Source organism: Chelmon rostratus, chromosome 24 (genome assembly GCF_017976325.1).
Source record: "Chelmon rostratus isolate fCheRos1 chromosome 24, fCheRos1.pri, whole genome shotgun sequence".
NCBI lineage: Eukaryota > Metazoa > Chordata > Actinopteri > Chaetodontiformes > Chaetodontidae > Chelmon > Chelmon rostratus.
Genome location: NC_055681.1, coordinates 1,498,261 through 1,718,368, shown reverse-complemented (window position 1 = coordinate 1,718,368; position 220,108 = coordinate 1,498,261). Strand labels below are relative to the sequence as shown.

At 45.5% G+C, this 220,108-nt stretch overlaps 22 protein-coding genes and 1 pseudogene across 38 annotated transcripts; 8 read left to right on the top strand and 15 right to left on the bottom strand.

Annotated features, from left to right (window-relative positions):
* The first annotated feature begins 1,120 nt into the window (after positions 1-1,120).
* On the top strand, positions 1,121-6,052 carry si:ch211-113j14.1 (sterol 26-hydroxylase, mitochondrial). 2 transcript variants are annotated; one of them, XM_041965866.1, is made up of 10 exons: positions 1,121-1,403; positions 1,652-1,842; positions 1,984-2,183; positions 2,264-2,461; positions 2,549-2,712; positions 3,636-3,802; positions 4,445-4,526; positions 4,619-4,855; positions 4,940-5,086; positions 5,230-6,052. In XM_041965866.1, the coding sequence occupies exons 1-9, from the start codon at positions 1,173-1,175 to the stop codon at positions 5,054-5,056; spliced, it is 1,587 nt and encodes a 528-aa protein (XP_041821800.1). In that variant the 5' UTR covers positions 1,121-1,172; the 3' UTR covers positions 5,057-5,086; positions 5,230-6,052. The 2 variants fall into 2 exon arrangements, with proteins under 2 accessions (XP_041821800.1, XP_041821799.1); XM_041965865.1 differs by having other exon boundaries at positions 4,940-6,052.
* A 2,481-nt stretch (positions 6,053-8,533) lies between these two features.
* Positions 8,534-30,684, top strand: tmem198b (transmembrane protein 198b). Of its 3 annotated transcripts, none has more exons than XM_041965834.1 (5): positions 8,534-8,892; positions 26,286-26,569; positions 26,655-27,236; positions 27,999-28,189; positions 28,354-30,684. In XM_041965834.1, the coding sequence occupies exons 2-5, from the start codon at positions 26,413-26,415 to the stop codon at positions 28,504-28,506; spliced, it is 1,083 nt and encodes a 360-aa protein (XP_041821768.1). In that variant the 5' UTR covers positions 8,534-8,892; positions 26,286-26,412; the 3' UTR covers positions 28,507-30,684. The 3 variants fall into 3 exon arrangements, with proteins under 3 accessions (XP_041821768.1, XP_041821771.1, XP_041821770.1); XM_041965837.1 differs by lacking the exon at positions 8,534-8,892 and adding an exon at positions 19,087-19,122; XM_041965836.1 differs by lacking the exon at positions 8,534-8,892 and adding an exon at positions 19,633-19,751.
* A 74-nt stretch (positions 30,685-30,758) lies between these two features.
* Positions 30,759-38,159, bottom strand: desmb (desmin b). The gene is made up of 9 exons (XM_041965833.1): positions 37,560-38,159; positions 35,452-35,512; positions 35,128-35,223; positions 33,884-34,045; positions 33,656-33,781; positions 33,352-33,572; positions 32,963-33,006; positions 32,554-32,642; positions 30,759-31,710 (listed from the first exon to the last, which is right to left on the bottom strand). Exons 1-9 carry the CDS (start codon positions 38,135-38,137, stop codon positions 31,669-31,671), a joined length of 1,419 nt encoding a protein of 472 aa, XP_041821767.1. The 5' UTR covers positions 38,138-38,159; the 3' UTR covers positions 30,759-31,668.
* Positions 38,160-40,543: 2,384 nt separating this feature from the next.
* Positions 40,544-47,830, top strand: LOC121627323 (aspartyl aminopeptidase). Its single transcript, XM_041966171.1, has 15 exons — positions 40,544-40,627; positions 41,079-41,169; positions 42,704-42,792; positions 43,012-43,125; positions 43,299-43,424; positions 43,568-43,692; positions 43,777-43,861; positions 44,083-44,190; positions 44,322-44,399; positions 44,500-44,580; positions 44,975-45,135; positions 45,306-45,345; positions 45,646-45,747; positions 46,551-46,718; positions 47,562-47,830. The coding sequence occupies exons 1-15, from the start codon at positions 40,622-40,624 to the stop codon at positions 47,610-47,612; spliced, it is 1,425 nt and encodes a 474-aa protein (XP_041822105.1). The 5' UTR covers positions 40,544-40,621; the 3' UTR covers positions 47,613-47,830.
* Positions 47,831-48,887: 1,057 nt separating this feature from the next.
* Positions 48,888-69,392, top strand: ptprnb (protein tyrosine phosphatase receptor type Nb). 2 transcript variants are annotated; one of them, XM_041966249.1, is made up of 23 exons: positions 48,888-49,094; positions 54,604-54,654; positions 56,667-56,777; positions 56,856-56,961; positions 57,034-57,196; positions 57,341-57,752; positions 58,166-58,309; positions 58,419-58,453; positions 58,548-58,729; positions 58,962-59,048; positions 60,136-60,215; positions 60,425-60,489; positions 61,222-61,431; positions 61,509-61,811; positions 61,892-62,039; positions 62,121-62,194; positions 62,385-62,462; positions 62,531-62,650; positions 62,731-62,897; positions 63,317-63,370; positions 63,474-63,538; positions 63,617-63,690; positions 68,086-69,392. In XM_041966249.1, exons 1-23 carry the CDS (start codon positions 49,016-49,018, stop codon positions 68,155-68,157), a joined length of 2,880 nt encoding a protein of 959 aa, XP_041822183.1. In that variant the 5' UTR covers positions 48,888-49,015; the 3' UTR covers positions 68,158-69,392. The 2 variants fall into 2 exon arrangements, with proteins under 2 accessions (XP_041822183.1, XP_041822184.1); XM_041966250.1 differs by lacking the exon at positions 58,962-59,048 and having other exon boundaries at positions 57,344-57,752.
* A 984-nt stretch (positions 69,393-70,376) lies between these two features.
* Positions 70,377-73,594, bottom strand: LOC121627557 (tubulin alpha chain-like). The gene is made up of 4 exons (XM_041966508.1): positions 73,546-73,594; positions 72,064-72,286; positions 71,647-71,795; positions 70,377-71,541 (listed from the first exon to the last, which is right to left on the bottom strand). The coding sequence occupies exons 1-4, from the start codon at positions 73,546-73,548 to the stop codon at positions 70,567-70,569; spliced, it is 1,350 nt and encodes a 449-aa protein (XP_041822442.1). The 5' UTR covers positions 73,549-73,594; the 3' UTR covers positions 70,377-70,566.
* A 1,786-nt stretch (positions 73,595-75,380) lies between these two features.
* LOC121627556 lies at positions 75,381-78,014 on the bottom strand (annotated as a pseudogene).
* Positions 78,015-79,504: 1,490 nt separating this feature from the next.
* On the bottom strand, positions 79,505-81,161 carry LOC121627194 (tubulin alpha-1D chain-like). Its single transcript, XM_041965944.1, has 4 exons — positions 81,144-81,161; positions 80,821-81,043; positions 80,581-80,729; positions 79,505-80,488 (listed from the first exon to the last, which is right to left on the bottom strand). The coding sequence occupies exons 1-4, from the start codon at positions 81,144-81,146 to the stop codon at positions 79,505-79,507; spliced, it is 1,359 nt and encodes a 452-aa protein (XP_041821878.1). The 5' UTR covers positions 81,147-81,161.
* Positions 81,162-83,530: 2,369 nt separating this feature from the next.
* Positions 83,531-97,910, bottom strand: bin1b (bridging integrator 1b). Of its 11 annotated transcripts, none has more exons than XM_041965872.1 (19): positions 97,547-97,910; positions 90,832-90,912; positions 90,678-90,732; positions 90,492-90,586; positions 90,328-90,363; positions 89,859-89,954; positions 89,492-89,599; positions 89,026-89,118; positions 88,401-88,486; positions 88,203-88,278; positions 88,053-88,108; positions 87,905-87,949; positions 87,362-87,404; positions 86,861-87,010; positions 85,818-85,838; positions 85,311-85,571; positions 85,014-85,067; positions 84,812-84,913; positions 83,531-84,695 (listed from the first exon to the last, which is right to left on the bottom strand). In XM_041965872.1, the coding sequence occupies exons 1-19, from the start codon at positions 97,625-97,627 to the stop codon at positions 84,594-84,596; spliced, it is 1,641 nt and encodes a 546-aa protein (XP_041821806.1). In that variant the 5' UTR covers positions 97,628-97,910; the 3' UTR covers positions 83,531-84,593. The 11 variants fall into 11 exon arrangements, with proteins under 11 accessions (XP_041821806.1, XP_041821807.1, XP_041821814.1 ...); XM_041965873.1 differs by having other exon boundaries at positions 86,861-87,001; XM_041965880.1 differs by lacking the exon at positions 97,547-97,910 and adding an exon at positions 92,103-92,178.
* Positions 97,911-99,545: 1,635 nt separating this feature from the next.
* On the bottom strand, positions 99,546-108,930 carry LOC121627170 (indian hedgehog B protein-like). Its single transcript, XM_041965884.1, has 3 exons — positions 108,631-108,930; positions 103,764-104,025; positions 99,546-100,243 (listed from the first exon to the last, which is right to left on the bottom strand). Exons 1-3 carry the CDS (start codon positions 108,928-108,930, stop codon positions 99,546-99,548), a joined length of 1,260 nt encoding a protein of 419 aa, XP_041821818.1.
* A 1,435-nt stretch (positions 108,931-110,365) lies between these two features.
* On the bottom strand, positions 110,366-124,487 carry nhej1 (nonhomologous end-joining factor 1). The gene is made up of 9 exons (XM_041965885.1): positions 124,425-124,487; positions 123,324-123,476; positions 122,519-122,736; positions 122,220-122,441; positions 121,599-121,737; positions 121,206-121,264; positions 112,183-112,351; positions 111,839-111,942; positions 110,366-111,481 (listed from the first exon to the last, which is right to left on the bottom strand). The coding sequence occupies exons 3-9, from the start codon at positions 122,705-122,707 to the stop codon at positions 111,404-111,406; spliced, it is 960 nt and encodes a 319-aa protein (XP_041821819.1). The 5' UTR covers positions 122,708-122,736; positions 123,324-123,476; positions 124,425-124,487; the 3' UTR covers positions 110,366-111,403.
* A 3,740-nt stretch (positions 124,488-128,227) lies between these two features.
* LOC121627315 (mid1-interacting protein 1-B-like) lies at positions 128,228-131,389 on the bottom strand. The gene is made up of 2 exons (XM_041966163.1): positions 131,133-131,389; positions 128,228-130,288 (listed from the first exon to the last, which is right to left on the bottom strand). Exon 2 carries the CDS (start codon positions 129,971-129,973, stop codon positions 129,509-129,511), a length of 465 nt encoding a protein of 154 aa, XP_041822097.1. The 5' UTR covers positions 129,974-130,288; positions 131,133-131,389; the 3' UTR covers positions 128,228-129,508.
* Positions 131,390-132,811: 1,422 nt separating this feature from the next.
* On the bottom strand, positions 132,812-137,610 carry LOC121627497 (tetraspanin-7-like). Its single transcript, XM_041966420.1, has 7 exons — positions 137,530-137,610; positions 134,301-134,489; positions 133,920-133,994; positions 133,725-133,820; positions 133,262-133,417; positions 132,993-133,076; positions 132,812-132,880 (listed from the first exon to the last, which is right to left on the bottom strand). The coding sequence occupies exons 1-7, from the start codon at positions 137,608-137,610 to the stop codon at positions 132,812-132,814; spliced, it is 750 nt and encodes a 249-aa protein (XP_041822354.1).
* An 851-nt stretch (positions 137,611-138,461) lies between these two features.
* On the bottom strand, positions 138,462-151,528 carry xdh (xanthine dehydrogenase). 2 transcript variants are annotated; one of them, XM_041965985.1, is made up of 35 exons: positions 151,393-151,528; positions 150,555-150,612; positions 149,645-149,741; positions 149,316-149,424; positions 148,997-149,123; positions 148,820-148,881; positions 148,427-148,507; positions 148,270-148,350; positions 147,841-147,985; positions 147,660-147,752; positions 147,148-147,299; positions 146,433-146,526; positions 145,605-145,714; positions 145,343-145,527; positions 145,101-145,263; positions 144,904-144,993; positions 144,659-144,828; positions 144,452-144,578; positions 144,248-144,367; positions 144,021-144,117; positions 143,817-143,941; positions 143,359-143,492; positions 143,185-143,272; positions 142,903-142,989; positions 142,626-142,817; positions 142,403-142,548; positions 142,178-142,259; positions 142,001-142,096; positions 141,248-141,451; positions 140,839-140,891; positions 140,648-140,762; positions 139,779-139,844; positions 139,487-139,675; positions 139,228-139,395; positions 138,462-139,005 (listed from the first exon to the last, which is right to left on the bottom strand). In XM_041965985.1, the coding sequence occupies exons 1-35, from the start codon at positions 151,474-151,476 to the stop codon at positions 138,955-138,957; spliced, it is 4,041 nt and encodes a 1,346-aa protein (XP_041821919.1). In that variant the 5' UTR covers positions 151,477-151,528; the 3' UTR covers positions 138,462-138,954. The 2 variants fall into 2 exon arrangements, with proteins under 2 accessions (XP_041821919.1, XP_041821918.1); XM_041965984.1 differs by having other exon boundaries at positions 144,248-144,578.
* Positions 151,529-160,100: 8,572 nt separating this feature from the next.
* si:ch211-132f19.7 (adenylate cyclase type 8) lies at positions 160,101-168,943 on the bottom strand. Its single transcript, XM_041966697.1, is given in 23 exon segments — positions 160,101-160,448; positions 160,533-160,631; positions 160,706-160,830; positions 161,082-161,196; positions 162,202-162,294; positions 162,430-162,576; positions 162,651-162,809; positions 163,013-163,094; positions 163,348-163,523; positions 163,633-163,734; positions 163,956-164,157; positions 164,253-164,353; positions 164,444-164,632; positions 164,727-164,961; positions 165,082-165,240; positions 165,322-165,449; positions 165,560-165,671; positions 165,960-166,090; positions 166,339-166,488; positions 166,590-166,818; positions 167,463-167,702; positions 167,927-168,124; positions 168,699-168,943. Coding segments are annotated over 23 exon segments (3,600 nt in total). The 3' UTR covers positions 160,101-160,265.
* A 4,358-nt stretch (positions 168,944-173,301) lies between these two features.
* On the bottom strand, positions 173,302-177,411 carry dnajc27 (DnaJ (Hsp40) homolog, subfamily C, member 27). Its single transcript, XM_041966368.1, has 7 exons — positions 177,022-177,411; positions 176,041-176,123; positions 175,781-175,850; positions 175,318-175,482; positions 174,931-175,053; positions 174,679-174,839; positions 173,302-174,519 (listed from the first exon to the last, which is right to left on the bottom strand). Exons 1-7 carry the CDS (start codon positions 177,106-177,108, stop codon positions 174,387-174,389), a joined length of 822 nt encoding a protein of 273 aa, XP_041822302.1. The 5' UTR covers positions 177,109-177,411; the 3' UTR covers positions 173,302-174,386.
* Positions 177,412-177,847: 436 nt separating this feature from the next.
* On the bottom strand, positions 177,848-190,550 carry LOC121627321 (T-cell surface glycoprotein CD3 zeta chain-like). The gene is made up of 8 exons (XM_041966169.1): positions 190,387-190,550; positions 181,720-181,817; positions 181,452-181,496; positions 181,115-181,180; positions 180,370-180,405; positions 180,164-180,217; positions 179,921-179,950; positions 177,848-179,814 (listed from the first exon to the last, which is right to left on the bottom strand). Exons 1-8 carry the CDS (start codon positions 190,445-190,447, stop codon positions 179,749-179,751), a joined length of 456 nt encoding a protein of 151 aa, XP_041822103.1. The 5' UTR covers positions 190,448-190,550; the 3' UTR covers positions 177,848-179,748.
* Positions 190,551-191,727: 1,177 nt separating this feature from the next.
* Positions 191,728-196,121, bottom strand: creg1 (cellular repressor of E1A-stimulated genes 1). Its single transcript, XM_041966167.1, has 5 exons — positions 195,762-196,121; positions 193,812-193,931; positions 193,589-193,702; positions 192,878-192,966; positions 191,728-192,645 (listed from the first exon to the last, which is right to left on the bottom strand). Exons 1-4 carry the CDS (start codon positions 196,056-196,058, stop codon positions 192,880-192,882), a joined length of 618 nt encoding a protein of 205 aa, XP_041822101.1. The 5' UTR covers positions 196,059-196,121; the 3' UTR covers positions 191,728-192,645; positions 192,878-192,879.
* Positions 196,122-196,896: 775 nt separating this feature from the next.
* setdb2 (SET domain bifurcated histone lysine methyltransferase 2) lies at positions 196,897-201,358 on the bottom strand. Of its 2 annotated transcripts, none has more exons than XM_041966349.1 (11): positions 200,885-201,358; positions 200,526-200,639; positions 200,339-200,434; positions 199,944-200,116; positions 199,546-199,818; positions 199,124-199,389; positions 198,771-198,940; positions 198,468-198,691; positions 197,728-197,958; positions 197,258-197,346; positions 196,897-197,180 (listed from the first exon to the last, which is right to left on the bottom strand). In XM_041966349.1, exons 1-11 carry the CDS (start codon positions 200,916-200,918, stop codon positions 197,045-197,047), a joined length of 1,806 nt encoding a protein of 601 aa, XP_041822283.1. In that variant the 5' UTR covers positions 200,919-201,358; the 3' UTR covers positions 196,897-197,044. The 2 variants fall into 2 exon arrangements, with proteins under 2 accessions (XP_041822283.1, XP_041822282.1); XM_041966348.1 differs by having other exon boundaries at positions 199,124-199,452; positions 200,885-201,355.
* Positions 201,359-201,583: 225 nt separating this feature from the next.
* On the top strand, positions 201,584-205,508 carry LOC121627405. Its single transcript, XM_041966301.1, has 9 exons — positions 201,584-202,121; positions 202,824-203,049; positions 203,205-203,327; positions 203,956-204,188; positions 204,271-204,408; positions 204,506-204,693; positions 204,785-204,864; positions 204,972-205,055; positions 205,142-205,508. Exons 2-9 carry the CDS (start codon positions 202,863-202,865, stop codon positions 205,285-205,287), a joined length of 1,179 nt encoding a protein of 392 aa, XP_041822235.1. The 5' UTR covers positions 201,584-202,121; positions 202,824-202,862; the 3' UTR covers positions 205,288-205,508.
* Positions 205,509-206,317: 809 nt separating this feature from the next.
* Positions 206,318-209,506, top strand: LOC121627669 (coagulation factor VII-like). The gene is made up of 8 exons (XM_041966696.1): positions 206,318-206,405; positions 207,013-207,176; positions 207,262-207,286; positions 207,561-207,674; positions 207,760-207,900; positions 208,345-208,433; positions 208,662-208,782; positions 208,959-209,506. The coding sequence occupies exons 1-8, from the start codon at positions 206,318-206,320 to the stop codon at positions 209,504-209,506; spliced, it is 1,290 nt and encodes a 429-aa protein (XP_041822630.1).
* A 1,225-nt stretch (positions 209,507-210,731) lies between these two features.
* On the top strand, positions 210,732-214,225 carry LOC121627668 (coagulation factor IX-like). Its single transcript, XM_041966695.1, has 7 exons — positions 210,732-210,792; positions 211,419-211,532; positions 211,832-211,978; positions 212,285-212,425; positions 213,122-213,210; positions 213,295-213,415; positions 213,678-214,225. Exons 1-7 carry the CDS (start codon positions 210,732-210,734, stop codon positions 214,223-214,225), a joined length of 1,221 nt encoding a protein of 406 aa, XP_041822629.1.
* Positions 214,226-215,495: 1,270 nt separating this feature from the next.
* LOC121627667 (coagulation factor VII-like) lies at positions 215,496-218,836 on the top strand. Its single transcript, XM_041966694.1, has 8 exons — positions 215,496-215,556; positions 215,720-215,883; positions 215,983-216,007; positions 216,623-216,736; positions 217,074-217,220; positions 217,433-217,551; positions 218,032-218,152; positions 218,244-218,836. Exons 1-8 carry the CDS (start codon positions 215,496-215,498, stop codon positions 218,834-218,836), a joined length of 1,344 nt encoding a protein of 447 aa, XP_041822628.1.
* The last annotated feature ends 1,272 nt before the right edge of the window (positions 218,837-220,108 follow it).

Sequence of the window (220,108 nt, the reverse complement as noted above, 5' to 3'; positions counted from 1 at the left end):
ATGAGTTTAAAAAGCCGTTTTCCTAACAGAAAACTCAAAATTTCTTAAGTAATGTTTTGTATTTCTTAAAGTTAAATATATGAAATATAATTTTAAAACTTTTTTAATAGAGAAAAAGTGAGAATAGAGGCCATTTTTCCTTTTAAGTCCTTGTTAAATGCTAAATCTTACACCCTTAAATGTAAATACTCACCAATTACACACAATTTAAACAAGTTTAAACTGACATGTGACACTAAAGTGGTATTTTTTCTTTTGTATAACTTTGAGCTGAAGACAATTTAATTTTTAATGTCTTCAGTGGAAACATGAGGATTGAAGAGGTGCCTCCCTTTACAGTTTTGGTCAAAGTTTCGTCTATTATTACTTTTTCATCAGTTTTATATTTAATTAATGGGTTTGTATACACACTTTAAATATATATATGTATTTTTATATTTTATTTTTCGGTTTTATTTAAAAATTAGACAGTTGTAGTTCCGCTGGGTGGCCACTGGGGGCACTAAACAATCATGCAAGTGTAAAGACAAACACAATCGCAATCTTCTTACTTCCTGCAATACTTTCAAAATAAAACCTTTAACTATGCAAACGCTGAAGACGCACAAGATAACAGTAAAAGTTCATTTACTTTTTATTTCATTTATTTTTCAAAACGTCTCTTTTCTTTATTTTGGTTCACAGACGGAGCAGAAGAAGAACAAACCAGGTCAATGGTCCACATTTACTGACACATTCCAGGTTTCAGGATATTTTCTGTGCTTTAAAGCTCTGTTTTACCTTCTGTGGTCCAAAAATGACCAGTTTTATCAGCTCCAATGCAATCAACACATTATTCCACCATTATTACACCCACAGTCTGTCAACACTGGGATTATGAAGAAACATCTGTGTAATTCAGTCACGTGGTTTGTGCAGATTCTGTATATATTCTGTATATATATTATCTATTAATAGATGTGATTTTCTATGTGGTAATGAAGCAAACAGATGAAATAATCTCTTGATCATTCACCCACAGAAAACAATACAACGATGGAACAGTTCATGCAGTATCAAAATCTCCCTGCGGGGGGCGGTTTGTGATAAAAGTCGATCATTCTTGAGCGATAAAAGTGAAGCACACATTCCTCCGAACACACTCTGCAGCCTGCAGACACACAGATCGCACCATGGGCTCCCCGTCGGCTGCTGGCCGCGCTCTGCGGCTCGCTGCGCTCTGCGGCCGGACACTCCGACACGGAGCCTCCGCTGCTGTGCTGACCCGGAGGCACCTGAACGTCCAGGCGACCACTGAGGCGGGGAAGCTGAAGAGCATCGATGACCTGCCGGGGCCCAGTTTGTCCACCACTCTGTACTGGTTGTTTGCCAAAGGATACGCGGACAAGAGCCACTTACTGCAGGTAAGATGAGGCGACTGATGGCTGAAACTTCCTGTTGGCAGTTTGTCTCCTGTGTTGAAGTGAAAGGAAGTTGGAGAATATCTGACCTACATTACCCGCTGTAGCAACAGCAGCTTCAATGGCTCCAACAGCCTCCACAACAAATGAGGAAGCAGGATCCGAGCTGATTTCTGCAGCACTTGTGTAAAAAGTGCGTGAATGACTTTTTTTTTCCACTTTTCATGTGACACGCTGGCATTGTTCTGCAGGGAGTTCAGAAGAGTCTTTACGGGCCCATCTGGCGCTCCAGGTTCGGCCCGTTCGACATCGTTAACGTGGCGAGTCCGGAGCTCATCGCGCAGGTGATCCGGCAGGAGGGCCGCTACCCGGTCCGAGCCCTGCTGCCCCACTGGAAGGAGCACCGGGACCTGAGAGGGCGGGCCTACGGTCTGCATGTGGAGTGAGTGGATTCAGGTGGTGTTGTAGATCAGTTTTTGTGTCCCTGACCAAGACTGAACAGAACACCCCGGAAAAAGATTCCCTTAAACTAAGAGAGGTAAAGCTTCGTGCATCTGAAGTCATGAAATGTTCATCTTTCCAGCACAGGACCGGAGTGGTACAGGATCCGCAGCGCACTGAACCCCAAAATGCTGAAGATGCGGGAGGTGTTGCCCTACGCCCCCATCATCCACCAGGTGGTCGGGGATCTGCTGCGACGCATCGAGCTCCTCCGGAGCCGCAGTCAGGACCGGGTCACTGTTCCAGATGTGGCCGCTGAGCTCTACAAGTTCGGCTTTGAAGGTGGGACTCTCCTCAGTGGTTCTAGAGGTGGAGGTGAGGGGGCCAGGTTTTTATTGCTCTGAAAATTCCGCCCCCTGCAGGTATCTCCTCCATCTTGTTTGAGACCAGGTTGGGCTGCCTGCAGGAGGAGATTCCCAAAGACACGCTGCGCTTCATCGCCGCCACCGACGACATGCTGACGCTGTCGGACACCGTCCTGCTGTTCCCCCAGTGGAGCCGCCGCATCCTCCCGTTCTGGAAGCGCTTCCTCCAGGCCTGGGACGACCTGTACGACGTAGGTATGTGTCACAGAAACAGCAGGGGGTCACATTCCGGGTCCTGGTTTTGGATTCACTCACAGGGTTGCTTGCGTTTCCGTCCTGCAGCTCAAACCCTCATCGACAAGAGAATCGCTGAAATTAAAGCTCAGGTGAGCAGCGGCGAGCCGGTGGAGGGCATGTACCTGACCTACCTGCTGTCCTGTGACAAGCTGAGCAGAGCCGAGGTCGACATCAGCGTCACGGAGCTGATGCTGGGGGGAGTCGACACGGTGAGGAGCTCAAACTAATTTACAATGTTACTGTGTTTACTCCAGACCAGCGTCCATGCGGCTGAGAAACAGCAAATGTAAACCAAACTCCATTCACAAAAACACTGATTTTAACAGATTTCGTTCAACCTGGACACAAACCAAATTAAAACTCATCCAAACCTTCCTGGTTCGTGTTTCCACTATTTCAGCAATGATCAGCAACTCTGGATCCGAGATCAGACTCATTGTGACGGATTTTCATGCTAAAAGCACATAAAAAAGCAGAAGAAAATAATAGAAAGTTTAAAAACAAAGACAAAATATTTCACAAGCTCAGACAAACTGAGCTCGTTTTCTTGATTGATTGAATTGAAGCAGTCGAGTCTCTTTGTTTCCTGCAGGAAGAAAACTCAATTGTTCTTTTGTGCAGCGAAGCTCTGAAATAATAACCCGAGGCGTCCTGCGGTGGTATCCTCGCGCGCAGTGGATGTCAAACAGCTGTCAAACGCCAAAACGCGTGCTAAAGTGCCCTCTTGGATGCCAAAACGCGTGCTAAAGTTCCCCTTTTGGACACAAAAACGCGTGCTAAAGTGCCCTCTTGGACGCCAAACCGCGCGCTAAAGTGCCCTCTTGGACGCAAAAACGCATGCTAAAGTGCGCTCTTGGACACTAAAACGCGCGCTAAAGTGCCCTCTTGGACGCAAAAACGCATGCTAAAGTGCCCTCTTGGACACTAAAGCGCGCGCTAAAGTGCCCTCTTGGACGCAAAAACGCACGCTAAAGTGCCCTCTTCAGTGGCGAGGACACGCTATATGTGCCCTTTTTTCCTTTTCGCCCCTGCCCTTCAAAAAGTCTGTGCACGCCACTGCTCAGACCCCTCCATATCCTCAGGATGGCGCTGTGGCGTCCGTCGCCTAAATGCTCTCTCTCTCTCTCCTCAGACCTCCAACACCTTGTCCTGGGCCTTGTACCACTTGGCGAGGGACAGCAGGGTCCAGCAGCGACTGTACAGCGAGGTGGACTCGGTGTGTCCGGACAGACGGGAGCCCACCACAGACGACCTGATCAGGATGCCCTACCTGAAGGCCGTCATCAAGGAGACGCTGCGGTGAGCTGGCCGCATGCGTCCGTCAGAGCATTTCAACCCAACACCTTTTCTTTGTTTCAGTCATTGTTTTTTTTTAGAAATGATCCAGTAAGAGACAAGAAAAATGCAAAAATAGGTAAAAACATGTTTTATCTGTTAACGCTGTAACTCCAGCCAATTAAAACACATCAATCACAGGTGACGCAGTGAACTGGACATGGTGTTCAGTCAGAATCAGCAGTAGCAGGAAGACTCATCCTGGTTGTGGCCTTTTTATGGGACTGTGTGGGAGCAGCTCCAGCGTGCTGCAGCTCTGTGCAAACACCACCCTGAAGAGAAAACGCCTACATGTGAGGTTAAGAAAGTGCAAATGAAGTGAACCGTTGAAGCTCGAGGAGGTGAACGACGTGAATTAAAAAGTTACAGCTGCAGCAAACTGAGAGCAGCACACGATGCAGCAGAGTCCAGACCTGCGTCGGTTTTATTACATGAATAAGTTCCTGCGTTTATTACAGCACTGTTCCACTGCTGTGGACTCCATCTGGCCATAAGTGTGTGGACGCCTGCCCACTGTTTGAAGCGTCACTGGTGTCGGTTGTTATCTTTCATCATGTGCCTCCGACGTTTTTATCCGATTTGACCATCTTTGCTCTCCCCCACCAGCCTTTACCCCGTGGTCCCCGGAAACGGGCGCTTTATTTCAGAGAACGAGGTGGTTGTGAACAACTACTGGTTCCCAAAGAAGGTAGGAGGACAGAACCGGGAGCGGCGACGCCTTCACAGCGCTCAGAAGAAGCTGATTGGATTGGGGTGAACGTTGTCTCTCTTTCCTTCCAGACTCAGTTCCACCTGTGTCACTACGCCACCTGTCACGATGAGGCGGAGTTCCCAGACGCGGAGCTCTTCATCCCGGAGCGGTGGCTCCGCGCCCAGGCGCCCGGCGCTGACTGTGGCGGGACAAACGCCAGCTACTACCAGCACCACCCGTACAGCTTCATCCCCTTCGGCGTAGGCGTGCGAGCCTGTGTGGGGAAGAGGGTGGCGGAGATGGAGATGTACTTCGCTCTGTCCAGGGTGAGTGACGGTTGTGGTTTTGCGGTGTTCCACATTGAGATTTGTGGGCGGAGCAGCACAGTGATCAGTTCTGTCGTGTTGCAGCTGATGCAGAACTACGAGGTCCAGCATGAGGATGGCGCACCGACCGTGGAGGCCAAAACTCGAACCCTGCTCATCCCTGCGAAGCCCATCAACCTGCGCTTCCTGTGCAGAGCCTGATGAGGGCGCCGCTGAGGCTCAGCAGCGCAGGTGATGATGATGATGAAAGGTTAATTGTATGCAGTGCATGGACTGGATGACGGACAGGAGGAGACTTTACCTTTCTATCGCACATTCCGCTCTTTAACAAATCAAAGCATCCTTTCTGTTTGTGTTGCATTATGTTGACGCAGCCGACCAATCACAGTCCAGCCTGACCCCAAAGTGTTGTTGTAATTCGTCGCCGCCGACGTGCTTTGGCAGCACACACCTGTACGTTCACTGACTGTGCGAGTTACTGAATAAGTGCATACATTATACATATTCCAGCATTACAGGAAAATTCTCTTCTTTGTGGGTCTGCGTGGGAGGAATCTTTCTTTCCGCTGCGTTCGACTCACAGGTGGTTCATGAAAAGTCCTGGAGGTTTTGAAAATGCTTTATTTCAGCTGTTTTAAGTGTTTTCAAGGTGAGGAATGTGCTCAAATTTAAAAAAAGTTTGCTTTTCATATAAAGGAAGTCTTTGTTTTTGCAATTAAATTAATGGTGGCAACTTAGATGTGATGATAAAGACTCCAAGAGTCTGCAAGTTTCTGGATTAGGAACCTTGAAAGTGCTTGAAAAGTGCTTGAATTGTACTTTTTAAAAGATGTCCGTGCCCTGTAATCTGAAAGAGCGAAGGAAATTAATGCAAAGTTCACAATACTGGAGAGCAGCACACAGAGCTCTGATACACACTTTCCCTGTTCAGCACACACACACACACACACACACACACACACTTTTATTGTTGTGTTTAACTTTGAACTTAATGGTCAGACTTCACCTTCTGCATGATAACAAACATAATCATTGCATCTACTTGTGCAGTGACAAGCCTCATAATTACACTTCAGTGTGCGTGTGTGTGCGTGTGTGTATTTGTGTGTGTGTGTGGTTTGTGTTTGTGTATGTGTTTGTGTGTGTATATGTGTGTGTGTGTATGTATGTATATGCGTGTGTGTATTTGTGTGTGTGTCTGTGTATGTGTGTGGTTTGTGTTTGTGTATGTGTGTGTATTTGTGTGTGTGTGTGTGCGTGCGTTCATGTGTGTGTGTATGTGTGTATGCGTGTTTGTGTGTATATGTGTGTATATGTGTATGTATGTGTGTGTGTATGTGTGTGTGTGAATGTGTGTGTGTATATATGTGTGTGTATGTTTGTGTGTGTGTTTGTGTGTGTGAATGTGTGTGTGTATATGTGTGTATATGTGTGTGTGTATATGTGTGTGTGTGTGTGTATATAGGTCGCTGCACATGCACAGTAGATCTCTCCATCTGTACTTTGTACTGAGCGTGTTTTCGTTGATCCATTTCGAGTCACAGGCTGATCTGACCTGAAATTAAAAAGTGTGCTGAGTGACGAGACTTTACGTTTTAATAACTGGCTCATTTTTGTGCTTTTATTTCCTGCTGAACTAAAGAGTCTGCACAGGTTTTGAGTTTAAGGCGGATTCGTTGTGCATGAAAACATCTGGAGCAGGCATCTCAAACCGGTTCCATAAAGGGCCGCGTGGCTGCAGGTTTTCATTCCAACCCAGGAGGAGCACATCAGGCCAACCAATCAACATCAAGGGATCACTTAGTTATCAGCTGAAGACTGAGATCAGCTGATTAATTGATTCCAGCCAGGTGTGTTCCTCCTTGGTTGGAATGAAAACTTGCAGCCACGCGGCCCTTTATGGAACCGGTTTGAGATGCCTGATCTGGAGGGTAAAATGTGGAGATGTGACAGATGTGAATCTCCTCTCTAATGTTCCAGGTTATTGCACTAAATCTCCACTCAATGACTGCCTTGTTGTCAGTTTTTGTTGTTGATGTAAATACAAATCTTCCAAAATATATTTTAATATGTAATAGAACTGCTAATGCTTTGAATATAAATGCAGATATTTTCAAAGCGTTTTCGCACGGCCTCGTCTCTTCTGGGCCACACTGTGCTTCTGCAATTCTGCTGAACTTCAATAAACTTCCACTTTTGGTGTTTTGGGTGACACAAAGGTCTTATTTCCTGACGTTTGGTTGTAGATGTGAACATAGCAGATGGGGCAGCGTTGCAACTCTCACATCTGCTTTGCTGTACTGAGTTTGGGACATTAAAACTGGGTCAGCTGTGGTGAACTGAGGAGTTTCTCTGCAGCCCCCTGCTGGACACACTGGAGTTAGTTTAGTGTTACGCTGAAGCTGCTTTACATCTGCACCATGGTCGTTTACAGGAGTAAAGAACAGCATAAAAACAGTGTGAAATACTCTGGAGCTCTGCACAGTGTGACGTGTGTTATCTTATGTATTATATTATCGTGTGCATTATTGTCTTTAAACAGACTTTAGTCAAATTCAACTGGTTCAGGACAACCCAGCTACATTAATCTGCTGAGTGAGCAGAAATCAGCTGTGAGCCCCTTTAACCCCTCACCACCACCACCTTCTGTCCACTGGAGGACATAAAACCTGCTGCCATGTTCATGTTCATGTTCTTGCACTGATCACACCCTGAACATGGGGCTTTAAGGGCCCCTGGGGGTCTGTAAATCCAGCCTTAAGGGACCACGCTGACTTCTTCTCTCAATATGTTATTCAGCTGCTGCAGACGTGCAGAGAAACATCTGATGAGAAGTTTGATCACTGATGCATGAGAGCCCTGATATACCTGGAAACCGGATCTCCTGGAACTTCCAGTACTGCCTGAAATCCTGCACAAAACGGCGCATACTGTTTCAGCACAGCACTTTTTTAATTACACAACCTTCTTTCCTTCCTTGCACATGTCAAATATTATCATACCGCATACTTAATGTGAACTTTTGCACATTCCTGCCTGAAACTGTGCAGCTTTCATTTAAAGAACATCGTTTCTGTTGTTTTTATAATATTTCAGTCAGTTTTCTGTTTATGCTTCTTGACTTTCTTTTTATCTTTACACTTGTCTCCTTGCTGTTTGTTACGATGAACAGAAAAACCGAGGAAAGTTCCTCCCACGTGAAAACCGCATGGTAATAAACCGACTGTGGTTCCAGGGCTGAATTTTGAAGATGTTTAAAGTTCAGGAGACATTTTATTTCCAGTTTATACGCTTACAGAGAAGCACAGCAGAGTTCATTCAAAGGAGATCAACAAAAATCATGTTCAGTAAAAAGGAGTTCCAGCAAATAAATGTAGTCGAAAAAAAAACATGAGATAGAATTAAAAAATGAAAACGTGCTCACATCTGCCACTGCACACAGAACATCAGCCTAATAAATACAGATGTGTGTTTAATGAGGATGCATTAACAGACCCTCCATTATAATTAATAATGAAGTGCGGACGTGTTTGGGGTGTAGTTAAATTGTCAGCCTCTAGGAGGCGCTGCGGAATTTCCTGACATCTATTTTTCTCCCAGCATCGTCAACGCAAGTCCGGACTCGTCATTTTTTGCAGCGGGGGCCACCTTCTTCACCCGACGCACCGCGAGGCTCAGTATCCTCCATCCACCCATCCATCCACCCATCCATCCATCCGTCCAACATCCATCCAACCAGACCGGAGCCTGGATGCTCAGACGGCTCGTTTCCAGTCTCCGCACACGCTCCTGCTCTTTGTAACCCGAGTAATCGTTTTTTTCAGCCCGGTTTATGTGTGTTTATTCCTCATGGAGGAGTAGTCAGGTCGGGGACCCACCGCCCTGCAGGCTGCCGGGGAGACACGGCGCTCCACACCGACGGGAGTACACGCAGGTCGGGGAGGAAACCGTGCGGATGGTCGGTGTTTCGGGCTCAGGAGGCTCCTTTTGCCGTCATGTGAGCGCGGACGAGGCGCGTCGACCTGCCGGGGATGATGGTGAGTGTCCGGTTAACGCGCACCGTGCGTCTCTTTTGTCTCTCTCTCGCGCGCGCACCCACACGCACACAGCGGCTGTCATACATGATGAAAGCGCGACATGTGATGCCGGTGCGGGAGCGGCGGGGGCCAGGCTTCCTGAAGGAGGACACCGGGGCTTTAATTGAGGTCAGCCGGCTGCGTGTGATGCTCAGGTCGGGGATGTCTGACCCGGATGGCCGCAGCGCGGTCGATCATCCGCTCACAGTCAGAGCAGATGGATGCAATGACACGCTGTGTTTGTGTCGGGACCAGTATGTCCCAGGGGTCCCTGAAGGGGTCTCAGACTAACTGAGGAGCAGTTTTAAACCCAGTTTAGGTTGAATGTCTTTCTGAAACCCTGCAGGAGGGATGATTGAAGTCTCCTCCAGTGATTGTTGTTCCTCATAACTCAGTTTAATCTGGAGTCGTCTGGATAATTTGATGAAACACACTTAAATCTGGATTTGGGATCAGTGGCGTCTGGAGGATTTGCCTCTTTCTGTTTTCTGTGACTCCACTTTGAATATCTTTGGTGTGTCACTCAGAACATTTCTTGAAACCTCTTTATTCCAGGTGTTTCGACCTCTTACAGGCTCCAGTGGAACCAGTGATCAACAGACTAACTGACGAACGCATTTAGTTGCACCTTTTCACTGATAGATGTGAGACCTGGTCTGAGTCTGAGACCTGGTCTGGGTCTGAGACCTGGTCTGAGTCTGAAGGACCTGGATGAGGCTTTTAATGTGTTTTTTGCTTCCTGCACAATTAGTTTGATTTCTCTCTTTTGTTCATTCGAAGTGAAAGAAAGTTTTTATTCTAATGACCTCGTTAACAGTGGGTGATGTCATGCATCTCAGAAACACTCAATCCTACATTTCCCATAATACCTTTCTCAGTTGTGTCTTTTTCAGACTGAGGTGGTTTCTTTCTGAAGCTGCCGTCTGACACATCCATTCAGGGATGAATCCGTCAGACAAGAAGAAACTGTGACGGCGGGTGCAGAGAGAGACCCAGGAGCGGAAACGGAGAAGGTTAACAAAAGTTTTATTTTCACAAGAAAGGCAATAACTCAAACAGTCGCTGGCAGCGTGAGGTCCAAACAAACACAAACTCAGAGAGGTCCAGAGGGTGCTGGGCTGTGTGGGCATGGGAGGCACTGGAACGAAAAGAGAAGAGACAAACGATTACTCCAAAAAGGTTTAACGAGATATCAACAAGTACTTTACCACAAGAGACTTGAGACCAACTGATACCACGGTACGTGGAAGTATACTCTGGCGTCGAGGAGCGTCTCCGCAGAGGTTAAATAGGCGTCCTAATTTCAGGAAGTGAACTCAGGTGTGCCCAATCACTCCTCGACGCATCGGGGGGGGAAGGGAGCCTCAGGAAAACAAAACGTAAAGTTACAGCCAACACAACAGAACACAGGAAGTGGACCTTCAAATTAACAGCACAGACAATACCAACCACCACAGTACCCCCCCCTCAACGAACGCCTCCAGGCGTTCTACCCGGCTTGTCCGGGTGAGCGGCATAAAAGTCCCGAAGGAGAGAGTCATCCAGAATGAGCCCCCTGGAGACCCAGGAACGCTCTTCCGGGCCGTAACCCTCCCAATCCACCAAGAACTGGAAACCACGACCGCGTGGACGGACATCCAATATCCGTGACACCGTGTAGGCGGGGTGACCGTCAATGAGGCGGGGGGGAGGCGGGGCGGCGGACGGCGGGCTGAGCTCGCTGGAACGCACCGGCTTCAACAGAGAAACATGGAAGGTGGGGTGGACCTTCATAGAGTCTGGTAGTTTGAGCCTGACAGCAGACGGGTTAATGACCTTCAACACCTCGAATGGGCCGACAAAACGGGGAGAGAGCTTACGTGACTCGACATCCAACGGAAGATCCCGTGACGACAACCACACCTGCTGACCCGGTCGGTACTCGGGGGCGGAGACGCGGTGAGCATCGGCCAGCCGTCTGTTCCTCTCCGTGGAGCGAGTGAGAGCAGCTTTGGCCGACTGCCATACCTCCTTAATCCTCCGGAGGTGCTCCTTCACAGAGGGGACGGACACCGCAGTCTCCTGCTCGGGAAACAAGGGGGGTTGATAACCCAGACAGCACTGAAACGGTGACATACCTGTGGCCGAACAGGAGAGGGAGTTGTGGGCATATTCAATCCAAGGCAGGTGAGTACTCCAAGAGACGGGATGATGAGCAGCCACGCAGCGAAGAGCGGACTCCAGATGTTGGTTTGCTCGCTCTGTCTGGCCGTTACTCTGGGGATGGTAACCAGAGGACAGACTCGCCGTGGCCCCCACCGCCTTACAGAACTCCTGCCACACCTGGGAAGCGAACTGTGGACCCCGGTCAGAAACCACGTCGAGGGGAATACCGTGAAGCTTGAACACATGAGACACGAGTAGACTAGCAGTCTCGAGGGCAGAAGGCAGTTTAGGCAGGGGAACATAATGCACAGACTTGGAAAAGCGATCGACAATAGTTAGAATGACAGTGTTACCTTCAGATGGAGGAAGACCAGTAACAAAGTCCACGGCGATGTGTGACCATGGGCGGCTTGGGACGGGCAAGGGGTGCAGTAACCCCGCAGGGGGATGATGAGAAGCTTTTCCCCTGGCACAGACAGAGCAAGCGGCAATAAACGCACGGGTGTCACGGTACATCCTGGGCCACCAAAAACTCTGGCGGAGGAACTGAAGAGTGCGGTTGAAACCAGGGTGACAGGTAAGTCTAGAGGAGTGAGCCCACTGGAGGACTTGCGATCGGACAGAATCCGGGACAAACTTGCGACCGGGGGGACCGGAACCCGGGTCCGGTTGTTGCTTCTGCGCCTTGAGCACGAGGGATTCGATCTCCCATGTAGCCATCCCCACGATGCAAGCCGGCGGGAGGATGACATCCTGATGTTCCGAGTCCAAGGGAGGAGCAAAGAGACGGGACAGGGCGTCGGGCTTAGTGTTACGGGAACCGGGGCGATAGGAGAGGGTGAAGTTGAACCGGCTCAAGAACAGAGCCCATCTGGCCTGGCGGGGATTCAGCCTCTTAGCGGTGCGTAAGTAGGCGAGGTTCTTATGATCAGTCCAGATCAAAAAGGGAACCGTAGCACCCTCCAGCCAGTGCCTCCATTCTTGAAGAGCCCAAACCACAGCCAGCAACTCTCGATTCCCGACGTCATAGTTCCGCTCGGCCTGGGATAAGCGGCGAGAGAAGAAAGCACAGGGATGAAGTTTGTGAGTCTGAGGGTCTCTCTGGGAAAGGACGGCACCAGCACCGGAGTCGGACGCGTCCACCTCGACCACGAACTGATGGGCGGGATCGGGGTGTTTGAGCACTGGGGCGGAGGTGAACAGTGCCTTAAGCTGGGCGAAAGCCTGTTGGGAATCAGGAGACCACAGGAAGGGGATTTTAACAGAAGTAAGTCTAGTGAGGGGAAGAGCTACCTTACTGTAGTCACGGATGAATCTGCGGTAGAAGTTAGCGAAGCCGAGAAACCTCTGCAGCTCCTTCCGGGTGGTGGGGACGGGCCAATCCGTGACAGCTTGGATCTTGGCAGGATCGGGTCTTAGCTGACCCTTGGCGATGATGTAGCCTAGGAAGCTCACTGAGTCAGAATGAAATTCGCACTTCTCCGCTTTAACATACAGTTTATTCTCAAGAAGTCTCTGAAGCACTAGTCTGACATGCTGCCTATGTTCCTCTAAATCTCGAGAGAAAATCAATATGTCATCTAAATAAACGAAAACAAACCGATTTAACATGTCTCTGAGGACATCGTTAATGAGAGCCTGGAAGACTGCGGGGGCGTTAGTGAGACCAAAGGGCATGACAAGATATTCAAAATGACCTAACGGTGTGTTGAAAGCTGTCTTCCACTCATCACCCTCCTTTATCCGGACGAGGTGATAAGCGTTACGGAGATCTAGTTTGGAGAAGATGGTGGCGGAGCAGAGTGGTTCAAAGGAGGGGTCGATGAGAGGGAGAGAGTACCTGTTCTTAACGGTGATGTCGTTGAGTCCACGGAAATCGATGCAGGGGCGAAGGGAGGCATCCTTCTTTTTAACGAAAAAGAAGCCTGCCCCTAACGGAGAGGAGGAGGGGCGGATGAGTCCAGAGGCTAGGGAATCCTGTATGTATGTCTCCATGGCTTCCTTTTCGGGGCGTGACAGGTTATACAGGCGACTCGAAGGGAGAGGGGCACCAGGGAGGAGGTCTATGGAGCAATCGTAAGGGCGATGAGGAGGCAGGGACAGGGCCAACTCTTTACTGAACACCGGGGCTAGGTCATGGTACTCGGGAGGCACGGAGGTAAGGACAGGGGGCGTGGGAGGTGGTGGAGAAACACGTGAAGAAAAGGGGTTGGCCGAACGAAGACAGTGGGCATGACAGAATGGGCTCCAGGTGGTGATACTGGCAGTAGTCCAGTCTATCTGGGGGTTATGTTTAAGCAACCAGGGGAGGCCCAACACCAGGGGGATCTGAGGAGAAGGAATGACGAAGAATTGGATGTCTTCTCTATGATTCCCGGAAATTATGAGCGTGACAGGGAGCGTACGTTGAGTGACCTGAGCTATACGTCGGCCGTCTAAGGCGGTTACATTTCTGGGCACCGGGAGGGATTCAAGGGGGAGCTTAAGCTGGGTGGCTAGTTCGGTGTGGATGAAACTCTCGTCTGCCCCTGAGTCGATCAGAACTCTTATGGGAAGAGACTCACGACCCCAAAGCAGACAGGAGGGAACAGTAATGCGGGAGGGAGAGCTGATATTAGGGGATGTCTGACTCACCAGTGCGCTCTCCGTCACGGGTGAGCCTGCCCTTTTGGCGTCTGAGGGCAGTTAGCGAGATAATGACCTCCCTGGCCACAGTAGATACAGAGCCGCTGGTTGAAACGTCGCTGCCGCTCGCTAGGGTGGAGACGGGTCCGACCCAACTGCATGGGCTCCGAAGGGTGAGAGGAGGACGTGGAGGGAGCAGCGGAGTGGCCGGAGGATCCGCCACTGGCTGAAGGGGGAGCGAGGGAAGCTGGCTCGTGAACATGAGAGAGGCGAGTCTGGGCTTTCTCTCTCTGTCTTTCTCTCAAGCGGTTATCTATGCGTATGGCGAGGGAGATTAATGACTCTAAGGAATCGGGTTCATCTCTGGAAGCTAATTCGTCCTTTAACTCACTAGAAAGACTCCGTAAGAAAACACCTCGTAGCTCTAACTCCCCCCACCCGCTCTCTGAAGCTGCGATACGGAAGTCAATAGAGTAATCTGCCACTGATCTCGCTCCCTGCGCCAAGGAGAATAGGCGTTTAGCAGTTTCCTGCCCCTGTCGTGAATGATCAAAAATACGACTAAGTTCCCTCGAGAAACTGTCGAAAGACGAGAGAATGGGGGAGTGCTGTTCCCATAACGCTGTAGCCCACTGCGCTGCCCTGCCCCGTAACAAATTAACTGTATAAGCTATCTTAGCTCTGTCAGAAGGATAACTAAGGGGTTGTTGATCAAATACTAGTGAACAGCGCAAGATAAACCCCCCAGCATTACCAACTTCACCTGAAAAGGGTTCGGGGGCCGGCACATACGGCTCACGCTGAGAGACAGACAGAGAGGTAGATTGGGCTGCAGCGGTTGCCGGTGGGGGTGGCGCTGGTGTGGGACTTGGGGAGGAAGGAGAGCCACGGGTGTCCGTGCGGCTGAGGTAAGCGGTGAGGTGACGGACTTGGACGCTGAGACCTTGTACTGCCTCCATTACTCCCCGCAGCATGTCCTCGTGCTGGCCGAGACGTAGTCCTTGATGGGCGAGCGCCGCTCGAAAGGGGTCCGAATCCGCTGGGTCCATGTCGAGGCCAGAGTATTCTGTGACGGCGGGTGCAGAGAGAGACCCAGGAGCGGAAACGGAGAAGGTTAACAAAAGTTTTATTTTCACAAGAAAGGCAATAACTCAAACAGTCGCTGGCAGCGTGAGGTCCAAACAAACACAAACTCAGAGAGGTCCAGAGGGTGCTGGGCTGTGTGGGCATGGGAGGCACTGGAACGAAAAGAGAAGAGACAAACGATTACTCCAAAAAGGTTTAACGAGATATCAACAAGTACTTTACCACAAGAGACTTGAGACCAACTGATACCACGGTACGTGGAAGTATACTCTGGCGTCGAGGAGCGTCTCCGCAGAGGTTAAATAGGCGTCCTAATTTCAGGAAGTGAACTCAGGTGTGCCCAATCACTCCTCGACGCATCGGGGGGGGAAGGGAGCCTCAGGAAAACAAAACGTAAAGTTACAGCCAACACAACAGAACACAGGAAGTGGACCTTCAAATTAACAGCACAGACAATACCAACCACCACAGAAACGCAGCAGTGCTCCCTGGAGGTCGTTGCAAGGCACTCTGGGAACTGTGGAGCGTGAAGTGAGGCGAGTGGAAGGAAAGAACTCCTGGTTTCCAGGCTGAAGTTGTGGGACAGTGCTGATAAACACCCTGCAGACCTCCGGCTGCCTCTGTGAGCTCTCTGTGTATTCACTGTGTCGCCCTCCGTCTTATCAGCGCGGTCAGGCGGTGCGGCCCCGAGCTCCGAGCCCGCCGGGGGGGGGAGGAAGATGCCACAACACGTCGCTCAGGCTGCGCTCTTGGGTCAGCGTCTCCAGCACGGTGCTGCTCGCATCCTCCCTCACCCCCCCTGACTCCCCTCCTCGTCCCTCACCCCCTCCCGCCGTGATGCATTGAAGGCACAGTTCATTCTCCGGCTGCTGCAGCTTCATCATAGTTTGTCCTGTTTAGCTACAGAATAACCAGCGAATGATTCTGGGCCTGATCGCACAACGCCTGTTTCTGGACAGGTCTGTGTGTGTCATTGTCTGATGCATTCTGGGTAAATTTAGGTATGTTGAGATCCATGATGTTCATGCTTTGCTCTGGGTGGGAAAAATCTCCCACCTGCTGCTCCAGGTGGCTGAAAAATGACAATCAATTATCAAAACAGTTGGTGATTAATTCTCTTTCAGTCGACTCATCAATGAATCGTTGCAGCTTTTTGCATTTTAATTTGTTGCATTCATGTCCGGCAGCCTGCAGCATCAGTCACAGATGCGCTTTGACCTGAATGAAAAGCTTCAGCTGTTGCATTTCTACCGTGTTTCCAAGCGTGGCGTTCATGTCAGAGTTTGCCACGAGGCGTTCAGGGTCCAGCAGTGATGATAGGCTCACCAATCTGGGCTAATTAGCGCTGGGCCTCAGACGGCGGGCTGAGGCCTGCAGGCGGCTGAAGGCCAGATGTTTGTTCAGAGTGTCGGAGCTGACAGGTGCAGGGAGGCGGACTGAGCAGCCCCAGGAGAGTCTGGACTCTTCTGAAAACTGTTGCTCAGTCCTGCTTCAGGATCCTGGACTAGCTTGTGCAGAAATCCGGCTCACATCTATGCATTCAGATTGAAAGTGTCATCGTTTACATGAATACTGAAGCGTTTAGAGGTAAATGTCAGCAGGTCAACGCAGACTCTGTCACGTGGAAGAACGGAAGTTAGATCACATTAGCTTGAGCTGCTCGCCGGTTCGTTACGCTGAGGCACCGACGCTGCAGATAATTGGCTTGACGGCAGCCACCGATCGCAGCTCCTCACGGTGGAAACGCCGCGAGGGGCATCGACCACCGCGGCCACACGTGCCGAGGTGGCGTGTAAGGCCGAGCGGCGAGGATCACGGGTTGTTCAAGCACGTGTGCGCAAGTGCAATTAATTATTGCAGACATTGATCGGCTTCATTTGTGCTGTCATGACCCGAGCTGGTTGGTTTCTGACACATAATGTGGATAAAATGAACAATTCAACATGCTGCTGCTGCACGGACGCCATCAACTGAAATGAATCAGTGTTAAGAACTGGAGGTTAAACAGGAAGCACCGTTCGATACCTGAAAGTGGATGTCAGCCAATCACCTGCAGTGTGTAATCGATGAGCTGCGTGCCTCGCTGTGTGGAACGCCAGGCTTCACAGTTAATTAAGTCACAAACTTGATTAAACAAGTGAAACACATTAAAAATTAACAGGAAGCTGAATTCTTTGTAGAAGTTTAGTGTGTGCTGAGTGTTGAACAGATTCAGGATCAGCTGTGACCCTGAGTTCAGTTTCTCCTCCACGGGAACAAACATCATTGATATTCTGGAGCGGCTCCCTCAGGCCGCCGGCGGCGGCGGCCGGGGAGAACAGCGAGCTGTTCGGGGGCCGTTCGGTCACGCTGAGCTGCAGGATTAAGACGCTGAGAGCAACAGACGCCTTTATTGTAGGAGGGTGTCTGTTATGTAAGGACGCACTCAGTTCACTCTGATATGATGCTCCAATGGAACGGCGTGTTGAGTTGCATCATGGGAAACGTAGGATGCCGTGCCTCTGAAGCTTGACTCAGCCCAGACACTGGAAGCCAGGATGTCGGCCTCAGCTGCTTCAGGTTTGTCAGGCTGCACGCTGACGCGGCGTTGCTGGATGATGCTGCATTGATCGCAGCAAAACTTGAGCCAGGTTTAACTTTCTTGTGCAACTCTTGCATTAAAAAGTCGAGTCAGGACTCAACGTTTGAGCACTTCCTGTCAGCACCGAGGCTCCGTGTGCCGATATATTCAAGCTGTGCAGCTTTGCATCACACTGCCAGGATTTTCAGAAGCTTAAACTTGAACGTTTCGTCTCTTAAGTCTGGCTTGACTAAACCTCAGCACAGTACTAACACAACTCTCTCTCTCAGCAGACAAAAACAGCCCTCGGCACTCTGAATAGCATCATTTTTTCTTTTGTCTGTGCAGCCTCGGGTTGCAGATCTGGCATTTCACGGCGTTGGTGAGGTCTAATTAATGCAAATCGTGTCGTTTTAAACACGAGTTGAAAAAGTATCAAAGTATTAAAACTTGAGCTTTATTTTTTGACGTTTTACAGGTGAAAATAGTTTGTCTGGGGGCGCATGTTCGATGCTGCCCTCTCAGCATTCTGTGAGAATGAAAACAAAGACCTCAGTGTCTTCCTCCTCCTCCTCCTCCTCCTCCTCTTCCTCCTCTTCTCTCCCGTTCCCCATCAGCACATTCTGTCCAATCAGAGCAGACGACAGCAGCTCCACATGCTTTTATAACGGGAGCAGCCATTCGCTCTCAGCCTTATGCAACCTGCTCTGCGAGCGTCTGAGGAGGTGTGAGAACGCCTCGGCCCGCCGCCGCCGGCGGTCGTGCCTCATCTCCCCGAGCCGTGCGGGTGTTTGTGGGTGAGAACCGCCGGCACAAGTCACGCAACGGCGTTCTGTTGAGTCACCTGTGAGTCGCCTCCTTCCAGTGAAGAACTTTCTGGGGCTCATTGAATAGAAAGTTAGGTTTTTGTTCAGTTCTTGTTGCTGAGAGTCAGACCAGCACAAAGAAGCTTCCTCACTGTCACAGCTCGAGATGAAACTCTGTGAGGAAAATCAACATTTATTTAAAGCTGGACCAAAAAGATGAACAAAAAGAGTCATCATTAAAAAAAATATATTTTTACTCATGAAGAAGAAAATGACAAAAATGCTGTTTTCAGTTCAGTTTCTGAAGATTTCAGAGTGTCAGCAGTGTGTACAAACTGCACTGTGTGTCCCTTACTCACCTTTCTACAGCAGAGCAGTAAATCAGTTAGCTTAGCTTAGCATAAAGTTTGAAAACAGCTAGCCTTTGTTGCTGTGTATTTTCTGCATGCATTAAACCACTGAAGGTGCTGGCAGGTGGATTTTGTTACCTTTGGATGGAGCCAGGCTCTCCTGTCTGCTGCTAAAATAAGCTAAGCTAAGCTAACCAGATTCCCTTTGGGAATACGCAGCATTCCCTGGAAAGCGGAAGCTGCTGTTCTTGGATCAGTCCTGTCTTGTCTGACCTGCCTCTTGTCTGTCCGGGACACGTGATGACACCGTTCGTCATACGTGCACTGATGCCGCTGCCGGCGGCCACGACCTCCCCCGCACGCGGTCACGTTTCCACCGCGGCCTCTATTGATCGGCATGTGCAGAGGGACGCTGGTGGACGTGCCAGGTTATCGGCATGGAAACCGGTGACACACTCTGTCCTTCCCCCCCGCTCGTCATGAGCAGGCCTGTTTCTGGCAGCCTGTCACCTCGGACACAGGTCTGCCTGCGCCGCGCGTTCTGGCTCATTCCCTCGTCGATCTGCCGCCGTGGAGACACGGCGAGGGTGAGGATGAGGACGTGATGCAGGGCTCTCAGGTCAGTGATGGAGACAGCAGCAGATTTCTGCTCTGTTTCATGGCTTAAGATCAGACTGTGGGGGAAACTGTGTGGCTCCATGTTTCAGATAATCAGCTTTCAGTGGAAGTTTCTGATTATTTTACGTGTTTCTGTTGCCGGAATCGATGAATCCAGAGAGATTTCTTCACACGTTTGATCAGTTTTGTTTGTTGTCGAGCATCTTTAATTCTTAAATTATTATTATTATCATGTTATTTGAAGTATTTTTACATAAAATGAACCGTTTCTTCGGTTTAGGGCTCAGTTATTGTGAATGAATGCCAGGATTTAACTTGATTTGTCGTTCAGGTGTTTGAGCCTCAGTCCTTCTCATCATTGATTAGCTGGCTGATAAGTTTCTTGATTAATTGTTCGGCCCATAAATGATCACAGAGTGGGGATAAATGTCCGCCACTGCTTCATGGAGGGGAGGGTGGTGTCTTCAGATGTCTCAAAGATGTTCAGTCTATCGTCACGTCAGATGAAGGGAAGCGGCTGGCACTCAGTGAAGCAGCAGTCCAGTTTTGAGTTTCCCACGTTGCCGCGGTGCAGAAACGCTTTGTGAATCGTTGCCAGTGCAAAGTGATTTGGAAAGGAGCTGGAGCACAGTGAGTAATGCATTACGAGGCGGTTACGCAACCCAGCGCGGTGGGAAGGCCACCGGCGGTTTCTCTTTTTCCGTCTTTGTTCCTCTCCCCTCGTTTTATCGCTCTGTCTCCAGCTCACACGCTCTCAGAGTTTGTTTGTGGCACACCGTGTGTGAAATGTGACTCTGAATGTCTCGTGTTTCCGGGTTATTAACGGTATAAATGCTGCAGTTTCTTATGATTTCAACAAGAAATCAGCCATATTTTGAGGTTGATTTCATAATGAGGAGCATTGTTCTCACATTTACTTTGATGCTTGGCAGACACCTTGAATACTCGAGTACCACCGATGTAACTAATTGCTTTTTCAAATTCGATAATGCTGGAATTTCACTGGGCTCGTTACTCATGAATAGTGGGCCGCTGCAGAGGACGGCGGACAAACGTGCACCTGTGTGTGCTCTAATAAGACTTTCAGCCTGGTCTCATTTGAGGAACGTGGTGTCCGCAGCAGTTCCAGGGTTCTGATTGGTGCAGGAACAGTCATGCTGACGTCTGCCGCCGCCGCCGCCAACGCCTCAGCGTCAGTCACGACTGCGACACACACGCTCACGCTGTTTGCGTTGGAGAAATCTGCTGCGTGACACATCGACACTCGAGACACTTGTTGCACGGTGCAGACGGTCTGGTGCGAGAGCTGTTGTTCTTCAGGAACGTCCACAGTAGAACGTGTCCTCCAGTTGATGGTTGAACAGTGAACTAAGTGCACTTTGTGCTGAAGTGTACTGAAGTGTACTCAAGTCGCCCTTGAGTAATACTTGGATATACTTGAAGTGTTAATGTGCTAAATTGGCCTTTTACAAACGTCAAATCAGGATTAAAAGTGAAATATGCTTTAGTGATGTTTTTAGTGAGTTTCTAATGTTGAATCTAAACGAGGAGCTGCGGCCGATAAATGTCGAGTAAAAAGAGATGAAACGTGGTGGAAAATACACAAAATACACACTGCTGACAAATGCATCTTCATATGTTCTGCAGTCTTTTATTAGTGCATTAAAGATCGCAGCTGTGCAGCATGAGGCCGGTTTCTGGCTGAGGTTCTGCTGGACGCTGCAGGTGATGCTGCCGGTCAGCGGTGCAGGAAATGCAGCATGTGTGTGCCATGAACATGTTTCCTCTGCTGGTTTGTGAACCGCAGAGAGGCTTTCATCACCAGACAGAAGAGACAAACAGCAAAATATTTAAAAATAAACGCATCACGAACAGATTTGGTGAGTCACGGGGTTATGAAACCCACACAGGCCTCTGTGTGCTGAGCAGAGGCGCGGAAACGTGTCGAGAAAATGATGAAGAGACAGAAGGTGGCGCTCAGAGGTCCTCCAGGTGACCCACACAATGATATGAAACGCACTCAGTGAAGCTGAGCTCAGTTTGGGTGAAACAGAACAAAGACCGAAGTCAAGTGAAGCGTTGATTGTGCTACGAAAACGCTTCTTTCATCCCAGTTTTACCTCTGCACACGTCCTCTGTCTGGGACGGAGCTCATTAACATGCATGAAGGCAAAATGAATCACGTCTCCCTCCTCTGCCTCTGTTCCACAGTGCAAACAAAATTATTTTTTAATCTTCTGAGACTAATAACAGCAGCAGAAAGTGCACGTATTAAAGTCTGGATAGAAGATCATCCTTCATGGATCCTGCAGAGGACCTTTTCCGACTTGGGAGGATCATTAGCGTGTTAGCATCAGGTCCAGCTGAGAGTGTGTGTTTGTGATGTGTGATGTGGGAACTTGATAAAAGTCACCAAACTTTTTAATCCCACAGATGCTTCAGTGATTCTTCAGAAAAGGAGCTGAGCTGGAATGTGGACTTGAGGTCAGACCTGATCCAGCATGTGGTTCTCAGCGAGTCTGTGTGTTAACAGACTGTTTTGTTTATCCATGAAAAGGCTTCGTCGGTTTTGTCCGTTCACGCCGATGATGTCAGCAGTGGAAGTGGCTGCACATCTGTGTCAGTATGTCTGGGTCTTATCGACTGATCCACAAACCGCTTGAACCGCGTCGAACCGCGCATCCTTGTTTTCCCACGTCAGCGTCTGTTTGCGCAGCCAATCAGTCTGTGCGACCACAAAGGTCACAAAAAACCGTTTAGTTACCTGGAGGCTCTTTGTGTTCAGACGATCAGCTGCAGCTAAGTTTAGCATTTCAGGTTATTTGCGGCTGAGAGACAGACTGCAGAGGAGGACGTCTCAGGACATCCTGTCCCTGCGTGGACTGAATCAGACCGAGCTGACATTTTATTTGATTGTTAATTATTTAGTTGAGCAGCGTGTTTGTGTTTCGGGTTAATTCCCCCGAAGCAGGACACCAGGACCTCGTTTCTCTCCAATAATCGGGATTTTCCAGCCAGTTAAAGCTTTGTTAAATGATCTGTTCATGGTCAGTTAATCAATGATAATCCACTCGAGTCATTCACACGTTATCCAGAATTGCATTTACGAGTTATCGCATCTCAAATTTAAGATTTTCCTCCTTTTCGTCCGTTCATAAACACACTTTGAAGGCATCACTCTGGACACTCGTCAGCATGTGTCAGAATTATTCACGTCTTTTAGAGTAAATGACATCCTAATGAGTTTATTGAGTTAAATAATAGTTAAAAACGAGATTATTTTTGTTCCTTAAGTGTTTTTGAGAACAAGCTGATGTGACGCATTGATGGTGTGTGTGTGTGTGTGTGTGTGTGTGTGTGCGTGCGTGTGTGTGTGTGCGTGCGTGTGTGTGTTTTAAAACATTAACAATAGAATGTTCTATTTATAATTGAAGAGGGTTTCTGTAGTAGCAGAACCTGCTTTTATAACACTGACACACACACACACACACACACACACACACACACTGTGACGAGCACGTTCAGAGGGAGCAGATGGGGCCACTGATTGGCTCCCATTCTGTTGCTATGGGGGTTGAAGCTGCTCCTCCATTGGTCAGGCTTTGGACCAGGGCCCGCTGCCGGCTGCCTGTCAGCATCCCTCCGTCGTCATGGCAACAGACAGGAAGCAGGGCGGGCGGAGGAGAGCCGCGTTGTTGTTGTCGCTGCTGCTCATTCAGACAGCAGAAGAAGAAGAAGAACGTCCTCTGTTGTTTATTTCCTCTCTGAGCTTTTTTTTTTCCCCCACAGAGGATGATCCTGCTGCAAACATAAAAACTGCACGTTTTGATCTGCAGTACAAAACGGCTTAATGCTCACACACACACACACACACACACACACACACACACACACAGGGTCACTCTGCAGCAACCTGCTAATCCTCCACCAAAAGATGATTATTAATATGACATGTTCAGATGAAAATGGAGATGAAAATGTAGACAGACGTTGTGTGTGTGTGTGTGTGTGTGTGTGTGTGTGTGTGGTGAGTGTGTGTATCTGTGTGTATTTGAGCATTGTGAGTGTGTATGAGTTTGTTCTAAAGACATTTTTGGGGCTTTATTGCACTATTAATCAGTCTCTTCCTACTGACTGCAGCTATTATGGCTCTATTCAAATGCTAATGCATTTCCCTCTAACTCACACACACACACACACACACACAGCAGCAAACACAAAACAGTCATTTGTCCTCAGCAAGGATGAAATTGTTCATTATGCCTCCTTTTGTCTGTGGAGCTTTAAAACAATTAATATCTTTGCTGCAAATGCACATTTTAATGCCAAGCGTCACAATGCGGTCCGACTTCCTGCTAAACTCAGAAAGATGAACTCATGGTGGCAGAAGAGGACGAGGAGGTCCGGGGTTTTCGTGGGTGGCCACTCCTTCGCACATGGCCGTAGATGGGATGTCTTTTTTTGGCAGCGGACTGTCAGATGCATCCACTTTACCTCTTGAAGGCAGCCGGTTTGATGCCAAGATCTCCACGATGTGTTAATCAAGGTGGAGATCTCAACAGTGCTGCGTTTCTCCTTCCAGTGCTCCTTCCGCATGGCTTCGCAGGCAGGCTCTGGTCTGATGATGAGCTGCTGCACTGCAGTCGGCCCTAACGTTAGCCTGGGATCCGGAAACTGATGCCGGTCCTGAGGGTGAGGGAGTAGATCCTGTCGTAGATTCTGGTGTGGGTGGTGCAGACGGGGCGAGCTCATGAATTCATTTGCAAAGATTATTATTATTCAGAAAGAAAACAGGTGAGAGATCAAGAGAGTCGACATATGGAGGAGGTGGGTGCATGGACGGGCAGCTGGTAGCTGTTTCCTCCCTTCTTGCAGTCTACATGCTAAGCTAAGCTAAGCTAACCATGACCTGATGTTGTAGATAACACACACACACACACACGCTTCTCATTTAAACTCTCGGAAAGACGGAGTTGGAATTGTTTTGCCGGTGGAGAAACTTGTGCCAGAACAAACAGAGAGAGGTTAAAGGTCAAATACGGAGCAGCGTTAGCTTGCCAGGATAAGGCTTTAGCACTCGACACTTTGTCTGCTTTCCTCGAACGTTGTCAAACATGCCAGACAAGTTCCAACCTCCATACCTGACACAAACAGATCATTATCCACCTCTCCGTGACTCAGCCCGCAGGGAGGTAATTAGGTGGAGGCACAGGGAGGAAAGTCAGTCACGAAGGTGACGGAGAGGAGGACGGGAATCTGAGTCAGGTGAGCAGCAAGGAGCAGGTCGGGTCGGGTGACGGAGGAGAAGGATGTGAGAGGGGAGCAGAGACGGAGGGAAGGGGGAGCTCATGAAGTTCGCCAGACAGCAGTTGCATAAGCGCCTCTGACCCAGAAACCTTCCACAGTCGGACTGAAGTCACCCAGAGACGAAGAGAACCAAAACAGCCGGAGGGGGAGGATGGAGGAGGCATGGGGGGGGGGGGTTTCGTCTCTCATCACTTTTAGCTCACTGCAGAAACACGAAGCATGAATATTTGTTTTGAATTTGACGGGTGTTTGAATCAAACATGGCGCCACACTAGTTTTTTGTGTATTGTAGAATATTCTGTACTGTCAATCAATAACTAACAACCTGGATGAAAGTGTGCATCCATGAAGAGTGCATCTGAGAAGAAATCGGCATACCGACATTTCTTTATGTGATGCAGCACAAAGCCTTTTCTTAGTGTGAAGGTGTACTGAGTGAAACAGACCGGTGGGCTGTTAGCAGGGATGTGAGGGAGGAAGCAGAGAGATCCGACCGACGAAGGCAGCAGGAAACGAGGTGAAAGTCGAGGTGAGATTGATCGGGGATGTCAGGAGTCGCCGTGCCGCTGCAGGTGTCTGACAGGTGTACACAGGCAGATGCTGGAAAAACACACGGAAACAGACGAGGGCGGGCAGGAAGAGCGGGAAAGTCGAGGCATATTTATTTACCAAGTGCTGTTAACGAAGGACAACACTGGAATACAGATGAGGTTGCAGGGAAGGACACAAAAGGAGAGGAAGGGCTTCTACAGCGTGAGGGCTGAGGCAACGTGGGAACTGTAGAATCAGTGAGAAACTGCATGTCATGGACGCAGATAAAGACACTTAAACACTGCAGGATGAGTGGAGCACAGAGCTGTGGATGCATCGCTGCATGGATCATAGTTGCAGATGATGCATCCTCATTGAGAAGGGCAAACAAGGAAAAGGCAGCAGGGAAGGAGACAACAGGACATGAGGTTGAAAATGCAAATATACTCAAATCAGGGAAGACTGAGGTAGAAGTAGCGCTAAAATCTGAATGCAGTAGTAACAGCGCCTGATAATAGAGGGAAGAACCCCGCTTCAGAGCATCTACCAGACATACATACTTCAGATGAGATACACCTCGCCTGAATGACAGAATGATTGATGCAGGATGGTATTTACCGAGAGCAGAATTGTGTTTGTTTTGTGCTCGAGTGGTCCGAAGGTCGTCGCTTCCCTTTAAATGGCTCCTGATCAAACACAGCGAGGGCGAGAGGGTTTGATCGGCCTCGTCCGCCCCGGCTCGAGCACCCGCTGTCGTCCGAGCTATTATTATCCGCCTTTTCCCGTCGAGGGATGCCAAACTCTGCGTGTGTGGACGCAGAGCGAAATCTGTTTTACACGGCTGCAGATTTGAAGCCACTTTATTAACAGTGTAACGGAGGTTTGGGCTGCTGGCAGTGCTGCTGAACCTTTGGATTGCGCTGGCGGTTTTTTCGTGGTTTGAATTTGAATCCACCATCCAGACACAGTGTTTTTCCTGAAAGTCAACATGCAGAGATTTTAAGTTCAGTTCAGTATTGTTAATGAGAACCATCAAACCTTATGAGAATGTAATGGTGGTGCATTCAAGGACTCCTCTTCGTCCTGGATTGGAGAGAGGTCTGCCTCACCGCATTCCCATCACTGGAAATTCGTTATTGTTCTTGTGTTATATAAAGGTTGTGTGAAGCTAGGTGGTTTGGTTTTTGCAGTGTCTTGAATGCACCACTCTTCAGTTTTAATGTCGTTATTAACTCCAGTTGATTACCGCACAGTGAAAACAACAGGAAGTGTTTTGATGGAGGTGAGTCTAACCCTTTCTTCTTCTCTGCTGCCCTCCACCCACAGGTGAAACCATGCGGCTGGGCGGTGCTCCCTAGCCTCCCCTGTTCCTCGCCTCCCACCTGATCGCCTCTCCTCCTCCGTCTCTCCTGTCCACCTCCTCTCTCCGTCCTTCGCTCTCCTCCCGTTCGCCATGTCGACCACCCTGGAGACGCTGCTGGCCCAGCCGGACCAGGACCTGAGCCCCGAGCGACTGGATGGCTGCGAGGAGGCCGGCGGCCGCTACAAGGTGGTTCCCTCTGTCGTCTGCTCCATGTGCTGTCTCTTCGGCATCATCTACTGCTTCTTTGGTGAGTCAGAAAATTGAACGCTGCTCTGAGTTAGTCATTAAGTCACAGCCCGGTCAACAACGTTTTGTTTTTCCTCTTATTTCAGGCTATCGCTGCTTCAAAGCTGTGATGTTCTTGACAGGCCTGATGTTTGGCTCCATCGTTATCTTCATGCTCTGCTACAAGGAGCGCGTTCTGGACACCCAGCTGAGCGTGGAGGCCTCGGTGGGGATCGGCCTCGGCATCGGCACGCTCTGCGGCCTGGTCACCATGCTGGTTCGCAGCGTGGGCCTGTTTATGGTGGGCCTGCTGCTGGGTCTGCTGGTGGCCGTGGCCACCCTGGTGGGCATGGAGGAGCTTTCCGACAGCCCGCCGCGCTCCGTCTGGGTGCCCCTGGGCGTGCTGCTTGGCCTGGGCATGCTGTTCGCCGTGCTCACCCTCCAGTGGCAGCGCCTCTTTACCACGCTGTCCACAGCGGTGTTCGGTGCAGCCGTCATCACTGTGGCGTTGGACTACTTCGTGGAGCTCTTTGCCCTCGTGCTGTACGTGTACGAGCGGATGAAAGCAGTGCCTGGCAAGCCTGTGTGCTGGCTGACGTGGGTGGTGCTCGGGGTGTGGCCTGCCCTCACCCTCCTGGGAGTCATGGTCCAGTGGAAAGTGACTGCTGAGGGATACTCCCACACCAAGGGTGAGGAAAACTGGCTGTGGTGTTTTTTTGTGGTGCGTTCAGCCGATATAAACTAATAGTATTTCTGCTTCAAATAGCTGACTAGAGGAGTCTGTGACAGGTTGAGGGAAGAGAAGTGAAGTCATTCCCTTTATTCTTCTTATCAAGGGTCACGTGACTGCTGTTTCCACCACTTCAATGAAACTGTTCTGTTTGAGAAGCATTGAAAAAGTCTTCCTCGCTGCAACAATTATGCTAAAACTCTGGCTGCTATTTTCTCTTTGTAGTGATGGCTGATGGGATTTGTGGGTCCTCTGGCATGTTGTGGTAAACTGGACTATCTCTGTCTTAACAGTCAACGCTGAAAATGCACGATTTCTTGACATTTTCAGTGGTTTTAAGAGTCAAAAGATGCCGATATAGGTTAACCCAACAAAGTTTGATCTACAATTCACCAAATCAATGCTTAATGTGATCTTCGATGTTACTGAAGTGTTCCTGAGCAAAGGTCCCCTGAGGATTCTCCTTAAAAGTGTTTAGATTCATAAACCAGCTGCAGAGGAGCTCCTCAAGGCACCATCATGGAACCCCACAAATTCATACCCTGATGAACCAGTCTTGTTGTTTTGTGGTTATTATTAGAACTACTGTTTCTATTAATGAAAGAAGCTCCACCCACACCTAAAACATCTACAAGTCAACTAGCATACACTAGCTTGCTTCTGTCTTAAGCTTTGGCGCACTACAAGCTTCTCCTCATCCACCTCCTTCTGCCCTCCTCAGTAATCATCAGTCGGCAGCAGAGGAGGATGCAGGTGATGCGGATTCGCCAGCGGGACGACCGCTACCGCAAGAAGAAGAAGAAGCACGGCTCCACCTCCCACCACCACCAGGTCAAGCAACTTCACGCTGAGCCCGCCTACCGCCGCAAACCCAATCCTATCCGCCGCTATGACACAGACGTCCTCTCGCCGGTGAAGATCCATCATCCGATTCTCTGTCATCCGTTTTTGTATTTGCTTAATTTGTCATCTCTTTTGTGTTTTCTGTATTGTTCACCTTTTTCGTTGCTTCCTGCGGTGTTTGCTCGTTTTATTTTGAATTGTTGTTACAACCAATGTCTCTCTGTCCCCTCCAGAGCTACATCCAGAGTTTCCGAGACCGGCAGGTGCAGGCGCAGCCCTTCCCGAGCCGGCTGGTCAGCGGACCCCACGCCGCGGTGGATGTGGGCTACGACTGCGGCTCCACGACGCCCCTCACCGGAGCTGCAGGACCTTCACTGCGGGTCTGACTCCCCCCTCCCAGAGGCCTGAACACAACCCTTCACCAGGGAGATACATGACTCTACAATCACTACCCACCTGGGTGTAATCACACCTGTGCTAGAACAAACCATCACTGGGTTTCAATGCAGAGATTCAAACATTATCTGGGTTTAGCCACACCCCTAAGAGGATGAAATTATATTTAGGGCTGGATTTACCCAAAATGCAAAATATGTTTAACCCTTTACGAAGTAAATTTGGGATCATAAAGCTCTCCCTGCTGGAGCCATCAGTGTGGTGCAGAGGTTTGGTTGACCTCTTTTCACTGTCTTTCAGTAGATTCTAATGCACAAACGCATGCACGCACTTACACAGACACAAACCGCAGCTACAATCTCAACGGTTGACGTGGAAACCTGGAACAACCCGCCGTACCCAGCCCCGGCCTGTAAGTCACCGTCTCAAGTCAAACCCATCAGGGATCGCAGTTTCAGCGCAAACCCGCCTCAGGTTCAAACACAGGCATTGTATGAAAGATCAGAATACAACTCCGCCCATGTTCAGCGTGCTGTTTCTACTGCTGTTGATGTTTTTCATCCGATGCTGCAGAAGCAGGTTCCTCAGCCTCGAGGCTTCTTAAAAGTCCAACAAAGATCATCTGTAAAGGGAAGTAAAGGCCCTTACATGCAAACCGGGATCTTTTGCTCTCTGTGCCATCTGGACTCCACAGTTGTCCTTGAATCGCTGAGACTTCTTTAATGTTATTTTTTAAGGGATGAAACCCTTCGTCACCCTTGGTGCTGGACGATACACCTCTTCAGGCGTCAAACTGCTCTCCGACGGCCGGGGAATCTGTTTTTAACGGGTGCCTTGCCCCTCCGTGGACTGTGCCATTCAGCAACAGGAGGGGGGTTACTGGCAGATCTCCTATGGATGGCGTGTTTTTGTGTTAAATGTGATCACAGAAGGATTTTATGAAAGGGGGTAGCCATGGAGCTACAGCAAGCAGGGTAAAACAATACTGGAGTTGGTTTGTTGTCTTCACAGTTGCCTGGATATATGAGGAGGATTTGATTTTAGCTGACAGCAGGAAAGCCGTATTTACACTGGCAGCTCATCTGAGACTTCACACAACAGGAAAAGCCGAATTTCATCCCTCCGGAGCAAACTGAGAGATTATTAACGCAAAGTAGTGAATTCCATAAGAGTAACTGAAAGATATGTTTCTGCCATTGTTTAGCATTTCCTCACTGGCGCCGGCAGTGCCGTAAAGCCGTCCAGCAGCTTCTCATCTGAATTTGGTCGTAAACCGTGTTTCCATCCAAATTCTAACTGGAATTCAAGAAAATCTGTCAGAGAAAATACGACTGAGCATTTCAGAAGAGCATTTACTCTTATTTTGAAAAAGGCAAAAACCATCACTTGTCCTTTTGGTTTCGTTTGACTTCAAAACTTCAACTCTAACTTCAAAATAGTCGTGAAAAGTGGAAGTTTTGAGACTTCCAGCCTTGGAGCTCAGACTCTCGGTCCACAGGTTTGTCCAAAAACATCTTTTGATGAATTTAAAAACTAAGCGCAACACTTACACGCCTTTTCTGACCTGCGAGAGCTGAAATCTGTCCGTGACGGCGATGCTGGGATGCCAGTGTGACTACGGCTCAGAGGACGACTGACTCGGACTCGTTGCCATACCAACTTGTACTTAGACCAACAGCTCCTTCCATGATGTGCATTGATTTTCTTTATTCGGGACAGCAGAACGTTTCTGTCACCAGTGAAAATGTGAATAACGTCTTTAGCTTTTTTTTGAAGGAAAAGCAAACGTGGGGTGCGTTTTTATTCATCTGCGGGGAAACGGAAAATGCATGCGTCCCCGCCCCGCCCTGCGAGGCTCCTCCTCCGCCTCCCTCCCACCCTCCACCCCTCCCACCTGCATCGATGTGAAATCTGTACATAAAACGCAGCACTTACTAACTTTGTTTTCTTCTTTTCATCATTTCAAGTTTCATTTCTTAGGAGTCTGATTTAATTGTTCTTTTCCGGTGGGATGTATTTATTTGCTGATTTATTTATTTCTCCAGCCGTTCTGTAAAGGAGAGTGCAGTGTCATCACTGTAGGCCAGTAACTCCATGCTTTTATTTTTTCAACAACTGAATTATGACTATGATTATTAAAGCATGTGTTCCTCCGGGCCTGTAAACGATCAGCGTGTGCGAGCCGTCTTTTAACTCAAGGACGTAGAGACATCAATCAGCTGTGACATGAAATCCACTTTACTTTTATTAGCAGATAATATTTGAAAGTCACAAGGGATTATCTCTCTCTCTCTCTCTCTCTCTCCTGTATTTTCTACCTCACACAACCTCCTATCTATCGCTGCATCTCCAGACACCTTTTAATCTCCTCCTCCGTCTTTTTATCTGTCCTCTCTGCGTCCCTTTGCCGATGAGCACAAACACGCTGCACCTCGTCCTCGTTAGCGCTCCTGATTGGACGAAGCTGCGACCTTCAGGAACAAAACAAACTGCTGTATTTTACATGTGGATTTGGATCCACCTGCACACTTTTCGTGGTAAAAAAATTAGCTGAAAACAGAGGATTTGATGTGAAACAATAGATTTTCTGTGACATTTAACGTAAATTGCAGAGCAGGAAGCGTAAACAACACCAGAGTGTTTCATTTAGTGCGAACGCTGAAATGCTTTTACCCTTTCGCAGCCTGTCAACATTTGAATATTTAATTATTTAAAAATCTCCATCTTGTCAAATCATTTTTTTATATGTAATTGCATCTTTTTCTTGCTTCCACTGCAGCAAACCAACTTATTCTTCCCTTGAAACAAGCTGATTTCTAATGAGAGCAGTTTCAAATATGTTCTCACTTCTTTAAAAAAGGGTTTTTTGGATCAATTAAAGACAGAAATGACTGTTAGATGGAGATTTTTTGCAGGGCAGCTTGTGCGCTCATAGCCAGCTACACCCATGCAGCAACACACCACCAAGCAGAGATAAACAAACCCTGATTAATGAGACCACCACCCTGCTCTGGATTCACGTCACAGTAACTGTAAAACAAGTACAGGCCACAATCTTGAGTTTGAAGTCTTTTTACTTCGATTTGTTCTCTTCATCTGTCTGACTCGGGGAAGGACAGATGAGCTTCTTCTTCTTCTTATCTTCTGCATCGTTACATGATGTCTTGCTGGTGCTGCGTGGACTCGCTGAGGACCTGGAGGACAGAAACGCAGGTCAGGAGCCGTTCAGAGATAGAAAAGATACGCATGATCCACATTTGATTATGTGGTTATTAACAGCTTTGCTGCTGTCTGGGACGGACCACAGATGTTGTATTAGATGTCATTAATCTCTACTTTTTCTTCTTTTCCCCGTTGTTTAAAAGGGCTTCAGTGGATTTCAGGGAATTGAAAGTTGTTTTCATTGCTGCCATCCTTCAACAAAGTCAACAGAGCTGCACATGAAGATGGAGATAGAAGACAAAGTGCAGCTTTCATTGGGAAAAAGGGCAAAGCTGACCCGTCTGAACACGCCTGGGATGCCTGCTTTCCCAGGAAGTCGCAGTTGTAGCATGTCTCCACTCAGGGGGAACAAGATGTTTGGTTGAACTAGTCCCTACCTGTGTGTGTCGGTGTGTGTAGGTGTGTTTACTTGGAAGCATCATGAATGCCTCCTGACTGAGGTGCGGAAACACCACAGCGTCACGCAGCGAGCGCCGCGATGCTCTTCAAAGCTGAAAACTGGCCTCCAAATGCTCGTTCGCTGAGGTCAAAGGTCGTGTGGCCTACTTTAGCTTGGAAAGAGGCTGAAAATGTAACTGCAGCAGCTTCACCTCAGGAGGAAGCGGAGAGGTGCCGGTCCACGATGAAGTAAAACTCATCAGTGTTCATGTGAGCTCATTAGTTTCAGGTCAGCAAGATTAAACTGTGTGAATCAAGTGGTTTAAAATGTCACCTGTTGATCCACTGAATCTAAATCCTGTATTTTGTTCTTTTTTTTTATTATTCTGAACATTTCCATAAGCACTAAAAGGCAGGTTTAGATGCTTTTGTTTCACCTCTCCGTCACGAGTTTCGATGGTCTTGATGAGGACAGTTTTCTTTGAATGCATCTCCGAGGAGCGCTGCTGGTGCTCGGGGCTGGTCTCTGTTCAAACACGGGAAATATCACCATCAGCATGACAGGAGGTCATTCCAGTTTAAAATATAATGTATGGCAAAGGAAAAAATGTAGCATTGATAAACTTCTCATAATCTCACCCTGAAAAAAAAAATCACAGAAAATATATCAATCATGTCATTATTCAGCTGTTTTTAAATTCACTTTGCTTATTATATCATGTTCTGCTCCTGCAGGAATCATCAAATTGGCATTTAAGTGATGATGGATTATAAATCAGGTGTAAAAGCTCCAGACCCGGTGCGCCCTCTAGTGGTGTGTTCAGGCAACAGCAGGTTTGTTCGTACCTCGGAAGCTCAGGGTGGAGTAGCTCTGCACAGGCAAAGTAATCCTGCAAACACAAGAAAAGTGTTGAAAACATGATGCACGATATATTCAGTAATTAATTATAATTCTATGTTTATTTAATTTACCTTAATTTGGCTGAAATGTTGGTTTTAAGGCTACAAGTTGTCTTTTCTGTAATTTAAAATTTAAGCTGACAGCAAATGAACAAAACTTTTTCTCATCTTCTACAAAATCCTTTTTATGGCAAATAAAAATGTATAATTCATTATAATTAATATGTAATAAAAACATATGCAGGTTTGAAATTCTTCAGTTTCAGTGAATCCCTGAAATGAAAACCTGGTCCAGCTGTTTGATGTGTCACAGAAAACCTGGACTCCAACATCACCTGCTCTCCTCCCCTTCCAGCAGCTTCCTGTAGGTGGCGATCTCCACATCCAGCGCCATCTTGACGTTGAGCAGGTCCTGGTACTCGCGGAGGTGGCGCGCCATCTCGTCCTTCATGTTGGCGATTTCCGCCTCCAGCCGGGCGATGGTGTTCTGGAAGCCGCTGGCCTCGAGTCCGTGACGGTCCTCCATGTCCCTCATCTGCCTCATCAGGGACTCATTCTGGATTTGCCAAAGAGACACGTCTGATGGAAACAGAGCTCCAGGTGCAGCTAAAGACTCGAGTCTGTGTGTGAGAGACATACGGTGCCTTTGAGGGAGTCGATCTCGCAGGTGTAGGACTGGATCTGGTGTCTGAACTCCATGGTCTCCTGCCGGGCCTGCTTCAGGGCCTCGTTGTTCTTACTCACTGCCTGGTTCAGGTCGGACACCTGGACACGCAAAGGTCAAAACCATGTCATTGCTGTAGAGACACCAGGGATGGAAGTTTCTGGTGTCAGCCTTTAAAACCACCAGCAGTCCCTCCCTCTCACCTTGGACTTGTACCAGTCCTCGGCCTCGGCGATGTTCTTGGCGGCGATGCCCTCGTACTGGGCTCTGATGTCCCTCAGCGCCGCCGTCAGGTCGGGCTTGGACATGTCCATCTGGATCTGCACCTGAGTCTCCTGCATCTGGGTCTGCAGCTCGCGGATCTCCTGCAGGAGGAGGAGGAGGGAGGAGGTCAGGCTGGGAGGGTGGTGGCTCACACCGTGGATCACACCCTGTGAGACAGCTGCTGAAGGCTGCAGGTGATGGTTCTGCTTCACACCTGCTTCTGTTTTCTTAACGTAGACCAGAGACCAGCTCAACAGCTGCAATTACTGCATCACAGCGTATTTCATCTTATCATCAAGGCGTGTCGCAGAAATACCCTGAAATATCATGATATTAGCAGTACAAGTACCTCAGAGCTGTACTTTACAAACAAACCTAAACTCATCACTTCAGACGTAAACGAAGTCTTAACTTCACCATCCAGCAGCGCTCTCACAACACTGCAGCAAGCACGCACACACACACACATGCACACAGAGGCTTGTTCACAGGCGTGGACGCCCGCCGCTGGTACACAGAGTAATTTGAGGCGTACATCTGCTGTGGGAGATTTCAGCGCTCTGCTGCAACACGGCTCAGGCCTGCTGCCAACGCACAGGCTTTGTGTGTGAAACTGTACACTTCCCCAATCCTCTCGTTTGTCATCTCTCTCACACACACACACACACACACACAAACACACACACACACACACAGGCGTGTTTCCATCACTTCAGAGGACATTACATTGACTTACATTCATTTCCTGGACCTGACACACCCTAAAACTGAAAGATTCTGGTTATGAGGACTTTTTTGTCCCCATAAGGTCAGAGAGTCCCCACGACGTGACTAATACACACAGATGTAACAGCAGATGCTAACAGATGGACAGACGGACGGGCCACAGTCACAGCAGACAGGAGGGAATCTAAACGAGCTCTGAGATTTTATCCTCAGTGATCATAAGACGTCTGTTTGTTCTTTAAGCTGCCCGTGTGCATAATTTAATGTGCACATCAAAGGGAAATCTTGGCCTGACCACACACCATAGATTTCTTTCAACAATCTAATTTTTCCCCTCAAGTTTCTTCACAAGCGCCTCAGATGTCTAATTTCTTCCCATCGGTGGTAACGGCTTTTCTATCCCGATAGCTGAGCGTTGGAGACTGAAACAGAAGAAGAAGAAGAAGAAGAGGGGAACCTCTTCATGGATCTTCTTCAGGAAGGCGATCTCCTCCTGCAGCGTCTCGATGCGTCTCTCCAGGTCCAGACGAGCCAGAGTGGCAGCATCCACATCCTGTTTGAAGAAATCTGTTAAAACTGGTTCAAAGTAAAGGAAGTTCTGATCATCTGAAAAGATCAGGAACACCTTTATTATTTTACTCTAATTAGAACTGTTTGTGTAGCTTTACTTCAGTCAAACAAATTCTGGAGTACTTGTAAATACTTGCAGCTGCAGGAATACACAGCACTACAGCAGTACAACAGTACTAACAGCACTAACACTGAAGCATGAAGGACTCACCGCCCTGAAAGCAGCCAGGTTGTTCTCTGCTTCCTCTTTCTGGAGAATCTCTTCCTGGAGTCTGGTGGAGGTGACAGACAGTGAATAAATCTCTGCAGATTATTAAGACGTGCGTTATTGATCGAGTTTAAGATGTTCGAGCAGCTCTGGAAATAAACAAGTGCTTATTAGGACATCCTCTCCTCTATTTTCCATAAATTGCTCCAGTGTTGTGGAGGAATACTGAATCACATCTTTATTTTTGGTGACTTCACTTGGTGAATCAGTCAAGTTCAAACATACTGAGTATGTGTGATGTGATCCTAAAAACCCCACCGTGAGTCAGATTTTAATCAGCAGCAGCAACGGCCCTGATTAAAGGTCATTTTAAACATCCAGTTAAACATCTGAACTGAAAACCGAGAGACGACGACACATTCATGGCTGCAGTAAAAGCTCTCGTGTGACTCCAGCTGTTGTTATAATCCCCTCCTGCAGTGAACAGATGCTCTTTTTATTCATCAATCCCCAAAAATTAAGAGTCTGCTGCACGTTTAATGTGACCGAACTGGCCTGAAGGAAGCAGAAATGAAATAAACGGAGATAAAAGCTGAAAACTCTGACGCTGTCGTGTGACATTGAACTCATCTTCTCAGCGCAGATGGAAACCAGACAGACAGAGAACAGACAGATCATTAGAGATCCTGCAGAGGTGTGGGAGCGCTTTCCTCTCCTTTTATAGAAGAGTGTGTACGTGGTGTGTATGTGTGTGTGTGTGTGTGTGTGTGTGTGTGTGTGTGATGAACACAAACACACACAAACTCATCCATCAGTTTTGAAGTTAAACATCTCTGAGAATATATTGGGAAATATTGTACTTTTTACTTCACTACATTCGTGTGACAGCTTTAGTTACTTTACAAATCAAGATTACAAAAAAAACACAAATGAAAAAGCACAGAGGAAACGATCAGCTGCTTAATCAATTATTGGCAACGACTCTGACAATAATTTACTTTTGATTTCCTTTGAATAATTCTAATGTATTTTTGGTGTGAAGGCATCGCTTGCGTTTCTCACTGTTTTTACAAACCAATCAATCGATCAATTAACGGAGGAAATGATTAGCAGATTGATCCAGAATGAAAAGAATCATTAGAGTAAAATAGAGTCAAATGAAGCTCAACCAGCTCCAACAGTAAAATCCTGCTTTGACATGAACGACTGAGTCACGATAATCTGATGAGCTCAGATAGAACAGCAGAACAGTCACAGGGACGTTTTACTGCACTCAGTACCTTTCTGCATACTTTTACTGAGCTAATGCTGAACTAAGAGTACTTTCACAGCGTGATATTAGTACTAGGATTTGAAAGCAAGAAGTTTGGGGTTCTTGCTCACGAGCACTTCAGCAGGACAAACAGAAGCCTGATCCGGACTGCAGCTCTGAATTTAATCTTTGTTTGTGTTTGTAGGTGCAGACGAGCTGCAGTTCTGTTTGAAATGCACTTCTTTGAATGCAACATGTATTAATTATGCATTAATCTGACCAAACGTAACTGGAAATGTGCCACATTGCATCGTTGCAGCCTGAGCTAAGCAGCAGGGGGTGTTTGTGCTTGCAGTGATAGTCGTGGTGGTTGAAGTGAAGCTAACAGCTGAATGTGAAGTCATTTGAATAAATAATAAACTGAATAAACTGCATTAAAGCGTCGTGGCTGCTGCTGTCAGTGTCTCCACCATCATTACCAAACAGTCCTTCAAGCTTCCGCTGACAAAAATATATGAATATTCATCATGAGTCATCCTCAGCCTTCTTTCTGTGATGAAGAGGTTATGGGTCAGTGGTTAAAAACACGGCCTGGCCCTTTAAGAACAAGCCCACTCGTCAGGGTTTAAAGATGCTTCCTGTAACCACAACAAAAAGCAGATGATGATTAAACATCATCACATCCGCCCGCTCATCCGCCCGCTCCGCCCACCCGCCGGGAGCAGCAGGGAGAGATTTCTTGATTTGCTCGACTTAATCACACTTTTTCTCCCATTCTGTCGTTTTTCTCAGATATACACACACACACACACAAAAACTTCTTCTTAAAGAAACACACACGCCGCCTTGCCCCGCCCACCTGAGTTTGAGCTTGTCCAGGTCGTCGGCCAGGTTGTCCCGCTCCACCTCAATGCGTGACCTCTGATTGGTCAGGATCTCTACCTGCCTCCTCAGCTCGCTCATCTCCTCCTCGTACAGGTCGGCGATGCGCGTCGGCTCGCGGCCGCGCAGACGCTCCACCTCCACCGCCAGCGTCTGGTTCTGCTGCTCCAGGAAGCGGACCTTCTCGATGTAGCTGGCGAAGCGGTCGTTCAGGTGCTGCAGCTCGGCCTTCTCGTTGGTCCGCGTGGTCAGGAACTCCTGGTTGATGGCGTCGGCCAGGCTGAAGTCCAGCGTCTCGCCCATGCCGGCGAAGGAGTGCCCGATGGAGGCCCGGGAGGCCGCCAGGGGCTTGCCGTAGTAGCTGGAGGAGACCCGGTAGGCCGGCGTCGAGCTGGCCCGGGTCACCTCGTAGACCCTGGAGGTTACGTGTCCCCCGCCACCGCCGCTGCTGCGCCCCAGCAGCGAGCGGTTGAGGGAAGGCGAGGCGTAGGTGCCGTGGCCAAAGTGGCGGCGGTAGGAGGACGCGGTTTGGGCGGAGGAACTGAAGGAGGCCATGTTGGAGGACAAGGAGAGCCTGGTGAGGGCTGCAGCAGAGGGGAGCAGTGAAGAAGAACTCACTTCCCCGGACTATTTGTAGTTACCCCCTCCCTGGCTTTTTACCCCCTCCTCCCTCTAAATGCCCTCCCTGTGTCTCTTTAGGTCTCTCGCTCTCTTTTTTCCTCCTCTACCTCTCTCCTTTTCTCCCTTCCCACCTCCTCTTCTTCCCCACCTGCTCCTTCTTTCTCCCTCTCTGCCTCACGATGTTCTACTGAGGAGGGATTTCACAAATGTGGACAGTTACCACGATGAGGAGGAATTTGATTGGCCCACCATTGCCAGGTGACGCTGCATTGCATCGCAGCAAAAGGTTGAAGGCTACATTGAGACTCCTCTTGTTCAGTTTGTGGTGCCGTTGCTAATCGACACGTGATACAGGACGTGCGGTTTGAGGATCTATGAATTTGAAGCTCAGAAGTTGAACACCACAGAGCGACAAAAGTTGAGCCAGGTTTTTTCTGGGCGTCCCATCCTGTTCCTGCAGGTGTCTGCTTTGGAAACTGGGCCAACGCAGAGTCTCATTGAAGTGACTGAGGGAGCTGTTCAGCCATTCAGTCCAGACTCATGAGAACATCCTCTTCCTCCCCGAGTGTGATCTCATGACACAACGATGCGAGGGAGCAAAGACGGACGGTGGCTTTCGACAGTCTGCGACGTCCTCACATGGCGAGGCAGCGCAGGTCGTTAATGGCAGCACCCTTGGCGGGGGGGGGGGGGGGGCTTTGACTAACCTGCCTTAAAAAGGAAAACTATCCCATCCCGAGAGATGGAGAGGGACGGCGTGTGCCTGCAGGAGAAAGTCCACATTCCCAAACAATAAGTGTCGTTAATGATGATATCAGCAGAGTGTGTGACAGTGAAGTGGATTTAAAGGGAAGCCCCCCCCCGGCCAGCAGAGGAAAAAATACTTAAACACAGCTCCAGTGACTCTTAAAAAGCACACCAACATTCATGTTAACATTCTAATAGATTTCATCCATTTGAAATTCAGTGATTATTTTTCCACACAGACATTTTTTATAATCTTGTCAACATCTTAGAAATGATCCTACATTTCCCATAATGCACCTGTTCATGACTGGAAACAGGAGAGAAGTTCTAAAGAGAAATGTGATGCACCCTTCACATCCTTTGAGCCTTTGCCTCTGCACCGATTGATTAATAATAATTGATCAGCAGATGGTGGTCTCTGCAGGCCAAGTCTGCAGGAACTAAGAGGAAAATTAAAGGTTCTGGTTCGCACACAGTCAAACCACAGACCACGACCATGAGAATATTACAGCTACAGAGCAGAACCAGTGAGTTTAGACAACTTCCTCAGTATGTTCATGCTGCTGCTGCAGCCTGTTGCTCTCATATCTATTAATAGAGAATGAATGCTAAAGTGTGTGCATGTGCGTGTGCGTGTGTGTGCATGTGCATGTGTGTGTGCGTGTGTGTGTGTGTGTGTGTGTGTGTTTTCGTCCTCCTGGGCTTCCTCAAGAGCAGCAGAGACACTGCGAGCTGACAGCTGATATAAACATCTCTTCATGGTTTTCTGACTCTCGGGCTCTCCTCCTCCCTCGTTGTTCAGGACTATATAAGGCCGGTTCCTGCGGTGGCGCAGTGATAAATGGCCGCAGGGCAAATGGAGAGTAAACTAACCTGGCAGAGTCAGACAGAGAGACAGAGAAAAGCTGTCTGGATGCAAACAGTAAAATCAGAAAGGGAGAGAGAGTGAGAGGTGGATGCAGAAGAAAAATCACATCATGTAATTTTGCTTGAGACAGAACTGCAGTATTATTTACTTTTTAGTTTCGAGTTTAATTGCTTTTTGCATAGGTTCCTTTTTATTTCCATTTTATATACTTCTAGTTCTTTTTTTCTATTTGTCTGTCCTTATTTCTGTCCATGTGCTGCTGCAACACCCGACTTTCTCCTCTGGGGATCAATAAAGGCTTAGCTTATCTTATCTTTTCACACATTAACCCTGCAGCACCGCTGGGTTCAGTAATATGAGCAACATTAAGTTGCGGTCCTGTAAAAATGTAGGAAAATTTATTTACTGATCTACTTTTCTCAACCAATGAAGGAAAACTTAATCCTTTGAATTACCAGTAACTGATAATCACCTGACAACATCGAGTCAATGCAACTTGGTTACCTGATATTTCTTGATTTTACATGTCGACAAGGACACATGAACTCGTTGATCGAGGAAAAAATACATTGTTAAAAACGGAGGTTAAGACAGAAAGTAATGTTTAAGGCAATAATTTTTTGAAAAATCCGTGAGGGCCTGAAAAAAATACATTTTGTAATTGCACCGCCTGGCCGCTAGATGTCAATGTGGCGCAGCGTCTGAACACAGCGAATGCCTCTGTGTTGCTGTTGTCAGCTAATCTGTATCTTCCTGTTGATACCATCCCGTCTCCCGGAGTTCAGAGTTTGATAGTGCAATTAATGCAGGTAAGTGCCATAAAAATGATAATTGTCGCTGCGGCATGTGGAGGGGTCGTTCCCTCACTGAGAGCTGCTTTGACTTTGGCTACCAGACGAAGAGGAGCGAAGAAGAGGCAAGAAGCTGAAGTTGTATCGTGCAGGTTAGCTAGCAAATGTTAGCTAAACCGGTGCGTCTATTATCGGACAAATGTGGCTTTTACGCAGTCATGTAAAGTTTAGCGACAAACCATTTGTGATTTTACTACATTAATGTTGCTGGTCGTTGACTTGGTCGCATAAATTCTTGACCTGACCTGAGTAGAGAAAGGGCTGAAATCTCGCGACAAGCGTCCGAAGTTTTAACTAGTCGCCGGTAGCTGTTAGCTAGCTGCTAGCTCTGCTGTCTCATGCCTTGTTCTGATGATGATGATTGCGTAATTGACGCACTATTTCCTCATTTTTGCCCGTTTTCCTTCAGTCTGCGGTCATGAAGAGCTCCAAGGAGGCCGTGCAGTCAGCAGCCAAAGAGTTTCTGCAGTTTGTCAACAGAGGAGTGTCTCCATATCACGGTGAAGTCTGAAAAACAAGGGAATCCTCCTTCACTTTTCCAGATTAGAATAGAGAACCAGTATATCCCATCATGTAGCTGTATTACTGACTACATACACTGATCATTAAAAAGGTGAAATTAAAAACGGGCACGTATATATTTACATATTTTGAGATATTTCTTCAAAATATGGATGGGTGACACAGAAACCTCAGTGGAAAACACAACTGTGGAATAAATGAATGTTATATATCTGAATGAATGTATTGCCCAAAGCTGCATGCTGTGGTTGTTCTCATCACTCGACTTTTCAACTGTCAAACTGATGTTTACTTTATAAATTGATGATTAATTTGTTTCCGTCCAACCAGTATAACATTTAACATGACACCTTATGTTACAGAGTCAGTGTCTGGAAATAATTTAGGTTTTTGTTGATTTTTTTCATACGTTTAAAATTTGCTGGTGAATTTAATAATGTCAGTTTTTCCTGAATAACCCACAAACATCACACCAGACAGTGAATTTATTCTGAAGCTGATTTTACATAATTTGAGAACAGAGAGACGTGTCAGCATTCAATCAAGCCGCCGTGCAGGTTAACTGACGACTTTGAGCTTGAGATAAGATAAGTCTCTGCAGATGATTTCAGATATTTCATAACGTGTCCGACCTTTGCACTATGACCTCTTGGCCTCCCACAGTGCGTGTGAGAGAATGAGCACGACAGCAAGAAGAAAAAACTGCTTTTGTATATGATGAATTAATGAAATGACTTCTCAGCAAATCATCATTCTAACCATCACATGAAGTGGTGAAATGGCAAAGTGGTTAAACAACAAGGTTAAAATGAAGGTAAAATTGTAAATATTCTAGAAAAACAACCTGAATGAATTGGATCTACCTCTCATTCTCGTGCAGGTTCAGCATACATTCAAAAAACTCTGTGGGGATATGTTATTTACAACCTGAAAGCAACATAATCAGCAATAAGACATTATTCTCTGCAGTGAAAACACTTTTTAATGTGGTAAAAATATCTGCTCTGTAAATTATTTGTCTGAAAATAGATTTGATTGACTCAAAGAGGCATCAGACAGCTTCATTTTGTGTCCATTATATAGAAAAGCCAAGTTCAGATCAGTTGCTTGGAAATATTCATCCTGTGCATTCAGGGATGAAAGAAAAACCTGGTATGTAATTCTAGTTTTATGGTTGTATTGATCATTGAGGGTACGTTAAACTAACAATCTGTTCTATGTCCTTTGTAAGTTAACTAATGCACACAAACAAATACAGATAAAAAATGAAAATGTGACTGAGAAAAAATAAAAAAAGATAAAACACTGAAAGAAAAAAGAATAGAAAGCATCTTCCAGTGTCAGGAGCTGCCTCATGCTGAAACAGAGAAAGCCTTCATCGAGTGTTGAACAGTCAGAGGAGCCTCTGAACAGAGAGACTGCTTCAATGAAAAATCACTGACTCTCTCCAGCGAACGTCAGTGCAGCAGTGAAACGTCCGGCGTCATTTTTCTCTTCCTTTGGTCCCTGCAGTGGTTGAAGAATGCAGGCGGCGTCTGCTGGATGCAGGCTTTATCGAGCTGAAGGAGTCGGAGCAGTGGGACATCAAGCCGTCCGCGAAGGTCGGTCACCGTTAATGTCTCCTCTGCAGTAAAACCAGCTGCTCGCTCTGCAGCTTTTTATTCAAACACGAGTTTATCAAAGCTTCTCACACCTTCAAAGTGTGTTTGGAGAAATGGTGGAATAGTTTACATGTGAAAAAATATTTCATATTGCAAAATGTGTCATAATTTTTGTTGAGTAATCCATAACTTTTCATTCCTGTCTGCTGCTCTCTTCAGTACTTTGTGACCAGGAACTTCTCCAGCCTCATCGCCTTCGCCGTGGGCGGACGCTACCTGCCAGGAAACGGCTTCTCCATGATCGGAGCCCACACGGACAGCCCCTGCCTGAGGGTGAGACCCCGCCCTCTTCCGCCTGTCAATCACAGTCCACCTCTTGTCCTTTCTCACACCTCGGACGGCAGTCAGAGCATCCACCGCGAGTGTGAACGTGATGTCTTTGTAGCCGAGCTGCAGCACACGCTCGGTGAACCTGTTTGACGCAGGAGATTGTGTGTGTGTTTCAGGTGAAGCCGAGGTCTAAGAGGACGAAGCAGGGCTGTCTGCAGGTCGGGGTGGAGTGCTACGGCGGCGGCATCTGGAACACCTGGTTCGACCGTGACCTGACCATTGCTGGCCGCGTTATGGTCAAGGTACCAACATCTTGTTCATTCACAGTTTCACCTCAGTTAATCTGTTTTTTGTAAAATGTTTTTTTGATCATGCAGTTGCTCGTTCAGTATTCAGTCACACGGCTTTATTTAGAGACGTTTCCCACCATCTCATCCTCCCGCAGAGCGACAGCAAGCTGCTTCACCGGCTGGTTCACGTGTCCAGGCCTCTGCTCAGGATCCCTCACCTGGCCATCCACTTGCAGAGGGACATCAACGACTCCTTCGGCCCCAACAAGGAGAACCACCTGTCAGTCACACCTCACGTTCAAGAATAATATACTTGCTGAGTTCAAAGTGGGGTTTTGCTGATTTTTCTGTGTGTGTGTCTCAGCGTGCCCATCATCGCCACCGCCGTGCAGGAGGAGCTGGAGACGGGCTCTGCATCCTCCGGAGATGCCACCTGTGCCACCAACACGGTAAAACACGACAACGTAGCGGTCTGTCGTCTCTTAGCCTCATAAATCCCGTCATGCTTCATGAGTTACTGTGCTTGAATTTGGTGAAAACACCAAACTTGCACCCAGACGTGTTTGTAACTTTAAAGCTTTATCTGAGAGAGAAATGTTTTGGAAAATGCACAAACGGTGAGAGAATCAAATGAATGGAAACCAGTTTGTGTCGCGTCTTTGCCGCTCAGGCAGAGAAACACCACCCGGCGCTGGTGAAGCTGCTGTGCTCAGAGCTGGCCGTCGACCCTGAAGCCCTGCTGGACTTTGAGCTGTGTCTGACCGACACTCAGCCTGCGGTGAGTCTGCAAGTAAACCAGCAGAGTCTCACGTATTTCTGAGTAATGAGACATGTGAGACTGTGAGGGCTTGATAAAGTGGAAATGTGTGAGTGCTTATTTCATCTGTCGTCGTGCTGGTCTCTCTGCAGGCGCTGGGGGGCGTGTATGAGGAGTTCATTTACTCTCCTCGTCTGGACAACCTCCACAGCTGCTACTGCGCCCTGCAGGTCAGGAGCGTTCAGCTGTTTTTGCTTTCACCCGTCGTTGAAGTAAAATGCGAGGGTGTCGCGATCTGGTGCTGAGTTGACCGTCTTTGTCATCTCTCAGGGGCTGATGCAGTCCTGCTCAGGAGACTCTCTGGCCGAAGATCCCAACGTCCGTATGATCACTCTGTACGACAACGAGGAGGTGAGTGAGGTGGACCCTCAGCCGGTTCGGGGGAGCAGGGAGTCCAGTGTCTTTGCTTGGTTCCGAGCGTTTCAGTGGTTTACTGAGAGCAGTGATGAAGTTCACATTAACAGACTGTGAACTCCAACAGGCAAGAAGCTGACCCTATGACATGCTTTGAATGACAGCCCCCTCATTTACATAATGAAGCAAGAGTGTATAAATGTAAAGCACAGAAATCAATAAGGGAGGAAAGCAGTGAGTAAATAATACAGAAATCAGTTTATGTCACATGTTATAGATTAATTCCTACATTTATTTTGATTTTTTTGGTGCATTTAATGGCAGAATAAATGACCGTCGTACCATCAGTACGATCTTTTTTTTAATTGGCAGTACGCTGTATGTCCTGTAGGTGGGGTCAGAGAGCGCTCAGGGAGCTCAGTCCAACCTGACGGAGCTCATCCTCAGCCGCCTCGCCGCCTCCGTCTCCAACCTCACCGCCTTCCAGCAGGCCGCGCCGCTCTCCTTCATGATTAGCGCCGACATGGCTCACGCCGTGCACCCCAACTACCAGTCAGTATCCACCCGAACGCACGACGTCTGCTCAAACGGACGCTCGGCAGTTTGACGAACTGTTTTATTTTTTCTAATTATTCTGCTTTATGTGATTAGTTTTAATCAGAGTCACATCCAATCAGGTCTGAGCCTTTCCTCTTCATCCAAACTGTTGGTTTTGTTCTCAGGGAGAAGCATGAAGAGAACCATCGACCAGCTTTTCACAAGGTGAAGACATTTTTTTTTGTTATTTCTGTGCAGGAGATGAGTTAAAACATAAAATAACTATAAAATCTGTGAGACTGTGAGCGCCACAAAGCGCTAACTGTCATAATGAAGTAAAGATACTAATCAATGCATGAACCAGCTGCAGCTGTGTTTGGAAAACATCAGCATGACTAAATATTCAGTGGTAGAACTGATGATGGACGACACTGTCAGATGAAGATGATAATAACAATAATAATAATAATAATAATAATAATAACAACAACAACATTCACATTTATCAAATCATTTTCCTTTCAGGGTCCAGTGATCAAGTTTAACAGCAACCAGCGCTACGCAACTACGGCCGTCACCGCCTCCGTCATCAGAGAGGTGGCCAGCAAGGTCGGGGTGCCTCTGCAGGTACTGTGTGGGGGTGGGGGTGGGGTGTGTGTGTGATTATAGGTGAATCGTTTGCAGATGGAAGCTCGGCAGCTTCTCATCTCCTCCGTGTGTCTCGAGTCACTCGCCAGCTAACGCAGATCTCTTAGCAACGTGTCGCGGCTCCAGATCATTCCTGCTCCAAATAAAGATTCAGGGACAAAAAGGAGGCCGATGAGAAAACACACGAGAAACATGTCACACATGTGATTTGCTTCAGAGTAACACAGCTCAGTGGTCCAGCAGCTGTCAGGGTCACCATGAACGGAAAAAAAGGTGACGCAGTGACATCCAAGTAGTGACCAACATACTGACGTTACATGATGACGTATCCTGTGATTATTTTCCCCAAACTGCTAAAACTCAGTTCATCGTTGAGTTTCAGCACCCAGAAACCTGCAGATACTCTCACTCATTTAGCAAAAACGAGCTCATGACATGCTTTCTCACCAGCTCTGAGTGGGTTGTGTGCTCAGTTTGGAACTCGCTGTTCAGAAAAGTTCATTTCCTTTTGATTCCTTATTGCCGGAGCAGAGAAGCTTTTTGTGTCACTGCCACAAAGACAGAAGAAGAGAGAGAAAACTGGTAGAATATTAGAATTAAAGGTATAGAAAATATACAAATCCAGGTTTTTTTTTTAACGTACTCGTCTTATTAAAGTAGTGATTCATGTGTACTTTCTATTCTGTAAATGCTAATTTTGTGCCATTGACATGTTCTCCCTTCCTGGTTGCCTGTTATGAATCATTTTCCAGCAGTTTGACCTGTGATCCTCCCCCCTGCAGGATGTGATGGTCCGTAACGACAGCCCGTGCGGAACCACCATCGGACCCATCCTGGCCGCCCGCCTCGGCATCCCCGTGGTGGACATCGGCGGCCCACAGCTGTCCATGCACTCCATCAGAGAGATGTGCTGCACCTCCAGCGTCCTGCAGAGCACCACCCTCTTCAAGGTAACCCCGTCTGTGAAACGAGCACGCCTTCTTTCTCAGGACAGTAGAACATCGCCGCCTCCACCAGTTTGAGGTCAGATTGTGGAGGTTTCTGATATAACTGATCCTAACTGACTCAGAAGAGTTGAATCAACACGTCTCTGACAGTCAGAACTAAACTTCATGAAGTGAAGATTTACTGCAGAACAAAAAATAATCGACACAATAATAAAAACAGTTTTAATTTAAAAATAATCTGCAGGCAGCTCTTGGAAATGTGGCCTGCAGCTTCTCTCTGTTTAATGTAATTATGAACAGATTATTTCTCAGTAAAATGGAGCGAGTCCCAGCGTTGTCTGCAACATGCATGGTGTCGGCTTCGCGCTACGCCACTGATGGACAGCTGGGGGCAGTAAAACGCAAAGAAAGGTAGCAGTGTAGCAAAACAAAGACAGTGAAGAAGACTGCCAGCGAACATGACAGTGAACGATGAAGGAGTCTAAAATAAGTTTTAAAAATGTCCTCTGCGTCTTTAATTTCCGTGTTTGGAAAGAGATGAGTCATGTTGAGCTTCTAAGTTAGTCTAAGTTAATTGCTAGGATAAACTGAGGCTGGTCAACAAAACTATAAAGACTCAAGCAGACAAACAGCAGCTGAAACACGGACGCTAATGAGAAGATTTGATTTTGACGTTCTGCCTCCCGGCTCGTACTTCCTGACTCATCGCAGACGGACGTTTTTCCCATCTCTTTGAGTCTTAAAAACTCAGCTTTCTCCAGATGAGTCACGATTGTTTTTTTCCCCCGCCTCCTGCAGATGTTTTCCCACATTCTCCACGTTCTTCCTGTCTGCTTCCTCTTGCAGGGTTTCTTCGAGTTGTTCCCCACAGTGAGACGCACGCTGGTCGTCGACTAGAGCCGGAGAACCGTGACTGATGGGAACGAAAGGAACTAGACTCACGTTTATGTTGAAAATGAAAAATTCTGTGTTAAAATCCAACTCAGATATGCTGTAATTTCACCCCCAAAGAACAAAATCACATGCAAATCCACATTACGAGCACTTCTTCATCTTTCTTATGAGCTGAAATTGTTTAGAAAATAATAAAATATTCAGAGTCATGCTGTTTTTTTTTATGTCTCATTTGTGTTTGGAGTAAATGTGGAGCAGGAGAAGCTGCTATGACTGAATTTCACCTCCTCACTTTTAATAAAACACCGTCAGCAGCCAGACAGAAGCCGACCTCTGGTCCACGGAGACCGCCTCACGATGCAGCGACACTCTGCAGGAAAAGCCTGGATGAGTCTGTCAGAGGGGAGATAACAGCTGGTTGGTAATAAAGCCTGGCAGGAATAAACGTCCCAAAACGAGCAAAATAAAACGAATCACACAACAACTCTGCAGTAAATAAATACTCTGAGACTGTCAGAAGTGTTGATCAGACTCTTTAACAGCTAGCAGCCAAACACAAACAGCTTTTCTTCTCTTTGATTCACCTGCTCGGGGCTTAACTGAGCACCTGGATGACTGGTTTCCCTCCTGACAGTGGTTAAACAGTGTCAGATTTGCTGTGTGACAACATCAAAGCAATTTATGAACATGCCATGTGATGCATGTTGACATATAAAAGTCTGAAAAGGAGATTTGGACTCAGGATTGAGTCACAGTCAGCCACAGCAGCCTGTGGTCTTTGGGGAGGGTCTCGGGGTCTGCAGGGACGTCTTTGCCTGGTTGGTAATCCGGCCTTGAGCTGTTTATATTGACCCATTGCTTGATCAGTGTCTAAACAGGTGTAAACTTCTCAGAAACGGCTGTTTCTGTTGAGGCATGTCTCATAGTAACAGTTCATTACTGTTCAATAAATGTATTAAATATGATGCATACAATCATCGATCAGTCACATGGAGCATTTTTCTGCAGTACTTTCACTTTATGTGACACTTCAGTACTTTTAGGATTGTGAGTGAAGTACTTGTAATGGAGTATTTTTACATTAATGGTACTTCTGTAAAGGCTCTGTGTACTTCTTTCTTTCTTTCTTCTCTTGCGTCTTGTGGCGCCTCCTGTGGCCCTGGATCTCCAACCAACCATTCTCTCCCTCTCTCCCTCTCTCTCTCTCTCTCTCTCTCCCTCTCTCTCTCTCTCTCTCTCTCTCACACACACACACACACACACACACACACACTTCCGCTCCATCAGCCCCGTGCCTCAGCAGCAGCAGCAGCAGCTCCTCAGACATGGAGAGCTGGTAGACGCGCAGCAGCAGCGGCCGCTCTCCCCTCCTCCTCCTCCTCGCTCCGGTGGATGTTGGATGTACCATGAGGTCTCCGCGGCTCTGGGCAGCTCTGTGCCTCCTCCTCACCGCCTCCTGCCGGCTGTGCGCGGCCGCCCGACACGGTAAGACGCCTCAGCAGCACTGATGGAGTCGGTTGCACTTGTTTTAATGAACTCGCTGCATCCAGGCGGCAGGGCGGCGCGTAAATCACGACTTCCAGGATGACAAGTCCCTGTTGCCGTGTTTCTGTTCTCACTGTACTCAGCAGCGAGTTTGGAGCGACCTTAAAGCACTTTATCTCACAGTTTTATCGTCTTTATAACATTTGTTGAGGATATTCCAAAATCTACAGTTTTTCTAATGAGGTTTGGTTGTATTTCTGGAAAATATAGTGCAGGATTTGCGGAAAATGTGGGCTTTAAGTTGCTCGGTCCTCCCGTATGTTCTGTGCTGAACTAGTCTTTAGAATAAATAATATTCCATAATAATCCCACAGTGAGAATAACACCCGATTTAAATATATGCTTAGTTTTGTGTGCAGCAAACAGCATGAAGCGCCATCTGTCTTCATCTTATATTGTTGTATTTCCTGCTCGGCTCGGCTCGGCTCGGCTGCCTCTGATCTGTTTACACCGGTGCTAAATTGCGTCACTGACGCAAACGCACTGACCGCAGGTCAGCTCGGATATGTCTGCCTGCCGGAGTGAATCATTCTGTTGTTCAGTCCGCAGCGACAACAACAAACACACGCAAACAGCAGCAGAGAGACAGAGTGTGTGTGGAGCCGATACATGATCAGATCATCGATGATCAGGTGATCGATGATCTGCAGCTGGCAGACAGAATGAAAGGAATGATTTTAAATGGCAGCAGGACAGATATCACAGTGTTATTGAATATCACGCAGGAAGTAAAACCCCCCAATAATAACATTATATTATATTATTTTATATTATATCACATGTTAAAGTGTTTTAATGTCAACAGACGAATAATCAGCAGAATCATGAGCACAAACGCAGACTAGAAGAAAATCACGGCTTAAAAGAAATCGCCTGCAGACTCCGAGTCTCTCAGAGAAATAACTCATCTATAACAAACCCTACAGAAATATTATAGAGGCCAATAAATGGTGACATTTGTTGACTGTTAACAAGCTTCTGTCAGAGACAGTAAAGAGAGTAAATTCCTCTTTTAAATTCACTTTAACTTTTTTATTTTCCTCCCCAGATTCATCATAAATCCAGATAAGAATATTATAATAATATTAAACCTCCAGCAGTCTCACATCTCACCTTGCAGCAGTGATGCACAGGTGTACTCCAGGGCCTTGTGGCATCACTGGTGGGCGTGGTTACAGGTGTAGCAGCATTTCTGACCAACCACACCCATCAGCAATGCTGGATGTAGTCAGAGGTGATACTCCTACATATTCTGCAGGTTAATCTTAATCCACAGGGCTGCTGGACTGGAATGAGCTGCAGTCGGGCCTTTATAGCATCCATCCACGTCCTCCAGCTCATTTCACTGTCGCGACCACAGAGACACCCCGATAAAGACGATCACAGAGATATTCTGGAATATTATAAGGCAGTAATTGAATTCTAAACTCGCTGTAAAACCTTAATAACCTGAGGGGAATGTTTGATTAAGCTGCAGTTCAGGGGGGGGTCACAGCTTCATTTCTGACACTTTGTCTGTTTGGCAAATAAAAGGTCAAATACTGATCAGCATGTTCGAGATCCTGCAGGATTGAATGCAGCTTTTCACTGTCTGTTCAGTATTTCCTGCAGCTGATAAAATGATATGGCTCCTAACGGAGTTAAAGCCAATCAGTAACGACCTGTTCATGCGAGATACCAAAAAAAAAAAGGGATTTTTGGTTCTAAATGTCAACAGAAAACATCGTGAAAACCCCTCCGAAACATAGAATTTAGGCGTCTGTCACTACGAATCCCTGTAGGAACATTATAACAACATTATAGGACGTCGTACTCTCAGCTGTGACTCATAAGTGACCTCGCAGCGCCGTCTGCTCAGTTACTACGGCAGCTTCCTGTCTGATGGTGCAGAGTTTCAGCACCACGGAGAGCGACCAGCTTCTGATCGCACCGATTTACAGCCGTTTCATCTGGAAAACTTCGTCATTCAGTGAGATTCTTAAAGGATTCCCGTTCAGTCGTGACTTTAACTTGACAGTTAATGGAAGCTCATGGTGTTTTAATGCTTAACTGGTTTTAGAATAGAAATGTGTCCTAAATGCTGCATTATGGACACAAACTGTCACAAAAAATGAGCATGACCTGCTCTCACTAATGACAGTTTATATAAAGATTAAAGTGAAGACTGTAATGGACCACAACAAGTACAGGATAATACAAGGAGTGGTAGTCCGTCCTTTAAAACTGTCTGACTTCCTGTCTGTGGCTGGTTCCTACAGGAGACGTAAACACCTCACAAATATTTAGTGATTCCTGAAAACAGCTGCTCACCGACAGGAGGAAATAGAGCATTTGCTGGGGACTATTTTCAGTGGCGGATGAATCCACATTTGGTGCTGTAGTGAGTGTTCGTGTATGTGGGCTTGAGTTGAGGTAAACGACAGTGTGTGTGTGTGTCCATGGTGATGAAGGAACATGTCAGCCAGAGCAACAGTGAGGCTCACTGATGTGGTTTGGATGGAGCTCTGTGGCTCGGAGGAAGAACAGGACCTCAGATGGCTGCTGGTTTGGCTGTTTTTATGGGAAAACAGAGAATATCAGCGAGCTTCTCGTTGCTGCATGTCGTGCACAGTGAGGTCCAGTCAGAGCGATTAGTGTGAGTCGGCATGAAGCTTAAAGGTTAACTGAGCCGAGGAAGGTTATAACCTCGCTCCCTGTGCTGCCACTCAGCGACACCAGGCGGGGTTTATCCTGCTCCGTCCTGGCTGACTCATTCCACCTTAAATATCCTCTGTCGGCCTGCAGACCGGAGCGTGAGCTCACGCAGCAGCAGCCACGAATGCCAGCAGCACCATTATGAAAATGACACTGGATTCAATCTGGCAGGCGGTTAATGGATGGTAAAAGCTAGACACTGAAGCCCTGATGATGATGATGATGATGATGATGATGATGGGAGGATGGAGCTCAGTTTCTGAGCTCATGATGAGTCAGCCTGATTTTGATTAAACCCCTAAAAACTGATCAGCCTCCAGAGTGTTGACGGTTTGGTTAAAAGAAGCCAACTTTGACACTTCTGTGCTTCGATAACGTCTTTTTCTATCAAAGGATCAGATCATGTTTTTAAAAAACCTCTGCAGACTCACTTATGTTCCCTCACTTTTACGAACGTTTCGCTCTGAGACTGAATAAACTGACACTGGAGCTCATACAGGAAGATCAAATCATTATTAACAGGATGTTTGTTACAGCCCAGCTTTGCTAATCGCCGACAATTTAAAACCGGTTCTAAATGTGTTATCCAGTGAAGGGAGGCTGAGCTGAAAAACTCGTCTCAGAAAGCAGAATGGATGCGGTGCAGATGTGATGGCTTCAGGTGGAGAAAGACGCTTAGTGAGAGAGGCTGGAGGAGCTTCCTGTGAGACACACAAAGACCTGCTGCTGGCTGGCAGCGCGGGTTGAGTCATGCTTTTTCTCCTGATATTGAATCAAACAGGAGATCTTATTGCAGACTCTGTTTCTATGACTCCCTGAGTTGAAGACCGCAGCTTAAATCAACTTTACAGCAAAAATCTCCCGCTTACTGAGTCACTTTTATCTCTCGGCGAGAACTGAAAGTCTCACTCCCTCAAAACACAGAAAGACCTGCAGGAACTTCTCTGAGAATCAGCTTGTTTTTATAAAATTCAGAAGAGGTTTGTGAAGTGATCGAAGAGGAAGATCCGAGCTGATACAGATGCTGCGTGATGGCCTGCAGACGTGGCTGCTAGCTCGTTGTTATTAGCTTGTTAGCTCGCTCGCACATGTGCATACAGACCATTAGCTGCAGGAGCTGATTTATTAGCATTTCAACCACAAAGTGACTCATCTGTGAAGCCTCTTTCTTTCTTTAATGCTCTTTTGCATGATTTCATGCTCATACTTGCTTTTTAAAAATGCACATTTGCTGTGTGATGAACTGAAGGATGACATGTTCCTTCATGTCTTGAGAAAACTCTCCTCCTTCAGCTAAATAAACTCTTTCAAAAGCCTGCCTGATGTGGAGATACGTGGTTCTCGCAGGACTAAACCAACTGGACGGGTGAACCTTTTTGCTCATTAGAGACTCAATTACACTGAAATGAATGTGTGTCGGACGAGATGATTGATTGTGGAGCGGCTGATGACGGCAATGGACAGTCTGCAGGAGAAGAGAGAGGAGAGAGGAGGAGGAGGGAGGAAGAGATAACGAGGCAGGGAGGGATGCGTGGGCGGAGGTGGAGGAGAGATTAGTCATCGCGTGGTGTTTGGATGGAGGAGGCGACGCACAGACGGATGGAGAGTCTCTTCGTTCTATGTTTAGCGGCGCCTCAGCTCTCTGGTTTAATGGAGATTCCCTCTCCGATGGCGGCTGCAGCGTCATGCGGCCGACACTCTTACCTGATGCACCAGGTGCACCCGTGGTGCCGAAAACTCACATCTGCTCACATCAGCAGACGTCTTCTGACCAGCTTATTCTTCCCTCTGACCGAGTCCAGGTGAAAAACGGCCGTTTTAATGATCGCTGCGTTAACGCTGTGAAGTCACTCTCTTCAAAAGTACGCTGTGACATCACTATAATGGAGGCGGAGCCTGAGTGGGCAGCAGAGCAAAGCAAGTCAAATCTCCTATTTATCACTCAGTTCTAATCGAAGCCACAGCGAGGGGTTTTCACTTGCTAGCAGAAAGATGTCGAGCCGTGATTATTTCAGACTGTAGTTCAGTCTGTTTTCAACAGATCCAAACTTTATTAGTGTCTGAATGTTCGCCGCTGCAGGAGTGATGAACCATGACGGCTGATTTCTGCTGGGTAGAGATAAATATTCTCACCGTTTCTGAACTCAGGAACTAATTTTCCCGATTATTCAGACGTCACATCATGCATGCCCTTTGTCTCCGCCCTAAACTAGTGATGTCACGGTGCTGCTTTTGAGGGCTCTGACATCATGTTTGTGCAGGTTGTTGAACACTGCAGGGTGAGGCGTGTTCCCTGAAGTAATCACAGGACACATGAATAAAACACAGCAGTATATAAATCCTTAATGCAAAACTCAATGCAAACAGACATTTATGCACAGAACAGAGCGGCTGTTTACAGATCAGGACTGTGAAAAGGTCAACTGGAACACACACACACACACACACACACACACACACACACACATATTCCCATCACTTAGCAACAACATATTGACATAGCTGCCTGCTCTGGTCGGGTTTTCCCCAACTCACTTCTGTCTGTCTTCGTGTCCAATAATAAACTCCATTCGTTCTGCATTATAAGCTCGATGTTTCAGAGCTTCATCTAGTTTTTCAGGTCAAATCGTGACACGTTCAGTTAAATTCAGGCTCAAAATGTGCAGAAGTTAATGTCATGGGAACACTGGCTGTTTTACTGGTGGCTTTGCTGCTTCTCTTGAAATGAATGTTTGTCGTCTTTGTGTGTCTGCAGGTTGTTTGTTTGAGAAGAAGCTCTGTCCCAGAGATCAGCTGTGCAACGACGGTGAGTGATCCAGCTTTGTCCACCTGACGAGCAGGTGAACCTGCGTCATATTCACACACAGAATCATATTTATTAGTCCCTCTTTTCACACATCCATGAAGCCAAGTTAAAGCTCAGATATTCTGCTCTGGGAGGGTTAGGGTTAGATGACGTGGACGGCTCATATTTACGGCGCCCTGAATGCAACGTGAGGAGAATAGTAAAGAGCAACCCCAGCAGGCTTCATTTGCAGCGACGCGCTTCAGGAAGCTGTGACGTGTCTTCTGTCCATCAAACCGTCGGGAGCTCAGCTTGTCTCTAACGAGGCGGTCTCTCAGCGGGTTTCCTGCTTCCTCCCTGCAAACACGGTTAGGCTGTCATTACAGGAGCGTGCGTGAGCGTGCCGCTTGGCAGGCAGCTGCATTGTTGATGGCGGTAAGTTTCTGCGTCCGCCTTGAGGATGTTTTGTTTCCAGAGACGGGAACATTTCATGAACACAAGCAGCATTCGTACTGAGGCCTCGTGACGCGTCTGATGACGCTCGGAGGAACTGCACGTGAACGCGAGTGTGAAAAAAGGCAGAGAGAGTAACAGCCTGAAACATCTGTAGTCTGTGCAAACCTCTGGAATTCTTCAGGAAGGAAAATTTAATTCCAGACTGCATTCAAAAAACAACCCATTTTGTGTCCTGAAACATCTGTAATCTAGAATATGTTTTTCAATCAATTGAATTTGGATTGCATCCAAAAAAGGTCTCAGTTTTTAACAATTGTTAACATTTTTTATCTTGAATTTGTAAGTAAAATATATGTAATTCCAGACTGCATTTAAAAACAGCCTGTTTTGTGTATTTAAACATAGAAATAAACAGACATAAATCAAAACTACATGAAAAAAACTACACATTTTGCAGCCTGAAACATCTGTAATCTATGTTCAAACACTCTAATATAGAGCAAAACATTCCAGACTGCATTAACAAAACTACCCTAAACCAGTGTGTGCAATAAAACATCTGTAATCTGCATTGAAGGTGGAATATTTGAGTAAACTAAACACATTCCAGACTGCAGAGAACAAACAGCTCATTCTGTCTGTTTAAACATCTGTAGCCTAAAAAATGTAACTCAGCAGAAGCAACATCGACATTTCGGCGTGTGTTTACTCTGAGTCATCATGTGATAGCTGGAGTGAGAGAGAGAGTGTGCGTGTGTGTGTGAGAGAGAGACGTGTGTCTAATTGTGCTGAAAGAAAGACGGAGGGAGAGAGGGACAAAAAAGTGAGAGAAATAAAGAGACAACAAAGAGAAAAAGAGCCAGAGAGCAACGTAAACAAGGTCTTCCTCCGTCAGCCGCTCTCTGCCAATCACGGCTCATCCTGGCCATCTCTATGACAACAATGACATCACTTGCCTGACGACCGTGTGTCTCCCTCGTGTGTGTGTGTGTGTGTGTGTGTGTGTGTGTCTTTGTTTGATAAGAGATGGAGGGAGACTGAGGTGATGATTCACCATGGCCGACGCATGCACGCACGCACACACACACACACACACACAATGCTTCACTGTGTGTGTGTGTGTGTGTGTACAATGTGTGAAGGCTTTTCTATGTGTTAATGTACATATTTGCGGGTGTGTACTGTGTGTATTGTGTGCATGTGGGGTTGTGCATGTGATTTGTGTACATGTGTGTCTATTAGCACATTTTGTTCATGTCTGTCCTGGATTTGGCTGTTTTCTTTTTCTTATTTTTGTGTGTATTTTTATTTTATCAGCTTTGTTTAAAAAAAAAAAATTATCATGCAGCTTTTCCCAGTCTAGTTTGCTTTAAGATGATGCAAAGAGGTCAAAGTATTTAAAAAAGGCAAAGAGTAGAAGTTGAGAATTTTTTGTCTTATATACTGGAATCTTCCAGCAAAAGAAACCAGACTGCATTCAAAAAAAGATCGATTTTGTGTCCTGAAACATCTGTAAACGGGTGCGTTTTTAAAGAATGGAAGCTAACAAACCGTCTTGCTGGTCTCTTCCTGTGCAGATGGTCTTTTTGGACAGTGCCAGGCTCCTCACCAGGGGCCAGTCCAGTACAAGGTGTCTGTACAAGTCCTGCACAAACTGCAGGAAGTCCTCAAAGACCTGATGGTGCAAGGTGAGTCTCGTTTACAGATTCAGGCTTTAGAAGTCCGGCAGGTGAGAGCTCATTACTGATCGTTCTGTGGTTGCGCAGGCCTGACCTGGAGGGACGACGTCACCCAGGCGATCATTGAGCGAGAGCTGAGCCGCGTTCCCACTGTGGACTCCTCCTCCAAACTTCATGAGAAGCCTCCCAAACAGTAAGAACCCCCACAGCAAGTAAAAAATATCTCAAATACTTAGTTCCAGCTTTTTAATTCAGTATTTCCCAGGTTGTCCAGACAGTCGGGCCCCAGTCAGCGGAGGGTTCAGGGGCGCGAGGATCCAGCTGACCCCGAGATGATGCAGCAGTACGTGGACTACATGATCCTCGACCCCTCCAGGTCCTCCGTCCACATGCAGACGCCCCTGCTGGACCCTTACAGTTACCACCAGGTGGGGAAAGTGATGTGATGTGGTGAATCTGAGCTGAAGGTTAGATTCCAGTGAGATAAGTTAGCTTCTTTTTCAGCTTGTTGTGCAGTTATTCTGCCCCCTGGTGGCCATAAAAACACTTTCACGGCGTGTGTGTTGTTGCAGCAGCAGTTCGGCTACCAGGAGGAAGAGGAGCGCTCCCTCAACTCTCTGGACGATAATCCAGCCTTCCCGCTCCTCGCCTCCAGACCCAGAGGAAACCCTCTGGACAGAGGCCGGCAGCTCCTCCAGGACCTAGGGTCCTTTTACCTCGCCCCCCCTTCATCCTCTTCTTCTTCCTCCTCCTCCTCTTCCTCCCCTACGCAGTCCCTCTCCCGCCACAGGGGGGCAGCAGGATTTCCCTCCTCATCGTCCCCTTCCTCCTCCTCCTCCTCGCCCTCCTCCTTCTTCCCGGAGCTGGACTTCCCGCTGGACTACGGCGAGGACTACGTTTCCCAGATGGCCCAGCTCAGCAAGCAGCAGCAGCAGGCGGAGAAGAAGGCGCAGCAGGAGTACGACGCCTTGTCAGGACTGGATGGTGAGAGAGGAAGAAGGAGGTGCAGAGGGAAGGAAGTAGAAATAGACATGTTCCAAACAGCTCAAATTTTATTTTGAAAAGTTTTACAGGAAGAAACACCACATGTTGATTTAAACCTCACTTTACAGAGGTTAAGAAAAAGAAAGCAGCTTATAATGCAACTAAGATCAATATTTAACCCAAATATCTAAATAAATACTTTCAAATCAACAAATTAATTCTGATTTTATGAAGGATTTTATTGATCCTCTGGGAATTCACGAGCCATTCAGCAGTATAGGAAGTCACACATCAAATGGTCAATTCTGCATGAAGAGTTTTGTCCAGTGACTGCAGCCGATCCAGTCTGGATCCAGTCTGGATCCAGTGTGGACTGGAGTCAGCACTCCTGATTCCTGCGCTGTGTCTTTCAGAGCGCTCTCTGCAGAGGTTGGCTCTGCTGCTCGATCACTACGGCCTCGACATGAAGGATTTGTCCCCCGAGCAGACAGACAAGCTGCCGGCGGCTCTGAAGCAGCTGCAGCTGGACGCCTCGTATGGCCACAAACAGACCAAAGGTCGGCCCGCCATCGTCATCATCACTTCCACCACCAACGTGGTCTTCCATGTTTTCTTCTGTCTTTGTCTCTTGTGATGTTGATGCTGATGTTTTTGTTGACTGTTCAGATAAATATGGGAGCGCCGCCGCCGCAGGAAAGAAGGTGAGCACGTCATTTCTTTCAGTCTGATGAGACGTTTCTCCAGAATCCTACGACTGTCCATCACCAGGAACGTGTTTTCGTCTTTGCCCCTCAGCTCACGGAGGGTTCCATGGCGTACAAGATGGCCGGCCCCAAGGCTCCACCCTCCACCGCCACGCCCCCCAAGCCAGCAGAAGTCCAGAAGGACTCGAGCGCAGCCGCCAATCGGGACGAACTGAGGAAGAAGGAGCCGCCGCCCCAGACAGAGGAGTACGGCTACATTGTCACCAATCAGAGGTGCAGTGAGCTCGCTTCCTCCACCTGATCGACCAATCAGGAGGACTTTGAATGTGGTGTTGAGTTATAGATGGTTTTCTGTTGTTTTCATGATGTGAGAGGTGTGTGTATGTGTGTGTATATGAATGTGTGTGTGTGTGTGTATGTTTGTGTGTGTATGCACGTGTATGAATGTGTGTGTGTGTTTGTTTCTGTATGTGTGTGTATGAATGTGTGCGTTTTGTCGCTGCAGCCCCCTCAGTCTGAACGATGGGGTGCACCTGTTGGAGCGTCTGTCAGAGAGGATCGGCCTCTCCACTGGTTCCTTCATCAACATCAGGTATTACCGAGGACCCGGACCCTCACAGATCTGTCAGATCCAGAATCTGCCGCCTGAAGCCTCTGGACCCGCCTCATCCTCTCATTGGCTGGATCACTGATTTTAATTTCCTGGGATTCACTCTTTCACAGCAGAGGAGACGTCAATCCTGCTGGAGCTGGATTTCCTGCATGTGGAGGCTGCTTTAATTCTGCTCGTTCTGCTTCGCGCTCGGTCTAATCCTCGTACCTGACAATGACCCCTGACCTTTGACCTCAGAGTGGAAAAAATCTCCTCGTTATCAAGTGATTTTTGCCTTTAAGATCTCGTAACATCCACAGAGAACCATTCAGGTCAATTCAAAAATACTTTATTCTTCATTCACTCTCACTTATAGATCATCAAAAAGTAGAAGATACGTTTGTGAGACGTATGTTTTCTGATGATGCTGTAAGAAAATAAAAACAAAATGACTTGATAAGAGAAGACGGAGATTTTTGCAGAGTAGGAATAAGAATCAGACACCTGGCTCTTTGCTTCCCTCAACCAATCATAAATCAGTGCTGCAGGAAGTGTTCACACCTTCCACTTTAAGGTCCAGTGTGCAGGATTTAGAGATCTACCGGCACATAATATTCATGAGCATGTTTTCATCAGTGTTTAACCGCCCTAAGATATGAATTGTTGTGATTTTGTTAGCATGAGACACAACAGAGGGAGCAGGTCCTCGTCCATGGAGGCCTACAGTAGCCTTGAAGGGACAAACCAAACACTTTTTTGTGTCTTTCGGGTGAGGCAAGGGGCAGCTGGTTGCAGTCTGACATCTCACCACTAGATGGCACTAAATCCACACTGGACCTTTAATTAAAAAAAACCTAAAACCTCAAGATGATTCAAGTGAAATTAGAATAATTAACAGTAGAAGCAGCAAACTTTTATTACTATTACTATTATTGTATTACTGCCCCATACGTTTTAGGTGTACTTGTATGTACTGTTGGCTCATTTAATCTGTTGCATCTACAAAGTAACTGAAGCTGTCAGATAAATGTGGTGGTGGTCTGTGTAACCTCTCTTTGGATGTGCTCCTGTGCTTTCTCCTCTGCAGTGTGGTCGGACCTGCAATCACCTTCAGGATCAGACCGAACTCCAAGAACATGACAGCTGGTGATGTGGCAGGGAAAGCCGGTAAATGTACTTCTACTTCAAATACTGTCACCCATGTAGTACTTGAAGTACACCAAGTTTGACGGACAGATCATATGATAGATAGATAGATAGATAGATAGATAGATAGATAGATAGATAGATAGATAGATACTTTATTTATCTCCAAGGAGAAATGGTCACTGGGACATGCAACAAACAGTTTGTTTAATTATGTTTTATTCCTGCAGTTGCAGAGAATAACTTACTGGAGTCTGAGACGGGCCTGAAGGTGCTGCAGGGTGGAGCTGGAGAGGTGGGTGCTGTGTTTGATCCCTGAGGACTGCAGGGAGGACCAAGGCGTAGATTCAGTGAAAGTAGTATGAAACTGTCATTTAAAATACCTACATAAATAAAAGTAGAAGTTATTAGAATGGGCTCATCACGAAATACATTTTAAAGTTAAGCACAAGAACCTCAGAATTGTACTTAAGCACAGTATTTGAGTAAATGTACTCAGTAGTAATTGTGCTTAAATCCTTAAGTAAACAGGGTTTTTTGTAACGCGCTCTTATTTTGAAAGTCTTTTCCGGAAGTGCGGTTTGTTTAAGTTCGGTGTGACTTGACACTCTTGGTATTTGGGAACTGCCTCCATGTGCGTGTTGTAGGACGTGAGGAAAGAAGCTCCGACTCGTGCGTTTGGTGAGAGAAATTATTATTAATCTATCATCGTTATTGTCGTTGTTATTTATTCCGAGTTTACTGACGGAGAAGTTCAGCCTGAAGGCAGGAAGTCACGTTGATGAATGGCGTCAGCTGCGAGAACTTAATCACTTGTATGCAGTCTAATATTCTGAGAAACATTAATTGATACTCAGTTTACAGTGACCTAATTTAAACTTAAAGGTCTTTATATTACTTCCATCATCTATATAATAGCAGGCGAAGTCCTCCCTCAGCTTTAATGTCTTTCAGATACCACACACACACACACACACTGAAAGATTTGATGTTGTGTTATCTTCCCTTTCTGTTTTTCCTGCCACAGAGGAATGATGGGAAGGCGTTGCCCCTGGCGACCCGAGTGCAGCCCGGCTCCCGCTGGGTGTTCGCCACACTGGTGGCCATGGCCTGCATCGGCGGCATCCTGGTGGCGGCCATGACCATCGCCTGCCTGCGTCACCATGCCCACCGGCTGGCAGCAAAGAAGCTGGGTCTGGGACCAGAAGGGGGCAGCTTCAGCCACCAGGAGTACCAGGTGAGGGGTCAGTGTGTCAGCAGAAACCAGGAGACTGATGTGATAAAGCAGTGTAACATGCAGAACTGGCTCACCAGGACCTGTGTCGCCAGCACATGGCCTCCAAAGGTGCCTTTGGACGCCTGGAAGCTGCTGCCCTTGGCGCTGTGGGAGGAGCAAGTGGAGGAGGAGGAGGAGGAGGAGGAGGTGGTGCAGGAGGAGGCAGCATCGGGGGAGGAGGAACGGGAGCAGCAGGAGGCACCGACTCAAGGGTGAGCAGCGTGTCGTCCCAGTTCAGCGATGGAGCCCAGCCCAGCCCGAGCTCCCACAGCAGCACGCCGTCATGGTGCGAGGAGCCGGCACAGGCCAACATGGACATCTCCACCGGTCACATGATCCTGGTCAGTCAAGTGTTATAGTTGTACGAAAAAAATATTAAAAGTGAATCATATGTCATATCATATCATTATACATCCCTCAGGCCTACATGGAGGACCACCTGAGAAACAAGGACCGTCTAATGAAGGAGTGGGAGGCTCTGTGCTCCTACCAGGCCGAGCCCAGCACCGTCTCTGTAGCTCAGAGCGAAGGCAACATCAAGAAGAACCGCTGCCCCGACTCTGTTCCCTGTGAGTCCTCCCAGCTCACACAAACAGCTCAAGTTCTATTAAACCTGTCAGCGGATGCTTACTCTCACTGTTGTTCTTCAGACGACCACTCAAGGGTGAAGCTGAAGGTGGAGATCAACCCATCACGCTCTGACTACATCAATGCCAGCACCATAGTAAGTTGGTTGATTAATTGATTGATTGAGGATATATGTCATATCCATACCGTCTGAGGTTTGGGTTGTGTGATTTCAATGCTGCTGCTGAATTACAAGTCCAACTGTGGCCCTGCTCTGTCTCTGAATGGCTAGTCTTGCCTCTAAGAGAAGTCATGACTTTTGACTTTGCCCCTGCACCTTCCTTCAGATTGAGCACGACCCCCGGATGCCGGCCTACATAGCCACCCAGGGGCCCCTGTCACACACCATCTCGGACTTCTGGCAGGTCAGTGAGATGCAAAATAACGTATTTGGGAGGAAGCAGGTTTTGACTTTCTTGTGCTCGTTGTGTAGATGGTTTGGGAGAACGGCTGCACTGTGATTGTGATGATGACGGCTCTGGTGGAGGATGGGGAGAAACAGTGTGACCGGTACTGGCCTGACGAGGGCTCATCCCTCTACCACATCTATGAGGTGAGACCATAGTGAGAGTCTGCGATGGGGGACATGCTTTCCATTGAGTCCTTCAGCAGCTGTTTTTTGATCCTGTCCAGGTGAACCTGGTGTCGGAGCACATCTGGTGTAATGACTTCCTGGTGCGCAGTTTTTACCTGAAGAACGTGCAGACACAGGAGACCAGGACGCTCACTCAGTTCCACTTCCTCAGCTGGCCAGCTCAGGGCATTCCCACCTCCACACGCCCCCTGCTGGACTTCCGCAGGTACTGCTGCTGATGTGGTATATCACACTAAATGATGCTTGTTGTGTTGTTGTGTTGTCTTATATTTTAAAGCTAATTGAATTGTAAATTGTCGATTTTAATATTGAAAAAAACATTCTGAAAGTTTTTGGGAATCAAAGTTTTTGTATCCACATGGCATCTTTAAACCACTCCTTCTTTACAACGGGGCCTTTGGTTTAATTTTGAACATATCTGTCTGTGTCATTCTTGTGGTTTGCAGCTAGTAGTCTGGGTCCAGTTGCATAGTCACAAAAATGATCATGGACTGATGTGGCTGCAGCAGGAGGTCCAGCTGCCCCCCAACCCCTCCCCCAAGCCCCATCTATCTGTCTCTCTCCATCTCTCTAGTTAGTTAGCTAGTAGTTAGTTTTTTAAATAACCATTTTTTTCTTCTTCAGGAAGGTGAATAAATGCTACCGAGGACGATCCTGCCCCATCATTGTGCACTGCAGGTAAAGACCACCCATGTGATGTTAGTTAGTTAGTTAGTTAGTTAGTTAGTTAGTGCATGATTTTATTAATTGCTTATCAAGCACTGTTTTGTTCTTTCTTTAGCGATGGTACAGGCCGGACTGGAACCTACATCCTGATTGACATGGTCCTCAATCGTATGGCTAAAGGTGAGATAGATGTAACACTTCATTGTCTGCTGTCATCGAAGTGACTTGCCAAACTAATGTGTCCTATGTGTCTTCCAGGTGTCAAAGAGATCGACATCGCCGCTACATTGGAGCATATCAGAGACCAGAGGCCTGGGATGGTTTGCACCAAGGTAAGTGGTTTAAGAGGAGAGAAGACATGCTACATTGGAGCATGGCTGGGTCTATGTTGAGAAGATGTCTATTGGTATTAAGGCAGCACTGTGCTATTTTGTAATTGTTTCATCTAATTTTTTTTATATCATTGCAGTAGATTCATTCATTCTCAGTAAAATTTCAGCTCACTCTTCTTTGCGGTCTCATAACCCCCTGCGTGCGACTCTCCAGGAACCCGGGGGACACGGCCCCCCCCCAAGTCCCCCCACCCTCCGCTCTGGGTCCGGGGTCTGACGAGCATCGAACCGGGTCTGCCACCCTGGCAGTCTGGTTTACCAAGCGTGATTGATGCCGCTGCTCCACCGAGCCTTTCGCACTCAAATGTGTTCGGAACTTCTATTTATTGTGCACATTGGTCTGAAGAGAAAACAGTGAAAACAGCACCAGGGCACATCATGGATTTGATCCTTCAACCCCAGCTCTTCAGCATCAGCATCTTATCTCACTGAGCTACACCTGAGCTTGCTATGATGTGTTCGGAACTTCTACTTACTGTTCACGTCAGTCTCAAGAGAAATGGTGAAAACAGCACCATGGCAGACCATGGTCTCAAACCCTCAACCTCAGATCAACAGGTAACACCAACTTATCCCACTGAGCTACACCTGAGCTTGCTATGACATGTTCGGAACTTCTATTTACTGTTCTTGTCAGTCTCAAGAGAAACGGTGAAAACAGCACCATGGCAGACCATGGGCTCAATCCCTCAACCTCAGATCAACAGGTAGCACCAACTTATCACACTGAGCTATACCTCAGCCTGCCATGACATGTTCGGAACTTCTATTGCTTGTGCACATCAGTCTGAAGAGAAAACAGTGAAAACAGCACAGGACACAACATGGAGTTGGTCCTTCAACCTCAGCTCTTCAGCATCAGCATCTTATCTCACTGAGCTACACCTGAGCTTGCTAAGGCCTGTTCGGAACTTCTATTTATTTTATTTATTAGTCTCAAATGAAAACAGTGAAAATAGTACCAGAGCAAACCATGGACTCAATCCCTCAGCCTCGGATCAACAGGTAGCACCACTTTATCCCACTGAGCTACACCTCAGCCTGCCATGATCACTTCGGAACTTCTATTTACTGTTCACAGTCTGAAGAGAAAACAGTGAAAACAGCATCAGAGGAGAAGGTGGATTTGATCCTTCAACCTCAGATTGACAGGTACCACCAACTTATCCCACTGCGCTACACCTGAGCTTGCTATTGTTAATTCGGAACTACCAATCATTGTTTACAACAATCTCAAGCGAAAACTGGGAAAATGTCAAAACAGAACAACTTGGATTCGATCCCTCAACCTCAGACTGACAGGTAGCACCATCTTATCCCATTGAGCTACACCTGAGCTTGCTTTGATCTGTTCAGAACGTCCAATCATCGTTCACAACAGTCTCACAAGAAAATTGGGAAAATAGCACCAGAGCAGACCATGGACTTGATCCCTTAACCTCAGATCAACAGGTAGCAACTTAGCTCACTGAACTATACATGAGCATACCATGTGCTCCTTGGAACTTCCAATCATTGTTCACAATAGTCTCAAGGGAAAACTGGGAAAATGTCAAAACAAAACAGCTTGGATTCAATCCCTCAACCTCCAGTTGCCAGGTAGCACCAACTTATCCCACTGAGCTACACCTGAGCTTCCTTTGTTCCATTCAGAACTTCCAAACATCATTCACAACAGTCTCAGGAGAAAAATGGGAAAATAGTACCAGAGCAGACCATGGACTCAATCCCTCAGCCTCAGATCAACAGGTAGCACCAACTTATCCCACTGAGCTACACCTCAGCCTGCCATGATAAGTTCGGAACTTCTATTGCTTGTCCACATCAGTCTGAAGGGAAAACAGTGAAAATAGCACAAGAGGAGAAGGTGGATTTGATCGTTCAACCTCAGATTGACAGGTAGCTCCAGCTTATTCCACTGAGCCACACTTGAGCTTGCCATGATCTGCTTGGAACTTCCAATCATCATTCACAGTAGTCTCAAGAGAAAACATCAAAATAGAACAGCTTGGATTCAATCCCTCAACCTCCAGTTGCCAGGTAGCACCAACTTTCCCCACTGAGCTACACCTGAGGCTGGAAATGAGTTGGTTGGATGTTGTATGTATTGAAAAGTTTGAAAAAAACTGTATCATCAGGTTTTGAACCCACAACCTGAGACTGCTAAGAATGAGCAGCTCAGTGCTTCCTAATTGAGCGATCCAAGGGGAATGTGGAGCTGAGGTCTCTTGTCGCTTTTCTGTACAATTTTGGGGGACTATGAACATCAGGATTCGCAGACATCCCGGACAACCTCAAAATACATTGTCACGCAACACTTTGAACTCACAGACTTCAGGTTCAGCATCAATTCTCTGAGACTCCTCATGTGTTGCTGAAGCCTCTTTCACATGTTTGTCCTGGTAAATTACTGGGATAGCCCCACACATGCACTATGCACACATTCAAGAACATTTCCCACTTGCATCTTTTCATATGTTCCATGGCAGCTTGCATACTTTCTGGCCTTGCTGTTACGTACTTTTTCGACTGTCTCTTTTGTTAGTGAGTTCCAAATAGTTTCTAGCCGTTTCCAGAGACTTGCTTTGGATGAAACTTTAGTGTAATCTGTTTTTGAATTCAATAAATCCCAGATATGTTCAATTGAACCAAAGTCTGGACTTTGACTTGGCCAGTCCATCAGTTCCAGTTCTCCAGATTCCTTTTTCTTGGTCCAGTCGTCTCTGCACAGCTTTGAAGTGTGCTTGGGGTCATTGTTTCCTTGGTGTATCAGCTGATCAGGTTCACTCCAGAAGGGATTCCATGATGCACCAAGATGTTGTGGTGGACCTTCTTGTTACGATAACGCTGATTTTAACTCATTTGCCATGCCATCTCCACAAACTGAAACCCCATACTATAATAGAATCTCCACCCACCATGTTTCACTGTGGGTGCAATCAATCTGGCATCAAAACGTTCCCCAGCTTTTCTCCAGACATAAACACGACAATGCTGACCAAAGAGAGTACCTTCTTCCAGTCATCTACAGTCCAGTGTTTGTGCTCCCTGGCAATTTTTTTGTGTTTTTGGATGTTTGTAGGCCTTACAGGATAACTTTTTTACAACCTGGACCTTATTTCTAGCATTACATACGACCATTTACTCACCCAGACAACTTTGGTGGCATTTGGAGTCGTTTTGAAGAAATTAGCCCCAGAGGAGCGGCGCGTATATCTGTATAATGCAAGTACTCGGGGCATCCATGCGCAGCCTCTATATAACGCATAATGTCTGCGGCAAAACTCGTTCATATTCGTTATTGCGTATTCGTAGCCGACCGCCACAGAGTCAGCCGTGTTGTGGCTGGTTGCTCGCAGCGTGCAGCGTTCAGTAATGACATCATCCACGTCAGAGGTAGTTGTCTGGAGACGTCGGACGTTGATATCATGCCACCACGGGCTCAGAGGGGAATAGCACCAGCATATCATAACAAAATATTGGAATATGAACGAGTTTCGCCGCAGATTATGCGTTTATAGAGGCTGCACATGGATGCCCCGAGTACTCGCATTATACGGATATACGCGCTGCTCCTCTGGGGCTAATTTCTTCAAAACGACTCCAAATGCCACCAAAGTTGTCTGGGTGAGTAAATGGTCGTATGTAATGCTAGAAATAAGGTCCAGGTTGTAAAAAACGAAAGTTATCCTTTAATAATGGCTTTCGGGCAGCTATTCTTCCCTTTAATCTTGTTCCTTCAGTCGTCTGTTTATGGTCATTCTGGAGACTTCTCAGATTCGGATCTAGAAGCATTAATCTCTGCCTGAAGATCAGCAGTCGTCTCTCGGGCGATGGCAGGGGACACCCGGGGCAGGTCGCCAGCCTACCACAGGGCTACACATGCACAGACAACCATGCACACCACTCATTCACACCTACGGACAATTTAGAATTATCAGTTAACCTCAGCATGTTTTTGGACTGTGGGAGGAAGCCGGAGAACCCGGTGAAAACCCACGCTGCACAGGGAGAACATGCAAACTCCACACAGAAAGATCCCAGGCGGGATCGAACCGGGGATCTTTTCTGTGCATGTAATGCATGCAAATAACTGATTTGGCATCTCAAATGGATTAACCATGACAGAAACATTAAAAAAAAACATTTTGGTAATCAGCAATACTGTTCATTCAGGGAAGTGGTGGCAAACACCTCACACTGGATGGTGTTCAGCACTATATTATTTAAATTATGAGCTACAATTAGCTGATAATCCTGGCTTAGGTGATGTATTGGCCAGGTTGTAGATGAGTGAAATGGGACATTTATAATTGTCATTCTTCATCTTTCCAGGACCAGTTTGAGTTTGCCCTGACAGCCGTAGCGGAGGAGGTCAACGCCATCCTGAAAGCTCTGCCCCAGTGAAACCAGTGCTACCTGGACCAGTATCCTGTTCGACAGACCGCCCCCTGACCCTCGCACTCACATTTCTATCTTACCTTGCCTTTTCTTTCTATGGTGGTGGTGATGATGATGATGATGATTATCAAGATGAAGAAAGATGTTGTGCCTCTTTATAGAGATTCCTTGAAACATAAAGGTGATGTCAGAAAATGTAAAAACAACTTACTATCAGGCGACTTTAAAGTCAGGAAGGATCTACACAGGCATCGTTACAATTCAGATCTGATTTTTAAGTATTTGCGGCACAGATATGATGTGTTCAGGGACTTTCAGAGGGTAAAAAGTGTTCATCCACAGCTAATCTGAATAGAAATTACACCAGGAAGATCAAAGAAGTAATTAATTACATTTAATAGAAAGAACTGAAAAAGGAGCACAAACCATCACATGTAAACACCTTGTAATCCTTCTGGAGCCAATTTCAAAATACACAAATCTTACCAAGAACAAATAACCACAAAATATTTTTACTGAAAAGCTCCAGGCTTTGTGGACATGAATGAGACACGAGTGAACGCAGCTGGTTTTCTCAGCTTGTCTCAACATGACATACAAAGTATTGTTCTGACAAATGAAACACACTGAGTGACTCCAGAGGGCGTTTCTAACGTGACCATCATGCCACATAAATAAAACAGCTGGCATTTCCCAGCCTCAGTGTGTTTTGTGGACCCTCTGTGGATTTAAACGTGATATTTTATTTCAGCCTGTGCAGATCCAGCCTGAAGTTCTGGCAGCTACTGAAGCCAGATTCAAGCGAAAATCCAATTTTTCCTCTTGTATGTGGTTGAAGTTTGTTGAAACTGTGCTGCTGTTGGGTCATCATGTTGGTTTTGGTGTCTTTAAGGAAGCAAAATTGTAAAAAAAAAAAAAAAAAAAGGCAAAGCATCAAAAGCTTGTATGAATTGACTCCTAAAATATGAAGTGGAAAAAGGGTTGGCACATTAAAGATCCTGATCTCTGGTTGCCATGATTTAACCCGCTGCTTCCCTCCCTCTCCTCACATGACCGACACCTGCAGAAAATACAAACGCCCATCTCTTTGTGTGCCATTCAGATCATCTGAAGTCACTGGATATATTGTCGTATACCTCACGCAAGTCAGAAAATGAACTAAAAAAAAAAAAAAAAACCATGAAATGCTATTTTGTATATGAGAGACCTTAAATAAATCTTTTCGTGTTTAAGTGCTGCAATCACTCGTGTGACTTCTGATTCTGCAGCTTTTCTCAAGCAGCAACTGATCATTTTGTCATGTGTAGGATTTGTTCATTGTTCTTTAATTACAGACACATGCCAGCCTCACATAAAGCCCAATGATTCCATATAAAGTCTAAATCCAGATATACATATAAAAACAGCCCCTTCATCCAGGGTGTACATACTCTTCATCATAAAGTTTTAAATGAATTTGTTTTTTTTTTTATTGGAGTTCTGATTTGATGAATTTGTGGGAACACAGGAGTGAAGTGTAGTTTCTAGCAGCCTTATCTTAACAGGCCCAACTGTCAGGTCTCATCCTCTCAAACATCCCCATTCATGGCACCAAAGATAAATCCTCAAGCTGCTAATTAACAGTTTGTGTGACTCTCCAGCTTCACCAATATATAAAAAGTGTCTGCTCTTCCACAGATCTCAGTGGGCTTAGCCCAGAAACACACTGGCTGACCTGCTGCTCCATGATTTAGCCTGATCCAGAATTAGATGACACACTAGCCTCAACCCAGCAGTTTCTAAATTATCTCAGTGGCCAAGATTAAGATTTATTAGTTACCAAATGCATGATGGAGGTTTAATGTGCTTTCAGGGCACTAAGTGAGGTTGTTTGAGCATTAGGCTTTGTTTCAAGGATCAGCTGATGTTTCATCATGTTGCGCTTACAAACTGCTCACTGAGCAAAGCAACAACCTGGATCTAAAAATACGACTGCAGACACAAAGTGCTGCAGTTAGTGAATAAAAGCATCAGTACAAGACTCATTTATACAACTAGCCTTTCCTGCTGAATTGTAGATCAGTGTTAAGAAAAAAAAAAAGTCTTCAGCTGGAATGATTAGAAAAGATGTAATCACAAGGAATTAAAGTATGCAAATCTGAAAACCAGTAAAGACACCTAACCAAGATCCATGTCTTGAGACAGAGTTAATCTGCTGCATTCTGAAGTTAACACAGGACAAAGAATGACTTCACACTTGTTTATTAGTTTGCATGAATAAAAAAAAGATAGCAGGAAACATGTAGCCCACTGGAATGTGCAGAATTAAGGAATGAGTCAAACATCGCTGAGCAGCAAAACACATTTGTGTTTGCATTTTCATTCTGGGACAGGTGGACTGTGGTGGAGGCAGCAAGCTACAGATGTTTCGGCAACTTAGTATTCCTCACCTTCATCCTCCTCCCCGATGCTGTCGGTTCCCACCTCTTCATAATCCTTCTCCAGGGCAGCCATGTCCTCTCTGGCCTCTGAGAACTCTCCCTCCTCCATCCCCTCTCCGACGTACCAGTGGACGAAGGCCCTCTTGGCGTACATCAGGTCAAACTTGTGGTCCAGGCGAGCCCAGGCCTCGGCGATGGCGGTGGTGTTGCTCAGCATGCACACGGCCCTCTGCACCTTGGCCAGGTCTCCTCCGGGAACCACAGTGGGAGGCTGGTAGTTGATGCCCACCTTGAAGCCTGTGGGACACCAGTCCACAAACTGGATGGTGCGTTTGGTCTTGATGGTGGCGATGGCGGAGTTGACATCTTTGGGCACCACATCACCACGGTACAGGAGGCAGCAGGCCATGTACTTGCCATGGCGAGGGTCACACTTCACCATCTGATTGGCCGGCTCGAAACAGGCGTTGGTGATGTCAGCCACTGACAGCTGCTCGTGATAGGCCTTCTCTGCTGAGATGACGGGGGCGTAGGTCGCCAGAGGGAAGTGGATTCGAGGGTAGGGCACCAGGTTGGTCTGGAACTCTGTCAGATCCACGTTCAAGGCTCCGTCAAAGCGCAGAGAGGCGGTGATGGAGGAGACGATCTGCCCGATCAGCCTGTTGAGGTTGGTGTAGGTGGGACGCTCGATGTCCAGGTTCCTGCGGCAGATGTCGTAGATGGCCTCGTTGTCCACCATGAAGGCGCAGTCAGAGTGCTCCAGGGTGGTGTGGGTGGTGAGGATGGAGTTGTAGGGCTCCACCACAGCTGTGGACACCTGGGGGGCTGGGTATACTGCAAACTCCAGCTTGGACTTTTTGCCGTAGTCGACGGAAAGACGCTCCATCAGCAGAGAGGTGAAGCCAGAGCCGGTTCCTCCTCCAAAGGAATGAAAGATGAGGAAACCTTGGAGCCCTGTGCACTGGTCAGCCTGAGGGGGTGGGGGGGAGAAAGTGTTCAATATGCGGAGTCACATGAAACAACTGGATTTTAATAAAAATGCAGGCCTGCATACACATTGAGAATTTTAACTCACCAGCTTGCGAGTCCTGTCAAGAACAAGGTCAATGATCTCCTTGCCGACGGTGTAGTGACCGCGGGCGTAGTTGTTGGCTGCGTCCTCTTTGCCTGTGATCAGCTGCTCAGGATGGAAGAGCTGGCGGTAGGTACCAGTCCGCACTTCATCTGAGGGGAAACGACAACACTGGCTTAGTGATGCTTCATTTCACTCAGAGCTGAACAAAGTTCAACTGTCTAAGAAACTTCGCTCTGTTGGTATCGAACTGCACACTTTCACCAAATAGACTTAAAGCTGACAAGAAATGTGTGGTGAAATGCTAATTACTGCCTCTGACATGTCACCATGACACCTGACATTAGATCAACTGAATATTAATCTCTAATGAAAGGCAGTAATTCCTTCTTGTTAAAAGTAGTAAAATCTTGTTTTTACCGATGACAGTTGGCTCCAAGTCCACAAAGACTGCTCTGGGAACATGTTTGCCAGCTCCTGTCTCACTGAAGAAGGTGTTGAAGGAGTCGTCTCCTCCTCCGATGGTCTTGTCACTGGGCATCTGACCGTCCGGCTGGATGCCGTGCTCCAGACAGTAGAGCTCCCAGCATGCATTGCCCATCTGGGCTCCGGCCTGGCCGACATGCATAGAAATACACTCACGCTGTGGAGAGAGGAGACGAGATCTGTGATCACTCATTCAAAATAGACAAATGGCCACATGTTTCTGCTTTGTATTCAGTGTGCTCGGCTCTTCCTATGCAGTGCGCTGACCGACCCAGATCACACATCAGCTGCTGCTGTTAAGAGCCTCAACACAAGCCTGCTCATCATCAGGCCTGGTTTTCAAAGAAACAGTGCAGAACTTCATAGCAGTTTATGTGATCAAATGCCTCTGGAGCTCATGGAAAATCAGGTGTCTCTGAACGCCTCACCAGGACACAAGTCTCCAGCTCCTGTTTCCTTTTATGTACAAACCATCAATAATAATATTCATGAGCATGTTAGCACACATTTGCTGTAATAGCAAAGCAGTGAGTCTTGTTTCCTGAAGTCCTCGATGTCACTCACCGTCTGGTTTAACTGGTTTGCAGCTTAATTTCCGGTAAATAAGTTTGCATATAAATGCATTAATAAACAAGCCATGCTGGACATGTTTAACTCTTCAATGGCAGTACTGTCCTCAAAATCTAACGTCATCCACAGTCAAAGCGCACTTTCAGCCTCAGGTTACACTTTCTGAAGGCCTGATTGATCGTCTGCTGAGTCACATGGCGGCTTGCTGCAAACCTGTGGCGGGTTAACCGCCTTCCTGCCCCTCCCAAACAGAGCCTGAGCCGCCAAAAGCAGTTCGGGGCGGAAAAAAATCCATGCAGACAGGGAGAGGTCCTCCTCCCTGCCCCCACACCACTGCAAAGCCCTTCCCTCGTGGAGCATTCACGGACAGTGCGTTATGTGACCACGCCGTCAGGCTCACATGCGCACAAAAAAGTCCTGTTTAAGTTCCGCCTCAGCTCGTCCATTTATCTAGGTTAAACGGTCACATTAGCTTATATAAACTGTTGAAAGGGTTCATTAAGAACGTAACATGTAAGTTTCAGGATTTGAAATAAAGTAGTTTAACGGGGATTTTCTTTTCCGTTTTAATAGAAACTGCGCCAGGAGTTTGGCCTCATTCCACGCCACATATCGACGTTACGCACGTACACGAGGGATTATAACCGAAGACACGCTCATTTAAGTTACATAACGGACTCACGATGATTTTTTAGCTATAATCACTATTAAAATATAAAAGCTAGAGTTTGCGTACGAAAAAAAAACATTTTTATCAGATCACTCCCTCTAACAGCAGCAACAGAAGCTTTCAACAGCAGTAAAAAGTCAATGCGTTTTTAAACCGCGTTTCTCATTTAAACTCACCATTTTTTCCGACTGTGCTCCTCCTTGCCGACGTGAAGAACCGGGTGCTGAGGCAGTACTGGCAGCAGGAAGCGGCGCTGAGGCTTTTATACTTTTTTAAGGAGGCGGAGCCAAAACGTCAGTTTGAATTTCCTCTCGGCGGGAGCGAACGTTGGGGGCTGCTGCATTCAGTGCGGCCCGGAATATTCCCTTTCCGAGAGTTTAGCTGCGTCATATGCAAGACATTTGGTGGCAGGGTTGTTTCTAGTCTCAGTTTGTGGATTTTATACCATCATCATTTACACATTTGAGACTTTTGTATTCTTGATTACATTCAGTTGACAGAAAAAGTCACGTCAGAAAAAAAACAGTCAAAGAAACGTTCATATTAAACGTGAAATGAATACTACAAAATCAATGTAAAGACACAAATGGTCTCACTACAGGATGTGTTTAGTGGTAGTGTTACTCTGAGAGACCCCTGAATTCACTGACAGTCGTTTTAGTGATCTCTCAACGTCGGAGGGTAATGTCGGAGAGGCACCTGAAGGCAGCATGGCTCAAATAAGGAAATGCAGTCGTTCAGAGCTCACTCATACAGCAGCAAGACATTCATTGTTTCAAATCATTTGAATTTATGACTAAGTTAAGTGAATCACATTCAAGGCGTATATAACTGATATGCTTGTGCCAAAAACTAGCAATAAAAAGAGCAATTTAACACTTTCTTGAAAATACAGAAGATCATTTGTCAGTCATTTAATGTGGTTTACAGTTACAGTTGACACAGATCATCTCAATCATTAGTAATGTCAACTGAACTCTGAAACCTATTCCTAACATCCTGAAACAACCCAGGCCTAATCCTCAGGTATTTCTGTTATGTAAGGCATTGCACATGCTGTGAGGAGGACTTAGACTTAAATGTTCAGTGCTTATCAAGGAAGTGGCGTGAGTTAATGAAGCATGAGCTATGTAGACTGAGGGCTGTGTTGTGTTATCATTGAGAACAAAGCACACCGGATACATGTCTTAGTTTATTGTTTCAAGACAAAGACACAGGAAAGATGACATCTTGATACTGAATTCCTCTTAATCTCTCCAGATAACAACATGAATTTTGCAGCTCATTCAGAGCTTGAGACGTCCATGTAAATATCTGTCAAATACAGAATATCAGTGGAATATTTTAGAACACTTGACTGTATGAGCCTCTTAATTTTATCTGGACAATGAAAATTCCTCAGTCCTCTATAGTTTTTCATTTCATTAATTCACTTGTAGACTATGAATTTGTAAACAGTTGGGTTTTCCATACAACTCGGTTGATCAGACACTTGCCATTCAGTGCAGCCTTACAGTGTCTATACAATGGTAAAACAGATTGATGTTGTTAAGCGGCATGGCACTGAAAGGAGGCAAAGATGAGGAGGAACTAGCACCTGTCGAGACAAAGCACGAGTTTGCATTTAACAGTAGCTAATGTCACGGCTGTCTCAGTATGCTTCAAACAAAGTGCTTGTGGAATCATCTGAGGGAGTCTGACACCTGATGTCCAGCATTTTTGAAACGTTCAAAAACAAAGTATGCATCAGTCATGCCCACTGCACACAGACTGACATCAATTTCATGTTTCTTTGATATAGAGCAACAACACAAATGCCATCCTGGAGTGACCCAAAGTGTGTGACATCATCCCTATTTCTACGATTTATAGTGTTCCCTCCGTCTTTATGACGACAGGCCTTTAGAACATGCCCAAAAGACAAAAGTAACACTTTAGCCTTTAGACATGGTTGTTTGAATATCTGAAACACACTGACACCTAGACAGAACCCAATCCCTGTTGGTTTTGTTTATTTATTTCAAATCTAATATTCTTCCCCCTCTTCCTCTCCTTCATCCCCAATGCTGTCGGTTCCCACCTCTTCATAATCCTTCTCCAGGGCAGCCATGTCCTCTCTGGCCTCTGAGAACTCTCCCTCCTCCATCCCCTCTCCGACATACCAGTGGACGAAGGCCCTCTTGGCGTACATCAGGTCAAACTTGTGGTCCAGGCGAGCCCAGGCCTCGGCGATGGCGGTGGTGTTGCTCAGCATGCACACGGCCCTCTGCACCTTGGCCAGGTCTCCTCCGGGAACCACAGTGGGAGGCTGGTAGTTGATGCCCACCTTGAAGCCTGTGGGACACCAGTCCACAAACTGGATGGTGCGTTTGGTCTTGATGGTGGCGATGGCGGAGTTGACATCTTTGGGCACCACATCACCACGGTACAGGAGGCAGCAGGCCATGTACTTGCCATGGCGAGGGTCACACTTCACCATCTGATTGGCTGGCTCGAAACAGGCGTTGGTGATCTCTGCTACTGACAGCTGCTCGTGATAGGCCTTCTCTGCTGAGATGACGGGGGCGTAGGTCGCCAGAGGGAAGTGGATTCGAGGGTAGGGCACCAGGTTGGTCTGGAACTCTGTCAGATCCACGTTCAAGGCTCCGTCAAAGCGCAGAGAGGCGGTGATGGAGGAGACAATCTGCCCGATCAGCCTGTTGAGGTTGGTGTAGGTGGGACGCTCGATGTCCAGGTTCCTGCGGCAGATGTCGTAGATGGCCTCGTTGTCCACCATGAAGGCGCAGTCAGAGTGCTCCAGGGTGGTGTGGGTGGTGAGGATGGAGTTGTAGGGCTCCACCACAGCTGTGGACACCTGGGGGGCTGGATATACTGCAAACTCCAGCTTGGACTTTTTGCCGTAGTCGACGGAAAGACGCTCCATCAGCAGAGAGGTGAAGCCAGAGCCGGTTCCTCCTCCAAAGGAGTGAAAGATGAGGAAACCTTGGAGCCCTGTGCACTGTTCGGCCTGAGGCGGAAAAACAACAGGATTCCTGCCAAAATTCATCACACTAAAAGATATATGAACTTAAATATAAAGTATATGCAGGCAAATTCACCAGTTTACGAATCCTGTCAAGAACAAGGTCAATGATCTCCTTGCCGATGGTGTAGTGACCGCGGGCGTAGTTGTTGGCTGCATCTTCCTTTCCAGTGATCAGCTGCTCAGGATGGAAGAGCTGGCGGTAGGTACCTGTACGAACCTCATCTGTAATTGGAAAAAATTGACAATACAATCAAACTTTTGCAAATCTGGTTCATTGTTCAAAGACCTACTCCAACATTTTTGTATCCTGAATGTCTCTAGAGCCAAAAAAAAAAAAAGATCTTAACATCTAACCGATGACAGTTGACTCCAAGTCCACAAAGATGGCTCTGGGAACATGTTTGCCAGCTCCTGTCTCACTGAAGAAGGTGTTGAAGGAGTCGTCTCCTCCTCCGATGGTCTTGTCACTGGGCATCTGACCATCCGGCTGGATGCCGTGCTCCAGGCAGTAGAGCTCCCAGCATGCATTGCCGATCTGAACTCCAGCTTGGCCGACATGGACAGAGATACATTCTCGCTGCAAGAACAAGTTGTTCAGATATCAAGAATGCCTTGCACACAATTTTTTAAAAAGAAAACTACCAAGCACTCTGAAATTAAAGATACCAAAAAATAGCAACTACAGGACTGGGTATTGGGGCAAGATTAAAAACTGTTTCTTGGTCAATGTCATTTTAAAATCAATTGTTTTTGATATCAATTACATTAATTAAGTCATAGCAAGGCACCAAATCAAGGTTTAAAACTTTGCATTTTTAGACAAAACACCAATTTTGAAATCACCTTATCCTAATGAGTTCGTGAGTCATACAGCCTTTACATTTGGGGGAAAAAAATAGGTATTAGGAGGACAAAAAGTCAGAACAGTACATACCATTCAGCAACATCAGGCCAAACAATAAGAAAACAGAATCAAATCATGTGTTATTCCTGGTGCTAAGCTGTATTTCCCTGAGAGAGGAGCTGCACCTCAATCCTATGGAGACCCAGTAACAGAGCCAAGGGAGAGAAATCCCATCATTCAGCACACAGTATGTTCAAAATGGGTTGCAAGAAGATTTTACAAAGGTAACAAAGAGAGTGTCTCACTCTAGATAAGTAGGAGAAATATTAAAAATAACCCAAAAGCCAACTATGTCATGAAAGGGTCTGACAGTACCACAGAATAACATGAGACATCCACTTTGCAGCTCTGAAATCTAACTTGTCTCTAACTGGGTTTTTTACCACACAGAAAGAGTACTGCTGTCACGAGAAGCTAAGTTTTATTTTCTGTCTGTTAGAAACTGCCTCTTCAGCCATTATAGTCAAACACAGACCATTAAGCAGCACAGAATGTATCGATATCACATTAATATGTCTTTCTGGGGTGTTTTCGCCATAACTCATGTAAAGTCGCTCATGTGAGGAACATAACATAAAGTAAAGAGGTCCTCACCATGTTTTCGTTGCTTGATGCAGTCCCTCGTTCACCTGAGATGAGTGGCTGGGGATGTTGTGTGAAGCACGAGTGCAGAAAGCTGATTTATAGAGCAGCAGCTCTAGGCAACAGTCTGGCATGTTGTGGTAACTGGAGGAGCTGGAGAAGCAAACACCATCTCCTCTGATGAAAGATGAGGAGGAGGAGCACAAAAAAGAAAATCAACTGGTATGCTCCCCTGCTCAGATCTGAGGAACAATGGCTGCTGTTACACAAATGAGTAACCAGCAACAATAACCAGCGTGGCTGTGATATATGACCCATAACCGTTCACCCCCTCCTCCACTTTCACATTTTCGATTCACGGCATGTTGGTCGTTTCCATGCAGTGAACCGGCAGGTGTTCAAACTTGCTCAAGGACACTTTAACAGGCTGTTGTTCACCTGCTGTTGGATAAAACCTGTGGCCTTTCAGTTACTAGAAAAAAAAGTTGGTTAAATGAAAAAAATATGATGCAAATGAAGCACTGTTCAAATTAAAACCTGGTCCTGTTAACATGGCGCATTTGGAGCCTCCATTTTCTCATCCTGCAGAGGAAAGAAAACAGATACGTCCCAGGGTGACCTGAATAGGCTTTTGTTACAGACAACCGTTGCATCACCTCTTTGGCCGAGATTCATTTGCAATTCAAAGTTCGCCGACTGCCAGGGGACAACATTGGAGCACACTTCTCTCAGAGACAGGTGACATTTGAGATCAGTGCGTCTTTTCCAGCAGGTTACAGAGCATCAGTGTATGTGATTAATATTTCCACTGAGCTTTATCACTCCACAGAAAGAGAAAATGAGCTTGGGGGTCACACTGAGTTGGCTGGATGCTCGTAATATTTAGAGCAAGAGATCAACAAAGGAATTTCCCTGAAGAAAGTTTGTTTTTTGACACTTTTGACACCCAACTACTGAACGGCTATGGTTTGATCAAAGTGTTTAACCCCACAAGAATTTCATCAGCATGGATTGAATGGGGAGACTTCCTGTCCAGTGATGGTCTTGTTTCTGTTTCTGACAATTTTCCTTCCTGACAAGGCAAACTCTTCAGGAAACCCTAGTTTGTGACAAACTGTTGTGCTTATGTTGATGTACTCTATTGTTTGAGTTCAAATGGCTGCGATATGTTTCACCTCTGCATCTGAAGGTAACCATAGAGACATAATGACAAACTGCTTCCATCTGCCAAGTCAGGCTCCTGTTTAGTTCCCTAATTACTCTTTTCTCAGGCCTCATTGGCTCTCAGGTGTCAGCTGATCTTGAGGCAGTTGCTCTGAGAGGTGTGTGTGAACGCTGTCATTACTGGAGTAAACACAGAGCTGGTTCCTGCAACAAGTCATCAGAACACAATGGGGAGGTGGTGGTTGCAACATTCCTGCTCAGTCTCTCATTGTTACAACACAGAATTTCAGAGTTTTATAACAGATTTGAACACAAAAACAGAAGAATGCTCAGCAGTTTTTCTTTATTTTCCATGTAGTGTTCTTGATTTAAAGTGTAAAATTATTGTAGCGTTTCAGTGACAAATCAAATGCAATTGCAGCTTAGTGTGTGAATGCATCTAAAACCTTGTTTTAAACTCTTAGTATTCCTCCCCTTCCTCTTCCTCTCCTTCATCCCCGATGCTGTCGGTTCCCACCTCTTCATAATCCTTCTCCAGGGCAGCCGTGTCCTCTCTGGCCTCTGAGAACTCTCCCTCCTCCATCCCCTCTCCGACGTACCAGTGGACGAAGGCCCTCTTGGCGTACATCAGGTCAAACTTGTGGTCCAGGCGAGCCCAGGCCTCGGCGATGGCGGTGGTGTTGCTCAGCATGCACACGGCCCTCTGCACCTTGGCCAGGTCTCCTCCGGGAACCACAGTGGGAGGCTGGTAGTTGATGCCCACCTTGAAGCCTGTGGGACACCAGTCCACAAACTGGATGGTGCGTTTGGTCTTGATGGTGGCGATGGCGGAGTTGACATCTTTGGGCACCACATCACCACGGTACAGGAGGCAGCAGGCCATGTACTTGCCATGGCGAGGGTCACACTTCACCATCTGATTGGCCGGCTCGAAACAGGCGTTGGTGATCTCTGCTACTGACAGCTGCTCGTGATAGGCCTTCTCTGCTGAGATGACGGGGGCGTAGGTCGCCAGAGGGAAGTGGATTCGAGGGTAGGGCACCAGGTTGGTCTGGAACTCTGTCAGATCCACGTTCAAGGCTCCGTCAAAGCGCAGAGAGGCGGTGATGGAGGAGACGATCTGCCCGATCAGCCTGTTGAGGTTGGTGTAGGTGGGACGCTCGATGTCCAGGTTCCTGCGGCAGATGTCGTAGATGGCCTCGTTGTCCACCATGAAGGCGCAGTCAGAGTGCTCCAGGGTGGTGTGGGTGGTGAGGATGGAGTTGTACGGCTCCACCACAGCTGTGGACACCTGGGGAGCTGGATATACTGCAAACTCCAGCTTGGACTTTTTGCCGTAGTCGACGGAAAGACGCTCCATCAGCAGAGAGGTGAAGCCAGAGCCGGTTCCTCCTCCAAAGGAGTGAAAGATGAGGAAACCTTGGAGCCCTGTGCACTGGTCAGCCTGAGGGGGAAAAAACAACAGGATTCCTGCCAAACTTCATCACACTAAAAGATATATGAACTAAAATATAAAGTATATGCAGGCAAATTCACCAGTTTACGAATCCTGTCAAAAACCAGGTCAATGATCTCCTTGCCGATGGTGTAGTGACCGCGGGCGTAGTTGTTGGCTGCATCTTCCTTTCCAGTGATCAGCTGCTCAGGATGGAAGAGCTGGCGGTAGGCACCTGTACGAACCTCATCTGTAATTGGAAAACACTCAGGATCCAATCAATTTTTCTTAATCATTTTCAACCTAAAGTAAAAATTTGCATCAGAAAACAATGATCTTACCGATGACAGTTGGCTCCAAGTCCACAAAGACTGCTCTGGGAACATGTTTGCCAGCTCCTGTCTCACTGAAGAAGGTGTTGAAGGAGTCGTCTCCTCCTCCGATGGTCTTGTCACTGGGCATCTGACCGTCCGGCTGGATGCCGTGCTCCAGACAGTAGAGCTCCCAGCATGCATTGCCCATTTGGACACCGGCCTGGCCGACATGGACAGAGAGGCATTCACGCTGGGGGAGCACAAAAAATAGAGATCAAGTCAGTGGCGTCTTGAAATCACATTTGGGATTAAATAGTATGTTTAAAAGGTGTAAATATGCAGAATCTCACCATGATTCTGAACTCCTGCTACTGACGGTGAGTCTCTGCAGGGGAAACGTGCTGCCAGTGTTTCTGTTTAGATGGCTCCGGTACTTATGATTCCTCCAAACTCTGTGGTAACAAGCTTAGTGATTAGGTGTTAGCGGGGTTTAGCAGAGGGGAAAAGCAAACAACCTGGAAAACATTATGCAAACCCTCTCCGCCACACATCAATAATCCTTCCTGCACCAAGATAATGTTTAACGCTGACCAGCACATATGTCAGAGTGCTGTTTGACTATTTGTGGAGTACACTGATGTTAATGAACCCAAGGCTCTGCAGGGGGCCTGACATTTCCATGGAGATCTACTCGAGTCACTGAAGAAGATTCAGTGAAATCCCCAAATCTGCGTGTCCAGAATTCTGCAAATATTGAATAAATTCTTCTCATTAAGTCTGATCAGACGAGTAATAACTCCAGGTTGTCTGGAGGTGTTCGGCTTTATTAATCGACAGAGAAACATGTTGTCTGGTCTGTTCTTTATGATCAGACCTCCGGGCCTTTTCCTGCTCTGCTGTTTGATCGATTGTTGGAGTGGAGGAAGCCTCCACCCTCCTCCCCCCTGCACGAGGCCTGGCTGGGCTGCTCTGTTGTGTTTTCCACATGACTTGATGTCCTGTTGTTATAGAAACATCGAAGGTCACGCTGCTGTCGCTGGCATGAAGCTCTAGATGTCAGCAGTAGTGCAGATTTACTGGACAACATGCCCTGAGGCAGTTTGTTCAGTTGGTTCAGTAACTGACATTAAATAGATTAATACACAAACCAGGTTCAGGGTAACTGGGTTACTTAACATGAATGTCATCAAAACTGTGTTGCATTAAACAAAGCTCCTTCTTTTTAAAGCAGGTTCTTTCCTAAAGTTTGTAATTGGAGATTTCGAAGCTGTGATCATCATAAATTAGCATCACTTGTGTTGAGAAGCTGAGAAGAAATGTCACGTTGTCACATTCCTGGCCTGGAGGACCTCACATGAATGTGGCTGCACTGGTTAAACCCACTGAACTGACTTCCCAAGTCTGCACAACTTCAAGATGCAAAGCTGAGAAACTGGCTCTGGACCACGACGCCACCTGGTGTTGTACAAAGGAAAAAACAGGAAGGTTAGAGGGGACACACATTTCGAATAATACTGAATCATTAGTTTGGGTACATCTCTTCTTACTGATGTTGTGCGTGAACCTAAGATATGGCGTTAAAAGTAGACTGTAGCAACAGGAAATGCGAGCCAGACTGCACAAAGCCAGGTTTTATTTTGAAAGGGCTTGTCTGATATCTGTGTGGCAGGTGTGTATGTACCTGTCAGGTGAATCGCGGTGTAGGCCCGCCTCTTTGCTCCTGCTGGCAGTGCCAGGCAAAGCTATAGGGGGAGGGCTGCGCCACTCACATGTGCGTCCTCCCACCTCATCGTCCTCAGCCGTGCGCGCGGGTGCTCGGTGGATCTGGATGAAACTCAGGTGTTGGCTGCAGTGTATGCAGAGCTGCTCCTGTGGAGGAATGAATGCAACACCAAGAGGACTGATCCACGTCAGCAGTTTATTAAGTATTGGTTGATTATTGTTTCTTTGCATTGTAATTAGATAATTATTTCGATCATTGGTGGATTTTCTATAGATTTTCTTTGTGTTTAGTTATTTTTGCATAGGCTTTGGTTTCCTTTTTTTGTTCATTATTTGTTTGTTATATCAACCTTGGTGGAGGCCTCCTGGGCCCAGCATTGGGTGGTGTGGGGGCAGTTTCTGGCTTGGTTTTGTTTTTTTGCCCTTTGCCTTGACTAATATCTGCCTCTTTTGTTGGACAGGAGCTGCTGGGCTGGTGTGGTGAGCGACTGGCTGACCCCTGCGGTGGCGGTCCCCTCTTCATGTGTGGTGTGCCTCATCAGGACCCCCCCTCCACCTCAGTCATCTCTGCCTGATGGGCCCTCAGCCCTGAACCTAGCACCTGCACTTTTTTTGGCAAACTTAACCAACCTGTCATGAGGCCCTGAAGATTGTGCAATATTTTGCCTTGATTTATTATTATAATTATAATCTTGGCTGCATCCTCACGTTGGTTCAGCATCTTAAACTTTGGCGTTTCCCCTCTGATATATTTCCTGGGGGTGAAATTCCCCGAGGTGGCGTTGTCGGACACTTATTAACAGAAATAAATAAATCCAACCCTCGCAGCATTGCCACATGTACATTCCTTGATGCTTGTGCTTCGTCATTCTGATATCCTGAAATGTTCCTGTGACAAGAAAGAATAATTCCTCTCGTTCACCGTTGAATTTGACGGAAAACGTCGCTCGAAACAGACTCAGGAGAAAGACGATGAAGAGCCACATGTTGTTTCATTCATCTTTAATGACACTGATTCGATCTGACAGATGGTGCATTAGTTACCACTTGGACTGACTTTTAATTCCACACAATGTAAAAATACCTTTTGATGGGTGTAACTTTGGTGTCTGCAGGATAATCAGAACTTCTGCAGGTGGTTTACATTCTACATGTCTGAGCCTCAGTCCCTCATTTAGCATCACAGTCATGGATTCATGGACTCAAAGTGTGCAGCCTAAACCTGGTTTCTACTGGGGAAAACTAAACCAGCGGGAAACCGTCATCGTGGTAACTAAAGTAGATGAAAGAAAAAAAATCAGCATTTGAGTTTGATAAGGGTTTGCTTTTTATCCATTCATGAAAAGATGATTCAAAAATCAAAACCATATGTGCATTAGAAAATTTAAGCCACACATCAAAACACGTCGTCCAAATGGCCAATAAAATAAATGGAAAAACTGCTGTTCCCGTTGATAATCCTACGAGCCCAAGAAACTGTTTCTGACAAGTCAAGGCAAAGTCCTGCAAACATACTGCTTATATCTGTGCTGCCGTCCAGGGCTCGGATCCAGGACACCTGCACACACGGGTGTCACGTTTCCCAGAGCGAGCCCACCTGGTGTCACAGTGTTTGTGTTCCAAAGTCAATGACAGTACAATCAAATGCGTCATGCAAGGAACCGTGAAAAGTTCCCAATGTTTTCCACAACGTAGAATACTCTGACATTCATACAGTACATCACGGCTTCCTGCCAGCACATTGCTTTATGAGTTCAGCAAAATATAAATGATTCAGGAATCAGAACAGAAACAAACCAATGAGTTTGAATTTTGGGTGTCAAATTTGAATAATACATCGTGATCATTTACGTGAAACGTGCTTATTAACTTTGGTTTGTGTAAATGTGTTCATTCAGCCCTGAAGACTTCACACCATCTGGTGTCACAGCCACTGAAATGTAATCTAATCAATCACGTTACGTTTTGGTGTGTAAATAGATGTATATTGATGCTTCGACCACGCGTTTACCAGATAAAGACATCTGAGGAGTCTGAGGGGGGCCAGAATCTTTATGTGGCATGTGTTTATGTGTTACTCAGACCTTCTGAGTAAAGTTCTCGGGGAAAACGCCTTTGGCTGAAATATCTTTGTTCTGCACCCAGTGAGACTCCTTCACGCCCATGAGCCAGCCATCGTCCTGCACAAACACACGATACAAATGAAGGTTCGCTGCAGAGAGCTTCACATTTCAAAAGATCAAAGAGAAATATAACAGAGGAGACAAATCTGCACGTAAAGGTTAAAGTCAGTCACCTGCTCATCCGGGTTGTCAAAGGCCAAAGCCAGCACAACGTCTCCCATCTTCAGTTCCAGCTCGTCGTTGTCGGTGGCGGCATAATCATGTATCGCTTTGACCTGGAGTGAAATCACAGCCGAAACACAGGTTTGAATATGAGCCCTGCACAACACAACCTCATTATTCACAACCCAGAGGATCAGCATGAAGGTGTCCAACCTTGTAGAGGAATCCTGGAGGGAGTTCACCGTCTGAGCCGTTGGTCACTGCACTCTGGAGCAAAAGATAAGCAGAAAAGGTCCTGGTGTATCAGTGAAGGAAGACGAAGAACCGAAAAACGTGGCTGGCAAGATGTGCGATTTTGAAGCAGCAAAATGAAAACAAGCTCAAAGTAGAAAAGGGAAGAAAGACGAAGGGTTTTAGTGGCTTTCACCACAATTTCAGGGATCCTTGAATTCCAGGTTCTTTCAAGACCCCACAGAGGTCACATCTGCCCTCCTATCCATCCGAGCCTACCTGGCCCTCTCCATCATCGCCCCAGCCACCCCGTCCCACTTGGGCGCCATCGTCGTCCCAGTCGGGCTCGGCGTACGACTGAGCGGCGTAGACCCCGTCGTCGTTCCAGCTGTCCTGACCCTGAGCTGCCTCTGCGTCGTCCCAGCCGGGCTGGGCGTAGCTCCGGGTGTCGCTTTCATCATAATCCCAGCCAGCCTGGGCCTCCTCCGGGGAGCGGTCGTCGTCACGCCGGGGCTCCTGCTCTGCGGGAGTCTGGTCTTGCTATAAAAGGTGAAGGGTTGTGGAGCGAGAGGGAGGCGGGAGGAAGGATGGGAGGACGGCGTGTTGCAGAGGAGCCAGGGGAGCAGGTGGGTCGGCCGGGTTGAAAGTGTACAATTAAGGGTTCGACCCAGGGTTGTGAGGGGTGTCACAAAGCCAGAGGAAGGAGGTTTTGATGAAAATAAGGAAGAACACAGGCAGCAGAGGAGTTGTGGTAGTTTTCCACTGAGCGACATGACGAAGGCTTACCCACGAGTCCCATGACGGCGCCTTCCGTGAGGCAGTGACAGACAAAACAACCAGTGAGATGAAAGTGTGCAAGAGGCCTTCATCAAAGTCTTCACTCACACACGAAGCATTAACGTAGCACGAACGAACTCAACGTGTTCTAAGAGCCCAAATTCAGCCAATTTTTCAACGTCGCTCCTTTTAAAGAGACGTGACATCAATCGGCTTCATCAGCGAATCTGATCAGCTGATAAGAAACAAGCAAAGCAAACATTTGCATGCAAACTGAGGCTGAGCGGGCACACAGGCACAAAGCCATGCAGCGGATCTGTGGAGCGAAGATAAAACACGGGGGTTTTTTCCTGATCCAGCACACACTCTGCAGAATATTTCCTCAGATGACGCAGACTGTGTTTACATGCAGTCGAACATAAATGACATTAGAACAGCTTTTAGGGCCTTTAAAAACTCTATTATTGGACGACAACTGTACTTTTAGGGACTCAAAACCCCAAATTTTAAGCCTAAAATACTGACGTCTGTAGCTCCAGCCCTGCAGGAGTTTTTCAGGCATCTTTGGTTCTGTCAGTTAGGTCAAGGTGAAGTTTTGAAAACTGCATGTAAATAAAGCCGCCAACCCTTCAGCACTGACAGACCTCTGCCAACCGGCCTGAACAAAGCGAACCCACCTCGGGAGCTGGAAATGTGACGGGCTGTAAGGCCTCCACATCCCAGTCCAGCAGGTTGACCCCCGACCAGGGCTCAGACTGCTTCTCACACACACACACACACACACACACGTATACGTACACTGCGGTTAGGAGGTTTACTGTCGGGGAATGACTGCTGTCGATGAGATTTAGATTTGCAAACATTTCCTCTGTGTGTAGATGTTAAACTGTTAAAATCCAGTGGGGATTATAATATTTACAGATGGTGTGTGAACATTTGCTCTGATTTCACGTTTGGTTCTGTTGTTTTCTGGTCTTTTCTCTTTTCTCTCCTCCGCCAGTCACGGCGAGGCTTCCTGGCTACATGAATTAAAAGGACGGAATCAGTCTGACCTGCGGCGGCGTTGCAGTCGTGAGGTCTGTGCCGGCGACAGGCCCCGAGGCCTCGTCCTCAAGCGGGTCGCCGTGCTGCTGCCTCTGGTCTGGCGACGGCGTCAGCCTGGGCGGAGGCCGGCTGGGTGGAGGGCCGGGCCTCTGCACCACCAGGAGGGTTAAACCAAAACGACAACGCACGTGTGCAGGCATGCAAAAGCGGCAAGGGACAGAAACAGATTAGTACACACAAAATGATGCATGATTAGTTGTAGCCGCCACGGTTTCAGGCGCCGCGAGACGAGCACTTCCTGTTTCGTCCATCATCAGCTTCTTCTAGCTCTGCTTTGACTTTATGCTGATCTCCTCTAGTTGTGTTTGGGTGCTTTGTGCAATGAAGCTGCTCAGATTAATCCTTAAATATTCATCAACATTACTCTCATGCTGTAAATTCATCAATAAAATGGATTTAATGCACAGCTTAAACATTCACATGGACGCCTGTTTTACTGTTGCTTTTACCTTTGGTGGTGAGCTTGCTGATTCACTGTGGTTGGCTTCCTCACTGAGAGGAAGGGAAAGAAAAAGACGAGAGGGAGAAGAGAGAAAAAAGTGTGAAATGACAGGGAGAAAAGGAAAAAACAGGGTGGACGTGAGGGACAAAGAGGGAGAAAGAAATAAAGTGACAAACTCAAACTCATCACGCATGCAGTTCTCAGCTTCATCCACACGAGGGCGACAAAAAGCTTTACACAAACATCTACTGCAGGTAAACCTGCAGAGGAACGTGAGCAAACATGCACGAGACGACATGAACACAATGTTAGAGTCACACATGAGTCAGAGGCACAAAATGGGTCTAAATCCCAGAGCTGCTGGAACCTAAAAATATTAATCTTGAAACTTTATTCCTGCTAGAAACTCCAAACTTTTTAATAATATCATTATTTTAATCTTTTTAGTTTGAGTTACCGTGCTGCCAAACACAAGCAATGATTTTGCAGCACAGCGTCGCATGCTCCGCCTGTGTGGGCCAAACGAGGGTTAAAGCGCAGCACAGTTTACCTCTTGGCACTGTCTCCTGTCTTTGCCGCTGCAGTACCGCCTTTTCTGCAGTAGGGGGCGGTGTGAGGAGCATTACTCTCTTTGTCCTACATGACGTTAAACCTTTAAAATCTTACACGTTTGACTCACATCTCTTCTGTTCACTTACTTGAGCTGCCGTTGCTCCTCCAGTTTGGTCATGATGTCGTTCAGGTTTTGGCTGAGCTGAGGAAGAGGGAGAAGGACTGCTGACTCATCGATACGTCAACCGATCAGTTCGATCAGTTTCAATCAATCGCACGTGAACAGTTTGACCCACCTTGCTCATTTCCCCGTGGAACTTCTCTTGATGACCTGCCAGACTCTGGAATGTGTTAACATAGACGCCAACACGACTGCACACACACACACACACACACACACACACACACACACACACACACACACACACACACATTTATAAACACTTGCACAGTCGTCATTCAGGATTTTGCAGAATCAGAAAATCGTGTCTCACTTGTCCCACAGTGCTGGAAGCTCGTCTTGTAACTCCACGTTCAGCTCCTCGAAAATCTTCTGAGCTCGGCCCAGATCCTCCTCCGCCTGCACGCACGCACACACACACACACACACACACACACACACACACACACAGAATAATAATATATCTGTTCTTCGTAATGTGAATTATGAAAGAAAGACAGTTTTTCATGAGCACACGTACATGCAGGCAAACACTCACAGGGTTTAATAACTACAGGCATGTGAATGCTGCGAGCATTCCAATGACAAACCTTCTACAAAGTGTTTCTGTCAAATGCATCGATCGCTACGACATAGAAACAAAGGAAACACTGGTTTGAATTGGGGATCAAATTGCGTTGAGGCTCTCCACACATGATCAGCAGCAGAAGAAGAGCGCTGTTTGGCCGATCTGACTGATCCTGAAGAGTCCAGTCAGAGTCTGTCCTCCTGTAGACTATTCCACTCGTAGATTTATGTTTGCAATAACGTTTGTACAGCAGGGAAGCAGGAAGTTAACTTTGCGTGTTGTGTTGATCATGTGTGGACAGCCTGAGGCTAACAGGCTAACAGGCTAACAGGCTAACAGGGGGGGAGTCAGTGATGAACCAGAGTTTCACCTGGTTGTAGGAGAGGTTAGTCTGAGCCACCTGGTGGGCTGATATCAAACCCTGAGCCCAGCTGGGAGCCGCCATCTCCAACAGGGCTGCTGGCTAACCACACACCATGCAAGAGGGGGGGAGGAAGAGAGGGAGGGGAGAGAGAGGGAGGAAGATGAGAGAGGAGAAGAGGAAGGAGCGGTGGAAAGAAGAGCAAACAAAAACAATTCAAGACGAGCGCAAACATGTTAATTAGCATTCAGTCAGTCAGTTTTAACGAACGTAACGAGGGCTGATTAGCTCACAAATTGCAATGCTAGATTTTGGACTTAAGGCGGTATGAACAGTCCATGCACTGAGCAGCCCGTGCCTCCTTAAGCCAAAAACTCTGAACTATTCCTTTAAACTTGAGTATGAGCAGCAGAACACACACACACACACACACACACACACACACACACACACACACGCACGCACACACGGTTACCTTGGCGATCTTGGCCTCGTCCTTCTTCTTCCCTTTCTGTAAGGAGGCGAAGTGATGCCTGGCGCTGTCGAAGTCCACCATCTTCCTGTCGCGCTTCGCTATGCGAGCCTGCAGCAGATCTCAGGTCAGCTGTGAATCTTACTCTGCACACGCTCTCGTTACACTGGGATCATCTGACAGTCGTTAGTTCATAGTTTGCACGTTTCAAAGCTTCATTTTATGTTAAATTGTGGATTTCGACTTCATATTTATGACTCGCACAGATGTGGTTCTTTTCTGCTGAATGTTGTTGACGATAAATCTCATTTCTGACATTTCAGTGGAGCAAAAAAAAACAAATGGCGAGCAAAGACAGAAACATACACACCTTGATATCAGGAAACTGAGTCAGGTACGTGTCCATGGAGGTCAAAGATTTGTCGGTGATGTTCTGGTGGTAGTCCAGCCACAGAGTGTCTGTGTCCTGAAACACACATCAGAATAAAACCAGCATGAAAAGTCAAATTTTCACAGTTTTAAACCTGATTTCTATTCTTCTCTGTTTCTTTTCTGCAGGTTTTTGGTGCAGGTGCTTCTACTACAGGGTTCGGGTCAGGATCTGCATCAATAATCAATAATCTGTTGAGCTCAGCTCGTTCCACAGTCCTGCAGGTTTACTACAGACGAGCGTCCTGCTCTAAAAACTACTTCCTCTACTGCAGAGCCGAGCCAGTGTTCCCCACATGGAGCCAAACTGGAAACCATGACGCAGCAGAGTGAGTCCTGCTGTTTGTGACGAATCACTGGGATTTTCCTGCCTGACCTGTGGGAAACACTGGACGCCGTCTGCCTTTTACCTCCAAGTTATTGTCCATCTCCTTCTCTATCATCTCCTTCAGGACGGAAGGAGAGACGCATGCAGCCGAGAGAAAGACAGTGTGTTAGCAAGAGGAGAGAGCGCCTGAACGCCTCACTGTTAAAGCTTACAGACGTGGTCGTTAACTCGGACTTCCTGTCTCACCTCTGCCAGCGCGTCCATCTCCTCTTTACCAAACCAGTCAGGTTCGTACATGTCGGCCAGGCAGTCCTGCAGCCGCCGCGAGGCGTCATGCATCGCTGAAACACAACCAGCAAAACACACGAGAGGATCAGCGTGAGGTCGAGTCTGGGTGGTTTCATACTGAACCTGCAGGATCCAAAGTCTCACTTTTCACTGCTGTCAGGTAGACTTTCAGGTCCTTCTGCAGCTTCGTGCCGTCAGCCTGAGGAACAAACACAAGACGACAGTTTGGGAGTCGTTAACACGTGAGCCACTGCGGCAGAAACACGTCCACAGCGTGTCCCTGAATGCATCTCCTCACCATCTGCTTGTTGAAGTTGAACACCATCTCCTCAAAGGCGGTGTCACGGGTCTCATCGGCCTTACCGAGCTTCTGCAAGACCTGCAGGGGAGAGGGGGGATGATCAGCCAGCAATCAATCAATCAATCAATCAATCAATCAATCAATCAATCAATCAATCTATTGAGTCGTGTGTGTGTGTGTCAATCCCTTCAGGTTGGACAAACACGTCTCAGCTCTGGTTGTGTCTTTGTTAAGGACGAGCAGGAAGTGGAGGTCAAAGGTCAAAGCTGCCGCGACCTCATTTCTCATCGCCTTTAAGAAGAGTTTTAGTCACCAAACCTGAACCAGAACTCACAGAAGACTTTTTTCTATTTCTATTTCATTCGTATTTGTATTTATCTTATTTGTTTTTTCTTATTTATTATCATTTTATTATCAAAAGTAGTTTATTTTACATTTTTCTTCCATTATGGTTCATATTTTTTGAGCTGATCAGCGTTGAAGGAGGGATGAGAGGAACAGGAGAAGTCAAGACGTTCGTTCTGTCGCTGTTGTTATTTGAACAAGGTCAGCGGCTAATCTGAGCGCGCCGCCATCACCACCACCTGCTGCTCTAATCCTGTGACGGACACACAAACCTCCGTCGACGCCACCGCGGGGACTTCCCCGCTGCTGCAGCACACGCGCCTGCTCAGCCCGCCGCCGCACACAGTGAGCTCAGATATTAAAGTAAAAGTACTCAGGATGCAGTAAAATGTCGCCTGTGATTTGAGCAGCAGTTTACTGTTGGAGCTGCTGCAGGTGGAGCTACTTTCACCTCCGTCATATACAGTTCGCTAGCTTAGTTCAGTGGGGCCCAACCTGGGGCTCGGGCCCCTCTAAAGGGTCAGCAGGTAAATCTGAGGGGTCATCAGATGATTAAAGATGAAAAAATATTTTAATCAAATATCAGATCGTTTTCTCTCGAACAAACGTTCAAATAAGAGAAGATAAGTTTAGAGGAGAGGAAGTCCTCAGATCTCTTACTTCAGTAAATGTACCACAGTGTAAAAATACTCTGTTACAAGTAAAAGTCCTGCATTCAAATCTAAATTCAAAGTACAAAAGTATTATCATGCATTCATGCGTTCATCCCTTTAATGTCACAGCAGGTAAAGGTGAAGCTACAACAAAACATAGCTTATTATTTCATTTTATTTCAAGTTACTATGGCAACTGAAGTTATCAAATAAATGTAGAGGAGTAGCAGAGCAGCAGAGAAAGGAAATATTCAAGAAAAGTACAAGTACCCCAAATTGTACTCGAGCAATTCAAAGCTTTGCTGGAGTTCAGATCTTCTAATCGGTTGGCTCTATTAAAATCTCCACCTATATTTGGACGACACAACTGGTGCATCCTTTCCAGGCGTCCGGTGTCCGCCGGCTCATTGTGCCCAGCCAAATGCTTCACGCTGCATTCAGGTGATTCCAGAAAAGTCAGGAAAGATCAGGTGACTCTGCTGCAGTCACCTGTGCATTCATGTGTGGAAGGAAACTGTCACTTCACCGTAAACTCAGGTATAATTTAACACGTTTGAGCCTGTAATTGTGTGTGTGTGTGTGCGTGTGCGTGTGTGTGTGTGTGTGTGTGTGTGCGTTGTCCGCCACCCATCGGTGTTCAATTTCAAGCCCCAAAAATACACCAGCAGCACACAGGCAGGCAGTGTTTGCGGGGTATTCAGAGCACTGAGGAGGAGGCTATAGATAGATACACTACCCCTACACACACACACACACACACACGCACACACACACACACACACACACACACATCTGAGCCCCGCCCACAGCAGTGAAGCATGCTGGGAGTCCTGGGAGGGAGGAAGGGACAGGTGTGCAGGCCAAGCAGGGCAACTTTGAGGTTTGATAACTTTGGATTCACATTACGAATCACAGAGAACAAAAAAACAGAGGTGGAATGTAACTAAGTAACTAAGTACATTTACTCAAGTACACACTGAAGTACAAATCTGAGGTACTTGTACTTCTTTTCTAGTTCTACTACATTTAAGAGGGGAATATATTTGGAAATGTAGTAGTTTTGAGGAAAGGTATGCTCTGAGTGGCTCAAGGAGGTGAGGTAAGGTGGTGGTCTAATGGGTTTTTGGGGGGTGGAGGGGGTGGAGGCCTGTGGGTGCTGAGAGGAGGGGGGTCAGGGTCACGGGGTCCTGCCTCTTTGACTCCCAGCACCACTCTGGGGCTCCGGCTGCTCTCTAAAGGGCACCATCTCCCCCACCTCCCTCCTCCGTCACCGCACTCATCCGGATTCCCCTGAGGGGAATTTTCCCAGCATGCCCTGCGGCACAGCTGACCGGTTCATGGGTGGGTGACATTACATCACTATGACAACCACGGCGGCACCAGGAGAGGCTCAGGATGATCATGTCAGCTGGTCCGAGTCCAACTATTACTTCCAGTGAAATCAAAGAAGGAAAGTTTCAGCTTTAATCATCAGCTGACAGATAAAACTTCAATTCAGTAAAAGTACACGAGTATTATTAAAGTACTTCAAGTAAAAGTTGTAAAATGTTGCTGTCAGTGTTTATCATATCTGATGTTTGTGGATTAATATTACTGCTGCATTAATGTTGAGCTCATTTGAACTACTTTATATCCTGTTGGCTGGTTTAATCTACAGCGACGCATCATATTCTAGAAGATCATCACATGTTTGTCCTGTGAGAACCTCGTATCTCAGAAAAACAGCCTGTTTCAGCTCTGTGACGATGCATTTTCAGCTGATCCAAGAGGCTTTTTAAACACTTTATTCAGCTGAAGAAGGAGGAGAATTTTCTCACTTCATCCTTCAGTTTATCACAAACATTCAACAGCAACACATCTGGAGATACGAGCTTTTCACTGGAAGGGGATAAAAAGTAACTAAAGCTGTCAGACGGATGTTGTGGAGTTAAGAGTATATTTGCCTCTGAGGTGTAGTGGAAGTATAAATAAGCACAAAATGGAAATAATGTACAAGTATCTCATAATTTAAGACTACAAATGTGTAATTTTACATGAAACATTCACATAATTAACATATAAAGCAATAATTTTACAACAGAAAGTCATAATATGATGAAAGTAATTTAATTTCATAAGAAATATTAATAATGTTAAGTTGAAATTTTAGAGGAAAAGTTATTAATAAAAAGTTGAAGTTTTACAAGACACATTTCTACATAAAGTTGGAGTTTTACATTTCCTGTTGCTCTCTGGAGGGGACAGACGCCGGAGCGTGAAAATAAAGTGAGAGCAGAGTTGGGTGAGGCGAGGGTGGAGGGCGGCGTGCCAGCAGACAGACAGCTGAAGCCGACGCTCCCCTCCTCCACCCCAGCCAGCCCTCAGAGGGAAGATGATACTCTGACCTTCCTCTTTACTCCCGGCTCAAAGGCTCAGTATCACCTGAAATCTGTCACAGCCCATTCCAAATGTTTTCAAATCAGATAAAGATCCACGACTAAAGACCTTGAACGACTCCTGGATTTCGAGGCTCTGAGACACATTTCAATGACGTTTAACGAGGGCCAAGATTGTAGAGATATTACAGTTCCCACCGCAGAAGTGTTTGACCGTCCCCCAACCAAACTCCAGCCAAAAAACAGAGTGTTTTCAAAAGCAGCTGATAAGAGCAGAATCACAGAATCTAAACTCCTCTTTATGTCATTAAAAACCACCTGGTAATAAAAACAGGACAATGACCTGCAGCCCAGCTACCAATGGCTTCAAAATAAGAACAAAAATCACTCCAGAGCCAACAGGAAGCCAAATGTTTGAGTATCAAGGTGATGACAGCGAGTCATGACGGCCGACTTCTCTAACAGGGCTTCTGTGGACTTTTTCAAGACGTTCTCAAACATGAACACAGTAATATTTCTGATATTTCCTGCAGATCACGGATCTAATTAGCTAATTCCTCCTGTCTGGAAACACCAATCAGATATGCACAAATCCCTCTCTGCATCTTAGATGAACTGTCTTGCATTATTGATGATCTTAAGTGATGTGACAGCGGAGCAGGAAGCCGTTTGTGCAGTCTGTGGTTTTGTTGAGGAATCTTTTAAAAGTGATAAATAAATACATCAACACATCATCTGATGGTGAAGCGGACATGTGTGGTTAGATTTTTGATGTTTGGGTGTTCAGCAATCTAAATACGGTGTCACAGTCAAACAGAGGAACGTGGCACACGGAGGATATTTCATTCAGCAGCGAGCTGCAGCTGCTATTTAAAGTTCATTCAGCGCTGCTGAAATGATCCATCGGCAGGCTGAAACAGCAGCAGGACGAAACTCTTTCAAGTTACTGTAAACTTCATCTTTTCAGGAGGTTTGACGTTTTTTCAGAATATCTTGTTTTTCTGTCTGACACAAGTTCAGGTGGATTATCTTAGCTTAGCACAAAGACTGGGCACAGGTGGGAAGAGCTAGCCTGACCCTTTCCAAACAGTTTGTGTCCCGTTTGTTGAAAAGTCAAAGCTTTTCAGGAGACGCCGGCTGGCTGTTTCCAGCTGTTTCCAGCTGATTCCTGTCTTTATCATGGATGTAGAGCATGTGCAGTTGAAAGCACGCTGCACATGCTCTCTGGCCACAGCGGCCGCCAGAGGCTTCTGCCAGCCCGGCCGCTAACTTCCAGTTTAGCCGTCAGCTAACTTGAATGGGGATAAAATGATTTCATCTAATAGAGACTTTCCAAATGTTATCACACATTTGTCCACTGTGTCAAATTGCTTCAGGGCCACTTCTTCAAAGCTCCTGATCAATAAAAATTCAGAGTCAGCCGTTCAGCATCATGGGTACTTTGACTTTCGGTAATTTACGTCAGACTTTTCACCTGCACTGTCGTCTAATGCTGCACACGAGTGCAGGGCGGATGGATACACTGCTGGTCATCAAGAAATAGTTCCAGCACATAACATGTAACTCCCCCCTTGAACCACAGATTAAACAAACCAGAGTCATCATGTTAATCTGTGAGAGTCAGAGGTGTTTTTTAGCTTTGGACACAGCCAGACTAGCTGTTTCCTCTGCTTCCATACTTGATGCTAAGCTAAGCTAATAACTTCCTGACACTAACTCTGTCTGTACTCAACACTCATCCAACTCTTGCAGAGAAAGTGAAAAACCCCACGGTGCTGAACGCCTCTTTCAACCAAACCTCACTGTGAACTGTGACGCTTTTAGAAGCCAGAACCTCAAGGTGTGAATGAAATGAGTCTAAAGGAAGAAGACTGCGGATCTGAAGAGAAATATGTGCAGCTGCCACCAGGAATGAGCAGATACTTGTCCGAGTTCCAGTTACGAGCCCCCATCAGGCTTTAAACTGGAAACACGTGCAGCACAAAGACCAACCAGGAAGCAAAAGAACAAAGAAACGAGGTGTAAAAAGGAAATGTGCCTGTCTGACTGACTGACAGCGCTCCTGCTGTGGCACTGAGGTGATTAGAGGGTAAAACCTCAGCAGGCTTAAGCGACATGAGTGATTAGGACAGACAATAATAACTCCGACACTGAGCACAGACTGTTGATCGGGTTTCATTCTGCACTTTTCCCTTTTCTCTGCTGCCTCTCGTTCTTATCGAAAAGCAGAAAAATCCCAAAACAAATCAAAAACTCCCAAACGCTTCCTTAGGGCTTTTATTTTGAAAATTCTGCTTCTTCTTCACTGAAAACACTTGAAACTCTCTGGATGAGTTTAGGGACTACTTCTTCTAGAAGTTGGAAAGCAGGACCATGAATGCATCATCATAACTGATCCTCCAAATGTGTGACAACACAAACGTCTCCAGTGTTTAGCTGCAGCCCCGCGGCTTGTTGAGGGTTCAGTTTCTTGCTCAGAGACACTCCGGCAGTGACCAAAGTTGGAATAAAAGAAATATCCCAAAAGATATCTTGTTTTATTTAGATACACGTGTTCTGTATGTGAGCAAAAGATCCCTTCAAGTTAATCACTGCAGCACCTTAATTTGAAAATCCCTTAATCAAGTAGAGTTTACAAGATTTAAGGTTTTATTTCAGGGGGTAAAAAGCATCAACCAATATATTCAGAATACTACGAAAAGCCAACTACGTCCATTAAAATAAGCTTAATTTTTCAGTGTATCTGTTGCTCGTTAAGGGGTTGACCTCAGATTTGGGTTTAATTGAGAGATTTTAATATTTTAGTGGATTAAACGGGTTTAATGAGTAAAAAACCTTTAAATATCGCAAACAGTGTTGAAGCCCTTCCTGCTTTTCACCTGTACTGAAACCTTAAGGCCCCTTTAAATGACTGGATGGGTTTCATGTAGTTTAAGGGGATTTAACACCTTAATAACTCCTTGAACTGTGCAGAAACCCCATTAAAAGTACCTTAATTCTTATTAAAGAGTGAACTGAAGAAGCTTTAAAGTAAAACTTAAGGGATTTGGTTTGACAGTGACTTTTCCCTTAATTTAAAGTATTATTTGAAGGTATTATGTTTGAGGGGACAGGGTTGAGCCCAGGTTCATTTAACCCCTTTAAACCCCTTAAACCCATTAGGGAACCCTGACACACAACAAGCCAGAGAGAAAGACGTTAACCGCGGCCTCTGTGAGTCGTTGTTCGTGCGTAAAGGAGCGTCTGCGGGTGAAACGTCGAGGCGTTGGGTTTCACAGTGACAGGGGGACGCGGTGTCCTGCTGCCATGCGAGCCTCTACAGATCAATGAGAAGTTTACCTTCTCCTGCGCTCTGGTCAGCCGCTTCTGGACGTTGATGGCCAGCTTCCCGGCGGTGACGCCTTTCCCTGTCTCGGCCATGTCGCGCGGCGTGGAGGGCTCCCCGGCGGTGTCAGGACCAGCGACGATCAGAAGACGGTCAGGGAGAAGTGTCACTGAAGGAGACCCTTTCCTGGAAACCGACGGTGCGTAAAACCCCTCCGGAGGGCGACTTGGCTCTCTGCGCGTAACTCTAATCCCGGTGACAGCTTCTTAAAGGTGCAATGCGTAATTTAATCCGGATTGAGTGAGACAGAAGAAAAAAACAACAAAAAGCAGGTGGAGTTTGGGAGAAGAGCAGAGGGACAGATTCAGATCGCTCCTGCTCGCGGCTCTCACTGTTAATTGATGGAGACCTGAGCTCGATATGGAGAGATATTAGGTTTCCTTCTCAGTCATCCTCTTAAAGGCGCAGCAGGTTGTTATTATTAGCCGACATCTGTCGCGTTCATGCAACTGGTGTGTTGCTGTCTTCACACACGCTGTTATTTATGCGCACGGCGCGGTTTCCAGTTCGATATGAGGGCTAAATCAGTCCCGATCCCCGCTGGAGACGCGCATTCATCAGATGCGCGCGCACGCACGCACACGGAGGAAGCAGAGCACACCTGTCTGTCAGAGAGGAAGCCGGCAGGTGTCAGTAAAGGTGCGTTCACGTGTCATCGGAGGCAGTAATGAAACACACACAGCTCATTTCCATATAATTTAATTTCAAAAATAAATCTTTTTTTCATCTCTTCAGCCACAACAACTTCATAAACATTATTGGATTTCTGTAAACAAACAACACTTAAATACGCTCTATCACTTATTCTAAAATCTCTGGACTGAAGCAGTAATGTTACATAGAAAGAGCAAAACATCCCTGCAGACTTCACTGGAAACACAATCCTTCAACTCTGACCTTCAAACTCCACTAATTAACTCATTTAATGAAGCTATTATCATACTTTCATAGGGCTTTAATGAATAGTCATATATCTTGATATTTTTGATTGATTATTGGCTTATTTGGGGTGAAAACACCTTTAACTTCCAGATTACTGGTTACATGAATAAGAGCGACAGGTTGGCACTTTGGTTCATGTTCAGGTGTGGGTGACTCCTGATTAAAGGTCACCTCATTAATAAATGAATTGATTGCATCATATGAAGAGATTTTTAAAGGGGTAAAAACTTTTAAAGTCGACCGATACAACCTGAAAGCCTTCATTCATTCACACCGTCCCTCAGAAGTGCTTCATTTTTCAGTTAAGATGAAAAAAAGCGACTCTCATGCTATTTGGTAAATTTTAATGGTTTCATTCATTTAACCTTTAATAATGACGCAATTCTGGAGATAATTCATGTTTAATAAATTATCAACATGGCTGAAGGTAATGATGGAAACCCCCTTAAATTTACCAGATAACATGAAAATCATTCTTTCATTTATTCCTTAAAAGTGCCTTTCATTTTTTTGTTTTAGTAGAAAATTCAGGATTAGCTTTCCTGAAATCCCGACTTTAAGAACATCGTAAGACGAAACAGTGTGAATGACAGCGAAAGATGAGCAACCCTTAAAAATGCTCTTATTTTAGATGAAGGACTTTTGAAATTAAGGTGTTTTTAAAGGGTTTATTGAAGGGATTTTAAGGGATTGTTGTTTCATGGAGCTTTCAGGATTTCAGTCTTTGAAACATCTGCACTTTCCAGATGTTTCTTAGATTTGCGGTCTGTGATTGTGGTTTTGGGAGACTTCCTCTGTGTCAGTTCACAGCTTCTTCTTCTCTCTTTGTCCTGCGTAAAAAACTCCCATCAGGCCTCAGCAGGAACCCAAACGCCTCCCATCCCGTTGGGAACTTCGTGGTCCCGTACAGCTCCCCAGGCTTGTATTTGGGTCATCCCGGTTTAAAAGTGACGGGTTCAGGTTTGTTTGTTTTTGAGAACAGTCTCCACCCGTGTTACCTGCTTTCCGTCCTCACCTGTCGTCCTGAGCCACGCCCAGTGGGTGGAGGCGTCCTGAGTCCAGCAGCATCCTCCCAAGCCAGTGTAAAAGCTGTGAGTACCAGTGGATCCCGTCGCCGTGGCGTCCAGTGGATCCGGTCCAGCTGTGGATCAGCCGGAGCGGTGAGAAGGCCCAGTGAGCCAGGGAGTGCTGGTCCACCACCGCATAGCAGGACGCCACCACCCCGTCCACCACCACCGTCCCCTGCGCGGTCAGGGGAGCAAACGCCCCCCTGCTCTCCCTCACTCGGACCCGGGTGATCCGAGACAGACGCCCCTCGCCGTGCCTCTGTCCCGCTTTACCCTCCGACACCAGCACACACTGTCCCGGCTGGGCGTCGCTGGCGTACACAGTCCTGAGGGCGCCGCAGCCCGGCACCGCCCCCTCTGAGCAGTTCCCCTCGGACACAAATACCAGGTGGGCGGCGGTGAGCGAGAGGCGGGCTCCAGCTTCTGTCTGCAGGGTGTAGAAGAGCTTCTGGGTCACAGGGTCACGGTCCAGGAAGGCCAGGACTTCACTGTAAACCAGATCCCCGCTGCCGTCGCCGCCTGCCGAGGCCAGGACTCGCTCACCGGGTCGCAGGTCACTGACGGACTTCTGAGCGCCGCTCTCCAACGTGACCAAAGCCTCGCCGGGGAAACAACCTCCAGATTTAGCCGCCACGGAGTGGTCTGAAAGAGAGAGCGAGGAGGTTCACCAGGATGCTCAAGTCAACGTTTTCATTTATTACATCGTCTTCTTCACTTTAAAAGTAAATTCTGAATTAAAAACTAAAACTTTTGACTTATTACATGATTTTTGATCATTTTGATGGGACATTTCTCATGTTTCTGTCTCGCCATTTCATCATTTCTGAATTTAATTTCCAAACATTTAATGAACATTCCTTTATTGTTGTGGCAGCAACATGTTTCCACACTGAAGAGCTAGAACACATAATAAATCTTTTCAACTCCCTTTAGTTAAATATTGACTTTTTTCTTTCCTGCGCTGAAAATAAAGGAACAATAACGAGATAAAAGCTCCTGTTTGCGGCCCTGAATAATGACCGTGTGCATACGTGTGTGTCCAGGCAGGATCGTGTTCGAGACCACACGTCCCGGCACCTAAAAGTGACACTTGAGGACCGTCTCAAGTCTATCTGGGCATAAATATTTGGGGAAGGTAGGAAAGCCAAGGCCAGGTGATAAGATAAGTCACCTGAAGGAGGAAGGAGCAGAGAGGAAATCAGCCAGCAGGTTAATCATCTGACAAACATGAGTCCAGTTCACCTCCAGGAGTAAACACATTTTCAGTTTCAGCCTCAGATCTTTGAAAAAAGTCTTCACATAATTCATATGTGACCGTAAACATTTAAGGCTTCTCAGGAATTCATTTTTATTTGGTGTTGATATGTTTATACATATATTCTACATGCGCTGTATGTATGAAATTAAATGTTTTATCATTTACTTCAGAATTTTTTTTGAATCTTCAATAAAGCGTCAAGATTAAATCACTTTTTTCATGTCAGAATTCTGAAATAAATCCAGATTATGAGAACATTTTAAACTTTGATTTAATTTCTCATTATTTTGAGAAATTTAACATTTTGACCATTATATCACAGTTTTGACTTATCCAGTCATTTCCACTTACCATGAGAAATAATTTTCTTCAAATAAAAACTTATTGTCAATAATATGTTTCTGGTTTTGGACGTAGATGAGTTTGGGTGCTATTCCACTGATTAACACTTGGTGGCAGTAACGAGCAAAGACACGTAGGGACAAAGCAGAGGAAGAAGAAGAGGATGAGCAGGTGTAAACAATGCACAGCTTTAAATATTCAAAAGGATGAAGGATTCACACAGTGGATGCAAACGCTCCTCAGAGCAGCTTTAAAACAGAAAATTAACGTGAGAGATCGGTTATTATTGGCTGCCGTGTCGACCTCGTCTCCCTCTGAGGAGAGAAATCATCTGTTGGACTGAAGGGTGAAGGAAATGACTGGACAGCTGAGATGATGAAGAGGTTCTCCTCCATGTTGTCTGGTCATTCCTTCGTCGGATCGAAGGATTTAAAACGAATCGTGATCACAAACAGTTTGACTCTGAAATAAAAAGCCTGGTGAAGTGTTTACCTTCCTAACTCTGCTCCTGGTTTGACCACTGAAACATTTCTCATGTCTTCATCTACAGGGTCCTGGTGCTTTGCTGCCCCCTAGTGGTTGCTTCCTCTTGCTGACTACAGTCCGGCTGCCCCCCCTGTAAAGAGCCTTTACGAAGGACTCTGGGGGATTGGTTGGCGTTGATCTCATCAGTTAAACCTTTTCCTCAGCTGGCCGGATTTCTTTTCTTTGTCTTGTTTTGAGGAATTTTGAGGAAAAACAGGAGAAAAAAAAAATGGAGAAATCAAAAACATGAAAAAAAAAATACCAACTTGATTGGTTGCCCTTCTGATCAAGTCAAGGACTGGGCCCTCGCAACCCGATCTGGGAGGGAAGGAGAGAGGAGGAGAGGAAAAAGGAAGGGAAAGGTTGGAAAAAGGAGAAAGAAGAAAAGGAGAATCTCGGTTACACTCAGTGTAAAATGTGTCGGTGGTGTCTAAACTCTGGGGCGTTCTGACAGGACTGCGTGACTTTCAGCACATCTGTGGGTCTTCTTCTTCATGTCACTTCTCATGCTCGCTGCACATTTGCACACAAAGTGGAATATGTTGCACCTTAATGTGAATGTGTGTCGCCTGCAGCTGATTTAGTACGAGAAGAAGAGAAGGAGCTCATGCAGCCTGTGCCCACTAATGTGTTCTGGCCACCTGCTAGCAGCCCGTCATGACGCTACAAGCTAGTGAAACAGAGAAGTGGAGCTTAGCATAAAAAACATGATCTAACAACAATGTACACTGATGTCATGGCCACCAGTTTGAGTTATTTCTGACATGTTGGTACTGCAGATGCATTTAAATACTCCAGTACCCATGAGCCTCAGCTGGTGTTGCCATGGAGAAGAAGCTAGTCAGAGGATTAAGGAACAAAACCCACTGCCAAAGTGGCCAAACTCATACGAAACTGACCCAGAATCTGCTGATTGTTTCTACAAATCAAATCGTTAGTTTCAGCCAACTGTTAGCGGCTCATGCGTTCGAGTTTTAAGCTCTGTGATTGGATGGTTCCTCCTGAAATGCATTTTATTTCCTCCCGGTGATTCAACCAGGAGAGCTTGTGCACTGTCTATCACCTGGAATCACTTCGTACCTCCATTCAGATTCTCTGACCGTCGTGACAAACGAAGATGGCGGCCGACGCTGAACTGTCATCCACAGCTTATCTTCAGCATGCGCTTAGCATGGAGCGGTTGCTACCATGTGACATGGCTGTATCTGATAAGCTTCTGTGCAGTTTCCCAATCTCGCAATATTATCTCACAATATTCCATCAAGAGTGTCACAAACAGCTCACAGAAGCCAGCATTTAGACGTGACGTGGCCTAACCTGAGGCGACATAGGCTGATGAGACAGACAGAGCTAGCAAGCGCCCACACACTTAAGATGCAAGCGAGTTAGCCAGGAGGGACAGAGGAGTGAAACAAAAGGTGTTAGAAAGGAAAGGAAAGGCAGCGTTAGCCGTCAGTTTTTTAGCTCTGAAAACTGAAGCGAAATGAATTCAGGGTTTAATTGAGAGTGAAGAGTTCCTGTGGGTTCGGTCGGTTAGTTCCTCACCACCTCACTGCTAACAGCTAATCTTTGTCACCAGCACTGGGTGAGTCGGTCAGTGGCTGTTTAAAGCTGCAAAGCCTCCGTTCAGATTAGTGATACATGAAAGCTGAGGGGAGGGAGGAGGTGGTTCACTCCTGGAAACGGGGACACCAGTTCAGTCCCAGCACACACAGAGCGTCACCAAACGTAACCATTCACATGTTGCTCCTGCTTCAGCTGCTCTGAACAGCGGTCAGATCCAGATCTTTCCTCATGGCTTCAGTTTGAATGTGATAAAATGTTAAAGGTGCCTCAAACTGGTTGGGAGATCTAACACCTTCAGACATGGTGGTTTGAAGCATGCTGAGGCCTTCAGGTTCAGAGTTCAGGACCCTGAGCTGCAGACCGGGGTGTCTACAGGCTCTCTGCAACCTCTCCCTCAACAAATCAAAACAAAGCCTCCATCTTAATTTGGATTCAGCAAAAGTGCAAATTTCAGGCCCCGCCCTCCCTCACCTGACTTGACGCTGCAGTGGATGTGGGCCTTGGACTCGTAGTAGACCCAGTCGAACCCGGCCTCCACCGCCAGTCTCGCCAGCATGGCGTACTTGTTCCTGTCTCGGTCGGACGTGGTGATGTCCACCGCCCGGCCCTCGTAGTGCAGCGACTCCTCCGAGTGGTGGCCGTCCTCGTCCCACCCCTCGGTGACCCGCAGCCGGACCCCGGGCCACAGGTTCATCACCGAGATGGCCAAAGAGTTCAGCTTGTCTTTGCAGCGCTGCGGCAGAACACACACAGATGTTGTACTGTATGTACAAATACAGCTTATCGCACAAATACTGTGTATACTGGAGGTATAGGTTGAGGTATTCAGATGATGTAGGCATTTAAGCCCCGCCCACTGCCGCTGCACTCTGAGCCTGAACTTTTAAACCAATCAGACGGCAGCGGGGAAGACGTATTCCGCTTACACCCATGCTCGTCACCAAACCCCCGTCAGGCCCGGTCACCCCTCTCCCCCTTGTCTGTGGCTGCAGCCTTCCCACAATGCACCCCTGCTGTCCCAGCTCGCCTGATGTTTGCTCTCTGTGGTGAGCAAAGGCAGCTATGTTAAGGATGGATGGAGGGGTGAAGGGGGTGAAGGGGGGACTGTGAGGTTATGGGGTGGTTAGGTGATGCTGGGGGGGAGGCGGGGGTGGCTGCTACATGAACAAGAGTTTCTCAGCGTCCCTCTAAACCTGGAGTCTGGTCAGGGTGAGCAAACACAAGGCGAGAGGGCCAATTGAAGGACTCATTCAACTCCCTCCTGCTCTCGTGAATAATAGCGCATTCATGTGCTGTCGGAATAATGGGATAAATGAGTTCCCCACTACAAAAATTCATGTGAGCCCCCCCCTCAAGTCAAAACAACAAGTCACACGACTGCCTAACTGTGATATCGTGTGTGCAGAAACATGGCAGACGAGTTAAAGTGCAACACATCTTTCTTTCAGTTTAAAGCTCTTGAACACTTCGAATGACTGTGGAGCACTTGAACGCACCATAAGTCCATTCATCCAATCCACACCCAGGCTGCAACGTCAAGGCGGCTCAGACACACCTGGTCTGATTTTCACAAAACCAAGGCCGAGAATTCGTTACGAACATGCTGCAGATTGGCCTGAAGGGGGCGCTGCTTCACTTAAACACTTTAAACATTTCGAGAGAAGGATTTTGGCAGAATGACGAAGGCATTTAGAGGCTGACGAGTCCAGAAATTTAGAAACAAGTTGACCAAACGAGTCCGGTTTTCACAGATGTTTCCAGACGCAGTGACGTTAACGTTAGCCAGTTTCCTGTTGGGAGGCAGCTTTGTTTTTGTGATGTTAGCGTGTGAATTACCCGCCTGCTGATGCCATTTTGGGTTTAATTGAAGCAGCTGTTGTGGTTTCGGCGAGCAGTTAAAGAAATACAGTAATCCCTCGTTTATCGCGGGGGTTACGTTCCAAAAATAACCCGCGATAAGTGAAATCCGCGAAGTAGATATACTGTATTCCGTAATGACGCCCGACAGCCGCATAGCTTTTACCGTCCTTCAGCATGTCCAAAAGTTTAACTTTTTCTGTAATAGTGAGCATCTTCCTCGGCCTCTTCGGTGCGTCTGGAGGCCCCTTTGTCGGCGCAGAACGCTTCTTCGACATTGTGGGTTTTGTCAAGGAGAAAAATTGCAAACAAATTTGGCAGAATGTGCAGAAACGAAAACTGTCATAAAAATATCAACTTTTCACTTCTAAACAGTGAAGCCACTGAGCCAAATAGGATTCAGAGCACAATGCACTGTAAAAAAAAGCGCTGTAAAAAAAAAACCACTGTAAAAAAAATCCGCGAAGCAGCGAAGCCGCGATAAGTGAAGCGCGATATAGCGAGGGATTACTGTACATCGATTTCAGAGTCGGGTTTACTGTAACTTCACTTCCAGCTACTTTCTGTGAGAAACTCTTCCACATTTTTATGTCTGTTATGTTTTTCATGGATGTTGCTAGGTAGCTTAGTAGCTATAAGGAAGCTAATCCTCGCCACAGCGCTCTGATTGGATCATGAGGGGAGAATTTGTTGAAACTGGGCTGAAGATCGACTTATTTCACATCAGAGCACAAACATGTTGAGACGCCGCTGGTTCAGTTTTGACAACAAACGAAAGAATCGGCGAAACAACAAACAAACACAGTTCAACATCTGGATTCCTCAGCCATCATGTTGGATGTGGGATTTGAATAATGCCACCACCTGGCCTGTTGGGGGCGTTCTCATTAACTTGTAACTTCAAAACTTTTTTCCTAAAAACTTGAATCTTATTTATCCAGTTTGGTCGTTTTTACACTTTCAGCGCGACTCGTTTGATCTTGATAAAACTATTTGTCGTTTGTAAAAATGTTTATTTAAACAGTTTAATTTCCCTGATAAACTCCTCTAACAGTGATGACTTTCTGAACATCTGCTCACATCTGGTCAAATCCTGAGAAATGACAGTTTTCTGGTCTCTTAAAGGTCACAAATGGACCTTTAAAGAATCATAAATGGCTCGGTTAAGTTTTATTTCACCTGACAGTGCTTGAATTACAGCTGCTTCTTAAATCACGGTTGCATGACTACAGGTCGTCTTGTCATTTCCCTGCAGCCTCTGAAAGCGTCTCTCATGATGCAGCGTTTCATGAATCTCAGCCTATTAAGAGTGAAAAGTGGGATTAAACGCTATAAATGTCTTTTTCCATGTTGGCTGTGATAAGAATAGCTCGAGGCTCGGTGGCCACAGATGCCTTTTCACAGCGTTCACTGTGAATTTCAACGTCCTATGTTTTCTCTGCGCGGTCAGAGCAACGAGCTGGACTTCATAAATCAGACGATAGATTTTGTTGGTTTTCCTTTCAAGGTATACAGATCGACGGGGGTTTCTGTAGGAGCGGTTTAAGCACTAAACCGCTGGCTGCACAAACATTGGACGCGCAGGCTGACAACATGCGCCTATGCACACCTTTGCGCTGCAAAAAATGTCCATCTGAACGGGTCAGCTAGTCTCATGTGGCGTCTGGAAGTCTTGTTTACTTGAGATGAGGGGACAGAACCTGAAAAGGGAGAGCGGCTTCTCTTGACTCAAGCGCATCTTCAAACCAAAGCGCGCGGTTTGCTGAGATCTGGCTTTTACGCGTCGTGTCTGCAAGAAATCCTTTAAAATACTGATCATGAATTGGAAATAAGTGAAATCATTTTGCACTTTTGACATTTCTTTCCGTGCGCTTCACGGAACTGATTAAAATGTCGAGTTAAACACGAAGAATGACACTTTTTGCAGTGTGGCCTGAACAGTCGCGGCAGTATGCAGGACGGAGCGCCCAGGAAAAGCGAATAAAAAATAAAGAGGCGAAAAAAAATCTGTATAATTAAGGCTTCAACACAAGTGAAGTGGGCTATTTTTGCACATGTGCGCTGCGAAAACAAACAAAAAGTAACGCGGAATAGTAAAAGACAAGCAGGAGGCTGTCTGCTGCGGCTTGGAGCCCATAAATTGTGTGCAGGTCAGCGACGCTGACGCGCAGCGGCTCGGGGTGCGCGCTGCAAAAAATGTTCAGTTTGGAGACGTTTCGACTAAAAAGGCTGTTAACCTCAAACGGGCAGATTTGATCTTTCTTGACTTTTTACAGTTTATCTTTTATGGAGTCATTTTCTATGAAACATCCTGAGAAAAGGCAGACAGGCGGATTTTGGAAATTAAAGCTCTTGATTCACGCTCATTTTCACTAAAGACAGAGCGACTGAACTCCGTCCTCCGCTGCCTCTTGTCCATTCGCTCATCTGAAGGCAGCTGAAGTGAGTCGCTGCTGCTGGGGATATTTCTTGCAGTGCGCGCAGCGAGGTGACAGCTCCAGGCGGGAGTGCGCGCTTTCATTCCCCACGTGGGCCTGTGGACATAAGCGCTGCCGCTCGGAGAGGAAGCCCGCGGTCACAAGAGCCAGATATAAATACTTTATTCCTGGGGAAATTGGGAGTCAAATAAATTCCACCCGGGGCCACATCAATGACGGTGTCGTAAAAATTTTTGACAGTCCAAAAGGCGACTGTTAACTCTGGCCAGTCGGGCTAAAAACGAAAACGGTAAACATCAGTACACGCTTGACCCGGGCTCTAACCAAATACGACTTTTGGCTGTTTTTCCACCGAAAAACATGATGTAAAACAGAGGACATAGTGTTTTAATTAAGAGCGACCGCTTTTCCATACATTTTTAGACGGGGTTGCCCTCTTTTACGCACGAGCTGCCCACAGTGAACCTCTGAGCAGAGGAGGAGAGCTCCGATTCAAACCGGTCACCTACACAATCCAGATACTGGCTCCACTGTGTCAACACCCGCAGGGATTTTACAATTGACTGAAGAATGAGTTGTGCAAACGGACAGACTTTGTAATCAGACTCTCAACGAGCAGCACAGCACGAAAAATCCACCTTAAATTCATTTTCATGAGAGAAATCGTGTTAAAATTGTAGTTTGATTTAAAAAGGGTTCAAATAATCCTCCAGTGAAGCAGCTGCTGTGATTGTAATCACATAATCTGAGGATTTAAAAAGACTTCTGTTCCCTTTAAATGCCACTAAAACGATTTCTGTTTTGGTAGATTTTATTCAATTTCTCCAGAAAAATGTGAACTAGACACATTTTTGTTTGTTAAGACTGTTTTTCTTTCCCATGACGAGCCTTGAGTCAACAAGAAATACGGAAAAGATAACAGCGTCCACGCGTTTAAAGACTGGGCAAAGTGCACCGAGTAATGCACCAAGATACCTGTTTAATACGCAGGTTTACAGGTGAAAAGCCAGGCTAAACGGCACCACGGCAGCCGGGAATGTTACCTGTGTCATCATGCGGTCTGCACCTGTGTTCTCCTCATCCTTGAAGATGATGTCGGGGTTGTAGTTGGGGGTGAGCTCCTTGAAGCGATCAGAGTTCCGGGTTATTTTCCCTTCGTATCTCCCGCTGGCCCCTAAAGTCTTCTCGGCCACGTTGGGGCTGAACTGCTTGTAGGCGAGTGGCGCGAGTTTCCGCGGTGACCTCCTCTTGCCATAGCCTCTCCCCGGTCCGCAACCCTCGCTGACCGGCGAGAGGAGAAAGGCGCACCCGGCGAGGCACGTCACCAGCGTCGGGAGCAGCATTCCGCCCCGGGGCCGGTATGTAACCCCCCGGCGGGTGGCCAAAATGTCACCGCTGTATTTCTTTTGATGTGCGTCCCCCCGCGTGGGCTCCCCTTTATAATTTTAGAGCGGAGGTAACGGACCAGGACTCATTCCCGAGTCCCCAAAAGTGTCCATTCCCGGCGCGTAAAAGTTGCCAGTGCGCCGCTGGAGACGAGCTGGAAAGAGCTGAACCTGTCCTCTGAGCTGCTGACACTCTCCTGTCCCGAGTGCACGCGGAGGCAGGGGCATAAATAGGCGAGGTGAGTTTATCTTGGCAGGCAGGTTCAAAGCTGTCTCTCTGTGTCGAAGCTGTGAGAAAAGGGCTACAGACAGACACGGAGGCGCGCGGTGCGGAGTCTGGCTGCGCCTGTTGGGCACGGCGGTCAAAGGGTGTCCCCGCAGCGGTTTCTGCCTCTCGGGTTTGTTCTCAATGCGTCCCTGTGGCGCAGGGCTGTTGGCAGAAATGGAAATGGAAGAGATCCTACTACAGTACAGATGAGGTGCCGCGAGAGAAGAAGAAGACCGCGCCCTGCTGGACCTGCCCTCTGCTCCGTCCTCTCCTCCCATCGGGGTGGCACAGGCCCCGCGGCCGCCTTCATCTGTTTATTGTCAGCCGGAGCTCCGGCCAAGAGGACAGACCGAACCAGGAGACTGACCGGGCTGACGCGCGCTCTCTCTGTCCTTTGGACCCTCGTCTTCGAGGTGAGAAGGCGCACGAGCAGGAGCGCAGGTGCGCGCGTTCAGACCTGCGCTCCAAAACTTTCTCACCCCTTCTGAAAGACCTGAGACTCGGTACAGAGTGACATAACAGTCTGTGATGTAGGTGAGGAAGTAACAAACCTCTGACCGCCGTGTCTCACTGTGCAGGCGCCTCACAGTGACATACAACCACCCCCTCAAGGACCCCTTCAAGGGCCTCGGACCTCAACGTAGTCTCAAATGGTCAAAATGCATTGTCTCAATTCAAACAGCTTGATTCTGCTTTGAGCTCCTCATCAGATGCTTCAACTGAACTTCCAGAAAATGTAGATATTACTGCCACATGAAAAATTAGCTGAAAATGAGATCAGTAGACATATTGAAGTTTCCCAGGTGACCAGGAACCTGGTCAGGACTTGTATTTCCACTGAAAAGGAGCCAGTGTGTGAATTTTGTCCCAGAAAGGTTCCTGTTCTTCGGGTTGACTGTCAGTCGTCCAGGAACTATGTGAGGCGTCCGTGCTTTCATTCAAAGAACAGAAATGTCTGATAGGTCAAACCTCAGCTGGAAGCCGGTGATTACAGGAACGCTGACAGCACCTGAACGCAGCATTAGATGCATTGGAACAACAGTTCATGGACTAAATGTTTGTTGGAGTTAATATCACAACATGTAACAATGTTGAGTCAAAAATCAACCCTGAAATGATCAGAAACTGCTTTTATTTGGTGTTCAAAACCTGTCAGTTTGACACAGACAGACAGAAACAGACAGACTGAAGGACAGACAGATGGACAGGCAGGCAGACAGACAGGCCGTACTGAGCCAGGTCGCTGTTCTCAGATCAGCTGTGGTCCAGTTTCACCAGCAGAGACACGACACCCAACACCAAGCTCCATTACTGGAGGCCAAACTGGGGTCTGAGGACTCCCAGGGGCCCTCAGTGGGGCCTTCAGGGGCCCAAAGTGAAATCAGGAACAGATTCTTACATGAACGGGACTTCAGGACAAATCTTCTAGAAATAACGTCTCCTGTCCACGTCATCAAATATTTGGTGTTTTCGCTAAAAAGAAGAAACAGTTCAAACCAGCCTCTGTCCTGGAAATGATCTGGAACATCACCAGGAAATCAGCTGGAAATTAAAGGCCTCAAATCACACCAAACAGTAAATATACCGTCCGCATCTCCAGTTAACGTGACGCCACTTTTCAGTCACGTTTGTCCCACAGAAAGTCCTCAAGTCCTGCAGGCAAACAGTGACTTTTCAACTAAAACTTCAACAGCATTCCCGAGATGCTGCAACACCTTGAGTCAACATCTCAGTGCGCTGCGAGAAAGGAGGTCGGCTGCTCTATCGACCGCCGCCAGCGCGTGGAAAGATCCGGATGCTTGCAAACACACAGAAAACACCCGTTTCTTGACTAAATTTGGACAAAAGTTTGAGTTTTAGAGACGACAAAAACAGCCATTAAAATTACAGTTACATCTTTAATATTTTACTCTAAAAACCCCAAAATCCAAACTTTATTTGACAAAACTGATTTAAAATCTGTTTAATTACATTTTTAATCTAAAAGACGTTCTATGAATCAATTTAAACCCGAATTAAAACCAGAGTGTCAAAGTGTCCTTCGTCAGAATAAAAGTTTAAAAGAAAAGGTTTTTAAAGTCATTTTTCAGCAAATGGAAAAAAAAAAGAGATTTCTCTTATGAAGTTCTGAATTATCGTCTGTGTGCGTCCGACTGCTCCGTCTCATCTGAACAGTCCCACTTTCTTCTTCTTTGGTTTGGAGGACGGTCGCTCCGCAGGGACGGACGTGACCGGAAGAGACTACAGAGGACAGAAAGAAGAGGACAGACATTTGATTTCATGATCTTTGCCTTTCATCTCTTTCATAGAATAGTTTAATTAGCCTTTGTTTTATTTAATTTCCTGGTTTTAATTCTTGATTTTAGTTTTTTTTTTTTTTTTAAGTTGAGTCTGAGTGACAACACGAGCCAATGATTGGACCTGCTGGTTAATTCCCATTGTTCAGTCCAGCACTCTATAAACCAGAAAGTTAGTATTTAAAGTCTTTAACTGATGTTAAAAAAAATTAAATGTAAAAATTAGCACAATATTCCATCTTTCATTCGGTGAATCGATGAATCGGGAGACGGTTGACGGGTGACGTCGTCGCCGCTGTACCTGCTGTACCGTGGCTCTGTCGGCCATCTTGGCTCCAGCGGGGTTCACCTGCGTGTCGAGGCTCTGCTCTCTGTCCTCACCTGCTTCACAGCTGACAGGCACACCTGGAGTAACGAGTTCATGTGGGTTAGATTCTTTGACTGTTGTTTTCTGAATGTATTCAACCTGTTTCTATCCCACAGAGAAATACAGTCTGTACAAATGTTTATTCTCTAAATTCATTTATTTAATGGAATAGCTGTGATTTTTTGGACACTTTGACTTAAAAACAATCAATTAACAAGCAAAAAACACCAACATGCCACCATTTTTTTCCTGCTTTATAGACTTCAAACCAAACGAACCCTGAGACGAGGCGACGGCTGGTTCTTCGGCGGGCGCCTTGTCCTCCTCTGACAGTTTCCGTTTGTGGCCGCGTGCGTCTCCGTGGGCGACGATGGTCGCGTACAGGTGCTGGAGGTCGGCGTCGAAGCCCAGAGCGTCCGGCTGTTCAGAACGCAGCAGAGGAAGAGCCTGATGGGAAGAGAGACAAAGGTTAGTTGCATCTGACCAGAAGTGAGAAGTTTCCACCGTTTATCAATCACTTTAATTTAAGTAGTTTCAAATGTCCCAGATGTGAGAAATGAAACCATAAATGAGGCTAAAAAAAATAAAGCAGAATTATGAAGTCTTTCCTCTCGCCTGATGATCCACACTGTGAGACATCTGATTGGGTCAGATCAGCCAATCCAGCTCGAACAAAGAGGAACAATCAGGTGCACGAACTGAAAACAGGAAAGTGTCCCTTTGACACCGCTCCGTGCTTTGGGTGAGTTTGTTTTATGGCCCCGCCGTGGCCGTCACATGTCCGAGGTGTGACGCCGGGCGTGTCGGGGCTGCGATAAGCCTCTAATCAAAGCTGCATTATTGGCACAGCTGACAGCAGGTAGAGAGGCAAGCAGGAACAACTGAAACACACACACACGCACGCACACACACACAGTTTCCCTCAACCACAAGCCTGACAGATAAGGGTGCGTGTAAACTCCTGCGACATTATGCAAACGCACGGCCGACGCGTAGAAAAACACTGGCTGTTCACTAAATCCCTCTTTTTTCCCCCAATGGAGAGGACAAACTCTCCGAATTAGCTCCTCAAATATTGACCGGGAGAAATTGGTGGTCTCCCGCTCGCTGTCAGGGCAGAGGGGCTCCTAAACACACTTTGGTCAGGTTTCGAGGTTTCGCATTGATTTATTTTTGTTATTTGTTTGTTTAAATATCGTAAAAATAAATGTAAATGCTCTGGTGAGGCTTAGTTCTGCTTTGGGCACAGAGAAACCAATGTGCTGAGGGGGAGAGAAAGGAGGAGAAAGCCCACCTTATTCTCTCTCTTTATTCACTCCCCCATCACTCCCCCCTCCTCTCACCGACTGCCAACAGCTCACTTCACATCATTTGATCTGAAATGTTCAATTAGTTGGATCCGGCTGAAGATCAGAAATCAACTGTCTTATTTGATAGTTTAAAGACCCTCCTCTCCTCTACGGGAGCCCATTTCTGCCACACAAGAAAATTACCAATTAGCCAATCACATCACTGCGATGAAACAGCTGAGCCAATCACAGAAAAGCAACAGGAAATCACCGTGTTGTGTGGATGTTGCAGAGCTGCACCACGTGAACGCACAGCCATCACAGTTCATCTAATCGCATAAATCTGACGCTGGTTCAGTCTAATCCTGTGATTTCATGCATTTCAAGAATAAAACATGAAACACGGGTGAAGAGGAGGCGGCGACACACAGAATTAACGAGCGCCATTAACCCGACGTCTCCCGCAACCGACCGAGCGGTGTGATTTAATGCAGGTCAACACAGCGGACAAATGTGTGCTGCTGCCTTCAGACGTCTGCAGGGATTCAACGACCAGAAGAAGAAGGTTAAAGCAGCTGATACCATCAGAATTACTCAGATTCAAACACTTTGTCAAAGTTATAAGACAGGAAGTATTAGGATGTAGGAACATTTTGATTTAACAAGTCAAAACTGAGACATATGGTTTAAAAATCAAAGTTTTTATGCATAAAAGTCAAAAGTTTGACTATTAAATTAAACAATCTTTCACATTTTCTACTAATTCTGATTCAGTTAATCATCGTCATCATTTTGGGCAGAGAGGGGCTTCCATACCTCTCTGTATTTTAGGAAAGGTACAGAAATGGCCACAGGGTGTGAACACAGCAGCGGCGAGGGGATTGTTATGTGCTGCCGGTGACCAGAAAGGAAACGCCAGACGAGGAATAAACAGGTGATTACAGCAGGTCAATAACCTCTCGCCCGTTTGGTCCAGCTGAGTAACGCTCTGGAAAGTTCCTCCCTGCTCTTGTAACAGAACAAAGTCCTCCAACAATGGAGGAAGTGGGGCGAAGAGGAGGTGGAGCGCTCACCTGGTGGCCACCCCTCCAACCCGCAGCAAAGCATCATGCGTGAGGAAGGTGATGAGAGGAAGGGGCGAGCTGGCAGCGTGTTGGTGTTTCTCTATTCTTAGCAGGTAAACAGCTCTGATTTTAGCCTCGCTGCTGCTGCTGCTGTTGTTTTTCAGGTGCCAGAGAGTCTCACACTCGCTCTCCCTCATCCTCATCTCTGCTGCTGACCTCATGTTTACTCTCCCTCGTTCCCGTCGACCTCGTTTTCTCTCGCCGTGACCTCAGCTTCCCGTCCCGCTCGAACCCCGGGGGCTCGAGGTCAGGGCCTTGGAAAAAACCCGGAGGACTGGAGTGCTCGAGGACGAGCGAAGAGCAGGAGGAAGTGATCTGCAGCACACAGCTGAAGCTGTTAAAAAGCTGTAACTCTGACCTCCACATCGTGTTTCAGTTCTGCTTCACCGGCTGATTCATGGATTCCCTTCATTACAAATTACAAGAATAAATTCAGCGCGCACAAAATATACGTTAATCCCCGGGAAGACAACAGAAAGAGGTGGGGTGACCAGACCTCTGCAGCTGCTGCTCATCTTGAATGCAGGCTAGCAGCTAAAGGCTAGCCGCTAACAGAATAACAGACCAGAGTTGCATTGTGGGTAACAGAGGCGGCAAGTTTTGACACAGAAGACGAACACGTTACAAGAATGTAATCCAGATTCAACACCAGACACCATCCACGAGCAGAGAAACAGCTTCTGATGCCATACTTCCTCTAGGTCACATGATAATAAGAAAACCGTCTCCATGGCAACTGAGCAACTCCACTGACGAAGCCCACGAGATGTGGTAGAAAGCATCAGAAACAACAAGAACACTTTACTGTGTTTTCTCATAAGCTTCCACACAGTTTACTTCATTTTGCAACCAGTGGAGTCGCCCCCTGCTGGCTAACCACGCTCTGTGCTATGATTCTCAGCTGGAGCAGGACGGAGTGCAAGCCGGCGGGACAGCAGTTCAGAGAGGCAGGAGGACAGAAACGTCTCACAATGCCTTCACTGGCCCAAAGCGAGACAGCTCAGTAACAAATGAGTCAGAGTCAAACAGTCCTTTTAGCTGCTGGCATCACGTAAATAGTGCTGAGACGCTCAAAACAAAGGCGGCGACTCACTGACCTAACGCGAGCAGACAACAACCTCTCCGCTCTGACGTCATCCACACCTTCGCTTCTTTTACCTTTAGCCTCCCCTCTGTCCTCGCCTGCTGCCGTCACCTCTCCCTCCGGGGTCGTGACACACAGGAAGCTGCTAACGACGTCCCGTTGACCGTCACGACAACGCATCAGCTGGCGTCGTGTGGCGTCCTCGGGACAAACGGCAGCTTCTAATTCGGTTCTGTTCGTCATGACGACAGCTGGCCGAAACTTTGGGTTTAATGTTCAGCTGAAGAAAAGCTAAACTAAAGCGCTTCAGTTAGAAAATAAGACAAATGAACTGAAAACCAACAATATATGTATAAAGGTCAGATTTTACTGTCTGTCCTTCAAATCCTGAACACTTTCACCTGGAACACGTCTTTAAAAACTCAATAACAGGCCTCAGTCGGCGTCCGTGTGGACACATGACAGGAGCTTCTCATCTAAACTGTGAGCGCCTGAGTTGAACAGCCCGTCTTCCGTCAGCCGAGGGAAGCCTGATATTTGCTCGTGGCTCGCGTTCATTGAAAGCCACTTCGGCCTGGGCTCCCTCGCGTCCCGCTGCTCTAACAGGAAGTGTTAACCGTCGCGAATAAAAACACAGCGTTGCGTCCGACGTGTTCACGTGCCGACAAGTGCTGCAGCCGCGTTTTGCGTCGCTGCTCTCGTGTTGCTCACAGTCTCATGATGTCTTTGCGGGACGCCGCACTCGGCCGGTCCAGGCTGGGGCTCGGCCCAGCGGCCGGCAGCTGAAGAGGGGGAGCAGCCAGGCCGCAGAGGGCCTAATTACAGACCCGGAGTGGGGACAACCCTGTGGAAACTGTGTGCAACTGACAGAGGGCACAGGAGGAGGAGGAGCGGCTGTATGTACATGGTTCTGTTACTCCGTACAAACTGTTTAGAAACAAGGCTCGGAGCTCATGATTATTTCCACTATTTGTGAATTTGTTCAGTTTATAAAATGTCAGGAAGCGGTAAAAGTGTCCATCATAAGTTCCCAGAGTGCCGGGTGATGTCTTGTTTTTTACGACCAACAGTCAAAAAGCCAAAGATATTCAGTTTACGATGATGTAAAGCAGAGAAAACAGTAAAACGCTGCGAGCAGGGAATGATTGACAGCTCGTTCAATAAATGACTTGAAGGTTTCGCAAAACTGTTGTTAATTGTAGAAACACACAAACATTTACTTTGTGCAAAAACTGTAAAGTGCACTTTCAAATACGATCACCTCTTATTTATCACACGACCGGATTTCTGGCTCCTCGTCATCATGGTCTGTTCGCTCGAACATCTTTAAAAGACACGCATGCTTCTAATTTTCCTTGTAAATTAAGTGGTGAACGCTTCTTTTTTTTTCCATCTGCGTCTGCAGACCTGAGGACGAGCTGAGACCAACAAAGCCAAACCGACATAAAGACTGTTTCCACCAACGAGCCTCCGACAGCGAGGAAGGAGCGTGAACCTGACGGCTGAGCTCTGATCATGTGACCTGGACCAGAACCAGCAGATCAACTGTTTGTACCAGACAACAAAAGGCAGAAAAACGGCACAGAGTTTGGTGAGGATGGAGAGGAATGTGGATCTGAAGATTTCGGATTGGACTCTTGACACATCACACTCTGTGGTTTCACCTACAGACTCAACACCAGCTGATCCAGACTGGAGCAGACGCGGTTCGACCTGGTCCCACCAGTAATCAGATTCATGACCGGTCGTCACATGGGACCCGGCCTTCAGCTGAATCTGGACGTGCTTCAAAGTGGAGCGATGTGAACATTCAACGGGGCTTCTTGTTGTTGTTGATCCATAAAATGAGCAGGAATATTAGGGTTGAATGAGTTTCATGTGTGCCCCCCTCCCTCTCCGCCTTCCAGCCTCGCCCTCTTACCACCCGGCCCCTGAATTCCTCAGGTATGTGAGATAAAGAGCTGCTCGCTGCTGTTTATGAGCAGTCAATGATTTACTGAGGAGAGGGGGGAGAGGAGAGAGGCCATGCCAGTCATTTCCCTCCATTAATCCCTCTTTCACAGCAGAATCAGCTCGAATAATCTCCGACAGACCCCCCCGGAAAAGGAGGTGAAGCAGTGAAGGTGCAGCACACGTGCACGCCAGCACCAGACTTCCATCAATAAAGGTGTTTATTAAACTGGAGAGCATTAATCGCAGAGCGACGCAGCTGGATCTGCACTCTGATCTTCATCTTTCGGCCTTCTTCGTGCACTTTCAGAGACTTTTCCGTTCTCGGCAGACATGAAGCAAATCGATATCCGCAGCTCCTCTTCATCCTCTCGGTCACATTCGGCCGCTCGGAGTCAAAGTGTGTGCTTTGGAATCCGTCGGCCGCTGCGGTCGGAGGATGAAAAAACTGAAGTTTCCTGCCCTGCTCTTAACTTAGAGCCTCTGGTTGAAGCAAACAGATATTAGGATTTGACTCCTCCTGTTGTGCCAGTGCAGGGCTTCACATGGAGCGCTACGTAGCATTTAGGGATAATTTCTTCACCCGTTTGAGCACATTATCATTAGAGGCACTTTACTGGAGATGGAAAACTGCACATCTCCACACTGTAAAGAAGAAATAGTCTCTTATTGATTCTCATTTTGTTTTTAAGCAGTTTCAAGCTCACTCAACACAGAACCTGACCAGAAAAACCTTCAATTTAAGCAAGAAAAGCAGTAAATTTGGACTGAGGAATGCCAAATCTGGAAGCCAACGAGGCAGGAAGGCAACATTTTGGCTCAATTATGTGATTCTGAGCAGCTCAAGTGAGGTGTTTTGGTCAGAAGTGGCCACTAATTGTCAGATGTCATTATACTGCTGCGCGGTTGCCGTGGAGCTGTGAAGCCGCCGTCTCGTGGAACAGGAAGCGGGCGGCGTTCCCAAACGTTGACGATTCAATTCAGAGCTGACAACTGTGACGCTGCTGCTGCTGCATGACTCGCTGCGAGGACACGCACACACACACACACGCTTGTAGACAAAAAGATTTAAAAAAAAAAAAAAAAACAGCTTCAGTGACACACACACACACACACACACACACACACACACACACACACACACACACACACACACACACACACACACACACACACACACACACACACACACACAGCTCTGAAAAACCAAAAGCATGCGTCACAGCCTGCTGTGTGTGGACGAGCAGACACTCCCCTCTGTCAGGTCATGACACACACACACACACACACACACACACACACACACACACACACACACACACACACACACACACAGACAGACACACACACACCAAATTTAGGTCCTAAGGGAAGTTGATGTGATCCTAAAAGGATTTGAATTTTTTTTTTTTCATCCTTCAGCTCCACAACCAGCTTTAGCCTGCGCCCAAGTTAAATCCAAGTGTGTGTGTGTGTGTGTGTGTGTGTGTGTGTGTGTGTGTGTGTGTATCAGTGGGAAGCGCATGCTAATTCCACCCATGTAAATGTTGACCTGAGCTGGGTGGGGTGTTTGTGTGGCTGGGGAGGGGCTTTCATGGAAAGCTGCAGTAGAAAATAAAAGCTCCCGCTCCTGTCATCATCGTCTCTCTTTCACTGTCCCTCTGCCCTTCACTCCCCTTGGTGTGGTGCTGTGGGAAACGAAGGCCACAGATGGCGCACACACACACGCAAACACACACACACACACACACACACTTGTGGAAATGGTGAAAGAGGGGGTGATGAGGCAGAAGATTTTTGAAGATATTCGTCTGCTCTGCTCTCTCTTGGCACCAGGAACGTAAATAACTGTAAATGTCAAAGAAGTTCAAGTTCAAGGAAGAAAAACTCAAGTTGAAACTGAAGCCGGGATGTTTTGACGAGAGCCGGACGCACACACAGACCCGGTGTTGTACCTGCGGCTCTGATCTGTCTGATTGAGCGTTTATATACTCAATTTTAAAGGAACATTTTGGGAAATAGGCTTATTTAACCACTTTCATGTCTGCACAGTAAATATGAGGCTCCCACGAGCTAGCTTAGCTTAGCATAAAGACTGGAAACAGATGGAAACAGTTAGCCTGTCTCTGTCAAAAGTGAACAAAATGCTACTTTTTGATGAACTGACAAATGATTTACTTCAAACTCCGATCAGGAGAGTTCATGCAGATATGATTTCAAAGATCACATGAAGAGCTGCATGAACGTTGCCATGGAGACAGACACAGACGGAGACACGACACAAGTTGCTGCATGGACAGACAGCAAACACACACACACACACACACACACACACACACACACACACACACACACACACACACACACACACAAGCATGCCAAAGCCCTACCCTGATAGACAAATACTACACACACACGCCAAATGCCTACACGCACACACACAAACACACACAAACACACACACACATACAAACACACACACACACACACACACACAGGTGTGTGGTTCTCCCTTTGACGCTTCCCGGCGACATTTTTCCCGGACAGGTTTTACTTCAGTTTGGACTTTGGTCTGGAGGCGGCCTCGTCGCAGCCTGGTGGAATTTGCCACAAGTCAGAAGACTTTGATCCACTGCAGCACTTCTTTTCTTCTTCTTCTGTGGTCTCTGACTGTCCGTTTACCTTCCCGGTCCAACGATGCGATCACCGAAGAGCAGAAGACAGAGCCGCCACTGTGACCCTGATGTAACTTTCCATGACTCTCTGTACCTGAGCTTCACTGCTTCCGCCACCTAAAGAAAGATCCTTTCCTGGTTTGTCCTTTTAGACAACATCAACAAGCAGGCTGGTTTCCTCTCTGAAAACCACCAAGTGATGCAACTGAAGAGGCAGACAAACTGGGAGTTATACTGAGGTGTTTTCCTGCAAAGTGACTCAGGGAGGAAAATTTCCCTCTGATCGAGTTCACCTTTTAAAGGTTCCCTGACATCCCTGACCTTCACGTGAAATCAGAGTTGGCTTTTTTTGAAACAATGCGTGTCTTCTGCAGAGAAACAAAGGGCATCAGCTGAGTTGAATTTTAGGATTTCTGGGGAAATCTCACAACAGACTGCAGCCAAACATGCAGCGACCTGCACGATTTAGCTGTTAGCTGTTCCACCAAGGTCACATGTGGCACAACGGTTTAGCAGTGGCCTAAAAAATATGTTTCAGTCATGTTTTCATCTTCTTGTGTAATCTCTAAATTAATTACTAAACGAATGATTACGCTGCAGGTTTTTGTTGTGAATGTGCTGCAAACGAATGAAATATTTGGTCTGAACTGCTCTGACTGACAGTGAAACGAGATCCGAAAGAGAATAAAAACTACAAAAAACACAGTGGACTGACAGACGGAGGGGGAGCAGACAGACTCCCCTTTACAATCCACAAGTAGACCTGAAATGCACACACACACACACACACACACACACACACACACACACACGCGCACACACACACACACAGTAGGAGTCAGGGTTCACCAGAGCCACAGATGAGGAATTCCACACCTGAATACAGGAAACACACACCGAACGCTGAAAAACTCGTCCACTCGTCTCGCCGCGATCGGCTGACAGTAACGCACAGAGACTTGAAAGCGTGTCATGGCGGCTCGTGTTTCGGAGCCGAGGCTGTTCCAGCGGCCGCAGTGTTTTATCATGTGGTTCCCGCCGCGCTCGCCACAGCCGGTTAACGATCAGGAGCAGAGCGGAGAGGACGGTAAAAACAGGCCCGAACAACAGGCTGCAGGGGCTGTGGTGAGCGTGTGTGTGTGTGTGTGTGTGTGTGTGTGTGTGTCGCTGACCTCTCACCTTTGCCATGAAGTCCTCTCTGTACGTTTGCTCCTCAAACACGGTCGTCTGCAGCCGCTCTGGGTTCAAACACACACACATTCAATTCTGAACACATTATAACACATTCACTGCCTGCACGCCACAGTTAAACCTGTAACCATGTGGTTCCTCCTGACGGGCAGAAGACCCCTCGTGGGGTCCAATGATAAATCTGAGGCGTCACAAGTTGATGAAACACATAAAAACAGACTAAAACTGATTTTCAGTGACACAAAATTACTTTCACCTCTTTACATCTTTAAAAAAAACTGCTGAAAATATGCAAACTTTATTTAGCTTCATTCTAATTTTGTGTGTTACGTTCCTGTACTGTGTGTGTGTGTGTGTGTGTGTGTGTGTGTGTGTGTGTACCTCTGCTGAGCGTGGCTCCGTTCTCTCTGTAGTCCTGGATCTCTGCGTCCTTCCTCACCAGCAGACCTCCGAGCTGCTCCACCTGCCGCTGCAGCAGGTGGCTCATGGCCAGCAGGGGGCGCACCAGCTGAACACACACCTGAGAACAGACAGACGCCACCAGAAAGAGAAGCATTATTAAACTTAATAACCGCAGTACCTTTTCTGAGGTGTTCCTAAAAAGCATCATTAAGCTAATAAATACTTACATCAGAGAAGGGTGATATGGAACCAATATTGCTGCAAATTAGCAGTACTGCCAGCTGTTAATCAATATTTTCTTATAAAACTTTTAATTTTTGTGCTGGAAATGACACATTTTCAGTATTTCTAGCAGAATTTTGGATCACACAGGGTAGAAAATCATCTGAACATGTCAAAAAAGCCAAATGAATTGGATTTATATTCGTTCCCAGGATGAAAATGCTCAAATCTGGTGGCCGAGGCCAAGCACGTGAATTTGGACGAATAAACAGGAACTTTAACTGAGTGGCAGGGTGACAAAACCAAAACATCACTGGTTGAAAACCCACAATAGCCTCATCCAGACATTTAGTAAAAAGTGTGACATGTGGACCGTACCACAGTGACGGGGGCGGGGGTGCAGTGAAAGTCCCAGTAGAAGGGCAGCCCTGCCAGCTCGCTCTTCAGCTTCATGCTGATGTTTCCGTCCTCCTGTCGGCTCAGGGAAATCTGAGCCTCGCCGTCTGGTTGCCCGTCACTTCCTGACAGACAGGGCTGAACCACCTTGCACAGGTGGGAGAAGAAAGCCTTAACGGGGGCTCGCAAACGTCTATTCAGCTCCTGGGAGGAAGAAAACAGGATTTATTGATTTTTTTTGTTTTTTGCTTCATCGATGAATACGTCGGTGTTGCGTGTACCTGTGCTCTCTTCTGGATGGCTGCTGAGTCCAGCCTCTCCTCCCACACACAGTGCATGTCTGTCAGCAGGATGTGGTACGCTGTTTCCCCAAACCAGCTCTTGGCTGAGAGCTTGCAGCCGCTGATACTGACAGGAAGCCAGGGGCGCTGCAGGAGGGCCTCAGTGAGAGCTCCACAGGCCTCCATCATGGTCCAGAAACAAGGTACCAAACACCAGGCTGATGAGAAGATTCCAGTTAGACCAGCTGAGGATCCTGACAGTTCTCTTCAAGTCTTCAATGGGAGAAGTCAACTACGACTCCCAAGGTGCTTTTCACAAAGAACCATCCAATCAGAGAGCTTTAAATTACACTTTAGAGATATCTGATAAAACATTCAGCAGACTGACACCTCTGGTTTGTTTCTTATCCAAGGAACAGCAGCTGAGGCTCATGGGTATTGTAGTTGTTAGAGTCATCTGGTCACATAAACCTATAGGAACGCTATATTATCCAGGAAATATGAACGTTATATCAGAGAGGAATGAATGATCTTTAATATTTAAACCTCCCATTTTATATTGATCATCAGGAATCACTTCAGTGACATCTCAGGTGTCAAACACCCTGTTTCAGGTTTGCTTGTGCTTTAAAGTAAAAATCAAAGTGCACTGATGCTTTCATCCTTTTGGCAGCTCTCACGACAGGTAGAAGATTCAGCATGTTTTCAGATTGTTCCTGGAAGTGAACACCAATGAACACCCACACCCCAAAACACGGTGTTATTTTCTTTTTTTTTAATCAAACCTGTTTTCTTAATCACTCACCTCCCAGGAATGCGCCTCCAAAGCCTGGACCGAGATCTGTTAAAGCCGCGCTACAGACGCCGTCCCGGCCGCATAATCACCACCTTGCAGGAGGAAGACCGCAGTGGCAGCTCCTGCGGGTTACCGGCTCCTCTCTGCCGATCCGTAATGAGGCTGTTTTCGGGGAATAAAACGAGGTATTTCTCGTCAGTCGCCATTTGAAACATAGCGCACGATTCAGAGGTTGACTCATGCCAATTTGGAAATCGCAAAAATACCAAATAAGTAACTTTATGACTACAATATACAGCTATACAAAGCTGAACACGGATGCCAGCGGTTAGAGGGTTATCAGCAGATGATGCAGCCCTGACACGCTCCGCTCTTGCCTGTAAGCAAAGAACGTCACACCAAACTCTATTCACAAATTTATGAATTTAAAGTTCCCTTTCTTCTCGGCAAAAATTCTTCCAAGTTGGTGTATTATTTTGTACCTTTTATACATTGGTAGAAGCTCCTCTTTAATTCGGCTTCAATCTAAACAGTGCAATTACCACTAGGCATTGCAAAAATGTCCACATTTTAAAATTGTATTGACTGTCATTCTCTGCATTCTCAACGCAGCTTTGATACCCTGTAGTGAGCGGATACTGCTCGTATACTGACCGGAGTACAGACGTTGGTTGGCATGTTTTCTATTTTCAAAAACTGACTCACCAATTCAGGATAAAAGTAGCTGGTATCGACAGAAAGTCACACCAAACTCAATTTACCAGTCTCTGAATTTTACAGTTTCCTCGCTTATATGCAAACATGTGATTGATTATTGTTTTAAACCGTGACAGCATTTGTAATCAGGAGCTCCTCATCAACTCGGCGTTCATCTTGCTGACATAATAAGTTAGATGAATTGAAAAAATGCCCACTTTCAGTTCGAAATTGCCAGGTTTGCTAGCTAGCTAGTTCAAGGCAAAAGTGGCTCACAAGAGAAGTTACTGTTTTTCTCCCGTTGGAGACTGTGTCTAAAGTAACCGTGGCTCAATCATTGTTATACCACAAACTTATAAAACGACACACATTAAAATACGAAAACAAGAAAGTTAGTACTTTAAAACAACCAACATTTGCAACAGGAAATGTTGCTCCTCCGCCGGTTCTGTTGACAGTTAAGGATTCCAGCTCCGATGTCAAACAACAGCGTATTTCGAAGGTTCCGGTTATATTATGACAGTACTACTACTACTACTACCACTACTACTAGGTGTTTAACGTACATCATATATCAAATACACATGTGGAAATGATATTAATTGGATTAATATAGAACATATTAACTGTGGCTCTTATAAACAAAGGAAATAAATAATTTCTCACAATGACGATACATTTCATTTCCGGATGGCTTCACAGAGAATGAAATTAAAATAAATTTAGAGAAATTACCTGCTAAAAGTCTTACATTTGTACATTGAAATGGCTTTAAAAAAAATGCACTTTTACACCTTCACCTCCACCTGCACCTTCTGTGTACTTAACATTTAAGTACACACACACTTAACTAAATTATATACATTTTAGTATATTGGTACATTTCATTGGTATACTTTATTGTTTACTGTTTATATACATTTTAGTATATTTCAGCTGCTGTCGGTATTGTTTAGTATATTTTATTGTCTTAGTATATTTTCATTTCTGGTATATTTTTAATTGCATTTACGAATATTTGTATTGCATATTGGTTTATTTTATTTATTCTATTATTTTATAATCTTTCTTATTATCTTGTTTCTAACATGGGGGTTGCAATGCAAATTTCATTGACATGTCATGCTCAATGACAATAAAGAATCTTGAATCTTAAGTCTGATGCTTGAAGTGATGTAAAATATATATATATGGTGATTTATGGTTTTATAGGCCACTTAATGTATGAAAATGCGATCATAATTTTCACAGTTTAAAGGACTTTCATCATTCATCAAGTTAAGTTTCAGGATCAACAGTTTGTATGGCAGTGGAGGAAACTCTTCAAGTGCTGATTTGATAACATGATTTGAAAAAAGTCAGATATGAACAGGGAAGAATCTCGAAGACCTTTCTCCCAGCCAGGAAGTTGTTATGGGGGGGCTCAGCTCCCATTTCAGTCGGATAGATGATCACTGGTCAGTCCATGAAATGGGGAGCGACAGGTGGGGAGACAGTGGATGAAGTGGCATCATGTAGGGGATGACAGGATAAAGCTGGTGTCTTGGGTAATAACTCACTTAACCGCAGGGAGGCGCCGCAAGGTGGGACAGAAAAGGCCACACGCAGGAAGTCTACCTGTGTGTGAGAGTGTGGTGTTACCACAGGGCCCCCTGCTGGTCACAGTCAGTGCCTGCAGAATGTTTGGGTTGACCGACAATATTGGAGACTGTAAATGTCCCAGTAAACATTGAGGGATTACAAGCCAAGAAATATGAGTAGAAAATAAAAACACATTTATAATTTATTATTTTTAATGCTATATTTGGACTTTAGTCAGACATTTGAAGACAAAATTAGATCCATAATATAACAGAAAAACAGTCACAGGCCATTTTTATCTCCACTGAGTACTTTTCCTGTCAAAACTTTAAGTACATCCTCACATCCTTTTACTTAAGTCAAGGTTTCAGTGCAGAACTTTTACTTCTCATGAAGTATATTTATACATTTATATATTTTCAGTATCAGTCCGTGTATAATCTGTATGTGGACCCAAAGAAGAAAAAAGTGGAAATATTTGAACTTTTCAAAATAAAATAAAATTAGAGATTAAGACAAACTAACAGAGAAACATGAATTCATCACTTTGCTTACTTTTAGCTCTTTTCTATTTTTGTCTTCAAGAATCTAAAGTGAGTCCAGCTGCTCAGCTTCACTTCTTGATGTGGCCAAAAGTCAGTGGACAGCCAAGCAACTCTCCTCTGTCAGCTTGTTGGACATCTGAGTGTCAAACCAGGGACATAAACATGGAGGGAATCTGTCTCTGCGTGATCTGAGGAACACATGTGTCAGATTCTAACATGACGTCGTGCCAGCCGATATGACAAAACTGCATCTGTTGGGGACAGAAGTCACACACACACAACACAAACAGCTGAACACTGGACACGCTGCAGAGGCTCATGGGTACTGTAGTTTTTACAGCCACTTTACAAGCCAAACTGGACCTCCACGCACGCAGACGTCAAGTCGTCTTCAGTTTTCATCGTCCGACAACAGAGTGATGGATTCACAACGAGCTGCGAAGAACCTGAACCTGAGACCTGAACATACACAGTCTGCAAAAATGGACTTCACACACACGCACACAGCATGCTCTTGGCTCGTGTTATGTTGACTGGACTTTTATTTTTAGAAGCAAACACAGTGCAGGCAGTCAACACAACCTCTCTCTCTCTCTTTGTGTGTTTAGTTTTAGTGGAGTTTTATCAGATACCTGATACTGTACACATGCACACACACAAACAGCCCGCGACCTTTCCCTTCACCTGACCGCAGCTTCACTCTGATAACAGACTGAATGAAAACAGCTGCAGGGAAATCCACCCAGAGAGAACGAGTCCCTTTATTTCTGACGAACTCCATCATTTCCTGATCCACCTGAACTGTGATTCCTCCAGTCTGCAAAGCACACAGAAGTATTTCAGTGGAAATCTGATGTTTATTACTTCTTTTTCTGTGTATTTTGTGAATCTGGTGAATTCTTTCATGAAGCCGCGTTCACAAACAGCTCGGCAGCAGCTCTTTACATCAGCCGACATCCAGAGATTCAGTTTTCATCCAGTGTCACACGTTTGCTGTTCGTCCAGCAGCAAACATGGCGTTGTCGGGGGTAACCACCATTGTTACTGATGCTCTTAGACCATAACAAAGTGTTTGTTCAACCTTAATTGAACCAGGCAGGTCAAGCACACACACACGGTCTCCAGGTCAAGGCTGAAATCTGGAGTGCAGAAGTTTCTCTGTGCTTCTTTTTATCACTAATTATCCATTTTCAGCGGCTTCTTTTCAACAAATGTTCTAAATTTTGTGACTAATTATCACATTTCTGGACAAATTTCATTTCTGTAAATACAATAATCTGCAATGACTCGATGATTAAAATCTGTTCCTAACGTCCACGAGGCTGCAGACCGTCTCCTTGGTAACAGGAAGTGGCAGAGCGAGCTCAGGTTTGGCACTGAGGTTAGAGGGATTATGGGATATTACAGGTTGATGCAGGTGTGACTGGCTCGGACCGATGGACCAATAAGATCAGCCGTGGCTGGTTTATTCGGGCTTTAAATAGACGTCTTCTCATTGATGTGATCTTTATTTTTCACTGACTGTGAACGAGGTCTCTGCCTTCAGGTGCGTACCTGCTTCAGGTGAAAACAAAAAGGTGTTTTAACAGTTTGTAACATGAGATTTAACAACCTACAGGACGGATTCACTGGGTTTTCTCTGGACGCTTCAGAACAACTTCACGAGACTGGACATGGACTGGATTTAGTTTTGAATTACTGTTAAAGATCTTAGAAACGGCAGGAGACCCCCCAGGATAGAGCCAGAACCCCCTGGAGATACAGACATAATACAAAATCTGTATAATACAAAACAAATAAACGGGTTATTGCTGTAGACAAACTGTCATTATTGATCTGAAAATGAGCTCTCAGCTCTTTTTTCAGTTGCTCTGATCGTGTAAACCCTTAAATTTGGTTTGAAACCGGATTATAAATCAAAATAGGAAAAATAGGCTTCAAAAAGTACATATAAGAAACATGTAAAAATGTCTAATTAAATTCAAAACAATTACAAGATTTGAGGGTAGAAGAAACATTTTAAAGTCGTACTTGCTGCTGGGGTTATTGAAGTTCAGTAAAATCTCTCAGAATAAACCACAAACACCAAAATACTCATCAAAACCTTTAATTGCCAAGCTGGACATTAAATAGAAAAATGCATAGCTCTGTGGACGCAACATGATTATTCTCATATATAATATTTTTCACACACCAAACAGCGTCTTACAGAAATGTCATCGACCACGAAGCTCAGTCTTATTAAAGCTGCTGTTTTTATTCCTCCGGATTGAAATTAAAGAGGAATTCATGTGAGCTGATGACGTCTGGCTGACACTTGACCAATTTAATGATTTATGGTCTGAATCAGTGCTGATACTGATCCCAGCATCCCAGATCCCCGCGGATTAGCATCACACGTGTGGAAACAAACCTGCGACTGGCCACCAGAACCGTACTGATTAGAAAGCGCCATCAGTTCTCAGCTGCTTTAACAACAAACACGTGAAGCCTTTAGCTGCATATTCTGCTCTCACACACAGATATTAAACCAACTGCTGCCGGAGGCTTGAGTCTCGCTCTCAGTGTGTTTGCATAGTTCTGACCTCACGGCGAGAAATGAACGACGTCAGGAGACGAACGAAAAGACGGCAGAGATAAACCCTGAAAACAAAGTGCAGACAGTCGGAAGAAAAACAACCAAGCAGAGTGAGCACAGAGTGGGAACAGGTCCAGGACAGGCCAGCTTCTTCGACGTGTTCCTGCTATCTGTCTGAGCTCAGCATCCCTCAGTCCCTCTGCGAGGAACAGAAACCTCACCCGTGTTTCTGTGTGTTTCAGCTCATTAACTGCAGACCCTCTCCAGGACGACCACTTTCCAAACCATCCCACAGCTCAACGACTCCCCTCCTTCATTCCACTTCTAGGAAAATCAGTTCCAGAGTCTTGAAAATAAAAGCCAAAGTTTAGTCTACGCTGCTTTTGGGTTTCCACTCTCGCTGAGAGCGGGGACTGACTGGGTCGTGTGTTCAAGGACACGTTGATATTTAATATTTAGCAGCTGGCCAGCGGAACAGCGCTGTTATCAAAGTTAAACATGGACACAGGGAAAAGGATTAAGACTTCAAACTTCCCTCTGAAACATGTCTGGATATTCTTGAAAGCTGCTGGCATCAAACGTCTGATCAGATTTCATCTTTTTCTGATCTCACAGTCCCAGACTTCATTCAAAATCTGACCGATTGTAGACTATTTCATGACGTCATCACATTTCTGCTTCCCAACAGAAAAGATACAGGACTTAAAGCTGTGTCTGATAGTAGTTAATGAGCTGAAACATGTCTGAAACACCTGTCCGGCTGATTATCGTCTCTCCGAAGGGATGACCCGCGGTCAGTTCCTGCAGCCGATCTCCTCCTTGTAGCGGGTCGTGAGCGTGTTGGCCTTGTGCGTCAGTTTGGACAGAACCGTGTGGAGTCCGTCCAGGTGGAAGTGAAACTCCTTCTGCAGGTCATCCTCCACCGCCCCCGGCCGCGACACCTCCGTCAAATCAACCTTCTCCTTCTGCCGCTCGTCGCCCTGCAGGACGCCCCACTCGATGTCGTTACGGATTGACTTGAGCAGCACGTACGAGCTGTACATGTCGGCGTCCTGGTGGAAGTAGGTGCCGCCGTTGGTGGCGGCGGTGCCGTCAGCGGTCCCCACCGCCTTCACATCCTCCGTGTCATCCAGCGGGACGTCTCGCAGCAGGCTGGGCACCATCACCGTCTGGTCCATGTTGTTGACGGCGCCGATGAAGCGGTTCATGGCGTTGAAGAGCGAGTTCTTCTGGTTGTAGGATTCAGATATCTGCATCATGGTGAGCAACTTGTGGTGAAGTCTTTTTTCACTGTCTGTCACAGTCCAGGGCCAAAATTAGCCTGCTAATGCTCTTTAGAGGATTATTATGAGGCCACAGCCAGATCCTAGGTCAGGTCTTACACAGCCCCTGAGCTCTGAGAGCTGGACCAGGTTACACAGGTACACTCACCACGGCTTCATGGATCCAGCCGGTTTCCTGGTTAAAGAGTCTTAACCTGAGAGCTTTGTGTCCCTGCGAAGGATGGAGGGCGTCTCCTTCTGCTGGACGCCAGCCGACCGTTACACCCCAAAAGTCAAATAACAGGCAACAACCTGAAACACAGAAGAAGACAGGGAGGGTGCTGATTGATTGAGCTTTAAATCAAGAGAAGAAGAAGACAGAGAAACTGAAACATGCAGGGAAAACAAGTTTGTTCGCTAACAAAAAAAGTTTGAAAGCTAACAGCTTTAGCAGGGGAGCTAACACCAGTAAAAGACACAAATCAGTGAAAACCTCCAGACTGTCGAGACGTCAAACAAAAGGCAGCTTAAGAAACCAGGAAGTCTCCAGCTGCTAGCATCAGCAGGCTACACGGAGCTAAAACAATTAGCAAAGGAGCTAACGGTGTAACGCTGGTGATTACAGTGTGTAGCATCACCGGAAAATAAACGTTTAGGCCGGTCACTTTAAGTAGCTTAATGAGAACGAGTCAAGAATGGCAGACGGACGATTACCTGCCGCTAATTAGCACTGAGCAGCTAGCTTACGAGCTACCGGGATCCATAGAAAGGAACGTTATCCGAGAGCAGCATCCACGATCCTCCATTTCTGACCGGGTTCATAATAATTTTCCAAATCGGAGTCAACAAACACTTCGTTACAAACACGTTAACGTCCACAGACACTGTTTTCTGTCCTGTTTCAATGTGTTATTTTAGACACCAAATACCGGGACTGCTGCGGTTTTAACGCCTTTACTACCTCTGAAAACAGCTGTAAAATTGCGGCGACAACACCCCAGGTTTCACGAAAACAGAAAACTTCAAGAAGGGATTTTGGTCGATGAAAAACAAGGAGGAATTCTGTCCGCGTCCGGTAATGGAACCCCCACGTGTGTTTTAACGCATCCAGAATTTAACGGATCATAAAACGAGAAACAGCAAAGTGTTTTCGTACCTTACAGTTACCGTAAAGTTCTCCGCCCTCATTGACGGCTAATTCCGGGTACCGTTAGCTCCTCTGGTCGGTCACATTAGCCGGGAAACCTCGACGGTGTCGGCGCTTGCTGAGCTCACGGATGTCGGCTGTCGTTCCTCGGTCGTGTCGGCAGCTGGTAGACCGTCGCTTGATCCGGTACCGCACACCGGGCGCTCTGCGGGTTTGTTTGGAAGCATCAGCCGTAGCAGCCGGAGGAGCAGGGCGGGAGGGGCGGAGCGAGGATTATCAGGAAGGACCGAACCTCCGGGCACAGCCAATCACAGGAGGCGGAGGCCGCGTGACACCGTCGAGACCGTTGGATTGATATCATCTGTAGTATTATTATTGTTAAAAGGTTGTTTTTGGTCGTTAAATGTTATTTTATACTACAAAAAGAACCAGAAAATGCTTCTACATTTTACTAGTAATTCTAGCAGATCTCCTCAGTTTTGCAGTCAGCATTATAATTATTTTAATTTTATTCCTGAACTGTTTCCTGTTTCCTCTTGTCGGTGAAACAGCGCCTCCTGCTGGCGGTTCATCAACATTACTTCATGCTCAGCTTCCAATGATTCTAGCAGTTATACTGAATTACATTCTTATCTTTAAAGACATGACAGATTTGTGTCTGACCTGTGGATTTTTTTTTCTTTTAAATGGATAAAAGAGAGTTAGTCTTCCTGTAGTGGATAAATTTGCTTCATAAAATCACTTCTCCAAGACAATCTGCTGCGATCCTTCATATGTTACATACAGTCTCTTTCATTCAGTCATCATTTTTATCCAGATATCTAACAAAGATTAGATGGGTCATAATTATATTAATAAAACCATTCAAGACACATTTATTGATAAAGTATAGATGATGAAATACATAAGTGATGTCATATGTTAATTAGACAATAAATACATATAAAGTAAAATTATACTTATCTCTCCATAAATTGGATAAGTAAGTAGGCAATGACATTTGTCACTTCCCTTTATTAACTCCTAAACTAAACAGCTGCATTAAACTCCTTGTATTTGCGTCATTTTGCTTTGTTATGTTGCATCTTGTTGCTCTACATGTTACCACCTTTGTGTTTATTTCCAGTGAACGGAAAAGAAAAGTGTCGCTTCCTGTTTTATTTCTCAGCACGGGATGTTTGACAGTTTTAACACACAGCTTCACTCTCACTGTATGAGAAATGTTTTTATTTCCACAAAGACGGAAACACAATCTCATCAACAAAATAAAAACAACAAGAACCGTTTCAGTCGGGCACCCAAGGGGCACCATGACACTATCCTCAATTTATTTCATATTCATGTTTAATTCTGTGCTATCTCTTGACTTGAACCCCACAGATTTTCACACAAAGGATGAGAGTTAATCCATCAGCTTCACGACAAAGCAAAGACAAACAGACGACAGGCAAAACGTTTGAGGAATTCAGCTGAAGAAGTCAAATAAATAAAGAGCGTCGACAGGTTGTGTTTGGGTTTATACAATATGCTCTGTGTGTGTGTGTGTCTCCCCAGGTTTCCATAGCGACGTGCATCCTCATCTCTTTTCTGTATAAGAAAGAAAGAAAAGACAAAAAACGAGCAGACGGCGGTGATGAACACGGATAAACTGTGTGTATGTTTGTGTCTGCGTGTATGTGTGTTACCTGTCAAACCATCTCGTACTGGTTGGCATTGATGAAGCGAGACAAACAGCAGGCCAGAGACGTCCCTATCACCTGACACAGACACAGAGGTTAGTATGATGTCATAGAAATGAGTCATCCTCAATTCCTGGAATCAAACCGAGCCAAACTGAAATGTGTATGTACTGTGGTAGTTGTGTTGTACCTGAGAGAAGGCGATGCCGAAGGTAACTCCAGCGATGATGCCCATGTTGCTCTCTATGAAGGACGTCACCAGCTCATAACAACCCTGCAGACACACACGGCCCATTCATTCATTCCTTTACTCATCCATATGCGCATTTAATAATGAATGTGTTTAATGTGAGTTTTTATTGTTGTTTGTCATGAATTTATCGCATCTACTCTTTATTGTGCATCAGACATGAGAAAATAAAGGATTTGGATCTCATATTATATGTGTGCGTTTCCGACCTGGTTGTGGACTTTGTGAGCAACCACCGCTGCGTCCCTCAGGTCGGCCGAGCTGCAGTCGGAGAAACTAACACAGCAGCTGGCAGGAATCCCACTGACCGGAAAGTAACCGCTGCTGAACCAGCTGGTGTAGTTATAAACTCCACAGCAGTGTAACTACAAGCACAGAGAGGAAATACATGACCTGCACGTCTTCATTTTAGAGCTAATGTTGTCTTGTTTGGGCTTTTATTACATTTAAAAGAAGGTTTGTTAGCAGCTAATAGTTTTATACCATCACACACATAAATCACTGTGTCATCAGCATATAAATGGATCTGTACAAAGAAACACATGCAAGAACATGAGAAGAAGAAAGAGAAGTGGCCCAAGTATAAATCCCTGTGGACTGTTGGCTAGCTATAGAAAGAATTTGAACTGTTTTAACCAAAAAAGAGAGAGAGAGAGGTAAAGAGACACTGACTCTGCGTTGAACACCGTCCACAGCCAGACTCCTGTCGTCTCGTCCGTCGTATCTCATCACTGCATCGCTGTACGTAGTGAGGAATGTCCCTTTAATCTAAACACACACACACACACACACACACACACACACAGTATGTCGTCAGTATGAACAGTGGATGTCTGCTGACGAATGCTGCGAGTTGTCTGAAATAACCTCGTGGCGAAAGACGAATCCAGAGATTCCAGCGATGAGTTCAGTCATGAAGACCAGAGACAGAAACACGGCGTACTACAGAGGGGTCAGAGGTCAGAGGTCAGGTCACAGAACAAGATTCAAAAATTGTACTTCCTAATTTTAAGATACTTCATGACAGCTTTAGTTACTCGTTACTTTGTGAATTACAAATTCATGATTTTTACACACAAAGCAAATGAAGAGTAGCCAACAGACGTCTCGCCGATGAATCAATAATCCATAATGAAATTAGTTTTTTAAATGAGTTCCACCTCAACCACTATTTTTAGTACTTTTACTGTAGTAAAGGATCTGAATACTTCCTCCATGACTGCTAATAACAACGTAACAGAGGCAGACCAGTTTTAGCATCCAGGGGCGCCCCCTGCAGGTCGCGAAGCAGCCGAACAGTCCAAACAGCACGATGGCGACTCCGGTGCCGGTGAGGACGTATGGGGCATTGGAGGGGGCGCTGGAGATCAGCAACATGTAGGGGCCCAACATGAACTTCCACCATAACCCCACCGACACAAGGACCACACCTGTCACCTGAGGGGGGAGGGGCTACAGGTCAGACTATCAGCCAATGAGGAAGCACTTATCTTTGATCTCCACCTTTACTTCAGTCTTTGAGTTTACTGAAGCAAAACAATGAGAAATTAACTGATATATATCGTGGGTACACGAATACAGTAAGTACATAGTTTAAAGTACATTAACTCAAGTTCTGTACTTCAGAATGAGTTCAAAGTACTTGCAACCTGCAAAGTAACTAAAGTTGTCAGATAATGTCGTGCAGTAAAAAGTACATTTGCCTGTGGAGTAAAGTTGCATGAAGGGGAAACGCCTCAGTGAAGTACAAGTACCTCAAATCATACTTCAGTACAGTTTTTAATTAAATGTGTGTGTATGTGTGTGTGTGTTGAGCAGTGACTCAGCATCACATGACCCTGTCATGTGCTCTGGCAGTAAAGTGACAAACTGACAAACAGACGAGAAGAGACGAGTCACGGCGGCGTCCTTACAACGCACAACCCAGAACACACAGTACTGCATCCACAGACGGAGTCAGTCAGTGTGCTGGGAGCAGCTGAAGTACCAGTACTCGTATCATCGGTGTCATGTTCGACTGAATATAAATTGATGTTAATTTACACATATTTGTACTGTAGAAAATCCTTCATTAAAAAGTGTTTATAGTGTTTAAAGCCAGTGGTGGAAAGTAACTGAGTACATTTACTCAAGTACGATACTTATGTACAATCTGTCTTCACTTACACTTCAGAGAAAATATGATTTTTTTTTGACTCCACTACAGTGATTTGACACTGAAGACATTAAACCTTACAGCCACATGAGGGACAGTATTTTTCATTAGTTCAATAATTCTCACATTAATGACTGTTGTTGCTGTTTTTTGGATCAAAACAGACATTTTTTCTCAGTTTCTGAACAGTTTACATTCTGGAGACAGAAAACAGTCTTCATGTGAACTCGTGTCAGACAGCGTTGATGTGGTGGATGAGGACGCCGGCTCAGGTTTGGTGTTGAGGGATGAAAGAGGACAAAGACGGGATGCTGGAGGGAGATGAATGAAGGAGGTGTTTGATTCGTCCTCCTGGACCCACCGGCCTGCTGCGCCTCTGTGAGCTCCTCAAACAGAGCAAAACACTCGACGTCTGGCGGCGCTCAGGAGACGATAAGAAACCCGACTGTCAACTCGGTTTGGTTTGATTTGGGATAAAAGATGTTTGTGGTTGTGTAGCAGAGGACAAACCAACTCTTTTATTTAATCCACTCTGTCGCCATAACAATGGAAGACAAATAAAAAAAACTTTAAATAAAAACATGTAAATGAAAGTAGAATAATTAAATATCAAAGTCATTACCACTTCAGTATAATCATTTCACAACACTTCCACGTGAGGTGTAAAGGATTTAAGAAAAACTAACATATAACAAGTCAGGAGGCAACAACCGGGACTAGACAAGAACCAGGACTAGACAGCAACCAGGACTACAAGGCAACCAGGACTAGACAAGAAGCGGGGCTAGACAACAAGCGGGGCTAGACAGCAACCAGGACTAGACAACAACCAGGACTAGACAGCAACCAGGACTAGACAACAACCAGGACTAGACAGCAACCAGGACTAGACAACAACCAGGACTAGACAGCAACCAGGACTACAAGGCAACCGGGACTACAAGGCAACCAGGACTAGACAAGAAGCAGGGCTAGACAACAAGCGGGGCTAGACAGCAACCAGGACTAGACAACAACCAGGACTAGACAGCAACCAGGACTAGACAACAACCAGGACTACAAGGCAACCAGGACTAGACAACAAGCGGGGCTAAGCAGCGACCAGGACTGGGTGGCAACAAGGACAATGCAGTAATCAGGAGCAGAACTAGGCAATAATCCAGTCTTGGCACCAACCAGAGCTGCGAAACTAATAGTGACTAGAAAATGGCCCGAAAAAAACACTGCATGGCTACAACCAGGTGTAGGAAACAATGGTAACTAGAAAACAAACCAGGGATCGACAGCAACCAGAGCTGGAAAGCAACCAAAACTGAGCAACAACCAGAACGAGGCAATAAAATAGTCTGTGCCTTTACCAGAGCTGGACCAGAGCAAACCCAGCACTATGCAACAACCAGTGCCAGGCAACAACTGGGGCTGGGCAACTACCAGGTGAACAAAAAGGCCAGAAAGCAACCAGGGAAAGGCGACAACTCTGACTGAAGAGCTGGAAGGGAAACAAAACGGCTGGAAAGCGACTGAGCGACAAGCAGCATGGGGCAACAATGTGGGCGAGGCGGCTGCAAGGGCTTCAAATGGCTCGAAAACACCCAGAGCCAGGGAGCAGGCCTGTCAGGCAACAACCAGGGCAAAGCAACAACGTGCATCAAAGAGGCAAAACAGGCAGCAACACAATTTCTGATCAGCTTATTAACATGACTGATATCATTCATTAGTGTGAGATCACTGATCATATTTCCTTCCTGTTGTTATATTCTCAGACCCTCATTATCGTCTGCGTGTCACAGCTCCAGCTTCCTCCTCCTCCTCATTCCTCAGTCCACATAATTACTGAGCCTCCTCCTCCTCTGACCTCCAGCTGCCCTCTGACCTCTCAGCACTTCGGTTAAAGAACTTTCCATCAGCTTCAACAGAATCTGTCATTTCATGTCAGTTTACTGCACTGTTCAGATAAAGTTTATGAAGGTTTAAGTATATGTAAAATGTTAAACTAAACACAGTACAAATATAAGAGAAGCTGCAGCTGCAGGAGAAAACTTTGTATCAAATTCAAACATGTTGAAAAATGCAAATTTGTATGAATTCACTCTGAAGAAAAACGACTTTATTTGACCTTGATGATAATGATGCATTTTTAGTATCATTATCCAGTAACGTGAAGAACATTTTAGGTCCTTTAATGTGCTTCAAAAAGCTTGGAAATCGCAAAAGACAGTAAAAAAAAAAAGGTGCCTCGCTCTAAAGCCCCCACACTGGCAACTGATTCTGACATGAATGTGATAGAAACAGTGAATCAGGTGAATGAAAGTGTTTTCTCACCCAGAAGATGAAGGAGTAGAGAAGCAGCAGCGTCTTCAGACAGAAGATCACCGGTTTGGTTTCCATCCTCCTGGGAGCCATAATCCTGAAAAGTGACTCTGCAGGACCAGCACCAGCTCTCTCTCTCTCTCCCCTCCTTTATCTCTGGGTCTCTTTCTCCCTCTCTCTCTGAAACTCCAAACAATTCAGGAAATCTTGTTGGCAGGAACTGAAGCAATTTCTGTCACAGAAATTGCATAAAAACGGTACAAAAATGAATGAAAATGGTCCAAAAATGGAACAAACGGAGAACAAAATTTAAAAAATGCTCAAAAATGGTTAAGAAAAAACCCCAAAATGTTGTAAAAACGTTTTATTCAGTCTTCTTCGGTTCATTTAGATGCCCCCAGGTGAGGTGTGAGCGCAGGTCATCCTGCAGCAGCAGCAGCAACATTTTAACAGCCTGAAAGGGACGTGCAGGACGCCGTGTGGAGGCGACGGTACAAACATGTGACCCTCATACTTCACACTCTGACCACACAATTAACATGGAGGTGATCCTCGGCGAGTCTGACCTGCGGTGACACCTCACTGTGAAGGTGCGGCACCACCGCCCATCCACCCGCCCGTGACTCTGCTGCATGGAGCTCGAGGGTTTTTAGAAAAGCCTGATTAAGCTGCAAGTTTCTGGCACTTTTCTTTCTCTTTGCTTTTATTCCAGTGTTCATTCTCCAGCTGCTGCCTTAAGTTTTTCTTATTTCCTCGACATTTCTAGAGTTTTAATAAAGCAGGGACTTGCGCAGCAGGAAGGACTTCACGCCCAACCTCAGTGATGGATTTATGGCTGCTGCCAGTCCAGACAGTTAAAGCTCAGCATGAGGCTGTTTGTGCAGATTTCTGTCAACTTTATTAACCTTGTTTAGCAGAAACAAACTGAGGCAAAGTCCATCAAATCATGCTTCCAAACGTTTTATTTCCATCACACAGTACAATAATTCCAATAATTGGCATCATATTTGTGTCTATAGTGTAGCACCAATCAATGTAAACAATTATTAAAGCTCTGATTGTTGAGCTGAAATAACAGCAGTAATATTTCTGATAGTAAATCTACATATGATTCATGGAACATTTTTTTTTTACAGTGTAAGATTGGAATCGTGTTTTTTATTCCCTGAGTGCTGAATGCAATGCCATGTAGCTTATTCACTGAGTGTAAACCAGCTAAGTTTTGGTTCTTCGAGTGTTCTGAGAACATAGAATATATTTATATATAGCTCACTATAGCTCCAACAATGCATCATGTTATGAAGGTCCTGATCCGGCCGTGTGGAACGATCCATGACTGTGTGCGTGTAGAAAATGGCTCATAATGCTTTTGTGGGTTTGTGGATTTGCAGATTCTTCAGAGACCATCGGCGGTCGTTTTCTCTCTGGCTGAATGTCCTAGACTTGCACAGACCATGGGGTAAAGGTGCCAGGTTCTGCAGGAGGACACTGCAACAGAAAAAAAGTCGGCATGTTCAAGCTTATAGAACGTGATGCAGAATGTCCATCGTGATTGCATAATGTGAGTTGTCGCCTCTCGGTTCCGGTGAAGGGACATTTTAATGTAAGTCAGTTTCAAACAGACGTCTAGCTTCATCTTTCAGGGCTAAATGTGACCAAGGTCACTTCACCCGCTGACCCTTCTGCTGATTTTTTAACAAGCTTTCGTACCAGTTTGGTGAACTGATCGCTGCAAGCATTGCGGATCCTCTCTGCGGAGGCGGGGCTGTCCAGCCTGAAGGGGCCGCTGATGCCCGACTCCGCCCGGGCGGCGCTGATGGCATCTTTGATGGCGAAGAACACTGACGCTGCCAGAAAGAGAGGAGGCTCGCCCACAGCCTGGAGAGAAACACACCAAACAGCTTAAAACAATCCCAAAATAAATCAGAGCATCTCTGATGAAAGTGTCGGGAGCAGCATCTGGCGTTACCTTGGAGGCGAAGATGGCCTTGTCATTCGGTGCATCGCGGAGCAGCGAGACGGTAAGCTGGGTGGGAATGTCACCGAAGGCCGGGATCTTATAAGAACCAGGACCCCGAGTGAGGAGGACGCCCTGGGGCGAATAATGAAGCTCCTCCAGGGTGAAGAGACCCAGACCCTGCATGAACGCCCCCTCCACCTGAAGAGAGAACATTTTGACCTGAGGGAGGCGCTAGAGGGAAGAGATTCACACAGATGCCTTGCGGTGAGTTAAAGTTTTCCAGACTGAGTCGTGGACTCACCTGTCCGATGTCGATAGCTGGGTTGAGGCTGTGACCGACATCCATCACTATGGTGGTACTCAGGTTCTACAACACAAACATAATTTAAATGAATGAATCCTACATAATATCGAAAGACTGCAGAAAAAATGAGCCGAGATTGAACTCACTGAATTTCTTAACTGAAATCTACCGACACCTTTGTGGGGGCTATTTTCCTTTATCTCTGTACATTTTGGCAAACGTGCACAATGAAAAGTCAGGCAGTCATTAGCTGCTAGTAGTTCCTGTTTGTAGTGTAACACAGTGGTCCCCAACCTTTTCTGTACCATGGCCCAGTTTAACGTCTGACAATATTTTCACGGCCCAGTCTAAAGGTGTAGCAGATAAAAACAAAATAAAATGATAAGATCTGCATTAAAAACTGTGGTATTTTCTCTTTAATATCCACTTTAAAATCCACTTTTTAATCATGTCCAGAGGACCTGGCTGCAGACTGGCACTGTCAGGCACCACCTGTTTTTCAAATTATGTGAAAAAACAAAATAATGGAAATTATTTTTTCTTTCTGTGCGGCCCAGTACCAAATGACCCACGGCCCACGGGTGGGGGATCAATGGTGTAACAGTCAAAATAAAAGATTTGGAGGTCTTCAAAAGCTGACTGTGACTGAGGAAAGGCCTGGTTTTCAGAGGGGATAGTAACCTACAAGATGGTATCGTCAGCATAGAGGTGTATTATTATTCTTCAAGTTGAGAGTAGATAACTAATGTTGATCCTTGTGGGACCCCTTTATCAACAGTGGCTTGATTGAAAACCAGCAGCAGCAGTTTTGAATGTTTAATTAACCATTTTTTGTTTTCATTTTCATTCCAGCTGAACTTTCACACCTTGTGAGCTCCGGTCAGACAGTCGATCTCCACCTCTGAACAGGCCACTCCGTAGCTGAAGTAGTTGAACGCTCGGCCCGAGTTCGTGTCGAAGTCATAACCGAGATCTGGCGTCCTGACAGGAAACAGGAAACTGTGAAACTCTGTCCTGAACTTTATTCATCAACCAGAGACTCACTCATTGAACTCACTTGTAAAAGCCGTTTGCACTGAGGTTTACTCTGTCGAAATATGCTGCTATCACCTGAAACACACACAGAAATACACTCAGTGCAGCCATAAAAGGTTTCTCCTCATTTTGATGAATTAATCAAACATATGAAAAACCAAACTACTGCTATGAAATACTAAGTGTTTACTACATTCAACATTTCCATTATAACACAATTGAGCCATAATTTTCTACCTTAGTGAGTGAAACAGACGACAAATTAATCTAATTACGACAAAGTCACCATAATTATGAAAGTGATCTGGACTGAGCAGGTGATTATGGGATTTTGCTACTTTAGCATTAGCTCAGCCACTATTAGAAAACTCACTGCTATAAAGAGAAATTAAAGTACTGCTACGGCATATAGTCTTAATACTCCTGCCTACCCAGTCCTCCCATGATCCTTTGGGGTTCTTGGTCTTATACGGTTCCAGACGTTTCACAAGGATCTCACAGGCCTTCTGCACGGCGGCTCCGTTGAGGTCTGAGGAGGCGGAGGCGGCGGTGGCGCTGGTGTTGGGGACCGTGTTGGTGCTCGTCTCTGAGATGTGGATCTTTGAACAGGGGATACCCAGAACCCTGCTGGCAACCTGGACACACAGACATAGTTTGTTCATACTTCATAAGCTTAAGTACAGCATTCGTTAGCTTACGTACGGCGTCGGGGTTCCCCAGGGCTCAATGTTAAGCCCTTTAGTGTTTAGTGACATGCATTTAGCATGTATGTACATTTTAATTAATGTTGCTAAATGTCAATATTGATTAACATGCTAAATAATTGTTCCTGTCGCAGGAATGAATCAGTCTTGCACACGGGGCCGTATTTTTAAAAAAATTCTTTCAATAAAATATGATTGCAGATTTTTGGGCATCTCCAACAATACTAAGACAAATGTCGAGAGTTTCAAAAATGAAGCCTCTCTCAGCCAATCAGTAGCCACGACAGCTGAATGTTGAAGCTCATGCTTAATCCGCACTTCTTCAAATGCTAAGCTATACGTAATAAATGCTATTTATACTGATCAGAAACCAACAGTTGTACGAGAGGCAGGAAATCACCAAAAAAAAAAAAAAACATTTACAATTTTAAAAAAGTTTAAATCAGTGATCTTAAAATCAAATCAGTTCAGCTCAGGCACCTGGATCATCTTGGTGTGGAGGCCCTGTCCCATCTCTGTCCCCCCGTGGGTCAACAGCACCGATCCGTCTGTGTAGATATGAACCAGAGCTCCGGCCTGCAGACACAAAGAGACATGAGCTCATGGACATCCACAATCATAAAAACCCAAAATGTTCTATAAACCATCCAGCCTGACCTGGTTGAGGAAGACGGCAGTGAAGCTGATGCCAAACTTGGTTGGGACGATAGCGAGGCCACGTTTGGTCCACCGGTTCTTCCTGACAGAAAAAGGAGACAGAGTTCATTTCAACCAGCAGCTTCACTTGTTTGGACTGTTTTCTTTTTCATGAGCAGAACTCAAAACTCTCAAAAGCTTCTTTTGAGATCACTTCGTGCCGAGTTGAAGGACAGCTGTTTTCACCTGTTGTAGAGGTCGATGGCGGCTCGGCGTTCCTGGTATCTGGAGCGTGACAGGCACTCGTCCCAGCAGCGGTCCAGGGTAAACTGATGCAGGATCTGGTTGTAGGGTGTTGACTCCCCTTCCACATACAGGTTCAACCGACGCACCTGCAGGAGGACAGAGTCACTGATTGGACACTGCTCATCCACCAGAATTTCCATCATATCTGACTACACCTACGTACTTCCTCGGCTGGCCTGCCCAGAATCTGAGCCACGTCGGCAATCCAGTTCTCAGCAACCAGCATGCCTTGCGGCCCTCCGAAGCCCCTGAAGGCCGTGTTGGACGTCAGGTTGGTGCGGCACAGGAAACCGCGGCCCCGTACATTCGCAATGCTGTATGAGTTCTCCATGTGGAAAAGGGCCCGTTCCAAGACCTTGACGAATGGACACAGGTGATCAGCATCAGCACATCATCAGCAAATACTGCGAGAAAGAAATGTTATTAGTGATGACACATACCGACAGAGAGAGGTCCATGGAGTTCCCAGTGTTGCTGTAGTACGACACATCCAGAGCCACGACCTTACCGCTGTTTAGAAAACCCACCTGGAGGAAGAGAAGAAGAAAAGGCAGAAGAAGAAGAAATGACAATAAACAAAACAATAGTGCAAACCTAAAGCGAGTCATAGTGCTGCTGTTGGTATTTTGGTACTTCTTAAATAAGTTACCACCTCCTTCTCCAGCTACTCCTGCTATTACTGCTGCTGAACCCTCCCTCTCCAGCAGGGGGCATCCTCCTACCTTGTATTTTCCATAGAAAGGGTGTCTCCCTCCAGTGATCAGCATGTCCTCGTCTCTGTCCAACATACACCTCACAGGCCTCTTCAGCCTGACACAAGAGCGCAGAAAACAATTAGACATTTGCCTCTCATTTCAAAATAAAAGCATCTAATCAAAGACGATTTTCAGACTTACTTGTTTGCTGCCACGGCAACCACAGTGGACAATATGGTGGTCCGGCTCTCTTTCCCTCCGAAGCCTCCACCCATCCTCTTCACCCGCACCACCACCCTGTTAGCGGGGACGCCCAGTGCCTTCGCCACCAGAGACTGACAGAAAAACACAGTAACAGATGCAGTAAATACAGTACAAGTATGTGCAGTATCTGCAGTATTAGAAGTGTTGTTATTAGATGATTCAATAGAATCACTATTAGATGCAGTAAAATGAGTCATCGAAGCTTTGGATGCAGTTGATGTAGTGATTAGACCCTCTGTAGACCAGACGGGGCCCTAACGTTTTCCCTGGAGGGACAAAACTGAACCTTCATGTTGGGCCCTGAGCTGAAACAAACACCTGTTGTATTAGGATGCAAAATGATACTCAACCTGTGTTCTTGCTGAATTGTCACAGGTGTTTTGAAGTATTATCACCTGTGTTTTGGTGGCAGACTGAGTAGAAACGAAGAGCTCCATCTCTCCATCTTCTTCTTGGGGAACAGCCAGAGTGATGTTTGTCTCCAGGTAGAAATGCTCCTGACCCCCGATGTGCATCTCACCTGTCAACCATCAATCAATAATCAATACCTGGTGATGAGCTGGAATCAGGGGGGAATTCACACACACAGACAGACCTACCCTCCAGGATGTGGTCGGCCTGTTTAAATCCCGCCTCCAGGTCTCCCATCTCGATGGTTCTGATTGGCTGATAGAAGGACTGGGCAGCAATGGCTTCCTGTCAAACCAGCAACAGATTTATTTTCAGTTTTTGAAGTCAAGTTTCTATTTCTAATTAGCAACGTGTTTTTACACTCAAATATGGACACAGGTGTTGTCAAGAGAGGGCCAGGTGTTGCTGGTCTCACCTGGATGGTGATGATCGGCTGCAGCTCTTCATACTGGATCCTGACAGCTTTGGCGGCTCTTTGAGCGTGAAGCTGAGTGTCGGCCACCACAGCGCCAATGATGTGACCCACACAGGTCACCTGCAGACAGGAGGGAAACATCATCAACATGGTCATGAACCTGACAGAGTCACCCGATTGGTCAGACAAGAACAAAAAACACACCTGGTGGTGAGCAAAGACGGTCTCGTCGTATTCGATTGGTCCGGTTGCGTTACTGCCAGGGATGTCATCAGCGAACACACAGCAGACGACGCCGGGCAGACACTCTGCTGCTGAGGTGTCTATAGAGCTGTGACACACACCTGTGTTAGACAGGACAGGTGTGTATGTTGTGCAGCTGTGTGTGTGTTGCACAGGTGTGAGTCTTACAGGATGTTAGCGTGTGCTTTGGTGCTGGTAACGAGCGCCAGGTAGAGCTCGTTCTCATACAGCGGTATGTCGTCGCAGTAAACCGCCTCGCCAGTCGCCTGCTTCAGAGCGGACAGGTGCATCATGGGACGACCCACCATGTCTTCCTGGCTCCTCTCCTTCGGCACCACCTGGAGGACACGAGACATTAACACACCTGGACACTACAATAATATAATTTACAGATGTAAAGGGTGTGTGTTTACCTGGTAGACCTGAACACTGGACGGAGTCTCTTGATGGTAAATCTCTGTAGCGCTCAGACAGTCTGACCCGACCTCCTCCACATTCACACCCTTACGAATAAAACATCAAAACACAACAAATTCAGTAAATGTTGAGGGGGGGGCAGCAGTCCTGGACCCAGAGAGATCAGATGAATGTCTGGAGTAAAATATGTGACCTGCTCTCTGAGCTTCTGCAGCACCGTCAGGTAGAACTTGTAGAAGAGGCTGAGGGTCAAAGTTCGCCGGTATGTCACCATGCCGCCCGGCACAGAGGGGTCGAGGGTCATCTCCTCAGCCAATGAGGAGCAGGCTACCTGCAAAAGCTCCTCCCCCCACCGCCTGGATGACATTAAGAGCGTTACTTTCCGTCCTTTCGTCCTTTCTTTGATTCTTACGTTCAGATATAATCAGTGTTTACCTCCCCAGCAGTCTGCTCGCGGTCTTCTTCGCCAGCACCGTGGTCGGCGCCATGCCGCCGTAGCTCAGCCTCAAGTCCTCCACAATGTCTGTCTGAGGAGTGAAGGTGACGCTCATCGCCGTAGTGACAGTGCTGATGTCATCCTCACGGCGTGGCGACTGTTTGAAGGCGGAGACGAACTGAGTCTGAGAAGAAAACGCAGAAACGGCAGCGTCAGAGTCTGCACAGCTGATCCTGATGCCGCGGCTGTGGTCCTGTTTACCTTCTTGCTGTATGGAATCTCTATGGACAGCAGGACTTCCTGCGGCCGCAGAATCGTCCTCCTGTAACCTGTGAAGAAGGCGTCGTCCATCTGAACCACACGGCTGCCATCTGACACACAGACAGAGATAAAAGGTCAAAGGTCAGAACATGTCCAATGCCTGTTGTGTTTACAAGCTATTAAGAAACCTGTAACATCAGAAACATTAATAACTCAGATTTAGTCATTGTATGTAATGTAGCCTTTAAGTGCTGTGGAATATATGAAAACTAGTCGTAAGTAAAGTGGTAAATATGACAAGAGAAGCATGCAGGGCAACCATGAACGCAACATGTTTTTAAAAGGCTCATTATGTTTTTTGACTGTTTTCAGAAGTTTATGTTACACAAGCTCTGACACAAACATTTCTAATGAAGGTCCACTCAGCACTTCAGATTAAAGGTTGCTTTAACGCCTCCTGACTATGGAGGTGCAAGTAAACACACCATGACGTGTTTACTCAGATAGTTTTCTCCAAACTCTCGTACAGAGTCGTGACTTTAACTTCATGACTGTTCACACTGCCATTAAAGTTTGACTAAAGAAGTTGAGTTGTGGTTTGAATGTTTTAAAGGGTTTAAAGGACAAAACTGATCCACAGTGACCGTGTGAGTGTGTGTGTGTGTGTGTGTGTGCATGTTCAGTAGTTCTTTTATCTGTGAACTCTGATCTCAGCAAAAAAATAAACACTGCTGAAACAGATTCCTAGAAGATCACAAGAATAAATAAGTACTCTGCGTGTAGGTATGTGTGTGTGTGTGTGTGTGTGTGTGTGTGTGTGTGTGTTACCCTTGTCTATCAGTGTGAGTTTGCAGCCTGCTGCCATGAAAACAGGGTTGAGGTCTGATATTGGGCTGGCCGTCATGATATTTCCACCAACAGCCTAGCCACGAAAAAAAACAGCATTTTATGACTCAGGAAACACAACACAATGTAAATTTATGGCACACTGATGTTTTTATGGACCCAAACACTCTCGTTTGTTGCCTTTCTGACCGGCACCCTGAACCATCCACTGGGCCTGTCTACCTCCTGGTAAAACCCTGTAACCTCAGGACTTCTGAACAATCAGCTGGTCTGTGTTTTTAACCCTAACCTGAACTACCCACAGGAGGAAATCCTCCAACACTAATACCAGTGCTCACCAATTGTATTTGCTGGTGATTTTCCACTTTTCTAGGCCTTTGAACTCCCCACCAACACGTTTTCTGTGCAGATGCTCCAGAAATCAATATCCTTAAACTGCCCTCTGGCTCAGAGTATGTCCTGGGTAATCCCTCTGCTATTCTGTACATTTCCTGGAAATGTTGTGTGTCTACCTGGGAAAGCCCTGCTCTCCATCATATTTTCAGATTTCTTGTGCATATTTGAGAAAATTTCCCAATATAACTGAACTAACTGAACCCCTTAGTAAGAAAAACGTCAAAATCAATTGAATTTGAATTTGACCAATGAGAATTGTGCCTTTAACCTTGTTATTGCTAATAAACCGTGTGCGGCTCACCGCTACGTTGCGTATCTGCAGTCCAGCAAACCAGCGCAGCTGTTCCAGGACGGCGAGGAAGACTTCAGTCTGATGAGGAGGAAGAGTCGCCACCGCCTGCTTCAGCACCGCCCCCATGTGGCTGAGAGTGCACGCTGCACCAAACACGATGCCTGCACACAGAAACAATTACAAGTGATTATTCTGCATTTTAGCCATGCTAGCATAGCAGCTTGATCTCACGCCGCATTGGCTTGATTACATGCTAACGGTACGCAACGCTAAGAGAAGTGCTGATGCTAATGCTAATGCTGGTTCTTCTACCTGACCCGAACTCAGGTTTGAGTCAGGATCAGGTCTCAGTTTTTGGCCAGTGCAGAAATACATCTCCAGTTTCCAGCAGCTGAAATCAAAAACTGACCAAATAAAACACAATAAAAGTTAAGCTGAAGTAAATCAGAGCCTCAAACAAACAATAGAAATACAAAGATTTACTGCTCAGATGCAGTTTTAGTATCAGTATCAGTACTCACCCCCCTCAGTGTGAGTCACTGTGTTCAGTTCAGGAATGAAGGCTGGAGCTAAGATGACGGGGTACACCATGTTCTTAAACTTCACCTCAATACCTAAAAGCACACACAGCGAGTGAGTGAGCAGGTGAATGAATGAATGAATGAACTAATGGATGCATGTGTTTGTGAGAGACAGACTGACCCACTTCAGTGTTTCCCACCACCACTCGGGCGTCTGGATGTTCCCATTTCAGACGCAGGAACTCGTCCAGGCTGTCGGGCTGCAGCCACACAGCTCTGTCGCCACGGAAACGCAGCGAGGCCGACTTCTGAGCTTTGGTGAGAGACTAGAGGGGAAAAAGAGAAAAGTCATGCTTCAAGTCTGAGAACTACAGTTCCCATAATGCTTTGGGGGATGTAACAGGACATATGTGGTGTTGCCATGGAGTCAGTGAGTTAGCTATGGGCTACGTCTTTTTTAGCAAATTGTGTCTATTAAAAGGCTGCAGAGGCTCGCAGCTCACATGGGGTCTTTGCCTCGCATCTAAAACAAAACTCTATATTCTTTTGTATGCTGATGACGTCCTGGTTTATATGAGATGATGCTGTGTGTCTGTGTTTTAGTGTTTACCATGAGTTCAGGAGGGAAGATGACCTCCTGTGTGGGGTCAAAGGGCGCAAAGTCTGCTGCATTAAATAGAGGCGAGGCCTCCTGCACAAAACAGACAGTTTAGAGTCAGAACCATTCAGCGTGTTGGTTTGAAAACACTTCATACAGTCAGACTTACGTCAGCGTCTTCCTCTGAGCTTTTCTCAGAGGCCATACAGCAGCCGTTCTTCCGCCCCTCGCCACCACAGCATCCGCCTTCCTGCAAGAAAAAACACATGAGGTTACTGCTGGATTTCTGTACATATCACATTTCTTCAACGTCATGTCAAACCTGGTTTCCCAGCTACATTTCTTCACGTCATCAAGTTTGCTTTTCATGTCAGCATATGCAGGATGAAGACCTCAGACAGAGGAAGCACTGCTGCTGTCTCCTTGCTCACAAGGTTGTGATTAAACAGGATGATTACTGATTACTTCATTACTGATCGCTGCAATTACAGGTTAAGCGTTTTCCGTGTAACCTGACTTCTTGTGTGCAGGGAAACATCCTGATTGTGTGTGAGTATCTCACCACAGTGAAAGTCTTGAATCCCTCCAGTATCGGCCTGTATCCGGTGCAACGACACAGATTTCCTGAAAAAAAAAAAGAAAAATCTCAGTGTCGTTCGGACATATTACATGTAATATATAGTATTATACGCTATAGTTCCATATCCAATGATCAATTCTAATCAATGTCTGACAGTACCGTGGAAGGCCTCCTCCACGTCGGCCATCTTGGGTGTGGCGTTGTTCCTCAGCAGCGCGTACATGGACATGACGATCCCCGGAGTACAGAAGCCACACTGCGAGCCGTGAGCCCTCGCTATTCGCTCCTGAAGAGGAAATATGACAACAACCCATTTTTTATATGCAAACAATGAATGAAATGACACAGCTACATTATACCATGATAATATGTCTGATGTCCTGTCTGCTGCCCTCTAGTGGCCAAAAAATCTACTAATCCAGCACGTGAAAGATGATGAACACAGTTTCTTTGAGAGTTTCGTGTGTGTGCCTTTTACCTGCACAGGATGGAGTTTTCTCGCCACGCTGCCGATACCCTCCACGGTCGTCACGGCGACCAGGTGTAGCGAGCACACGGGGGCGAGGCAGGCGTTGACGGCGAAGTGACCGGACCGGAGTTAAAGACTTCACCCGCTCACAGTTTGTTTGTCACGTGCGAAATCAGTTTGCTACCATGAGACGCTTCAGATGTCAGATGAGAGCACATGACTGCAGCTGACGGGACGGTTCATCATCATCATCACACACACACACACACACACACACACACACACACACAGACACACACACACTATACATTCAGACAGCACACTTAGTTTAAGGATACAGCAGCTGTTGAGTGTGTGTTTGGTATCTGGACAACATGACAGTGCAGGCTCCACAGCCACCCTCAGCACAGCCCAGCTTAGTTCCTGTTAAACCCACTGAACACACACACACACACACACACACACACACATACACACATACACACACACACAAACACACACCATCCAGGCACATTCAAAACTCGGTGAGTTTACTGAACCATTGATGGCGACACGAGATCGTCATCAGGCCAGTCATGCTGTCAGAAACGCTCTGACCTCCAGACTGTGAAAGACTGAAGTGACTGTTCTCACTGTGAATGAGTGAATGAAAGGATGTCCTCAGCCGACGAGGCTGCTCTGAGCTCTTCAGGAGGAAGGTCCTCCTGTCCCTGTCTTCCCATGTCAATTATTTGTACTGTCTTTGTGCCATTGTGTCCTCTGGGATGGGTTGTAACCAAACATAATTTCATTGCTCTTGGAAACTTGCGTAATGACAATAAATGATTCCTGATTCCTGATTCCTGATTCCTGACCTGTTTTATGGCCCCTCAACCGTCTTCAACAAGCCCAGTGGACTCTCTGACCTCCTCAAGGACTTAAATCAGGGCTTGATATCAAACGAAAAGTTTGACTTCTTTACAGCTATGTTTACATTGACTTTGACCTGCTGATTGTTATCTCAGAGCTGGTTACTGACCTCACACAATCACACATCCTGTTGTGTTTTTGTGGGACAGCCAATACACCAAACTCCATGTCAAAAAACAGCGATTTAACACACAGAAACAGCGGGAATGTTCTTACTTCTGACACCTGGTGAATGTCACAAAGGAAATGCTCAACAAGGACCAATTCAACAATGCAAGCACAATAATTACCAGAAAGCGTGCACATCGTGTGTGTGTGTGTGTGAGAGAGAGAGCCTACATTTCCTCCTAAGATATGTCAGCAGGGTCATCTCAGGATCTGCATTTCTCTCAACAATCTGCAGCACAAAGAAATGCAAATCTGAAAATTAATCAATGACCTCCGTGGATACCTGAGTCTCAGTGGAAACCTGAATTTATTTCATCCAGGTTTGAAGTTAATCATCAGCAGAACCTGTCGCTGCTACAGGAACAACACAAGAGGTAAAAATCTGATGAATTACATTAAATTCTATGAAACTCACGACAGAAAAACACAGACAAGATATAAGAGCTGAAATTATTAGTCGGGTCATCCATTTGTTGATAGCCAGAGAAGCAATACATAACAGTTTGGATTATTGATTAATCTTTAAAGACGTTGCACAAACACGACTGGTTCACCCTCAGAGGATGTTACAAAAAGTGAAATCACACTGAAAAGGTTGGACAATGATGTTTTGTGGCATTTTTTGTGGCACCTTATATTTTATAATCATATCTACATCTACTGTTTCGACCACACAAAGAGGATTACAGGTTAATGATATTCATTATATAGTCTGTTACTATGGAAATATTTACATTAGAAAATCAATATATTGAAATATAAAGTCAGGATTGAGTACAATAATCAGGTCTGTGCAGGATTAAGAGAATTATTACAAAATGCAATATTCTGCTAGTGTTATGAGCGTTTATATTCATATCTGTTTTGGCAGATTTGCGGATTTTAAGACTTAAATTTGACCTCAGCTTTAAAGCAAATAAACAGAAAATGAATAATTCAGTATTGTCTCAGATGCACAGAACTTCATTTAAAATGTGTCTAATTTAAATTGGACAGGCGCTTCTTTTACCTTCTTCCCGTTAACGAAGAAGATGAGCTCGTCAGACCCGGACCCGGTCTCGGACCCGGTCTCGGTAACGTTCATCCCCCTCATGCTGTCGGTGCTCTGCGTCCTCTCCTCGGTCTCTGGCTGACTTCAATGATCCGGACCGCCGCTGCACACGGGGTGAACCTTCCGCTGGGAGGTGTGTCCTGCATGGATCCGGACTATGAAACTGCCCCTCCTCCCCAAAAACACCGCGATCCAGCAACCCCACCGAGGCCGAACATCATGGTGCATTCAGGTGCTAAGAAATCACCCGCAGGTGTCCCACTTTTTATTAAAGTTTGATTAATTTTCTGTCACTTGAAGAATGAAGTTCTTGAATGACCAAGGACTGACCTGCAGTGCTAGACATGACCTTTGACCCCAGATAAACAGCAGTCATTACACTATTCTTTAGGTTAATTATTCACAGGTGGTTTGTACCTGCAGGTCAAAGGTCACCCAACATATTCCCAGCTGATTGATATGTCTGTATGTTTTATGTCACACATCAGATGCTGGCTCTTCTGTCAGCTCCACTCTCTCCTGATGAGGTTTTTAATTAGAATGGTTTCTTAAACAGGAGCCGAAGAGACTTTAGAAACTATAATTATCACTTATAACAGTAATGATACAATTATGAACAGTCATATAATGACAGAGATAATTTAATAAAACATATATATAATCAAAAAATAAAAGGTAAATGTACTAAAAATAATTTGTGATAATATAATTAAATATCAACAATGGTAATGATGAAATGTCATAAAAAATAAAAGTAATAACATGCTAAGTAGTAATTATTACAAAAATTACAATAAAACAATAAAATGGACTGAAATATGATATGTGGCGAGAGACGGGTGTGATGAAGTATAAGAGTTTCTGATCAGATTGTACACTAAACTAAACTAAACTAAACAACGCCACCTGGGGAATTTCACCCCAGGAAGTAAGTTTCAACCAAGTTCACCTTTAAGGCACGCAGTTCGTTTTACTCAAGGCAGAAGACACGTTTCTGTTCAAACAGAAATGTTCTTTATTTTAACAAATCAATTTAAAACACCACTCACACGGGGACAAATCAACCGGGGGAACTAATTTAAAGCTGAGGCTTACCGGGCTGTGTGGGCTACTGACTGATGCAGAGACTCCCCAACCAAAAATATAATCACCCAGGCACACGTGACAGTCACACACAGCACACACTCAGTGAGGAGACCCAGAACCCAGGGAAGCACAGCACATGAGAAGGGGGGGACCCCGCCACCAGGTTACCACCACCACCACCGGACCTCAGCAACTAAAGAGGAAAACAAAAGGAAATTAGTGGGGTCATAACAAAATGAACAGAAATATCCAAAACTTATATACAAATCAGAAACTAAACAATCCAAACTCCCAACCACAAATGAAAGAAATCAAGACAAATACTGAAAGAACAGCCCTCTGCCCAACCAAAATATCAAAACCAAAGAAATTAGATAACCAATTAAGCAAACAGGCAGAGAAACTGAATAAAGTAACTAATGAGAACAAAAAAGAATGAAATAAACAAATGTGGAGAGGATCTAACCCCACTATTCAGTCACTTCATTAAAATAAGTGCATTAAATGCCAATTAAAACTTTGGTGCAGAGCAAAAGCAGGAAAAGCAAAACTGAAAGCATCGCACCAAAAGCAACACATAAAACAAGGAAACCAGCAGCAGCGGTACGACAAAGCAGCAGCAGCCCCCTGTAGATGTGTCCCTTTAAACCCCCTGCAAAGGTCCGATCCGGAAGTGACATCACCGTCAGGAGCAGCAATGAGAACTGGCCGGGAGGGATGACCCCTTTTATAGGAGGGTGCGCCTCTAGTGGTTGCCTGTGGTGTTGCCAATTAGGCAGGCTCACCCACAGGTCTCTATCCTGCCACATTCTACCCCTCCTCCTTGCATCGTCGCCCCGTCAATGGACGAATCGATGCCAGCATCAGTCACTTACTCCAAGCCGCATTTGACACAACCGCAGGAGGAGCAACAGCCTCCTGTCTAACTGACTGCGGGAGATGGTGGGGATTAGGATGGTGACCGGTGACACAGGCACGCTGGTCGCGGGTGGGGACAGCTACAGTATACTTGCTAAAAACATCTGTCATCACCAAGATGTTTTCCATGCCGTTCTGAGCAGGCTCAAGACAGGTGTAATCAACTGCCAGGATCTCATTTGAGCGTGATGTCAACAGATGCCCCAAAAAGCTGCGAGCTGTTGGGTGGACATCCTTTGCAACCTGACACCACTGAGCAACAGCAGAGGACATGCCAGGCCAATAACACCTGACCCGCAGGAGAGCCAGCGTTCGCTCCACTCCCTGATGGCCATGTTCCTGGTGAGCTGAGTCAAAACCTCATCGGTCAGTGCCATTGGTAGCAATAGCTGCAGCACAGCTTCACCACCGTCTGAACGAAACACTTGTCTTCTCAATGAGGCGGTCCCACTGCCGGAGCAGAGCCAGCACAGGTGGCGACAACTGGACGTTGCCTTCTCCTCCAAAACCTCAACAGCTCCTCAATAACGGGGTCAGCCTGCTGAAGAGCATGAATGTCAGAAGGACTGTGTAGTGGTAAGGCAGAAATTGCATTTAGGTTGGAATGACAGTACCTGAGAGCATAGCTCCCACATCCTGAGGGCCAGGTGGGTGCTGGCCGGTACTTGGAAGTCGAATGCAGTGGAAACACCATCACCAGAAATAACATGGCCCAAGTAACGCACCTCCTGCTCTCCTGCTGTAAGAAGGAGCATTTGCTGAGCTTGGCCTTGAGGCCTTCATGTTGGAGTCTGCTTAGCACAACCTCCAGTCTCTCCAAGTGTTGCTCCACAGTTAACGAAAATACAACAATGTCATCCAGATGCAACAACAGGGACACTGTTGATCTCCAAAAATGCGCTGCATTAGCCTCTGAAAGGTGCTAGGGGTGCTACAAAGACCAAAGGGCATCCTGTTCCATTCAAACAAGCTAAATGGCATACAGAAAGCAGTCTTCGGTCGGTCTGTCTCAGTCACCGGTACCTGGTTGTAGCCACTAGCCAGGTCCAGAGTCAAAAACCAGCGGGCACCAGACAATGCGTCTAAAGACTCCTCTATGCGTGGCAAAGGGAAGGCGTCCTTTCTGGTTTTGCTGTTCAACTGTCTGTAATCGACACACATGCGGAGGCTACCGTCCTTTTTCCTAACTATCACAATTGGAGACACATCGGGACTGCTACTCTCTCGAATGACCTGCGAAGACAACAGCTGGTTGATGTGTCCTTTCACTGCCTCATATTCAGAGGGGGGAATGCACCGACAGCGCTGGCGAACGGGAGCATCATCAACCAGGGGAATGTCATGAGAGATCGGGTTGGTGCAGCCCAAGTCTCCATCGTGAGCTGAAAAGACAGGGGTGTACTGCCTAAGCAGGGACCGCACCTGACCCTGCTTCTCAGATGACAATGAGGACAGGTCTATGTCGTCCACCTGCTGCTGCACTGTGGGGAAAACAGTGTGAGACGAGACAGTGGCCACCCCTGACGGAACCTCGGTGACACCGGATGGAAGGCTGATGACATTTACCGTGTCTAATGTGCCGACAACAGTGCGGGGGTACAATAGCACATCTGTTGAACCCACACTGACGACTGGTATGTATGCGGTTCCCCTGCTTACTCGAACCAGAGCAGGGGACGCAAGCAGACCAGCAGGCAACCCGGAGTCCAATGGTTCAAACAGTACAGTGGACTCTGAAAACACCTCAGAACACGTGGCTGCCATGATCTTCATGACACCAACAGGAATGCGCCAAGCTTTCTTACCCCTGACTTTTACCTTCCCTGGACTGTCTTGTGAGGCCTTAGTGCTCGCACGATGGCACTGCTGCAGTGCCTGCACAACAGGCTCTGGGGACCCACAGACACAGGGCTGGGAAAACAAAGCTGCGCCATGCTGCCCAAACAGTTCTTGGTAGCACTTGCGGATGATGTGCATCCCCAAAACGCCAGGCACCTGTGAAGGCACACCACCAGGGGGGTCCCTCACAACCAACACTCCACAGTGTGACATCATCTTGCCGCAAAGATGTACCTCTAGCTCCAGATAGCCAATATAAGGGATCTCCAGGCCATCTAGGTGATCGAATATGAAAAACGCCTGATCAGACCGGGATAAATGTGGGGCCCTCATGCATGCCTGTATTTCTTCAACCCACTCACCCAACCCTATGGGACCCTTCCTATCTCGGGGCACGAAAACTAGTCTCTCTGTTACAGGGACACTAACAGTGGAGGGGGCAGTAGGTGGGGCAGATGAAGTGGATGGAACAGCACTAGGGTCAACCTGTTCACGTCGCAAACGCTCATTGTCAGCTTTTAACTGGGCAACCATATCCTTGAGTTCCTGCAACTCAGTCTCCATTACTACAGCAAAACTTAAGAGGCTAATAAGTATGCTTGGATATACGGCTGACAAGCGAAGTGTGTGGAAGGGTTCTCACCAAAACTGCAAGAGACGACGGGGAACCACTGCTGCTTTGTCTCCTTGAACACCACTGCTCCAAGGTGCCTACAAGAAAAACATTGTTAGGGCACAGAGAAAAAAAAAAGACAAACACAAAACAAAACAAAGGAGGAACACGTGTCTCTGCTGTTAAATGAGTAAATCCTGCTGACAACGGCAGATTGTGGCGAGAGACAGGTGTGGTGAAGTATAAGCGTTTCTGATCAGATTGTACACTAAACTAAACTAAACAACGCAAACAAAGAAATGTTCTTTATTTTAACAAATTAATTTAAAACACTAAACACTTAGAATTAGAGGATCTAACCCCACTATTCAGTCACTTCATTAAAATAAGTGCAATAACATAGTAATAACGTGATAAATGTAAGTGGTAATAGCATCTAAATGTAACAGAAAACAGTAATAACATAATGAATGTATTATAAGAATAATGCAACAATCATTAATCAAGAGGATTAATCACTGAATAAAAATGGTGACAAAATAATTTGTGAAATAATGAACAGATTAAATGACCTTCTGACCTGGTAGCCAGAAGCTGACAGAGCCTCTCTGCTGCTCATGACTCCACATTCGTGTTGGCTCACTCGGACATTCACATGATTTCCACGACTAAATCCATTTCAGAGGGGGCTTCCAGAGACAGAGTGAACCGGAACATTACCATCAAACCATCGTCCAGCCAGGCCTGGAGGTCACGCTGGGATGTGTTCATGGCACTGCGTCTTTTTCTGACTCATATTTCCTGATCTGACACCTCTGTGGTCGAGCTTCAGTTCAGTCTGTTAATCGAACGTTTTCTGGAAGCAGAAAGTCAGATTCTCATTGATTTTAATTACTGACACCAAAATGTGACACTAACTGTTGGTATTTTTGTTGAAAAACTAGATTTTTGAGTTAACAGTCCTGTAGACTGCAGGAAAAGTCCATTTAAAGTGTAAAATTCTGCTTTTTGTCAGGGGCCGAAAGATGAAACTTATCTCTGAGAAAGTTAAACCTGCTAACAGCTGATGACCCAGTAGTGTCTCTCTCACACACACACACACACACACACTGCACAGCTGTGTAAAGAGCTGCAGGCTAATAATCCTCTCAGCACACGCTCTCTGTCAGTGAGATTTAATCTTAAAGATTTTGAATGGAGTCTGGTGGACAGACCGAGTTCAGCTCAAACATCAGCTGCATGCAGATGAGTGATAATCTGACTCTGAAACTATCATTAATCATCAGCACGATCATTACTAATCATTTATACAACATTTTAAAGATGCTTAAAATGAAAAAGAATAGTTCTATAATAATCTTTTAAATCTATAAGATTCTGAGAGATTTTGAGATAATAAAATCATTTCTCAGAATCCTGAAAAGGGTCAAAACTCGAATGTAGACGCTGATCCAGTTTCAGAGGAACATTCTTCCTGTCAGTTCTTTTTCTGAATGTTGAACAATAAAGTTTTCAAATTTTGGAGCAAAAACAAAACAAGTTCATTTGAAAGCAACATTATAACCAAATAAGAACATTCCAGGAATGCGTTCAAATGCTGCTGGGAAAACTCAACGTCAAGGACTTCCACATCACACTCTGCTGGAAGCAGAAATGAACCACAGAGTTAGACGAGCTTATAGTTTAGAGATACTCATGAGCTTAATTACTACATCACCTCAGCCATCACCGTTTCAGACAACATGTGTTCGTATTTTATGATTCAGTTGGAGTTTTATTCTAGAAATGTGAAATAAATAAAATGTTTCTACATGACAAACATCAGAAAATGACATTAAATCACGTGGTTCATGTTTCTGTCTCTTTGTCTTCTTAAAATGTCTTCACAAAATGAATAAAAAAAGGTTTCTGCACAAGATGCGACACAAGCTACTGCAGGTGTGACAGCCTGTGAGGGCGGGGCATGCAGGTGGACGTCACAGAACAGACTCCAGGGTTCTGTGATGCAGGTCAGACCGGGACAAATCCGGCGCATCGTGTCCACAGTGAATGGAGACGGCAGACGATGCAAACGTCCCTCTGCTTGCACAGTGGACAAGCAAAACAAGGACATCTGTGTCATCTCATTTGACGATAAGTCAAGAATGTGACTGTTCAAGGTGATCGGCATCACACGCGTCTCTTATCAGCTGGTGTCAGCTGTCCTGGTCTGACAGGCTGACCGGGAGCCAAATCCATCACAGACCTTCATATCTGATATTTCCACTTCTGTGTTTGTAGGAGAGGTCTTTACCTGAGGCACCGAGGCCCAAACCAGGATCCTGAAAGGTTTAGTTTCATACAGTTATCCAAAGTGGATCTGAGAAGACCGACTGCGATCGGAAAGTGCAGACCCTCAGTGCTGTGTGTGTGTGTGTGTGTGTGTGTGTGTGTGTGTGTGTGTGTGAAATACCACAGATGTCAAAATAGAAATGCTAACACTAGTAGCCATGGCTACGAGTGAGCGATCGCTGTTAAAGTCAAAGTTATCTCCACGATGCTTCGATGCAACAAAACTGCAAAGTTGATTCTTAAGGAGTTGCATTTTGTCATCCGTTACCATGACAGCAAGCCGAAATAACGAGTCTCAGTCAGCGAGAGCGGAGGAACAGAAAACCTGGTTGGCCAGATGCTTGTTAATAGCGATCAGGTGTGATATTGAGTTTGTGTCTACTGGTTCAGGTCTGGCATTTCTCGCTTCTGGGTTCCAGGTTTCAATTAATAGAAGCGTCCGGTTCGGTTCTGGGTGGTACATTCACAGCCTTTTTGGGTTTGAGCACAAAGCTTTGGGTCCCGTGAGAACCTCTGGTTTGTAGTGCTGTAGCGCCGGGTTGGGTGACGTCCACAGTGAGACATCACGATGGACCATCATGTCTTTGTTTTGAGGCTGAGTTTGTCTTTTGGGCTACTCCTCTAAAGGTGACATAGTCCATTCACAGCCCATCCTCACCTGACGGCCCCCTTTTTATTGACCATTTCTGCCCTCGGCAGAAGACGAGCACAACAAGGACATCTGTGTCATCTCATCTGATGATAAATCAAGAATGTGACTGTTCATGATGAACTGCATGTGACTCCCATCACACACATCTCTTATCAGCTGGTTCGTGTCCTGGTCTGTCCTGGCTTTCTGCCCCCAGGACTCCTCAGACCAACAGACAACAAATCCATCACAGACCATGCTTCTGCTTATGGTTCCTCTGTGTTTGTAATGCTGTGTTCCCTCAATGCATCACAATATTCACACTGTGGAAAGTTTTTATCAACCAAACGCAAAAGTAATCATGCGCACTGGCAAAATGAATAAAAGCTCATGCACACACAAACGTTCTGGTCGATTTCTTTCCTGCTTTCTTCATGTCTAACATGCAGCTCGTCATCCACACCAGCCTCACGTTTGGGCACTCAGGAAGAGGAGCGAGTAAAACTCACATCAGTCCCCCTGAAAGGCACCGACGGCATCTGAGGTCACTGTAGGCCCACCACCACAGGTCAGGTGTATGACGCCACACTGCTGTCTGATGCATGACTCTAAAAACATGGTGCTCGATGGCGTCTGCAGACACCTCAGCTCTTCGCGGTTTGTGCATGGACTCGCTCAGCACGAACCTGCCTGCACAAACCTGTCTCTGTCCGAATGTGGTCTGCGAAAGCTGCTTGTTGAGCATCCAAACTCAACTGGAGGGCATTGACTTCACCCTACAGTTCAGCAGGTTTGTATCTGCTCCATATGTGATGCATTTGTGGTCTCAGAAAAGTAATTTCTGTAAAAGTTTGGAGACAGTGGAGGTAAAATCCAAATCTACCGTTTTTATTAATTTCTTAAAAAAAATGTCTTAACAAAGAATTGTTGAGAAAAACAGTGAAAACATCGCACACCCTCCGTCCTCTGACACAGCCCCACCTGCAGGTCAGTCTATGTAATGACAAAAACACAAAGTAAGTTTGTATGTGTTGGATGAGATCAGAAGGTGCTGAAGGTGTTCGGTTCTGCAGAGGATGTTTGAGTCCCACGTTCATGTCTACAGTACAAACAACTCCCAAAAGCCTTGTGGTTGTTTGCAAGTTGTATTTACACATAATACTTTGAAATTAAATTAAAGGTATTCAGTGTATTTTTTGGTGAAATGGAAGTTCTCATTATATTGACATGTCTGATTCCAGTGAGAAAATACAAAATATAAAAAGAGTTTCTTTCAAACCACAGAAGAAGAAGCTATCTGATTGGAGGATAACGGCCCCATTTGTTTCTCCTCCCTTCGGCTTCTCGCCGCTAACTCGATGCCGTTCATCGCTTCTCGACGCTCCTCGAGTTCACACCAGCTGACACTTCCTCCTACGATGCCTCCACCAGGTGAAATCCTCCGTTCTCCTCCATCAGTTTCTCCCTCTTCCTGGCCTGAACCAGGCTGTAGACCACAGCTCCCAGCGTGTTCCTGTTCAGACTGAAGCCCCGCCCACCGCCACGCTCTATGAAACTGGATCGTTCCTCACGACTGCTCACGAAGAACGTCCGAACCTGAACCCAGAGGACAGCATCGGAATCAGGAGCAATCAGGAGATTTCATATTAGTGATGGATGTGATGTCACCGATGATCTCACCTTTCCATGGCGCTCACTGATGCCTTTGACGTAAATGTTCCCTCTGAGCTGCCGCAGGAAGCCTCGCTCCACCAGGATGCAGCTGGTGGATTCTGGGACCTGACGCAGGAGGAGTTTAAGTCATAAACATGATCTAAAGGTAAAAAAATGCTCCTGCAGACAGGTGTCCTCACCTGAATCCTCCCACTGACTCCCGTGCTCTCCATCCGGCTCGCCATGTTCACCGTCGTCCCCCAGATGTCGTACTGAGGTTTGGTGGCACCGATCACACCTGCGATCACCGGGCCGTGAGCGATACCTGACAAAAAAAAAAACCTTTAAAATACTAATAAAAAATACAATATAACTGCTTTAATCAAGCTTTAATACTATTTAAAATTACTTAAAAACACTGTTAAAGAAATAACAATCCCTAAAATACATTAAGCTCATTTGTTAGCCTCCATGTTTATTTGTGATTTTTTTAGAAGTGATTATTAATGACTGACACAGACGACTGACAGCGAAGTCATGAAGCAGCATCAGATAAACGCTTTGGCCTTAACGTACCGACTCGCAGCTGTAAGCTGTTTCCTGTGTGCGTGTTGATGTGTTTGAGTGTTTCCTGCATGGCCAGAGCGAACAGAACCAGCTCGCTGACGTGATGCCAGCCGTCCTCACACTCCTGAACAGAGAGGACATGAGGAGGGAAGGAAGGAAGGAAGGATTATAGGAAGGGAACAAAGGCGACAGGAAGAGAGAAGCAAAGCGGGAAGGAAGGAGAGAATTAGAAACGACATCCTGCTGTTCTGCAGAAGATGTAAAGACTGAAACTGCCCAGTAGGTGGAGCTGTTTCACCTCCACCATCTGCACCTGCACAGGTAGAAAGAAGCTCTGTGATTGTGAGTGACTGACCCCAGTTTTATATTTTTGCAATGAAAATTTGCTTTAAAAAACTCTTTTAATAACTCTCTGACCAACAAGTGCAGAACTGGGAATTACTTTGCAAAAAAATAAAAAAAATATTGAAAGAAATAAATTAAAAATAAAGTAGTTGACAGTTGACCCAAGAAAAAAATAAAAAAAAACATTAAAAAATAATAAAAATGCTAACAAAATACTTGAATAGCACTAAAAACCTCAACAAAACCTTAAAAATATATTAAAATACTTACATGAAAGTCAATATTTGATCAAAGTTTCACCTTATCTTCTGGTGCACAATCTTATTTTCAGAAATGTGATGATTCCTGACATGTTTGATAAATAATGTTGTCAGAGTTTGGAATCTGGGAATCATCTTACCTGTGATTACACCTGTCTACCACTAGGGGCCTTGTTTGTCAGAAACTCATCCTCTACGTGAGGAAATTAGGCAGGTTGGACAGGTGTATTATGAAACATCTGGTTCAGAGGTCATCTCATCCTTGATTGGCCAGTTTAAAAAGCTTCCTTTTGTCAGTATAAGGTAAAGTCCTGCAGCACTAACTCTGAAAACATGTTTTTTGTGTTTTTTGACTGCTGTTTAACAACAAAAATGACTCCATCTGTTTTACAATAAAAGGAGGAATTACGCCTCCTGTTGCTGGAAGGCTTTTAATTTGAACCACCTGCAGGAAGTGACAGGTTTCACTGATTGAAGCTTTAATCTGAGGATTTACGGTGATCACATCCCACATCAGGTCTGACCTGTCTGTCAGGAGAGAGACCAGAAGCTGCCATGTACGAACTGCCGATGGTCTTAATCTTCTCCACCTCCTGGAAGTAACACTCCTCTAGCAGCTGCACGCACACACACACACACAGCGAGAAAAAATATGAAATTATCGACGATAAACATTTATTTTATTCATCAACCGACAAAACAAAGCTTGAGAGAGAGAAAGAGAGAAGAGTATTTCTTCGGTGTAAACAAACCTCATCGAAGTCGGTGATGATGTGGTTGAGGAGGCGGAGACACTCGACGGGCTGATGAACGACCTCCTTCTGCTCGTAGAAGTCAGAGAAACCCTGCAGAGATGCGAAGAGGACGCCGACTCGCTCGTACGACTGAGAGTACAGCTCCTGCAAACACACACACACACACACAGTTACCACCTGGATGTACACACCAACAGACACACACCTGGGCCAGGTACCTCATTGTCACGGTCCCTCTGCAGGAAGTGCTGGGCGACGTGGGCCGGCAGGATGTTGAGCAGCAGACACTCGTTGTGCTCCCTCAGCTCCTTCATGTCCTCCACCTCCTTCCTCGCCTGGAGGCGCCACAGGAAGTCCAGCCGTGCCGTCGCCTCCAGCTACCAACGAAGAAGAACACACATGATGATGATGATAAAAATGAATGTTTTAGTGTTATTTTCATTAAATATGTCGAGGAGGAATGCTGAAAACGCTAAAAAATGTATTTTAATTTACAACAATAAAACCCATCAGAAGCCTGTTGGTCATAAAAGAAGGAAAAAGTCACCCAGTGGAACCAGTCACACCCAGTAGAACTCACCTGTCTGCTGTTGTAGAGGACGGCTACCACAAACATCACCATCAGAACGACGCAAACTCCTTTCTTGCACAAGTGATGAGACCTGAGAGACAAAATGTGTTTACATGGTGTGTTTGCGGGTGTGTGGTAACGAGGTCACCTGTGTATCTCTATGAGGCAGGTGTGTGGTAACGAGGTCACCTGTGTGTCTCTATGAGGCAGGTGTGTGGTAACGAGGTCACCGTGTGTCTCTATGAGGCAGGTGTGTGGTAACGAGGTTACCTGTGTGTCTCTATGAGGCAGGTGTGTGGTAACGAGGTCACCTGTGTGTCTCTATGAGGCAGGTGTGTGGTAACGAGGTCACCTGTGTGTCTCTATGAGGCAGGTGTGTGGTAATAGGTCACCTGTGTGTCTCTATGAGGTAGGTGTAGAGGGTGGCGGCCAGCAGGAGGACGGCCAACTTCAACACACAACTTAACCTTAGGAATACTGCACAGGTAGCCATGGCAACCACGCCGCTCAGCACCATGTACTGTACACAAGGAAAGTTATTAATTATCATCCTGTCAAAATCAAACATCACCCATGTAGAAAAGATGATTGTTGTAGAGTTGACATACTGCTTGTGTGTTGATGCTCACCTCTGGATGTGTGCAGATGTTGATGTCAGGCCAGGTGGAGGTGGGCGGAGCCAGCTGGGAGTCACTGCTGTTGATGTGTGTTTCTGATGAATCACACCACAGCTGCAGGGAGAGAAGGGAACAAAAGGAAACATCATATTTTTGGGCAACTTTGAGAGGCAATTTTCCAAATTTTCCCTTTAAGCCATTTTTTTTTACCTTTTACCTTCTACCTCTCAGTGTTACTCAGGTGAACATGTTGGGCAAATCTCAAACACCGAAGCTGCATAAAGACGTTCAGCTTGACCTCTAGGGCAGAAACGTAACGACCGCATTGGACTCACGATGTCTGAGGAGGCGACTCCGAAGTTGACGGTGATGGCGGTGAGGGTGAGCAGAGTCCGGGCGGGCTTGGTTTCGTGAACCCAGCAACAGAGAGACTGCAGAGGGGCGGGGCAACGCTTAAACTCCTCCCCCAGAGTCAGCAGCAGGAGCAGGAAGTAAACACTGCCGCCAACCACAAACTGAGCCACCATTGGACAAAAACTGAGCAACACATTGGAAAAACAACATTTATTAAATACATATTACACTGTCAGGTAGACGGACAGGTAGACGGACAGGTAGACGGACAGGTGTACCGTGGGGCAGGGATTAGTGCCTGGACGGCCATCAGCAGCAGCAGCAGGATGAAAGAACAAACCATGTTGGACTTGAAGAGTTCGTCTCTCATTTGGGAGTACTGAGAGACAAAGAGAGGACGATTAATGATCACCTGACTGCTCACTTCACCTCAAACAGCCCCGCCCCCTACAGGAAGTGAAGTCATTACCTTTCCCTCCATGTGGGAGTCCTTGAACACCTGGGTGAACGTCGTGATGTGCTCCTTCCTCATTCGCTCGCTGCTCCGTATCTCCATGGCCTGACAGATCCTCTTGTTGACTTCTCGTGATCCCGACCGCTGTGCTGCAATCTGATTGGGCAGCTGAGTTAAAGAGCCGTTCGTGAAGGTGGCGAGGATCTACGGCGCACAACCAGAGACAAGAAACAGTCAAAATTTTAAACATTCCTCTAGGAAACACCGATTTGTCTTTAAATGTTTCCATCGTCCTCACAAAGTTCATTCCCAGGATGTCTCCGAACGGCAGCTCGGCGCTCCAGGTCGTCATCTCGTCATAACTCGGACGTCTCGCTCTCGGTGGCTCCGCCTCCTCTCGTAGCGCTGGGCGGATCAGGTACGTGTCAATGTTGTGCTTCCGTAGAAACTCATTGCGCTCCTGGCCGCGCCCCGCCTCCGTCTCGTAGATCCCGCCCAGACAGTCCAGGGTGGCCCGCGAGATGTGGACCCGCCTGAGAGGACGAGACAAAACCAAGATTAGAAACGTTTTGTCAAGTGAAGACAACTATTGTTTGTCCAGTAAATGTTTGTCCAGTTTTTAAAAGTGAGGACATGACATCATTCTGTCCGACCCCGCGACTCCTGCAGCCTCCAGACTGTTGGCGATGTCCACGTCCCAGCTCCAGATGTCAAACTGCCACTTCTGAAGACCCAAAACACCACAAAGAACCGAACCGGAATGGACGCCGATCCTCATGTCCACCTCCTGCTGCAGCTCCCGACGAACGTAACTGCAACAGAACGACACAATGACGCCTCTGAGAAGCTTTGTGCGATGAAGACGTGCGTCCACGTTTTTGTCGTGTTTCTACCGTATGGTGTTGATCATGCTGAGGCCCATCTCCACGCAGCAGCGGGCGTGTCCTCGCTGAGGCTCCGGCACTCCAGAGACACAATAATAACAGTCGCCCAGGATCTTAATACGCAAACACTGGTGCTCCTACACACACACACATGAACACACACTGTCGTTACTAACAGCCATGAACTGACTGACATGTCATCGAAAACACAAATCAGTGAGCTGTGTGGTCGTCATGGTGATGTGACCTCAGCCAGCCGATCGAAGCGGCCGAAGAGTTCGTTCAGAGTTCTGACGAGTTCTTGAGCCGAGAGAACCAACGACAGAGAAGTGAAGCCGATGATGTCTGCAAACAGGATGCTGTGAAGAGCGAGAGGCGGATTCAACGCGTGTGATTCGGGAAATTAATGTCAACTTTGGAATTTAAAGTCACATCTTCACAATTAAACCCAGAAATTTACAAAACATTCAGCGACAAAGTTGAAAAATTCAGGTCTCTCAAATTAAAGCTTTAGTTACGTTCAGATTCAGAGTATTGATACAAAATCTGAAGAAATATAAGAATAAATATAAATTATGATATATTGTTAAGCACCAAAGCACCACCAGCGTACCTGCCGCTCCGGGCAGGACTGTGTGCTCGTTTACCTGACGTCTTTGTAGTGGTGGATGTAGATCTTGTGGAACTGCTGAGGCAGCAGATACTCATCTATGGGGGCCATGTCAGCGATCATCTCCAGAACCAGAAACCGAGGCAGGATGGACATCACCAGACGCTCCTGCAGGTCACAAAGACGCAGTGACATCGAGGCGATCAGATCTGGACTCTGGGGGATATTAAGGCCTTTTTCTGTGAGCAGGTATGTTTGCACCTGTTTGGGCTGCTTTAAGGTTAAAAGTGAATTACTGACATTGGAGCAGCTTTTGATTGTCTGACATGATCTTCAGCAGTAGGTGGAGTCCGTCCTGACGACACCTCTTCTTCAGTGTTAAGGTGCCTTCAGAGTCAAAGGTCTGAGCTCTCTACCTGTCTGTGGTTCTCTCTCTCCAGTCTGACTCGTCCCTCGATACAGCGTCTGGTCTCCAGGAAGGCCTGTCTCTGAGTCCGGTCTGACAGGTAGTGAATGAACAGACCGGCAGTGTTCATGGCCAGGTACAACAGGGCCTTCGACAGCACCTGGACAGGTAAAAACACACAGTTAGCGTGATCAGACCAACACACGATACACCCGAGTATTTTCAGAAAAAAAAGAAAAGGAAAGTCAGACGAGCGCCGACCTTTCTGATGAAGGTGTGGTCGCCGTAGTGACAGCAGACGTCCAATAGCAGGTGCAGGATGGAGGTGGTTGCCCCAGCGATGATGGACCAGAGGAGGGGGAGGGGCAGCAGGGTGTAGGTGGAGAACAGAGAGAAGAAGACGTACCAGGAGTGATCGCTCTCCGCCCAGCTGAACACACCAACCAACACCTGCAGCATCTGAGACAACCAGCTGACCACAGACAGGTACCTGGGAGACAAAGACAGGCAGGTACCTGAGACACACCTGAGACAGACAGACAGGTGCCTGAGACAGACAGGTACCTGAAACACACCTGAGACAGACAGACAGGTACATGAGACACACCTGAAACAGACAAACAGGTGCCTGAGGCACACCTGAGACAGATAGACAGGTGCCTGAAAAAGACAGACAGGTGCCTGAGACAGACAGACAGACAGACAGGTACCTGAGACACACCTGAGACAGACAGACAGGTGCCTGAGAGACACCTGAGACAGACAGACAGGTACTTGAGACACACCTGAAACAGACAGACAGGTACCTGAGAAAGACAGACAGGTGCCTGAGACAGACAGGTAACTGAGACACACCTGAGGCAAACAGACAGACAGGTGCCCAAGACAGACAGATAGAAAGACAGACAGACAGGTACCTGGGAGACAAAGACAGGCAGGTACCTGAGGCACACCTGAGAAAGACAGACAGGTGCCTGAGACAAACAGATAAACAGACAGACAGGTACCTGAGACACACCTGAGACAGAAAGGTACATGAGACAGACAGACAGGTGCCTGAGACAGACGGACAGACACACAGACAGATTTTGCTAAATTAAAACATTTTCTGATCGGGATGATTTCCCAGCGTACCTCAGCCACAGCGGCGATGACATCACCTCCCTCCTGGTCAGCGCCAGCACGCAGATCCCCGCCCACAGGACGACCGACAGGCCGGCCAGCCAATCGCAGGCCACGCCCCACCAGCCCGGCGGCCACGTCAGCAGTAAGATCAGGAGTCTGGTCAGGATGTCGACGACGTTGGTGACGACCAGCGAGGTTCTTCTCTGGCCGGATGAGAACTGCTGGTAGAGCTGCTCCAGGTCCGGAGACCTGAGCATCGCACAGGTGTGACGACGACATCATTCGTAATCACCTTCATGTCATTTAATGGAGGTTTTCTGTGCATTTGTGTGTGTGAGGTGTGTTTTTCACTTAAAGAGTGTGTTTTTTTGGGATGTTGTGTCAATATAATGAGTAACAGGTGAATAAAGCATGTACCTGTGTGTGTTTGTGTATCTTTACATGAGTGTGTGTTGCAGTTTGTGTGTCCTTACTTGAATGTGTGTTGCAGTGCGGGAATGAAGACGCCTCTCACTGTCGACCCCCAGGACACGAAGAAGTCGGCATCGCTTAGCGGGTCGTGTTTTGTGTGCGTCGCCACGGTGATCCTCGGCGTCGTCGGGTAGACACGAGCAGCAGACGAGCGCCGTTTCTGCCAGAGCGCTCCACGGGACGCCTTATTCCGGATCTGCCTGCACGACAACACAGACAACAATTAATGCTATTCACGTTAATTTAAATGAACAAAAATAAACGTGAAAATTAACTTTAAATGAACATAAAATTATTGTAACATTCACTCAGAAAGTAATTTGACTTTATGATTAAAATCAATTACCTCATAAATTAATATTGAGATTAGGATCAAGATAAGTTGTTAATTAATATCAGTATTAAAATGATGCTCACTCATTAATAAATTTTAAGATTCAAATGAATTTGAGATTATGATTTAAATAAAATCACAGTAAGTCAAATTCATTTTGAAATTTAATTAACAAGTCATTTAATTTATAATTTAAAGATTATGATTTTATCAACCTGTCAATCAAGTTCACATTAAGATGAAGTAAACTTATATTTTAATTGAATTTTGTGTTAAACTAACAGTTTTTTAAATCCTGAAACATTTGATTTTTGTCTTTAAAATAATAGTTTTGACTTATTATAAGTTTCAACTTCATCCTTCAAATATTCAGTTGAACTACCGTCGCTGCCGTGTTGGGCTGGATCGACTCTACCTGTCGATGACATCACTGTTTCTACCTGTTGATGTCAGCGATGTAGGCGTCGGTGACGATGATGCGATGCCGCCCTCTCTCCAGGCCTCCAGCGAGCCTCAGTGAGTACAGGTTGTGCTGGTCGATGATGTTTCTGACGGCGTTTTGCCACATCAGCTGTTTCCTCCTCAGGCCGGGGGAGGGGCCAATGTTTGTGCTGAAGGTGATGTCACTGGTCTGCCGCGCGATCTCGCAGTCGCCATTCTCCAGCACGCCGCAGTCCTCGTCCATGGTTGTGAGAGCGGTGAAGGCCAGCTCATCTGCGACCTGATTGGTTGAGGAAGTGCCGTGAGGACAAACAGAGGGTTGATTACAGAAGACTTTTAATGTGAAATGCTGCGTGTTGAGTATCACTGACTGCAGCTTAACACCAAAACGAAGCCCAAAAATGACAGACATGCTTTGAACCTGGCCCTCGTTCACCCCTGGTCGTGTTTATATTCTCAAAACGATAAAATGATCAAATTAAAGTGGAGCCTTCAACCCCTTGAAGCTGCTATAAAGCTTTTAATGTGAAGTATCTGTGCAGGAAGTGCTGAGAGTATTCACTTATTACTTACACTTATTATATAATTACAAGCTCATTTCAGTCTTGACCTTGGATGTTTTGGCATCAGAGTTTGTCAAATTACTGTTTGCAAAGTTAAGAATAAACTTTGACGCTTGAAACTTTGCTGGTCTTTTTTTTTGATTGATTGATTTGATTGATTCCTGTAGATGTTTCAAATTAAAAGCGCTCCAGTAGCTTAGAAAGCCTTTTCCGTCTGTCTTCACTGTAACATTTTCACTAACATAGTTTTTACAAAGTATTTTATTTAATCCGTCTGGATACAGACATTTACACGACTTATATAATCATCAATTTATCAATGGACACCAGCAAATTCTGTCATTTCCACCTCATTTTGTGCTGCCGGCTTTCCATTGGTTAAAACATGGTATCCCTGAATAATTTAAGCGTGCAAGATGACGCTGTTGTGCTGATGACATTCCATTGAATTAACATGTAATTCGACCTGCCCTTTAATGCTAATTAAGCCTCGATTAGAGCCCAGAGTTAGATTAGCTGTAAACATTCTGTATGCTGAGGTGATCAGATGTGATTTAAATGCCTTTTAGTGGGACAGCTGGACTGAACACATGGTGCTGGCCCGGGTCAGAGGCGGGTTAGCCGGCTAATCTAATCAGGCTACAGCACGGTGACATGCTGGCTCCTGTCTGGCACCTGGCAACAGGAAGTCCGGAAGGAAGACAGGAAGGAAACTGTTGTTGTTCCATTTATCACTTGATTTAGTTCACCTGGATCGTAGTAATTAACTCATTTATCTTCACACTTATGATGTAAACAGTACAACTGCCCCTAGTCTCTCCACCTAGCCCTACTGTAGCTGCACCTGCTTTTACAGCTAGTAATGTTGATGGCGGCAGATTTTCTGTTGAAATTCTGGCAGCTCACTTTTAGCCAAAAGCCACTTATCTATCAGTGGACATGACTACTGCCGCTGTAGCTAGCTAGCTGCAAGCTAATGTCACCTCCATGAACTGGCAAACCTTTTAATGTTTCCAGCTGACACGTTTTAAAGGAGTTTCAAATATACACATGATGGCTACATGCATTGCATCATGCTAGCAGACTGAGGGTGAAGCTAAAATTTCCCAGGTAGTTATGTCATGCTAACAGACTAAGGCATGCTGACAGACTTAGGCTAAAGCTAACTGTTATCAGGTTATAATGCTAACAGACAGCGGCTAACGCTAACAATTATCAAGTTATAATGCTTACAGACTGAGGCTAAAGCTAACAGTTCTTAGGTTATCATGCTGACAGACTGAGGCTGAAGCTAACAGCGCTCAGGTTCTCATGCTGACAGACTGAGGCTAAAGCTAACAGCGCTCAGGTTATCATGCTGACAGACAGAGGCTAAAGCTAACAGTTCTCAGGTTATCATGCTAAAGGACTGAGGCTAAAGCTAACAGTTCTCAGGTTATCATGCTAACAGACAGAGACTAAAGCTAACAATTCTCAGGTTATAATGCTTACAGACTGAGGCTGAAGCTAACAGTTCTCAGGTTATCATGCTGACAGACTGAGGCTAAAGCTAACAGTTCTCAGGTTATCATGCTAAAAGACTGAGGCTAAAGCAAACAATTCTCAGGTTATAATGCTAACAGACTGAGGCTAAAGCTAACAGTTTGCAGGTAAAAAGCCATTATCCTCATTAGCTAACCACACAGAAATAAAGGACTCACAGTTTCACTCGTTGGTCCTGCAGGTATTTTAAGTTTGACACAGAAAAGTCAGACTGTGTGTGTGTGTGTGTGTGTGTGTGTGTGTGTTGAACATACTTGTTGCTGAGTTGATGTGTTTGCTGTCCAGAAGAAGAAGTGTGTGAATCACAGCTTGTCCTTCCTCTGTTTCTTCTCTCATCTTCCTCAGCAGATGTTTTATCCCTCTGTTCGTCTTTTCTGGTGGTTTGGTTTGGTTTGGTCTTTCCTCAGTTTTTGTTCAGTTCTTTCTTTTCAGTCCATTTCTCTTCTGACTTGTTTTGTCCTCTTGTCTCTTCTGTTTGCTTCTTGTTTCATTTCTTCTTTCTTGTTTTCGTCTCTTCTTCTTCAGTTTGCTCTTTTCTTTTCACTCCATCTCTAGATTGCACACATTGCTGCATCCTTTTCTGTTTTCTCCATCGTTCTGCTTTCTGATATTTGCTCCGTGCTTAGATTGAAAACAACTTTTCTTCAGTCTGTCCTAACATATCCTCCTGTCTACTCAAACAATTACTTATATTCAATGTCCAATGTGTTTTATGTTCATTATATATTCATATTCATTCAAAGTTAATACATAGTCTTTATAGTTTGCAGTGAAAACACTCTTGACATTTCCATTTTTTTCCATTCCTGGAAGAAAACTGCAGAAAAAACCCTGGAGAATCTTTGCTTTTCCTGTCGCCGCAAATCTTTACATGTATTTAATTTACCTCCTGGCAACACAATGAACCAATGAGGAGTCCAAAGGAAGATGAAGATCACAGTGGGTGGTTCCAGGTCTTCACTTTTTAAAAATATTTTCAAAATAAGATCAAATCTATTGAGAACAAACATGAAGTGGGATGACAGAGACAACAGAGAGAGAGGTAGATCGAGGTGTGTGTTAATCCCATCAGGAATCCCTGAAACAGAGACAAATGGCCGGTCGCAAATAGGACAGATTAACTGTGGGTGTGTGTTTTCAGGTGCATGATGGGATTGGCAGACCTCCAACAGGTGACGCTGTTTCTGCATGCGTCGGTTTGTAGTTCACAGTTTCTTTACTGACCTTTTATGCTAAAACCTGGAAGAACAAAAGAGAAGAAAAACAGGTTAATTTTTAGGAATCGTGATGTCCAAAATGAAAATCCAGGGGTTCAGGATATCCCAGGATCCTTGAAAAATATTCCAGGTTGTTCAAAAATACAAAAAGTTTTCTTGCTTACAGAAACAACATTTTCCAAAAGTGTCCTCACTTTGCACCGACGTCCACACAAAGACACACACAGACAGGCTGAGTCGAGTCGGAGACATGAGTTTTGTCTTTTTATTATTTCAATCCAGTAAAACGTGCACTTACAAGAACCACGAGACTGTAACACACACACACACACACACACACACTCACACACTCTGACTGTCAAACTGTTGACATGTGACAGACTTCGAATAAAAGTCTTTGTCTCTTTTCTGAGACGCTCTTCTCTCCGTCGGTGTGAATTAGACCTCGAGGCGTCTGAGGTGACAGGAAACGCATCATCAGCGCAGAGAGACGGTGACAAACACGTTTCAGCTCAGTCACACAGTCACGAGGTTTCAGCTGTGACAGAATGACACGAAGGACGTGGAGGTCACGATGTGTTTGATGATGATTTCAAACTCTTCATCACACACAGTAAAAAACACGAGGTTTTAAGCAGACGGACGATAAGTGAAGTAACATGTTTGATACTTTACATTGCTTTGATCACTTCAGGGGTCAAGAAGAAATGAAATGGAACCAAAAGGTTTTATTAATACTATTAATGCTAATTCTGTGGCACTAATTACTGTGAGTCACTGAAGAGAAGAAGTTCTTAATTTAACCTAAAAAAAAAAAAAAGAAGAATTTGAGTGCACTTCAGGGAACAAGTGAGCAAAGGGAAGGACCAGCTGGCAGTTTGAGAGCAGTTTAAGGGACAAATGTTACCAAAAAATCATGAATTTAGGAGACAAAATCATAATTAGGGCAAAAATTTGCGACTGGATGCCACACATTAGAAATGTAACGGCACAAACTGATCAATTAAGTCAAGAAGCGACTGAAGAGAACAAAACGGAAGAAGAAGTTTTTGAAAGAAAAAAAAGGAATTGGAAGATCGGTTTGACAGAACAGCTCGAGGACTCACATCAGTCACTTCAAGGGAACTAATGAGTAACAGGACCAAACTTTGACTGCGGGGAACAGAAATGTGAGGGAACAATTAGAAATGTGACGGATCGGGAACAGTTTTAGGTCCCAAATGAGTCACTCGAGGGAACAAAAACAAAGCTGAGAGAAAAACAAAAGACAAGTTCGCAACTGAGGGAACAAATGAAAAGTTTAATGGAAACATTTGACAGTTTGAGCACAATTTAGTCAAAAAACGCTGCAAGCTGTAAATTCAGAAATTATGACCTATGAAAAAAAGGAAATGAAGGGAACAAGTTGATCATTTAAGGTTTGAAATTTCTAAAGAAAAATGGGAATTTGAGGGATCAAATTAAAAACACAACAAAAGGATCCGGACAGGTTTCGTCCACTTGAACAAACAGCAGCAGGTGGTGTCGACCTCCATCGACTGTCACAACCAGCTGCCCTTTCTCCATCAACCTCTCGGTTTTAGTTTAGTTTCGTGGCTCCATCGACCAATCGCTACCCAGGGGCCGGTGATGTCATCAGCGGAGGACAGAGTGCTTGTCGAGGGACATTCGGGACGAGGAGTTTGGCCACATGAAAAGTATAAAAGTTCAAGGTGACTCTGACTGAAACATGCAAATTAATTACATCTCACCTTTAACTTCTACTGATTTGGCAGCGAATGGGACGGAGGGGGCGGAGACGAGCTTTAATTACTTTAAACGTTTAAAACGAGCGAGTTCAGGTCGGATTTAATGAAACTTTACTGACTGGATCAAAGCTGGAGGCTCGTTCAGCTCTTGACGTGAACACTGACCTTTGACCCGCCGCTCTGCTGACATCACCAAGAGGAAGAACGAAGACGTTAACTCGGAGACACACGCACACGCACACACGCACGCACACACACACACACACACACACACACACACACACACACACACACACACACACACACACACACACACAGTTTGTTCTTCATGATCACAACCCCAGAAGCATATTTTTGGGGGCGCTGATCATCTTCCATACGCTCACTCTCTCATTAAAACACAGTTTTGAGATAAAATGTAGTAAATAAGTTAAAACTGGTCAGAAACCAGACGTTATGTTGGCATACAGCACTGTGGCAAGCAACATGGCACACGAGACCGTTACACTAAATAAATACGGGAATAAATAAACACTGTTCACACGGCGGCGTCATTCTGAGGTCCATGTCTGAGTGACGGGAGGTCCGGTCTGTCTGAGGCTTCAGGTGTGTCTCTGTTATTTTATGTTCTTCAGCAGTGACGTGCGGGCGTTCACCACGGCCTTAAAGGCGTCCTCGCTGCCGGGGGCGACGCATTTGTCCGGGTGAAGCAGTACTGCCAACTTCCTGTACGCCTTGTTCACCTCCTCCCTGGAAACAAGCGTTAGACACACAAACATCCCGTCAGCAGTGAGTTCAGCGCGTGTTCGAGTCACATTCACAGTTCCAGTGGTTTGCGTTGTGCAGACTCGAGGCTCTAAACTAAAGACTTCACCCAGCCCGACCTTTGACCCCCAGCCGCTCACTCACCGCGTGGCGCCGGGTTTCACGCCCAGCATATCCCAGGAGTCCTTGCTGTTTCGGATGCGTCGGATGGTGTCGGCCTGCTCTTTGGTGAAGCCGACGCTGACCTCAGACACCGGACGCTTCCCACCGTTCTCACACATGTCGGTGATGGACGAGAAGAACGCCTGAGAGACGAGACACACACACACACACACACTGCTCAAAACGTTCTGTGTGTTTATGTGTGTGTGTGTGTGTGTGTGTGAGTGTGTGTACCTGAAACATCTCGTTGATGCCCTCGCCGCTCTGTGCTGACGTTTCAAAGTAATGAAACCCCCTGGACTCCGCCCACAGACGCCCCTCCCCCTCGTCCACCACCCGCCGCTTTGTCAGGTCCACCTGCAGCGACGGACAGATGACATCATTCAGTCACACGTTAGCAGCATCATAATCTGAGGTATGTTGTGCTAAATGTAATTTACAATCGCTCAGACAGAGTCATTGTGAAACAATCGACCGTCGTCCGTGCGACCTCTTTTTGCCTGACGTTAGCACGAGGCTAACTTTGAACTTATGAGCAGCTGCTGAAACCGACTCCAACCATCTTGAAGCCAAAGCATCTGACAGGAAGAGCTTGTTGTTTCCTGCTGTAACGAGTCTAACCTTGTTGGCACATACGATGAACACGATGCTGTCCATGTTGGCCTGAGAGCCCATTTCCTGTTTCATCTCGCCCAGCCAGCTATCGAGAGCGTCGAAACTCTCCCTGAGGCCGACGTCATAGACCAGCAGCACCCCCTGGCTGTCCTTATAGAACTCGTTACGCACCTGAGGAGGAGGACGGGAGGGAAAAGCAAAGCAGGTGGATGAGAAGGAAAGAAGAAATCATCATTTTCCTGGTTCAACAGCACCTCCTGCTGGCAGGTTTCCCACATTACAATCCTTAGAAACTATGACCTCTGACATGGTTTTATTATTTTATTTCTGAAATGTTTCTTCATCTTGAGGCTATTTTAATTGTCCTTGTGTATAAATACTTTCACGGTTACACACAAATTTGAACATTGAAAAAATATAGAAACAATAACATAAAGGTCAAAAGTGACGTAAACTTTTCATGACTCACTTCATAGAAGAAAGGATGACCAGCCATGTCAAAGATGTTCACTTTGATTTCTCGATCGCGAACCTGCACCCTGACAACACAAACATGACCAGAATATAAAACCACGTACGACATAGTTCCACCACCATGAAGACGAATCAGAATAACATAAAATGGTACAGAGGCATTCTGATTCAGTACAAGAATAAACGCGTTAAATACAGAGCAAAGCAAACGTTTTACACACAGTAACAGATGAGACAGGCAGTGTGTGAACTCACTTGGTGACGCCATAGTCGATGCCAATAGTGGCCAAGTACTTGGGAACAAACCTCTTCTCACAGTAACGTTTGATAATGCAGCTCTGAAAATGAAAATGATTTATAATGAGCTATAATGATCTCTTTTATACCAGACTTCCTTCAGAAATCTAGAAATTTATTGGTGGTTTGCTAAATGAAGAATAGAGGAGCAATGTTATTTCAGTTGACTATTAACCTTAAAAAGGAAGATGTATGCCGAATTTTAGTGAAGATTTTGCCAATTTTAGGGCACATTGATAATACCTTAAAACATAATTAATTACTGCTTTAGAATTACTGTGTTACGTTAATAAGAAAACAAATAAGATGTATGACAAATTTCATGGACGATAGTGTTAATGAAATGTACAGTCCTTTAATTAGAAACACAGAAGAGTAAAAGTTAATGACTATCATCGAATCTCTGGACTCTGCTGGTATATTCGGCATACATATTATACACCAAGCAGATATTACTTCATAAGAATATCAGCATTTCATCTGGTTCACTGTGTGTGTCGCCGTTCCAGATGAATAAAGACTGCAAGAAGAACGTTGCTAATAAATGTAATTATTCATTATCAACAAGTAACATACACGCCGAATTTTAGAAAACATGTCTTTCTTTTGACTGATATCTCCGGTGATGTTGTACTGTGTAGGAATGAGCAACAATAAGCAAGGAAGCGTTTAAATAATTGATGTTTATACCGAATCTGGTCTTAAAATGAAAAACAAATCAGACTGAACAGCACCATACACATAATAAGGAGAACGGAGGAAACGTTTATGTTTGAAGTTAGCATCATCTTTAAACCCGTTTTTAACGAATATATCGTTGGATAGCTCAACAAAGAAGGCTTTTTTTTTTACAACGTTAATCGCAGCTTCAAGCATCTGAGCTACAATCTGCCTGAATCAATACGGGGTTTGGTCTAAATTAAGCTGGTAGTCACTTACCTTTCCAACCTCGGCATTTCCGAGGCTTATTACCTTCACACGCAGTGACTTCTTGTTATCTCTTCGCTTCGGTGCGTTTGTTTCCATTTGGGTTTCTTTTAAATGAACGTTTTTGCGGCGAAACTTTGCTGCTGCTAATGAGGAAGAATTCAGTGTTGACAGCAGCTGTTGTTGTTGTTGGGGGCGCGGCTAGCCGGGCTCGCTAATCGTTAGCAAACTGGCTAGTAATTAGCACAGCCCTTAAACGGAACTATTATCGTTCTAATTAATCACACCGCATTGTTTTACTTTAGCTTTCGTGCTAATGTTTTGGTTCAGCTGCCATCGTAATACACGGCAGAGACACAGCGAGCCTGCTAGCCTCATAGCCAACAATGCTAACCAGCTGTTTGCGACCAACGTCAAACTAACCGCATTAAAGTTCCGCTTGTCCCTTTCAAAATAAAACACTTGTTTGCGAATTATTAAACAAAAACCTCTTAAAAATAATTGCTATTATTTTCTTTAATTTACCCCTCAAAATACACCAAACACCGTTATCTAAATAAAGCTGTTCGGTACGGCAGCTCTTTATTTGTATCTTAATTTAAAAAGGTGAAAGCTAAACCGTCCCCCTAATCTACATTGTAATTTAAAAGATGAGACAAATACATTAAATAATTGAACAAAAAATGTGATTTTTTTTTTAGGGACCCCCCAACACGTCCATGAGGCAGATAATTCAGGAATTCACCACAAATTGGAGTTAACCATGGATAAATGAATGGATTAAAGAGGGATCCAAAAATAGTATGAAAAATGCCAGAGTATATTACAATCAATTCATTATCCCATAAATTCCTATTAAAATACCTTAAAAACATCTTATAAATGCAGAGTTTCTGGAAATTTTACAGTTCAAAATGAACAGGTTTAGTTTTGTAGGAATATAGCGGATGTAGCATATTAAAAAACATTAAACATCATGTTTGCAACAAATTCTGAGCTAAATAAAAATGCATTGTTGTGCTTAAGTAAACCTTTGTTCAAGTATCAAACATGTTTATTCTGTTTTTGTCCTCCAGGTGACAAAAGCTGCATTTGTAAAATTTCATGATTTGCTGCTTTAATTTGAATTTAAGACATTTCTATAAAACATTTTAATACAAGTAAGATCAAAATGGCTTTTACAGAGCAAACACGACCTTAATCACAAAAGCAAAATATTCATAAAGAAACCAACGATCAGATTATCGGCATGAATTCTCAGGAAAATATCAGAACAACAAAACAAATGAGTGATTATTTCTACGAAACCACGACCAACCAAATGAAATGAAAACACAAACATGGAAAGGAAAATGAAAAGGCTCAGCAGAGGGACTGTGGTTAAATTATTACAGAGAAGAAGCAAAATCATCAAAACAGCAATTAACAGCAACAAAAAAAGAAACTTAAAGCTGCGATTTATGTTTTTTTTTAAATTCTACAATAAAATCTTAAAGCTTTTTTATTATGTCTTGTGAGGAGGCCCAAAGGGTTCAATATTAAATAATACATAAGATAGTATAAAAAAAAGAATAAATGCAGATAAAATATGTAATTTAACAATGAAGTTATGAAATAATCCAATAAGCCTTTAAAACTTCATTATTGATTTATTGAATATATTTTTATTGCAGCTCTTTCTTACTTCATTAATTTAATTCAGCGCCAGTTCTGTGATTGGCTGTCCACACAAGCAACAGCCAATCACAGAACTGGCTCTGACAGTTTGTTCTGATTTTGCTGGAGTTAAAGAAAAATGAGCTGCAATAAAATGCCTTTATTGTGAAAAGAAGCAGGATGTTAAATATTTAATTTGACTCTTTCTGAACAGTGAACTCTTTGGGGCTCCAGACTGATGCAGCTTTAAGTCTCTGCACATTTAAATAAAACTGCATTTAAGAACAGCGACCAGCTGCTGGACCCGCAGGCTGACTTGTCTTGGCTTCAAGTTTAAAACGTTTTAAGAACTTTTCGAACTTGAAGCCAGCTCGACTTCTGTCGCTTTAGACTGAGCTTTTTGAGTCGGTTGAAAAATCGTGCATCGTTTCTAAGTGTTTGTCAAAATGGCAACACCTGCTGGCAGGCCTGTGGTACTGCAGCCCCCAAAGAGTTAACGCACCAGAAAACATGTTTCAACATGCGGCAGATCAGGTATCCTGACAGTTCTCAGCCTGTCATGGTCTTACATTAGCTGCTGTTTATCATCAGCACCTGTGATCCTGGTCCTGGTCTCACCTGGCACCCGTATAGCCCACCCCTTTAATTTAACTGTGCAGAAGAATGAAACACTTTCACGATGAGTCAGAATAATAACAGGTGAACTAACTGCTGCCATAATTCAAGCTTTGTACAGAAGTTATTTTATAAAATGTGACATTTTTTAAACTGAGTTGATTAACAGGTGTATCTCATCACCTGTGCAATAAATTACAATCCATTCATTATCCCCTTAAAATACCACCAAAGTACCTGAATAAAATCATTAGAAATGGTACGATGGGCGACTAAATCGACTAAATGAAACAAACTAATTCTTAAAAATTACCTAAAAGAATTAAAAATACTCATTTCTGGTCATGTTTGATGAATCTGCTGAATAAAGGATGGATGAATCATTTGTCTAAAACAGATGTTGGTGTTTTTTCGTCGAGGCTGACAGGAAGTGGGAAAATATTTGGCGGTCAATCATCTGCACCGGCGTTAGCGAGGAGGAAGCGGCTTCATCTGGAGCGAGTCGTAGGTGTCTTTGGTGGCCGAGCTCAGACCCTGAAGACACGAAACGTAGTTTGTTCCAGTAAATAGACCGCACCAAAAGCAAGCAAGGCTGTTTAACTGATGCATGAAAATATGAAATAATTTTATTTCCACTCACCTGGTAAACCTGCTCGTTCTTCCTCTGACGCTGCAAACGAAAACATAAAAAATGTTCACAACTAAACTCTAAATATCAAATAATTCAAAATACATAAAACACATAGATTCAAAAACTAAAAGAAGAATCCGATTCAGTGAGATTTGACTCTGAAACAAGATTTTAGTGACTTTAATAATTAAATTGGACTTAATTATCGTTGGAAAATATTTCATAAAACTACAACTGCCAATGCAGACTCACCTCTCGTTTAACAGGAAGCTCCTTATATTCTCCATCAGTACGTTTGTTCAAGTCCTGAATGTTTACAAGAATCACAGAATGTATTATTTCTAAATCAGGTCGTCATCTGTGAAATCTGTTTATCTGTAATAAATATTAATATATGTGCCTTATGTGTCGATAAAATACTAACGGAAGTTTCTGAAGTAAAAATAAGTGTTTGTTACCGTGTATGTGTCATTGTCATCCAGCATTCTGCGGTTCTATAAAACAGAACAGAACACGTTAGAATAAGTCAGAAGCTCAGTTTTAATACAGTCAAGGTTCTTGTTCGGTTTATCTCAGTTCTTATCAGATTTTTTAGGGTTCCTTTAAAGTTTTTGGGTTCTTTAGAATTCAAAGGGGTTAGAATAGAACAGTTTTTCAGGTTCTTCACTTCAGGTCATCACAGTTCTAGTAAGATTGTTCCTTTAATGTCTTGACTTCGGGAAAGGTTCTCTGGACATTAAGGAGGCTCTCTCAAGGTTCCTCAAGGGGGTGTTCGGAGGTCGCCATGGTTCTTTAGGATTTAGGATTTCTTGCTCTTTTTCGGTTCTGCAGGGTTTGTTGGGGTTCTTTCATAATTCTCAAGCTATTTAAATGTTCTTCTAAAGTACTTTTTGGATTGTGTGCTGTTCTGTCAAGATTCTTGTTGTTCGTTCTTTCATAATTTCATGGTTCTTCAAGGTTTTTTCAAGTGTTTTCAGGGTTTCTGAATGAACCCTGATGAACCATAAAAACACAAAGAACCTTGAGAGAACTTCAAAAAGACTCTGAAGTGACAAAGTAACAGAGAGTGCTGCGAGATCGTGAGCCATGACAGCAGTAATAAAAGCAGCACTGCAACATAGTGCGCTGTCCTCTGGAACGTTCCATGGAGAACAACGGGAGAACACAGCAAAAAAAAAGCAACAGAAGCAGAGTAAGACTCACTCTTCCTCTCTCAGGATCTCCTCTCATCAGCGGGGCGTAACCTCCGGTGTCCTGACCTTTCAGATCCTGAACACAACAAACATCAACACAAACCAGAGGCCGTCGACAGCCTGTCAATCATCCGCATCATCGCTTCTGACGAGCTTCAGAAAAGATGAAACGTGACACTGACGTTTCTGCCCGTGTGATCAAATATACCTCTGCAGCTACGTTCAAACTTCAAGCAAATCCTTCCATTTCGATCAGCTGTGACCGAATATTCATTGCACCACTGACAAAGCTAACGTTAGCATGCTAATCTGAGCAGCTCAGAGTTGGAGTGTGTTTGTTGACTCACGCTGTAGATGTTCTCGTCGTTGGCCTTCGCTTTGTTTTTGAAGAACTGAAAAGATTTTGATAAAGTAAATCAGGAGAAATGAGCAGAAAGACGCTGAAGGCTGCAAATCAGACGAGTCCACAAAGTGACGGTGAACATGACAACGTTTAAAGATCATTTAAATCTGACTCTGAACTCTCGTTTTCTAGAAATTAAATCATATTTTCAGGTGTTTTTTCATGCACTCAGCAGTAAATCCTGTTCAGATCAAACGTTCGGGCTGACTGACCCTCTCCTTGATGAACATGCCGGTGATGATGAGTCCGTACAGGCCGAGGAAGCCGTCCAGGACGTAGCACAGCCGAGGGTCGTAGTGATCCAGCGCCTCTGCGGAGGTCAAAGGTCACAGGTCACACATTTCTGACAGCATCATGACAGAAGAGTTTCTGAGCAGTTTGGACGTCGACAGAGTGTTTCAAGCATCGCTAAACTTGATTAATTGACAATTTTTTTTATTTAAATCAGTGCAAACTCAACATCTCAACAAGTTCTTATTTTAAAATGTTGTATTTCACTCGATTTTATGCATCTTATGTCATCTATTTTTTGCCTGTATTTCATTATGTTATTTTACGTTCATTTTTAAATCTGTTTTTATGTCCTTTCTGTCTTTGTATGTGATTTCTGTTCAAACATAACAAACACTTCACAGAGGTCAAAGGTCACCACTGAGACTGTGTCTCATTAACAAACAAAGCATCATGACCTGTAAATAACAAGCAGCTGTTCAGTGATTGGCTCACTACAACAACACACAAGGAGTAACCAATCATAGCTCGCTTTGCTCACGAGGACCAGGACTGTCCTCATGATGATTGACAGCGAGGTGGACCAATCAGTTCAGTGCAAGCCAGTGGGCGGGGCAGCGTTCTGCTGGGACTGAGGGGGTTAACACAGTTACTTTCCTCGTGTGTGTGTGTGTGTGTGTGTGTGTGTGTGTGTGTGTTTGTGTGTGTGTGTGTGTGTGTGTGTGTGTGTGTGTTTGTGAATGTGTGTGTGTGTGTGTGTGTGTGTGTGATGAAGCCCGGCGGTTTCCTCCATCACACTGACAGGTGTGTGTGGTTTAGTGTGGGTGTGTAAATCCTTCTGACTGTGTGTGTGTGTGTGTGTGTGTGTGTGTGCGTGTGTGTGTGTGTAAAAGCGAAAGAGCAGCATCACTTACATAAATAATAAAATGAAATAATTAAAAATGTAGATTTTTTTCTGTAATCCTGTCAAGAAATGTGTGTTTTAAATAAAGGTTTATTGAAGACGACAGAATGAGACTTATAAACAGTTGAATTGTGTTTAAAAGTGACCTAATCCTAACCTAAACCTGACCTAAACCTGACCTAAACCTGACCTAATCCTAACCTAAACCTGACCTAAACCTGACCTAAACTCCACCGCCGTTTTCTTTTTATATCAAACATTTTAGGATGCAACAACAACAAAGCCAACAAATGACCTGAGAGAAAATCTAGAAAACAGCTGAAGCTGAAGTTTTATGTTGGAAGCTCGTCAGTTTTAAACAGAAACTGTGACAGTTTTTAGTTTCTCTCAATTTCTCTTAGTTTTACTTAAAAAAAAATCTTCATTATACCACAGTATCAGCCTCCCTGTTGCTACATCGCCATGGCGACACCGATGAGAAGCAGATCATCACAGTCGATGATTCACGTTCACATCAGTATCTTCAGTTTGTGTTGAGGGTGGAGGCTCAGTGGAAGTCTGATATAAATAAAGTTAGATAACACAAAGATAGATCGAATATAAGCAGAACAGGAAGTCAGCTTCACAGCAGCCGCGTGTGTGTGTGTGTGTGTGTGTGTGTGGTCAGGGTGGGCTGTGATCTGATGAACACAGCAGGAAGAGTTTCATGAACACATCATTAGCTCAGTGTAACACACACGAACCAATGCATACAAAAGCTGCTTTAAAAAAGTTTTAGCAATAAAATAAACTCCAAACTGAACTGGTGTCAGTTTCAGGGGGTTAAAATTAATTAGCATGTTAACTGTAATGTGAATCAGTCTGATTACTTTATTATGCACTGCAGGTCAACCTTATATGGAATTATTTTAAATGTGATGTAAATGTAATTACAGATGGCAGGTTGATGTAGAATTAATGTGCATTAGAGCAGAAATCGTTCCGAACATTTGCACGTCAGCGGCCGTCACGGTCGTACTTGTAGCAGGATGACAAGAATGAGTAGAACGAGCAGGAGAGATAACAGTAGAAGAATAAAAGCTTCTTAATTACAGCTAATTAGTAATTGAGTTAATGTCGGTGATAAGAAACTCACTCGACACAAAATGCTCAAAGTGCAGAAACAACAGTGACATTTTCTAAATAAAATTCTTACAGAGGTGAAAAGTAACTTACAGTTACCCAAATGCTGTATTCCCACTTTATATTTGTTGAGCTTTGGTCATATTTTAAGGTAAAAATTACATTTCAAGCAGTCAGATAAATGTCAGAAAGGTAAATTACAGTCAGAGATTAAAAAGGTCGTCCGAGTCGCATAAAGAGGAGTCGTATTAACGGTCGTGGTCGTTTTTAACTTCTTTCATAAAAGAAAAGCAGCTTTGGTGCTTTAGATAAAAATATAAATCAGAAAAACAGTTTAAACGACGCAAAACGCTCAAATTAAAAGAGAAGTTGCATCAGAGTTTTTCTACAGTGGAGAAAACGTTCTTCGTTACTTTGACTGAAAATAAAATCAGTGATTAGATCTCTCAGATTATTGTAGTAGAAGTATAAATAATTTAAGATCAGCTCCACCCTGATCAGTAGTTCTAAAACAATAACATCACAGATTATCAGAATTAAAAATGCATACTTTTACCTTTGATACTTTGAGTACATTTTGCTGATAATACTTTTAATCAAGTTGGATTGTTTAAGACATGTAACAGAGTACTTTTACTGCAGAGTATTACTGCTTTTGAATCCGAGTACTTCCACAGAAACTGTCCTTGCAGCAGTAACAGCAGCAGCAGTATTACAGTAGCAGCAGTAGTATTACAGTAGCAGCAGTAGTATTACAGTAGCAGCAGTAGTATTACAACAGGTTGAATGCAAGTGATGAAACGTTTATTTGTACGAAAGTTTGTACTAAAAGTTCATGAATTCTTGATTTCTAAGCTGAAACAATGACGGGCAGCACGCTATAAACTACACATATTAAATACTGTGAATGATGAACCATTTAAGTTTTTTTTTAAGCAAAAAGCACGTCAGAAGTCCCGACCGGGCAGATCAGCAGTGGAAATGATTGTTTGTCGCAGCTCACAGACACATGAATGCTGCAGAAATTCAACCTGAATTTACAAACAACATGTTTACCTTCATAAAAATCAGATTAACTGCATTTTCACTGGATGTTCCTAATAATCTGGCAGCTGGCCGTGTCCTTGAGTTTCAGAGCTCTGTCTGTGTTTATGTACCGCAGCGCCGCTCCTCAGAGGAAAATACATAAAGTACAAACTGACAAGAAGAGGATACGTTTCCATCGAAACTGCGTCTAAATCATAGTTTGATTAACTGGAAGCTAAACCGACTCAAACGAACCAGAGCTTTCAGCTGTAAACACACCGTCCCTCACTCTCATTCACTGACACATCAGTGGAAAGCTCGATCACATGTTTTCAGAATCAGCATAATGCTGAGTGACTCAACAGCAACACATATCTAATGACAGCCAGCTCGTTTCCATTCACAAAACTCCTGCAGAGTTTTCCATCACAACATCAAGATGCCGGGGTGTCCTCGAACGCACCAGCAGCCTCTGCTCTCAGCTGCGTTTCCACAACATCGTAAAGTCACTCTGACAGAAAACTAAATAAAATCATCAAATAAAATCGTAACTGAGAAAAAATAGCTCATTCCAGCCTCTAAAAAACAAGATTTTCACCTTTTCTTTGTCTTGTACGATTGCAAACCCCAACATTAACAGTTTCAGATGGATTCAGTTGGTTAAAATGTTCATTTATTAGCCAGCGCTCACACAGCGAGTCATTCACAAACATGTCTGTCCCAGGTTTTTGACCCCAGCACCTTTTTCCTGTGAGAAAGCCTGCAGACACAACTCAGGGCTGAAAGAGTTGGACCTCACCTCTGGTAAAAAAGCAGAAAATTTAACTTTCAGAAACGAAGTTTTTATTTAAGTCCTAAATTTTTCCTGGATATTCCACTACATCACCAGTGACGACAGAGCTCTTTAAGGGGAAATCAGACTTTATATACTGAGTTTAAACACACCTGCTGGTGTTAAAATGACATTAGTGTCAACATTTACTGTAACCGCCAACCAGCAAACAGCCAGATGGAAAGAGGAGGGAGTGTGTGAGGCGGCGAGGCGACACATTTACATTCGGTCTGTTTCATTCAGAAATATCCTCTTCAGATAAATGCGTTCTGGTTTCCCACCACCGCGCCATCGTGGAAACAGAAATGAACTTTTCTGTGAGTGAAAACACTTCATTAGAGCGTTTACCTGACGTTTGTTGCACTTATTGTAAAATGTGAGACTTCAAACAGCCCGAGAGCAGCGACAGTTTCCTGAATGAAACTACAAAACATCATAAAAGTCGACTTTAATAATAATTCAGCCTGTCGCACAACTTTAAAGCAGTTTTCAAGAGCGCAGGAGGCGCAGGTCGCGATGTGTCAGGGTTCCATTTTTGAACACTTTCCAATGCGTTTCAACCTCTCGCAGGGAAAGCGGCGCCACCTCATCACTGTCGGTCAAAGATGGCCGTCCACCGCTCTAACGGGCCAGCTTTATTACGCAGATAAATCTGCGTACGTGTTGCTGTTTGTTGTGTTTCTGTTTGCATATACACACAGTTTGTAATAAGAGGAAAATATCTGATTATGCTAAGCTAACCAATGTTATTTGCCCATTTTGTCCAACGTTACGAGCGTAATGTGTCATAATTGGAGGTATGTTGTGTTGCTGTAATTTAAAATCTCCTAGATTTATTCATTATTAAGCCGCTTTTATCAAGTTTCAGGTTAGATATGTTTCACTCTTCACTGGTCAGATGTTAGCATGCTAACGTTAGCTTTGTCAGTTGGGCCTGTTAGCAACACGACGGCTACACCTGTCAACATTCGGTAACAGCCAGGTTTAATTGAGCTAAAGTTAGGTTAGCACGAGGCTACGTCTGACAGCTGCTCAGTGTCTGCTGAGGTTTAGCGCTCAGGCTGTCTGATGCTAACGACGAGGCCTGATTTAAACGTATGTTTGATATGATCTGAAACGATGTGCAGACAGAAAAGCGTCGGTTTGTCTGAGTTCCTGAACACCTGAAGCAGAATCCAGGACACCTCGCCGCTCTCTCTTCACGATCACCTGTTCCTGTTGCCACGGAGCTTCGCTCGCTGCACCACCTCTGTCCCCCCTCCCTCCATCTTTTACACCTTCATCAAAGATGGCTGCAGGGCTGCCCTCTGCTTCAGAGCACATTTCTCTAAAAACGTGCTGAGCTTTTGCAGAAAATGTGCGTGTTTTGGACGTTTAATGGAGGAAATCTTTCTAATTTCTGCGTTCGGGCTCTTCTCCTTGTGTTTGTGCAGCTGGTGAAGCTGGGGGGCGTCTCGGTGACGAGGACTGAAACCGTCGTCTCAAACGAGCCTTCGTCTTCGGTCGCCGCAGCAGCTTTTGTCACTTCATCACCACATCGAGCTGAAGCTCACTTTGGGGAAGACGAGCTTTGAGAGTCACAGCTTAAAAACCACAGAGTTGTTTCCTGAACTCGGGGGGGGGGGGGGGGGGTTCACTCACTGTGGTCGATTAATGTTTTTAACTAAAGAACAGAGCTGCAGCACGAGCAGATATTACACTTCATACACACACGATCGCGCTCATCTTCTGATTAGACGTCAACTTATTAACAACTCGGCACTTATTCAAAATGCAAATTCAAAGTATAAAAGTGTGAAATCAATTACACAACTGAGCTTCGGCTGTTCCTGAATCTGTGACAACAAGCGGCGAAATGTTTTTTCTTTTAACCTGAATCTCTTTCATTTTCCTTCATCGGTGCAAAGCTGCATTAAAATGTCGTAAATAAAGACAGGAAAAGATCATTTCACGTTTCCACCTTAAACAAAGCTTTCATTCTGCCGTCAGGAGGCTGAGAGCTGCCTTTAAAACTGCTGTTTCTCAGTTTTCAGGTGTTTTAAGAAGAACTTTTCTCCATCAGGTCATCAGTCGTGGGTTGTATTAATGTTGTTTTTTTTATCCTTTAACGCCATAAACCACACAAAGCGCATAAAAATCCTTTAAATACAAGAGCTCACACGTTTAAATCCCGCAAAAATGTCTGAGACGAAGTTCCTGTTTGAATTTGTGGGATTTTTAATGAAGACACGTTGTGGTTTATATTGATATTGACGTTATTTTACTGTGTTTGACATGCTCATTAAGGAAACACAGCCTGCTTTAGAGGCTTTTTAAGATCAGAGTCAATTCAGGGAATTTGATGTAGTTTAATCTTGTTTTTTCATCATCAGGTCGAATATAGCTGTAAAACTTGGAGGTGTGAGCCGCCACAATACTGTTTGAGTCTGCTGCTTTTTTAATGAACAGTAAGTTTCTGTTAGCTCTTTAATGTGAAGTGAAGTAAACAGCTGACACTTGTTTTGTGTGTAATTTGAACAAAAGAAGGAAAATGTGACGTCTCGCACTGTGAGGACTTCATGTTTCCCTGCGTGTCATTCAGTTCTGAGTTTTTTGGGACGAGGATGAAATCTAAGAGAGGAGAAAACATCTCAGCATCTCTGCAAAGCTCTGAAGGTAAAAGAGTCTTCAGCGTTTTCAGCTGCGACTCTTCAGTTCAGTTCCTGAACGCAGCGCTGGAACACTTTCTAAAATGGAGGCGATCTGTTGCAGAGTTCTCCGTGTTCTGTCGCTCCATCAGCGTTCCTCTGTTTCACTGCCATTTAATAATACAACACGCTTGACGCAGATTTAATGTTTGCAGTTTCAAAAGCTGTGTTTGCATTTACATTTCCCTGCAGAAAGCAAACTCAACTGGGCTTCACTGGTCTAAATTGTTGTTTAATTATTCAAACTTGTCAATTTGATGGTCTAAACTGTTGTATAAACTCTGTAAACTTTCTGTGGCTCAAACTGGTCAGCTCATGGTTCAAACCGGTATTTAGTTGCTGAAACTTGTATTTTGATGGTTCAAAGCTGCATCAGAACGTACGTGCTGCGTGTCGTTCTGGTCGTTTAGCTTCATGCTGGTAAAAACCACGGTTAGAAACCAAAAACAGATCATTTAACTGACTTTCGTCGACCATCGAGCTGCACCAGTTGGTTGGAGTTGTTGTACGACGGCTCAGCAGCTGGTTGAAGTGGTGAAACCACCTGTTCTGTTCATAAATATATGCTTGGTTTTCGACCCATTTAAGATATTCAGTGTTTGAAGCGTCCCATCACCATCGTCTCGAGTCTTGTGTCACCTTCGCCAGCGTTTTTGCTAATTTCGGCCTTTTCACAAGCTTCTGATGGACTCAAAGGTCTGGTGCTGCGTGCGACATGCTAATAACGTTTGACAAAATGGGCAACTAACATCAGTTAGCTTAGCATAATTCGATATTTTATAAACTATGAATGCCAGTAACTCTGAAACGCACAGATTTCTCCATGTATGTGAACAGAAATAAAACAAATCCCAACATTTACAAAGATTCATCTTTGGAGCCCCAAACTGTACATTTGGGAAGTTATGCTAGCTAGTGATGCTACAGTGACTTCCTCTTTAAATAGCTGATTGCGTTTGTTTGTTTGCTTGTATTTAAAATGATTTATGAACTTATTTCTGTATTAATTGTACAACTTGACAGCATTTTGTTGACAGTTTACAGTTGTAACTGTGTGGAGTTGTTCTGTCAGAAGCATTTTCTGTTTCATCCAACGGAAAACATGTTTGTGTCTGCAGGGCTAGCTAAAGTTAGCAACTGGCTTTCAAGTTCAACTTATAGTTTCTATCATAATCCACCTTTAAAAAACTACAACTGAAATGAAATATTGCAGTGAAAGAAGATAAAAAACGTAACATGCAAAACGTTAAATGTTCTTATTTCTCTCTAAAGTTAAATATTAACTTTGACTTCTTCGTCAACAAAAACCTTTTTCTTTCCTCTTTGTGTTGCTCCTCATGCTACCTCAGGCTTACCATTTGTTAGCCTGTGTGCTATTCTGCCATGTTAACAATAATAACAATAATACACTGCCTGTTCATCAAGCAGCTGCTACAGTTAGCTTAACGAGCTAATCTGCCGACATCTATGAAATGCACCGTCGATGGGATGGATGAAAGAAGTTGTTTGTGTGTTTTTTTCTTTGTTGACAAAAATGAACAGATTTGATCCCGTTGAGACGAACACAAACATAACCCGGCCGTCCAACATGGCCGCCAGAGGAAGCCTCCGTTCGCCCGCTAGCCACGTTTGTCTTTGGTCATTTTCTGCTGCTGGAACCTTTCGGATGTCCTCAGAGGAAGTTATTGATTTTCACATGGATGCTGGTGGGTCAGCATTCGTCTGATTCCATAAAGATGCTCTTACATCGCGTGTTTGGTGGTTTTTCAACGTTTCCAGATCAGCCGAAGGGTTGGCGGAAGTTTTTTGTGCATTAAGAAAACTCTTGAAAGCTCTGAAGCTCAGGAAGCATTTTCAAACAAACAGATATTTTTCAAAAATGCATCTTCACCGAATTTATGCTTTCTCTCTTTCTGCCTGCAAATCAACATTTTTTCAACAAATTATGGTAATTCTTCTCATAACGATCATCAATCAATGAACCACTAAGTTTGCCGTAAAGCTGCTTTCCTGTTGAGTCGGTGCATGTTTGAAGCCTTCACTCCTCAGATTGAAGTGCGTCTCGGATCAGGCTTACCTGCCCGGGGAAACAGAGAGGCCAGAACCAGAAGGCCAGGAATCCTCGTCTGGAGCTCCATCCCAAACCGCTTTCCCCAAAAGACGTTTTTCTGCAAACGGGTTTCAGCCACCAGCGACGAGCTGACACGACTGAACCAAACTTCAGCCTTTGTCGACTTCAAGTGGAACAGGAAGTGGTGAGGAGCTGCTGTGCCAGGTGACACACATTATCTACGTACACCAATCTGTCTCCCACACATGAACACACTCTTTCAGCACACACATGGAAAAAGAAGGTTTCTCGTGTCTGTTTATCTTTTTTGGGGCGTTTTTGATGTTTCATCAGAGAGTAAATCTTAAAAATCTTAACGTGTGCCTGACTTTGGAGGGAGGACGGTTCACTTGGTTCGTATTTTATATTTTAGGCTTCTTTTTGTTATCGAGGGAGATGTTTTCATTTCCAAAAGCAGCTTTTTGATACTGAAGCATGCAAAGACAGAAGGTTTCACACGGTGTTTCTGGTTGACGTCTGCTGCGTCCTGTAGCTCTGAGCCTCTCAAACTTCTGTAAAGTGATTAAAAAGGTTTAACTCTGTGCAGAAAAAGAACACATGCACACATTTGGCATGAAAGATGAGAAAGTGACCCTGTGCACCAGCCCTGCAAACCCCCCCACGGTCATCCCATTCCAGCCCAGGCTCAGTCAGGTCACAGGCAAGCCTCTCCAGCTCATCAGCATGAGTGCAGCTTGTTTGTCACACAATTTGCTGCAAGGATTTCTGGCATTCACCATTACTCTACAAACACAAGAGATGGAGCGACTTTGTTTATTCACACAAACTTTATTTATACAAATCATCCATTATTATTTGTTCAAAAAATACAATTTCACAGCAAAGTGTCGAAGTCATCGTACTGTTATGAAGGCATGAGTGCATGATGACAGCATGAGGAAGCAGCTTCGTCCTCGTGATTCATAAACCTGCTGAAAGCTAAAAAGTGGACATCAGCATTTCACTGGCATTTAAAAACAGCTTCATGTAGGAGATGTAGTTATTAGAAGATTAATTAATCTATAAACCTGATTATGATGACATTCATGGAACTTGTGGGTTTTCTTGTTGGAAGAAGCTGTTTCAGAAGAAATTAGCTTCTGTCCATAATAAACCTACAGAATCTAAATTAAAAAACATTTAATTAAGGCAGCTGTAGATCGACCTGCTCCGGCAGTGACGATCAAAACATCTGAATCTTTATTCGTTCACTCTGTTCGTCTCTGACAAAGCTATAAAGTGCAGTTTGTTGCTGTTGCTTTCTAGTGCAAATCCTACCAAATCACACATCTTAAATCTTAGTTTTAGTGAATGGAGTTTGGTGTGTTGAGCCGCACGGAGCCACAAAGCCAAAGAAAGAAAAAGAAAACGACCGATTCAATTAAAGTGTGTTTGCTATTACAGGAAATATCTGAAAAGGCACAGAGGCATGTTTTCTTGTTCAGATATTTTCAATTTTATCTTCAGTTTGAGTGATTTTAATGCAAATTTTAAAGAACATTAAGGAAAGAAGCTAAAAATACAAACGATTATTTACTCTCAATTATTGAATTATTCTTATTCTTATTTCTGTTTTTGAAGTCACTCAGCAGCTCCATCTGGTGGTCAAACTCAAGGACAACAAGACACACCTGATATAATGTCACACATATACAGTCAGACATTTATATTTCAAAACCCTGAACACACACAATAAACTGTTAAAATTTAATTTGTAGGTAAGAAAATATTGTCTTCAGGAAACAGAAACTAAAAACCAGCTCAACTGATCGACTGATGAGGCACTGTTGATTATTTTATTTAACACTGTGATGAGGATCATTATTCCTGGACATCATTTGAATTTTTTTAGTCAGTTTTAATCTAATTAAAATTTCAGTTTTGCCAATTTACAAATATATTCAATGAAGAATTTTATTTTGAAATACTTTCTCTTCATGTGTTAATGTTAATTTTTCAATCAAAGATGTTTTTGTCCAAGTGAAATATTTTTATGTGGACTTGAATGATTGAAGCTGAAGGAAAATATGACTGAACATGTTCAGCTCAGTTTCCAGTGTTTCAGATGAACTCCTGTATGCTTTGTTCGTCCTGCTTGTTGCAGATCTTGAACAGCAGCTGTTCAGTCAGTGTTCACGGTTTCTCCTCAAGAGTTTATGGAACGTCTTGCAGAAAGAGATTCAGACCTGGTCTCAGGTTCGATCCGGGTCGCGCACCGTCGGCCTCCTGAACAGAAAAACAGTCTCATTATTTTGACTCCAGGAGCGTTTTTTTCTTTGTTTTTTATTTTCCTGATGAACATTTCACACATTTGATCACTCTTTTGCAGAACTACTTAGAAAATGTATTAAAGTAGCTTTAAACACACTCTTGTTGTAGTTTTAAAGTGTGGTTGTACTCCATATGTTGTAGAACTACATACAGAACAACGAGAACTACATGAACCAGCAGCTCTGACCGTCAGTGGTGCTTCCTGTGCGGCGAAGCCTGGAAGTACTCATCCGGAGTGACGGTCTTCACCCCGCCAAAATAATCCAGCACCCACACCTGCAACATGGAGGAGCAACATGGACGTTAACTAGACTTCCTGCCCTCTGATTGGCTGATGACAGTGATGATGTTTGGACTTATCAGGAGGTCTGATGACTGAAACATCTGCAGCAACTCAAAATCTGATTTAACATTAAAAACATGTGTTGAGTTTGGTTTGTTGGTGAGAAAAAAAAAGTAGTATTTGTAGTAGCAGCATGAGCAGTACATGTACATGTAGTAACAGCAGCAGTGCTCGTTGTCATAGTGATAGATGTAGGTGCAGTAGCAGTGGTAAAAGTGGAGAATAATTGTTGGAATAATAGTAGCAGTGTTAGTAGAATTACCAGTGGCAGCTGGTACAGTAGCAGTCATGATAGTAGTTGTTGTTGTAGTAATAGTAGCAGCAGTAGCAGTAGTTTTAGCACTTGCTGAAGCAGTACTAGTATGACTTGAAATAGCCATAGCTGTATTAGCAGTAGTAGCAACAGGAGGTGCAGTATTTGGAGCAGAAGCAACAGTACTAACAGTCGTTGTAGTTGTATTTGCAGTAATTAGCAGTAACAATCGAAGCTTCACTGGTAGCAGTAGAAGTATGAGTAGCAGTACTGCTGAGTTGCAGTAGTAGTGGTACTGGTACCTGTGTGATGTTGAACTTGGCGAAGAACCAGTTGTGATCAGACGGCCAGTCGATCATCTCCGGATGTCGACTGAACAGAGCGTTCTTGGCAAACGCCGCCTCCGTCCCGTTCACCTGGACAGGAGGAGGGAGACGAGGGTCATGTGGCTGCTCGGACTTTATCACCTGGATACACAGGTGTGTGTGTGTGTGTGTGTGTGTGTGTGTGTGTGTGTGTTTGTACCTCCACCACAGATCCAGACAGGATGATGTGAGCGCAGAGGGGACTCTGAGGGTCGAAGCCCTGCTGTCTGCAGTAATCAGTCTGAGCCAGAGACATGGACAGGGACGCCTGAGGGTTCACCTGCAGGGACACACAGCTGCACTTCAACTCCTTTCAGCACTTCAATCCATCTCTCACTCTTTAACCGACAGTTCAACTGCTTTTTACTCAGCAAACAATACTTCAATTACTTTTAGCTCTTACAAGTGACCTGACAACTGCTTTCAGCGCCTCCACTTCACCTCCTTTCACTGCCGACACTCGACACATCAACTGATATCTGCTCTCTGTTTTTGTTCCGGCTCTGACTTCTGGCTCTTTTCTAATCCCTCACACTTCGGATGACATTTCAGCTCCTTTTACAATTTACACTCGACACGTCACTTCAAAAACTAGTTGAAGAGAAAACATCCAGTGTCAGCAGTGAAAGGAGTGGACGCGTCACTTGAAATCTCATATTCAAACTGCTTTTGCAGTAAAGTTTTATTAGTTTGACACTCAGAGACCTTTCGCTGTATGTTCTGTGCGTTCCTGCTGTGCTCATCATTCAGCGGTTTCCTGTCACGTGTCCGCAGCCGTGACATGTGACTTTAACTCAAAAACTGCTGAATCACTCTGTGAAGGAACTGCTGCGTCATGGTGGAGCCTCTGCTGTTGCATAAATCCTAAACTGCAGGTTTTCAAGAACGTGACTTAAGCAGCAGTTAAGTGATTTTTTTAGAGACTAAAACATGAATAAAATTGACTGAATAAACTAGATTTTTTAAAATATTAATACTTCTGAATATACAAAATAAAATTAACATTTTAACACTGAACTTTGTGTGACGAATATCCTAAATTAAATTCACAGGATCATTACACTGAGGAAATACACAAAAGAACATAGAGTAGTAATAAATTAAGTCCAATTAAATAATATTTAAATATTAAATATTAAACTCAATTGTGAAATAAAAACACACAAAACCAAGAACAGAGTCACTATTAACTCACTGTGGAGGAACAAATATATGAATATTATGAATCCCACAGGATATTAAAAATACCTTAAAGTAGTACTAGTATAAAGTAGCACAGCTATAATATAAAAATAATATAAGAATATATCTAAAAATGAATGTAAGCTTCTATCTTTAAATACTAGAAACCCCTTTGGAAGTATTGATGCATACTTTTTCAGCACACAAAACTACAACTGGAAAATCATGAGAGATAAAATCAAGTTTTCATAAAATCTACGACAATTTCTGAACAACAGTTCAGTGAAATAGGTTTAATGAGACTTTAAACACAAAGTTTGAGAAGCAATTTTGTCTAAATACGAAAGGAGATCTTTATTTTCAGTAAGTCTTTGCATGTTTCAAATACTTGAAACACGCTGATCATTTTCAACACACACACAGAGACGGTGAAAGATTTAACAGAAATATCAAAATACCATTAAAGGTGATGATGGCAGACTGTACAATCCAGTATTCTAGAAGTATCAGAGGACACAATAAATAAAGTCATGGAAGCCTTGATAATTTTTAGTAAAATTTATGATATTTCCAACGCAGTTTTGCACAGTGCTGACTGACTATGGGACCCTGTTGTAATATTAATATAAATTAATATAAATAACTTATTCAGACTAAACTTCACAACTTTCTTCGTAGTAAGTTCACGATACTTTAACTATTCTGGACACTGCAGGTTTATGGATTAATATTACAGCTGATAATAAAGTGAAAAGCAGCCTCACTAAATTCAAAGGTTTTTCTACGCAGTTTTGAACTGTGGAGACACCAGAAGCTCCTGGAGAAACGTTAAAGAAAAAGGAAGTAAGATAAAGTTTACAGTGAGTCGATGACACATCATAATCCTTTTAAACACAACAGACCGTGAGCCGGACGACGGGGACGCTACCTCCAAATCCTGCACGGAGATCTCCATGCGGGTCAGGTACATGTAGGGCACCCCGGTGCTGGAGCCCTTCGGTCCGTCGCTGACCGAGAAAGCGTTGGAGAACGGCTGTCCCACCACCGGCTTGTGGGTGGAGATGGTGGCCATGGAGGCCCAGTCACACTGGTGGGCGACGAAGCGAGCGACCCGGGCCACCTGGTCGTGAGGCGGGATGTGGACTCGGCAGGTGGTGGCCGGGGTGAGAGAGGCCCAGAGGTGGCCGAGGAGGAGCACACACGCAACCCGCTGAAGAGCGCTCATGGTCGGTGTCAGTGTTTGGAGGACAGTCGGTGAAACAGCCCGGAGGACGACAAATAAACAACACGCGGAGATCCGGTGAGTTTCAGAATAAAAGCAGAACAGACGACTGTAACAGGAAGTCCTCTTCGCGTCCAATTCCAATTTCAAAATAAAAGCCGTAGAGACGGTTCATCGAGCTCTTCGTCAGCTGATGAGGTAATAATGTAATTCACGTGTGATTTTGGCGGCCCCTGTGGACAAAGGCGTAGTGTTTCCGCCTCGGGTGGGAAAGAACTCGCATTTTGTCCTGGAAGCACGTGAAATAACTTATTTTTAATTTAATTTTTCTTTTTTAATCACAGCTGTTTGCAGGATGCATCGTGATGACGACTCTATTTGTGGCGATGTAAGATGAACAACTGTAATATGACGGTGGTGAAACAAAGCAGCTTAATGCAGGACACACTGCATATAAAGGTGAGCAGATGTGCCGTTGGTATATTTTATTTATTGTCTCAGTATATTCTTATTGTCTTAGTATATTCACATTTTTGGTATATATTTATTGCATTTATGCATATTTTTATCTTCATGTTAGTTTATTTTACTCTAGTATCTTTATTTTATTTTATTATCTTTCTTATTGTTTCTAACATGGGGGTTGCAATGCAAATTTCATTGACATGTTATGCTCAGTGACAATAAAGACGATCTTGAATCTTGAATGTAATGTGACTTATAAGTTTTGCTTTGACTGTCTCCATGTGTTCATGCTGTAGATCTCTGCTGACACACTTGTGTTGTATTAAGCTCATACCTTCCAAAATCCAAAATAAAAACAACCAAAAATGACTTTTCAAACTGTGTCCATTTATTTAGAAAAACAAAAAAGTGTTCAGAAGCTGTTTCAAACAGTTTCAGCACGTCGGTAGGAAAGATAGAGATTTTTGTCTGGTTGAAGTGAATGTGTGGCCCTGGAGGAGGATGACTGCTTCACCTTCAGCCTCTCACATGTCACACAGGTTCTCCTCAATGGTAAAATGCCCTTGGCAACCGTTGCTGCCGCAGAGACAGGGCACTTCCTGTTTCCTTTGTGTGTCGGCAGAGTAATTCCAGGTCAGCTCAGTGCCGGCCTTCACAACCCTGACAGAGAGAAAAACAGTTAGCAACAAACTACAAACACTCGCGACCATCGGCATCTTCTTCCTCCTCTTCCTCACCTGCTGGTGAAGAAGGCGATGACGGGGTAGCCGGGGTCGTGGGAGTCTGTGAAGACGTTCTGGATGAACAGGTTTGGCTGGCAGCTGTGCTGTAGGGAGCAGAGACAGGGTCAAAGGTCAAACAACATCAAACCGCTCAGTTTGAAGGTTGAACTTGCAAAAAATATTTTTTAATAATAACTATTATAATCGATACAGGTTTAAGATGTAAATACAAGATTTTATAAATCCTGTTGGTATTTAGACACAGCTGTTTGTTGTATTTCTCTTTTTTATAAGATATATTTTATAAGATTTGAGCCACTGCAGGGACAAGACCTGACAATCTGAGAGTAAAGTAAAAAATTCACAACATTAGGAAATAGTTATTAACTACTTAAGATGATGATTTATTTGCACATTAAACCGTCGGTGGTCCTTCACAGCATCCTGAGCTCAGGATTGGTCGGTAGTTATTTTAGTCCTCTTACATTAATGAAGCGGCCCACGTTTCCCTCCTTGCTGGCGTCCAGGAAGTTCATGTCCTCCACCTTCATTTCTCTCTTTAAACTCCCCTTGCTCTTCGTCTCCGCCTTGGCACCGTTCATGCCGTGGATCACCGCCGCTGTTGCCAGGGTAACCGTCTTGTCCTGAGCTGGAGACTGGTCACCTGACCCACCTGCTGATGGAGATGGGGGTTCCGGACCCCCCACCAACACTGTCTGAAGGACAAGAAACAGGATGAGTTCACTTTTTTCTTCCTGTTAGTTTGATAAACATGAAAAACTAAATGCAACAAAATGAAAATTGTAAGTAGTTGTAAGTAGTAGTCATAAAGTGACTAATGAACAAAGGCTTTTATTACTCCAAAATGCATATAGAGTACACATAAACACTTTAAAATCTGCTAGATGCTAATGCTACCTGTAAACTGATGCTAAAAGATGCTAGTGCTACAGCTGAAGACTGATTTAACAGGCTGCTGGATGCTAACATCAGCATGCTGACATGCTCATAGTGACAGTGAAAACATGCAGATGTTTAGCAGGCATGATTACCATGTTCACCATCTTTGTTTAGCACGTTAGCATGCTAACATTCGCTAATTAGCAGCAACCAGAAAATCCAGCTGAGGCTCATGGGAATGTCGCTAGTTTTGCAGGTTTTTTAAAGCAAAGCATTGGACTCATTCAGGGGGGACCTGAAGGGATCACCAGAACCAGACTCTGACCTTGTCTCTGTCCTGTGGTGTGGTGTTGGAGTCAGTGGGTCTCTGGATCACCGGGACGTGCAGGGAGGGCGAGGTGGGCTCCAGTAGGTTGCTCTCCTGCTCCAGCACCGGCAGGGCCAGCCACTCGGTGACCACCTCCACCTCGTCGTCTGAGGGGAGGTCCATCCTTGTCAGCTTTGGGGCAGGGGGCTCGGCGGGACTGTGGACCCTCTGCAGCATCACACCTGAAGACATTGTATTTCATTAAATCAGCGCTGTTTATTTACTGACCCTCTGACTCGTTCCGCATCGACGCCGTCTCACCTGCGTAGATGCACACGAACGTGCCGCGGTCCAGGTCATCGCGGCAACGGACACCCCAGCCGCGGTCGTCAGTGGGGAAGACCTGGAGGCGGACTCTGATCCCTCTCTGGACCAGCCTGTTCTGACATCGAGCCCGATCACAACCACACCACGGTCCACACTCATACACCCTGAAAACACACAGATTCAGAGCATGAGGCCAAGAGCCCCACCCTGCTCCCTCATCACGATCATTTTCTTTAAAGAAGATGATCACTATTCAAAATTAATCACTGATTGATTTACAATAAGCTGCAGCTCTTAGTGTAGTTTAAGTTTCTTCTGTTGAATAACGTTTATCGACTCTGTCTCACCCTGTCAGGACTGGCTCGTACAGCCTGTGATGGGTGTAACAGCGCCCTCCTCTGGTCAGAGCGACGCAGGCGCAGCGCTGTGCGTCGGTGCAGCCGTCGGTGCAGTCGCAGCAGGTGTTGAACAGCGTCGGGCCGCGGCTCAGGAAGCAGCCACATGGCCAGCGATCCTTCCTGTAGCGGAAGTCTGCCGGGCGGGCGCCGCTATCCCCGGCACACAGCTCCACCGGCGTGGGCTCCACGCCCCGGCTCAGGTCCACCTCCGGCCGCTGGGGGCCCGCCAACGGGGGAGGGTCCAACCGGACAGACAGGTTAAAGGTAAAGAAATCCACCTGTAGGACACAAGAACTTTTTTTTAAAAGCAGGACCGAGTGTTGTACTGGTACTTCTTCCAGTCCTGAATGCATCATAATAAACCAGCTGACCCGCAGGACGTCGTAGCTGTCTGTGGCCAACAGGAAACGCATCACGTCGTCGTGGTTACGGAGGCTATGTCCACAAGGTGTTTTGTAAACGACATCCCCGTCCTCCATGCCCTCAGAAACCCCCTCCTCATCAGCATCCCCGCCCCCTCTCAATGACATCCTGGGCACGGCTGTCAACCTCTTAAAGCCGCAGAGCAGCGGCACCTTCAGAGGGTTCTGACCCCAGAACGGAGGCATGGACTGAGGCATGCTGGGTAAACTGGACAGGCAGGCCTGGAAAGAAAACAACAGTGACACGAATCACAAATCAAAAGAGATCAATGTTCGTCCTGAGCCGTGAACATTAACAGATACAGCGTGTAGCGTGCAGTGTGTATACTGTACAGTGTGTGTGCTACCTTGCAGCAGGTGTGGAGCTGGTACTGCAGCTGGACGGAGGTCAGAGGGGGCAGCAGCTCCTCTCTCCTGTCAGGTGAAGCTACAGGACTGGATGGCCCGTTGTAGGGAGGCAGGGGGGAGGAAGAGTGAGAGGAAGAGGGGCTGAGGTGGGAGTCAGCCGGCAGCAGCACACCTGGACAGGACAACACCAGAATCAGACTTCACACAACCTGCAGCTGACACATCACCAGGTACAAACACCCAGTGGTTTTACACGTCACTGGTCTGAGCAGCCCCCCAGTGAACACAGCCGGATGGGACTGAACAGACAAATTGCCACACACCAGTTTTTCTACAATAATTGCACCAAATTATAAAAAAGCAGGAAAGTTTCAGAATAAAAGTCTGTGCTTACCTGAGCCGATGACCACCTGAACGACAGAGGAGTCCTGAGTGGAGGCCGGAGGAAAACAGTCCAGACACTGCAGCAGCTTCAGCGCCCGAACATATTCTGATTAACAGGAAGTCATGATCGTTAAACAGGAAGCAGATCACATCCAGTTCACGGGAATCAAAGAGGAGATCAATTAAAAAAGGCCAACCTTTATCTGTTGCTGTGTTCATCTGCAGGACTCTCTTCAGGTGATCCAGGCACTGAAAAACACCATTAAACACCTGCTCCACGTCCTCCTCAGCCCAGAAGGTTCTGGCCCGTTCTAAAAAACACAACAGAAATAATGTGTCAAAGTGTGAACCTGGATTAGCTAACATGGAGACTTCAGAGACAGTTTGTGAAACCATGAGCGTTAAGGAAATCAAAAGACAATACATCTCCCGTTAAGATGAATATAATACGTTTATTCTAAGCACGTGGTGTATGTGTAGTTTATTAGCTGTGAGCAAACTGTGAGCTTCATTCATGCGGCTTTAAGAGAAGACCAACAAACTCATTTCTGCTTACCAACATCCTCAGGATCCAATGAATCTTTTTCCATCTCCACCGAGGCAGACACGTTAGCCTGCTAGCTAACGTTAGCTATCTTAGCCGGCTTGCTAGGAAACCAGCAGGGGGAAAAAACATCTCAATCCAAACTTTGACTAACAGTCAGGTAACTATGGGGATGCATCCACTGACAGCATTAACGTTTCATATTACAGTTTTTGCCACTCGCATATTCCAATCGCGTTTAGGCTGGTTTACATTGTGGAAAAAGTTTGGTCCACAACAGACGCCGTAGATTAGTGTGTTCGATTGCCCTGGTTTTGGTTTTGCAGGCGGTTTTCGGCTATTAACCTGCTTGTTACTGTCCGACTCATAATGGAAACCCGATTTGTTCTACGCAAGAAACGATGTTTTAGCTTTTTGTTTGTGCATAAATAGGAATGTAATAAAGATAAATAATAATAATACTAGTACGATAACCGCTGTGTCTTTGCCTGGAAGCCTTCGATATGGGCATACTTTACAAAAAAATACACAGAATTAAACACACTGTAAATTATTTTTAGAGAAATGACATCGTAATAATAATAACATTAACATTAAAATTAATTTGCCCCTCGTTTTGATCTGCTATCTTAATATTGCTATGGACCATCTTTGGAAGAGAGCCGTGTTGCCAGATCTCGCGAGAGTGTGTTGCTGAACCAGACACAAGCCTCGAACAAGTTAATTTCTCCTGGTTTGTCTCTCTGAAAATGACATGTTAGTGTCAGAACGTTTAAAAGATATGCGGCTTGTAAAAAACGGTTTAAATAGTTTTTCGGTTACTCTGGTGCGAAAGAACTGACCACATCACGTTCACTTCTCCCATTGAAGCAGTGAGTGTTTGTGCGCCGTCTCGTTTCTGAACCGTCCCGACCACCGTACTGCAGAAGTGGTCAAAAATGCGACCAACAATAAACCTTCAACTTTTCATAACACTGCTTTTATAACTTCGTGAAAATACAAATACGAACTTTGTATACATTCGGATGTACGGAAACATACCATGGATACATTCATGAAACACAAAGGGACTGTCGCCGGCTGTAACGACAATTTATGGCAGCGAAAAATCATCAATGTTAGCATGAAGGTGCTAACGTTAGCCACTTCCTGGGTAGTTTTGTAACTGTGTACTAATGAACTTATGCAAGTTCATTGAAGGAATCATCAAGAACAGGGAGCCGTGGCGTGTCGACCGGTCGTGTGAAAGGTGAGCAAACATTACACTTAACAAAAATATGTATTTTAAAGTTCGAATAGACTGCTGCCCGACGGACTGAAATACTTCATTTTATCGTCTCACACTGAGTTACTTTTGGCATCGAGCTTAGTCACACAGCAGCTACACAAAGGTGTGTAAAAACCTTTGGGCTGCAGCTGTGTTCTCTAAGAAACACCTTTAGATTCACTGACAACAGGTGTAATGATCAGAAGTGAAGTTTGGGTTTGTTCTGAAGGACAATGATGCAGAATTTCTTTATAAATCATGTCAATTATACCAAATCATTATCAGTAAGTGTCCATGTTTCTTTAATGGCCCATTCTAATGAACCTTTAGTGTATTCTAAGTCTCTCAAAATAATAATATAAGTACAACAACAACCTTTTTCACACCAGCCTCAGTTTCATTTAAAGATATTAAGGACAAACATAATCTTTAAAAACAAATATTGTATGACCAATAGAGACAATCGTACACACTTATAGTTCATCAGTTCAAGTTGAGCTGAACAATTGGTTGAAATATGAAAAATTGAAATACGGCGAAGTGCAATGTCCAAATTTTTGAATTAAAAAAAGGTTGGTGAGACACATAAACACATGGGCTTATGAAGGCATGCTATTATTCTGTTGCAGCTGCGTTTATCACTCTAACGTTTACTCTTCTTTGACGGCGGTGGGATTCTGCCAGCCTCCATGTTCAGAGCTGAAACACTCCACCTCAGGTGAGATGGCTCAGGTGCGGCGGTCAGTCGGTGAAGCGTTGTGGGCGATGTGTGCGGCCGACTCCATGTCCATGCCGGTCCACTGGTACTATGACATCAACGACATCTGGAGGGACTTCGGGGGCTGGATATCAGGCTTCAACTCGCCCAGAGACAGACACCCGTCCAGCATCCTCAGCCTCTCCAGCACCAGTAGGAAAACTTTTTAATGAAGCTTTAAAGTCCTGCAAAGTTCCAGACAAAGGAACAGGAAAAATGACATCACATCATCACATCATACAGATGTTGATGTTACTGTGCCAGAACTTGTTCATATTTATTCTGACCCTCCGGTTTGTTTGGTGCAGGTGGCAGCGGTCGGACCGCCTGGTCGTCCGGTGGAAAGCGGCCTGATGTGGTCGGTAACGTGATCCTCCACGATAAACTGAACCTGTGGAAGTCCTCCAAAGGCACAGTCCACTATCATCAAGGTACTGCTGACCAGTGTTATTCAAGTTACTGAACACAAATAATCAATTGCTGTTACTGATTACTTCTCTCAAAAGCAATTGAATTACTGTACCTATTAGTGTATATGAAAGTAATTAGTTACTAGGGAAAGTAACTTTTGTGTTATTTCCTAAATTTAGTGTTGCTGTGGCGCAGTGTGGAACAAGAAAAAATCTGTCAAATTATTGTACAAGTTGTGATGCAAGTTACTCATACTCCTGACCACCAGAGGGCAGCAATGACTAGTATTCCACCCTAAAAGCTTTCTTGAGCTGTTTAGGTTTGACAGCAGGATTTGGTCGAAGCTGCCCCACATGATGCTGGACGTAGATGTTAACTGAGCTTTGCTGCAGTAATTCATAAATAATTTTATTGGATGAATCCAACTTTCTTCAATTTACATGAGAAACATTACAATCACTGTGATTAGTGAGGTCGAGCGACGTTAGATCATGAACCATAAAATCCAGGAAGGAGACCGTGTTTGTCTGCTGTCTTCTGCAGCTGCAGTAACTCTAATTGCGTTATTCAATTTCTCGTTACTGCCAAGAGGAGTGGTCTGTGTTTGTTGTGTCCAGGTCTTCAGGGGTCTGTTTTTGTGCTCCTCAGGTCTTCAGTCCGGTGACAACACCCTGAACGTCCTCTGTTCTCTCCGAGCGGCTCAGTCACTGGTCTCTGGTCGTTTCACCGACGTCTCCACGCCGGACGCCCGAGCCGCTGTGCTGTCAGACTACGTCCACTTCCTGACGGAGCCCGGCTCGCACCGCGACACATACGCCGAGTCCTTCCACCGCTCGTTCTTCGTCGACTGGCAGGACAGCAGACCGACTTTGCCCCATGAGGTAAAACAAACACACCCTGGAGCACCAGTCGCCTCCCGGCTGCATTTCTGCTTTAACTGTTTTTACTCGCCTCGTTTTTCAGGTTCTGACGTTTGCAGAAAAACACTCCAGGCAGAAGTTGAGCTCCGCGTTCGCCGACAGCCAGCTGGACGCGATCGGCTGCCTTCCCATGGTCCTCCCCTTCATCCTGCTGTCAGCCTCAGCCAATGAGGAGCAAGCTGTGAGTGATCACCAGTCGTCTGAAGACCATCGTTTGTTGTTGGTTGGAAAGAAATGTTTGGAACAGAATGTTTAAAGTCTTAAAATGTTGTCCTCAGGTTTCAGCAGCTGTAGAGTTTGTGAAGCTCACCCACCCCCACCCAAAGGTGCCCGACTACGTGTCAATTTACAGCCGGGCGCTGCACGCCGTGCTGGGCGGAGCCAGCGTCCGCCAGCAGGCCGAGCTCGCTCTGAGGAAGCTGGACGCCTGGGACACCTGCCAGAGCTACAGCCGCAAAGCCGCCAGGTACGACTGTCTCAAACACGGAGGAGGCTGGTTCGAAGTGTTCCAGGAAAGCTCTGAAGCTCCTGAAACTGTGTGTTTGTGTGTGATTCAGGTTTGCAGAGTCCTCCGAGGAGCGACTGAAGGTCCACCAGAGCGCTGTGAACTACCTCGGTCTGGCCTGCTACACTAAAGGTTCAAATCCAGGATCTCTGCTCCACAGACCACATGATCATTACAGGTAGAGGGTGAGACGTTGTGAAGTCTAACAGTCACCTGTTGTTGTTGTTGTGGACCAACAGGAGCTCTGTCCAGTATGTTTTATCTGGCTCACGAGTTTCATGACGACCCCAGAGGAGGAATCCTGGCAAACACCAACTGTGGAGGTTCGTACAGAAGCTTGTCACGCAGTTTCATCAGAGCGTGTTGTACAGGTGTATTTGTTGTTGTTTACGCTGTGTTCGTGCTCCAGGTGAGAACTGTAACCGCGGTGCGGCGCTGGGAGCCCTGCTGGGGGCGGGGGGCTCGTACAGTGGAGCCGTCGTCCCGCAGGAGTGGAAGGACGAACTGAGAGACGCCCAGGAGTTCATCCCCGACATCCTGAAGGAGATGCAGTGAGAGTGGTGTCGCCCCCGGAGGAGCGGAGGGGAACTGCAGCTTTAAAAATTCAACAAACCCTGATTGTCTTCCTGTTTCCACAACAGTGAACCTTTTTTATTCAATTTCTCTTGATTTATTTCTATTTAATAATGAAAATCTATTTTATTTCTTTAAACTTGTACTCTGACAGTTTTGTTATATGGTTTGGATTGTTTGTATTATCGAATAAAAAAAAGTAAAATATTTCTTCTTCTCAACATTTATGTTGTTATTTTAGGATGAGATGAGCTGGGAAAAAACTGATTCTAATTACACTGAGTTTCTGCACACATGCTTATTTAACTGGCATCTGAATGGTAAAAAAAATATATTGCAATAACTGAAGATAATGACCTTAAAAATTTGTACAAGCTTAATTGTCTCTCATTGCTCAGGAGAATCGAGTTTGATGTTGGTCAGTGGACGAGTTTGCGCATGACTGTAATTGGCAGACTGTGAAAATGAACATACTGCTGACATTACAGTATCTTGTCCAGTCCTTAAATCCCTCAACAACCATGTTCAACAGTTTATATGTAAGTGTAAAAGTCTATCCATCACTAATGGAGGGATGGGAGGGAACCAGACGGATGTGATGATCTGTGTTTGGCCTGAAGGCCTCTCAACTGGATCTGACACTTCAGAGAGACAAACATCTGTCGCTTTGATCCAAAATATTGCGAAATCCTGATTGGTGCACAGACGTATGTGACATCATCTTTTCCCCGCCCACTTCAAAGCAGCGAGAAGCGTTCAAAGAAAAGCACAAACACAGAAATCTCTTGTGAAGTGACTGAAATGACCGAAACTGATCGAATGTTGGCAGAAGCAGTGTGTTCATGTCGGACTCGACAGTCCACAGTAAGACTGTTTTTTCTGGGTGTTTATGGGCAATACTGCAGTCAGTGGACGCAGTATTTGTACTGTGTATTTGTGTGTGTGTGAAAGAGAGAGAGGGTTTTGTGTGTTTTTACTGTGTTTTCTGACCTTTGATCAGATCAGAACAAACATGGCGTCAGTCGGCAGAGAAACGAAGCAACTCTTCCTCCTGCGACTCCTCATCGCTTCTATCCCAGCATGCACTGGGTTTCCCGGAGGTCAGTCCCCTTCTTATGTTTTTCTTGTTTTTCTTCTTGTTCAGTTTTGATCCACCTTGAAAGACCAGAGCGACAGTTGCTCTCCTCAGACCGCTGTGAAGACCTCTGCGCTTTGCTTTAAACATTTCGTACGCTAAAGTTACGTTAGCGTCCATGAATAATGATGGTTTTGTGATTCTTTTTGATAAAAAAGTTCAGAAATGTCAGTTCATACTGGTTTTTATATAGGTTAAATGTCCTTGCATTAGCATTATTGTTAGCTTAGCCCGCATAGCTAGCCACAAAGCTACATCCAAGAACAATGGTGACAAAAAACCCCTAACAATTATTTTCATATTCAATTAATTGATTGGTCTGTAAAACATCTAAAATACTGAAAAATACTCATCATAAAATACATCATTAACATTACCAACCACAAAATATAAGTTACTATGATGTAAGAACAAAAAAAAGCAGCAAATTCTCTCATTTCAGAAAGTAGAACCATCAAATTCCAAATCAAAATCATTTCTGAGGAATTTTCTTTTGATCGTTGCAGCTCTAAAGCTATAGATCACATGAAACATGCAACAAACTGGTTCAGTTTTGTATTTTGTGCATGCAGGAGTGTTTGTGAGCAGACCTGAGGCCAGCGTTTTCCTGCGTCGCAGTCGTCGGGCAAACTACTTGTTGGAGGAGCTGAAGAGAGGCAATCTGGAGCGCGAGTGTCTGGAGGAGAAATGCACCTACGAGGAGGCCAAGGAGATCTTCGCCCTGCCACAGCAGCTGGTCAGTCCAGAGTCGACCTCATTCACATGTGGTTTATAGGTGTTATTGCTTCTGTCATTAAGTTGTGTTGTCTCTGTCTGCTCAGGAAGCCTTCTGGAGGATGTACACAGGTACAGGATTCAACCTGACAAATGAAGACCTCAACAAGTTCTGGATGAATCTGCCGATTATTTTTATCCATGAATTGATTGATTGTTTGGTTTGGAAACATGATGTCAATAGTGAGAAATGTGGTGACGATGAGGCCAAAGTGACGCCTTCACAATGTTTGTTAAGTCCAACCAACAGTCCAAAGCTCCACATTATTACAAATACTATATAAATAATGTAAAGATACATTCTTGAGAAAAAAAAAAAAGTCTTTCTGCGACTTCCTGTTTTCAGCGGTGGATCACTGCCTGTCATCTCCCTGTAAGAACGGAGCGACCTGTACTCGCCAGATCGACACCTACGTCTGCAAGTGTTCACCTGGTTTCCATGGAACCAACTGTGACAAAGGTATGTTTACATTTCCATGAGCGTTCAATTGTTGAAGACGTTGCTGCTGTCGTGAGCGCGGTCGTTGTCACGTGTCTCTACGCAGCTCGTTTGACCTCCAACGGTTGTCGCTACCGAAACGGAGGATGTGAGCATTTCTGCAGGGAGCTTCCCGATCGTTCTCATGTGTGCTTCTGCGCTCCAGGATATAGTCTGGACCGGGACAACAGCACCTGCCTGCCTGAAGGTCAGAGCTGATTTTCACAAGCTAGGAAAAACACCAAAACATCTGAAACAACAGACAAGACAAGAAGATTGTCGCTCAGATTGGACGTCCATTGTGACTGTTTTTAACTTCTGGAAACAGACAAAGACGTAGTTTCCTTCTCTGGTCATTCTGGGTATTAGCAAGCCCCCAGAATATATATAGCAAGCATCCCAAACACTGTAGCAACCACCTAGCAACACCCAGGCAATCAACTTGAACACCATAGCAACCCCTTCATGATGTTGTAGTGGAACTTCCCACTAATTAGCTACACATTAGCTTCCCCTCTGAGAACTCGACCAAACAGGGAGCAACTTCAAATCTCTTTGGTGATGTTCCAGTTTTCATTCTGGTCCAGGGTTGTGTGTACATGAAGGTTTTCTTGTGTAATATGGCTCCAATCTGATCATCTCTCTGGTCCAGATCGTGTGGCCTGTGGAAGACCTCTGATGCACTTTGCCCCGAGGGTTATTAATGGAGAGATCTGCCCCAAAGGACACTGTCCATGGCAGGCAAGTCTTTGGACGTGTTACCGACAGTTTATTTACTGTCTCACTCCTTATTTGTGTCTAGTCTGGCTTGTATGTGCCCATGTTAACCTCAGAAATGTACATCGTCACCTGAATAAAATCCAGATGAATAGGAGCTAAAAGCGTTGAAATTCCCTCTTCATCATTCAGTTTGTGCTCATCTTTAATCTCATCCGTTGTCTTCCTGTAAATCGCTGCCTCTCTGCTCAGGCTCTGCTGACTGAAAATCATAATTATTCCTGCGGAGCGATCGTCCTATCAGATCAGTGGATTTTGACTGCAGCTCACTGCGTTGGGAAAAATCCCAACGGCATCTTCCACGTCACTGTGGGTAAGAGAGTTTTCACACCATCGTGTTTTTGGTTTTTACACGTTTTATAATCTACAAAAACATTTTTTAATCTTGTTGGTAGCATGATGACACACCTGCTGGGCTTGTTGTGTTCATGTCATTTTTCATTCCGTCATTGATTTGATGCATCACCGAAACGTTCTGTCCCTGTGAAGGTGAACATGACCTTCACGTGGAGGAGAGGACTGAGCAGAAGCGGCGGGTGGTCAAAGTGATGATCCACCGCGCCTACAACAAGTCCAACTCTGACACCGATCTGGCCATGCTGAAGCTCCACCGCCCCATCAAACTGGGACTCTACGTGGTTCCCATTTGCCTTCCCGCACAGAACAGCACCTTCAGCCGAACGCTGGCGACCATCCGACACTCCACAGTGTCCGGCTGGGGCCGCCTGTCGCAATTCGGTCCCCCAGCAAGGTTTCTCCAACGGCTGGTTCTGCCAAGGGTCCCTCTGCAGGAGTGCCGCCTCCACACCAAGCTCAACATCACCAGGAACATGCTCTGTGCCGGGCTGAGGACCGGAGGCCAGGACGCCTGCAAAGGTGACAGCGGCGGCCCTCTGGTGACACGCTACAAGAAAACCTGGTTCCTGACGGGTGTGGTGAGCTGGGGGAAAGGGTGCGCCAATGAAAACATGTACGGCGTCTACACCAAGGTCAGCAACTTCCTGGACTGGATCGAGGATATCATGGCCACTGTCTGAGTGGGGTTCAGGTCAAAAGTGGGTAGCGATGGGTTTAAATCGAAACGGTGAACTAAAAGATAATGTTAGAACGTTAGACTAGAATATAGTGTAGAGCACAAAACAATATTAGGAACATAACGGAGTCGTCTTCACAGAGTCGTGAAGTGTGAGGACTCATTTCAGATGTCCTGGTTCTGAAAAGACCCATAAAGGCAAAATTACTCGACTCTCAGTTGGAGCTCCTCTGAAAGCAGACTGACAACGGTGTCAGGAAATATCTGGTTCCACAATCACCATCCAATCACAGAGCTTATAATTCAGCCACATGAGCAGCTAACGGCGTCCACGAAACACGATCACATCTTCAATCAATTCAGCTTTAAATGCGGGATCATTTTTGGATGAATCGTTCACCACAGCAACGTGTTCTGTTATCTGCTGCACAGATGAAGCACTCTGAAGCTTCTGACTCGAGTTCAAATGGTTTGGCTCAACATACGAGATCTAAAGGGATGATTTTATCCTGTGAAATGTTGATTCTTTTCTGAGTTCTTGTGAAACAAATAAAAATAAACACAAAGTGAAATTTCATGATCCTGTGTTCACGTCAGTTGATTAATGTTTGGAGGGTATTTAGTTTTCAGCAGTGACGTCGTTCTCACACAGAAGTCGGTAAGTTTGTTTAGTTTCTCACGTTTACTGAAGAAACATGTTGATTGAACGGATGTTATTTCTGTGAGTCCACTGATAACAACCTGTGAAGCTCCTCATTTGAGCTTTAAAAATACTACTTGTTGATAATACAGCGCAACATCATGTCATTGTCGAAGCAGGCAAAGAATTCCCCAAACTGAAGCCTTCCTTTATTTCAAGTGTGACGACGCTCGTTGTTCCGATGGTCCATTATTCCAAATCCCCAGCAGTTCGAAAGATGTTCCCGATGTCCCTCTGATTGGCTCATGTTCGTTGCTTGGTTAGGGTAATAAAAAAATGTCAATGTCAGAGCCAATCAGAGGCGGAAAATAAAATAACGCAATGAATCATTATAATGGGTCGTTTGGCGTGGCGTCATTCTGCACAGACTGCAGAGAGCAGCAGCCCGTTTGTACAGTTTGTCAGAGTATTTCTGCTGGGAACATGTGATCAGTGGTGGTCGGTGACGGATGGCGGGGGTGGACCAGACTTTGCACCTCTGGGTCCACAAAGCAGCAGCACAGCACCCAACTCCCTGATGAAATCAACTATGTGGCTGAGACTCTTCTTCACCTTCGCGTTCAGCTTCTCCAGCTGCCGAGCAGCAACAGGTGAGGAAGTCAAAATGTCTTCTGATATGACTGAGGGCCACGCTAGCTGCTAAAGCTAATGATAGTTCCAACCTGAATCCAGGAGGGTCACATGACATTTACCAGGACCCAGACTCTTGATTTGTGGGTCAGTGACTCATGAAATTCATTCACACACAGGAATAAATACAGAATATTATTCACAACTTTAAAAAGTGTAAATATATGAACGGCGGCAGGTGTAAAGTTATAAAAAGCACAAATTACAGAGAAAGGTGTTTTTCACTGTTCTCATCTCAGATGCATGCTAATCTATTAAATGTTGTTTTGTACCCATGGGACGCAGCAAATTTTTCAACTTAAAACTTTACTTTAACAGAAGGATTACCTGCCACCCTCTCAGTCTCTGTTTCCAACATCCTTCTCATCACACATTTTCTGAGCCACTTGAACTTGACTTGAACGTCCTGGTTTCTGGACATCGTTATCCAGTACCATGACTCATAACTCAAACTGCTGCGTCAGCCGCCATCAAGTCTCTGATGTAAACTGCTGCAGTTTTCTGACAGCAGAAACAATGTCGGCACCTGGACCGTGTGATCTGTTGTCCTGAAACGTGAAATAACGGCTGATGTCTTGTCCTGTAGTTCCTGACAGCTGTCTGTCGAAACCCTGTCTGAACGGCGGCAGCTGCTCCACTCAGGGTTCGTCCTACACCTGCGACTGCCTGCCACAGTTCAGCGGCCTCAACTGTGAGCTCGGTGAGCAAAATACACAAATTATCCCAAAGCCCAACTGTTTTTTTTCAGGTTTTCTCTGTTTTCAGCCTAAAAAAGTACTCTGAATCTGACTCGAGTAAAAGCTGCAAATCAAAGTATCAAAGGTCTCAAAAAAGTATTGTTTTGTTATGTGTTGGTACTGGAAGCTATTGTATTGGCGCCACAACTGAAAATGAACAAGCAGCTAAAGACAAAATCTCGTGTTTTCTGGACTCTCATCTTGTTTCATGTTGAAGTAAACTGTTAAACTTCTTCAAATGTGACGGTGTTGTTGGTTTTAGAGTACACGGCCGTCCCCAACACTTGCCTGCTGGAGAACGGAGGCTGCGACCATTTCTGTGATGAAGACGAGGAAGTACGAGGACTAAACTGCTCATGTGCAGATGGTGACGCCCTGGACGTTGATGGGCTGAGCTGCGAGGCAAAAGGTGGGAGGATCTTTAGATTCTGTCACATGATGGAGGGAAAGATTGTGAATATAAGCTTCAGGAGGGACACACACACACATCTGTATATCTCATCACATAAAGGTGCTGTGTATCAATAATCTGCAAAAATAATACCTGCACACTGACATCCTGTTGCCCGTTCTTCTCATTCCATTTGAATTTTATCATCTTCCAGCCAAGACAATAATCTCTGACTCCCTTTTTTTTGAAAACGGTGTGAACGTTCAGTTGTTGAAGACGTTGCTGCTGTCGTGAGCGCTGTCGTTGTCACGTGTCTCTACGCAGCTCGTTTGACCTCCAACGGTTGTCGCTCCCGAAACGGAGGATGTGAGCATTTCTGCAGGGAGCTTCCTGATCGTTCTCATGTGTGTTTCTGCGCTCCAGGATATAGTCTGGACCGGGACAACAGCACCTGCCTGCCTGAAGGTGATTTTTACAAGTTAGAAATAAACAAAAACATCTGAAACGACAGACGAGACAAGAAAATTGTCGCTCAGATTGGACGTCCATTTTGACTGTTTTAACTTCTGGAAACACAAAGACGTAGTTTCCTTCTCTGGTCATTCTGGGTATTAGCAAACACTCGGAATATACATAGCAAGCATCCCAAACACTGTAGCAACCACCTAACAACACCCAGGCAATCAATTTGAACACCACAGCAACCTCTTTATGATGTCCTAGTAAAATCAGGAAATCTAGCAACCACCATCTCAAGCCCTGTCGCAGCCATCCAGCACTGAAAACTATATTTTCCACACTGACACCCTAACAAACACTCATGATGCCCCAGCAAACATCCAGAATGCCACAGTAACTGGAGACAGCTGACTGTAGCATTTCTGCTGTCCCTGTTTTCCGATGAGTTTGTGATGTCAAATGTGACACATCTGGAAAAAAAATAGAAAGCTGTAAAAATGGTTTGAGAAACCAGTTCAGAAATCGCTTGGGAGGTCTCGCTAAGTTGCTACACATTAGCTTCCCCTCTGAGAACTCGACCAAACAGGGAGCAACTTCAAATCTCTTTGGTGATGTTCCAGTTTTCATTCTGGTCCAGGGTTGTGTGTACATGAAGGTTTTCTTGTGTAATATGGCTCCAATCTGATCATCTCTCTGGTCCAGATCATGTGGTATGTGGAAGACCTCTGATGCACTTTGCCCCAAGGGTTGTTAATGGACATATCTGCCCCAAAGGACACTGTCCATGGCAGGCAAGTCTTTGAAATTCCCTCTTCATCATTCAGTTTGTGCTCATCTTTAATCTCAATCCTGTAAATCGCTGCCTCTCTGCTCAGGCTCTGCTGACTGAAGATCATAGTTTTTCCTGCGGAGCGATCGTCCTGTCAGATCAGTGGATTTTGACTGCGGCTCAATGCGTTGGGAAAAATCCCAACAGCACCTTCCACGTCACTGTGGGTAAGAGAGTTTTTGCACCTTTGTATTTTTGGTTTTTACACGTTTTATAATCTACAAAGACATTTTTAATCTTGTTGGTAGCATGATGTCGTGCAGGACATCCCAGAACAAAGCTTTGGTCCATTGTGTTATCTGTGCCATTCAAAGAGAATGATGAACCAAAAATGTTGCTCTCCTCACACCTGCTGGGCTTGTTGTGTTCATGTCATCCCATTCATGTCATTGATTTGATGCAACACCTAAATGTTCTGTCCCTGTGAAGGTGAACATGACCGTCACATGGATGAGAGGACTGAGCAGAAGCGGCGGGTGGTCAAAGTGATGATCCACCCTGGCTACAACAAGTCCAACTCTGACAATGACCTGGCCATGCTGAAGCTCCACCGCCCCATCAAACTGGGACTCTACGTGGTTCCCATTTGCCTTCCCGCACACAACAGCACCTTCAGCCGAACGCTGGCGACCATCCGACACTCCACCGTGTCCGGCTGGGGCCGCCTGTCGCAATTCGGTCCCCCAGCAAGGTTTCTCCAACGGCTGGTTCTGCCAAGGGTCCCTCTGCAGGAGTGCCGCCTCCACACCAAGCTCAACATCACCAGGAACATGCTCTGTGCCGGGCTGAAGACCGGAGGCCAGGACGCCTGCAAAGGTGACAGCGGCGGCCCTCTGGTGACACGCTACAAGAAAACCTGGTTCCTGACGGGTGTGGTGAGCTGGGGGAAAGGGTGCGCCAATGAAAACATGTACGGCGTCTACACCAAAGTCAGCAACTTCCTGGACTGGATCGAGGATATCATGGCCACTGTCTGAGTGGGGTTCAGGTCAAAAGTGGGTAGCGATGGGTTTAAATCGAAACGGTGAACTAAAAGATAATGTTAGAACGTTAGACTAGAATATAGTGTAGAGCACAAAACAATATTAGGAACATAACAGAGTCGTCTTTACAGAGTCGTGAAGTGTGAGGACTCATTTCAGATGTCCTGGTTCTGAAAAGACCCATAAAGGCAAAATTACTCGACTCTCAGTTGGAGCTCCTCTGAAAGCAGACTGACAACGGTGTCAGGAAATATCTGGTTCCACAATCACCATCCAATCACAGAGCTTATAATTCAGCCACATGAGCAGCTAACGGCGTCCATGAAACACGATCACATCTTCAATCAATTCAGCTTTAAATGCGGGATCATTTTTGGATGAATCGTTCACCACAGCAACGTGTTCTGTTATCTGCTGCACAGATGAAGCACTCTGAAGCTTCTGACTCGAGTTCAAATCGTTTGGCTCAACATACGAGATCTAAAGGGATGATTTTAACCTGTCAAATATTGATTCTTTTCTGAGTTCTTGTGAAACAAATAAAAATAAACACAAAGTGAAATTTCATGATCCTGTGTTCACGTCAGTTGATTAATGTTTGGAGGGTATTTAGTTTTCAGCAGTGACGTCGTTCTCACACAGAAGTCTGTAAGTTTATTTAAAGTTTCTCACGTTTACTGAAGAAACATGTTGATTGAACGGATGTTATTTCTGTGAGTCCACTGATAACAACCTGTGAAGCTCCTCATTTGAGCTTTAAAAATACTACGTGTTGATAATATAGCACAACATCATGTCATTGTCGAAGCAGGCAAAGAATTCCCCAAACTGAAGCCTTCCTCAATTTCAAGTGGGACGACGCTCGTTGTTCCGATGGTCCATTATTCCAAATCCCCAGCAGTTCGAAAGATGTTCCCGATGTCCCTCTGATTGGCTCATGTTCGTTGCTTGGTTAGGGTAATAAAAAAAATGTCAGTGTCAGAGCCAATCAGAGGCAGAGCAGGGGCAGAAAATAAAATAACGCCATGAATCAGAATAACGGGTCGTTTGGCGTGGCGCCGAGTGAAAAGGAGGAATTTCTCATTCTGTACCGACAGCGAAGAGCAGCAGCCCGTTTCTATAGGTCACGGTTTATCAGAGTATTTCTGCTGGGAACATGTGATCAGTGGTGTTTGGTGACAGGGGGTGGGGGGGTGGACCAGACTTTGCACCTCTGGGTCCACAAAGCAGCAGCACAGCACCCAACTCCCTGATGAAATCAACTATGTGGCTGAGACTCTTCTTCACGTTCGCGTTCAGCTTCTCCAGCTGCCGAGCAGCAACAGGTGAGGAAGTCAAAATGTCAGCTGACCTCATGACCTCTTATCGTTGTGTTTATTGATCCAAAACTCGATCGATCAATGCCATCTGTACAGCGCCACCACGTTTAGCATGACAAAACCTAAATTTCAGTCTAAAGCATTCTGCTGGACCTTCTCTGTTTGGTAGTCTTTCTGGATCCAGATCAAGCCCATGGTATCCTGGTCCGGACTCGGAGGTATAACTCAGGATGGCTGGAGGAGCTACAGATGGGAGACCTGAAGAGGGAGTGTCTGGAGGAGATCTGTTCCTACGAGGAAGCCCGGGAGGTGTTCGAACACGACGAGACCACGGTCAGACTCGCTTTCTTTTTCATTGTTCTCCAAACAAGTCTTCTTTCATTTGTTGAATGGACGTTAACGTCGCTCTGTGGGACATTTCTGTTTCCTCAGGACGAATTCTGGAAAACATACAACCGTAAGTAACCACACATTTCCTCGGTTCATTCTCAGTCCAGTTTAACGTCTTGACTGACGACTATGTCTGCGGGCCAGGCTAGCTGCTAACTAAGGCTAATGATAGTTCCAACCTGAATCCAGGAGGGTGACATGACATTTACCAGGACCCAGACACTTGATTTGTGGGTCAGTCACTCATGAAATAAATACAGATTATTATTCACAACTTTAACAAGTGGAAACATATGAACTGAGGCAGGTGTAAAGTCATATACAGGTGTCGTCCACTGATTTTAAAGATTGCTGCTTAAATTCCAAAAATATTCAGGAAGCTTTTTAATGTGATGTAGAAATAAAATCTATTCAATGTTGTTTTGGACGTGGCAACTTTTTCTTTTTAACGGAAGGATTACCTGCCACCCTCTCAGTTTCACTTGAACTTGACTTGAACGTCCTGGTTTCTGGACATCATGATCCAGTACCATGACTCATAACTCAAACTTCTGCGTGAGCCGCCATCAAGTCTCTGATGTAAACCGCTGCAGTCTTCTGACAGCAGAAACAGTGACAGCGCCTGGACCGTGTGATCTGTTGTCCTGAAAGGTGAAATAATGGCTGATGTCTCATCCTGTAGTTCCAGACAGCTGTCTGTCGAACCCCTGTCTGAACGGCGGCAGCTGCTCCACTCAGGGTTCGTCCTACACCTGCTACTGCCTGCCACAGTTCAGCGGCCTCAACTGTGAGCTCGGTGAGCAAAATACACAAATTATCCTAAAGCCTAACTGCTCAGGAGGGCTTGGTCTCCACATGGATGGCTTTGGAGTTAGTGGAAGGTCTATTTTTTACTTTTGATGGAGCTAGGCGAGCAGGTTTTCTCTGTTTTCAGCCTGAAAAAGTGCTCTGAACCTGACTCGAGTAAAAGCTGCAACACCACAAAGCAAAAAAATTAAGTATTGTTTTGTTATGTGTTGGTACTGGAAACTATTGTATTGGCGCCTCAATTGAAAATGAACAAGCGAACAAGCAGCTAAAGACAGAAGTAAACTGTTAAACTTCTACAAACGTGATGGTGTTGTTGGTTTTAGAGTACACGGCCGTCCCCAACACTTGCCTACTGGAGAACGGAGGATGCGACCATTTCTGTGATGAAGACGAGGGAGGGCAAAGACTAAACTGCTCATGTGCAGATGGTTACTTCCTGGACGTTGACGGGCTGAGCTGCGAAGCAAAAGGTGGGAGGATGTAATGTCGAGGAAAAGTCGACATTACAGCCAAAGTTACTGAAGTTTATTCATTTTTTCACTTTGTATGTCTAATTTTGGAGTTGATATCTTTTCATTTATTACTTGGTATCTCAAAATTCTGACATATCTCATAAACTTATGAAGTTTTACATTTTCTGCTGCTTTATTTGAAAATGAAGATGTCTGTTTTGTGGTTTCAGAGTCAGTAGCGTGCGGCATGGTTCCCATCCTGCAGGCAGAAAACAAAAACAAGCAGCTCGACTCTCGAGCTCGAATTGTCGGGGGAACGGAATGCCCCAAAGGTGAATGCCCCTGGCAGGTACGCTACAGTTAAAGGAACAGTTCATCCGTTTACAGTCAAGCCCGTGTGCAGTGTCAGTGCAGTTTAGCTTCAGTCATCACAGAGGACAGACCTGGAATTATAGTCCTGGATCCTGATCTCTGACAGTCTTCCAAAACCACATGCTGGTGGAAATCCCAAAGTTTCCAAACATAACAAACATGTCAGGTGTTTCTGAGGAAACTGAAGCTAACCAGTAACATAAAGGTCAAAGTTCCAGGAATATTATAAACAATTCCAAAACAGTGAGAATTAAATTACCAACCAGGACTTGAAGGATTTCATCGTAAACAAAGCTAGAAAAGTAGTAAATCTCACAATATGAGTCAGACCAAGTGTCATGTGGTCTGTGGTTTTCTCCATCTTTTTTTCCGTCCGAACAGAAAAGACAAATGTAACATATGACCTCTATATGCTGATCGAAGGCTGAAATACAGATACTTTGTGTGTTTTATGAAGGTTTTGCTGGTGTACAAAGGCAAAGGTTTCTGTGGAGGAGTGATTTATAAACCCACATGGATCCTCACAGCATCTCACTGCCTGGAGAACACTGATCCTCAGTTCCTGAAGGTGGTCGCAGGTACGAATCCCCTCAGTGAGCAACAGTTCAAGAAACAGGACCTGATTAACAGACATGTTCTTACTTTCTGACCCCGCTCTTTGTCTGTCAGGCGAGCACAACACGGAGGTCAACGAGGGCACGGAGCAGCTCATCCAGGTCGCTGAGGTCATCATGCACGAGAACTATGTGTCGCAAACTGCCAACAACGATATCGCCCTCCTTCGCCTGGCGTCGCCCATCGTCTACACGCCTTACGCCGTCCCAGCCTGCCTGCCGACGCGAGCCCTGGCTGAGCGCGACCTCTGGGCCATCAGCCTGCACACTGTGAGCGGCTGGGGGAGGAGGGGTGAGAACGGACCCACCTCAACGGTCCTGCGGCGGCTGGAAGTACCACGGATCCGGACGCAGCAGTGTGTGGAGGAGAGCGGCGTGGTGCTCACTGAGAACATGTTCTGTGCCGGATACATCGAGGGCCGGCAGGACTCGTGCAAAGGCGACAGCGGCGGACCCCTGGTGACAAAGTACAAGAAGACAGTGTTCCTGCTGGGGATCGTCAGCTGGGGGAAGGGCTGCGCCCGACCGGGCAACTACGGCATCTACACCCGAGTGTCCAACTACCTGGAGTGGATCCACAACCGAACAGCGACGTCAAATCAGCCGACAAACAACACCGAGGCTTCCTCACACAACCTGACCACCTGAGAGCTTTGTGCCCTCTTGTCGTGGGAAACACGAAGTCAAGCAGCGTTAAAATGTGTAAAATAATTCATGTGTAAACTGAAAGAGGTCATCTGAAAACAAAGTTAGCTCTAAAAATATATTTAGAAATATAATAATAATATTACGATGCTTCAACAAATGGACGATACGTTCAGGTCTCATTTGTATTTCTGTTGTTAACATTTAAGTTTTCTTTTCTGAATCTAACCTGAAAGTAAACCATAAAAACAGCTGCTGCAACACAACGCTAGCAGTCCTCAAACAAACAATAAACAGAGCAAAACCACCACAGCAATTAGCAAGAGTCATAGCTAGCCCACTAGCTAGTTAGCTATTATATAGTTATACCACAGTAGATTACACCCTGTGACTGGAACTCACAGACACGGAGACGGACAGACATATGACATAAAGTAAAAAAATACTTTGACTATAACTCTCAACCCCAAATTCATGGACGTGTATTGCCAACAACTGGGCTAGCTAGCAAACTGTCATGACGCAGCAGCACCTAATACTCACAACTGCTGCTACAGCTAACATCACAACAACAGCAAAGTCCTTTAACGTTAGCAACACTAACAAACGTGACGAAACCACACTGACCAACTGTTCTGTGAAACATCGCAACAGAAATGTTTTTAACCTGTCAGGCAGAAACAACCTCCGCATCCATCTGTCAAAAAGTGGAACCACTGGCCCCACCTTAAATATCGTTGGCATTGTCATGTTGCTAAAGACAGAATCTTGTCCTTTCTGGACTTTCGTCTTGTTTCACGTTGAAGTAACTGTTTAACTTCTTCGAACGTGATGGTGTTGTTGGGCTAGCTAGCAAAATGTCACGACGCAGCAGCACCCAATACTCACAACTGCTACAGCTAACTTCACAACAACAGCAAGGTCCTTTAACGTTAGCAACACAGGACAAAACTGCAACCTCTGCATCCGTTCGTCAAAAAGTGGAACCACAGACCCCACCTTAAATATTGTTGGCGTTGTCATGTTGAGGTGCCTTCTAATTTAAAAGTATATGAATGTTATTTTAATTATCGCAATGTGTCTCATTTTGTATGAATAAAACACAGAGAATAGTTATTTTTTCATGTGTTTGTGTTGGTGATGCTTAAACACTGTTCACAGTGTGTAAATGCTCATTATCTTTGGGTTTTGGACTGATGAGCTTTGGGTGCCTCTGACGGCATTTTTCAATTTTTCATTCTTTTTATAGACATATGAAACAGTCCAAACTCAGAT

What these genes read in the sequence shown, in the direction of transcription:
- si:ch211-113j14.1 (XM_041965866.1), top strand. Translation starts at nt 1,173, where the DNA reads ATGGGCTCCCCGTCGGCTGCTGGCCGCGCTCTGCGGCTCGCTGCGCTC. An exon ending in TGCTGGGGGGAGTCGACACG is followed by an intron (nt 2,713 to 3,635) that starts GTGAGGAGCTCA and finishes CTCTCTCCTCAG; the next exon opens with ACCTCCAACACCTTGTCCTG. An exon ending in ACTACTGGTTCCCAAAGAAG is followed by an intron (nt 4,527 to 4,618) that starts GTAGGAGGACAG and finishes CTTTCCTTCCAG; the next exon opens with ACTCAGTTCCACCTGTGTCA.
- tmem198b (XM_041965834.1), top strand. Translation starts at nt 26,413, where the DNA reads ATGTCGACCACCCTGGAGACGCTGCTGGCCCAGCCGGACCAGGACCTG. An exon ending in CATCATCTACTGCTTCTTTG is followed by an intron (nt 26,570 to 26,654) that starts GTGAGTCAGAAA and finishes CTCTTATTTCAG; the next exon opens with GCTATCGCTGCTTCAAAGCT. An exon ending in ACACAGACGTCCTCTCGCCG is followed by an intron (nt 28,190 to 28,353) that starts GTGAAGATCCAT and finishes TGTCCCCTCCAG; the next exon opens with AGCTACATCCAGAGTTTCCG.
- desmb (XM_041965833.1), bottom strand. Translation starts at nt 38,137, where the DNA reads ATGGCCTCCTTCAGTTCCTCCGCCCAAACCGCGTCCTCCTACCGCCGC. An exon ending in TGAAGAAGATCCATGAAGAG is followed by an intron (nt 34,046 to 35,127) that starts GTTCCCCTCTTC and finishes CTCCTCCTGCAG; the next exon opens with GAGATCCGCGAGCTGCAGAC. An exon ending in CTCCACCCTGAGCTTCCGAG is followed by an intron (nt 32,643 to 32,962) that starts GTACGAACAAAC and finishes GTGTTTGAACAG; the next exon opens with AGACCAGCCCCGAGCACCAG.
- LOC121627323 (XM_041966171.1), top strand. An exon ending in CCACCTGTGCCACCAACACG is followed by an intron (nt 43,862 to 44,082) that starts GTAAAACACGAC and finishes TTTGCCGCTCAG; the next exon opens with GCAGAGAAACACCACCCGGC. An exon ending in GCCGTGCACCCCAACTACCA is followed by an intron (nt 45,136 to 45,305) that starts GTCAGTATCCAC and finishes TTTTGTTCTCAG; the next exon opens with GGAGAAGCATGAAGAGAACC.
- ptprnb (XM_041966249.1), top strand. Translation starts at nt 49,016, where the DNA reads ATGAGGTCTCCGCGGCTCTGGGCAGCTCTGTGCCTCCTCCTCACCGCC. An exon ending in TGCAGGGTGGAGCTGGAGAG is followed by an intron (nt 60,490 to 61,221) that starts GTGGGTGCTGTG and finishes TTCCTGCCACAG; the next exon opens with AGGAATGATGGGAAGGCGTT. An exon ending in CTGGGATGGTTTGCACCAAG is followed by an intron (nt 63,691 to 68,085) that starts GTAAGTGGTTTA and finishes TCATCTTTCCAG; the next exon opens with GACCAGTTTGAGTTTGCCCT.
- LOC121627557 (XM_041966508.1), bottom strand. An exon ending in CTTGGAGCCAACTGTCATCG is followed by an intron (nt 71,796 to 72,063) that starts GTAAAAACAAGA and finishes GTTTCCCCTCAG; the next exon opens with ATGAAGTGCGGACTGGTACC. An exon ending in TTGACAGGACTCGCAAGCTG is followed by an intron (nt 71,542 to 71,646) that starts GTGAGTTAAAAT and finishes CCACCCCCTCAG; the next exon opens with GCTGACCAGTGCACAGGGCT.
- LOC121627194 (XM_041965944.1), bottom strand. An exon ending in CTTGGAGCCAACTGTCATCG is followed by an intron (nt 80,730 to 80,820) that starts GTAAGATCATTG and finishes TTCCAATTACAG; the next exon opens with ATGAGGTTCGTACAGGTGCC. An exon ending in TTGACAGGATTCGTAAACTG is followed by an intron (nt 80,489 to 80,580) that starts GTGAATTTGCCT and finishes TTTCCCCCTCAG; the next exon opens with GCTGACCAGTGCACAGGGCT.
- bin1b (XM_041965872.1), bottom strand. Translation starts at nt 97,627, where the DNA reads ATGGCCGAGACAGGGAAAGGCGTCACCGCCGGGAAGCTGGCCATCAAC. An exon ending in CTACCTGACAGCAGTGAAAA is followed by an intron (nt 90,587 to 90,677) that starts GTGAGACTTTGG and finishes GTTGTGTTTCAG; the next exon opens with CGATGCATGACGCCTCGCGG. An exon ending in CTCAGTTTCCTGATATCAAG is followed by an intron (nt 89,600 to 89,858) that starts GTGTGTATGTTT and finishes GATCTGCTGCAG; the next exon opens with GCTCGCATAGCGAAGCGCGA.
- LOC121627170 (XM_041965884.1), bottom strand. Translation starts at nt 108,930, where the DNA reads ATGCTGCTCCCGACGCTGGTGACGTGCCTCGCCGGGTGCGCCTTTCTC. An exon ending in CAGACCGCATGATGACACAG is followed by an intron (nt 104,026 to 108,630) that starts GTAACATTCCCG and finishes GTTCTGCCGCAG; the next exon opens with CGCTGCAAAGACAAGCTGAA. An exon ending in CCACTGCAGCGTCAAGTCAG is followed by an intron (nt 100,244 to 103,763) that starts GTGAGGGAGGGC and finishes TCTCTCTTTCAG; the next exon opens with ACCACTCCGTGGCGGCTAAA.
- nhej1 (XM_041965885.1), bottom strand. Translation starts at nt 122,707, where the DNA reads ATGATGGAGGCCTGTGGAGCTCTCACTGAGGCCCTCCTGCAGCGCCCC. An exon ending in CCCCCGCCCCCGTCACTGTG is followed by an intron (nt 121,738 to 122,219) that starts GTACGGTCCACA and finishes GTCTGTTCTCAG; the next exon opens with GTGTGTGTTCAGCTGGTGCG. An exon ending in ACAGAGCCACGGTACAGCAG is followed by an intron (nt 111,482 to 111,838) that starts GTACAGCGGCGA and finishes TGTCCTCTGTAG; the next exon opens with TCTCTTCCGGTCACGTCCGT.
- LOC121627315 (XM_041966163.1), bottom strand. Translation starts at nt 129,973, where the DNA reads ATGATGCAGATATCTGAATCCTACAACCAGAAGAACTCGCTCTTCAAC.
- LOC121627497 (XM_041966420.1), bottom strand. Translation starts at nt 137,610, where the DNA reads ATGGCTCCCAGGAGGATGGAAACCAAACCGGTGATCTTCTGTCTGAAG. An exon ending in TCTACTCCTTCATCTTCTGG is followed by an intron (nt 134,490 to 137,529) that starts GTGAGAAAACAC and finishes CTCCCCCCTCAG; the next exon opens with GTGACAGGTGTGGTCCTTGT. An exon ending in TGGACGGTGTTCAACGCAGA is followed by an intron (nt 133,418 to 133,724) that starts GTCAGTGTCTCT and finishes CTGTGCTTGTAG; the next exon opens with TTACACTGCTGTGGAGTTTA.
- xdh (XM_041965984.1), bottom strand. Translation starts at nt 151,476, where the DNA reads ATGAGGGGGATGAACGTTACCGAGACCGGGTCCGAGACCGGGTCCGGG. An exon ending in GGTGGGAAACACTGAAGTGG is followed by an intron (nt 147,753 to 147,840) that starts GTCAGTCTGTCT and finishes GTGTGCTTTTAG; the next exon opens with GTATTGAGGTGAAGTTTAAG. An exon ending in GCGAGCAGACTGCTGGGGAG is followed by an intron (nt 145,264 to 145,342) that starts GTAAACACTGAT and finishes AATGTCATCCAG; the next exon opens with GCGGTGGGGGGAGGAGCTTT.
- dnajc27 (XM_041966368.1), bottom strand. Translation starts at nt 177,108, where the DNA reads ATGGAAACAAACGCACCGAAGCGAAGAGATAACAAGAAGTCACTGCGT. An exon ending in GAAATGCCGAGGTTGGAAAG is followed by an intron (nt 176,124 to 177,021) that starts GTAAGTGACTAC and finishes TTTCATTTTCAG; the next exon opens with AGCTGCATTATCAAACGTTA. An exon ending in GTCATCCTTTCTTCTATGAA is followed by an intron (nt 175,483 to 175,780) that starts GTGAGTCATGAA and finishes CCTCCTCCTCAG; the next exon opens with GTGCGTAACGAGTTCTATAA.
- LOC121627321 (XM_041966169.1), bottom strand. Translation starts at nt 190,447, where the DNA reads ATGGAGCTCCAGACGAGGATTCCTGGCCTTCTGGTTCTGGCCTCTCTG. An exon ending in CTCTCTGTTTCCCCGGGCAG is followed by an intron (nt 181,818 to 190,386) that starts GTAAGCCTGATC and finishes TGACCTCCGCAG; the next exon opens with AGGCGCTGGATCACTACGAC. An exon ending in ACGACGAGAACATCTACAGC is followed by an intron (nt 181,181 to 181,451) that starts GTGAGTCAACAA and finishes TGTTGTGTTCAG; the next exon opens with GATCTGAAAGGTCAGGACAC.
- creg1 (XM_041966167.1), bottom strand. Translation starts at nt 196,058, where the DNA reads ATGAGCGCTCTTCAGCGGGTTGCGTGTGTGCTCCTCCTCGGCCACCTC. An exon ending in TGTCTGGATCTGTGGTGGAG is followed by an intron (nt 193,703 to 193,811) that starts GTACAAACACAC and finishes CCTCCTGTCCAG; the next exon opens with GTGAACGGGACGGAGGCGGC. An exon ending in CCAAGTTCAACATCACACAG is followed by an intron (nt 192,967 to 193,588) that starts GTACCAGTACCA and finishes TCCATGTTGCAG; the next exon opens with GTGTGGGTGCTGGATTATTT.
- setdb2 (XM_041966348.1), bottom strand. Translation starts at nt 200,918, where the DNA reads ATGGAAAAAGATTCATTGGATCCTGAGGATGTTG. An exon ending in TACGAGCCAGTCCTGACAGG is followed by an intron (nt 198,941 to 199,123) that starts GTGAGACAGAGT and finishes GTGTGTTTTCAG; the next exon opens with GGTGTATGAGTGTGGACCGT. An exon ending in ATCGCCTTCTTCACCAGCAG is followed by an intron (nt 197,181 to 197,257) that starts GTGAGGAAGAGG and finishes TCTCTCTGTCAG; the next exon opens with GGTTGTGAAGGCCGGCACTG.
- LOC121627405 (XM_041966301.1), top strand. Translation starts at nt 202,863, where the DNA reads ATGGCTCAGGTGCGGCGGTCAGTCGGTGAAGCGTTGTGGGCGATGTGT. An exon ending in CCTCAGCCTCTCCAGCACCA is followed by an intron (nt 203,050 to 203,204) that starts GTAGGAAAACTT and finishes TGTTTGGTGCAG; the next exon opens with GTGGCAGCGGTCGGACCGCC. An exon ending in TACAGCCGCAAAGCCGCCAG is followed by an intron (nt 204,694 to 204,784) that starts GTACGACTGTCT and finishes TGTGTGATTCAG; the next exon opens with GTTTGCAGAGTCCTCCGAGG.
- LOC121627669 (XM_041966696.1), top strand. Translation starts at nt 206,318, where the DNA reads ATGGCGTCAGTCGGCAGAGAAACGAAGCAACTCTTCCTCCTGCGACTC. An exon ending in CTTCTGGAGGATGTACACAG is followed by an intron (nt 207,287 to 207,560) that starts GTACAGGATTCA and finishes TCCTGTTTTCAG; the next exon opens with CGGTGGATCACTGCCTGTCA. An exon ending in CAGCACCTGCCTGCCTGAAG is followed by an intron (nt 207,901 to 208,344) that starts GTCAGAGCTGAT and finishes TCTCTGGTCCAG; the next exon opens with ATCGTGTGGCCTGTGGAAGA.
- LOC121627668 (XM_041966695.1), top strand. Translation starts at nt 210,732, where the DNA reads ATGTGGCTGAGACTCTTCTTCACCTTCGCGTTCAGCTTCTCCAGCTGC. An exon ending in GCTGAGCTGCGAGGCAAAAG is followed by an intron (nt 211,979 to 212,284) that starts GTGGGAGGATCT and finishes GTCTCTACGCAG; the next exon opens with CTCGTTTGACCTCCAACGGT. An exon ending in CACCTTCCACGTCACTGTGG is followed by an intron (nt 213,416 to 213,677) that starts GTAAGAGAGTTT and finishes GTCCCTGTGAAG; the next exon opens with GTGAACATGACCGTCACATG.
- LOC121627667 (XM_041966694.1), top strand. Translation starts at nt 215,496, where the DNA reads ATGTGGCTGAGACTCTTCTTCACGTTCGCGTTCAGCTTCTCCAGCTGC. An exon ending in TCGAACACGACGAGACCACG is followed by an intron (nt 215,884 to 215,982) that starts GTCAGACTCGCT and finishes CTGTTTCCTCAG; the next exon opens with GACGAATTCTGGAAAACATA. An exon ending in GTTCCTGAAGGTGGTCGCAG is followed by an intron (nt 218,153 to 218,243) that starts GTACGAATCCCC and finishes TTTGTCTGTCAG; the next exon opens with GCGAGCACAACACGGAGGTC.